The 288,358-nt window shown below is 38.6% G+C and overlaps 1 protein-coding gene across 1 annotated transcript; it reads right to left on the reverse strand.

The window, feature by feature from the left end:
- Positions 1–22,283: 22,283 nt before the first annotated feature.
- Positions 22,284–232,168, reverse strand: NUAK1 (NUAK family kinase 1). The gene is made up of 7 exons (XM_053716941.1): positions 231,358–232,168; positions 142,672–142,792; positions 98,595–98,746; positions 75,124–75,189; positions 51,427–51,546; positions 49,556–49,688; positions 22,284–27,789 (listed from the first exon to the last, which is right to left on the reverse strand). The coding sequence occupies exons 1-7, from the start codon at positions 231,640–231,642 to the stop codon at positions 26,675–26,677; spliced, it is 1,992 nt and encodes a 663-aa protein (XP_053572916.1). The 5' UTR covers positions 231,643–232,168; the 3' UTR covers positions 22,284–26,674.
- Positions 232,169–288,358: the final 56,190 nt, after the last annotated feature.

The following is a 288,358-nucleotide window of genomic DNA, read 5'->3' on the forward strand; positions in this document are numbered from 1 at the left end:
TAGTGCATCTCCATGTCACTATGTTATCCCCCACAAGATATAAATACTGTTCTAAGTATTGTATTCAGTTACATTGTATTTTTGGGTGTATCTTGGTTGATTGTTTTATCACTTGTTTCTCCCCTGTTTACTCACAGATAAAAGTTTTTGCTTTCTACTACAGCTCGATAGTGCCTGCTATATCTACCTCTTTCTGCCTATGAGACGATGTCAACCGGTAATCCTGCAATCATGCACATAATACATAAAGGAACTAGCTCTCTATGCCAACCTCACAAACACCCCACTTCTCAGACTAATATCTTATGACCCCATTTCACACTATGGTTTGCCCCCTGAGACAACAATCATTTCCCAAAATGTTAAAAGGATTAAACTCCCCAACAAAGAGATCCATAGCTTTAAACTGGTTTCATAAACATAAGGGAGATATTATTTTTGTACAGGAGACCCATTTCCTTAAACCTCGGAACCTAAATTCTCATCCAAAACACATCCCTACGGGATACTTTAAGTCAAACAATGTGAAGCGCAATGGGGTGGGTATCCTCCTACAACCGCAATTTGCAATTTCAAGTTACGCACAAACTTTCCGACAAAGAATGGAGATATATAATCTTGATAGGGACTCTCTATAGCCGGCCTTCTCACTCTAGTAAACCTCTATGCCCCAAATACTGACCAAGCCCGCTTCATCAAAAAAGTTGCTGGCATGACAATGGGAGTAGCCAAAGGAACTGTAATTTTTGCAGGCGACCACAACATCGCGATGGGAACCACTTTTAGATTGCTTTTAAACAAAAGAGGAACCCAAACCTAAAAGCTCATTGGGTCATTTCCAACTCCTATGTGAAGCAACTCTAATTGATGTCTGGAGAGTAGGTCATCCCTCACAAAAAAACATTCACATTTTAATCTAACCCTTGTAAATCTACTCGAGGATTGACTACATCTGCATTGATCAAAATAGCCTTCCACTAGCCCGATCTTCCTGAAATTCTCCCAACTCCTTGGTTGGACAATTCTATGGTCTTACTGTCCTTAACCTGGTCAGATAAACCTCTCACAGACCCCTGCTGGCGGTTAGATGAGAACCTATTGCAACAACCCCCTATAATGGAAAAATTAACACACACCCTCATTGACTATTTTCATCATAATGCATCCACATCCTTACCTAATAGCTTAATCAGGGAAGACCATAAGGCTGTGATCAGGGGTGAATTCATAAAAACAAAAGTAAATCCTTTGTAAAAAATTACAATTATTATAATAAATTAAGTCCAGCAACTTCGGGAAATGGGGAAAGCCTCAATCATGCAAGCACACCTACAGAAACAACCTAACACAAGTTACTGAAAGATAGAAAGGAATAAATGAACTACTAAATTAAGGAGCGCACCATAGAAAGGCACTATGCCTCAGGACACTGTACTCTCGGAGGGCAAACAAAGCGGGGATCTCTTCTTGCTAGAGGCCCTTGAGATGAAAACAAACAGTAATTATATTCGCAAAATAGTTTCTCCACTGGACTCCACAACAAATATTTACCACGATAAGTAGGACCATTTGCCAACACCTTTCGAACCTTTTATAATAACCTAAATAACATACCCCCCTCTGATGCTCTGCAGTATCACTCTGCAATAGACCAATACACTCACCAAATCGGGCATCCAACGTTACCAGGCGACATAGCCAGACAATTAGATGAACCTATAACTGCACAAGAAGTCACTGGGGCAATAAAAAACACTTAAATAAAAAAAAACTTAAATAAAAGCCCTGGACCCCGACGGTCTGACAGTACTATATTACAAGCGGTTCCAACACATTTTAGTCCCACCACCTTACAAAATTGTTTAACTCCCTCGATGTTACCGACCGTTTATCGACGAACCTATTAGAAGCACACATATTGATTATCCCTAACCAGGAAAAAAAAACACAGATCCGAGTGAGTAGTTACAGCCCAATCTCTCTGCTAAATGGAGATATAAAAATATATGCCAAGACCCTTGCACAATGTATCAATAAAATATTACCTACCCTTATCCATGTAGACCAGGCAGGCTTTGTTCTGCACCAAGAGGCAAGAGACAACACACACAGTCCATGTGTTACATCTCATGGAGTATGTGAAATCACATCAAATCCCTGCTGTCCTGGTCTCTATGGATGCGGAGAAGAAAGCTTGAACTGGAAATTCCTCAATGGCGCCCTCAGACATTTCGGTTTTGGTGACACTATGATACAACACATATCCCACTTGTACTCTGGTCCCACAGCTAAAGTACGTACAAATGGAGTCCTTTCACAAAAGTTTCCCCATTAGCAACGGTACCCGTCAAGGATGCCCACTCTCTCTCCTCTCCTCTTTATACTTACTATGGAGGTGTTAGCTAACAGAATTCGAAATAACCCCTAACATACATGGACTCAAAATAGGCTCGCAATCGCATAAGCTAGCCATGTATGCGGATGATGTCCTGCCTTACCTTATCCTCCCCTACCCTTTCCCTTTCAGCCCCTAATTTCTGAATTTGATCAATTTAGTACTTTATCCCATTTCCTCATTAACTACGCTGCGGAATCTGTTGGCGCTCTACAAATAAACCGATAATAATAACTACAGTAAATCAGAAAAACTGAACTTGTCCAAGAAACCCACAGACTTTGCAAATCTACAATACATATGCCCGCTCAAGCTCCAAACCTCGCACATGAAGTATTTGGTAGTGGTGATGTCCCCCCCCCAAATTATCAGCAACTATTCTCTCTAAATTATACCCCCCCTACTTAAAGAAATACCAAGTATGGAGAGATAAACCCTTATCCTGGTGGGGGAGGGATACAGTCAGTCAAAATGTCAGTTCTTCCTAAAATCTTATACATCTTACAAGCTCTGCCGATAGTTTTACCAGATCCTTTCTTCTGCTACTGCCAAAATGCTAATAAACGCCTTTATTTGGGGCAAGACCCCGACCCCACATTAACAAAAACACAATGAATAGAACCCTGCAAAATGGAGGCCTAGGTCTGCAGAATATCCACTTATATTATCATGCAACAATAATACAGAAAATACTAGCTTGGCACTGCAGAGCAGATTCAAAGGCCTGGGTGGCACTAGACTCCCCACTTACTCAGATCCCCTACACCTGAATCTCTCTGTTGGTGTTCCCAAATATCGAATTTATGGAGGATACGAGACACATAAAAAGAAACACATAGTATATGAGCTTTTATATTCAATTCCCCATCGCACAGTTAATAGATCAAGGCAAATTGAAGAATCGAACTGACATACAACACTTCTATTCTGGCTCTTTCTCAAACCTGTTTTAAATACCTCTCAACTCCATCACTTTTATCTGCACATCGCCACATAGAGAAGAACTACTTAGACCCCCACCCCCCCTGGAACAGATCTGCCTCTCAGGTACAAATGCAAAGGGCTCTCTCTCAATATCGAAATCATTGCTACACAACGCACAATCCCTATCCCCCCCATCATACACCACACCAATGGCATTGATTTTGACGCCAAACAGTGGCGACAGCTTATTCAAAATACACGCAAATCCTCTACTTCACCCAAAATTCTTGAACTCAACTTCAAGGTTATACTATGTTGGTATCTCACCCCAGTCAGGCTCAGAAACATATACCCGACCTCTTCAGCATACTGTTGGAGAGGATGTAACGTACAAGGTCACATGACCAATATGTGGTGGCCAATGTAAGCAAATTAACCGCTTTCTGGAAGGGTACTCTCTCCAGTCAAGTGCTGAGCAAGATTTTGCCACTAACCCCTTCAATTGTTTTACTAAATGAAACCTTGCCACTCACCTGCAAGATAAGAACCACATTGTTGAGATTATGGGGCCTATTTAACAAAGGTCTATCGGACCTGATCCGACAGTGTGGATCAGGTCCGACAGACCTCGCTGAATGCGGAGAGCAACACGCTCTCCATATTCAGCATTGCTCAGAGCAGGCACACAGGGTTATGGAGCAGCCGGTCTTTAGACCGCTGCTTCATAACTGGTGTTTCTGGCGAGCCTGCAGGCTCGCCAGAAACACGGGCCCTCAAGCTCCATCTGGAGCTTGATAAATGGGCCCCTAAGCATCAACAGCGCAAAATTATTAATAGCCCTACATTGGAAATCACAGCAAATACCAACACTCAACATGTGGCTTATTAAAACAGATGAGCTCATATCTCTTGAAGAGTATGGCTTCCTATAAATGAAATAAATCTACATTCTTCAATGACATTAAATTCTACTGGAATCATTTTATTCTCCACTCAGACCCACAAAAGCCAATGGTCACCTACAGGCTAGTCCACCCATTACCTCAGCTACATGATTGTAGACAATAGATCTCATTGTTAGAATTCAACGTTCTCGACTTTGTTGGCTCATCCAAACCCCTATCTTGAGCAGCTCTATCTGTGAACTTTCTTTTTCTCCTTTTCTTTTTCCTTTTGTCTCTTCTAAGTTACTTCCTTACTTTTCCTTTATCCCCTCTTCTCTTTAGTTTAGATAACCTTAATGATCACCATAAGAGGGTATGCTGGCAGTGTTATAGTTGTATGGAGCATTTAAAGAAACAATAAACTCAGGCTGAGCATGAAGGACTATTAAAATTTTCAGATAATGACTTTTAATCACCTACAAGGCCTTGGAAAACTTATTGCTGCCATTAAGTTTACTTGGTCTATTTGCTACCACGGCAGCAAGTCTAACTAGCTTTACGTGTTCCTTTTTGTTTGCCATGTCTGAAACATGTTTATGACTGCTTTTCACATGTTATTGTGGCTGTTCACTGCTTTACCTGTAAACTGTACTTAAGAAAATAAAAAACTATTGTTAAAAAAATAAACAAAAAAACATAAAATAAGCCACATTTAAAATAATAAAATAGGTTAATCCTTTAACCCCTCAGTCTCTGTCATGTCAGTGCCTGCATCCTGCCAATCTTAAATCCTTAATAAGCATAAATGTGTCCCAATAAATTAGTGTAGCCATATTTTTGTGAAGTGCAAGCCTCCCCACTAGAAGACAAAATGCACTTACCTCCAATCTTGCTGTCCGGCAGGGAGACAGCTTACAAGGCATGAAAGGACACATACTCCTTACAGAGACCTGTAGAAAAAAGAAAGAACAGAGTAACCAACTCTGGCTATCTATACCTAGGGCAGCAATATGTTAGGAAACAAAGTAAGCACAACCTTACAACTTCCTAACTGCTTAAAAGGCCACCACTACTCTGCTGCAGAGATTGACGTGGACACAGCTAAACCCCAAATCCTTGCTTGCAGGGAAACAGTACCCCAAAAAAGGGATTTTTTCTTCAAACACCAAACTTCACCTCCTCCATTGACAGAGGCAAAGATAATGACTGGGGATTATGTGTAGGGGAGTGATATTTAAAGTGATGGTAAATCCTCCCCTTTTTAAAATCAGATTGGAATGTAAGCGCTATTTTAGATGGGGTTTTATTCATCATGTGCAATGAAGATGCACTATAACTTAGTTATTAATATAGATATGAAATTCAAATACCCCACGTTACACACCACCACCTTCAAAAGTCAATTTTCCTGTCAGCTAAATTATTGAATTAAAACTCCATCTAAAATAGCGCTTACATTCCAGATCTGATTTTAAAAAGGGAGAGAGTTTACCATCACTTTAACAGCCTTGCTGTGGTGCTCTTTGCCTCCTCCTGCTGGCCAGGAGTGATATTCCAACTAGTAATTGATGTCTTGGACTCTCCATATCTTAGGAAAGAAAATTGATTCTCCAACCATGCTGGTGTGAGATTCTGTTAAATATAAAAGATGGAGCTTGAAGAAAACACAGCAATACCCTGAGATCTGATGGTAGAGTTCCCCGGTTAGATTTAGGCTTTTTTTTTGGGGGGGTGGGGGGGGATTATTTTTTAGATTAGGGATTTTATTAGGCGGTAAAAGAGCTGAATGTCCATTAAAGGGCAATGCCCATACAAATGCCCCTTTAGGGGTAATGGGTAGTTTAGGATTTTTTAGTGTAAGTTTTTTTTTATTTTGGGGGGTTTGGTGGGTGGGGGATTTTACTGTTAGGGGGAAGTTAGCTTTTTTAAATGTAAAAGAGCTCTTTAATTTAGGGCAATGCCCTACAAAAGGCCCTTTTAAGGGCCATTGGTAGTTTAGTTTAGATTAGGCAGTGTTTTTTATTTTGAGGGGGCTTTTTTATTTTCATAGGGATTAGGATTAATTTTTTATTTTTGATAATTTGTTTTATTATTTTCTGTAATGTTAGACTTTTTTATTTTTTGTAATTTTATATTAATTCAAATTAATTTTTTTCTATTTTGTAAAGTTAATGTTAGGTTTTTTATTTTTAATTGTAATTTAGTATTATGTTATTTGGGGTTAATTTAAGGGGTGTTAGGTTAGGGGGCTTAGCAGTTAAATTATTTATTTATTAGGTTTATTGCGATGTGGGGGTGTTGGCGGTTTAGGGGTTAATAAGTTAGTTACTTGATGTGGGGGTTTAGGGGTTAATAAATGTATTAGGTAGTTTGCGATGTTGTGGTTTGGCGGATTTAGGGGTTAATATTTTTATTATGTAGATTGCAATGTGGGTGAACGGCGGATTAGGACTTAATAGTTTAGGCATATTGCGATGTGGGGGTTCGGCGGATTAGGGGTTAATATATTTTATTAGTTATTGTGGTGGGGGATTGCGGTTGACAAGTAGATATTGCGCATGCATTAGGTGTTAGTATATTTTACGGGAGTTACGGTGCTCACATTTTCAGCGTAAGGCTTGCAGCGCCTGCCTATGTATGGTGAGGTGAAAATGGCGTCAGGTGAAATATACACGCTGTATTTATATGCGGTGCCACATATGTGATAGCAAAACTGTACTAAACACCGGCGTCACCCGGCTTTTGCAGGCGATGCCGCATATGTAATTTCGCCCTTTATTTTGTGTCTTATTTTGTATACAGCAGAGTATTTAAGATTGTGATTTTACAAATTCTGATTATGCTTTCACATTTTCAGTGTAACCTTAACAAATTAGGATCATACTTTGAATATTTATGTGAATCTTTTATAAATTACATTGCACTTTGTATTTCTTCTTTTAAAATAAAAATGAAAACACTTTATAACTTTCTATGGGCCAGATAAACAATGATTCTCTAGTTTGAAAAGAAATTATAGTGCATACTTTACAGGGGTTAAATTTACTGAATTATATAAGAAAAAGGGAGGAACCTGGAAGTCGTAAATTCCCACGGGAATAGGGCCCTCAATTCCCCCTGTATTTGTCTGTCAAATGTTGCCTTTATTGTATTGTTTCTCCGTTGTACTTTTATCCTTGTACCCATGGGCAGCGCTGCAGAATCTGTTGGTGCTTTATAAATAAAGAATAATAATAATAATAATAATAAAAAGTCCCAGAGAGATAAGAGATGCAGGAATGTAAAGCTTAGGAGTCGGACCATTTTTGGTTCAGAACCTGGGTTATGTGGCTAAATGTAGCCACCAATAAACAAGCGCTATCCAGGGTGCTGAACCTAAAATGGGCTGGGTCCTAAGCTTTACATTCCTGATTTTTAAATAAAGATAGCAAGAGTACTAAGAAAAATTGATGATAGGAGTAAATTAGACAGTTGCTTAAATTTGCATGCTCTATCTGAATAATGAAAGAAAAAAAAGCGGGTTTAGTATTCCTTTAAAGTAACACAGAAACTTTCAAAACATAATCAGAATTTGTAAAATCACTGACGGATTTAAAGCTACATGTATTAAATTATAAAATAGAAAGTGCAAAGCTTGAATGTAATAATACTGAAAATATCCAATCTGGGCGAGATTACATATGTGGTGCAGGCTTCAGCGCAGCTGCTGAAACCTGCGTCACCTGTAATTTCACTCGCACATCGGGAAAGCCCATAAACCCCGCTGGCAGTTCATAAACTGCTGTAAGTCTAATAAACTAGTAATGTCTAGAAATGTGAGTAAATACACATTTCTGGAGTCGCCAGTGATTTACGGCACTTTAGAAACTGCCGGCAAATAAAAAACACGTCTCCCCAAAATAAACCAGATACGTCAAAACCCCTGTATCCACAATCCCCCACATTGCAACTAATAAAAAAAAGTATTAACCCCTAAACCGCCAACCACCCACAACCCAATATGCCTAATTAAACTATTAACCCCTAATCCGCCATTCACCCACATTGCAAATCTAACAAATACATTTATTAACCCCTAATCCGCCATTTACCCACGTCACAATATACCTAACATAAGTATTAAACCCTAAATCCGCCAACCCCAACATCGCAAATCTACCTAATAAATCTATTAACCCCTAATTCGCCAAACCCCACAAAGCAATTAACCTAATAAATCTATTAACTCCTAAATCCGCCAACCCCAACATCGCAAATCAACCTAATAAATCTATTAACCCCCCTAATCCGCCAAACCCCCACAACGCAATTAACCTAATAAATTATTTACTCCTAAACCGCCAACCCCCACAACGCAAATAACTAATTAAATTACTAAGTCCCCCTAACTTAACACCCCCCTAAATTAACCTCAATTACCTTAAATTTAAAAATACTAAATTACAATTAAAATAAAAGACCTAACATTACTTTTAAAAATAAAAAAACTAAGTTTAAATTAATCTAAAAATTACAAAAAATAAAAAAGTCTAACATTACAGAAAATAATAAACCAAATTATCAAAAATAAAAAAATTAAACCTAATCCCTATGAAAATAAAAAAAGCCCCCCCCCCAAATTAAAACACCCCCTAATCGAAAATAAAAATTGCCCTTAAAAGGGTTTTTTAGTGTCAGTTTTTTTTTTTTAGGGGGTTTGGTGGGTGTGGGGGTTTTACTGTTAGGGGGAACTTAGTTTTTTTTAAATGTAAAAGAGCTGTTTAAAGGACCAGTCAACACAGTAGATTTGCATAATCAACAAATGCAAGATAACAAGACAATGCAATAGCACTTAGTCTGAACGTCAAATGAGTAGATTTTTTTCTGACAATTTTAAAAGTTATGTCTTTTTCCACTCCCCCTGTACCATGTAACAGCCATCAGCCAATCACAAATGCATACACGTACCCTGTGACAGCTATCAGCCATTCACAAATGCATACACACTTATTCTTGCACATGCTCAGTAGGAGCTAGTGACTCAAAAAGTTTAAATATAAAAAGACTGTGCACATTTAGTTAATGGAAGTAAATTGGAAAGTTGTTTAAAATGGCATGCTCTATCTGAATAATTAAAGTTTAATTTTGATTGAGTGTCCCTTTATCTTTAGGGCAATACCATACAAAAGGCCCTTTTAAGGGCTATTGGTAGTTTAGTTTAGAAGGTGTTTTTATTTTGGGGGTGCTTTTTTATTTTCATACGGCTAGATTATGATTCTTGCGTTAGGATTAAAAAGCAGCGTTGGCCGGTCCCAACACTGCTTTTTAACGCCCGCTGGTATTACGAGTCTTGCAGGTACAGGTGTACCGCTCACATTTTGGGCCAGACTCGGAAAAATACCGCAAATCCACTTACCGTCAATTGCGTATCCTCTTTTTTCAATAGAACTTGCATAGTGCCGGTATTACGAGTCTGCCAAAAGTGAGCGGTAGACCCTCTCCCTGTTAAGCCTGGTACCGCATTTAAAAGTCAGTAGTTAAGAGTTTTTACACTACAACGCTGTAGCGTAAAACTCTTAACTAAAGTGCTAAAAAGTACACTAACACCCATAAACTACCTATTAACCCCTAAACCGAGGCCCCCCCCAAATCGCAAACGCTTTAAAAAATTTGTTAACCCCTAATCTGCCAAACCGGACATCGCCACCACTATAATAAATATATTAACCCCTAAACCGCCGCACTCCCGCCTCGCAAACACTAGTTACATTTTATTAACTTCTAATCTGCCGTCCCCTAACATCGCCGGACACCTACCTACATTTATTAACCCCTAATCCTGCCGCCCCCCAACGTCGCCGCCACTATATTAAAGTTATTAACCCCTAAATCTAAGTCTAACCCTAACCCCCCCCTAACTTAAATATAATTTAAATAAATCTAAATAAAATTCCTATCATTACCTAAATTATTCCTATTTAAAACTAAATACTTACCTATAAAATAAACCCTAAGCTAGCTACAATATAACTAATAATTACATTGTAGCTAGTTTAGGGTTTATTTTTATTTTACAGGCAAGTTTGTATTTATTTTAACTAGGTAGCATAGTTATTAAATAGTTATTTACCTTTTCTACGCTCCCTAAAACTACCCACCCTAGAGGAGGCCATTACTGACAGCTTAGATACCCCCATTACGCCTCATGAAGTTAAATTAGTTATCAAAAATTTAAAGTCTCTCAAGGCCCCTGGGCCTGATGGGCTTCACAGCCATCTTTTATAAGACATTCTTGCGGGAACTTACCCCTATCCTGACCAGATTTTATAACCTGGCTATGTCTGAGGGTAAATTTTCGGGGCGAGTTCCTAGAGGCTTACTATCATCACGATTCTTAAACCCAACAAGGACCCGACCCTCTGCGCTAGCTATAGGCCCATATCCCTAATTAACACCAACGTCAAAATATATGCTAAAATCCTGGCCAACAGAATTGCAAAACTTCTCCCCACTCTTATTAACCCTGATCAGGTTGGCTTCAATACCTGGAAGGGAAGGTCCCGACAATACGAGAAGGACTCCTCAATATTCTTCTAGAAGCCAAAAGACTTAACAAACCGATAGCAGTGCTTTCTCTTGACGCTGAGAAAGCGTTCGAATCGGGTTCGGTGGGAATTCTTGTGGGAAACACTTGCGGCCTTTCGGTTCCCGGCTTCTATCATCCAAGCGGTGCGGGCTTTGTATTCGGCCCCCCACGGCCTCAGTCAGAGGTCTGGGGTTTCATTCCTCCCCCTTTTCTATCTCAAATGGCACCCGGCAAGGGTGCCCCCTTTCACCCATACTATTTGCGCTGCTATTAGAGCAAATAGAGATTTGTCTGGTATCACCCTGCATGGAACGGTTCACAAAGTGGCTCTGTTTTGCTGATGACACTACCATATTCTCTGCAAATCCCCTAAGTGAGTTTCCTAAGCTCCTATCCTTATTAGATACTTTTAGCGGCCTATCTTTCTATAGGACTAAACCAATCCAAATCGGGAGCTCTACACGTAAGGTTTTTCAGAACTAGATACTAACTCATTACGAGTCCAATATAATTTTGTTATTAACAATGAATATATCTCACATTTAGGAGTTAAGCTATCTAACTCCATACCCAACCTAATTCTGAATAACTATAAGCCCCTCCTACTGAACTGCATACTCTGACCAAGCAGTGGAACTATCGATGTATCTCCTGGCTAGGCCGGGTCGCAGCCCTTAAAATGAGTTACCTCCCAAAATTGACATATGTCATGAGATGCCTCCCTATCAGGGTACCTAGATCCCTCCTCACCCAGTTTCAGGGTGCCTGCACCAAATATATTTGGCAGAACAAACCTCCACGAGTAGCTCACAAATTCCTGCAGTACCCCAAAATGCACGGGGGGGTAGGCCTACCCATCTATATCCAGGTATTATGAGGCAGCAATGTTAACCACACATTACCCAATGGGGAGTAAAAGGACTCAGATAGTAGATGGAGGTCGATTGAACAGGCCTCCCTACCCTTTAACCCTAACCCTGAGGGACCTGATATGGACCCCTCCACATTCTCGGAGATCCTTGGGGTTAGAGAATCAGATAATCCAAGAATGCCTAACTACCTGGGAGCAACTAAGACACTGCCCCCGGGTGGCTCCCCACCCTTCCCCCCATCACTACATTTACTGGCCTTCTCTCTGGCCTTCAGGATTCTCACCCCTTGACGAGGCTGAGACTGGCATCTCTCGAAAGTGGCAGATCTATGGCCCTCTTCTCCCGGGGATTCGTTCATACCTTTGACCCAAATAGGTGACTCATCACCCCTCCCCGCCTTACATGCGTTTTGAATATGTTAGGGTCCTCAGCTTTCTGACCAGCTGGGGATTTAAACCATCTCTAGCCAGGCCTTTAAACCATCTGGGAAGCCAAGTGGCAACAGGGATTGAGGCTGGGCAAACCATTATCTTTCCATTACTCTATCATGGAGGGTGCAGTCCCTATAGATAAGGCACTCCACATCTCTAAATGGGAGCAGAAACTTGAGTTCACTGTCCCCTACCAAAGATTGGCACCGTACACTACTCCTCACAAATAAAACCCTCCATTGTGTCACTATGCGCGAGACCTTCATTAAATTGCTTACACAATGGTATTTTGTGCCTACTAGATTAGCAGCAATTTTCCCTGAAACACCCCCAATCTGTTGGAGAGGATGCGGCGCTGTAGGGAGACATGACCCACCATTTGGTGGTCTTGCCCTAAGTTTGAGGCCCATCTGGGACAGGTGCTTCTCGACCCTTGTTACATATGGGTATTTCTCTCCCCCGCACCCCAGAAGCTGCCTTACTCCACGTGGGTACTTGCAAACTCCTCCCAGACACTATGCCTCATTGAGCATCTATCTCCTCTCAGTTGTCAACTCAACATAGCCAAAGCTTGGAAAAGAATTAACCCCCCCATCATGGTCTGACATTTCCCAATCCATGGCCTATATCTACACCATGGAAAAGCCTATCTATTACTCCAAAGATAGAGTTGACTTCTTTGAACTAATTTGGGCAGAATGGATGAATAGGATTGACACGACATGGCTCCCTAGCTTTGAGACTTAAGTCAGAGTATCTTTACTCAGTAGAATCGGTACGCCATCTCACCACCTACTCAGATTTAACTAACGTCCATTGTAGGTTCATGTCCGTTCCCTCAGGACCCGCTTCCTCTCCCCCCCCCCCTCTCCCTTTGGATGATCCCCCCCCCCTTTCTATCCCCTATCACTCACCATAGACTCAAGTGAACAATCTTGCTACTTCCCCTATATCAGATACGGTGGTGTTTATGTTATTAAGATTTCCAGTCGTATGTTGTGTGATTACCTATGTAACCATTACTTTTGTTTTATCACTGGAATAGTACGCTTTGGTCGTACTAATGCTGTACCTGTTCATTTTATTTGAAAAACTAATAAAACATATCTTTAAAAAAAAAAAAAATAGTTATTAACTATTTAATAACTACCTAGCTAAAATAAATACAAAAGTACCTGTAAAATAAAACCTAACCTAAGTTATAATTACACCTAACACTACACTATAATTAAATTAATTCCCTAAATTAAATAAAATGATCTAAAGTACAAAAAAAAACCCCCACTAAATTACAGAAAATAATAAACAAATTACAAGATTTTTAAACTAATTACACCTAATCTAATCCACCTAACAAAATAAAAAAGCCCCCCCAAAATAAAAAAAAAGCCCTACCCTACACTAAATTACAAATAGCCCCTTAAAAAGGGCCTTTTGCGGGGCATTGCCCCAAAATAATCAGCTCTTTTACCTGTAAAAAAAAAGTACAAATCCCCCCCAACATTAAAACCCACCACCCATACAACCAACCCTACTCTAAAACCCACCCCAATCCCCCTTAAAAAAAAACTAACACTAACCCCCTGAAGATCACCCTATCGGGAGACGTCTTCCACCCAACCGGGAAGAAGTGGTCCTCCAGACGGGCAGAAGTCTTCATCCAGATGGCATCTTCTATCTTCATCCATCCGGCGCGGAGCGGGTCCATCTTCAAGACATCCGACGCAGAGCATCCTCTTCTTTCCACGGCTACGACTGAATGAAGGTTCCTTTAAATGACGTCATCCAAGATGGCGTCCCTTCAATTCCGATTGGTTGATAGAATTCTATCAGCCAATCAGAATTAAGGTAGAAAAAAATCCTATTGGCTGATGCAATCAGCCAATAGGATTGAGCTGGCATTCTATTGGCTGATTGGAACAGCCAATCGAATGCCAGCTCAATCCTATTGGCTGATTGGATCAGCCAATAGGATTGAAATTCAATCCTATTGGCTGATTGCATCAGCCAATAGCATTTTTCCTACCTTAATTCCGATTGGCTGATAGAATTCTATCAGCCAATCGGAATTGAAGGGACGCCATCTTGGATGACGTCATTTAAAGGAACCTTCATTCAGTCGTAGCCGTGGAAAGAAGAGGATGCTCCGCGTCGGATGTCTTGAAGATGGACCCGCTCCGCGCCGGATGGATGAAGATAGAAGATGTTGTCTGGATGAAGACTTCTGCCCGTCTGGAGGACCACTTCTGACCGGCTTGGATGAAGACTTCTGCCCGGTTGGGTGAAGACGTCTCCTGGTAGGGTGATCTTCAGGGGGTTAGTGTTAGTTTTTTTTAAGGGGGGATTGGGTGGGTTTTAGAGTAGGGTTGGTTGTGTGGGTGGTGGGTTTTAATGTTGTGGGGGGATTTGTACTTTTTTTTTACAGGTAAAACAGCTGATTACTTTGGGGCAATGCCCCACAAAAGACCCTTTTAAGGGCTATTTGTAATTTAGTGTAGGGTAGGGCTTTTTTATTTTGGGGGGGCTTTTTTTATTTTTGTTAGGGGGATTAGTTTAGGTGTAATTAGTTTTAAAATCTTGTAATTTGTTTATTATTTTCTGTAATTTAGTGTTTGTTTGTTTTTTGTACTTTAGATAATTTTATTTAATTTAGGGAATTAATTTTATTATAGTGGTAGTGTTAGGTGTAATTGTAACTTAGGTTAGGTTTTATTTTACAGGTACTTTTGTCTTTATTTTAGCTAGGTAGTTATTAAATAGTTAATAACTATGTAATAACTATTCTACCTAGTTAAAATAAATACAAACTTGCCTGTACAATACACCATCACATAGACAAGATAGGTCTGATCACAGAGGGAATTGGACCACTGTACATTACAAAAATGGTAATAGGAATTACAAAAACAATTACAATCAGAATGCATACCATCCTACTAGGCAAACACATCAATATAGAAAACAAAGGACATCACCCTACCAAGATAGAAATCATAATAATTACCAATATCACAAACCAATATGATATTTCATATAGACACCAACCTCAAAATCAGCCCTACCATCCACAGAGACACCAGTATGGGAAACCGTGGGGCCCCAAATGAAGATACTAACCATTTTGAAAATAGAAGACAGCAGACGAGACAATTTGAGGTTTAACTCAGACAATCGTTCTGAGAGCCATCACACTCAATACGCTTCCAACTACAGATCTCCAGCTTATCCAAACCATCATACACATAAAGAGACAAATTCAAGAGCCAATTATAACTCTAACCATCAGACACATTACAACCGTTTCCAACCTTTATCTTCTGTAACAGAAGATAATGTTTTCATAGAACGTATGCCTAGAACCAATACTACACCCTCATCGTCTTCTTCTTTTTTAGACCATGCCCCCCCAATACCGCAGGATTCCAATAGAAGAACTAAACCCCAAAAAAAAGACCACTTTATGTAGACCAAGAGGCTCAAGAGGCAGAGGCCTTACCACCAAGAAAGAAAAATCAAATAAACTAGACAAAGGTATTTTCAATTTGTCCACGCACACACTATCCTTAGAAGAAAAAAGAATCCTCAATAAAGGCTTATCTTTTTGCCCACCCAACCCACATAATATTTTCAACCTTTTTGAAGATTTAAATCGTTTCACAAGAAAATTATCATTGCAAAAATATTTCACCCAGAAAAATCTCAAAAAACAAAACTGTTGGGATGATAACACTATATGCATCCTGACAGACACTATGGACATAGGAACAAATAAGATTAAGACACAGAGCTCAATAAATCATCTCACTAATCATCTCTTTGAAGATGTTATTCATACCAATGTTAAAAACAAATCTTCTTTTTCTCCTCCACTAGGATGCAGCCAATATATTGAAATCTATCAAAATCTAGTAATAGATGATCTAGAGAAAATTACCTCCAAAATGTCCAAAAAAACTTTTACAAAAAACAGAGTGAAAAGAGAGCTATCTCCTCTCTAACCAATAATCCCAACATCATCATACGTGATGCCGATAAGGGAGGAGGGATAGTTATACAAGATCTAAGTGACTATTTGATGGAGGCAAAAAGGATATTAAATGACACTAATTATTATAGAATTTTAAAATCTGATCCCACACCTATTTTTTTTAAAAACTATCAAAAACTTATTGAAAAAGGGTCAAGCCTCAAAATTCTCAATAAAAATGAAAGAAATTTCTTAAAGGTCAGTAATCCCAGTGTAGCACACTACTACCATTTGCCCAAGATCCATAAAGGTCTAGAACATCCACCCGGCCGGCCAATTATTTGCCGGAATTGATAATATTACTTACAATCTGTCCTACTATATTGATCTCCTTCTACAAAAATATGTAGTGGGTTTAAAATCTTATATTAAAGATAATACTGACCTTTTAAATAAAATCAAAGATTATAAAAATAATGGTGATCTTATATGGATCACCTGCGATGTTAGCTCCTTATACTCAAATATATCTCATGAATTAGGACTTCAGACAATAGATTTGACTCTTAAACAAGATTACTACATGCCTGATTTTCAAAGGGAATATATTGTTAAATGCATAAAATTTATTTTACAACACAATTATTTTATGTTTCAGGACACCTACTATCTTCAGACCAAAGGTACGGCCATGGGAACCAGATTCGCCCCGAGCTTTGCCAATATTTTTATGGACATTTTTGAGGAAACATATACCTATATAAATCCTCAGCCGGGGCGAGTCTGGTGTTCTATGGCCGCTACATAGATGATCTCTTTTTTATTTGGAAGGGAGACACTATAGCGGCTGCCACTTTTGTGGCTTCTCTCAATCAGAATGATTTTGGTCTCTCTAAAAAGGTTAAACATAGCAATTCCCAAAAAATTCAAAAGACTCAAACCACCTTTCTAAGCCATACAGGGGCTTTCAAATGTGGGAGAAAGGGATGCAATACTTGCAAATATATTCCCTCTGGCAAAAAACTTTCTCCTCCCATAGCACTGGAGAAATTTTCCATATAAAGAAATTTCTTAACTGTAACTCAAGTTACGTTGTATATGTTCTGGAGTGCGTTTGTGGGGTCCAATACGTGGGCCGCACTTCCAGAAAAGCCGGAATACGTTATGGGGAACACTTACGCAATTGTAAGAATTGCAAAAAGAATAAAATCAAACACAGTGTACCAGAACACTGTCTCAATAAACATTTTGGTAATCCCGAAATTTTCAAATTCTACCCCATAGATTATATTCCACCATCCACTGATTACAATAGTATTACCAAATTGAGGCAACGTGAAACTTTCTGGATTCATAAACTTAACACCTTATGGCCATCAGGACTTAACTCTAATTTGGATCTGGCAGCTTTCAATTAAATAAGTTTGTCAATTATTTCTTATTTCATTTTTTATTCTTTACTTTCTTTCTTTGCATTATGATTTTAGTCTTTCAATTCTTTTTTTATTTTATTTTCTTTTTCTTTTTTTCTTTTATGTTATTATTTATTCTGTCTTTTTCATCATATTAGGACCAATCCCCTTGGCATCTCATATAGACTCATCACTAGTATTTCCAATCATCTATTATTATCTTATCTTGTAGGCAATATTCTCTATGCGATAACATATACTATTATCCATTCATAATCTAACCCTTTAATATCCCTTTTCTTTATTGCTTTTTTCTTTTGTATTCCACCATTTTTTATTTTCTCAACACCTATCCGTATCATGTATTACTAACGCAGTACTTTCCTTACCTTCTCCCCACCCTCATCACTCGATCCAATATTTTCACCCACATTTAGCTTTCTACCCAACCATATTTTTTTGCTGTTTTTGTCCTTTTTATATTCTTATATATTTTTTATGGCCCGTTATTATCTCTGTATTTGTGCGGGCGCGATCCCCCCAGCACCCCATATCCCCCCTTATCACTCTTTTACATCCCTTCTACACTATTTTGTCTGCCCACACCATCCAGTCACGCCCCCCTTATTGACACGTCACTCCATTCACATTCACGTCTCATTACGATCAGATTCTTCTGGTCTTCAAAATATGTCCCACATCTGTTTTTCACGCTGACTACTCATTACCCCCTCACCCACTTATTACCATCTTTCATACTACTCGGATACCTGGGTAGTTTGGATATGACCATACATACTGTTTCGACATTTTCACATGTATATTATATTTGTGGTTCCACCCTCCATTTTTAGTCCGTTACTACATCATAGGGAAATTTACCCATCTCATTTTTTTCTACATTTCACTAAAACAATATATATACATATGATATATTTATTACTACAGATTAGGTTTATCTAGGTCACAATTCATTCACATAAATCGCAGACAAATAGCAACACTGATTTATTGTGCTTCCCCCCCCCCACTTTTTGTATATCTGTTATACAGAGTGAAAATTATTTTATCCTTCTTGGTGTGCATACAATTTAATTTTTGTTGCATACACATATATATATATTTTCCCCACATATTAAGTATGCTTATGTCAGTTGGCTTACATATGCCATTGCCATTTAATCTTTAACAGGGATTACATATCACATCGTTCTCATATATATATTTTTGTATACTATTTTCTTAGTACAAGATTCTAGTAAACACAATCGTTGAGTATCTTTTATTATAGATTTCTCCAGTTCTTTTCCCATACCTCACCGGATAGATTTCCAGTCCGTCTTTTTTAGTAAATCATGTTCTATTATTCTTATCAAAATGTTTTTAACTACATGTTTTTTTATTATATCAAAATTATGCAGTAATTTTCAGTCTGTTTTATATGCACTACAGCGCAAACAGTATGTTTTTATTTGATACATTTTGTAGCAGATGTTATTGTGTTATCTCATTGGTGGTTGTATATCCAATCACGAGTGTTTAGAGTATTTTGAAAGCCTGGTTTTGGGCTATACCTGTCATATTACCTGATGAAACGGCCAGAGAGCTTAACGGCCGAGAAACGCGTTGTTTGCTCTTAAAATAAATGTTCGATTTTTTATTCCAACACATCTGACTACGCTGTGAGTGCTTTTAAGCTATTATTCTTTTACAAATATTGGTGTTTTTTCCAAGTCATACGGACTGTTTGTTGTTAAAACACTGCACCGCTTCACACATGCTGTACTTTGGAGATTCCCAACACCTGCTGAGCTGACTAATTGGGATTGCAGACGCACCTATAACACACAGAGTAATTCCCACTACCGCAGCTTTTGACTGGGACCGCTGACGTATCTACAATACACATACCCTGTGTACAAAGAGATCTTTTTCCACTTCAGTATTCGTGACACCTATCCAAGGTGGATCTTGTACAGGATAGATCCCCCAGTGTACTGACTGCTGCAAAAGGTCAGCCTGCCCGTATGCACTACTTGTGAGTGCCAACTCTCTTGTGAGTATCTTTCCAACGATATTGTCACTGTTCTTGTTCCAGATTCGTTAGTACAATATTGCACTATTAGGCGCTCTCTTTTTCCTGTCTCCAATAACTATTCTACCTAGTTAAAATAAATATAAACTTGCCTGTAAAATAAAAATAAATCCTAATCTAGCTACAATGTAACTATAAGTTATTTTGTAGCTAGCTTAGGGTTTATTTTATAGGTAAGCATTTAGTTTTAAATAGGAATAATTTAGTTAATGATAGTAATTTTATTTAGATTTATTTAAATTATATTTTTTAGGAGGTGTTAGGGTTAGACTTAGGTTTAGGGGTTAATAACTTTAATATAGTGACGGCGACATTGGGGGCGGCAGATTAGGGGTTAATAAGTGTAGATAGGTTGCGGCGACATTGGGGGCGGGAGATTAGGAGTTAATAAATATAATGTAGGTGTCGCTGATGTTGGGGGCAGTAGATTAGGGGTTCATAAGTATAATGTAGTTGGTACTGCCACTTGTCAGTACAGCAATCCTCAGGAGTATAGTGCAAGTGAAGACAGGGTCCTGCCAAGCTCCCCCAATTCCAATAGTAGAAACAAATTTGTCCACAGCACTGTGTCATTCAAAATGCTTTATTTCCTGTAAATTACAGACATAAAAACAGCGACGTTTCGAGTGTTGCCACTCTTACTCATGCTAGCATGAGTAAGAGTGGCAACACTCGAAACGTCGCTGTTTTTATGTCTGTAATTTACAGGAAATAAAGCATTTTGAATGACACTATAATGTAGTTGGTGGCGGTGTCCGGAGCGGCAGATTAGGGGTTAATAATATAATGTATGTGTCGGCGATGTCGGGGGCAGCAGATTAGGGGTTAATAAGTGTAAGCTTAGGGGTGTTTAAACTCGGGGTTCATGTTAGGTGTAGACATAAATGTATTTTCCCCATAGGAATGAATGGGGCTGCGTTAGGAGCTTTACACTGCTTTTTTGCAGGTGTTAGGTTTTTTTTCAGCCGGCTCTCCCCCAATTGATTTCTATGGGGAAATCGTGAACGAGCACGTTCAGCCAGCTCACCGCTAACGTAAGCAGCGCTGGTATTGAGGTGAGATGTGGAGCAAACTTTTGCTCTACGATCACTTTTTTGCAGTTAACGCCGGGTTTGTAAAAACCCGTAATACCAGCACTGTCTGAGAGCGGTGATCATAAACTGCTCGTTAGCACCGCAAGCTTCTAACGCAAAACTCGTAATCTAGCCGATAGGGATTAGGTTTAATTTTTTTATTTTTGATCATTTGGTTTATTATTTTCTGTAATGCTAGACTTTTATTTTTTGTAATTTTAGATTCATTTAAACTTAGTTTTTTTATTTTTAAAGTAATGTTAGGTCTTATTTTAATTGTAATTTAGTATTTTTTTTATTAGGTTTATTGCGTTGTGGGGGTTTGGCGTATTAGGAGTTAATAGGTAGATTGCAATGTGGGAGTTTGGCAGATTAGGGGTTAATAACTTAAATAGGTACTTTGCAATGTGGGGGGATGACGGATTAGGGGTTAATAGTTTAATTAGGCATATTGTGACGTTGGGTTGGCGGATTAGGGGTTAATATACTTTATTAGTTATTGCAGTGGGGGATTGCTGTTTACAGGTAGATATTGAGCATGTGTTAGGTGTTTGTTAATACTTTCAGGGAGTTACGGTGCTCACATTTTCAGTGTAAGGCTTGCTGCGCCTGCCTATGTGTGGCGAGGTGAATATGGAGTAAAATGTCTCCATTTTCACTGCGTAAGTCTTTGTGCTGAATATGTGATACCGATTTGCGATGCAGTTCTATGTTATCTTATCGGAGTAAAATTAGCAGGTGACAGGTAAAATATACGTGCCACATTTATATGCGGCGCCATATATGAGATAGCAATATCTAACTAAAAACCCGCATTGCCGGCTTTTGCGGGTGACGCCACATATGTAATTGCGCCCCTGAAGTGTAAAGTAATAAAATACAATGCACAAAGTGTAATTATAACAAAACTCTCATATCAGGCTTGTCTCTCCAGATACAGAAATGAGAGAAATTTTGCAGTCCTGGAGAGTTCTTCCCATTTTATTTGATCATTCAGTAAGTTCAGCTCTAGTGAAGTCTGCACTACACTTTCTTTCCAAGCAGGAGAATCTTTGATCATCAGAATTGTGGTTGGGTATACATTAGATATATATTTTATAAGGAGGAATTTGTGTATACAGAAAATTATAAAATAAGGAGATCTGATTTCCCTGCAAGCTCAACCTTTTATATGGGTTGTGGTGTCAGCTATTTCATATACAAAAATAAACATAAAAGAACAATTTACCATACATTTTATACTCTTCTGCTGGTATAAAAGTCATTGGCTATACATTAAGTGAAATATTATTTTACAGTATACTGTCCCTTTAATCAAGTCTCTAGAGTAGTTTGGCCTTATAAATACATTTAGCAAGCAAAGATATGTATTACCTTACTCCATGATACAAGTGATACTAACTACTCCAGCTAGGTTGAGAGGCATCTGAAACTGGCAAGAAGGAGAAAGACAGAGTAAGTTGAAGACTTCTGGGAGTCTTCTTCCTACTCAGTGGTCATGACAGTAAAGCACACAATTACTGAATGTGCTAACATAAGAGAATGAAATAGACTTTACACCGACTTACTGACTTTATATACTGCTTGATAAATATTTAAACTGAAGACACAACATGCAATTTACAACATGCTTAACATGAAAACAATAAATACAATACAAGAATCTAATTTGATCACAGAGTTTTATTTGATAAAAAAACATAATAAAATACAAACACATAGGTGGTTATTAAGAGCTTACCAACATAGCCCAGAGTCCACCTATTATCAATGAACACAATTTTGGCAGGAGCTTCAAAAACATTGCACCAATTAAATTACACCAAATATATTATTAATTGATTTTAGAGCAATAAATAAAAAGGCACAGTCAAATAAAAAAAATCACCATTGCATTACAAAAAATATTAAATAATATTACAATACTAATAAAATAAAAAAAATGTGCAGTCAAGTTTTTTTCTTCTAGGAATGAAAACATGCCAGTAAATCCCTATATAACATTTCCAGTTTGGCAATAAGCAGCCAATTATTAATTCACATAATTACTATTTAATATTTATTTTTTCTCATTTATTTACTTCAGATATATGTAAGGCCTGGGCAAACACAATCTATTCTTAATACCAAGATATTTAGTAACTTGAAACTTATTCTTGCTAATTTTCAAAACAGAATTAGCATTATACATTCTAATAAAATATGCCCATATATTTAGAACCCCACTGATTCTATGTCAAAATTACCTAACACTCATTTTAGAATGTAGTGATTAATAGTTTAACCTTTCCAATATTTCTGCTTGAAATATTGGTTATAAAATATAAATGTAACAATATATATCTATACAAGTAGAAATGCTTACAAAAGCACCATAAAGTCAACAACCAAGGCAACTCGCCACATATTGTCTTGTTTCATAGATGGCTATACCTGCATTTCTTGAAATTTCAGTACTACGCACAGTAACACGCAGAAAAAAAAAAATCACAGGCTATTATTTAGCCTACAGATTACCATATTTACTTATAGGAAAATAACTTTGCATTTCAGTGTACTCCATGATAATTGCAGATGCAACTGCATCTCTGTGTAGTAAGTTGAGGAAAAAGATATAGATCACGATAAAAACAAAGTTAAATAAATGAATAGCAACCGTAAATATTCTGTTTAATAAAAAAAAGTTCAGCATGCTGAATATTTTTATAAATATATTAAAAAAAAGTTTTAAAAGATGAAAGACTGAAAATTTAAAATACACAAACTACAAAGTAAAAATAGGTGGCTAAATATTTTTTTATATTTCTGAGAAATAGTGGGCATAAACAGAACATTAACGAGGTAAAGAAAATTCTACGTCTTAGGTTTCTGAAAAATATGGATAGATTAATATAGTCATTTACAATCTACTTGATCTTTAAAATACTTTCTGCATTAACATTTTCACTTATGATCTTGTTAAAGAAGAAAATAAAACATAAACATATAAAAAGATCACCATATATAAAAGATAGTACCATGAAAACATAGATGGATTTTTAACTACCTTACTCAGAGATTAAAAGTTAATATCCTGATCATATTTGTGATTCAGTGGAAATAGCTACCTGGAAATATAATAGGCAATTATATTTTTGTGAATTTTATTTTTTTATGATGCATTATGGCAGTCAGTTCAAGAAATACCAACATTAGAACTATATTCTTGAGCTACATGTTTAATGTAAGGGCATTAAAAAATATCCAAGATGTGCATAATGCAATTCTAAAAATTAAACCTATACTTGAGAAGGTAATATGGGCTGACTCGATGGGCGTTCTGTTTCTTATCTGCTGTCAACATCTATGTTTCCATTATTAATTCCACTGTTTTATTAAATTGTGTTATCTTAACTGATGCTGAAACCTGGATAATATATATGTATTTCCTAAAGAAAACAACGCACAGACACCTTAGTGAATGCATATCTTCAAGCCTTTGGTTTTGCTTTCAAGTAAATGCTTGCTATATTTTAGCTATGGAAGCCTGTTGCTTTTCAGAGGACATAGAACTTATTTTCCATAGTAAATTCTTTTGTTGGAATTTTCCAGAAAAGATTGTCATGAATTATACAAAAAAATTCCCATAACACCATTATGGAACAGAATCTTTCCTGGAGATTTTTAATAGAAAAAGCCGGTCCCTCAAGAACTCCAACAAACTGCAACTTTATCAGATGATACATAGGGACCGAATTATCAAGCGAAAGGAGCTTGATGCCCCTGTTTCTGCACGAGCCTTCAGGCTCACCGGATTCAGTAGTTATGAAGCAGCGATCTAAAGACCACTGCTCCATAACTGGTCCGTTGCCTCTGAAGTTGCGGTCTTCAATCTGCACGATCTTATACGATCGGGCTGACTGACACCCCCTGCTAGTGGCCGATTGGCCGCGAATCTGCAGGGGGCAGCATTGCATAAGCAGTTCTGGTGAACTGCTTGTGTAATGATAAATGCTGACAGCTTATGCTGTCGGCATTTATCGATGTGCGGCGTACATGATACGCTACATCGTATCATGTCCGCTCGCACTTTGATAAATTGACCCCATTGGGTAATTTTTTCAATAGTAAAGATCTTGGCCACCACAATGACTTCTACTTCTGCCAAGCAGTTCATATTCTTCAATACAGTGAGACGTATAATGTTACTGTTTCATGCCATATAAGCATCTAGGCACAGCTTTGCATCGCTTCATGAGAGAACGGGCTGGGGGAAAATAACCAAAAGAAATATTATTAAGTCCTCAGACGTACTTTTTATTTACCAAAATTTCCTGAAACCCACTCCTATGTGAGATTTTTCTAAATAAGTTTTTTTGCTAAATGATGTGTAAAAGATGAAGGGGTGGCCAATGGCAAAAAGATGTTTTGTTTTGTTGTAAATTTTTAGGAATATGAAAACAATTTGAACAAGGTATATATGATCGCCTACTTAAAAAAACTTCCAAGTCCACAGATCTGACAGATGAAGGCACCTGTACATTTTAGCTTTTTTTTGTCTGGAGTTATACTAATGTTTAGCCATTTCTATTTTATAATGAAAATGGAAGTAGCCAATGATTTCTCCATTCACTTTAAAGCTGAAGCAGTCTATTTTTGGGGAATTTGGTGTAGCATTACCAATGAAATTGAATTATTATTTGCAAAGGTCAAATAGGCTGAATACAACTAGGTGTATTCTGAATTACACATGGCATTGAATAAAGCTTGAAAAATATCTAATAATACACGTACAATTTTTTTTAGTGATCTCAAACAAAAGCACAAGAGTCATTATCAAAGAAGATAAAGGAAATTCAAGCTACAGTAAAAAATACAATTGATTTAACCTAATATTTTAAGCTAATGTCACATAAGGTAGTATTTAAAATATCTTATAATGATCTCTGAGTGTTTTGTTCACAAAAACATATTTTGCTGTCATTTGTAACTTTGAAACCTTAGACCAAAATCAATAACACTGGATTCCTGTTTGCCCAGGCCTGTTGAGTATGCAGTGTTTAACACCCTTCCTTTTGCACAGTCCAGTTTATTCCAAAATACCTTTATGATAAAAGCTAGTAAGCTACCTCTCTTTATTTCAAGCTACTTTACATATTGTTCAATAAATAAAAAGTACCATCTATGTATACATGTTCACATCCCTTAGCAACCATTTTACTTTCTAACATCTTTTCCAGTTTCTGACTCGTTTTTCAGCCCCTCTTTTAACTTATAACCTTGTATTGTCTTTCTCACATTCTATGTACCATTTCAACCAACATTCTATAAACAAATAAACAAACTTCCTATGTTAAACCCATAAGTATTTCAAACCTTTTAATTGCTGACAGTAATTATATACAGTTGAACTCCAAAACCAATTTTTTTTCTTCCCTTATAGGAAATGCCTCTGAGAGTGAGAACCAGCTACTATTTAAAGACACACTTATTTGATGTTCATTTTAGCTGAAAAGCGTGGGAAGGGTTGCTATTTTTTCTTGGAAGTTTTCAAGTATTTTTAATTATAACAACCCATATACATAGGTTTTAGGTCTATATAAATGTAATATAATAAAATCCAAGGTGGCTCTATAATGGGCCATAGTGGGACCATGGGATTCAGGTGGCCTTTGATATGGGCTGCACATGAAGAGGGGAGTATATCATATCATATAAACTGAAGGGCTCACACTGCTCAACCAGTACTGACCAAGGATTAAAGCTTTATTTTGCCCTTATGATGATGTAATGCACTGGTATGGTTCTAAAACCAAGTAATGCAATACCATAAGCCAGCCCAGATACAAGCCAAATGGAAATATAATGAAGTCGGGATGTGGTCACTTCCATGAAATCACTGGCGGTCTAAATTATTAACAAAATCTCTCTTAATCTACAAGGTTTTCAGACATTCTATGGAATAAAATAATCATATTCATTTATGAAATCAAATCTCTGATCATATTTTTTCCATATGATTACTGTCAGCACTTAACATGCCATTATCATAAAGGTATTATCACTCTACAAAAATTTTAGTTAATTTTGTTGCATATTTCCAAAGCTTTTTTATACACCTGAGTGACATCGTCCATATCTGTAAGTAGAGAAAAACTGTTGTCAGCAAAGCGATTACGATAACGTTTCAGGTTCTGCGGGCGGGGACTTTTCTGAAGAACCTCAAAATCCTGAAAATAACGAATATTTTCAGCAGAAACACAGGTACGTATTCTCTGTCTGTTTGGTCGGCCACCTGTTAATTCAAGCAAATCAAATGAGTCATTTGAAAGAATACTGTCATCACTGATGGCACTAAGACGACTGTGCTCATCCTGAGGTTCAACAGATGGATCAGAAGGATTGGCCATACAGGAATCTGTTTTGCCACAGGAATATTTACTGTTGTGCTTTAAGATACCTTTTCTTCTGAATGAAAGACTATGAGAGACTGTTCTCTTTGTCTCACTGATAAAAACTTGGGGTGCATCACTGGCTTCTGTTTCATTATTGTCTATTAGTTCAGAAGACTCACTTCGTTCTGGAGAGGAGTAATAGCCAGACTCTCTTTGTTGGGTCTTCTTTAAAATGCCCTTCTTTGGCATGGGTGTAGACTGTGCCTTAGAACAAGCAGTTACAGGTAACTCAAGCTCTCGCATGCTGTTAGGCGATAAACTAGTGTGCCCTTTTTCATTTTCAGTCTTGTGTGTGGCAGCCAATACAGGACTAACAACTCCTTCAATAAACCCAGCACTGTGAGAACGATGTTCACTGTTGCTTCGTTTCTTTAAGATGCTTTTGGGTCTATGTGATGTAGTCTTTGGTGAAGATTCATCTGAACCATCCTGCATTGACTGTGCAATGTCATTCTCCTTCTTTGATTTCTTTAGTGATCTTTGCCGCTCCAAAGATGCCTCAGATGGCTTGGAAGGACACTTAATTTTGCTTTCAGACTCTACTTGTCGGTTGGTGGAACGATGATGCCAATCAATGAACCTGGCCAGCAGCGGAGATTCAGAATCTCTTAATACATCACAGTCACATACACTACTTTTGTAGCTCCAGTTTACCCACCAATGGTTTGCAATGTCTTCAATTGTTGCTCGACGTTCAGGGTTAACCATAAGCATCCATCGAATCAGTCCACGTGCATCTGTGAGAAAAAAAGTTAGTAAGTTATATCATTTGTTTGATTTTACAGTTTTGAACATACAACAAACCTTAATATAACACATCCACAAAACAGCATAATGTGCAAAAGAATAACAAGATATCCTAGTCTACAAATATATTCTACAGACTGGAATAAAAATGCTAATTTAATTTATTCCTAGGAAAATTGCTATGTTCTTATAAAACATATGAAACATTGCTATGAAATATTATCATTCCTCCCAATATCTGTGGTTAAGTATTTGGGACTCTGGAGGTTTACAGGGAGGGTGTCACCATTTTGTGGGTGGTACTGTATAGCAAGGGGCTGGTCACCATGGATAGTGAGCAGGATTATGATAGAGTCTGGTCAGAGGGCTTGTGTGAGGGAATATATGGGTGGTCTATGGGTGGGTCCAAGGGAAAATGGCTGACTCAGAGGGACAGTGCTCAGAATTAGGGAATGTCTATCTCAAATAGGGACAGTTGAGAGGACTGTATTATTATTAGTGCACCAACATGTTAAACAACCTCATTCAGGGGTACAATAGATACACGAGACAGGGTACTTATATAAACAAATTTAAAAAATAAGGAAAATAGGTCCCTACATTAATGACATTAATCACTTTTAAAGCATTACATTTATTTAACAATAATTACTTATTTTGTTTCATATTAGCATGAAAGAGACATGTTCTATTGTAGACTGTTACTATGAACAAATACATTTTAGAATGTTACTGATAAATTATTGCAGTAAAAGTGCAACTCACAAACAACAAAAAGGCACATACCTAATACTTATATCAACATGAATGAGCACTATTTATATATGTTCAAATATTTTTGCATTAAAGATGTTTTGTTAAAACTGTTAATTTCCCTCTTATTATTGGTATTATTACAATTTTGGCGAAAACTCTATTCATTGCACACATTTTTTTATTACTACATTGGCATAAAGTGGCATCTAAAACATTATTTTTCCTGAAAAGGAAAATATGTGATGGGGTAACAAAGGTTTATGACAGTTGTGGGAAAACATAATTTATGCTTGCTAGATAAATTCCTTTCCTTCCGTATAGGGAGAGGGAACAAGGAAAAGTAGTAGAAATATCAGGGTATAAATGGTGCCAGAAGAATAAGATAAATAATAGGGACCGCCCTTAAACAAGAAAAAATGTGCAGGGCCGTGGACTCTTCCTATCCGGAAGGAAAGGAATTTATCTGGTAAGAATAAATTGTGTTTTCCTTTCTAAGATAGGGAGAGTCCACTGCTTCATTCCTTACTGTTGGGAAAACTATACCCAAGCTCCAGAGGACCTTGAATGAATAACGTGAGAAAACAAAATGGAAGAGGCGGGCACCGCAGCCTGCAAAAATTTTCTCCCGAAAGCTGCTTCAGTCGAAGCAAAAACATCAAACTTGTAAAAATTAGAAAAAGTATGTAAGGAGGACCAGGTAGGCACCTTACAAATCTGACCCATAGAGGCTTCGTTCTTAAAGGCCCAAGAGGAAGCCACTGCTCTAGTGGAATGAGCCGTTATCCTCTCAGGAGGATGATATCCCGCTGTCTCATAAGCTAAGCGGATGACACTCCTTAACCAAAAAGATAGGGAAGTTGAAGTAGCCTTTTACCCCTTAGGCTTCCCCGAAAAGGCGCCAACCACATCCTAATGGTAAAGTAAACGTTCCTTCGAGGAAGAAGGATTAGGACACAAGGAAGTAACCACAATCTCTTGATTGATGTTGCGATCTGACACAACCTTCGGAAGAAAACCTAATTCGGTACGTAAAACTGCCTTATCTGCATGAAAAATCAGATAAGGGAACTCGCATTGCAAAGCAGAGATCTCAGAAACTCTGTGCGCAGAGGCATTAGCCAATAAAAAGAGAACCTTCCAAGAACAGAATGCAGAGGCTCAAACGGAGCCTATTGTAAAACACGAAGAACAAGATTTAGGCTCCATTGAGGAGCCCCAGATCTAAACACAAGTCTAATCCTAATCAGAGCCTTAACAAAGGACTGCACGTCTGGAAGCTCAGCCAGTCTCTTGTGCAATAAAACCGACAGGGATGAAATATGTCCCCTCAGGGAACTAGCAGAAATGCCTTTCTACAGTCCATCCTGGAGAAAAGATAAGATCCTGGCAACCTTAACTTTGTGCCTGGAAAAACCATGCTCTTCACACCAGAATAAGTAGGTCCTCCACCCTTTGTGGTAGATACGCCGTGTAACTGGTTTACGAGCTTGAATAAGAGTATCAATGACACTCAGAGAAACCTCTCTTGGCTTAGTGTTCAATCTCCACGCAGTCAGCCTCAGAGAATCTAGATTTTGATGAACAAAAGGACCTTGTAACAGCAGGTCTCTGCGACAAGGTAACTTCCACGGAGGAGATTAGGACATCCCCACTAGATCTACAAACCACATCCTTCACCGCCACAATGGAGCAATCAGGATTATTGATACCCACTCCTGCTTGATGCGGGCCACCACTCGAGGAAGAAACGGTAAAGGAGGAAAAAGATATGAGTTTGAACCTCCAGGGCCCTGCTAGTGCATATATATGATCCGCTTGGGGATCCCTCGACCTCGACCCATACTAGTATAGCTTGGTATTGAGACGCCATGAGATCTATCTCCGGCGTCCCCCACTTGCTGCATATCTCTGCAAACACCTTGGGATGGAGAGACTATTCCCTTGGGTGGAAGGATTGCCTAATGAGAAAATCCGCCTCCCAATTGTCTACACCCGGGAAACTGAATCGCTGACAGCAAACAGCTGTCTGCCTCCACCCACTCCAGAATCTGAGATACTTCCTTTATCGTCAAGGAGCTTCTCGTTCCCTCCTGATGGTTGATGTAAGCCATCGAGGATATATTGTCTGATTGGAATCTGATAAACTGGGACGAACCCAGAAGTGACCAAGCCTTCAAGGCACTGAAGATTGCCCACAGTTCCAAAATTGATCGGGAGGGAGGACTGTTAGAAATATCCTCATGGATATGGAGTCTATTATAGTACCCAGGAACTCCAGCCTGGTACTTGGGATAAGAGAACTCTTTTCCATGTGATCGAATAAGACTGAGAAGGGACTCCGAGTATTCTTCCGTAAGACTTGCACCAGAATATCGTCCAAGTATGGGGCTTCTGTAATGAGTTCTGGCAATGGCTAGAAGAGCACCCAGAACCTTCGTAAAGATTCTTGGAGCAGTAGCTAGGCCAAACGGAAGGACAATGAACTGGAAGTGCTGGTCCAGGAATGGAAACCTCAGGAACTGAAAGTGTTCCCTGTGGATTGGAAAATGAAGCTAAGCGTCCTTCAGATCTATTGTGGTCATAAACTGGCCTTCCTGAACTAAAGGAAGGATGGAGCTTATCGTCTCCATATTGAAAGAAGGGACACTGAGGAATTTATTTAAGCACTTTAGGTCCAGAATTAGGCGGAAAGTTCCCTCCTTCTTTGGGACCATGAAAAGGTTTGAATGAAACCCCAAACCTCTTTCTTCGATAGGCACAGAATAGGTTCCGTACGCACCCTAGAAAGGCATCCCTCTTTTCTGGTCTGGTAGACCGGTTTGAGAGTAGGAATCTGCCCCTGGGTGGATGATATTTGAAGCCTATCTTGTATCCCTGAGTACGACCTCTAGGACCCATGGATCCTGTACGTCCCTGAACCAAGGGTCTGAAAAAAGAGACAGACAGTCTGCCCCCTACACGATCCGATCCCGGATCGGGGGCCGCCCCTTCATGCCGATTTGTTTTCGGCAGGCTTCTTAATCTGCTTGGACTTATTCCAGGACTGAGCCAGCTTCCAAGTACTCTTGGGTTGCTCGGGCTTGGAGGAGGATTGTTGTCATTGATATTTGTCAGAACAAAAGGAACAAAAATTAGAAGATTGTCATGCCTTAGACTGGTTACTCTTATCTTGCGGTAGGAAGGCACCCTTGCCTCCGGTAACTGTAGAAATAATGGAGTCCAGGCCTGGACCAAATAAAATCTTTCCCTTGAAGGGAAGAGAAAGGAGTCTGGACTTAGAAGTCATATCCGCAAACCAGAGCGCCCGGCGGGCTAGGACCGCAAAGCCAGAGGCCTTTGCATTTAGGTGAATAATTTGCATGTTCGCATCACAGATAAAACAATAAGCAATTCTCATAGCTTTAATTCTGTCTTGAATATCCTCGAGGGGAGACTCCACCTCAATGTGTTCTGACAAAAAATCGCACCAGTAGGCAGCTGCTCCGGCAACCGCGGCAACTGCAGCCTCCGGTTGAAACAAAAATCCTGTATGTTGAAACATCTTTCTCAGAAAGGTTTCCATTTTCTTATCCATCGGCTCTCTGAACTAAGAACTATTCTCAAGAGGTATAGTAGTACGTTTAGCAAGCGTACAGATAGCACCATCCACCTTAGGAATGTTGAGAGTCCGGGACTGGGAACAACTTTTTAAAAGTATACGAGGGGGAAAAGGAAGATCCAATTCTTTCCCATTCGTTGTTAATATTGTTTACCATTTTAACCGGCAGAGGAAAAATCAAACTCTGTCTAATTTAGGTATCATAGGTTCTTCAGGCAGAGCGGTCTCTGGAACCTCTAACATAGACAGAACCTTCTTTAATAAAAAATGCAAGTGTTTAATTTTAAATCTAAAGGACGGATAGACGCTAAGGACTCCGACCCAGAAAATTCACCCGCTGAAGCTACAAAGGTTAACTCATCATCGGATAACTGGGACATAATAGCTAAATCTGATAAATATTTAGATGACTCCGGATCCGGAGAGCTATGCTTAACCTTTCTCTTGCGTCTGTTAGAGCGAGGTAATGCACTGAGGGCCGCATACCCATTTGTAACTGTGCGTCAAAGTCGGCAATAAAAAGGCCCCCTCCGGATGGAGGATTAGATGTGCTATGGGGAACTGCATGTGGAGTGGATAATGAAGCAAGGGTAGTAATCTCACGGGACGCCAAGTCCTGAGAGGTAGATGGCTCAGAGGGACTAATAGCCTTAGCAGGCTTGTCTCCCTTCTTAGACTTTATAACGGTGTTAAGGCATGTGGAACATAATTGAGTGGGTGGGAAAACCACGGCCTCCTCACAATATAAACAGGTATGATTTAGTACAGAAGAAGTACCTTCTAACATGTCAGAGTCCTCCATAGCTCAGGTTATACCCACAGAAGTACACAAATAAACTGTATTTTTTTTTATATACTCCCAATAGCTGGGGCACTCACCACCTCCTAGACCCAGACAGTTAACAGAGGAAACGCTCTCCTCAGGTTGAAGTCTCAGCCGGGATGGAGGAAATGAACATAGACCACATGCTATGAAAAGTACAGCAAGTTAATAGGAGCTGTGCAACACTGTCAAAAACTAAAGTGAAACCTGTTTGTTCCAGCCAAAAGCACACAGTCTATGAGCCCAGAAAATAAAAACATAAATTATGCTTAGCTGATAATTTTCTTTTCTTCTGATGGAAAGAGTCCACAGCTGCATTCATTACTTTTTGGAATTAAGAACCTGGCCACCAGGAGGAGCCAAAGACACCCCAGCCAAAGGCTTAAATACTCCTCCCACTCCCCTCATCCCCCAGTCATTCTGCCGGGGAACAAGGAACAGTAGAAGAAATATCAGGGTGAAAGGTGTCAGAAGAATAAAATAAGGACGCCCCACATACAAATTATGGGTGGGGAGCTGTGGACTCTTTCCATCAGAAGAAAAGAAAATGATCAGGTAAGCATAATTTTTTCTTCTTAAATGGAAAGAGTCCACAGCTGCATTCATTACTTTTGGGAAAACAATACCCAAGCTATAGAGGACACTGAATGCCAAGATGGTAGGGTACATTAGGAGACTCATTCTGAGGGCCCCAAGCCTGAAACCACTGCCCACAAAAACCCTAGCTTCGTCCGAAGCCGAGAAAACTTTAAAAGGAAAAAGCCCCAAGGACACTGACCCGCAGGTAGTTCAGAGCCTCAATCGGACTCAACTGAGCCAACAAGCCTCCAGGAGACACCGTCGCCAAACAGTCGGTCCCTCACCAAAGGCATTGGATCAGGAGAACCGAAGGAAAAAAACTGAAAGGTCACAATCCATAAAGGAAACCCCCCCCCCCAAAGTGAGCCCAACTCACAAGGGCCCAAATGGGTCCGACAGACAAGGGGAGACTACGCCTAGACCAGGAAAAAACAGAGGTATAGGACTGGGCATAGGAACAGAGAAAATTTTCTCTCAAACGCTGTGCAAAAGCACCTAAAGACAACAGAAGAGGGAGTCCTCACATAGTCCAAACTTGGAACACTGAAATATTATGCTACAAAAAAACATGTAACAGACCCAGACGAAAAACCCTGAGTCAAAAATATGCCGCCATCCTTAGGATGACACAGACAGAGAGCACACTCTAGGCAATCCAAGCAGCCAGACTTATCCCACAGGTCTACCAAAAAAAAAACAAAATTTATGCTTACCTGATCAATTTCTTTCTTTTGCGATGTACCGAGTCCACGGATTCATCCTTACTTGTGGGATATTGTCCTTCCTGACAGGAAGTAGCAAAGAGAGCACCACAGCAGAGCTGTCTATATAGCTCCTCCCCTAACTCCACCTCCCAGTCATTCAACCGAAGGCCAAGGAAGAAAAGGAGAAACTATAAGGTGCAGAGGTGACTGAAGTTTTCATAAAAAAATACTATCTGTCTTGAATAGACAGGGCGGGCCGTGGACTCGGTACATTGCAAAAGAAAGAAATTTATCAGGTAAGCATAAATTTCGTTTTCCTTTGCATGATGTACCGAGTCCACGGATTCATCCTTACTTGTGGGGTACCAATACCAAAGCTTTAGGACACGGATGAAGGGAGGGACAAGACAGAAACCTAATCGGAAGGCACCACTGCTTGCAAAACCATTCTCCCAAAAATAGCCTCCTAAGAAGCAAAAGTATAAAATTTGTAAAATTTGGATAAGGTATGAAGCGAAGACCAAGTCGCAGCCTTACAAATCTGTTCAACAGAAGCCTAATTTTTAAAAGCCCATGTGGAAGCCACGGCTCTAGTGGAGTGAGCTGTAATTCTTTCAGGAGGCTGGTGTCCAGCAGTCTCATAAGCCAAACGGATGATGCTTTTCAGCCAAAAGGAAAGAGAGGTAGCAGTAGCCTTTTGACCTCTACACTTTCCAGCATAGACAACAAACAAAGAAGATGATTGGCGAAAATCTTTGGTTGCCTGCAAATAAAACTTCAAGGCACGAACCACATCCAAGTTGTGCAACAGACATTCCTTCTTAGAAGAAGGATTAGGACACAGAGAAGGAACAACAATTTCCTGATTGATATTCCTGTTAGAAACAACCTTAGGGAGGAACCCAGGTTTGGTACGCAAAACCACCTTATCAGCATGGAAAACAAGATAAGGCGAGTCGCATTGTAATGCAGATAGTTCAGAAACTCATCGAGCTGAAGAGATAGCAACTAGAAACAGAACTTTCAAAGATAGAAGCTTAACATCTATGGAATGCATTGGTTCAAACGGAACCCCCTGAAGAACATTAAGAACTAAATTTAGACTCCATGGCAGAGCAACAGGTTTAAACACAGGCTTGATTCTAACTAAAGCCTGACAAAAAGACCGAACGTCTGGGACATCAGCCAGACGCTTGTGCAATAGGATAGACAAAGCAGATATCTGTCCCTTTAGGGAACTAGCTGACAATCCTTTTTCCAATCCTTCTTGAAGAAAGGACAAAATCCTAGGAATCCTGATCTTACTCCATGAGTAGCCTTTGGATTCGCACCAAAAAAGATATCTACGCCATATCTTATGATAGATTTTCCTGGTGACAGGCTTTCGAGCCTGAATCAAGGTATCTATGACTGACTCAGAGAAACCCCGTTTTGATAAAATCAAGCGTTCAATCTCCAAGCAGTCAGTTGCAGAGAAAGTAGATTTGGATGCTTGAACAGACATTGAATTAGAAGGTCCCGTCGCAGTGGCAGAGTCCATGGTGGTAGAGATGACATGTCCACCAGGTCTGCATTCCAAGTCCTGCGTGGCCACACAGGTGCTATCAAAATCACCGAAGCTCTCTCCTGTTTGATTCTGGCAATCAGAAGCGGAAGGAGAGAGAAAGGTGGAAACACAGAAGCCAGGCTGAACGACCAGGGTACTGCTAGAGCATCTATTAGTACTGCCTGAGGGTCCCTGGACCTGGATCTGTAACAAGGAAGTTTGGCATTCTGACGAGACACCATCAGATCCAATTCTGGTGTGCACCATAGCTGAACCAGTTGAGCAAACATCCCACTCCCCCGGATGAAAAGTCTGACGACTTAGAAAATCTGCCTCCCAGTTCTCTACCCCTGGGATATAGATCGCTGATAGATGGCAAGAGTGAGTCTCTGCACATCGGATTATCCTGGAAACTTCTATCATCGCCAAGGAACTCCTTGTTCCCCCCTGATGACTGATATAAGCTACAGTCGTGATGTTGTCCGACTGAAACCTGATGAATCCGGCCGAAGCCAGCTGAGGCCACATCTGAAGAGCATTGAATATCGCTCTTAATTCCAGAATATTTATCGGTAGGAGGGCCGCCTCCTGAGTCAACAAACCCTGTGCTTTCAGGGAATTCCAGACTGCACCCCAGCCCAGAAGGCTGGCGTCCGTCATCACAATAACCCACGCTGGCCCGTGGAAACCCATTCCCCTGGACAGGTGATCCTGTGACAACCACCAAAGAAGAGAGTCTCTGGTCTTGTGATCCAGATTTATCTGAGGAGATAAATCTGCATAATCCCCATTCCACTGTTTGAGCATGCATAGTTGCAGTGGTCTGAGATGCAAGCGGAACTATATCCATTGCCGCTACCATAAGCCTGATTACCTCCATACACTGAGCGACTGACGGCCGAGGAATGGAATGAAGAGATCGGCTGGTGGTTAAAATTTTTGATTTCCTGACCTCCATCAGAAATATTTTCATGTCCACCGAATCTATCAGAGTCCCCAGGAATGGAACTCTTGTGAGAGGAATAAGAGAACTCTTTTTCACGTTGACCTTCCACCCATGAGATCTTAGAAAGGCCAACACTAAGTCCGTGTGAGACTTGGCAAGTTGGAAAGTCGACGCTTGAATTAAGATGTTGTCTATATAAGGCGCCACTGCTATGCCCCGCGTCCTTAAGACCGCCAGAAGGGACCCTAGCACCTTTGTGAAGATTCTTGGCGCCGTGGCCAACCCGAAGGGAAGAGCCACAAACTGGTAATGCCTGTCCAGAAAGGCAAACCTTAGGAATTGGTTTAGGATCTTGAGATCTAGAATTGGTCTGAAGGTTCCTTCTTTTTTGGGAACCACAAACAGATTGGAGTAGAAACCTTGTCCCTGTTCTGCTTTCGGAACTGGGCAGATCACTCCCATGGTAAAAAGGTCTTCTACACAGCGTAAGAATGCCTCTCTCTTTTGTCTGGTTTACAGACAATTGAGAAAGATGGAATCTCCCCCTTGGAGGAGTATCCTTGAAATCTAAAAGATACCCCTGGGTATTTCTACAGCCCAGGAGTCCTGAATGTCTCTTGCCCAGGCCTGAGCAAAGAGAAAGAGTCTGCCCCCTACTAGATCCGGTCCCGGATCGGGGGGCTACCCCTTCATGCTGTCCTAGTGGCAGCAGTAGGCTTTTAGGCCTGCTTACCCTTGTTCCAAGCCTGTTCAGGTCTCCAGGTTGGTTTGGATTGAGCAAAGTTCCCCTCTTGCTTTGCAGCAGGGGAAGCGGAACCACCCTTGAAGTTTCGAAAGGAACGAAAATTATTTTGTTTGGTCCTTGTCTTATTTCGACTTATCTTGAGGGAGGACATGACCCTTCCCCCCAGTGATGACCTCTTCTCTTTACCCTTCCAGCTTAGAGCCAGCAAAGAGAATGACTGGGGGGTGGAGTTAGGGGAGGAGCTATATAGACAGCTCTGCTGTGGTGCTCTCTTTGCTACTTCCTGTCAGGAAGGACAATATCCCACAAGTAAGGATGAATCCATGGACTCGGTACATCATGCAAAAGAAAAGGGAATCTTAACCTCCACGAGGTCCCCCAAGATAGAGAAGGGACACCCAGAACCCGAGGTGGAGCAATCCTAGACCCTCTGCTTGTAAGCTTAGGTAGTTAGCTAGCTACTATGCCCACCTAGATCCTGGAGATGACAACGACTCTCAGAACCCATCCTAGCCGTGCCAGCAAACGGCAGGACTGAAACAGGGTAACAAAAGAACCCCAAAACCAGCTCAAAAACGAGCAGAGAATGGCCACAGCCAATCCAAAAGAGCACGGGTGCAACCCAACTCCTTAGAACAGACAACAGGACCGTAGACCCAAAGGATCTAGCAACAAGGTCCAACTTAGTCTTTTTTTTTTTTATTATTTAAATGTACAATGTTACAAAAACAAAATAGTGTAAAATACAAACAAAAACATTTGCAAATATCTTGTCCAGATACACAGCTTCTCAACAGTGGCTATATATTAAAGTCCTAGTATTCCATGTACTTTAATTACCATAAAAATATTTATAGACTATATCAGATACTATATCAGTCTACCATACTATCTATCGGTATCTGTTATGATTATATACACAAAAAACAAAGCATCTACCATTTTTACCTATTATCACAACAAGCATGTCTATGGCCTATATACCTCTATGAGGTACCCATTTATTAGCTGAACTTATTAATAACTAACAAAACAAACACCTCCTATGGAGTTGTTTACCTGGATCAAATACAGATTACAACTCCTAACTCAAAAACAAAATGGAGAAAAAAAAAATCCACCACCCCCTCCTCGCACACCCCCGGTCTTAATAAGTGTTATTAAGGTAGTACCAACCCCCACTGTTGTGGGAGAACATTTTTTAATATGAGTAAAATGAATTCCGGGGCATTTTGTAAAGGGAGGATGAATTGAATTTGTGTCGTAAGTGGCCATTCCCTGATTAAATTTAACCATATAGAGAAGAAGGCTTTAAGTCTTTTTTCAGTGCAGGGCTTAATATCGAGTAGCTCGGTGGTCATCTGTATATTCATGCTGTTTATTAATTCTTTTAAACTTCAATAGCCTTCCAGTTTCTAAATATTATATTACGTGCTGCCATAGTTAAATTTATAAGAAGTTTATCACTTTTATATTGAAATTCATCATGGAGCAAAAAAACATCGGCTGGAGAGAGGGATATTTTAACACATAGAAATTTGTTTAGCCACAAGTTCACTTTCCCCCAAAATTGTATGATTTACGGGCAGAACCATAGGCAATGCGTGATGTCAGCTTTATCTGCTCTACATTTATAACATTTACAACGTAGTGATATATCTGCCCATTTGATTATTCTGTCAGGGGTTAGATAATATTTTTTTAATGATTTGAATTGTGATTCCCTCCAGCTACAGACCACCGTAGCAGCTTCCATGTTGCTAAAACATTTTTAACATCTTGTGTCTGTACTTGCGGGAAAAACTTATTCAAATAAACTTTAATATTCTCTAATTGCGTTGCCCCAGATTTAACCATCAATATATTGTACCATACTTTGGTTGATCTTATCCCTCCTTTATATAGTTTAAGTCCTGACTCTATCTCCTGCCAAGCCCACTCTGTACCATATAGCTGGCGTTGTTGGTTAAAATAGCTAGTCCAACTTAGTCTTGACACAGAGCCAGCAAGACTCCAAATGGCACGTAACAATCCAGAGAGAATATCCCTCTCAGCTAGGGAAAGTCCTAGGTCCCATCTCCTGAACCAGGAGAAGCCTTAAGAAAAGGACCGCATCTCCATAAAAAGGAGACTAAGCTCTCACCCAAGAAGGGGAAAAGGCTAAAGGCAGCACCTTCCACAAGCCACGTCACAGGATAAAGGAGATATCAATCCACACTCAGAAGCCCTATTGAAAGGGATTCCCCTAAAAACTAGCCTGCTAACACGCAACCAACATGCAATAGTAGCAGCAGTGACGCTGCAAGTACATTCACCTGCAGAGCAGTGAATTCAATGGATACCACAGCAAGCTGACCAAGGGAAACCGCCTAAGGTGCAACACAAGCCCAATGAGCAACGATACTCAGAAAACCTGGCTAACCAAGACCAGGTCAAGTAATCTGAGTAAAAGGACATAGCCCAAGTTTCCAGGAACTGGTGTACCCCGAACCAACCCTGGAGCCTAGAGGTCCGGTAACAATCCACAACGGGATTCACAAGGGAAAATGATGAATGAACTCAGCAACCGGAAGCCCCAGGGAGAATAGTTCCAAATCCCCAATTGTTTAGACAAACAATACCCACAAACTTAACACCCCATATAAATAACAACCCAGACCACAGGGGATACTAATGCGATATCCAGATCAACCCGGATAACAAGAAAACTCGCAAGTCCCGACCCAAGGAAGAGCCCACCCCTTGCCAAAGTCCCACTCTCCAAAGCAGCCAAGGCAGAAAAAGTCGTACAACAACCCTAGAGCTTCTAGACTCACCAACAGCCTCAGGACAATAAGGCAAGGGGATACCTCAAGGTCAAAACCACTCGAGCAAAGGCTGGTCTCCACATCACCTCCATACAAGCGGATGATCACAGGGAGAAAGGGGGCGCAAACCAACCCCAGTTCCGGGAGGAACCCCAAGCAAACTCAAGGAGACCACGTCCAGTGTCCCAAACAGGGAACAAACATCTCCCCGGAGACCTAAAATGGAGATCACAAAGGAAGACCAGAAAAAAAGCTAGACAGTACACAATCGATGTGCAATAGCTGCAGCTGGTTACAATCTGTATCCTACCTGCTGCAAGGCAGCCGAACTACCCTTCAAACTACTAGCTGCTGAGGACCAAGTCCAAAGGACAATCCCTCGAGCCTCAAAAGAAAAACAGAATTTATGTTTACCTGATAAATTACTTTCTCCAACGGTGTGTCCGGTCCACGGCGTCATCCTTACTTGTGGGATATTCTCTTCCCCAACAGGAAATGGCAAAGAGCCCAGCAAAGCTGGTCACATGATCCCTCCTAGGCTCCGCCTACCCCAGTCATTCGACCGACGTTAAGGAGGAATATTTGCATAGGAGAAACCATATGGTACCGTGGTGACTGTAGTTAAAGAAAATAAATTATCAGACCTGATTAAAAAACCAGGGCGGGCCGTGGACCGGACACACCGTTGGAGAAAGTAATTTATCAGGTAAACATAAATTCTGTTTTCTCCAACATAGGTGTGTCCGGTCCACGGCGTCATCCTTACTTGTGGGAACCAATACCAAAGCTTTAGGACACGGATGAAGGGAGGGAGCAAATCAGGTCACCTAAATGGAAGGCACCACGGCTTGCAAAACCTTTCTCCCAAAAATAGCCTCAGAAGAAGCAAAAGTATCAAACTTGTAAAATTTGGTAAAAGTGTGCAGTGAAGACCAAGTCGCTGCCCTACATATCTGATCAACAGAAGCCTCGTTCTTGAAGGCCCATGTGGAAGCCACAGCCCTAGTGGAATGAGCTGTGATTCTTTCGGGAGGCTGCCGTCCGGCAGTCTCGTAAGCCAATCTGATGATGCTTTTAATCCAAAAAGAGAGAGAGGTAGAAGTTGCTTTTTGACCTCTCCTTTTACCGGAATAAACAACAAACAAGGAAGATGTTTGTCTAAAATCCTTTGTAGCATCTAAATAGAATTTTAGAGCGCGAACAACATCCAAATTGTGCAACAAACGTTCCTTCTTTGAAACTGGTTTCGGACACAGAGAAGGTACGATAATCTCCTGGTTAATGTTTTTGTTAGAAACAACTTTTGGAAGAAAACCAGGTTTGGTACGTAAAACCACCTTATCTGCATGGAACACCAGATAAGGAGGAGAACACTGCAGAGCAGATAATTCTGAAACTCTTCTGGCAGAAGAAATTGCAACTAAAAACAAAACTTTCCAAGATAATAATTTAATATCGACGGAATGCAAGGGTTCAAACGGAACCCCCTGAAGAACTGAAAGAACTAAATTGAGACTCCAAGGAGGAGTCAAAGGTTTGTAAACAGGCTTAATTCTAACCAGAGCCTGAACAAAAGCTTGAACATCTGGCACAGCAGCCAGTTTTTTGTGAAGTAACACCGACAAGGCAGAAATCTGTCCCTTCAGGGAACTTGCAGATAATCCTTTTTCCAATCCTTCTTGAAGGAAGGATAGGATCCTAGGAATCTTAACCTTGTCCCAAGGGAATCCTTTAGATTCACACCAACAGATATATTTTTTCCAAATTTTGTGGTAAATCTTTCTAGTTACAGGCTTTCTGGCCTGAATAAGAGTATCGATAACAGAATCTGAGAACCCTCGCTTCGATAAAATCAAGCGTTCAATCTCCAAGCAGTCAGCTGGAGTGAAACCAGATTCGGATGTTCGAACGGACCCTGAACAAGAAGGTCTCGTCTCAAAGGTAGCTTCCAAGGTGGAGCCGATGACATATTCACCAGATCTGCATACCAAGTCCTGCGTGGCCACGCAGGAGCTATCAAGATCACCGACGCCCTCTCCTGATTGATCCTGGCTACCAGCCTGGGGATGAGAGGAAAGGGCGGGAACACATAAGCTAGTTTGAAGGTCCAAGGTGCTACTAGTGCATCCACTAGAGCCGCCTTGGGATCCCTGGATCTGGACCCGTAGCAAGGAACTTTGAAGTTCTGACGAGAGGCCATCAGATCCATGTCTGGAATGCCCCACAGCTGAGTGACTTGGGCAAAGATTTCCGGATGGAGTTCCCACTCCCCCGGATGCAATGTCTGACGACTCAGAAAATCCGCTTCCCAATTTTCCACTCCTGGGATGTGGATAGCAGACAGGTGGCAGGAGTGAGACTCCGCCCATAGAATGATTTTGGTCACTTCTTCCATCGCTAGGGAACTCCTTGTTCCCCCCTGATGGTTGATGTACGCAACAGTTGTCATGTTGTCTGATTGAAACCGTATGAACTTGGCCCTCGCTAGCTGAGGCCAAGCCTTGAGAGCATTGAATATCGCTCTCAGTTCCAGAATATTTATCGGTAGAAGAGATTCTTCCCGAGACCAAAGACCCTGAGCTTTCAGGGATCCCCAGACCGCGCCCCAGCCCATCAGACTGGCGTCGGTCGTGACAATGACCCACTCTGGTCTGCGGAATGTCATCCCTTGTGACAGGTTGTCCAGGGACAGCCACCAACGGAGTGAGTCTCTGGTCCTCTGATTTACTTGTATCTTCGGAGACAAGTCTGTATAGTCCCCATTCCACTGACTGAGCATGCACAGTTGTAATGGTCTTAGATGAATGCGCGCAAAAGGAACTATGTCCATTGCCGCTACCATCAACCCGATCACTTCCATGCACTGAGCTATGGAAGGAAGAGGAACGGAATGAAGTATCCGACAAGAGTCTAGAAGTTTTGTTTTTCTGGCCTCTGTTAGAAAAATCCTCATTTCTGAGGAGTCTATAATTGTTCCCAAGAAGGGAACCCTTGTTGACGGGGATAGAGAACTCTTTTCCACGTTCACTTTCCATCCGTGAGATCTGAGAAAGGCCAGGACGATGTCCGTGTGAGCCTTTGCTTGAGGAAGGGACGACGCCTGAATCAGAATGTCGTCCAAGTAAGGTACTACAGCAATGCCCCTTGGTCTTAGCACAGCTAGAAGGGACCCTAGTACCTTTGTGAAAATCCTTGGAGCAGTGGCTAATCCGAAAGGAAGCGCCACGAACTGGTAATGTTTGTCCAGGAATGCGAACCTTAGGAACCGATGATGTTCCTTGTGGATAGGAATATGTAGATACGCATCCTTTAAATCCACCGTGGTCATGAATTGACCTTCCTGGATGGAAGGAAGAATAGTTCGAATGGTTTCCATCTTGAACGATGGAACCTTGAGAAACTTGTTTAAGATCTTGAGATCTAAGATTGGTCTGAACGTTCCCTCTTTTTTGGGAACTATGAACAGATTGGAGTAGAACCCCATCCCTTGTTCTCTTAATGGAACAGGATGAATCACTCCCATATTTAACAGGTCTTCTACACAATGTAAGAATGCCTGTCTTTTTATGTGGTCTGAAGACAACTGAGACCTGTGGAACCTCCCCCTTGGGGGAAGTCCCTTGAATTCCAGAAGATAACCTTGGGAGACTATTTCTAGCGCCCAAGGATCCAGAACATCTCTTGCCCAAGCCTGAGCGAAGAGAGAGAGTCTGCCCCCCACCAGATCCGGTCCCGGATCGGGGGCCAACATTTCATGCAGTCTTGGTAGCAGTGGCAGGTTTCTTGGCCTGCTTTCCTTTGTTCCAGCCTTGCATTGGTCTCCAAGCTGGCTTGGCTTGAGAAGTATTACCCTCTTGCTTAGAGGACGTAGCACCTTGGGCTGGTCCGTTTCTACGAAAGGGACGAAAATTAGGTTTATTTTTTGCCTTGAAAGGCCGATCCTGAGGAAGGGCGTGGCCCTTACCCCCAGTGATATCAGAGATAATCTCTTTCAAGTCAGGGCCAAACAGCGTTTTCCCCTTGAAAGGAATGTTAAGTAGCTTGTTCTTGGAAGACGCATCAGCCGACCAAGATTTCAACCAAAGCGCTCTGCGCGCCACAATAGCAAACCCAGAATTCTTAGCCGCTAACCTAGCCAATTGCAAAGTGGCGTCGAGGGTGAAAGAATTAGCCAATTTGAGAGCATTGATTCTGTCCATAATCTCCTCATAAGGAGGAGAATCACTATCGACCGCCTTTATCAGCTCATCGAACCAGAAACATGCGGCTGTAGCGACAGGGACAATGCATGAAATTGGTTGTAGAAGGTAACCCTGCTGCACAAACATCTTTTTAAGCAAACCTTCTAATTTTTTATCCATAGGATCTTTGAAAGCACAACTATCCTCTATGGGTATAGTGGTGCGTTTGTTTAAAGTGGAAACCGCTCCCTCGACCTTGGGGACTGTCTGCCATAAGTCCTTTCTGGGGTCGACCATAGGAAACAATTTTTTAAATATGGGGAGAGGGACGAAAGGAATACCTGGCCTCTCCCATTCTTTATTAACAATGTCCGCCACCCGCTTGGGTATAGGAAAAGCTTCTGGGAGCCCCGGCACCTCTAGGAACTTGTCCATTTTACATAGTTTCTCTGGGATGACCAACTTGTCACAATCATCCAGAGTGGATAATACCTCCTTAAGCAGAATGCGGAGATGTTCCAACTTAAATTTAAATGCAATCACATCAGGTTCAGCCTGTTGAGAAATGTTCCCTGAATCAGTAATTTCTCCCTCAGACAAAACCTCCCTGGCCCCATCAGACTGGGTTAGGGGCCCTTCAGAGATATTAATATCAGCGTCGTCATGCTCTTCAGTATCTAAAACAGAGCAGCCGCGCTTACGCTGACAAGTGTTTATTTTGGCTAAAATGTTTTTGACAGAATTATCCATTACAGCCGTTAATTGTTGCATAGTAAGGAGTATTGGCGCGCTAGATGTACTAGGGGCCTCCTGAGTGGGCAAGACTCGTGTAGACGAAGGAGGGAATGATGCAGTACCATGCTTACTCCCCTCACTTGAGGAATCATCTTGGGCATCATTGTCATTATCACATAAATCACATTTATTTAAATGAATAGGAATTCTGGCTTCCCCACATTCAGAACACAGTCTATCTGGTAGTTCAGACATGTTAAACAGGCATAAACTTGATAACAAAGTACAAAAACGTTTTAAAATAAAACCGTTACTGTCACTTTAAATTTTAAACTGAACACACTTTATTACTGCAATTGCGAAAAACCATGAAGGAATTGTTCAAAATTTATCAAATTTTCACCACAGTGTCTTAAAGCCTTAAAAGTATTGCACACCAAATTTGGAAGCTTTAACCCTTAAAATAACGGAACCGGAGCCGTTTTAAACTTTAACCCCTTTACAGTCCCTGGTATCTGCTTTGCTGAGACCCAACCAAGCCCAAAGGGGAATACGATACCAAATGACGCCTTCAGAAAGTCTTTTCTAAGTATCAGAGCTCCTCTCACATGCGACTGCATGCCATGCCTCTCAAAAACAAGTGCGCCACACCGGCGCGAAAATGAGGCTCTGCTTATGCTTTGGGAAAGCCCCTAAGGAATAAGGTGTCTAATACAGTGCCTGCCGATATTATTATATCAAAATACCCAGATAAAATGATTCCTCAAGGCTAAATATGTGTTAATAATGAATCGATTTAGCCCAGAAAAAGTCTACAGTCTTAATAAGCCCTTGTGAAGCCCTTATTTACGATCGTAATAAACATGGCTTACCGGATCCCATAGGGAAAATGACAGCTTCCAGCATTACATCGTCTTGTTAGAATGTGTCATACCTCAAGCAGCAAGAGACTGCACACTGTTCCCCCAACTGAAGTTAATTGCTCTCAACAGTCCTGTGTGGAACAGCCATGGATTTTAGTTACGGTTGCTAAAATCATTTTCCTCATACAAACAGAAATCTTCATCTCTTTTCTGTTTCTGAGTAAATAGTACATACCAGCACTATTTCAAAATAACAAACTCTTGATTGAATAATAAAAACTACAGTTAAACACTAAAAAACTCTAAGCCATCTCCGTGGAGATGTTGCCTGTACAACGGCAAAGAGAATGACTGGGGTAGGCGGAGCCTAGGAGGGATCATGTGACCAGCTTTGCTGGGCTCTTTGCCATTTCCTGTTGGGGAAGAGAATATCCCACAAGTAAGGATGACGCCGTGGACCGGACACACCTATGTTGGAGAAAAGGCCAAACCACTCACTCAGCGGAAAGAAGGTGCTAAGTCCTCCAACTCTCCACCACGTGGGGGAGGAACTATAGGGTCCGATAATACCAGACACCAGAGAGAATCAGCAGAAACTCCACTGACCCAGTCATCCAAATTGAAGGCTATAAGGACTGAGGCAATCCTTCCCGTCTTGTAGACCCACAGGTCTTCTAGAATGCTTAGTTGAATGGAAAACAAATGATAGCATGAGCACTCGGCACCTCGACCGGACCAGCCAATCAGAACGGCGCCATGTGGCTGAACAGCCACAAGACAGAACCGAACCCAACAGGACCAGCCTACACCCGGGTCCTAATTGTCAGGCTGCATAAATTCTCCCTCAGAGGGAAAGAAGGGAAAACAGACAAACATAGGACTAACATGTCCCCAAAAACACTTCCGCAGAAGTAACAAAGAGTATCGATCCCAGTTTAAGATTCCCGAAGGAAAATAATAAACAAATTAAAAGACATCCTAATCGGATAAAAATAAATATAAGGCAGCTTGTAGGTTAACACCCAATAAGAAAACAGGCCTACCGCAGAACCAGCCAAACGGAGCCCTAATCTTCCAAAAAACTGTGAAGGATCTAAAAAAAAAAAACAGTCAGGAGATTACGTTATCCCCACATGTCTAATGAGGTGCACCATTCGAAGAAGACTGAAAATTCCCATATCCGAGAAGGATAGGATCATTTAATAGCTGAAAAACATGTCTGAGTAACACGCGAAGGCGTGCTACTCTGTAACTAAAGGCACAACACTAAAGGGACAGTTACACCCGCAGGGAATTGTACAGGCCCACCCTAAGGTGGTAGACCCGGGACAATAGGGCACGAGCACCATCTCGCATAAACGTCTGGACTCTGCAGACGAATAATCGCCAAGAATATGTGGAAGCAAGCCGCCCTGTGTGGAGGAATAATCATAATCTGGGTTACCAACATGAGTCAGATGGCTCAGCTGACCCTCGATTACCCAAGCCCGAGGAACCAGGCGCTCTAATACGGCACACCGAACATAACTGATTCACATGTGTCAACGAGGCCAATCCGGATTCTTCTCTGGGCGAAGAATCTGAAATTAGAACAGTCTCAGTATCAGAATCCTCAGTAACTGAGTCTGAAATTAGAATAGTCTCAGCATCAGACTCCTCCATAACTGGATAGAGAATATGCCAATATGGACTATTTTAAGACAAAACAAAACGGCACCTGACACCCACAATGGCTGGGGCACTCACCACCTCCTATGAACCAGACCTCTACAAACTCGAATTTCTCCATCGCCACACGGTCAGGAATGTGGAAATGGAGGACGGAACGTAATCACGCCCCGCCAGAAGAAGGTAAACCGTATAGTCAAAAAAAACATGCCCAACCATAAGGTCGCGTCACTTCCAAAGGCCTCTATGTTCCAGTCATGAGCCCGATTAACACTACACATAAGCAGATTGAATCACATAAACATGATTAAAAAAAAACCCTGTTCAATAACCCCCCTCAGGAGATATTAACCCTTGATTCCAAGATACTAAAGGAGACTCACTGATACGCTCATGTTAAGTTAGTCCCGCAAGGTAGTAGCCTCTCAGGAAAACATTAGTACAGTACATTCACGAACAAAGAAAATGAAATGATCTTCCCGGAATCTACGCCGTGGAACAGGAACACGGCCCTTCAAGTGTGATGGATAGTAGCATCACCTCCGCCATGGACTTGAGAGAAGCAGGCAGCGGAGCGAAGTTCGACAATGCCAATTGCTTGAGGGCCTGTTAAAATGAGTTGGGATGGTTTTGCAGAAAGACCCTTTCTGCATCTCCAGACTCTAACTTTCATCCATGCTCTCACTGAGAGACTGACAGGATTACTTAAACTTCCTGTCCATTTTCGAAGAGTACTACCCTCCATAAGAGACAATTTTCTGATACTTCTTTGCCAACCTCCTGGGATGAAAGGCAAAGAATGACTGGAGGATGAGGGAGTGGGAGGAATATTTAAGCCTTTAGCTGGGGTGTCTTTGCCTCCTCCTGGTGATCAGGTTCTTAATTCCCAAAAGTAATGAATGCAGCTGTGGACTCTTTCCATTTAAGAAGAAAATCACACAAAGCAGCATGTAAATAATTAATACATGGATTAATTAACCCCAAATGTTCAATAAACCCCCCTCAGAGGATATTAACACTGGATCCTATCAAGGTATAAAGGAGCCACACTGTGACCCTGTTATAGCGTTTTATGTGTAAAAATTTGAAACGATCTTACCTCCAGGATCCATGTTGTGGAACAGAACACAGCCTCTCAAGTGTGACAGTCTTATAGCAGCGCTCCTGACATGGACTTGAGTGAGAGAAAGCAGGCAGTAAAACTTGTCAACACTGATTGCTCAGGAGCTGTTAACAGTAGTCTGAATGGTTTCGCAGAAAAACATTCCCTGCATCTCCAGACTCTAACTTTCATCAATACTCTCACTGAGAGGTTGACATAACTACATAAAACTCCAGTCCTATCTCGAAGGGCAGATACCCTTTTTCAGGACTCTCCGAATCTTCTGAAACTTCTCTGCCACCTCCTATCGTGACGAAAGGTAAAGAATGACTGGGGTAATGAGGAAGTGGGAGGAATATTTAAGCTTTTGGCTGGGGTGTCTTTGCCTCCTCCTGGTGGCCAGGTGTTGTATTCCCCAACAGTAAAGAATGAAGCCGTGGACTCTCCCTATCTTAGGAAGGAAAAAGCAAAGCTTTACATGACCATTTGAAGGTTTTTGTCAAGTCTTTTCAGCAGTACAGATAATTCTTCTTGTGGTTTGCTTAAAAATGACCATGATTTATCTTTCTAAACACTATGTTCACACACTGTGACTCTAAAGTTCTTCAACTTTAATAGTATATCTTGCTCATTATTGATCGACTTAATATCCATTGAAGCTAAGTAAGTCCAAAGAAAATGTCACTCATTTTGATATTCCTACCTGATGGTTGTGTTGGCTCTCTGTATTCACCACTGCTTATTTGTCTAATCAGGTTTTTGTGATCAAAACCATCAAAAGGCATTGTTCCATAAACCAATGTGTAGAGGAGGACACCAAGGGCCCAGCTGTCCACCTAGTAAGCAAAAACAAATAAAAATGTGTATATGAAAATGTATGGCAAGATAAAAATATCCAATTGACTTTTGCTGCTACATCTTATATAGCATAAAGTGAAAAATTACAAAAGACTGGAGGCAGCATTTTAATTTTAACACAGACATTTTTGTGTAATTTTTTGGCTTCATTTATTATACTGCAGAAGAGGGACGTTTCCAGCCAGAAACCTGTACACCCAGCATCTTGACGATGCAGTAGCAAATACTAATACAGCCCTGCACCCTGTTTTTTCGTAATCAAAAGCACAGGAGCAAGGCTTGTCAATCATTGTGGTCTGATTTGACCAGGATTATTTAACTCTGCAAACCTTCAGGTAATGGAGAGGTGAGTAGCAGTGACCCTTCTTAACTGGTATTGCAGGGTCATTCGCACAAGACTGCACTGATTGGGAAAAGTGGGTGGAAATAAGCTAAATGAACGGCCCACTGGATATTTTCACGATGGCCAGATTAGACCTGGCCCTTAGTAACAATCACATATAGAAATTTTCTGTTTTTCTTTGAATTCTTTTTTTCTGAACTCCATCTGCAGGTTTGTAAATGAAGCCCATATCACATAAATAAATTTGGCTTTACACAGACATAAAACTTATACGTAGCATATGATGTGGGACACGAACCCAAAACTATTAATATACGATAAGCAACTAACGTAAATATGTTAAACACCTTAAAGGGACAGTCAAGTAAAAAAAAAAAAAAACTTTCATGATTTAAATAGGGCATGCAATTTTAAACAACTTTCCAATTTACTTCTATTATCAAATGTTATTTGTTTTCTTGAAATTCCTTTGTTACAAATCAAGAAGGTTAGCTCAGGAGTGTGCACATACCTGCAGTTTTGCAACAGTGTTATACATTAGCAAGAGCACTAGATGTCCTTACTATTTCCTGTCATGTATTGCTCAAGACATGTGCACGTTACCTATCTAGATATCTTTTCATCAAAGAATAACATGAGAATGAAGCAAGTCTAAAAATAAAATTAAATTGGAAACTTTTTTTAAATTGCATTCTCTATTTGAATCATGAAAGAAAGAAAAAATGTGTTTCATGTTTCTTTAATTATACAAAAGTTTTATGTGTAAAAATATGGTAATTCTTTAATGTCAAATCATTACTGCATCTTATGCACCAGCCATACAGTTTTTGTGTGATTTGTATATTTTAATCATCATAAACTTTGTTGGCAATTATTTGCTTATAAATGTTTAAACTATACCATATGTGATAGCTGCCTGCTGTTGTATACTGTTATACTTCACCCAATACCATAATGCCTTGGAAGAATTTTCAAGGGCCGAATGGCCCTGAATATCCCTGTTTCCATGCGAGCTTTCAGGCTCGCCGGAAACAGGAGTTAAGAAGCAGCGTTCTTAAGACCGCTGCTCCTTAACTCGTCCGCCGCCTCTGAGGCTGCGGACATCAATCCGCCCGATCACATATGATTGGGTTGATTGACACCACCTGCTAGCGAATCTGCAGGGGGCGGCTTGCACAAGCAGTTCACTAGAACTGCTTTGTGCAATGTTAAATGCCGACAGCGTATGCGATCGGCATTCAGCGATGACTGGCGGGCATGATACGTGCCAGACATTGATAAATCTGCCCCAAGGCATAGTGAAAACTGTAATGAGAATACAAACACAAACAAGATAACTTAACTATAAAACATAGCTTAATGAATCATTTTACCTCAGGACCTCTATATGGTCTCCCATTCACAATTTCTGGAGAAGCGTAAAGGGGGCTGCCACAGAATGTTTGCAAAAACTTGTCTTTTTGATAAAGATTTGAAAGGCCGAAGTCTGCAATCTGCAAGGTAAACAATCAGTGATTAGTGTTTACTTAGATTACATTTAGGTAATCAATTCTTAACCACACAACAATTACAGAAAAATGGGTTATAACAAAATACCCTGCCACATCTGAATTATTTTCAATTTAGATTAAGTAGAAGGAGGAATCCAAACATGAAATTTATATGGGTAGAGCAGATGTGCTACCTACAGTATATATTTTTTGGATTACAACACATTATATTCCTTGAAACAAAAAAGGCGTAATATTATATAGCCATTCTAGTGCTGCCATTGATATCTTTCATATAAATACCAAGTATTAAGGAGCTAGAAAAAAAATAAGATTATTTCAGGATCATCCATAAAGCTAGTTTACATGTAGATATTTAAATTCCCAATATATAAATGTTTAAGGGGATATGAAACCCAATTTTTTTTTAAATTTGACAAGCAGGAATGTAAGCTTAGGAGCCGGCCCATTTTTGATTCAGCGCTTAGTTAGCGCTTGCTGATTGGTGGCTAAATGTAGCCACAATCAGCAAGTGCTACACAGGGTTCTGAATCAAAAATGGGCCGGCTTCTAAGCTTACATTTCTGCCTTTTCAAATAAAGATACAAAGAGAACAAAGAAAAAATGATAATAGGAGTAAATTAAAAAGTTGCTTAAAATTGCATAATCTATCTGAATCATGAAAGAGCAAATTTGCGTTTCACATCCATTTAAAGAAGCCATGTGTTATATTTCATGGGCATGCACACTTAAAAATATATATAATATAGCATTTTTGTCTATTTGCACAGTAAACATACCTAGCCAGATCAAATGCATGTGCAAACCAAGATTATTTATTTTTTTAATGGTAAATTAACTCTTATTTATTATTATTAATTTATAAAGCGCCAACAGATTCCGCAGCGCTGCCCATGGGTACAAGGATTAAAAGTACAATGGAGAAACAATACAATAAGAAACAACATTTTACAGACAAATAAAGGGGGAATTGAGGGCCCTATTCACGTGGAAACTTACAATCTAGATGGGTGGGAGGATGGGAAACAGGAGTTGGGGACTGCAAAGGTGAGAATGATATTAGTGAGTAGATAGATGAGGGCAACTGTTGGGTAAGTGAAGTTAATTTGTTAATGAGTCGGGTGATAAGCTTCCCTGAACAAAAAGGTCTTTAGGGAACGTTTTAAGGAGGAGAGATTAGGGGAAAGTCTGACAGCTCGAGGAAGTGCGTTCCAGAGGGTTGGTGACGCACGAGACAAGTCCTGTAGTCTAGCATGAGTGGAGGTGATGGTAGAAGACGCAAGAAGCAGGTCATTGTTGGATCTTAGGGGGCGGGCTGGAGTATATTTGTTGATGACTGAGGACAGGTAGGGTGGGGCAGCATTGGTTAGGGCTTTGTAGGTCAGGGTGAGAATTTTGAATTTAATTCTGCTGTGAATGGGGAGCCAGTGAAGGGGCTCACAGAGAGGTGCAGCAGAAACAGAGCGTTGAGAGAGGTGGATTAGCCTTGCTGATGCATTTAGGATGGATTGAAGGGGAGAGAGGTTGAAGAGAGGGAGGGCAGATAGTAAGTTATTACAGTAGTCAAGTCGGGAAATTATCAGGTAGTGAATTAGCTGTTTAGTAGTTTCAGCACTCAAAAACGGACGAATTTTGGAGATATTGCGTAGGTGGTTGCAGCAGGATGAAGAGAGCAATTGGATGTGGGGAATGAAGGAAAGATTTGAGTCAAGTGCGATTCCGAGGCAGCGGACTTGGGGTGATGGGGAGATAGTGGTGCCGCCAAAAGTGATGGAAAAATTAGAAACTGGAGTAGAGTTAGAGGGGTGGATTAGAAGTAGTTCGGTCTTGGACATGTTTATTTTTAGGTGTTGAGAGGCCATCCAGGAGGAAATGCCAGATAAGAAGTCACTGATCTGAGAATTGACAGAAGGAGAGAGTGCAGGGCTGGAAAAGTAGATCTGGGTATCATCAGCATAGAGGTGATAGTTGAAGCCATAGCTGTTGACGAGTTTACCCAGTGAAGAAGTGTAAATAAAGAAGAGTAGAGGACCCAGTACAGAGCCTTGAGGTACTCCAACAGACAGAGGCAATGGAGAGGAGGAGTCACCACCAAAAGAGACTGAGAAGGATCTGTTAGAGAGATAAGAGTGAATCCAGGAGAGAGCAGTGTCACAGAGCCAAAGAGAGCTGAGAGTCCGTAGGAGAAGGGGATGATCAACAGTGTCAAAGGCAGCAGAGAGGTCAAGTAAGATGAGTATAGAGTAGTAGCCTTTGTTTTTAGCAGAAAGGAGGTTGTTAGTAAACATGGTGAGGGCAGTCTCAGTTGAGTGTTGTTGACGGAAGCCAGATTGCAGGGGGTCGAGCAATGAGTTGGGGGACAGGAAGTGGGTTAGGCGATCAAAAGCTAGTTTTTCAAGGATTTTTGAAGCTAGCGGGAGCAATGATATGGGGCGGTAGTTTGCAGGAGAGTTAGGGTCAAGGGAGGATGGGGGTGACTTTTGCATGTTTGAAGGAGGCAGGGAATGATCCGGTAGAAAGGGATAGGTTGAATATATGAGTAAGAGCCAGAGTGAGGGTGGGAGACAGAGAAGGTATTAGATGTGAAGGAATAGGATCAAGTGGGCAGGTAGTGAGGTGTGAGGAAGACAATAGGGAAGCCACTTCACTCTCAGTGGTTGGGAGGAGGGTGCAGAGAGTGGCAGAGGGGGTGACTGGGAGCAAAGTTGGGAGATTGCAGGCTTGTGTTGGGATGTTTCTTTGGATGGTGTTTTATTGAAAAAGTAGTCAGCCAGGTCTTGAGCACTGAATGCAGATGAGGGGGGTGGTGCAGGTAGGTAGAGGAGAGATTTGAAAATGGAGAAGAGTCTTTTAGGGTTTGAGGAGTGAATGGAGAAGAGAAGTAGGTTTGCTTAGCTAGGTGAAGGGCAGAGGTGTAAGAGTGAAGAATGAACTTATAGTGAATGAAATCAGGTTCAGAGTGGGATTTCCTCCAGACACGTTCAGCAGTGCGGGAGCATTTTTGCAGGTGGCGTGTTTGCTTGGAGTGCCAGGGCTGGAGCTGACGATGTGGGGCTTTGCGAAGTTGGAGGGGAGTGAGAGTGTCAAGTGCAGAGGAGAGGGTATTGTTATAGTGGGTTATAGCAAGGTCTGGGCAGGATATTGTGGAAGTGTGGGGAAGGCGTATTTTAATAAGGTTGGAGAGTTGGGGAGGGTCTATAGTGTGCAGATTTCTACAGGTGCGAGGGCGAGAAGTAGGTGAATCCTGTATATTAAGGGTGAGCAGATGGTGGTCTGAGATGGGAAATGGGCAGCAGGCAACATCAGAGAGAGAGCAGAGATAGGAGAATATCAGATCAATAGAGTGTCCATCACGGTGGGTAGGGAATAGGGTGTATTGTGAGAGGCCGAAGGAGTTAGTGAGTGAGAGAAGTTTGGAGGCAGATGGGTTGTCAATGGGGATGTTGAAGTCCCCCAGAATTAGAGTAGGCGTATTTGTAGAGAGAAAGTAAGGAAGCTAGGCAGCAAAGTTGTCAAGAATTGGGAGGTTGGTCCAGGGGGGCAATAGATAACTGCCACTCTGAGAGAGAGGGGGGAGAACAGGCGAATGCAATGGACTTCAAAGGAAGAAAAGGAGAGAGATGGAAATAGAGATAGGTACTGCTAGGAGCAGGAGGGGGAGAGTAAGATGCCAACACCACCATCATGTCTCTCTCCATAAGGAGATGTTGTTTAGCAACATATAACATCTATGTTTAAATTCTGTGGTTACTGGAAATTACATTTTCTGTTAGTACTATGCATGTAAGTAAAATTTCTATCATATTTTAAATTGTGTAAGGGCCCAGGAGAATTCATTATAAGTGATAGGGCCCAAGTGTGTGTAGCTGCCTGGGTTGTAAACTTTCAAAATCAATTGTAGGGATTCCCCTATCAACTTTTGAAAATGATCTATTGTTATTGCTTTAGCCTAAACTAAACTACCAACAGCCCTTAAAAGGGCCTTTTGCGGGGCATTGCCCCAAAGAAATCAGCTATTTCACCTGTAAAAAAAAAATACAAATAACCCACCAACAGTAAAACCCACCACCCACACAACCAAACCCCCCAAATAAAATCCTAACTAAAAAAAACCTAAGCTCCCCATTGCCCTGAAAAGAGCATTTGGATGGGCATTGCCCTTAAAAGGGCATTTAGCTCTATTGCTGCCCAAACCCTAACCTAAAAATAAAACCCACCCAATAAACCCTTAAAAAAAAAAACTAACACTACCCCCTGAAGATCCACTTACAGTTTTGAAGAGCCGACATCCATCCTCAACGAAGCCAGGAGAAGTCCTCAACGAAGCGGCAAGAAGTCCTCAACGAAGCCGGGAGATGTCTTCATCCAAGCCGGCAGAAGTGGTCCTCCAGACGGGCACTTCTTAGGTTTTTTTAAGGGTTTATTGGTGGGTTTTATTTTTAGGTTAGGGTTTGGGCAGCAATAGAGCTAAATGCCCTTTTATGGGCAATGCCCATCCAAATGCCCTTTTCAGGGCAATGGGGAGCTTAGGTTTTTTTAGTTAGGATTTTATTTGGGCGGTTGGTTGTGTGGGTGGTGGGTTTTACTGTTGGGGGGGGCGTTGTTTGTAATTTTTTTTTACAGGTAAAAGAGCTGATTTCTTTGGGGCAATGCCCTGCAAAAGGCCCTTTTAAGGGCTATTGGTAGTTTAGTTTGGGCTAGGGATTTTTTTTATTTTGGGGAGGGGGCTTTTTTTATTTTGATAGGGCTATTAGATTAGGTATAATTAGTTTAAATATCTGATAATTTGTTTTTATTTTGTGTAATTTAGTGGGGGTTTTTTTGTAATTCAGGTAATAGTATTTAATTTATGTAATTTATTTAATTGTTGTGTAATGGTAGGTGTTAGTGTAACTCAGGTTAGGTTTTATTTTACAGGTAAATTTGTAATTATTTTAGCTAGGTAGTTCGTAAATAGTTAATAACTATTTACTAACTAGTCTACCTAGTTAAAATAAATACAAACTTGCCTGTGAAATAAAAATAAAACCTAAGCTAGCTACAATGTAACTATTAGTTATATTGTAGCTAGCTTAGGGTTTATTTTATAGATAAGTATTTAGTTTTAAATAGGAATAATTTAGGTAATGATAGTAATTTTTATTTAGATTTATTTACATTATATTTAAGTTAGGGGGTGTTAGGGTTAGGGTAAGACTTAAGTTTAGGGGTTAATAAATTTAGTATAGTGGCGGCGGCGACGTTAGGGGCAGCAGATTATTGGTTAATAAGTATAATGTAGGTGGCGGTGATGTCCGGAACAGCAGATTAGGGGTTAATAAGTATAATGTCGATGTCGGTGTCGGCAGATTAGGGGTTAATAAGTGTAAGATTAGGGGTGTTTAGACTCGGGGTTCATGTTAGGGTGTTAGGTGTAAACAAATTTAGTTTCCCCATAGGAATCAATGGGGCTGCGTTACGAAGCTTTATGCTACTTTATTGCAGGTGTTAGGCTTTTTTTCAGCCGGCTCTCCCCATTGATGTCTATGGGGAAATCGTGCACGAGCACGTACAACCAGCTCACCGCTGACTTAAGCAGCGCTGGTATTGGAGTGCAGTATGGAGCTCAATTTTGCTCTACGCTCACTTCTTGCCTTATAATGTCGGGTTTCTGAAAACCTGTAATACCAGCGCTGTAGGGAAGTGAGCGGTGACAATAACGTGCAAGTTAGCACCGCACCCCTCATAACACAAAACTCGTAATCTAGCCGAAAGTGTTATATAAACCAAATATAGTACAATGGTGGCTCTCACTCAGTGTCCTCAACCTATTTCTTAGATAAAATACATTATATGAATATAAGTAGCTGGGATAGTATTTGTAAAGACACTGAAACCTCTATATAGCCGGTTAGGGACAATGATTGCCTGTTCTGAGGACATAAAACAATAAAAACAATAGACTTTGCATAAACCATAACTTGCTAGTTAGTAGAAGGCTTCTTAATGGGATGTACATAGGGTTCTATGTTGTAAGTTAGAGGCATAAATTGTTTGTTCTTATACATAAAATATACTCACAAGTTTTCCCCTAAGTAAAGAGCTCTCAAGTAATATATAGAAAAGATAGTGAGATAATGAACTCTACAGGGCTTAATATGTGTGAACTATAAATTATCTAAGGAAGCCCGTCTCAGTCATTTAAACCCAAGTACTGTATAAGCATATGTAGTCAGTCAAAAAACCTGTCACACCAACTTATATGTAGTACTTGCACTGTGGCCAGTAAAAAATTAAAGAGAGCGTAATTAGCTTACAAACTGGTGAAAAGTGGATCAGATATACAGAATAATAGGTTAGAAACAATAATTGAACCCGGACATAGAGATAGACATAAAGCTATCAATAACTATTAAGGTGTTAACAAAACGAAGCTACAACTTAGTTTTCTCCCTATAGTCTTTGCTATAGTCGCAATGCTTATAAAATATCATATAGTGCAGTTCCACGAGTAGAAATATACAAATGAGAGAGGGTTTAGTGTTAAAGAACCCGTGCTAACCTTCCAAGAGGGTTAATGCAAAATATAAAGGTTAAGAGATAAATATCAATCTATCTGATCTGGAAGTTTTGGTATCATGTTAGGAAGTAGATGGGCACTTTCAAGCTGAACGATACCCAATTAAAGAACTTGAGAAGCCCAATCCTAATTAGGAACTTTCTGAGTAGTATCATGAATATGGCTGCATTTTAGGAAATATTTTAGACAAGAGATTTATCAGAGATTTGATCCCTAGGTTGGTAGTGTACTTGGAGATTCAGACCGCATGGCTGTCATGTAAAGTTCCGTGTGGTAGGGAAGCCTCCCCTAGGGATCCTGCAGGCAGGCTCTCAAGAGTTGGAGGGATTTCTATTACCCCACACCGGCCCTCCGGTGTATCCTGGATATATCAAATGATGGGGAAACACTGTGAAGTGGCGCTGTTGTAGGTCTCGTCAGTATGAGATCCCTGAAGGCAATACTGGTCCTCCACCACTGGTGTGGATAAATGTAGGTAGCTGGGGTGGACATCGGGTTCGGTAGCTGAATAACCACCGGGTCCTTGTGGGTTAACCTATGCCTGTCCGCAATTGAAATAACATGGGGGCATATGTAAAAGGCCACATACAAGTGAGATTGCCGCTACTGAGGTGTGACCTGCAAAAGTGTATGCCCAGTCCGGCCGCGATCTGCATTCCAGCATCCAAAAAAAAAAACAATCTGCACACCCCCACATCTCCATATCGCCATCTCACTGCGTAACATGTGTCTGAGAGGCCTGTGATGGTTAACATGAAGAGCTTGAGCATAGAGGTCGTGAGAGCACGGTAGGCACCACTCATATCTTGTAGCATTTAGGAGAGCTGAGAATAAGCTGATATCCGTCTCCTTAGCTCTGACGCCTTTGTCTGTTGAATGTCCATCTCCTCCATCCTCCCGCCGGGTGATGGCCGCATCTCCCGTGGCGGGGGCTGAGGGAAGAAGGCTAGGGCTTATTGTTGAACTCCTTAGCGTGTAAGTAGGTTCATCTCCTCTCATGACTGGGGCCACTTGGGCATTCTTCTTAAGACTATTATCGTTAGCGGGAGCCTCCGGTGTTAAGATGGCCAACTCCACGTGTACCTCTCTCACTATAGATATTAGGCTTTTGAAGTTCCTGGCCATCTTCTGTTCCAGTTCCAGTAGCATCCTATAAATGATAGTGCTGGCTTCCCCCATGTTCGCAATTTGCATGTATCTAGGTTGTCAGCAGTGTACTGGGTGTTATTATAGGCTGGGGGGAATCAGTGTATACAGGTTGTTAGGCCGGTTCTGAATACTTAGAGCTGGACCGGGTCTCTGGGGCCATTCACGCGGCGGACTCGAGCTTGATGTAGATACCAACTTTATATTTAATGTTGCTTAGCTTCCATGCTGTGGATGGTACCGCTTAATGAAGATATTCGATTTATATCTTAGTTATCTCCCAGAGCTCCAGGAATTGCGGCCATATTTGTTCATGGCTTAGACACGCCCCCCCCCTCCATTTAAATATTGAATTTTTCTTAAGCAACAGGATCACAATTAAAGCCGGCTCCTCCCTTAATATTAGGGGTTCCCCACACTCTAATATTTATTGTTCATTCAGTCTGTACTTATTTTAATATTTGTAGAATGTGTGCATACTAGCTCTTTTCTGTGATCCAGGCACTTTTTTTGTGGGTAGAGGGGATAAATAGTCTACAAAAAAAATTGCCCAGCACTTACTGAGACCAGGTGCCCGCTACAGATGTTCTGCATATATCCCAAATGATAGCTCCAAATTTCCAACAAAGTAGCAGCACCACTCGGTCAAATATCCAAAATGTTTATTGGGACATCACAAACAATCAGCAGGACGTTTTGGTCCAACTGACCTTAATCATGTTGCAACATGATTAAGGTCAGTTGGACCAAAACATTGTGCTGATTGCTTATGTGATGTCCCAATAAACATTTTGGATATTTAACCGAGTGGTGCTGCTACTTTATTGGACATTGGGATACATAGTCTAGCAAGGCTGTGTATGAGCTTATATGTGCTCATCCTCAATGCCTGTGTGAGACCACATTTTGCCGGTAACAATTTAATATTGAATAGAGAAAGAAGATTCAATGATCAGTATTCCTTATATAAAAAGATAGGGATTTCAGCACACTCAATGACAAATGGAATTCCCAAAAAATGGAAAAATGTAGTTATAATGTCGCACGTGTAAGACTCAATAGAGACAGTTTATCATACTTCCAGAACACCATGTGTTTTAATGCCAAATAAATGTATTAATTACAAGTAATGACAAAAGAAAAAAGAAAATAACATTTCTATGAGAGACGTCTCTTATGGGGAAAATAAAATGAAATGAGGAGCTTGACTAATATATTAGTTTTAAAAAGAGGAAACCTATACCACCTCTATCAGAGGGCAACCCCACAAATAGTAATAAGGGATATGTTACCATTATGCCAACAGCACTCAAGTATCAGTGTCACCAGCACTTAAGTATCAAGTGTGTTGCCTGTTTACAACAAATTCACATGTGTGTGTTTCATATTGGTTAATGCCGCCGTTGTGACTCAGTTAACTAATTGACTTTGTTCTCTTGGTAACCTTTGTTGAAAAGCACACATAGGTATGCTCAGGTGCTTTGAGATAGCTGCTGGTTGGTGGCTGCACACAGCAGTGAATTGCTCTCCTTTAAATTAGGATACCAAGAGATTGAAGTCAATTAGATAAAAGAAGTAAATTGGAAAGTTGTTTAAAATGGTATGCTCTATCTGAATCATGATAGAAAATGTTGGGTTTCATGTCCCTTTATGTATTGAAATGTTCAGTATAGGTAAAAATAGCACAGCCAAACATAGCTAAATCAAATGAAAAATGAAAGGTAAATGAACTATTTGTAAACAATTTAACACTTTCCAGCAATTAAAATGGATAATTGTGAACAAATCAAAGGGGAGAGAATTTTACAGTACACCGTCCCTTTAAGTTCTCTAAAAATAAATATCTGATAGAATAAAAGATATTTAATATCATCTAATTATCTTTTAATAAATCTCTATATTATTCCTAAGTAAGTATGTGTTCACTTATCCTATAGACATCTAATAATAAAAAACACTAAGGTTTTGTTCTGCTACAAACGTCCTGATAAAAAATTACTCATGCATTTCTGTTCTAGGTTTTCATTGTTTCTTAGGAATGCAGATTAGAAGAAAGAAAAAAAAAACCTTCACAACCATTTCTCCTGAAATCTTATTCTCAGGCTCAAATTCCCTTTAATTGTCCGAAATTCCTCTTTCTTATCAATTCATCCTGACTGGTCTGCAGGAAGTTAGACTTAAGCCTTAAGAAGTGTGACCTGCCAATCAAACACAAAAGAATGGCATTTTTCCAGTGGTTAAAAGTCTACACCACCACTGACCTTTCTTCTGGCTCAGAATTCTGTAAGATTCTGGCTAAAATTGCACCTTATGTTTTCTTTAAGAAAATGAATTCCCTTAATGGCGTGGAATAAAAAAAAAAATGTAGAACTGAAATGTATGATATATTTGTTTTCCCTGAGAAGGATTTACTAGATTCAGCAGCCATGTTTTCATTATAGCCATTCAGGAAAACATTATTTACATTAAACTCCACTCCCATATTCACAGACTGATGTTTATCAGCTTTTCCCATTAAAGCTGTCAAAGCCCTTGAAACAAGATTAATAGAATTTCACATTACTTCACGGTCTTGGCACTTAAAAAGCAGAAATGCTGTTATTTTAATGAAAACATTTTTTTTTAAATAAGTTATACAGAAATTTTATACATATTGTTGTATATATGGAGTTCCTGCTCTTTGTAATAAAAGCACTGGTCAAATAAGCGCAAGATATGCTATTTTTTTATTACATTTTAGAACTGTGAATCTGAAAAAAACAAAACATATCTGTTTCATTGTGCAATCAAGTGAGAAATTTAAAGGCACATTACTGGTTTGCAAATGTACAATCACCTACTAATCCCTGGAACCTTATTTGTGTAGGAAACCTACATTTTTTTTCTTTTCTGATACAGGTAGAACTTTTCATTTTAAACCAATTTCTATTTTAATTCTATTATCAATTTTTCTTCATTCTCTTAGTATCTTTTGTTGAAAAGCAGGGATGTAGGCTCAGGAGCATGCACTTGTCTGGAGCACCATATGGCAGCTTTGCAAGAATGTTATCCATTTATTTGTAAGAGAACTAGACACCTACCTATGTAAGAGAACTAGACACCTACCTATGTATCTCTTCAATGAAAAATACAGAGGAAACAGAAAATTTGCTATTAGAATTAAATTAGAAACTTTTTTTTTTCAATGTTATGCTCTGTCTAAATCACAAAAGACCTTTTTTGGGTTTCATATCCCTTTAATATTTTCTTCTACATTATCAGAGATATAAATAAGCATATTTTGGATGAAAAATGTGAAGCAAAGCAATTCTTTAAAGTGACACTCAAGTCAAAATAAACTTTTATGATTCAGAAAGAGCATGCAGTATTAAGACACTTTCCAATTTACTTCCATTACCAAATTTTGGACAGTCTTTTTATATGAACACTTTCTGGGGGACAAAATCCTACTGAGCATGTGCACGAGCTCACAGGGTATATGTGTATACTAGTCTGTGATTGGTTCATGTCTGTCACATGATACTGGGGGCCAGAAAATTAGAGACAAATAAATTGTCCGTAAAATAATTTACTGCTTATTTTAAATTCAGAGTAGGTGTTAAATCATTGTCTTTTTATTATGCAATTCTGCTGCACTGAGTGGTCCTTTGAACAGTACAAACAGTCTCACAATTTATTACAATATTATTATTACATGATTTCAAACATGAGGTTTTTAGTATATACAGAGTTAAATTTAATATATGAAAATAAGTACCTTAATATAAAGGAACATTTATATTTAATCATTTTACAAGGGTAGCTTTTTAATAGATTTAGATGAGCAGATCTATGCGAGACAGATGGCTAAAGGACAGAAAACACTAAGGTTTTGATGTAAAGGCCAAGATTTATTAAAGGTTCGGCTGCAGGCTCGCATGATCAGACCGCTGCTTCTTAACCCACTTTGCAACCTGTTATGTGACGCATTTTACGATCGGGGAGATTGACAGCCCTTTCTCTAGCGCGTTTAACTACATGCGGGCAGGGGGTTGGCACTGCACACTAGCAGGGGGCGGCGTTGCCCACTAGTTGTAAAACTGGGCAGACAAGGGTGAACATGTATGCCCGTCTACCTTAGTTAAATGTGGACCAAAATGTTTAATAAAACAACTGCAGTATTTGTTTATTTTGCTTCTCCTATAATTAAAGCCTGTAAATGAATAGTTTTCCAATTCCGACAACTAGAGAGGAACATGGCTGGCTTCGTAAGCTTAACCCTGCCACATACCTCTCACAAATTGGTTTTAGCAGAGATTATCTGATAAGAAACTGTAAAACAATGAAGAGTTTGCACACACAATGACAGTGGCTAGCCTTGTCTACCACAGTAACAAGAACCGGGTGGCCCTGCAAATAAGGGTATTGGGGGATGGAGATTGGCTATTAAAAACCTATTGCAGCAAACAAGGTTATAATATATTTAAAGCATTCAAACAATTCACCCACTTTTATTATAAATTGGAAGACTGCAAAAAAATATTTTATTTACAAAGTGTTTATTGTCCTTTAAAGTTGAGCAACGTTTGAGATTTATTGGTTACATACATGTAATTATTTTTCACACACGGCAAGAGTTTGAAATGTTACTTTTCACAGTGCTCTGTATAGAGTTCAACGTTTAGTGAATAGATGCACAGTTCACTGTCATTCAAACGTGGGAACAAGTGATATTCACTAGGGGCAACATCAACATTTAGCAATGTGATTTAGTAAATCAAATCCAACTTCAGCAACAGCAGCCATGACAACAAAGGTCTTGCACAAATGAGGAGCATTGTCTTGATGGAAAAGCAGTGTGTGACAAATTTCCACATCTCTTCTCTCTCTTCAAAATTCTCTCTGCATCCAATAACATGTTTGTCAATCCTTGCCAGCACTTGCTTGGATGTACAATTTTTGAGCAAGAGGAGAACCAAGGTGCTTCTGCTGAGAATGTGCTTTTGTCTCAGGACTTAAAGGGACACTGAACTTAAATTTTTTCTTTCGTGATTCAGATAGAACATGAAATTTTAAGCAACTTTCTAATTTACTATTATCAAATTTTCTTCATTCTCTTGGTAACTTTATTTGAAATGCAAGAATTTAAGTTTAGATGCCGGCCCATTTTTGGTGAACAACCTGGGTTGTCCTTGCTGATTGGTGGATAATAATAATGGTGATAATAGGAATAAATTAGAAAGTTGCTTAAAATTGCATGCTCTATCTGAATCATGAAATAAAAAAAATTGGGTTCAGTGTCCCATTAAGTGGTGTATCCATGACTCATACTTAGAACCTGATGATCAAAACCTCAAAAGCATGGAAAGAAATCTTACAAAATCTTTGGGGACTTTTTGAGCATTATATTCCAATGCATCTTTGTCTCTTTCACATTCAGAAACCTGCACAGCAGGACAAACAGCTCTCAAGCGGACATTTGCCTTTATAAAATTGCTTGAGGAACCTCACAATACTGATGAGATATCTTAAATCATCTCACCAAGGGCCCTTAGTAGCAAATCACCTATAGAAATCTTCAGGTTTCCTTTGAATTCTTGTCAGAAGTTCTTGTGAACTCACCATCCACTTTGTAGTCAACATTCAGGGAACCGACTGTATTAACAAATTTTCTCTTGCCCAAATTATCCACTGAAATGACTTTTATTGTGCTATATTACACACCTGTTTACTCAGCTATTTTTCCTTTTGCCATTCTTTAGTCATCCCCATGTCACACATTTTCTGCATGGTGACTGGAGAGAAGGGCATTTTCCTCAAAGCTTAAATTACTGACATCACTTTTAAACTGTTGTATAAGATTAAGCAGGTATAAGAATATCTATATGGATTACTATTGGAGTTAAGGTTTTTTTTTTTTATTTGATGACTCTAAAATATTCACTTTGCTTTATCTTCTACAAATATCTCAACAGCTCTTTCAAACTTAACATTAGATATTTTAAATTTGCCATATGCACATCCAAAATATAGAACAATATGGTTTTACCACAGTAATGTAAACCCAGAGCTTTCCATTTATAATTATAATTTACTAATCTACCCTTGTACCAATACTAATTATGTGACAAACAAGTGCTCTAAATTACTGCAGCTGTCACATCAAATGTTCCCATTAATATAAAAGTGCAGAAGATTTGCTTCATGGGCCAAGCCTCCATATTCATTTTGACTGTTGAATTTAGGAGCTTCACTTGCACAAAAATGAATATGGCTACAGGTAGCTTCATGCGTATTTTTTCAGCAACACACAAATATCTGGACATTTTTATTGATGTGCCTTCTCCAGTTTTGCAGCATAGTAGCAGTGATAAAAGTTTATCCAACAAATATCACTTTTAAAACATCTTAAAATGTTGAGGAATTCAAGATTACTTTTTTCTTATTGAAAGTAGAAATGAACTTCAGAGCGTCACATTTAACAATAGGTTATTATGCCTTAAGAAATGTAATTAAGATTAATTATTACTGAGAAACAAAGTTGATTTACCGTTTGTTTAGAATTAACTTGACCTTAGTAATTTTTTATGCTGCCTACTAAAAATCCTTGGTATGCCTAAGGTTACTGCGTAACCTGGGGAATGCTTCTTGCCTCTACTGCAGAACATAAAAAATAAGGAGAAAATATTATATTTTATGCAAAGAATTTCCCATTGTGTGTAATGTGTAAAAGTTTAATAAGAAGCCTATTCACTCTCCATATTGAATGGGGTTTTTAAATTTAAAGGGGATCTTTGTTTTCAGAGATTTTAAGAATTAATTTATTTCATGGTTTAATTAACACTTTGCTGAACTACAATGAAAGTATTAACACAGTGGAATTTGATTATGACTGAGAGCAAAGATCTCCTAAGGTCAAAAGAGACAGAAGAGGTCAGAGAGTCTGCATCTTTAAGGCCACTAAATAGGGTTTTGTTTTTTTAAAGATACACAACTATAAAATTCTCTTTTAGGAACTGACTAAGAAATAATCATGTGCATCAAATATTGCTTTTGTTAATTAATTAATTAATGCAATTTTATAAAATACAGTTAAATAACAACTGAAAGTTAAATCCCAAATTTCTTTTTTCTATTGTATCTTGTGAGGGGTGTAACCAGACATCACTGAGTCCCAACGAAAAGGCTGTGAAAGGCCCCCATGTTAACAGTGCCCTTCCTGGCCATTTGCAGAAGCTGAGACAGCAGAGTTTTCTGTACAGTAACGCTGTGACAACCATATTAGGAACTTTGCAACCATATTGTAAAGGTGAATACAAACATTTCCTTAAACTGTAAGCTGTTTATCACAAGGGACACACAGAGGATCTAGACATGATGCAGTTGGAGCATGGGCCCCACTGCCCCCCCTAGCAATGCCACTACTGACTGCAGGGCTAACTTGAGGTGCAGACCTAATTTCCATCGGACTCCTGAGACCCCTAAAGTTATGCTCCATTATATTGTTAATACACACAAACAGTGTACAGCTCCACAGTATCACAGGTGCAGGTGGTAAGAGGGACTGTCAGCATCTATAATATGTAGAAAAGTAGAAAAATCCACAGCACCTTAATGAATTTTCAATGCTTTATTGAAACATCTTTATCCCATACAGGTACAAAGCAGGTAGGCAGCAACATGATTAAGGGATAATATCCCGAAACGTTGCTGCCTACCTGCTTTGTACCTGTATGGGATAAAGATGTTTCAATAAAGCATTGAAAATTCATTAAGGTGCTGTGGATTTTTCTACTTTTCTACACATTATATTGTTAAGATAGATATTTTTTTTTTCCATATTTTTTGTTCTCTACTTGAAAGTAAAAATCAGCACCAGCTTGGTTCCTAAAGTACTGCCTACCCTAAAACAAGCATTAAGAATAAAGCCTTATATGACTCATAAAGGAACCTTAGGTAACACTCACTAAAGGTGAGGTACTGTCCACTGTGGGGACCAATTACATACTGTATATCCTTATACATAAATGGATAATTTGTATTGGTTACTATAAAAGGAAACAAACACCTAGATTACAAGTTTTGCGTTAGAGGCTGTGCGTTGCTAACGAACAGTTTAAGCTCACCGCTCACTTACAGACAGCGCTGGTATTACGGGTTTTTACAAACCAGACAAGAAGTGAGCGCTCAGCAAAATTTTGCTCATTACCGCACTCCAATACCAGCACTGCTTACGTTAGTGGTGAGCTGGTGTAACATACTCGTGCATGATTTCCCCATAGGAATCAACCGGCTGAAAAAAAGTCTAACACCTGCATAAAAGCAGCGTCAAACTCCTTAACGCAGCCCCATTGATTCCTATGGGGAAATACATTTTATGTCTACATCTAACACCCTAACATGAACCCCGAGTCTAAAAACCCCTAATCTTACACTTATTAACCCCAAATCTGCCGCCCCGACATTGCTGCCACCTACATTATAATTATTAACCCCTAATCTGCCGCTCTGGACACCGCCGACACCTACATTATATTTATTAACCCCTAATCTGCCACCCCCAATGTCGCCGCAACCTACCTAACTTTTTAAACCCTAATCTGCCGCCTCCAACGTCGCCGCCGCTATAATAAACATATTAACCCCTAAACCGGTGCACAAACATTAGTTAAATATTATTAACCCTTAATCTGCCGGCTCTAACATTTCCGACACCTACCTACATTTATTAACCCCTAATCTGCCGCCCTCAACGTCACCACCACTATATTAAAGTTATTAACCCCTAAACCTAACACCCCCTAGCTTAAATATAATTAAAAGAAATCGGAATAAAAATTACTATCCTTAACTAAATTATTCCTATTTAAAACTAAATACTTACCTATAAAATAAACTATAAGCTAGCTACAATATAACTATTAGTTACATTGTAGTTAGCTTAGGGTTTATTTTTATTTTACAGGCAAGTTTGTATTTATTTTAACTAGGTACAATATTTATTAAATAGTTATTAACTATTTAATAACTACCTAGATAAAATAAATACAAAAGCACCTGTAAAATAAAACCTAGCCTAAGTTACAATTACACCTAACACTACACTATAAATAAATTATTTCCATAAATTAAATACAATTAAATTATCTAAAGTACAAAAAAACCACACTAAATTACAGAAAATAATAAACAAATTACAAGATTTTTAAACTAATTACACCTAATCTAATCCCCCTAACAAAAAAAGCCCCCCCAAAATAAAAAAGCCCTACCCTACACAAAATTACAAATAGCCCTTAAAGGGCCTTTTGCGGGGCATTGCCCCAAAGTAATCAGCTCTTTTACCTGTAAAATTACAAATCCCCCCCCAACATTAAAACCCACAACCCACACAACCAACCCTACTCTAAAACCCACCCAATACCCCCTTAAAAATACCTAACACTAACCCCTTGAAGATCACCTTGCCGGGAGAAGTCTTCATCCAATCGGGCCGAAGTCCTCAACAAAGCCGGGAGAAGTCTTCATCCAAGCCGGGGAAAGTGGTCCTCCAGACGGGCAGAAGTCTTCATCCAGACGGTATCTTCTATCTTCATCCATCCGGCGCGGAGCGGGTCCATCTTCAAGACATTCGACGCGGAGCATCCTCTTCATCCGACGGCTCTTCTGGAATGAAGGTTCCTTTAAATGACGTCATCCAAGATGGTGTCCCTTCAATTCCGATTGGCTGATAGAATTCTATCAGCCAATCGGAATTAAGGTAGAAAACATCCTATTGGCTGATGCAATCAGTCAATAGGATAGAAGTTCAATTCTATTGGCTGATGCAATCAGCCAATAGGATTGAGCTGGCATTCTATTCGCTGTCAATAGAATTTTTTTCTACATTAATTCCGATTTAATCGGAATTGAAGGGACGTCATCTTGGATGACGTCATTTAAAGGAACCTTCATTCCAGAAGAGCCGTCAGATGAAGAGGATGCTCCGCGTCGGATGTCTTGAAGATTGACCCGCTCCGCGCCGGATGGATGAAGATAGAAGATGCCATCTGGATGAAGACTTCTGCCCGTCTGGAGGACCACTTCGCCCGGCTTGGATGAAGACTTCTCTCGGCTTCGTTGAGGACTTCGGCCCGGTTGGATGAAGACTTCTCCCGGTAAGGTGATCTTCAAGGGGTTAGTGTTAGGTTTTTTTAAGGGGGTATTGGGTGGGTTTTAGAGTAGGGTTGGTTGTGTGGGTGGTGGGTTTTAATGTTGGGGGGGATTTGTAAAAATTTTTTACAGGTAAAAGAGCTGATTACTTTGGGGCAATGCCCCGCAAAAGGCCCTTTTAAGGGCTATTTATAATTTAGTGTAGGGTAGGGCTTTTTTATTTTGGGGGGCTTTTTTATTTTGTATGGGGGATTAGATTAGGTGTTATTAGTTTAAAAATCTTGTAATTTGTTTATTATTTTCTGTAATTTAGTGTTTTTATTTTTTTGTACTTTAGCTAATTTTATTTAATTGTATTTAATTTAGGTAAGTCATTTAATTATAGTGTAGTATTAGGTGTTATTGTAACTTAGGTTAGGTTTTATTTTACAGGTACTTTTGTATTTATTTTATCTAGGCAGATATTAAATAGTTAATAACTATTTAATAACTATTTAATAACTATTCTACCTAGTTAAAATAAATACAAACTTGCCTGTAAAATAAAAATAAACCCTAAGCTAGCTACAATGTAACTATTCATTATATTGTAGCTATCTTAGGGTTTATTTTATAGGTAAGTATTTAGTTTTAAATAGGAATAATTTAGCTAATTATAGTAATTTTTATTTAGATTTATTTCAATTATATTTAAGTTAGGGGGGTTAGGGTTAGACTTAGGGGGCGGCAGAATAGGGGTTAATAAATGTAGGTAGGTGTCGGCGATGTTAGGGACGGCAGATTAGGGGTTAATAATATTTAACTAATGTTTGTGAGGCGGGAGTGCGGCGGTTTAGGGGTTAATATATGTATTATAGTGGCGGCGATGTCCGGTTCGGCAGATTAGGGGTTACATTTTTTTTTTAAGTGTTTGTGATGCGGGAGGGCCTCGGTTTAGGGGTTAATAGGTAGTTTATGGGTGTTAGTGTACTTTTTAGCACTTTAGTTAAGAGTTTTATGCTACGGCGTTGTGTAAAACTCTTAACTACTGACTTTAAAATGCGGTACCAGTCTTGACAGGAGAGGGTCTACCGCTCAATGTTTGGCAGACTCGTAATACCGGCGCTATGTAAGTTCCATTGAAAAAAAGAGGATACGCAATTTACGTAAGTGTATTTGCAGTATTTCCAAGTCTGGCCAAAAAATTGAGCGGTGAGACTGAACCTGCAAGACTTGTAATACCAGCAGGCGTTAAAAAGCAGCGTTAGGGCCTCGTAACGCTGCTTTTTTAACCTAACGCACAACTCGTAATCTAGCCGAACGTAATTAGAACATCAATTTTGTGAATTAAGCATACCGTACATTCAATCAATCTTCTAAAAATATGTATGCATTTGACAAAATATATGTGCTTTGAAGATTTTACATTTTAAAACCCTAAGTAGGGAGGAATTCAGAAGATATGAAATGTCTGCAGTATTTCTGTTTTCTGTTTTCTGTAAACTAGTAGTATTTAGGAGAGTAACTGCATTTTATCTATGTTGCATTATATTTTGCAATATAATATTGAAATCATCTTTAAATAGCAGTTCTTCATATCCATGTCCCTTTAAACTCAGGCCTGCATTTGTAGCATAAAATGATTGCTAACCTGATTAACAGAACCAGCAAACATGTTGCCATTTAACAGTTTAATGTTAAGTATTTTGAAAGGTTTCTGTTAAATCTAATTTCCTGTACAAAATTAGCCCAACAAATCACAGACAAAGTATTGCAGGTGTTCTAAAATTTGTCTCGACGCATAAGAATGCAGGACTCACTGGAAGTGACGCGGCATCAGCTGTTAGAGGTGTGTGGCACTCACTGCGCATGCGCAAGTGGCCCAACTTCTCAAAATCAGCTGTTTCAGAAGCAGCAATGGGTCGAGGAGTTATATGGACAATAAATAGCCTTTATTGCGCATGTGCTTCAGACACACTCCGTGCACGGCATCAGAGGGTCCAGGATTTATACAGGTGACTTGCCTTCAGTGCGCATGCACGCAGTGAAGTACAATGGGGAGGGGGAAAAATAAAATTTGAAATAATATTAACAAATATGTGAATCACAAATTATCAGCACTTAAAGTATAGGGCGGTTTCAATTAAAAAACTTCATGTACAGTGTCATGCGGCCCCACAAAATCCAACGGTTGTCTAGTGTCTACATAGAGTGATTGGACCTAAGGTTTGTGGAATGAACCATTTACATATTTAAATAAATTTATGTATTTCCAAAATTATGTCTTGAAAGAACACAGTTTTTCTCCTGCCAATTCTAATTTTATATATAGGTTTTCTCATTGTACATAGCTCCCCCAGGTTTCTGTCTAGTTAAATAATTTTGCAAATACATACATTTATTTAAATCTGTAAATGGTTCATTCCATAAACCTTAGGTCCGATCACTCTATGTAAACACTAGACAACCGTTAGTTTTTGTGGGGCCAAATGACACTGTACATGAAGTTTTTTAATTGAATCTGCCCTATACTTTAAGTGTTGATAATTTGGGATTCACATTTTTTTTATATTATTTCAAATTGTATGTTTTCCCCCCATTGTACGTCACTGTGCGCATGCGCACTAAAGGCAACTCGCCTGTATAAATCCTGGACCCTCTGATGCCATGCGCAGAGTGTGTCGGGAGCGCATGCGCAATAAAGGCTAATGTCCATATAACTCCTCTACCCTTTGCTGCTACTGAAACAGCTGATTTTGAGAGGTTGGGTCACTTGTGCATGCGCAATGAGTGTCACACACCTCCAACAGCTGATGCCGCGTCACCGGAAGTGACGCGGGTCCTGCATTCTTATGCGTCGAGACAAATATTAGAGCACAGGTATCAATTACTTTAGATCATGGAAAGAAAAACAGCTGAGTACAAAGTATACACATTTATCCAGATAACTTCTGCAATGTTTGTCAACAAATTATAATTTCTTGTCTTTTGAGCTTTTATTCGTAAGAAAAGAAGAAGCGCAGAGTATATGGGGTGTTGATGATAAATCTTCCCTTGTTTAGATATGCAGCCACTGAACAGATGTTAATTAAGTACTTAAGAAACATTCAGTTTATTTTAAAACTATGCAAAATTGTTTTAGCTGGTCACAATGAAAAAATAATTTAGAACAGACTACAGGCAACATCTCCTTTTAATAGATGCTGTGTGACATATTGAGGAAATGTCTCCAGTATTTAATAAAACAAAGGAAAAACAGATTTATTTTGAATGTATAAAAAATTTAAACATAATTAAGCAATAGAAGTTCTTACTGTACATTAACGACAAATATATATATATGTGGCCCCTCCAATTATTGTATTCAGCCAGTTAAATGGACATGCTCTAGTTCGATAAAGTGTGTAATTTTTATAGCTTGCGACTGACACTCATGAATTGCTGACTTGCCTTGTTCTGTTTGGTAACTGTATGGCTTTTGGCTCCTGGGTGAGACCTTCCTCATGTGTTCAACCCCTTTGAGCAACACATAATTACCTGGAGTAATGCCAAGTGGACATGATTTAATGAACTAAACTAAAGCATGTCGTTTTTGTATAAGTTTGTCCCTTTAAGACTAATTGATAATTCATGTTATCTGAAATCTGTGTGATGTCACTTTGTGTCCTGCATGACTTGTGTAGACAAACAGTGTGTGCTACCTCCTATTGCCAGCTGATCTTGATTACTTTACTTGACAGAGGTCAGAAGAACAAGAAATAGTTGATTAACTGTCTCCACTGACTAGTAAATCATTACATGTTTCTGTGAGATTTCAATACTACCTGAAAAGACTGGGAATATCTCCATGAATTGAGAAGAATGGACTGATTTTGACAGTAGTTCCCCTAAGAAGTATCATCTTTTCAGGATAGTACAAAGCCACTGCTGACACAAGTCCCTCATAGGGATATTAAACAGTGTGAGATTGTAATATAAATGTTTAATTATGTGTAGTTAAAAAACTTTGTATTATACTTTTTTTTATTTTGCCCCCTTTTTTCTGTAATTTAAGTCTGAAAAAGTACACCTTTGGCCATATATCATAAATATGTAAACAACTAATATAATGGTAACACAGCTACATATTATTCTTAGGCTGAACTTTGCTTTGAACACATCATTATGTGTAGCACGTACAGTATTTACTGTTTAATATCCCTTTAGGTCCTTATGATTTTTTTATGGCATTCCTAATGCATTAAACCCTGCCTACAAACCAATATGTTCTACCCTGAGCAGGTAAATCCTTGTGGGCAAGAACTGTCAATATCCTCCTATCAGTGTATCAGTAACTCTAACAATTTCTGTTATTCTGTTTTTGACAAATTTTTAGTAGACAGACATAAAATGTCAGCTAGACAGACATGTTTTAGGAGAAAGACAGGTATAAGTTTATTTAAAAATCACAAAACAGGGCAAGAGAAACATTTGAGGGACTATGACTACATGGCTTCAGCAATATGTTGATCTGTGTATAATGTAATAACACACAATCTAACTTGCATATATTTCGATGTTAAGAAAACAAACACAATAAAAGATGGAAATTTGCAATACTATACTATTTCTGGTCTAGTAAGAAATTGCAGTGGATGAATAAAAAAAAAATTAGATTTTTTTTTTCCCTATATCTATCAATGAGCAGACTAATAACTTTTACTGTAGTGGACCCATAGCAGCCTGGGTCCAAGAGTGAAATAACCACCCAACTCGCTGTCTACTAAAGTCTACAGCCAACCATCGTCAGCAGACTCAAATATTAAAGTGAATCAGATTGACATTTAATACAAGAGCATGCTGATATATAGTAGGGATGGGTGAATGTGTTTATATCCGAATTCGAATGCTAGAACGAATGTTATTGTAGAAATTCGATTTACATAATAAAATGTTGATAAGAACGAATATTTTTAAAAATTCGATTTTCGAAAGTTATTTACAGTTTTCGAATGTCACATTCGAATTCGAATGTTACATTCAAAAATCACATTCGAATTCGAATATTACATTTATAAAACACAATTTTAGACTAGAAACACTATTTCGAATGTCACATTCGAATCGAATATCACATTCGAATCGAATGTCACATTCAAATTCGAATATTACATTTATAAAACACAGTATTAGACTAGAAATACTATTTTGAATTCGAATATCACATTCGAATCGAATATCACATTTAAAACACAGTATTAGACTAGAAATACTATTTCAAATTTGAATGTCACATTTGAATGTCACATTCAAATTCGAATATTACATTTCGAAATTGAATGAATACATAGCTAAACATTCTATTATTCGAACGAATATTTTCAAATTTTATTGAAAAATTCGAAAACGAAAATAGAATGTTAGAATGTTACATAAACATTCGAATTTCGATTCGAACGAATGTATCAAAATTTGTTTTAAATTTCGAATTTTTAAAAACATTCGCCCATCCCTAATATATAGCTGATTGAACCCATTATGAGAGTGGTTTCTCTTTAATTCAAAAAATAAAAAAACTTAAATAGCCATGTTGTGAGGTGCCCCCTGGTCCATTTATAAAGCCGGCCCTGGACTAGTAACTTGCATCCCCTAACTATAGTGACATTTCTCCACCCCTTGACAATAATAATACATTGATAGCAACTGATAATAAATGGCAACTAATGTGTTACATAAATACAAACTAAAAAATATATTTATCATACCTTGATATTACCGTTCTCATCAAGCAAAATGTTTTCCAGTTTTAAGTCTCTATGTACAACACCATTCTGTAAGAGGCAAAATAACAAAAATAACAATAAGGTACATGCAAACAATTCTGCATAAAGTTTATATACATTTAGTGTTCACCTCTCTTTAATACCATTACCATGCTAAAATCTAGCAACAGAGAATTTTACAAATACCTTGTTTAAACCCCATTCTCAGGAAAGTAATAAAATCCTTCTGATGAAAAAATGTTTTTTTTCCATAGAGCCAAATTCCACAAGAACAAATCTAATTCTGTTTGGGTGCCTTTATGGCTTGTAATAAACATTTCAGAAAGATATGTTTTAGTTATAGAAAAAAAAACTGTTATTGTATTGTATTACATTTATCAATGTTTTTTGCATATGTTCACTAGCATTGCAGAGTATACTGTATCCTCTGGAGAGGGGTGTTCTGGAATGTTTAGTCTGTTTAACACTCTGAAAGACTCTTTTTACCATGTTTAGTAGAAAAGGAAGCCACGTAAACACTCTGTATTTCAACAAATGAGAAAAAAAAAAAAAACATACTTACTTAGTGATGGATTAATTGAAAGAATGATAGGCGTTTTAAAGTAGGTTTATATTGACAGCAAGCATTATCAATAACGAGTCAACTGTTGCTGGATGACCATAAAATAAATTAATAAATATACTTTAAGTAAATATCTTAAAATGATACCAAATTATTACTTTAAAAAGTTTTTATTTGTATAATTAAGAGACATTAAAATCCTTTGGTATTTTGAGAAAAAAAAAAGTTATATATATAATACACACACATGCATACACTTTGTCCCACACTCCCTAGAGAAGTCAAAAAATAAAACCTGTAAACTAAGTTTTCAAAAATGCTGCAAATTTTCTTTATCAGCTTTTTTATTTGCAGCATTTGCAGGTTATAGATTTTGCTTTCTGGACTCCTAGAGAGCGTTGGACAAGCACAACATTTATACAAAACCAAGAGGCGAATAATGTGTGCAAATATGGTACAATAATCATGTAGAGAGACTGTAAAGAAGAAAAATTAGACAAAATATTACATGACAGAATTACTAATTAAATAGGAGGTGAGCACATCACCATTGAATTAGGTGCATGATTTATTTTATTTGTATTTAGCTAGGCAAGGAGAAAATACACTGAATTTGGCTCTCCTCATCTAACACTATGGGCCCAATTATCTAAAGGTCTCTAGGCTTGTGAGATTCTGTAAGAAATTTTGCCAATACTACAGAGCCCCTGCCAAAATTCTCTAAAAGCAGTTTATACCATGAAATAATTTGTATCACAAAGGGGTGTTCCCTGTATTTAAGTATGTGACAGAGATACATGGAGATAAATTTGTATTTGGTGCAGGATTTAATTTTTAAAGTGTGCTTCCTGTAAACTTTTCTCTCCATAGCGAAGATTACCCTTTCAAGGGAGCTCTATAACTTTATATAGGAGGCACTTGCAGGTCATCCCTTTGTGTTAGCATGGTTTATTGGCGATTGTTAGAAAATCTAGCCCTACATTTGGCCGCTAAAGTGGAGGAGCAGTGAATGTGTTCTGCTTTCCTTCAATAAGGCAGGCAGTACGTTTTATGATGCTCTAAGCTCTACTATGACAAATGTACAGTGTAGTTCAATTCTACATTTACTGTCATCGTAATACAACAGCTGATTAGAGGAGGTCGATGCAACTAACCTAATAAAAAGTAAAATGATGGCTAAATATTTGTCATTCTCTTTGTAGCAGTGATATTGGTTTTGTTTTCTTATGAACAGATTTAGCAAAAACCTTCACTACCAGAACATTTTCACTTTTTTTTTTTTTTTTTAAAGTGAGTTTCAAACACTTTTCTGAAAAGGCCAGAAGAAACTAAAAAAAGAGTCTTATCTTCTCAAATATTTGCTCAATGAAAACATCTGACTTTTCCCAGTGGGTGATGTTGAAAATATTTTTTACTTGCGGGTGAACTTCTAAAAATACACCATTATCAGTTGTGGCTCCTGTCTCTTTAGCTTACATCTGAATATCAAACACAAGAACACAAAAGGACATTTTTATATGCATAGTATATATTGTATAAGCAATTAAGCATTACATTGCACAAGATCTGCATACAATATTAATGTTTCAATAACATTTTTAAAGTCTGTTTTGATAAAACTTTTTACATATATCTGCATACTGACAAACACACCCACACACGTGTATATATATATATATATATATATATATATATATATATATATATATATATATATATATATATATATATATATATATATATATATATATATATATATATATTCTGTCCCGGGGTGCACTGCATATTCACAAGTAAGGAAGGCACTCTCCGGATTTAAACAGGGTATACTCTTTAATCCCATAAAGGGACAGTCTACCATATAATTGTTATTGTTTTAAAAGATAGATAATCCCTTTATTACCCATTACCCAGTTTTGCATAAACAACAGTTATATTAATATACTTTTTACCTCTGTGATTACCTTGTATCTAGGAACCTTCTTCCAGCCCCCTGATCACATGACTGTGACTGTTTATTATCTATGGTCTTAAATTTAGCATTGTTTTGTGCTAAATCTTAAATAACCCCCTGTGCCTGAACACAGTGGTTATCTATATGGCTCACGTGTACTTTCTGTCTCTTTGTGTTGAAAAGAGATTTAAAAAGCCTGTGATAAGAGGCAGCCTTCAAGGGCTTAGAAATTAGCATATGAGCCTACCTATGTTTAGTTTAAACTAAGAAGACCGAGAGAAAAAAGCAAATTTGATGATAAAAGTAAATTGGAAAGTTGAGTAAAATGAAAATTCCTATCTGAATAATGAAATTTTAATTTATACTAGACTGTCCCTTTAAGAGAATGTGACGTTTTGGGGTATAATCCCCATCTTCAAGCAACAATAACCAAACTCCCAGAATCTTAAATACCAACTCACCTCCAGTGTCTACAATCACCAAGTGAATTACAGCAGGCGCGCGGATCGGTACGCACGTCATCAGGCTGCGTCCATAACCTAGCAACGCACTGTCAACAATGAAGTGCTGATACAACATACTATCCAATCATAACTATCACCAGTGTAGCATTAAAATCAATAATATACTAAGTACACACAACAGATGTACACATATAATCGGAAAATACCAAAAACAGTAGCCTATACATATCATGCACCGTAAATCCTAGATAGAGGCCCGCTTACCTCACTTAAATAAATATACTTAAAACTATATATGCGGTAAGAAATAATGTCCCTAATCAACCTACATATCCTGATAATGTATGATGTAAATACCTCCTCACAGACTAGCATAGTTTACCTATGTCGTAACCGGAGGTACAGCTCATGTACATGTCATATCATCAAAAAGACAAAGAAAAAAGCAATAAACAGGAGGTAGGCAAAAACAAACATAAAAAATATAAAAATAAACATAAAGGAAATGCAGACGAAACCAAAAACAAACATACATAAAAGAAAAGGTAAGGAAAACAGAAACCAAATTAAACAAAGGTAAACCATAAAAATAAAATACACACGAATAAATAACAAGGATAAAAACAAAAAATAATTAAAAAAAAACAAAGACAAATATCACAATAAACAAGAAATAAAAGGATGGGGGCAGGGAAGAACAGAAACAAAAACAAAAGGGTAATAGAGCATTGTGCTACATCAACATAACACTGGGATACTTGTGGCGGAATATAGAGGCCAAGCGCAGAATAATGTCCTATTAGAAACTATGCCATTCTAGTTTTGTGCTTAATTCTTTAGGGATAATGGTTTCCAATTCGAAAGTCCATCTTGTCTCCCTCTGCAGGAGTAGTTTGTTTCTAGTTCCTCCTCTGCTCAATTCTGGTACGTGATCAATGATGGAATATCGTAGATCTGATACATTGTGTCCATGTTGTAGAAAATGCCTAGCTACAGGCTAATTTGACGCCCCTCTCATAATTGTCTAATGGCGCTACGATAATTTGCCATTCGTATTCTCAAATTATCACAGGTTTTACCTACATAAAACAAACTACATGGGCAATGGAGCAGGTATACAATGTAGGGACTAGGGAGTAGGGCATGTAACACTGTGCTTCAGGTAGTACTTCTTATTATGCCTGGGATGATTAAAATATCTCCCGGTCGACATGCCATTGCATGTGGTGCACCTACTACACTTATAGCATCCCAGTTTAAATTTTTGTTTACTAAGCCAATTCTTCGAATAGCAATGTGCTGGGTTTGTCATCTGTAAACTGTCCTTCAAAGATTTACCCTTCCGGTATCCTATATGTGGTGCTTCCATATTTTTAAATGGTAGTGTTTCATCACTCTGTAAAATCTCCCAATTGAGTCTCATAATGCGATTAAACTCATTTTTATCTACGGTATACATAGTGGTGAAAGTTAACTTCCTACTTTCTTCATCGGTGTTCTTTTTGTTCTTTCTGGTATCCACCTGCTACAGTTGCTCCTTTAGAGCCTTATTCTTGTAGCCTCTTTCTCTGAAGCACTGCTGCATCTCTCTCTGCTGGATTAAAGAATTTTCTTCACTGGTGTTATTCCTCTTCACCCTTATAAATTGGGGTTTTGGCAGTGCCTTTTTTAATGCTGGCGGATGGCAACTCGAAGCTTCCAACAGGGAGTTTTTATCAGTAGGCTTTTTGTACAAGGTAGTCTGTAGTACAATTTTTCTCTTTGAAGATCTTTAGGTCCAGAAACTCAATTTCCTAATCATTCCAGTTCATCTGAACTTTAAAGATTGATATTGCTGATTCAGCTCATGAAACAATTCCTGTAGTGTAGTTGGACTGCCTCTCCAAATCACAAAGAGGTCATCAATATATCTTTTATACATGATCACCTTTGGATTTTGAAAGATGTATTGATTGCCCAGTTCGAATTCATCCATGAACAGGTTTGCGTAAGACGGGCCATATTTGACCCTATTGCGGTCCCTGTTAGCTGCAGATAATATTTTTTTCTCAAATCGAAGTAATTCATCCTTTCACATCATTCACAATGCTCTAAAAGGTCCAGTATGAACTTTGCTGGTGGTCCAACGTATGGATACCTCTGTAGATATCTCTTTATTGACTCCAGACCTTCTCCATGCGGTATGACTGTGTATAAGCTTGTAACGTCAAGCGTTAAAAGCAGGTCATTTTCTTCAATAGGTCCTAGGTCTCTCAGTAATTCTATTACATTACCAGAATCTTTCAGGCAGCTGGCCATCTGCTGTACCATAGGTTGTCTAAATCCGGAGAGTGCCTTCCTTACTTGTGAATATATATAAATATATACAGTATCTCACAAAAGTGAGTACACCCCTCACATTTTTGTAAATATTTTATTAAATCTTTTCATGTGATAACACTGAAGAAATGGACACTTTGCTACAATGTAAAGTAGTGAGTGTACAGCCTGTATAACAGTGTAAATTTGCTGTCCTCTCAAAATAACAACACACAGCCATTAATGTCTAGACCGTTGGCAACAAAAGTGAGTACACCCCTAAGTGTCACAAGGTCTCAGGTGTGAATGGTGAGCAGGTGTGTAAAATGTGGCGTTATCGTTTTCACACTCTCTCATACTGGTCACTGGAAGTTCAACATGGCACCTCATGATAAAGAACTCTCTGAGGATCTGAAAAAAAGAATTGTTGCTCTACATAAAGATGGCCTAGGCTATAAGAAGATTGCCAAGACCCTGAAACTGAGCTGCAGCACGGTGGACAAGACCATACAGCGGTTTCACAGGACAGCATCCACTCAGAACAGGCTCCGCCATAGTTGACAAAAGAAGTTGAGTGCACGTGCTTAGCATCATATTCAGAGGTTGTCTTTAGGAAATAGACATATGAGTGCTGCCAGCATTGCTGCAGAGATTGAAGGGGTGGGAGGTTAGCCTGTCAGTGCTCAGACCATACACCGCACACTGCATCTAATTGGTCTGCATGGCTGTCATCCCAGAAGTAAGCCTCTTCTAAAGATGATGCACAAGAAAGCCTGCAAAGGACATGGATTACTGGAACCATGTCCTGTGGTCCGATGAGACCAAGATAAACTCATTTAGTTCAGATGGTGTCAAGCGTGTGTGATAGCAACCAGGTGAGGAGTACAAAGACAAGTGCCTTACCTACAGTCAAGTATGGTGGTGGGAGTGTCATGGTCTGGGCCTGCATGAGTGCTGTCGGCACTGGGGAGCTACAGTTCATTGAGGGCCATGAATGCCAACATGTACTGTGACATACGGAATCAGAACATGATCCTCTCACTTTGGAGATTCCAACATAACAACAACCCCAAACACACCTCTAAGACGACCACTGCCTTGCTAAAGAAGCTGAGGGTAAAGGTGATGGACTGGCCAAGCATGAATCCAGACCTAAACCCTAAGGAGCATCTGTGAGGCATCCTCAAATGGAAGGTGGGGGAGCACAAGGTCTCTAACATCCACCAGCTCCGTGATGTTGTCGTGGAGGAGTGGAAGAGGACTCCAGTGACAACCTGTGAAGCTCTGGTGAACTCCATGCCCAAGAGGGTTAAGGCAGTGCTGGAAAATAATGGTGGCCACACCAAATATTGACACTTTGGGCCCAATTTGGACATTTCCACTTAGGGGTGTATTCACTTTTGTTGCCAATGGTTTAGACATTAATGGCTGTGTGTTGAGTTATTTTGAGAGGACAACACATTTACACTGTTATACAGGCTGTACGCTCACTACTTTACATTGTAGCAAAGGGTCATTTCTTCAGTGTTGTCACATGAAAAGATATAATAAAATATTTACAAAAATGTGAGGGGTGTATTCACTTTTGTGAGATACTGTATATATGTATATATGTATATGTATGTATATATATATAACAGAATTTATGTTTACCTGATAAATTACTTTCTCCAACGGTGTGTCCGGTCCACGGCGTCATCCTTACTTGTGGGGATATTCTCTTCCCCAACAGGAAATGGCAAAGAGCCCAGCAAAGCTGGTCACATGATCCCTCCTAGGCTCCGCCTACCCCAGTCATTCGACCGACGTTAAGGAGGAATATTTGCATAGGAGAAACCATATGGTACCGTGGTGACTGTAGTTAAAGAAAATAAATTATCAGACCTGATTAAAAAAACCAGGGCGGGCCGTGGACCGGACACACCGTTGGAGAAAGTAATTTATCAGGTAAACATAAATTCTGTTTTCTCCAACATAGGTGTGTCCGGTCCACGGCGTCATCCTTACTTGTGGGAACCAATACCAAAGCTTTAGGACACGGATGAAGGGAGGGAGCAAATCAGGTCACCTAAATGGAAGGCACCACGGCTTGCAAAACCTTTCTCCCAAAAATAGCCTCAGAAGAAGCAAAAGTATCAAACTTGTAAAATTTGGTAAAAGTGTGCAGTGAAGACCAAGTCGCTGCCCTACATATCTGATCAACAGAAGCCTCGTTCTTGAAGGCCCATGTGGAAGCCACAGCCCTAGTGGAATGAGCTGTGATTCTTTCGGGAGGCTGCCGTCCGGCAGTCTCGTAAGCCAATCTGATGATGCTTTTAATCCAAAAAGAGAGAGAGGTAGAAGTTGCTTTTTGACCTCTCCTTTTACCGGAATAAACAACAAACAAGGAAGATGTTTGTCTAAAATCCTTTGTAGCATCTAAATAGAATTTTAGAGCGCGAACAACATCCAAATTGTGCAACAAACGTTCCTTCTTTGAAACTGGTTTCGGACACAGAGAAGGTACGATAATCTCCTGGTTAATGTTTTTGTTAGAAACAACTTTTGGAAGAAAACCAGGTTTAGTACGTAAAACCACCTTATCTGCATGGAACACCAGATAAGGAGGAGAACACTGCAGAGCAGATAATTCTGAAACTCTTCTAGCAGAAGAAATTGCAACCAAAAACAAAACTTTCCAAGATAATAACTTAATATCAACGGAATGTAAGGGTTCAAACGGAACCCCCTGAAGAACTGAAAGAACTAAATTGAGACTCCAAGGAGGAGTCAAAGGTTTGTAAACAGGTTTAATTCTAACCAGAGCCTGAACAAAGGCTTGAACATCTGGCACAGCGGCCAGCTTTTTGTGAAGTAACACAGACAAGGCAGAAATCTGTCCCTTCAGGGAACTTGCAGATAATCCTTTTTCCAATCCTTCTTGAAGGAAGGATAGAATCCTAGGAATCTTAACCTTGTCCCAAGGGAATCCTTTAGATTCACACCAACAGATATATTTTTTCCAAATTTTGTGGTAAATCTTTCTAGTTACAGGCTTTCTGGCCTGAACAAGAGTATCGATAACAGAATCTGAGAACCCTCGCTTCGATAAGATCAAGCGTTCAATCTCCAAGCAGTCAGCTGGAGTGAAACCAGATTCGGATGTTCGAACGGACCCTGAACAAGAAGGTCTCGTCTCAAAGGTAGCTTCCAAGGTGGAGCCGATGACATATTCACCAGATCTGCATACCAAGTCCTGCGTGGCCACGCAGGAGCTATCAAGATCACCGACGCCCTCTCCTGATTGATCCTGGCTACCAGCCTGGGGATGAGAGGAAACGGCGGGTTTGAAGGTCCAAGGTGCTACTAGTGCATCCACTAGAGCCGCCTTGGGATCCCTGGATCTGGACCCGTAGCAAGGAACTTTGAAGTTCTGACGAGAGGCCATCAGATCCATGTCTGGAATGCCCCACAGCTGAGTGACTTGGGCAAAGATTTCCGGATGGAGTTCCCACTCCCCCGGATGCAATGTCTGACGACTCAGAAAATCCGCTTCCCAATTTTCCACTCCTGGGATGTGGATAGCAGACAGGTGGCAGGAGTGAGACTCCGCCCATAGAATGATTTTGGTCACTTCTTCCATCGCCAGGGAACTCCTTGTTCCCCCCTGATGGTTGATGTACGCAACAGTTGTCATGTTGTCTGATTGAAACCGTATGAACTTGGCCCTCGCTAGCTGAGGCCAAGCCTTGAGAGCATTGAATATCGCTCTCAGTTCCAGAATATTTATCGGTAGAAGAGATTCTTCCCGAGACCAAAGACCCTGAGCTTTCAGGGATCCCCAGACCGCGCCCAGCCCATCAGACTGGCGTCGGTCGTGACAATGACCCACTCTGGTCTGCGGAATGTCATCCCTCGTGACAGGTTGTCCAGGGACAGCCACCAACGGAGTGAGTCTCTGGTCCTCTGATTTACTTGTATCTTTGGAGACAAGTCTGTATAGTCCCCATTCCACTGACTGAGCATGCACAGTTGTAATGGTCTTAGATGAATGCGCGCAAAAGGAACTATGTCCATTGCCGCTACCATCAACCCGATCACTTCCATGCACTGAGCTATGGAAGGAAGAGGAACGGAATGAAGTATCCGACAAGAGTCTAGAAGTTTTGTTTTTCTGGCCTCTGTCAGAAAAATCCTCATTTCTAAGGAGTCTATTATTGTTCCCAAGAAGGGAACCCTTGTTGACGGAGATAGAGAACTCTTTTCCACGTTCACTTTCCATCCGTGAGATCTGAGAAAGGCCAGGACAATGTCCGTGTGAGCCTTTGCTTGAGGAAGGGACGACGCTTGAATCAGAATGTCGTCCAAGTAAGGTACTACAGCAATGCCCCTTGGTCTTAGCACAGCTAGAAGGGACCCTAGTACCTTTGTGAAAATCCTTGGAGCAGTGGCTAATCCGAAAGGAAGCGCCACGAACTGGTAATGTTTGTCCAGGAATGCGAACCTCAGGAACCGATGATGTTCCTTGTGGATAGGAATATGTAGATACGCATCCTTTAAATCCACCGTGGTCATGAATTGACCTTCCTGGATGGAAGGAAGAATAGTTTGAATGGTTTCCATCTTGAACGATGGAACCTTGAGAAACTTGTTTAAGATCTTGAGATCTAAGATTGGTCTGAACGTTCCCTCTTTTTTGGGAACTATAAACAGATTGGAGTAGAACCCCATCCCTTGTTCTCTTAATGGAACAGGATGAATCACTCCCATTTTTAACAGGTCTTCTACACAATGTAAGAATGCCTGTCTTTTTATGTGGTCTGAAGACAACTGAGACCTGTGGAACCTCCCCCTTGGGGGAAGTCCCTTGAATTCCAGAAGATAACCTTGGGAGACTATTTCTAGCGCCCAAGGATCCAGAACATCTCTTGCCCAAGCCTGAGCGAAGAGAGAGAGTCTGCCCCCCACCAGATCCGGTCCCGGCTCGGGGGGCCAACATTTCATGCTGTCTTGGTAGCAGTGGCAGGTTTCTTGGCCTGCTTTCCCTTGTTCCAGCCTTGCATTGGTCTCCAGGCTGGCTTGGCTTGAGAAGTATTACCCTCTTGCTTAGAGGACGTAGCACTTTTGGGCTGGTCCGTTTCTACGAAAGGGACGAAAATTAGGTTTATTTTTTGCCTTGAAAGGCCGATCCTGAGGAAGGGCGTGGCCCTTACCCCCAGTGATATCAGAGATAATCTCTTTCAAGTCAGGGCCAAACAGCGTTTTCCCCTTGAAAGGAATGTTAAGTAGCTTGTTCTTGGAAGACGCATCAGCCGACCAAGATTTCAACCAAAGCGCTCTGCGCGCCACAATAGCAAACCCAGAATTCTTAGCCGCTAACCTAGCCAATTGCAAAGTGGCGTCTAGGGTGAAAGAATTAGCCAATTTGAGAGCATTGATTCTGTCCATAATCTCCTCAAAAGGAGGAGAATCACTATCGACCGCCTTTATCAGCTCATCGAACCAGAAACATGCGGCTGTAGCGACAGGGACAATGCATGAAATTGGTTGTAGAAGGTAACCCTGCTGAACAAACATCTTTTTAAGCAAACCTTCTAATTTTTTATCCATAGGATCTTTGAAAGCACAACTATCCTCTATGGGTATAGTGGTGCGTTTATTTAAAGTGGAAACCGCTCCCTCGACCTTGGGGACTGTCTGCCATAAGTCCTTTCTGGGGTCGACCATAGGAAACAATTTTTTAAATATGGGGGGAGGGACGAAAGGAATACCGGGCCTTTCCCATTCTTTATTAACAATGTCCGCCACCCGCTTGGGTATAGGAAAAGCTTCTGGGAGCCCCGGCACCTCTAGGAACTTGTCCATTTTACATAGTTTCTCTGGGATGACCAACTTGTCACAATCATCCAGAGTGGATAATACCTCCTTAAGCAGAATGCGGAGATGTTCCAACTTAAATTTAAATGCAATCACATCAGGTTCAGCTTGTTGAGAAATGTTCCCTGAATCAGTAATTTCTCCCTCAGACAAAACCTCCCTGGCCCCATCAGACTGTGTTAGGGGCCCTTCAGAAATATCATTATCAGCGTCGTCATGCTCTTCAGTATCTAAAACAGAGCAGTCGCGCTTACGCTGATAAGTGTTCATTTTGGCTAAAATGTTTTTGACAGAATTATCCATTACAGCCGTTAATTGTTGCATAGTAAGGAGTATTGGCGCGCTAGATGTACTAGGGGCCTCCTGAGTGGGCAAGACTCGTGTAGACGAAGGAGGGAATGATGCAGTACCATGCTTACTCCCCTCACTTGAGGAATCATCTTGGGCATCATTGTCATTGTCACATAAATCACATTTATTTAAATGAATAGGAATTCTGGCTTCCCCACATTCAGAACACAGTCTATCTGGTAGTTCAGACATGTTAAACAGGCATAAACTTGATAACAAAGTACAAAAAAAACGTTTTAAAATAAAACCGTTACTGTCACTTTAAATTTTAAACTGAACACACTTTATTACTGCAATTGCGAAAAAACATGAAGGAATTGTTCAAAATTCACCAAATTTTCACCACAGTGTCTTAAAGCCTTAAAAGTATTGCACACCAAATTTGGAAGCTTTAACCCTTAAAATAACGGAACCGGAGCCGTTTTGAACTTTAACCCCTTTACAGTCCCTGGTATCTGCTTTGCTGAGACCCAACCAAGCCCCAAGGGGAATACGATACCAAATGACGCCTTCAGAAAGTCTTTTCTAAGTAACAGAGCTCCTCTCACATGCGACTGCATGCCATGCCTCTCAAAAACAAGTGCGCAACACCGGCGCGAAAATGAGGCTCTGCCTATGCTTTGGGAAAGCCCCTAAAGAATAAGGTGCCTGCCGATATTATTATATCAAAATACCCAGATAAAATGATTCCTCAAGGCTAAATATGTGTAAATAATGAATCGATTTAGCCCAGAAAAAGTCTACAGTCTTAATAAGCCCTATTTTGAAGCCCTTATTTACGATCGTAATAAACATGGCTTACCGGATCCCATAGGGAAAATGACAGCTTCCAGCATTACATCGTCTTGTTAGAATGTGTCATACCTCAAGCAGCAAGAGACTGCTCACTGTTCCCCCAACTGAAGTTAATTGCTCTCAACAGTCCTGTGTGGAACAGCCATGGATTTTAGTGACGGTTGCTAAAATCATTTTCCTCATACAAACAGAAATCTTCATCTCTTTTCTGTTTCTGAGTAAATAGTACATACCAGCACTATTTCAAAATAACAAACTCTTGATTGAATAATAAAAAAACTACAGTTAAACACTAAAAAACTCTAAGCCATCTCCGTGGAGATGTTGCCTGTACAACGGCAAAGAGAATGACTGGGGTAGGCGGAGCCTAGGAGGGATCATGTGACCAGCTTTGCTGGGCTCTTTGCCATTTCCTGTTGGGGAAGAGAATATCCCCACAAGTAAGGATGACGCCGTGGACCGGACACACCTATGTTGGAGAAATATATATATATATATATATATATATATATATATATATATATATAAACAACAGTGTGTGTGCACTCTCACCGAGAGATCAGCAACTGCCAGGGTGCTATGTAGGGATTCAAAAGGCAAAAAATAAAGCACTCTCTGGTCTTCAGTCAACAGTAAATCCAAAGTGAACTTTGGTGACGTTCCGGAGCAAAAGAACCCCTTCCTCTGACAAACAAATGATGTGCAAATCAAACTTATAAATAAAGGCCTGATGAGCCCTCCTATTACAGTCTACCAATCAAAAAAACTGTGTTAAAAAAAACCATGTGTAAATCAATTACAATGTTTGAACATAATAGACACACACCCTCAAAAAACTGAAAAGGCAAAGATTCAAACAACTAGAACACAAATAGAATTATCACCAAAAGATTTAAAAACGTTTTTTGAGGGTGTGTGTCTATTATGTGTCTATCCACCAATGAGAATAGTAGGATGACGGCCATGTTTTTGTTAGACATTTGTTGCCAGTGTGTTTGGCATATTGTTACTTTTGATTTGTATCTTTTTATGTGTCTTTTTTATGTGTTGTTTTTTTGCAAGGGGGACTCTTGAGACATAGCACATTCGCCAACATAATTTACTGATGACACTAAACATTTATTATGTTCAAACATTGCAATTGATTTACACATGTTTTTTGGACACGCTGTTTTTTGATTGGTAGACGGTAGTAGGAGGGCTCATTAGGTCTTTATAAGTTTGATTTGCACATCATTTGTTTGTCAGAGGAAGGGATTCTTTTGCCCCGAAACGTCACAATAAAGCTCACTTTGGATTTACTGTCGACTGAAGAACAGAGTGCTTTATTTTTTGCCTTATATCTATCTATCTATCTATATACATATATATACATATATATATATATATATATATATATAATTTTACTGACCACCCAGCTAATATTTTAGCCAAAAATATGATAAAATTACATAATTTAAAAAAAATTCAAAGTTTATTGCACAAATTATCATTATATATATTTATGTTAAACTATGCACTTAATGTGTGCTTTTAGTAGCAGAAAATGTTATATAGGTAGAAAACCCTTTATCCAAACTGCTTGGGACCAGAAAATGTTCAGATTTTGTAAAATCAGTATCTTCAAAATGGGACAGTTTGGAGAGGGGATGAAACCAAGTGTAAATAACAGTATCTTATGTAATTTAGTCAATATTAACATATCATGACTAGGGTTGCCACCCGTCCCGGTATGACCGGGGCAGCCCGGAATCAGGAGGTATATCCTGTGTCATCCTCTGAATGTCCCGGACACGGACTTCTCCCTTTCCATCTTCTTTTCATATACAGAGCAGAGTGGATGCTTTCCAGGCTATGTAGCAAAAAACTAGGGTATGGATGAGCAGGCAGGGGCAGAGTCCAGCCACAGTGTCTTTTTCAACAATAACAAGAACTGGAGATGAATCCTCAGCTGAAGGTGGTGGCACAGCCGGGAGGACCCAGTAAAGCATTCCTGGAATTTTGCACTTCCTGTTGGCCAGTTTTAAGGTGGAGCGCAATGGGAGGTTGAAAGAGCTGAGCTGCATGTACTAGTATACACTAGGTGCTTCCAGGAGAGTGGGAGGATAGTCAGCATGATCAATGGAGTGGGTTTCCCAACTGATTAATAAAGATCTGCACATATACATGTCAGGAAAGTGTCCTTTCAGATATACCTAATACATCTACAGACACGTTCATACATACTTAAAATATGTATATGTAGCTACACTTTTTTTTTCTTTTGTTGTCACTGAATTACAGCTGTAGGTTTTAAGTACAACCCACCCTTGGTGTGAAGTAGTTAGATGCATTTTAACAGAAACAGAATATTGTATGTTTTTATATATTGTAATTTATTTATAAGTAGCTTAAATCAATGTCAAGTTTTAAATAAGCAACATAACTTGATTTTGTCTCCTTGTTTGCATAAAGGAAGACATTCTGTGTTTAACACTATAGAAATGCTGTCATGTAAGCACATATTTTAGTGCACGTTTATTTCATCTCCATATTTGTGTGTTTATATATATATATATATATATATATATATATATATATATATATATATATACACATGAAATTAATTACAGTGTGCACTATATGTACGTCATAATATTACATAGCAATAATGCAATCTCTGGTTTTAAATAAGTGAAATTAGTGAAACAAAAGTACAAATTTGGGTCACTCACCCATCCTATCTATAACCCTCGTCCTTTTTTAGGTCGGTCAACTGTCTAGTTACAATTCCCAATTAAAGGGACATAACAGAAATTTTAAAAATTCTTAAATGTGCTAGAGAACTTTAATTTTGCATCACTTTGCCACTGTGTTTTAACAATATGTGGTGTTTAAACCCATAGTTAAAGTCTGCTTTAGCAGTCTGGAATGAAGCGTGGGAATTTAGGGCAACAAAGAAGCAGCTCCCGTGTGTGGGTGTGAGTGAAAAAAAAAATCACTTTTTGTATTCGGATTGGCACAAAATAAGTGAATAAAAAGGTTAATAAAAAGAAAAATGTACCTGGTTATGGAATAATATTGTTATTTGCTCCCATGCATTAAATATAAAAATATATATATATATATATATATTATTCCAGAACCAAGTTAAATTACAGTTTGCCAAGATCAGGAGGCATAGAGTGTTTAGTAGTGACTATCCCTTTAAAGGGACATTAAACTTTCTTTCTTTCATGATTTAGAAAGAGCGTGCAATTTTAAACAACTTTCTAATTTACTTCTATTATCTAATTTGCTTCATTCCCTGTATATTATTTGGTGAAAAGCATATCTAGATATGCTCAGTAGCTGCTGATTGGTAGATGCACATAGATGCCTCGTGTGATTGGCTCACCCGTGTGCATTGCTATTTCTTCAACAAAGGATATCTAAAGAATGAAGCAAATTAAATAATAAAAGTAAATTGGAATGTTGTTTAAAATTGTATTTTCTTTCTAAATCATGAAAGAAAATGTTGGGGTTTAGTGTCCCTTTAATGCAATTAATTTGTGAATGGGTGAACTCCTGCACTGGGCATGTGTACAAGCATCATGCTTTTATATTTAAAGGGGAAAGAACTTGGTTTGCTTTTGCAGCCTGAGCAGATCAGGAAAACTGTGACTTGCAGCTGCACATGGAAAGTGTGTATGTGTGTGTACTGTGTACACCCCTACCATGACAACTGAACAAAAAAACAGGTTAAAGCTTGTCAAGCTTTGGCATATAAATTATTGCTTTAAACTATGGCATGACTTTCTCTTTCTTTGCATGGAATAGTTTTGAATGGTTTAAGGTCCTACCTCAAACTTTACCCTGGGGTGCAGTTGGTTTATATTGCTGATGTTGTGTTGCTCCAAAATCAGAGTAAAGGTGTTGGTCACTACAGTGTTTATCATTACATAATATCATTTCTGTTTATGTGTATATGCTGTGTTTTTTGTGTAAAATTCACAAGAGGACACACCCACACCACGCCCCTAAATCACACCCCATGTCACGGAAATGGCTAGGCAAACGGTGGCAACCCTAGTCATGACACAGCTTATACATTCACCCTAAAGGTAGGTTTATATAATTTTTTAATAGTTTTGTATACATAGTACACTCAGAAATATAGTACAGTACTGTAATCAGAAAGGTAATACTTGTGGTTTTAAATATAGACTATTGGTTGCATTTTAGAACACAAAATATTAACTAAAAAGTCTGGATTTCAGAATGTTTGGATTTTGGAATTCCGGACTTGGGGATTTGTACCTGTACTATTAGAAAGTATTACACTCTCCCCACCAGGGTACTTTTGCAGCTGGCAAAATGTTGAGTTTGCTGACTGCTCTAAGATATAACTGTCTGGTAAGTAGCTGATTTAAGCAATGTGCACCATTTTGAACTAAGCACTGGCTACAGAATTTGCCTTTACGCCTCCTTATAGAGAGTGAGTCTGTTTTTACACAAAAGCAAGGTAATTTAAAGCAAAAGCAAGCAAGCTAAATCATAAATGTAAACTGCAAACATTTGGCTAGATTACGAGTTGTGCGTTAAGGTAAAAAAGCAGCGTTAATAGGTCCTAACGCTGCTTTTTTACGCCCGCTGCTATTACGAGTCTTGAAGGTTTAGGGTCACCGCACACTTCTTTGGCCTTACCGCAAAACGACTTACGTAAACTTCGTAAAGTCTTTTTTCTATGGGACTTCCATAGCGCTGATATTACGAGTCTGTCCTGGGAGGCCAAAAAGTGAGCGGTACATCCTACCCTGTCAAGATCCGTAACACATTTAAAAGTCAGTAGTTAAGAGTTTTATGGTACAACGCCGTAACATAAAACTCATAACTAAAGTGCTAAAAAGTACACTAACACCCATAAACTACCTATTAACCCCTAAACCGAGGCCCTCCCGCATCGCAAACACTATAATAAAATTTTTAACCCCTAATCTGCCGCTCCGGACACCGCAGCCACCTACATTATATTTATGAACCCCTAATCTACTGCCCCCAACATCGCCGACACCTACATTATATTTATTAACCCCTAATCTGCCGCCCCCAATGTCGCCGCAACCTACCTACACTTATTAACCCCTAATCTGCCGCCCCCAACATCGCCGCCACTATATTGAAGTTATTAACCCCTAAATCTAAGTCTAACCCTAACACCCCCTAATTTAAATATAATTAAAATAAATCTAAAGAAAATTCCTATCATTACCTAAATAATTCCTATTTAAAACTAAATACTTACCTATAAAATAAACCCTAAACTAGCTACAATATAACTAATAGTTACATTGGCCTAGATTTGGAGTTTGGCGTTAGCCGTGAAAACCAGCGTTAGAGGCTCCTAACGCTGGTTTTAGGCTACCGCCGGTATTTGGAGTCACTCAAAAAAGGGTCTAACGCTCACTTTTCAGCCGCGACTTTTCCATACCGCAGATCCCCTTACATCAATTGCGTATCCTATCTTTTCAATGGGATCTTTCTAACTCCGGTATTTAGAGTCGTGTCTGAAGTGAGCGTTAGACATCTAACGACAAAACTCCAGCCGCAGGAAAAAAGTCAGTAGTTAAGAGCTTTCTGGGCTAACGCCGGTTTATAAAGCTCTTAACTACTGTGCTCTAAAGTACACTAACACCCATAAACTACCTATGTACCCCTAAACCGAGGTCCCCCCACATCGCCGCCACTCGATTAAATTTTTTTAACCCCTAATTTGCCGACCGCCACCTACGTTATCCTTATGTACCCCTAATCTGCTGCCCCTAACACCGCCGACCCCTGTATTATATTTATTAACCCCTAACCTGCCCCCCACAACGTCGCCTCCACCTACCTACACTTATTAACCCCTAATCTGCCGACCGCAAAGCGCCGCCACCTACGTTATCCTTATGTACCCCTAATCTGCTGCCCCTAACACCGCCGACCCCTATATTATATTTATTAACCCCTAATCTGCCACCCTCAACGTCGCCTCCACCTGCCTACACTTATTAACCCCTAATCTGCCGAGCGGACCTGAGCGCTACTATAATAAAGTTATTAACCCCTAATCCGCCTCACTAACCTTTTGCCTGTAAAAAAAAAAAACATACAATACCCCCCCCCCCAACATTACAACCCACCACCCACATACCCCTAATCTAACCCAAACCCCCCTTAAATAAACCTAACACTAAGCCCCTGAAGATCTTCCTACCTTGTCTTCACCATACCAGGTTCACCGATCCGTCCTGAAGAGCTCCTCCGATGTCCTGATCCAAGCGGGGGGCTGAAGAGGTCCATGATCCGGCTGAAGTCTTCATCCAAGCGGGAGCTGAAGAGGTCCATGATCCGGATGAAGTCTTCATCCAAGCGGGAGCTGAAGAGGTCCATGATCCGGATGAAGTCTATCAACGGCATCTTCAATCTTCTTTCTTCGGGAGCCATCATCTTCCATCCGACGCGGAACATCCTCTTCTCCCGACGCCTACTAGCCGAATGACGGTTCCTTTAAGGGACGTCATCCAAGATGGCGTCCCTCGAATTCCGATTGGCTGATAGGATTCTATCAGCCAATCGGAATTAAGGTAGGAATATTCTGATTGGCTGATGGAATCAGCCAATCAGAATCAAGTTCAATCCGATTGGCTGATCCAATCAGCCAATCAGATTGAGCTCGCATTCTATTGGCTGATCGGAACAGCCAATAGAATGCGAGCTCAATCTGATTGGCTGATTGGATCAGCCAATCGGATTAAACTTGATTCTGATTGGCTGATTCCATCAGCCAATCAGAATATTCCTACCTTAATTCCGATTGGCTGATAGAATCCTATCAGCCAATCGGAATTCGAGGGACGCCATCTTGGATGACGTCCCTTAAAGGAACCGTCATTCGGCTAGTAGGCGTCGGGAGAAGAGGATGTTCCGCGTCGGATGGAAGATGATGGCTCCCGAAGAAAGAAGATTGAAGATGCCGTTGATAGAAGACTTCATCCGGATCATGGACCTCTTCAGCTCCCGCTTGGATGAAGACTTCATCCGGATCATAGACCTCTTCAGCTCCCACTTGGATGAAGACTTCAGCCGGATCATGGACCTCTTCAGCCCCCCGCTTGGGCTTGGATCAGGACATCGGAGGAGCTCTTCAGGACGGATCGGTGAACCTGGTATGGTGAAGATAAGGTAGGAAGATCTTCAGGGGCTTAGTGTTAGGTTTATTTAAGGGGGGTTTGGGTTAGATTAGGGGTATGTGGGTGGTGGGTTGTAATGTTGGGGGGAGGGTATTGTATGTTTTTTTTTTTTACAGGCAAAAGAGCTGAACTTCTTGGGGCATGCCCCGCAAAGGGCCCTGTTCAGGGCTGGTAAGGTAAAAGAGCTTTGAACTTTAGTAATTTAGAATAGGGTAGGGCATTTTTTATTTTGGGGGTCTTTGTTATTTTATTAGGGGGCTTAGAGTAGTTGTAATTAGTTTAAAATTGTTGTAATATTTTTCTTATGTTTGTAAATATTTTTTTATTTTTTGTAACTTAGTTCTTTTTTATTTTTTGTACTTTAGTTAGTTTATTTCATTGTAGTTATTTGTAGGAATTGTATTTAATTTATTTATTGATAGTGTAGTGTTAAGTTTAATTGTAGGTAATTGTAGGTATTTTATTTAATTAATTTAATGATAGTATAGTGTTAGGTTTAATTGTAATTTAGGTTAGGATTTATTTTACAGGTAATTTTGTAATTATTTTAACTAGGTAACTATTAAATAGTTCTTAACTATTTAATAGCTATTGTACCTGGTTAAAATAAATACAAAGTTACCTGTAAAATAAATATTAATCCTAAAATAGCTATAATATAATTATAATTTATATTGTAGCTATATTAGGATTTATTTTACAGGTAAGTATTTAGCTTTAAATAGGAATAATTTATTTAATAAGAGATAATTAATTTCGTTAGATGTAAATTATATTTAACTTAGGGGGGTGTTAGTGTTAGGGTTAGACTTAGCTTTAGGGGTTAATACATTTATTAGAATAGCGGTGAGCTCCAGTCGGCAGATTAGGGGTTAATAATTGAAGTTAGGTGTCGGCGATGTTAGGGAGGGCAGATTAGGGGTTAATACTATTTATTATAGGGTTAGTGAGGCGGATTAGGGGTTAATAACTTTATTATAGTAGCGCTCAGGTCCGCTCGGCAGATTAGGGGTTAATAAGTGTAGGCAGGTGGAGGCCACGTTGTGGGGGGCAGATTAGGGGTTAATAAATATAATATAGGGGTCGGCGATGTTAGGGCAGCAGATTAGGGGTACATAGGGATAATGTAAGTAGCGGCGGTTTACGGATCGGCAGATTAGGGGTTAATAAGTGTAAGGTTAGGGGTGTTTAGACTCGGGGTACATGTTAGGGTGTTAGGTGCAGACTTAGGAGGTGTTTCCGCATAGCAAACAATGGGGCTGCGTTAAGAGCTGAAAGCGGCTTTTTTGCAGGTGTTAGGTTTTTTTTCAGCTCAAACAGCCCCATTGTTTTCTATGGGGGAATCGTGCACGAGCACGTTTTTGAGGCTGGCCGCTTGCGTAAGCAACTCTGGTATCGAGAGTTGAAGCTGCGTTAAAAATGCTCTACGCTCCTTTTTTGGAGCCTAACGCAGCCTTTATGTGGACTCTCAATACCAGAGTTATTTTTATGGTGCGGCCAGAAAAAAGCCGGCGTTAGATTTTCGTGTCGTTACCGACAAAACTCCAAATCTAGCCGATTGTATCTAGCTTAGGATTTATTTTTATTTTACAGGCAAGTTTGTATTTATTTTAACTAGGTAGAATAGTTATTAAATAGTTATTAACTATTTAATAACTACCTGGCTAAAATAAATACAAAAGTACATGTAAAATAAAACCTAACCTAAGTTACACTAACACCTAACACTACACTATAATTAAATAAATTAACTAAATTAACAACAATTTAATCAATTATATTCCCTTATATTCCGATTGGCTGATAGAATTCTATCAGCCAATCGGAATTAAGGTAGAAAAATCAGCCAATAGGATTGAGCTCGCATTCTATTGGCTGATTGGAACAGAAAATAGAATGCGAGCTCAATCCTATTGGCTGATTGGTGGCGATGTTGGGGGCAGCAGATTAGGGGTTAATAAGTGTAGGTAGGTAGCGGCGACATTGGGGGCGGCAGATTAGGGGTTAATAAATATAATGTAGGTGGCGGCGATGGTGGGGGGCAGCAGATTAGGGGTTCATAAGTATAATGTAGGTGGCAGAGGTATCCGGAGCGGCAGATTAGGGATTAATAAATATAATGTAGGTGTCGGCGATGTCGGGGGCGGAAAATTAGGGGTTAATAAGTGTAAGATTAGGGGTGTTTAGACTCGGGGTTCATGTTAGGGTGTTAGGTGTAGACATAAATTTTATTTCCCCATAGGAATCAATGGGGCTGCGTTACTGAGTTTTACTCTGCTTTTTTGCAGGTGTTAGACTTTTTCTTAGCTGGCTCTCCCCATTGATTCCTATGGGGAAATTGTGCACAAGCACGTACGACCAGCTCACCGCTGACATAAGCAGCGCTGGTATTGGAGTGCGGTAATGAGCAAAATTTTGCTCAACGCTCACTTCTTGTCTTTTAACAACGGGTTTGTAAAAACTTGCAATACCAGCGCTGCATGTAAGTAAGCAGTGAGACAAAACTGCTCGTTAGCACCGCACAGCTCAAAATGAAAAACTCGTAATCTAGCCGATTGTTTTTCAAAGCACAAAGATCTCATATTACAATTTTGAAGTTTTTGACACCCCTGTAAGCATGTTTAACATATTTCCTTTGAGTGATCAACTACAGCCAGTGGTAAGGGAGTTCCTAAAATGACTTAAGCAATCAATGTGTACCATGTAGTAAGAATAATATGAATACACTTTAGCCTCTCTAAGAGGGAATAGAAAAAGCACAATTTTCAGAGATATTTCACAGCAAAGGAAGGCAAAGTAAATAATGAAACTATAATTTTAAATTTTCTTAATTAAAGGGACGATGTACTATAAAATAGTTTTCCCCTAATGTTCAATGCTTTGTTATACCAGCTGCAGAGTATAAACCCTATGAGGAATGTGTTCTTTAGTTTTATTTTTGGATATGAAATAGCGGGTTTCGTTCTTTGATACCACAGCCAATTAAAATCAGTTGACTTTGCAGGGAAATCAGATCTCCTTATTTCATCATTTTCTGTACACACGCATGCTTCTTTATATTATCTGTCTGTATACCAAAGCCCAATACAGAGAAAAGAACAATTGATAAAACCTTATAGGTGGAGTTACTAAAAGCAAAACCAGTTATTTCAAATGCTGAAATAAATTAAACGGAACAGTTTACCCAAAAAGTTCTCTCATTGTATTTGATCCCAATGATTCATTTTACCTGCTGGAGTGTATTAAATTGTTTGCAAGTAACTTGATTACCTTTATTTCAGCATTTGAAATAGCTGATTTAGCCTGTGGTATTCCCCACCTATACTGAAAGCTTCTATACTTAGGTCCAGGCTATTGACAGGCAATGTAAACACAACCAGCAGAAGAAATTACATTCCCAGTGGGGTGTACAAGAGATAACTAATACAATGATAAATTTCCATTGTTCCAACAATTTCCGTTGTTGAGCTTTGGTTTACAGACAAATATAAGATAACGAAGCATGTGTGTGTACACAAAGTGATAACATAATGAGATATGATATTACCTGCAAGCTCAACCCATTGTAATAGACTGTGGTTTAAAAGCACAAAAACAGCTATTTCAAATACACAAATAAACCTAAAAATGCAGTTTCTCAAACATTTTACATTATGCAGCTGGTATAACAACTCATTGGAAATATATTAAGGGAATGAATCACTGGGAATAAAATTAAATGGGAGAAAGATGTAGGGTGCACTGTGTCCCTTTAACCATTTATGGGGGGGGATTATATTTTCAGTTGAGAAAAGAATACAAAACTTGATACTTTATGTACCACAGATGAGCATAATCCATGGGTTAGAAAGTCTTTCTGTACAAATCTCCATTGACAACATATGACATTGTTGACCAGAACAACCATATCATACTATACTTGTGATCTTACAAAACAGAATTCAAAGCATTACACAACATTCAATCTTTCCGCTGCTCACCTTGTGACAGTAGTGCACAGCAGAGACGATCTGCCGAAAGAAGTGTCTCGTTTCCCTTTCACTTAGTCTTCGCCTCTCACTGATGTAATCATACAATTCACCTTTACTTGCATATTCCATGATAATCACAATCTTATCTTTATTCTCAAACACTGTAAAGAAAAAGAGAAAAACAAGGTTTAGAGAGACTGTAAAGAAAATGAAAAAATACATTGATATTGTTTACAATTAAGAGACAAATATCGCACATTTAGAATTAAATTCTATAAGCCCTGGAACAGCATTCTAATTAAAAGGGAGTGCAGATTTAAAATAAAGCAGATAGAGCATTCATTCCAATTTATTTATATTATCCAATTTACTTTGTTCACTTGGTATCCTATGTTGAAAAGCATACCTAGGTAGGCTCAGGAGTCATTATGCACTACTGGGAGATAGCTTATGATTTGTGGCTGCACCTCTTGTTATTGGCTCACCAAGCTCAAAATTCCTATAAAATAGTTAAAACACTGCCTACATTTACCTTACATTGAGTTATTTTTATGGGTACAATTCCTTTATATTAGAAGTTGAAGAAAAAGCATACTCTTTAATTTGCTCCATTCTAAGATAAGTGCATTGTAGTCTTTCATTTATTCACTAGTGGCCAGCCATCCATACAAGAAGGTCAGGGTACTCTTGCTTTAAAGGGACAGTGTACTGTAAATATTCTCCCTTTATGTGTTGCCAATGATGCATTTTGCCCGCTAAATTGTTTATATAAATAGCTAATTCGCCTTTATTTTATCATTTGAAATAACTGCTTTTGCCTGTTGAACCCTCCATGGTTATACTGAAAATGTCAGTGGTTAAGTATAATGTACAGTAAGGTTATGTATGCAAGATACAGCAGAGGAAATCGCACTCCCAGTGGGGGTGAGGGGGGGAGAGATAGGTACTAAAATTGGTCATTTTCAATTGTTAGCTAAGACAGAGATAAGGTAAGGAAGTCTTTCTGCTTATATAGGCCTAGATTTGGAGTTCGGCGGTAGCCGTCAAAACCAGCGTTAGAGGCTCCTAACGCTGGTTTTGGCCGCCCGCTGGTATTTGGAGTCAGTGATTAAAGGGTCGAACGCTCACTTTTCAGCCGCGACTTTTCCATACCGCAGATCCCCCTACGCCATTTGCGTAGCCTATCTTTTCAATGGGATCTTTCTAACGCTGGTATTTAGAGTCGTTTCTGAAGTGAGCGTTAGAGCTCTAACGACAAAATTCCAGCCGCCTGAAAATAGCAGGAGTTAAGAGCTTTCTGGCTAACGCCGGTTCATAAAGCTCTTAACTACTGTACCCTAAAGTACACTAACACCCATAAACTACCTATGTACCCCTAAACCGAGGCCCCCCCACATCGCCGCCACTCGATTAAAATTTTTAACCCCTAATCTGCCGACCGCCACCTACGTTATACTTATGTACCCCTAATCTGCTGCCCCTAACCCCGCCGACCCCTGTATTACATTTATTAACCCCTAACCTGCCCCCCACAACGTCGCCGCCAGCTACTTAAAATAATTAACCCCTAATCTTCCGACCGCAAAGCGCCGCCACCTACGTTATCCCTATGTACCCCTAATCTGCTGCCCCTAACACCGCCGACCCCTATATTATATTTATTAACCCCTAATCTGCCCCCCTCAACGTCGCCGACACCTGCCTACACTTATTAACCCCTAATCTGCCGAGCGGACCTGAGCGCTACTATAATAAAGTTATTAACCCCTAACCCGCCTCACTAACCCTATCATAAATAGTATTAACCCCTAATCTGCCCTCCCTAACATCGCCGACACCTACCTTCAATTATTAACCCCTAATCTGACGACCGGAGCTCACCGCTATTCTAATAAATTGATTAACCCCTAAAACTAAGTCTAACCCTAACACTAACACCACCCTAACTTAAATATAATTTACATCTAACGAAATTAATTAACTCTTATTAAATAAATGATTCCTATTTAAAGCTAAATACTTACCTGTAAAATAAATCCTAATATAGCTACAATATAAATTATAATTATATTATAGCTATTTTAGGATTAATATTTATTTTACAGGCAACTTTGTAATTATTTTAACCAGGTACAATAACTATTAAATAGTTAAGAACTATTTAATAGTTACCTAGTTAAAATAATAACAAATTTACCTGTAAAATAAATCCTAACCTAAGATATAATTAAACCTAACACTACCCTATCAATAAATTAATTAAATAAACTACCTACAATTACCTACAATTAACCTAACACTACACTATCAATAAATTAATTAAACACAATTCCTACAAATAAATACAATTAAATAAACTAGCTAAAGTACAAAAAATAAAAAAGAACTAAGTTACAAAAAATAATAAAATATTTACAAACATAAGAAAAATATTACAACAATTTTAAACTAATTACACCTACTCTAAGCCCCCTAATAAAATAACAAAGCCCCCCAAAATAAAAAATTCCCTACCCTATTCTAAATTAAAAAAGTTACAAGCTCTTTTACCTTACCAGCGTTGAACAGGGCCCTTTGCGGGGCATGCCCCAAGGATTTCAGCTCTTTTGCCTGTAAAAAAAAACATACCATACCCCCCCCCCAACATTACAACCCACCACCCACATACCCCTAATCTAACCCAAACCCCCCTTAAATAAACCTAACACTAAGCCCCTGAAGATCTTCCTACCTTGTCTTCACCATACCAGGTTCACCGATCCGTCCTGGCTCCAACATCTTCATCCAACCCAAGCAGGGGTTGGCGATCCATCATCCGGTGCTGAAGAGGTCCAGAAGAGGCTCCAAAGTCTTCCTCCTATCCGGCAAGAAGAGGACATCCGGACCGGCAAACATCTTCTCCAATCGGCATCTTCAATCTTCTTCCATCCGGTGCGGAGCGGGTCCATCTTGAAGCAGGCGACGCGGATCCATCCTCTTCTTCCGTTGTCTCCCGACGAATGACGGTTCCTTTAAGGGACGTCATCCAAGATGGCGTCCCTCGAATTCCGATTGGCTGATAGGATTCTATCAGCCAATCGGAATTAAGGTAGGAATTTTCTGATTGGCTGATGGAATCAGCCAATCAGAATCAAGTTCAATCCGATTGGCTGATCCAATCAGCCAATCAGATTGAGCTCGCATTCTATTGGCTGATCGGAACAGCCAATAGAATGTGAGCTCAATCTGATTGGCTGATTGGATCAGCCAATCGGATTGAACTTGATTCTGATTGGCTGATTCCATCAGCCAATCAGAAAATTCCTACCTTAATTCCGATTGGCTGATAGAATCCTATCAGCCAATCGGAATTCGAGGGACGCCATCTTGGATGACGTCCCTTAAAGGAACCGTCATTCGTCGGGAGACAACGGAAGAAGAGGATGGATCCGCGTCGCCTGCTTCAAGATGGACCCGCTCCGCACCGGATGGAAGAAGATTGAAGATGCCGCTTGGAGAAGATGTTTGCCGGTCCGGATGTCCTCTTCTTGCCGGATAGGAGGAAGACTTTGGAGCCTCTTCTGGACCTCTTCAGCACCGGATGATGGATCGCCAACCCCCGCTTGGGTTGGATGAAGATGTTGGAGCCAGGACGGATCGGTGAACCTGGTATGGTGAAGACAAGGTAGGAAGATCTTCAGGGGCTTAGTGTTAGGTTTATTTAAGGGGGGTTTGGGTTAGATTAGGGGTATGTGGGTGGTGGGTTGTAATGTTGGGGGGGGGGTATGGTATGTTTTTTTTTACAGGCAAAAGAGCTGAAATCCTTGGGGCATGCCCCGCAAAGGGCCCTGTTCAGGGCTGGTAAGGTAAAAGAGCTTGTAACTTTTTTAATTTAGAATAGGGTAGGGAATTTTTTATTTTGGGGGGCTTTGTTATTTTATTAGGGGGCTTAGAGTAGGTGTAATTAGTTTAAAATTGTTGTAATATTTTTCTTATGTTTGTAAATATTTTATTATTTTTTGTAACTTAGTTCTTTTTTATTTTTTGTACTTTAGCTAGTTTATTTAATTGTATTTATTTGTAGGAATTGTGTTTAATTAATTTATTGATAGTGTAGTGTTAGGTTAATTGTAGGTAATTGTAGGTAGTTTATTTAATTAATTTATTGATAGGGTAGTGTTAGGTTTAATTATATCTTAGGTTAGGATTTATTTTACAGGTAAATTTGTTATTATTTTAACTAGGTAACTATTAAATAGTTCTTAACTATTTAATAGCTATTGTACCTGGTTAAAATAATTAAAAAGTTGCCTGTCAAATAAATATTAATCCTAAAATAGCTATAATATAATTATAATTTATATTGTAGCTATATTAGGATTTATTTTACAGGTAAGTATTTAGCTTTAAATAGGAATCATTTATTTAATAAGAGTTAATTAATTTCGTTAGATGTAAATTATATTTAACTTAGGGGGGTGTTAGTGTTAGGGTTAGACTTAGCTTTAGGGGTTAATACATTTATTATAGTAGCGGTGAGGTCCGCTCGGCAGATTAGGGGTTAATAATTGAAGGTAGGTGTCGGCGATGTTAGGGAGGGCAGATTAGGGGTTAATACTATTTATGATAGGGTTAGTGAGGCGGATTAGGGGTTAATAACTTTATTATAGTAGCGCTCAGGTCCGCTCGGCAGATTAGGAGTTAATAAGTGTAGGCAGGTGTCGGCGACGTTGAGGGGGGCAGATTAGGGGTTAATAAATATAATATAGGGGTCGGCGATGTTAGGGCAGCAGATTAGGGGTACATAGGGATAACGTAGGTTGCGGAGGTTTACGGAGCGGCAGATTAGGGGTTAAAAAAAATATGCAGGTGTCAGCGATAGCGGGGGCGGCAGATTAGGGGTTAATAAGTGTAAGGTTAGGGGTGTTTAGACTTGGGGTACATGTTAGAGTGTTAGGTGCAGACGTAGGAAGTGTTTCCCCATAGGAAACAATGGGGCTGCGTTAGGAGCTGAACGCTGCTTTTTTGCAGGTGTTAGGTTTTTTTTCAGCTCAAACAGCCCCATTGTTTCCTATGGGGGAATCGTGCACGAGCACGTTTTTGAGGCCGGCCGCGTCCGTAAGCAACTCTGGTATCGAGAGTTGCATTTGCGGTAAAAATGCTCTACGCTCCGTTTTTGGAGCCTAACGCAGCATTTGATTAAACTCTCGATACCAGAGTTAAATTTATGGTGCGGCCAGAAAAAAGCCCGCGGAGCGTTAACAGCCCTTTTACCGCCGAACTCCAAATCTAGGCCATAGAGTGGTAAAATGACTAGATCTGTCCTCCCTAAAGTTCAGCCCATTTTAATGAGTTTTGTTTTAAAGAGCAAAAGCAGCTATTTCATATACAAAACTAAACTAAAAGGAATAATATCCCATACATTTTATACCCTACAACTGAAAAAGCAAGTTATTTGAAACACATTAAGGGGAAACTAATTTTACAGTACACTGCCACTTTAAGCAGTCAGCATATATTCAGATGTAAAGTGCAAACATCAGAGTCCTGTAAGCTTGAAGACAAAATATCACAAGTGTGTTCAACTATTTAACAAGTATTGTAACATTTACCAGTGACACTTACATGCGCTTAGGAATTTTGCAAACACTTATTTCATTGTGTGTTCACATCTATACTCTTGGTCATGAAGCAACTCAAACATAGAAACACCAATACTGTGCTTAAAATGAAATAACCACACACTTCTAAAATACAAGTTGTTAGGTGTATCTTGTGCAAATCCAACAGTGATCCAACAGGAAAAAATAAATAAAATGTTCAATAAGCATGTGATATTAATAAGAAAATCTGGGCATGAGTTGACCGAAACAACTCCGAGTGGGTGAAAACTGGATCATTTCAAATAAAAATGGAAAAAAATTTAATTAAATAATTTGTGGAATTATGTTAATTTCATAATTACTGTGTATTTGAAGGCTGATGCGGCTGAAAATAAGGGGAAAGGTACACTGTAATAATATACAGTTATTTTTTCTGAGATGTCATTGTCATTAAGAATGTCCTACAGTAAGGAAAGAAATCCCTAAATATGTAACTTTTGCGTGGCACAGTCAGGTGAAACTCCACTAGAAGAATAGCCGTCGTCACCTACCCTAGCAGAAAGCGGATAATTAAGAGATTTCCAAAACAGTGACTTGTCAATGTTGTGGTGTAAGTCAGCACCACTCATTTAGCAATGTTTTTTACTGTTGATATTTTAACACTCACATAGAAAAAAAAGAATAACCAGATAAGTCAAATTCTGGTGCCCTTAGTGATGTTGCAAGTTCTAGTTTAAAGGGATATGAAACCCTCTTTCGTGATTCAGATAGAGAAAGCAATTTTAAGAAACTTTCTAATTTACTCCTATTATAAATTTGTTATTCGTTCTCTTGCTATCTTTATTTGAAATAGCAGGAATGTAAGAAAAGGAACCGGCCCATTTTTGGTTCAGACCTGGGCAGCGTCTGCTGATTGGTGGCTAAATTTATAATAGGAGTAAATTAGAAAGTTGCTTAAAATTGCATGCTCTATCTGAGTCATGACATAAAACATTTGGGTTTAGAGGTAAATTTATCAAAGCCATTCTCCTTTAATTCCGTCCAAAATAGCGCATACCAAATTGTCATATCCATCAAAGCACTCTGCACCTATAATTGCGCAAATCTGAAAGAAACTTCTTCGCACTCCGCTTGCATTCACACATGGGCGCGCTACCGAGTGCAACAATATACATTAGTAATAGGCGTCATTTAACAGCCCAACCTACAAGTACGCCAAGTTTCTTATTTATCATTGCTTGGCACCGATAGGGAACTGAAATTTCGGCTTCTTGTATATTTCACCATACAGACGAACACCATTATAATACATGCTTTTACATCTTGTGATGCAGTACTTTCTTCTTTTAACACATTTTTCAAAGGCTCAGGACCAAGCCAAGACTGTTATTGCCAGAAATTTGCGCTTGCACAGGCGCATATGGGTACCAACAATTTTATATATAAATATTGATACATTTATTTTTGCAATCTTAAATTATCAACATATTGCAAAAACAGCACAGAAACATTATTTAATATAAATATAAGCTAAATAGTTACCTAACAAAAAGCTTTTTTAATAATCAAAACATGGCGGCGTAAATATTAATAGGGATGTACTGTGATAAATAGGGAGTACATGCTTTTTCCGGCGAAATGTATCATTATTACGCCCCAGCTTGCCTGCGCAAAGTTACACCTATTTATTTGATTAATTCAGGCGCACATGTGCGCTTCTCCGGAGGCGAGCTGGGGCACAGTTACAGGCGAAGCACATACAAAGTTCGTCTAGCCTTTGATAAATCTAGCCCTTAGTGTCCCTTTAACCTTTAGAAAGAAAGAAAGAAAGAAAGAAAGGCATTTCATACAGAAACCATGGTTTATGAAATGTCCATTCTACTACAGACCAATTAACCTTCTGTTTTTAAATGAAACTGAGAAGAAAGGAATTTAACATGTCTAGTGATTATACTTTCATACGTGAATGTTGCCAAGTGAAATGTTGAATGAAGCTATTCTAACACCACAATATTGACAGTAAAACAAAGTAACTATTACAGCCAAACAGAAACTGCTATTGAATATACTGTTAGATAGCACTTTTACAGCAGTAACTTTTGACTAAAAGCAAATCTAATGGCAACAGTGTATATGAACACCCTGACAGGAATTAGAAAAACTGGCTGCACATCAGTGGTGAAATTAAAAAACAAATGCTTTATTCAATGCTCATTAAAGTGAAAGTAAATCCTAGCATTTTACAAACGCTAGGATTTACTATTGAAACAAATAAAGGGGACTTTCATTCATGAAGTATAAGATACTTTGTGTAGAAAGCAACTTTAATCGATCGATTTTTAGCTTCTACATCAGCCCACGGCTAAAAAAATTTTTGACTAAGAGGTGACGTTTTCACCTCTTAGCCAATAGCAGTGTGGTAAATCCGGCTCCCATGGGAGCCAAGCTGGATTTACCGCACGGCTATTAGCTAAGAGGTGAAAACGTCACCTCTTAGTCAAAAAATTTTTTAGCCGTGGGCTGATGTAGAAGCTAAAAACGGCGATCGATTGAATCAAATAAAGGAGCTTTCTACATGAAGTATCTTATACTTCATGAATGAAAGTCCCCTTTATTTGTTTCAATAGTAAATCCTAGCATTTGTAAAACGCTAGGATTTACTTTCACTTTAAGAAGAATAAACAGACATGGAGCAGTGCATAGCCTGATGCATTTCGTTGTTTAATCTTACTGCTGCCGGTGCAGTCATTTCTCATTTTTTCCTTTGTAAAGCAGTGTGGTTCTCTGTCTCGTTCGGCTAGCATGTTGCCCGTGAGAACAGACTGTCAGCGGGTGACATCATCACCTGGTGCCTTTAATGCCGGGAGTATTACCGGATGGCTTGTAGCGGCTGTGGCTGTCTTACACTATATTAACACCATGCCCTGCATCCTAACCTACTGGTGATGTAAGTAGATTGATAACTGTTCTGTCTATGCATCACTAACTTAAAAAAATCTATAAGATATTCATAGGAACTAGAACAAGCCTAGTAAGTGCCAAGTGCATAGTAAGTGCCAGGTGAGGAGGCTTCCAGGTGGTGGTGCCCCCCCCCCAGACCTAGGTATAATCCAAGATATATCTGAAGTATCTTTAGATCTCCAGTCTCAGTGTTAATCAGAATACAAAAAAAAGTTAAAATAATTACCAACATTTTAAAGCATATAGAACAAATATAAATATCAAGAAAGATGGGGACTATGCTCCAATGTGCTTGTGCACATTTTGTTCTGACGGCCATTGCAAACTCCACCCACCTCTTTCCTTATCTCAGGGCTTGAGTCTGGATATGACAGGGCTCGTCTCTGTCGTGTTAATAAAATCTCCATTAATTGCCTTCTGTAGAAAAGATAATAACCTGCAAAATAAAGTGAATGTAAAGTTTCAAGTAGTGCCCGGTTTTTAAAAATACTATTAAAAGCAGGGGCACTTTCATTGATGAAACTTTACATTGCACCCTATTTGTAGAAATACTTACCTCTTCGTCTTGAAATCCGCTCCAGCGCTTCGCCAGCCTGTTGCAAGCCTCTTCCTACGTTAGAAATTATGATTCCGGCCTTCCTCCAATCACAGCATTGCTTTAGACAATGCTTCCCCCGGGGGGAACCCGTGATTGGAGGATGCCGGAATCACAATTGCTGATGTAGGATGAGGCTTGCGACGGGCTGGAGCGGCTTTCAAGACAAAGAGGTAAGTATTTCTACAAATATGGTGCAATGTTAAGTTTCATCAATGAAAGTGCCCCTGTTTTTAATAGTATTTTTAAAAACCGGGCACTACTTGATAAAACTTTACATTCACTTTAAGGACAGGTATGTGTTAAGGTTTGGCTTGTGAAGGCTGCCATGTGTGCTTTCTGTTTTCAGGACTGGAAAATACACACAAATGATGGAAAAGGGGATAAACTAATTAATACAAGTATATTGCAAAGTTGTTTTACTATTTATAATTAAAAGGAGAGTAAAATCAAAATGTTTATTTTATGATTCAGAGAAACGTATACCTAGGTAGACTGAAGAGCAGCAATGCACTAGTGGAACCTAACTGGTGATTGGTGGCTGCACGCACGTACACACACATGGAATCAAACACACACATACACACATATATAGTTATTGGCTTGCCTAATATGTTCAGCTAGCTCCCAGTAGATCATTGCTGCAACTTCAACAAAGAATACCAAGAGAATAAAGCAAATTTGATCATAGAAGTAACCTGGAAAGTTGTTCAAAATGTAATGCTCTATCTGAATCATGAAAAAAAATGGGGTTTTGATCTCTCTTTAAAAGAGCATTAATGTTTTTCATAATTCAGATAGAGCAGTGGTGGTGAACTTTGATACTCCAGATGTTTCAGAACTACATTTCACATGATGCTTAGGCACTCTGAAGTCCAGTCAAACATCATGGTAAATGTGGTTCTGAAACATCTGGAGTTTCAAGGTTTGCCATCACTGAGACAGAGCATTCAATTTTAAACAACTTTATCACATTTTCTTGCTTCCTTTGGCATCTTTTGCTAAAAAACTGGTACTTAAAGGGACAGTATACACCAATGTTAATTTAACTGCATGTAATAGACACTCCTATAAAGAATAATATGCACAGATACTGATACAAAAACCAAGTATAAAACCTTTTAAAAACTTACTCAGAAGCTCCCAATTTACTACTGTTGATAAGATTAGTCTGGAACTCCCACTGAAAGGGGCTGAGAGCAGACCCCCCCCCCCCTCCCCTGCATATGAATAGACCCATTACACAAAACGAATCAATGTGAAGTTTGTATACATCAGTATACATCTAAAACTCGGGCTTGGTTAGGAGTCTGAAAATCAGCACAATGTTAATTAAAAATAAGCAAAACTATACATTTTTACAAAAATACTCACAGATAGGCTATATTAATGGATAATCTACAACACATTTATGCAAAGAAAAATCTAGTGTACAATGTCCTTTTTTAATCCCTTAATGTGTTTCCAATTACTTTTATAACCAGCTGCAGAGTATAAAATGTATGAGATTTGTTTTTTAAGGCTTATTTGTGTATATGAATTAGCTGATTTTGTGTTTTGAAACCACAACCTAATGAAATGGTTGAGCTTGTAGATATAATCTGATCTCATTACTTTATCACATTGTGTACATATACCTGCATCTTTATCTTATATGTGTCCATAAACCAATCACCAAAACTTGAAGAGAACAATGGAAAATTAACATTCTATTACGTTATCTCTTCTATACCCCACTGGAGTTTTATTTCTTCTCCTGTTTGTGATTACACAGCTTGGCCTTAAGGCCAAAAACTTTCAGGAAATGCGGGGATACCACAGGCTAAATCAACTATTTAAAATACCAATATAAGGGTAATGGAAATACTTGTAAACGATTTAAAACAGTCCAGCAGGTAAAGTGGATCATTGGGAACAAATTAAAGAGGATAAAATATTTGAGTAAGAGCGTGGATAGATGTGAATGGATAACATTCTTGCAAAACTGCTGCCACATAGTGATCTATGTGGCAGCAGTTTTGCAAGAATGTTATCCATTTGCGAGATAGCAGCACTATTCCTGTCATGTAGTGCTCCAGACACCTACCTAGGTATCTCTTCAACAAAGAATATCATGGGGACAAAGAAAATTTGATTAAATACATTTTAAGAAAAAACATTTGAAAAAAATAAAATGTGTTTCATATCCCCATATTCTATATATTATTCTCAAAGTGTTTACTGTCACTTTATATTGTTACAGTTACTTTACTAGATCCTCTTGCTAAACCTCTATCTTCTTTTACACTAAAATGCTTTTTGTAAATAATACACTTACAGCCATTAGTGTAACACCCTTGTTAATCTACTTCAACTGCAATAAACTTGTTAACAACAGAGGTATTTTCCATGCATAATTTACAACAGTTAAGTGTAACAGGGCGTAATATTGTATTGTTTTGGGGAAAATAATGTAGTTTGCGGTAAGGAAAACCTTGTAAATGACCAACTGAACAAAAATATTCATAGATGTGCAGAGCTTGTGAAAAGAAGTATACCCAAAAGTGTAATTAAGGAAGTCTTTATGAGTGAGGATTACTATAGATATAAAACAGAGTTTTGGAAAATGATTTCACACCTCAGTTGAAACACAGTCGCCAAAAAATATATATATTTTTTTTTTCATTCTTCCACTGAACCATAACCTTTGCTGACTGTCTGGCAAATAATAGTTTGGTATGGTGGTATGGCTTTCACTAAACAAGTCAATAACTAGTTTCACAAAATATGCATTAATGGTTACAATCGTCCATTTAATTCCAGGGGCATTAAAGTAAAATTATTTTTACTATATATGCAGAGTATATCAGCAATTAAGCAGAGGCATACCTAATATGCCTCAGGAAAAAGCTTAGCATATCTTCTTTGCTAGTGGCAAATTATTGCAAGATATAAACAAATTCTAGCACTGTTTTTTTTTAAAAAGAAAACAAAGTTACATGCTCTTATCAATCCGGTAGAAATACAGCTGATTCAATCAGCAGCATTAGTTTCAAGACTCAGATGTGGAACTAGTGCTGCTGATTTTACACCAATTTCGATATTATTGCATGTAATAGACAGTACTATAAAGAAGAATATGCACAGATACTGATCTAAAATTCCAGTCCATACTTAGAAGCTTCCAGTTTAGCACTGTTGATGAGGTTAGGCTGGGATACCCATTGAAAGGGGCTGAGAAAGAAGAGCAGAAACTTCCCACCTGCCCTGCATATGAAAAGACCCATTACACAAACAGGAGCAAGCAGGAAGACTTGAGTCCAGGAGGCCTATTTATCAAGTCGTCAACCACAAATACGCTGGAATTCCGCAGCATAATTGTGGCGAGCTTGATTCGACCTAGTTATCAAAGTCTACAGACCGGCAAAAGTTGAAATTTGTGACGTAACATACGATGCGCCTGTTACAATCCAACACAGATCAATGCTTACGTCATTACAGATGTTCCGAATACAAATTCGGCTCTATCTGACACCTTTTGCAAGTTATCAAATTTTTAACAGGCTCGCCACTATTCCGGCACAGCGTACCTGGTTTTCAATCCGCCACCCTGGAGGCCGCGGATGCCATAGGAATAAATGGAGGGAGTCTGAAAGCAGCAAAAGCTTATGTTTGATGCTGCCAGATATCCCATTTATTTATATGGTAGAAAACCAGTAATGTTTACACCTAACAGCATAACATAAATCCTGAGTCTAAACACCCCTAATCTGCCGCCCAGATACCGCTGCCACTAAATAAAGTTATTAACCCCTATTCCGCCGCTCCCGGACACCGCCGCACCTGTAATAAAATTATTAACCCCTGGCCTCCCACATCACTATCATTAACTAAACCTATTAACCCCTAAACCGCCAGCCCACCACATCGCCATAAACTAAATTAAGCTATTAACCCCTAAACCTAATAACCCGCTAACTTTATATTAAAATTACCTCATCCCTATCTTATAATAAATTAAAACTTACCTGTAGAATTAAATTAAACTATAATAAACTATTAATTAACCTACCCTAACTATTATATTAAAATTACATTAAACTATATTAAACTATTAATTAACCTACCCTAACTATTATACTAAAAATACATTAAACTACCAATTAAATTAACTATATTACTTATTTAAAAACCTAACCCTACTCAAATTATTTAAATCTACAATTAAAAATTTCTAAATTACAAAAAAATTAAACACTAAGTTACAAAAAATAAAAAACACAGTATCAAAAATAAAAAAAAATTACACCTAATCTAAAAGCCCTATCAAAATAAAAAAGCCCCCCCAAAACAAAAAAAAAACCCTAGCCTACAATAAACTACCAATGGCCCTTAAAAGGGCCTTTTGCGGGGCATTGCCCCAAAGAAATCAGCTCTTTTACCTGTAAAAAAAAATACAAACAGTAAAACCCACCACCCACACAACCAAACCCCCATATAAAAAGGCTATCTAAAAAACCTAAGCTCCCCATTGCCCTGAAAAGGACATTTGTATGGGCATTAGCTCTTTTACTGCTCAGACCCTACTCTAAAAATAAAACCCACCCAATAAACCCTTAAAAAATCCTAACACTAACCCCCGACGATCCACTTACAGTTTTCGAAGACCGGACATCCATCCTCATCCAAGCGGCAGAAGTCCTCATCGAAGCTGGAAGAAGTCTTCATCCAAGCGGGCCGAAGTCCTCATCGAAGCCGGCAGAAGTCTTCATCCAGACGTCATCTTCTATCTTCATCCGGAGCGGGTCCATCTTCAAGACATCCGGCGCGGAGCTCCTCTTCTTATGATGGTCAACGTTGAATGAAGTTTCCCTTTAAGGTACGTCATCCAAGATGACGTCCCTTACATTCCGATTGGCTGATAGAATTCTATCAGCCAATAGGAATTAAAGGGGAAAAAATCCTATTGGCTGTTGCAATCAGCCAATAGGATTGAGCTTTCATTCTATTGGCTGATCCAATAAGCCACTAGGATTGAGATTGCATTCTATTGGCTGATTGGAATAGCCAATAGAATGCAAGCTCAATCCTATTGGCTGATTGCAACAGCCAATATGATTTTTCTCCCCTTTAATTCCTATTGGCTGATAGAATTCTATCAGTCAATCGGAATGTAAGGGACGCCATCTTGGATGACGTACCTTAAAGGGTAACTTCATTCTACGTTGACCATCATAAGAAGAGGAGCTCTGCGCCGTATGTCTTGAAGATGGACCCGCTCTGAATGAAGATAAAGATGACGTCTGGATGAAGACTTCTGCCGGCTTCGATGAGGACTTCGGCCCGTTTGGATGAAGACTTCTTCCGGCTTCGATGAGGACTTCTGCCGCTTGGATGAGGATGGATGTCCGGTCTTCGAAAACTGTAAGTGATTCTTCGGGGGTTAGTGTTAGGTCTTTTTAAGGGTTTATTGAGTAGGGTCTGGGCAGTAAAATAGCTAAATGCCCTTTTAAGGGCAATGACCATACAATGGGGAGCTTAGGTTTTTTAGATAGGCTTTTTATTTGGGGGGGTTGGTTGTGTGGGTGGTGGGTTTTACTGTTGGGGGGGTGTTTGTATTTTTTTTTTTTACAGGTAAAAGAGCTGATTTCTTTGGGGCAATGCCCTGCAAAAGGCCCTTTTAAGGGCCATTGTTAGTTTATTGTAGGCTAGGGTTTTTTTATTTTGGGGGGCTTTTTATTTTTATAGGGCTATTAGATTAGGTGTAATTCTTTTTTATTTTTGATACTGTGGATTTTTATTTTTTGTAACTTAGTGTTTATTTTTTTGTAATTTAGAAAATTTTAATTGTAGATTTAAATAATTTGAGTAGGGTTAGGCTTTTAAATATGTAATATAGTTAATTTAATTGGTAGTTTAATGTATTTTTAGTATAATAGTTAGGGTAGGTTAATTAATAGTTTAATATAGTTGAATGTAATTTTAGTATAATAGGGTAGGTTAATTAATAGTTTAATATAGTTTTATTTAATTCTGCAGGTAAGTTTTCATTTATTATAAGATAAGGATGAGGTAAAGTTAGCAGGTTGTTTAATGTAAAGTTAGCAGGTTGTTGGGTTTAGGGGTTTATAGCTTAATTTAGTTTATGGCGATGTGGGGGGCTGGCGGTTTAGGGGTTAATAGGTTTAGTAAGTGGCAGTGATGTGGGAGGCCAGGGGTTTAGGGGTTAATATATTTATTTAGTAGCGGTGGGGTCCGGGAGCGGCGGGAAAGGGGTTAAACATTTTAGTGTAGTGGCAGTGTTTAGTGACAGGGTATAAATAAAGTTGGTAAAAAAGCCGAATAGAAGCGAGATCGATGACTGTTAGTTAACAACAGTCCGCTGTTCATCGGCCGTACTTGGAGCGCGGCTTTTTTTTAAAAATATGGAGAGCGTATTCAGGTCTGTGGCCATGTTAGGCGTGCGTATTGGTGCCGGTGAATGCAGCACAGTTGACGGCTTGATAAATATGCCTCTATATCTGATACTTTGGGGCTTAGTTAGAAGTCTGAAAATTAGCACAATGCTATTAAAAAATAAGCAAAACTCTGCATTGTTACAAAAACACTCCCAGATGGGCTATATAAATGGATCATCTACAAAACATTTATGCAAGGAAAGATCTAGTGTACAATGTCCCTTTAAACACACTGTGGTCTAAGGTTGATTGTCTTAATATTACATGCTCTAACAGATTAGAGCATGTAATTTATTTTACTATAATGACACTTTAAGGTTCTGAATCCACTTCAGCCCCACCAGGTGGGGAAAAAAATATGCTTACCTCATAAATAAATTTATTTCATGGTGGTGAGAGTCCACAAGCCATTACTCCTGGGAGGAAGCAATTATTCCCAAAGCTCTAAGAGCACTTTATTTATCCTGCCACCTCTCTGGTATTCTAGTCTGGTGTATAGCCAAGAAAGGAAAAGTAGAAAAGTAGGAAAGAACAAAGTAGGGAACATAAGGAGCAAACTAGAACTGCCACTAGAAAAAATGAATTACGTAAAAAAAAAATGAAAATGGGCAGGTTTTGTGGACTCTTACTACCATGAAAGAAATTAATTAGGTAAGAATAAATTTTGTTTTCTTCCATAAGGTGGTAAGAGTCCACAAGCCATTGCTACTGGGAACTAATACCCAAACTGTGAAGTCCACGAGTAATTGGACGGGACAAAAACATTTTTAAGCCAGGCACCTAAATGCCAGGCGCTGCTTCTATTTCTATCAAACATATCAAAATCGTAGAAATTATAGAAAGTATGTTGCTGCCTTTCTCATTCTTGAAAACCCAAAAAGAAGAAATTGATCTAGAAAAAAGGGCAATAATGCATTTTGGGAAAGACTATCTCGCCTCTATGTAAACCTTGGAAGTCAGGAGATTTAGCCAGAAAGCTAAAGAACCAGCCCTCTGACATCTGTGTGGACCAAGGAACGAACAAACTAAAGAATGGTCTAAAAACCTTTGTAATGTGAAAGCAGAACTTAATTAGACAATTGATATATCCTGACTAAGCCTGAACAAATAATTGATGTCAAGACAGTATGAAACAGAAAAAGCATTATCCGAACAGAATTGAAATAAGAAAAAATATTGGAATTCAAAAAGAATGCCAGCTAAATCCCTGGTTTTCAAAAAGCAGGAACAGAAACTTTCCAAATGATTTGCGAAATTGTACTTTATGGACAAAATAAGCTGTTTAATACAGCATCAGTTAAACCTATTTTTTATAAAAATAAAAATAAAATAGGTATCCAATCTCTAATCAATCAAAATGAGCGACTTGAGATCTTGACATCTGAATCAGATTCACAAAACAATTTCTGTGGAACCTCACTGGAGCATTCATATTTATGAAGAATGCTTGATTCAATTTGAACTATGACTCTTGGAAACAGAAGTCATCAGGTCTATCTCTGGTAGACCCCATTATTCCACAAACTAGTTGAAGGAAAAAAACATTCCTGCTGAAGGGATTACCTACTAAGGAAATCTGCTTCCCAGGTTTCCTTCCTGGGATGTGAAATATAGAAAAAAAAATTGGTTTCTAATCAAAAAACCTTAAAAACTTCCTAAATTATTGTTAAAGTGAAGGTCCATTTTGATGAATGAGTGCCCGGTTTTTAATAAACCTATTAAAAACAAGAGCACTTTAATTAATCAAAATTGACATTTCACTGTTTTCTTCAAAAACTTACCTTTTAATCCTGGTAGCCACTCCAGCACTTCCTCTGCCCGTCGCAAGCCATCTTCACAGGTCCGAAATGACGAATCCGGCTTCCTCCAATCACAGCGTTGCATCAGGCCAAGATTTCCCCGGGGGGAAGCTGTGATTGGAGGAAGCCCGATTCGTCATTTCTGACATCTGCAGAGGCTTCCAAAGGCCTGGGGAATCGCTGGAGCGGCATTCAGGATTAAAAGGTAAGTTTTTGAAGAAAACAGTGAAATGTCAATTTTGATGAATTAAAGTGCCATTGTTTTTAATAGGTTTATTAAAAACCGGGCACTAATTCATCAAAATGGACCTTCACTTTAAGAAACTGCATGTTCCCCCTTGCTGATGGATATTAGCTACAGCTGTAACATTGTCTGAATTAAAACTTGTATAGGTTTCTCCTTTCTGAAGAGGACAGCTATAAAATGACTTAAAGATTGCTATGTCTAAGATAATTATTGGTAACCTCGCCTCCTAAGGAAACCAAACTCCATGTGCTCTCCTGGACCTCCAGACTGAACCCCAATCCCAAAGAATGGTGTCTGCAGACATTTTCCAAATTGGGCAAATAAAAAATAGTATGAAAAACTATCCACAAGGACAGAGATTGCCTCACTGATAAATCCCATAGAAATCCCTGAGATAGTTGATTGAAATGTTTGCACTGTTGTCAAAACATGCAAAGTTGAAGAGGTCTCATATGGAACTGTGTAAAAGGAGGAACACCTGATGCTGCAATCATCAAACCTAACACTTCCATACATTGAGCAACAGATGGATTGGAAATTAAGCGTAGTTGTGAGCAAACTGATCCCTGATCCGTTAATGAAAGCTTTTAAATTAATTCTCCAACCGTGCCTGCAAAGAAAATAACAGTTGAACGTTGGTATGAAATACAGCTGAAGGGAAAAATGGAGCCTGAACCAATATGTTGTCCAGGTATAAAACCACTGAACTACATGAATACTTATCACAGGAAAGAGACTTCCTAGAACCTTTGTAAAAATTATGGGAGCTGTAGTTAGACCAAACAGAAGGGCCACAAACTTAAAAAGGAATAGTAAGGAAGGCATCTTTCAAATAAAACTAGAATGCTAGAGAGGTGGGAGAGATTAAGTGCTCTTAGAGCTTTGGGGATCTTTGCCTACTCGTGGCAAGGAGTTGTATACCATTAGTAATGGCTTGTGGACTCTTACCACCTTATGAAAGAAATCAGAGATAAATTACAGGTAAAGTAACCACAATTATTAAAGGATACTGCAAATTTATTTTTGACTATGCAAAATTAACTAATTGAAAGAGATGGGACGATACATAGTCATCCAAAGCACAATGGCCAGAGTTTGAAAGACAACCACTTGGCATACTTCTGGGGGGATGGTGCTTTCATATGGGAATCATGCTTTTTCCCTGTATCTCGAGGGTTGTACGAGGAGGCCTAACAGTTTAGCTTCTCCTGGGGAAAGTTTTATTTTCTTTGCTGCATTAAAGAGAGATCATTTAAAAAAATGTGTTATTTTTCACTTTGTTTTTATGCTTGTGAAGCACGTCACAGTTCACCAATAAAGCAGTTGGAGTCATGGTTGAAGACAGTGAGCAGTCAGGCTGTAAGGTCCAGTTGCAGAAAAGCGCAATAAAAAGCGTCAAAATAAAACTATTCAATACATTTAGCGAGAGATATATAATATGTAATATAACTATATTTCTTGGCCTCTTTTGCCATATCCTGCATGAAAGAAAACCACGTTTTTATTGATCCCACCCTCAAAGTAAGATGTCTGTATGCTTTCTGTCCTGATGCCCTGGTGTATCCTTTCTCTCCTGTCAAGTTATTACCATCCAGAAAATGCTCATTAAACAGGCTACTGAAACTGGAAGAACTGTCTATAGACATATTATTTAATCCCTAGTGTTCTGTAAAATAAGCACATAATATATATATTTTTGTTTGTTTTCCAAAGTATTTGGGATAATGACTTTACCAGGCTAAAGTGTTCCAATATTGGTAGTATGCCAACATGAAGTTTGGTTTTTCTAAGCAAGAAAGGTTGTCACTGAATAAGGTTTTTAATGATCTATGAAATTACCCTGTTATGTTTAGGGAATTATTACTGGTTTAAAATATTTCTCTAAGAAACTATTAATTGTAGATTCCAAAAATGAATGTTTTACCTATAGCAGTAATTCTTAAATAATGGTAGGAAGAACTGCTAGCCAGATTGTATTTGTGAGATTACAATTTGCAATTTCTTGCATGTTTTATTCTTTATAAAGACTTAACATTTTTGTTCTGGCTTATGTAGCCAAAAAGAATGCTGTGTTGGCTTAATACAATGCTGTGGTTTCCTTTTGTATGGTATAGTTCATATTACGAAATGGACAAAAAGTTTAAAGATAATAATAGTGTTCCCTTGTAAATAATAGGACTCAAAAGGGAAGAATAATTTATTTTAGTCTTTAGAAAATTAAATTACTTAAAGTAATGGTAAACTCCGTTATTTGGAAATTACATATTTAGATTAGTTTATATAATAAGTATTAAACCGCATTATCAATTCATTATTTTTTTATGTATTTTAATGTAAATTTTAATACATTATCAAAACGTTGTTGCACCACATCTCTCCGCCTCGCTCCGCCCCTCTTAGATGTTTCACTGAATATTGTCTGTGTTGATCTGGTCTCCCCCCTCTCTACACGTCAGAGGGTTTGCTCGCTCTATGTTAGGATTGCTCGGATTGCACGTTAATGCGCATGCACGAATCCAATTGCATTGAAGGAAGCCTGTCTGGCGACAGGCTTGATAATTGGACGAAAGACGGAAAAAGGGATATGACGTCACGGAGGGCTGGCGATTTAACGGAACAGAGATATTATTTATTATGTCATTGTAAGTAAATGGCTATATAATGTATAAAGTGAAAATTCATCTGTACATTTAAGAAGAATTAACAAGATTGATCATATATTCAGTCACTAGTGAGTTTACCATCCCTTTAATAATGAGATTTAAGATTCCAAATATGTATCAAATAAAAAAATAAAAAAATGTATGTACAGCAATGACCTAATAAATAATCTGCATCAATTCATAGTTAAGCCATTCTTCACCTGGCATGAATCCTACCATCTTTGATTAATCTAAAAATATGGACCTTCAATATTCAGCTTCAGAGCAGCAATGCACCACAAGAAGCTAACTGAACATGCCTGGTGACCTATGGCATGAGGCATTTGTGTGTAATCACAAGCTAGCTTGCACCACTGCAATGATGCTCTTAAGCATACCTAGGTATGCTTTTCAACAAAAGGTTACCAAAAGAACAAAATAAAATTGATAAAATAAGCAAATAGAAAAGTCTTATGATAGGGATATGTGCTGAAAGTGTAATTTGTTTGGTAGAACGAATAATCCTTTGGACAACTGAATGTTGATAAGAATGAAAATCTATTAAAATTTCTTTAACATATGGATGACGAATGCAGCTACCTCCAATCGTTGCATGCCCCACAAGCCCGAAGCCAAAGAGGGTACGCAACGATTGGAGGAGGCCGGACTTGTCATCAATCTGCTAAAGAAAGCAGGAGATGCGGGAGGAGGATCGGCATTATGGTTACCATAACGCAATGGTAAGTATTTTTAAAAAAAATAAGCGTCTTTGTAAACTTTAATGAATTCAAGTGCCCTGGTTTTTACGATTATTTTTTGATACTGGACTTTTATTCAATAAAGTTTATAATCACTTTGATGTCCCTTTAAAGTTATTACAGTCTTGGCTTCTTTCTGTACGCTTTATTGTTAACTTGTTTCTTCAATTTTAGATTGTATTTTCTATACACATAAATTACATTTATACACACAAACAACAAGTGAACAGAATGATATATATTTAGAAATAAAGTCTACATTGATTATAACATTTCTATTTAAAAAGGACTTTGCACAAAATGTATAGCTTTGGTAAATAATGTAACAAACAGCTGCATTTTATGTCCTTGGAACAACTATCTGAATGTCAACATTAAAATGTTTACTTTTCTATAAAGCTGAAAATATGTAGCTAAAAGGTATTGTTGGCTTGAAATACTTGGACTGAGTGTGACATGAAAATGTCTATTGACAAGAGCCTCATTTAGTCTGATGTTTAGTTTATTTATGACCTTAGGGTAAGGATTTTAGTTTGTTGATTTAAAGCGACAGTCCAGTTTTTGCACTGAATCAACTGGAATGCTCAATCCCTCAATCTGAGCAATCTCCCAAATTAGTTCCAGCGTATTGACATTCCTTCCATCTGGTGTCTTTCTATGCAACGGTATTTTTATTATGCTGCTAACAACCGCAGACAGAAGTACCTTTCCACAGTTACAAAGTGCCTCTTTATTAAAAGGTCAGCCAATCAAAGGAACAAACCAGTGTGTGTTTCATTTTACATATCAGCTATAATAGCCACACAATAGGCAAAGTAATGTAATACCTATTTACTTTGCTAAGGTAACAAAGTAGAAAAGGTATCAGAATAATTGTATTTATAGTGAGAAACACATTTAAACTAGATGGACAACTATCAAATTTAAAAGGACAAACTAAAAACTTTTATGATTCAGATAGAACGTGCAGTTTTAAACAACTCCACCATTTACTTATATTTTCCTTTTTGCTTCTTTATCTTGGTATCCTTTATTGAAAAGCATACCAAGGTAGGCCCAAGAGCAGCAATGCATTACTGGGAGCGTTCTGGTGATTGTTGGCTACACACTCACTCTCAGTTTACCCTGCCTTATATCAGACTTATTTGCCTTCTCCCTCACCTTCTGTGTCCATTCCCTCTCCTTTAGATTGTAAGCTTGAGAGCCTTTCTACCTGTAGGCCACTTTGTATTTAAAGTGAACTACTACTGATTGTGCTTAAGGGCAGGGCATTCCTCTCCTTTTAGTATAACTCAATAATTGCACCTACAACTGTTATTTACCCCTACTGTACTTGTTTATGTATTACTGTATCCCTGTGATGTTTTTATTCTTTGTATAGCGCTGCGTAATCTGCTGGCACTTTATAAATAAATGATAATAATAATAATAATAATACACACGTCTCTTGTCTTTGGCTCACCCCATAGTAAAAGAATAGTCTACGCCAGAGTTTTTATTGTTCAAAAAGAAAGATAATCCCATTATTACCCATTCATCCGTTTTGCATAACGAACATTGATATTAATATCCTTTTTACCTCTGTGATTACCTTGTATCTAAGCTTCTGCAGACTGCTCCCTTATTTCAGTTCTTTTGACAGACTTGCATTCTAGCCAATCAGTGCTGACTCATAACTCCACAGGAGTGAGCACAAAGTTACCTATATGTCACACATGAACTAGCATTGTCTAGCTGTGAAAAACGGTCAACATTCAATGAGATAAGAGGCAGCCTCAAAGGGCTTAGAAATTAGCATATGAGCCTACCTAGGTTTAGCTGTCAACAAAAAATACCAAGCGAGCTTAGCAAATTTGATAAAAGTAAATTGCAAAGTTGTAAAATTCCATGTCCTATCTGAATCATGAAAGTTTAGTTTTGACTTGACTGTCCCTTTAAGCCTTTGCAGGAATTAAATGCATAGCTATATGCATACATACACAAATATTTTCTCAAAAGGGTTAACATAGCTTAACAAAATGAAAAGACCAAGATCATCATTAAAGGGTAATTGTACACCAGATTTTTCTTTGCATAAATGCTTTGTAGATTATCCATTTATATAGCGCATCTTGAAGTGTTTTTGTAACAATGTTTAGTTTTGCTTATTTTTTAATAACATTGTGCTGATTTTCAGACTCCTAACCAAGCCCCAAAGTGTCAGATGTATACGCTGGCTTCTGTTTGTCTAATCTGTCTTTTCACTGGGTGTCCCAGCTTAACCTCATCAACAGTGCTAAACTTGGAGCTTCTAAGTAAGTTTTTAAAAGGCTTTGTACTGGATTTTTACATCAGTATCTGTGCATACTCTTCTTTATAGTAGTGTCTATTACATGCAGTTATATGAATATTGGTGTATACTGTTCCTTTTAAAATAGTTTAAAGGGCCAGTAAACCTAGCAAATGTTATATAATTCTGCACATAGTGCAGAATTATATAACATTAGCTTAGGGTTAAATAGATATCTTGCAAAGAAAACTGAACGCCGCTCCTGGCTCTGCTGAGCGGGTCTGTTTTCTTCCCCAAAGCGCATTGCAGGCACGCTGTCTAGTCACAGCGCGCCTGATCGCGCTTTTAAAATCAATGTAGCTCGTTCCCGCTCTGGTCTGGTAGCGAGAGCGAGCTACATTGAGTTTAATAGCGTGATCGGGCCGGCAGTGATTAGATAGCGTGCCCAGATGCGCTTAGGAGAAGAAAACAGACCCGCTCAGCAGAGCCAGGAGCGGCGTTCTGTTTTCTTTGCGAGATATCTATTTAACCCTTCACTTTAGAAATCTGGCGCTAAGTTAATGTTATAAAATTCTGCACTATGTGCAGAATTATATAACATTATTTGCTAGGTTTATTGGCCCTTTAAGATGTGAAGGAGCAATACAGAGATGCCCAGTGAACAGCTGGATAAGAACATATTTAAAGGGACAGTCTGCACCACAACTGTTATTGTTTAAAAAGATAGATAACAACTTTACAACTCATTTCCCAGCTTTGCACAACCAACATTTTTAGATTAATATACTTTATAACATTTAAACATCTAATTTTCTGCCTGTTCTAAGCCAATAAAGACAATCTCTTATCACATGCTTTTTTATTAGCAGTTCATGTGGACCATATAGATAACATTGTGTTCACGTCCGTGGAGTTAATTAAGAGTTAGCACAACACAGTACTAAATGCAAGTCAAAAGATAATAAATAAAAAGTCATTTGATCAGGGGGCTGTCAAAAGTTGCTTAGATACAAGGTAATCACAGAGGTAAAAAGTATATTACTATAACTGTGTTGGTTATGCACAACTGGGGAATGGGCAATAACAAAATCTATGCTTACCTGATAAATTTATTTATTTCCGTCCACAACGTCATCAATTACTAGCAGGAATATCACTCCTGGCCAGCAGGAGGAGGCAAAGAGCACCACAGCAAACTTGTTAAGTGTCACTCCCCTACCCATAATCCCCAGTCATTCTACCAAAGGGAAATGGAAAAGGTGTAGAGATGCTTGAGGTTAAGTAAAAAATAACTGTCTTAAATTTAAGGGTGGGGTCATGGACTCTCCATATCCGGAAAGAAAGAAATTGGTTTTCTTTCCTAAAATATGGAGAGTCCACGACGTCATCAATTACTAGTGGGAACCAATACCCAAGCTAGAGGATACAGATGACTAGGGAGGGAGAACAAGACAGGCAGACCTAAACAGAAGGCACCACCGCTTGAAGAACCCTTCTCCCAAAAGAACCCTTGGCCGAGGCAAAAAGTATCAAATTTGGAAAAAGTTGCAGCCTTGCAAATCTGTTCCACAGAAGATTCATTTTTGAAAGCCCAAGAAGTGGGGACAGCCCTTGTGGAATGAGCCGTAATTCTCTGAGAAGGCTGCTGACCAGCGGTCTCATAAGCAAAACAAATTATACTTCTCAACCAGAGAGACAGAGAAGTAGAAATAGCTTTCTGACCCTTACACTTTCCAGAGAAACAAACAAACAGGGCAGAGGACTGGCGAAAATCCTTAGTCGCATGTAGGTAGAATTTTAGAGCACACAAAACATCCAGGTTGTACAACAAACGTTCCTTATGAGAAGAAGAATAAAGACAAGAGAGAAGGAGCAATCATTTCCTGATTAATATTTCTATCCAAAACCACTTAAGGAAGAAATCCCAACTAAGTACGCAGGACTGCCTTGAAAAGATAAGGTAGGGGGCGAATCACACTGCAAAGCCGAGAGCTCTGAGACTCTTCGAGTCTCGAGCAGAAGAGATAGCAATAAGAAACAAAACCTTCCAAGATGACCACTTAATATCTATGGAATGCATTGGCTCAAACGGAGCCTGCTGCAGAACTTTAAGAACAAGGTTAAGGCTCTAAGGAAGGAGCAACAGACATACACAAGCATCTGGCGAATGTGTTTAACACAATAGATAATTCAGAAATCTGACAATCCCTTCTACAGACCTTCCTGGAGAAAAGACAAAATTCTAGGAATCCTGACCCTACTCCAAGAGTAGCCCTTCGATTCACACCAATAAAGGTATTTACGCCATACCTTATGGCAAATCTTCCTAGTAACAGGCTTGCGAGCCTGAATCATGGTCTCAATAACCGACTCAGAAAAACCACGCTTAGACTGAACTAAGCGTTCAATCAACAAGCAGTAAGCTTCAGAGAAACAAAATTTGGATGAAGGAATGGACCCTGAGTTAGAAGGTCCTTCCTCAGAGGCAACCTCCAAGGTGGAAGAGACTAAATGTTCACTAGGTCTGCATACCAGATCCTGTGAGGACATGCAGAAGCTATCAGAATTACCAATGCTCTCTCCTGTTTGATACAAGCAATGAGAGCCCAATTCCCAGAATGAAATGTATGCCTGTTCAGGAAGTCCACTTCTCAATTGTCCACACCTGGAATGTGGATGGCAGACAGACAGCAATTGTGAGTTTCTGCCCAAAGTTCCCTCTTTTTTGATAACCAATAACAGAGTAGAATAGTCATTTACTGGAACTCCCAGGAAGAAAAGGTCCTGAACACAGTTCAAGAATGCACCTCCATTGTATCTGGACTACAGATAAACTTGAGAGAAGAAATCTGCCCCTGGGAGGGAAAATTTTAAAATTCCATTCTGTAACCTTGAGATACTATGTCCACAGTCCCAAGGATCCGGAACATCTTGTATGCAAACCTGATAAAATAGAGAAGAAAACTGCCCCCCACTTGATCAGATCTCGAACCGGGGCCAAACACTAAATGCTGACTTATACTCAGCAGAGGGTTTCTTGAAACCAAAACTGATTGGGTTTCCATGAAGACTTACCTTTGAAGTTACGAAAAGAACTAAAATCACTCCGACGTCCTTATCAGGCCTAGTTGCAAGTCTGTAATACAAGGATGGGCTAGTTATAAACCACAACTGCTGAGAAGGTATTTTAGTAAAGGTTTGTAGTGTAGCGGAGTGATTTCTGGGATGAAACAACTAATCATAAGTGTAATGTAAAACCCCCAGTAATCATAGAGCAGTTTTAATTGCAGGTTGTTATAAGTTAAATAATGCTATTGCTGCCACCTGTGATAAATCACTAACGAATGCAGCAGAGCTATCTACTAATATAACCAGTAGGAAATAGTGTATACACCATGTAAGAATTAGCGTAAGTTATCATAATGATCTACGTAGTGCACAATAATATTGGATTTAGGTAGAAAGTAACCTTCTGTGGCTGGGGAACACGTATCTATCAGCTGTGAGAGTAGCGTGGAGGAAGCCGGCGTATACAACAAGCGTTACCTTCTGTGCCTGGGATATACATTGCAGCTGTCAGCTGTGAAAGTAGCGTGTGAGAAGCCGGCGTGTGACGTCACCGCAATACGAAGTCCAGATCTGAGGGCTGTAACTGATGTTTAAGCTTACAATGAGTAAGTGCTGAATATTCCTCAGTAGATGAAGCAGCAGCTCACAGGTTAGTGGTGTAGGTTCTGAGGATAACGTAACTTGATAGAAATGGCTTAGGAACAACTGCTTAACGAAGCAGAGACAATACCAAGCAACAATGAGAGTGAGAGATGGCTATTTATACCGGATGTTGGAGGAGGGATTTCCCAATTAAAGGGGAAGTGTGTGTATGTATATATATATATATATATATATATATATATATATATATATATATATATATATATATATATATATATATATATATACACATAAGTGAATATTATTGGCATTCTTAGGAGATGGTCATGAGGTACAGCTATGAACATGACAGTCATTTAGGTCTGTACTCTTGTCGAGTGGTAGAAAAGACCCTCTTCCACCCGTAAATCACAAAATTATTTCTGCCAGACCAGGCCCAAACAAGGTCTTATCCTTGTAAGGAAGCGTCAAAAGCTTGAAATTAGAGGAAACATACGCTGACCAAGAAACCACATATCTTGGCTCCCAGATAAATAACTTGCATGGGGCTATTTTAAGAGCCATAATGCTGTCTTGGATCTCCTCCAAATGAGTCTCTACCAAATAGAATCAGACAAGGCGCCGCACCAATAAGATGCCACACTTGACACAGTGGCAATACCAACTGCTGGTTGCCATTGAAGACCTTGATGAACATGCATCTTCTTCAAATAAGCCTCCAGTTTGATCTTTAAAAAGAGCAGCTATCCTCTATACGGATCGAAGATCTTTTAGCCAGAGAGGAAAAGGCCCCTTCTACTTAAGGCACCGTGCACCTAGCTTCTCCCATTCCTGAGAAATAAACTATGTTGCAAGGTCTGGAACAGGAAACACTTCCACAGTGGAAGGAACATCATAGTATTTATTAAGTTTAAACAAAAAATTCACTGTAGTGAGAAGAGTCCAGCAGTTAATGGGCCGATTATAGAAGAGGTAAAAATTAACTTTTATTCGTATCGCAAGTAAAAAGTTTTTCCATACAAAGAATCAAAATGTAACAATACCACAGCTAGCGAATCAGCCTAGCATCATAGTACTTTCACATGCAAAATGTTTTGTGCCGTTACAGCACTTCGTTAGGGATAGTGATAGGCTATTCAGGTGTTAAAAGCTATGCAGGTCCAATCACGTGTCTATTCTATTTGGCCAATCATAGAGATCAATTTAAAAAATAGTCAGTAATCACTTGTATTGCCATAAGCCAACAAGTAGAAATGGGACCTAAACAGTCTATTTACAGAGAACAGATAAAAAACCTAAATTAAATATACACTTTTGAAAAAGTACTATGCAAACATAGATCACAAATGAGCAAGATTCGTATTTTTAGTATCACTATTACTTTAAAAATACTGGCACTTTATGTTCTGTAGATGCTTATGTATTATCAATAAGCAGCTATAAAGTTGATTTTATAAAGAATAAACAGTCTAATACAGATAACGCTGAACTTTGTTAAATTCAAGATGTCATGAATAACTTTAAATTTGAGTAGATTTGTTTTCATGATATCTTTTTAAAAGGGGAACATTTTATCGATATGGACATATTACTTATGCAAAAAATTATAACAAATTAAAACCATAGTAATGACTCGGCGGTTAAATCGGCTATAATCTATAGGATACTAAAGCTCTCCATAGCTCCTAGATCTAGACATAACTGTACTCCATGCTCAATGAACCACTATGTCGCTATATCGCTATATTTTGCTTAAAATAGCATAAAATAGCATAACTAAATGAGATTGGTTGCTGATTTTATTATTTAGAAAAACAGCAAATTAGCTATATAGTTATATTCTTAGTATGGATGCTTAAGGTAAAATTAATCAAAATTGATTGTATTAATTTCAATGAGGCACTCAGTTCCTCCGTGTCCGCGGGTTACACCAAGGAGGCTTATTAGAGTATTCTAGTGTGTTATAATCATTGCGATTGACATTATTGTCTGTAAATCACCAATTTACTCAAAGTTACATACAGTGAAAACACAGCCAGTGAATATAGCATCATTACATTATAATTAATATATAGCTATTGTGTATAGATCAAAGAATACAAAACTATGTGATGTTAAATTAATTATTTGTGTATGTGAAAGTGATAAACTTACCAAAGTTGGAAAAAGTGCAGAAATGTGCAAAAAATGTAATTATTGTCAGTAAACTACTTAGGAGGCATTGACTTACTATATTTGTTAAAGGATTACTAACTTATGTTTTTAAACACAAACCAACCCCATATAATATATAAAAAATACAAATTAAAACTTACTGCCCTATAATTTTTGTAAAACGATGTAGCATAACGCTATAAAAATAATATTTATTTTTCTCCTTTAACGTCACAAAATCCTGCCGCCAAATATCGGCACTATATGTTAGAAAACAATAACCTATCATATGGTGACTTTATGCATATCATTAAATGACGATTAAGTCCTACTTTGCATGCGAACAGAAATCATTTAAATTGAGTCGGGTAATTAAATTGAGTCTGGCCGCCACCGCCAGACACTCCTGAAGCCATGCTGCACCCTTCTCCTCCACCATCCTGCGCACCGCTGCCAGCAAGCCCTCCATGGTACCTCACAAGTCTCTGCAACCGCAAGCCTGTGATCGCAACTTCACCTTGCTGTTGCAGCGACTTGAGAGGGGGTTGAAACATCCGTTCCAGCCTTAAACCACTACCGGAAGCCCCACCCCCGATGAGCTCCACCCTCTTTATTAGCCGGCATAGGGGTCAAGTTCCCCTCCGATGACACTCTCCTTGAGGGGGTATTTCCTGCTAGTAATTGATGATGCCGTGGACTCTCCATATCTTAGGAAAGTAAAAGGGATTATGTATCTTTTAAAACAATAAAAATTCTATTGTAGACTGTCCCTTAAGAAAAATATCTAGAAGACCGCAAATTCAAAATGTTGATTTTCAAAGACTTACAGTATGACAATAAAGTGAATAAACATCAGAATATTACTTTTGAATTTAAATGTGGACTATTATATTTCAAATCTAAGAGAGTCAGCTTTCAAATTGTTACTTTATTTGAAATATGCTTTTCTTAAATCGAATATTACATTCAAAATAAAGAAACGTGACAAACGAAAACAAGGTTGCAAACATTCAATAGGGACCAACATTCATTGTTTTGAATACATGCTCTGAAATATTCACCCAGGGGAAATCTTACATGCTGCAAAAGAGGAGGAGGAGAAGGGATGACCCAGAGATAAAAAGAAACTTGTGACCAAGCACAGGGTCATGACCCTTAGTGTAAAGAACACTGGATTCAAAAATGACAAATTACTAAATAGATCTTGATTTTAGTAGAATGGTAACAGGAGGATACATGACAATTTTACAGAAACACCAATCTGGCCAACACTGCATCCTATTCAATATAATTATAGTTTGTATATAAATATATCAGCTTACTTGATTCTTATAACAGCTTGAATTTGTATTCACATGCAATTATGTTAAGCTTGACAATCAATATTTACAGATATCAGGAATAGTCATGTGGTCAAATATCTTTCACCCTTATATATGAATATGTTTTTAAAAAATTTTTTTTACTGGAGTATAGATAATATATTACATTTTAATCCTCATTTTGCTATGAAAGGAATATATAATTCTAGCATGCTATATGTTCATGAGACATCTAGTTTTCATTCATGGCCAATGGTGTAATTCCATGATGTTCCTCAGAGGTAGCAAACAATTGAACGTGGATGTCAGACTTTGTGACCATTCTTAAAAATAGTATAGCACAGAACTACATAAATATCTCCTCTACTTGCGCACCATCGGGTTAGCTTTTGAGCAATATCCATCATGAATTTAAACTGCACAACACCATAGAAGTCCATTATGTGAAGGATCTAGCACACATGCACTATCGCTTGAGCAATAAAAATAAACGTCAGACTTATAATATGAACGCAAATATAGATGCACTATTAAAATGTACCCAAGCAACGTGAACACACAATGGCGCTAATATTTTTTTAGTTCCACTTGTAGTCTAGGAGGTCATAGTGAAAAAGGTGCATTTGTTTAAAAATGGCACTTTGTTTTTTACTAGAATGCTCATCTAAGAATTTATTTGTAATTGAAAATCTAGTATACTCACAATTTCATTGATAATGAAACATAACAGTATTTCAAACACATAAAACATTTATAGACACAAAACCATTTCTCCATTCCAGTACTGAAATATCAAAGAAACAAACAAATGTTAAAGTCTAATAAGCGTGTAACGGGTTTTTTTTCCACACAAGTTAATGAAACAGACTCACATTTCCTTGTTTATTTTTCTTTTATTGAATGTTAAATCAGTTTCCAGCAAGTTGAGCACTTAATGATCAAAAGTTATGTTCAAGAATGTTTCAAATATTCTTTAATAGGATAATTACAGAGGTGTAAAAGAATAATTTGAGGAAACTCAAGATGGATGGAATTTAACAGTGTAACCAAGGTCATCTTGCTTTTGACTTCTTGCCAGCTGCTACGTCTAAAATGACAAGACTTCTAATTCTCTGTGTTATCAAAGAAAAACAATGAGATGTGTTTAGTTCTTTGACGTCACACTGTTCAGCTAGAAAGGAAATTAATTAGAAACATGCAGTAATGGAGAGGTAAAACAATGCCTATCAATTCAGCTTTTCCATTTCATTTCATCTCTATACAGGGTCACCTCATTCCAGTTTTCTCAGTGGGAATAGACAGTGTCTCTCATAATTTGTAAAACCTAATCTAATGCTTTATATAACTTATAAGCAGCATGGTACCAAAAAGGAATGTGTGACCTGAAAAAGCCTGTCTTCTCTTCATACACTTGATCTTTCCTGATTATTTTACCCAACCTGGCTTTGTTTTATTAAATAAAAACCACCAAAATCTAGAATGAAAATACACACAAACTACATACATGACATTAAAAAATAGGGTATTTTTTGTTATATAATAAATCAATGCATCTTCTAGTACCCATATAAAAAGGTATGATAAAAACTGTAATTTATTGCTGATACTTTTTTTTAGTATAAGTATTACTTTATGAAACCCAATTTTCTTATTTCATGATTCAGATAGAGCATGCCAATTTAAACCAGTTTTCTTATTTACTCCTATTATCAATTTTTCTTTGTTCTAAATGTAGCCACCAATCAGCAAGTGCTACCAAGGGTTCTGAACCAAAAGTGGGCCGGCTCCTAAGCTCACATTCCTGCTTTTCAAATAAAGATACCAAGAAAAATTGATAATAGTAGTAAATTAGAAAGTTGTTTAAAAGTTTATGTTCTATCTGAACCATGAAAAAAAAAATTGGGTTTCATATCCCCTTAATTGCTTGGAAAGACGTATAACTTTCGATTGGTCAGTAACAATTCTGAAATAAAATAAATGAGAAATTCGTAACGTGGCTTTTTGCAAGGTTTCACATTCAAACCAATTCCTATACATTAGAAACCATCAACACACAATACACTTTTCAGTATCACAAGTTTTTATAACTTGTGGCGCACCCACCCCTCTACATATTGCATGGAGATTACAGTATTTCAATCCATTTGAAAACCTTTCCACCAGTTTTTTTGCAGTTTTAGATGTTCACAATTCAACAGTGTTGACCTCTTGAAATGCCATTTTGAAAGGTTTGTTCCACCATCATTGTTACTTTTTTTTTTTTTTAAACACAGATATATATATATATATATATATATATATATATATATATATATATATATATATATATATATATATATATATATATATATATATATAGGGAACTCAACCTTATTATCTTATCACTTTCTACACACTATTTTCCATTTTACTTTTTTCTTTTTGTATCTTTTGTTGAATGGGTGCACTACACTTTTGGGAATTAGCTGAATACATCTGGTAAACCAATGACAAGAGACATATATGTCCAGCCACCAAACAACAGCTACCAGTATTGAAATGCTACCTCTGAGCCTGCCTAGGTATGCTTAGAAAATGTAGCAAATAAGATAATAGCAATAATAGCAATAAATAAAATAATAAAAGTTGTTTTGGGCTTTTAAGTATTGAAATTTTAAGAATACCTGGGGACACCACATGCAAAGCTGCTATTTAAAATTCCAAACAAAGGTAAATTAGCTGTTTGTAAAGCGTTAAATACACTCCAGCAGGTAAAATTACCATTTCCCTTCCTCTGGACCGTATTTTTACTAAATCCTGTGAGTTGAGAAGTTGTATCATTATAACACATATCTATCTATGGAATTTCAAAGAAATATTTAAATATACATAACTTAAAACTTTATTAGTTCATATAAAAATTACACTCCACTTGGCCAAACTATTCTCTAAACAAAATGGTCTCCAAAAGACCTGAACAAGTTCAAAAAAGAATTGAATAGAAAATATAAATAAATCATATTGCAGCTTTAAATTTAAATGCTGCCAGACTTGGAATCTCGGATATAAAATGTCCTCTGTTTTCCCAGACTTTTCATGTTGGTCTGAGGATTTTTATGAAAGAAGCACTTTCTTTCAGTGATTAAATTTATATTCTTAAATTCAAGAAAGAAAGATTCTGGCAATGTCAGCTTTAGCTGTTCACTACTATTCAAGATGTTTTAAGTCACTTCAACAGTATTTTCCCCCAGCTGTACACTGATCTTTGCCAATTTCTATCCTGCTGAGAGGATGGAATTTCTCTTGACTAAGAATTAGGGTCTACCTTTTCCAGTTACTTCTGGAAATAAATTCACTTTGATTGGCTTACAAAAAAAATGTAAGCTAGTAAACCTATTTATAACAAAACATTTTATTTTAAAGTTTAATTGAGAATTTGGCTTCCAGTAAAAACACAAGTAATTCAGCCAATAGGTCAATGGATGTTGTAGAATACAGCCAACTGAATGCCCCCCAACCATCTAGTGTCAATCTTCTGCTCATTCACTTAAGCTTAGCACCTATAAGTCACTGATGACAAGGAAGGAAAGAAATGGAGAAGATGTGAACAATGACCTTTGCCCAGAGCATGTCATGTGGGCACTGTGACTGAGCTGGGAATGGAGAAGCAAGGGTTTTGTCTGACACACAGACAACAGTAGGTCCAATTAAGACTGGTGGATCCTCAGTAAATATGCACCCCTAAAAGAGGTAGAGGGATTGAAATGTAAACCTAGAGCAAAATAGCTCAGCCAAAAATGGTGTTGAACAATGATATATGCTAATGACCTTCTTCATCTATGCCAAATAAAGAAGGCTTCCAACAAATTGACAACAATAAAAAATACAGCCATAAATGGATACTGCCATTGGATCTAGATAAGAAAAATAAAAGGTGTTCCATAGAAAACTTAAGAAACAAACTTCATATGAGAGCCTCAAACTAATTACACCTTTGGTGAAAGACTAACATACTTAAGTCAAAGGTAGCTATCAACCAGTTGGTACATTTTAATCTTGTCTTACGTTAGCAAGTGGCGAAAGAGAGCCTTCTTTTCCCTAAGATGACATCTATATAATTGTAAACCATAAGAATCTTGCCCTTTATCACAATCTCAAGAAACAAAATTAAAATTTGCCAAAAAATAAATTTCAATAACCTACCAGTATTACTAGATATAATTCCTCTTATTATTGGAGTACAAATGCCTCCCGAAATCGGAGGGTGTGGGTATCCCCTACATACAATTCTTCCCTTCCTGCATGACTCATTTATCACACTGACAAGCAAGTACATATTTAGAGAAAGTAGTTTAACCAAATAAATAAATAAATTATAGGTATTTCCAAACCAAACGTTGGTGCCAAGCTGGGTGTAGCTTTATATGATTCTAACACGTGGCAAGAAATTGATTTATGCATTAAGCATAAAACTAGATTTCTCTTGCATTCTAATAAAACAATATCAATAATGGTGGCAAAAAATAATTGGGGGGGGAGGTAAAAGCTTATCCTGACATACAGAGAGGAATGTGTGTGGTGCAGTGGCTGTTCTGTGAGTGGCGTCAGCAAGGGGTGGTGCTTAGGTCACGGGTGTTCAATGGGCTGGAGAATCTGAGGGTATGCCTAGGTGTTCTAGGAGCATGGCTAGGCAAGAAGGGATAGGGATAGGAAGGGGCAATTTTCAACCACCTCAGCACAATGAGGTCACAACCTGAAAGATTAGGCTGTTTTTACCACAGAGAATAAAGGTTTCAGTAACCAAGTCACCAAGAACATTCAAAGAAAGTAGCACAGAAGATTGAGTATCTTGGATAGAATCCAATAAGTCTTGCCTGAAGAGCTAGCTCTGTAATTCAATATATATTGGGGGAGGCATCAGACAAATTTGCCCAATGTTGATCTTTCTTGATATTTTTAATCACTTACAAAAAAAAAAAAAAGAAAACAGTTGAAGGGAAGACAAGCTATTGTAAACCTCTGTAGCAGTACTAGTACAACTCCCCTTGTTCTGTCAAGAAAAGTTGGTTTATTTAATGCAGAGTAAATCCAGACTTTCAAATTTGTTTAAATACTAAAAAGAAGTTGTTACAGAAGTACAAGGATCCTCAGTTTTTTGTAATACTGTTCCATGAAACAAACTTTCAGACAACCTCTAGAGCCAAAAATGTCTCTCACTTGCTATTGCACTTAACAGTACAGCAGGTGAAACTAAGGGACTGCATTGCAAGGACGTTTAGAGGAGGTACTACTAGTGAGCAAGCACTAACCCCTTAACTATATGACCATACCAGTCACTGGAAAAGGGATTCAGAACATCATAATGCTATTACATTTAGGGAGAGTCTGTACATATAAAATATTTGCATTAAAGGGACAGTAAAATAAAAAAAAAACATAAATTATGTAATTTCCTTTCCTTCTGTATGGGAAGAGTCCAGAGCTGCACATCTTACTTGTGGGAAATATTGAACCTGGCCACCAGGAGGAGGCAAAGACACCCCAGCCAAAGGCTTAAATACCTACCCCACTTCCTCATAACCCCAGTCATTCTGCCGAGGAAACAAGGAACAGTAGGAGAAATATCAGGGTGAAAAAGGTGCCAGAAGAGTAAATTTATATTTAGGGCCGCCCATTGGAGAACACGGGCGGGAGCTGTGGAATCTTCCCATACAGAAGGAAAGGAAATGATCTGGTAAGCATAATTTATGTTTTCCTTCTTAATATGGGAAGAGTCCACAGCTGCATTCCTTACTTGTGGGAAACATATACCCAAGCTCTAGAGTACACGGAATGCTAATGGGAGGGAAAAAAGAGAGATGGACCCTAATCTGAGGGCACCACAGCCTGCAAAACCTTTCTCCGAAGGTTGCTTCAGCAGAAGCAAAAACATCAAACTTCTAAAATTTTAGAAAAAAAAATGTATGTAAGGAGGACCAGGTAGCCGCCTTATAGATCTGATCCATAGAGGCCAAAAAGATAAGGAAGTCGAAGAGACCCTTTGACAAACAGAGAAAGAAGTTTGTCTAAATTCCTTTGTGGCCTTAAGATCGAACGTCAAGGCACAAAACACATCCCGAATTACGCTGTAATCATTCCTTCGACGAAGAAGGATTAGGACATAAGAAAGGAACCACAATCTCTTGATTGATGTTGCGAATTGACACAACCTTAGGAAGAAAACCTAACTTGGTTCGTAGAACAGCCTTATCAGCATGGAAAGCCAAATAAGGAGGGACGCATTGCAAGGCAGAAATCACAGATACTCTGCGTGCAGAAGCAATAGCCAGTAGAAAAGGAACTTTCCAAGACAACAATTTAATGTCTACTTCATGCATAGGCTCCAACTCTCTCAGAAAACACTCTCTTGGCTAGGACTAAGCGTTTAATCTCCACGCAGTCAGCCTCAGAGAATCTAGACATTGATTGACCCAGGACCTTGGTCAGCAGATCCCTGCCACAAAGGTAACTTCTACGGAGGAGATGATGACATCCCAACTAGATCCGCAAACCATATCCTAAGCAGCCAAGACGGAGCAATCAGTATCACCGACGCCTGCTTGATTCGAGCCACTGCACTAGGAAGTAGTGACGGCCGGAAAAGATAAATTAGATTGAACCTCCAAGGCACTACAAATGAATCTGTTAGCTCCGCCTGAGGATCCCTGTACCTCAACCCATATCTGGGTAGCTTGGTATTGAGACGTCATAAGATCTTCCTCTTGCAAATCTCAGCAAACACTCGGGATGGAGAGACCATTCCCCCGGATGAAAGGATTTTCTGCTGAGGAAATCCGCCTCCCAGTTGTCCACACCGGAATGTGGATCGCTGACAGCGAACAAATGTGGGTCTCTGCCCGCTCCAGAATCTGAGATACTTCCCTCATAGCTAGGGAGCTTCTCGTTCCCCCCTGATGGATGATGTAAGCAACTGAGGTTATATTGTCTGATTGGAATCTGATAAACTGGGACAAACCCAGCAGAGGCCAAGCCTTCAGAACATTGCATATTGCCCGAAGAGCCAAAATGAGATTGGGCGGGAGCTTTCCTCCTGAGTCCATAGGCCCTGTGCCTTCCTGGCACCCCAAACAGCTCCCCATCCTGACAAACTCGCAACCGTAGTCACAATCACCCAGGATGGTCTTAAGATGGACGTCCCTCGGGACAAGTGATTCGGACAAAAAACACCAAGAGAGCGATTGTCTCGATCGGTTGTCCAGAGAAATCTATTGAGACAGATCTGAACGATCACCTCCATATACCGAGCCACAGATGGCCTTAAGGAGGTCTGGAGGGCAAGACATGTTGAAGCTAGCTTGCAACGTCTCTGGTATGTTAGAAATATTCTCATTCTATTATAGTACCCATGAATTCTACCCTGGTACTTAATACAAGAGAACTCTCTCTATATTTATTTTCCATCCATGGGATCGAAGAAGACAGAGGAGAGATTCCGAATGGTCCACTCTTCGAAAAAATTCTTGGAGCCATAGTTAGACCAAACAGAAGTGCAATAAACTGGAAGTGCTGGTCCAGGAACGCAAACCTTAGGAACTGTAAGTGATCCTTGAGGATTGGTACGTGAAGAGAGAATCCTTCAGATCTGTCGTGGTCATGAACTACCCTTCTTGAATGAGGGGAAGAATGGACCTTATTGTCTCCATCTTGAACGAAGGGACATTTAAAAACTTGTTTAAGCACTTTAGGTCCAGAATCAGACGGAAAGTTCCCTCCTTCTTTGGGACCACGAAAAGGTTTGAATAGTATCCCAAACCTCTCAATGCAATAGGCACCGGGACAATAACTCCTAAGAGGACAGATCCGTATGCACCCCAGAAAGGCTTCCCTCCTTTCTGGTCAGGAAGACAGGAGAGAGAGGAGGAATCTGCCCTTGGGTGGCTGAGACTTAAAAACCTATCTTGTAACCCTGAGCTATGACCTCCAGAACCCATGGATCCTGCAGGTCCCTGAACCAAGCGACTGAAAGGAGCAACAGTCTGCCCCCTACACAATCCAGAAGAGGACCGGGGACCACCCATTCATGCCGACTTAGACTTGGCGGGCTTCTTGCGCTGGTTGGATTTATTCCAGGACTGAGCCGGCTTCCAAGAGCTCTTGTTTTGCTCTGGCTTAGCAGAGGACTGCTGACATGGGCTTTATCAGTAGGAAAAGAACGAAAATTGTCCCTTAGACTAGTTCATATTCTCTTGCGGTAGGAGGGCACCCCTGCCCCCTGTAACCGTGGAGATAATTGAGTCCAGGCCTGGACAAACAAAATCATTCCCTTAAAGGGGAGGGAAAGAAGTCTAGACTTAGAAGTCATATCTGCAGACCATGACTTCAGCCAGAGCCCGATGAGCCTGAACAGAAAAAGCTGAAGCCATAGCATTCAGGCACATAATCTGCTTATTAGCATCACAGATAAAAGAATTAGCAACCCTCAATGCTTTAATTCTTTCCTGAATAACGTCGAGGGGACCCTCCCCCTCAATCAAATCCCGTAAGGAGTCGCAACAGAAGGTAGCTACTCCAGCAACCGCGGCAACAGCCGCCGCCGGTTAAAACAAATATCCTGTATGCTGAAAAATCTTTCTTAACAGAGTTTCCATCTTTATCCATGGGCTCTTTAAACGAAGAGCTATGCAAAAGTGGGATAGTAGTACGTTTAGCAAGGGTGAAGATAGCGCCATCCCTTTTAGGGACGGAACCTCAAAACTCCATTGAGTCCAGGACGGGGAACAATTTGTTAAAGGGAGAAGAGGGGAAAAAGGAATCCAATCCTGTCCCATTCATTCTTAATAATGTTCACCATCTAACAGGAGCAGGGAAGGATAAGGTACCACCCTGTCCTCAAACTCTATCCAATTTAGGAATCAAAGGTTCATCAGGCAATTTGGCCTCTGGAACCTCTGAATTCGCCAAAAACTTCCTTTAGAATAAAGCGCAAATTCCTAAAACTAAAGTCTGCCGCAGCCGGAAGTTTAGAGGCAGCAGACTCCGACCCAGAATGTTCATACTCTGAAGTCTCAGAAAGAACATCATCCTCGGATAACCCTATCAGTTAAATCCAATAAATGATCTGATGTACTCTGGGAAGGAGTGCAATATGTAACCTTTTGCTTGCGCTTAGCGGGGCGAGGTAAACCATTAAAGGCCGCAGACACCGCCATCTGAACTGCGCAGTAACGTCTGGTGGAAAAAAGAAAAAAAAAAAAGGTCCCCTCTAGATGGAGGATCAGCAATGATATGGGAAACTGCATGTGTAGAGGGATAAAAATGTAGGGTACGCACCTTACTGTGACTCCTTTTATCTGTATATAATCAAGGGTTAATATCTCATGAGGGGATTATTGAACAGTGGGGAAATAATCTTATGTTTATTTGATTTTATGCTGCTTTTATGTGTGAGATGTTTGACAGATAGTAGCGTTGCTTCTGACATGGACTTGAGTAAAGAAAGCAGGCAGCGAAACTCGTCAACGCTGATTGCTTATGGAGCTGTTAATATGAGTCGGGATGGTTTCGCAGAAAGACTCTCCCTGCATCTCCGGACTCCAACTTTCATCCATGCTCACACTGAGAGGCTGACAGGACTACTTAAAACTCCAGTCCCATATCGAAGAGTACTACCCTCCATAAGAGGCTATTCCGAAATCTTCTAACACTTCTCTGCCAACCTCCTGTGACGAAAGGCAAAGAATGACTGGAGTTATGAGGAAGTGGGGGAGGTATTTAAGCCTTTGGCTGGGGTGTCTTTGCCTCCTCCTGGTGGCCAGGTTCAGTATTTCCCACAAGTAAGGAATGCAGCTGTGGACTTCCCATATTAAGAAGGCAATAATGTTACATAATTCTGCACATTATCTTAGTGACAGCTTTTTTAGCCCCCAATGTAAAAAACTTACCTCGTTTCCTCTCCAGGCTCTTCTGATCAGGTCTTAGCGGTTCACGGGCACGCTGTCTAATCACAGCTTGCCTGATAGCACTATTGAACTAAATGTAGCTCACTCCCTTTATCAGAGCGGGAGAAAGCTACATTTAGTTCAAAAGCGTGATCAGGCGCACTGTGATTAGACAGCGCGACCGTGAACCGCTTTTGAAAGGAAGACCCGATTAAAAGAAAATGGAAAAGCTGCCACATAGATGCAAAATCTAAAACACTTCTATAATAAAGGAAAAAACAACATAGACACATCAATGAATATAAAGTGGAACAAAATAGTTTGGAGGTCAAAGAGCAAAAGAATCCAGCAAAGAAACACATCTAACATACTCACTCACCACAGCAAGGCAAGAAATAAACAAGCACTGAGTATAGACCCTTATGGACTTGCACATAAGGGTCCAAACTGGCCAACAGCAGCTTTGACATAGATTAGGGAGTAAGCAGACCACTGAACTAGAAGTAAACATCTTCTCTCTCTTCAGAATAAAAAGGAAAATCATCGTAGAAAATTCAGTTGTAGATTTCAGATTAAATTTTGATTTGTAAAAATATGTTTGATGTTAGTTTTATAACTTAAAGGGACAGTAAACCTAGCAAATAATGTTATATAATTCTGCACATAGTGCAGAATTATATAACATTAGCTAAGAGCCAAAAATTGTATTATCTTTTCAAAACAAATACACACAATAGGGGGGATAGAGCTACAGCCCATGGTATCATACATAATAAATGTGGTTTTAAATCACGAGAATATTATAAAAATGATCATTTTCATCTTAGCTAAAAATGTAAAATCTGCCCACATGGGAACTAGAAATATAACTATTAGTTCTGTATCAGTTGAAGAAGAGGGTCATTTCTATACGGTTAAGACCATTTTTAGTAAGTAGAAAAACTGTAAATGCATCAGGTCTGTTGTGACAAATAAAGGAGCTTCTGATTTTATAAACTTCTAAGCCTTTAATACTATTTTATTTACTCACAATAAAGATTAAAAGGAGTGTGACAAAGCTGAATGTAACAATTACACCCTTGATTACAGAGCATTGGACTTCAGCAATGCTTGACAGCCAAAAGGGTTAACCCAGGGGTTAAACCAAGTCAATAATTTGACAATCTGATTTTTATTCTCCTTTCTAAAAACCTGTATTTTTTTTTTTTTTTTTTTTTTTTTTAAAGCTGATTCTGGTTTCTCTCCAGAGTGAAAGGAAATCCCCATTAGGTGTTTCTACTTGGCAACATTACACATGGACAAGGGTGTGTGCTTCAATCATCATTTTTCAAGCGATCATTGTAAGCACTGCTTGTTTTTATAGTCTTTTTTTTACTTTTACCCCAACATTCCTCTGCAATTTTAGTCACTGAACTAATTTCTTGCCTGATCCCTTTTTTCTTTTATGTGTAAACTTGGCTTTTACTAGCACAGTACATAACACATCACACTCCCGTCTTGTCTTGGCTGCTGCAATTCTCAATGGGTAGGGGGTAGCCTCTTTTAAACTGAACGGAACCCTCTGGATGATTATTTGTGTTATTTTTCTGACTCGTTTCACTTTCCCATCTGGCTCAGAAATGTCATTGTTTGGCAATCCTGCTAGCCGTCTAACTTTAGGTTACTTTGGGACATTTAAGTTGACTGCTATCGCAATTTCACATTTTCTGAAGTTAAAAAGAAATGTCTACTTTATTTTTATTTGTTCTAACTAATACTGGGAATTGGAACACAATTAACCTATTTGTGTTTTCATATCTGTGAAAAATTTTCCATTCACTTCAAAAATAATTCTGCAAGCTGTTCCTATCAGCTTATGAACCATTATACATCAGCATAAAGGTGCAAAAACATGCGCTTACTGATGTTTTCAATTTAAATAGCTTTAACCAAACAATTTTTTCATAGAAAAATATACATAAAGTAGGTGTTTAACCACTTCCTGACAGTACTTATGTTACATCTGAACAAAGTTCCGATTTAAACAAATAAGTAAAAAAAATTAAATCACTTGATCGTTCATGCTATTGCATGATTTTAATTATTGGATCAGGTCTGGGGGGAGCTCCTATGACGCTAGGGGGTCTATTTAAGAAGCAGCGATGCTGCCTCCGACCCACTCCGCTTCAGTTCCAGCTGAAGAGGTAGTTAAGAAGCAGCGGTCCTAAGACCTCTGCTCCTTAACTCGTCTGCCACCTCTGAGGTGGCGGACAGCAATCCGCCCAATCGAATACGATCGGGCTGATTGACACCCCCTGCTAGCGGCCGATTGCCCGCAAATCTGCAGGGGGTGGTATTCACAAGAACTGCTGGTGCAATGATAAATGCCGACAGCATACGCTGTCGGCATTTATCGATGTGCGGCGGACTTGATCTGCTATATTGGATCATGTCTGTCCGCACATTAATAAATGGACCCCTAGGGACGCCCTCCAGCCCGCAATCCCAGTTAGGAAGCTGTTATGGCTTCAGTACAGCCAAACGGCTAGGACGTTCCATGCCGTCCTAACGGCGCTATAGCCCAGCACAGTTAGGACGCCATGGAACGTCCTAACGGCGGGAAGGGGTTAAATGAGTCACTTTGAACAAAACAAATGTGTATGTGTGTCTATATGTAATGTATATTTTAGCCTGAATCACAAGCATATATTTGTAACCATTTCTCCATTTCAAAATGAGCAAGAAACCAAACAAAATATCAAATCCTGATTGGCTGGATGGACTGAAATTATTATGTGCTTATTATGGGGGAGGAAAGATGTAGACTGTGTTCCAACATAAAAATTCTTAAATATAGGGACTCATTTTTTCATATGCTACAATGTTTAAAACGTGATTGTTTACATGCTTGATTGTGAACTTGAGAGTTAAAGGAACAGTACAGTCAAAATTAAACTTTCATGGTCTAGATGGAACATGCAATTTTAAACAACTTTCCAATTTATTTCTGTTATCAAATTTGCTTTTTTCCCCTTGTTATTATTTGTTAAATAGTAAACCTAGGTGGGCTCCTTGGACTCCAGGAGAGTGCATGTGTCTTTAGTAGTCTATGGAAGTATTGTTTGCAACATTGTTTGTAAAATTTTATAAAATGTTACAAATATTGCTGCCATAGATTGCTAAAGACACGTGTACTTTCCAGGGGTCCTAGAAGCCCACCTAGGTTTACTCTTCAACAAAGTATTCCAAGAGAACAAAACAAATTTGATAATAGAAGTAACTTGGAAAGTTGTTTAAAATTGTATGCTCGATACGAATCATGAAAGTGTAATTTTGACTTTACTGTCCCTTTAAATGCAACTTTAAATATTTAGCTATACACATGCTAGCAATGCCAACCTTTATACTATATGCTCTCTTGGTTACAACACAAACAGCAATGTACACAGAACTTTATGAACTTTAGCACCTGCCAAAAATACTCACAATCCCATTTTGTAGATGCTTGAAGACAGACATTTTGTCAACATTAAGTTTAAAAACACATTCACATGTTTTGTCTCTTCATTATTAATTTACTTGTTTACTGGAATCATTTAATAGGAAAGGAAGAAACATCTTTATTTTTTCAGTTGAACAATATGCAGTGTTGTATCCCACACAAATATAGGATTCTGGCAGAGCATCACACATGCAATTTATTGTGGACCACACAAATTTTCATTCAAACCCAATGTGTATTAGTGACTTACCTTCATATATTCTTATGATATGCGGATGGCTGAGTGATGACATGATTTCAATCTCACGTCTGATGTGAACCATATCTTGCTCATCTCTGATTTTGTCTTTACGAATGGATTTTATGGCAACCTAAAATATTTAAGAAATTAAGCATTACTTAGGGAAAAAGCAGATGTCAAGAAATAATTAAGAGTGCTCGAAAATCAACACAGATGTTGTCTTCTGGCAGGAAAGGCTAAAGACAAAAGCTCTACTGTATAATTTCATTTCTCAATAAAATTAAATTAATGCAACATATTTGTATTGTTTTGTGCTCACGTGATATCACATGTTTCAAGGATAAAATAAACCTATTACAGAGGCTGCAAATGCATATAAAATGTATACAAATATAAATATCAGCAAGATTCGTTCTTTAACGCAACTAAGTAAAGTCTTGGCAGACAAGGCAATTAAATCATGTTGTTGACTTGGTTCTTGGAACTAAACAAAGTCTTTCCTCATAAGACATCTGAGCGCATTATTAAAAGTAAAAACGAAAACGATCTCATCTCACAAATGGAAGGGAAATTTGGTAAATTTTAAAGGGACAGCAAAGTCAAAATTAAACGCTCATAATTCAGATAGAGAATGCAATTTTAAAAAACTTTCTGCTATCAATTTTGCTTAGTTCTCTTGTTATCATTTGTAAAATTGTAATCCTACGTGGGCTCAGGAGCATGCAAGTGTCCTTAGCCATCTGACAACAGTGTTTGCAAGAATGTTTAAAAAAATGTTATACATAGTTGCAAACTCTGCTTTTATATATATATATATATATATATACACATAAATACACACACACACGCACACAAATACATGAGGGAAAAATAGTCAGGGTTTAAAAGCTACTAGGGCAGAGGGGAAAAGTTATTAGTTAATTCACTGTTAAAGACAGGAAAAAGTCCAATTTGTTAACTTGCAATTTCTTACTCATCCAGGACTAGTGGAAATGTTTTATTTTATATATATATATATATATATATATATATATATATATATATATATATATATATATATATATATATATATATATATATATATATATATATATATATATATATATATATATATATATATATAACATTTGTCCTATCAAACTTTAAACTAGCAGAGTGTTAGGATCATGAAAAGAAAACTCAGATTGAAGATCCAAACTTGCTGGAATCTACATATAAAAAGGTATTTTATTCAAAGTGACATTTCAAGGAAGCAAACTCTCCACCCTCAGACTAAGACAAAAAATTTGTAAATGTAAAAGTCACTGAGTGTGGACCATCTTGTGTGTGTGTGTGTGTGTCATAGATTATAAAACTAAAACAGAAATATGTCTATGAAGACAGATCTAATAAGTACCTATAAGGAGCACTTTTATGATCAACTTTAATTATATTATTCATATTTTTTTTCAAAAACCTCAAATTAGAATGCAGTTCAACATCAGACAGAACCTATTAAAATTAGTGTCTTAAATTTTACAGGAAGCAGCTGGTGCACAGATATGCACATAATTATACTGTATATTTTTTTACAAATTACGTTAGTTTTTTTTTTTATGTGTGTCGCAATTGCACTCTTCAATTATGCTAGATGATGCGTGGCAACAGATTTTAATGATATTCAAAGACTGCCCTACAAAATTGTTTTAACCTTAGAATATTTTTAAAGTAGGCGATAATGTTTCCAGTTTTTGTAATGTTACTAAAAGAACAAGGAGAAACAAAAAGATCACAATCTGTTCAGTGTGCTACCTTCTACAAAAAAAATGCATAAAACAAATAAAATATTCCTCATATTCTAATTTCCCCAATAAACCACCACAATATTGTGCTTATTCTTGTTTATGTCAGTGTGAAAAAGACGTTTTCCTCACTGAATCATGTTGCATTTATGAGTGTTTGCCAATTGATGCATGTATTTACAAACTCATGTTTTGCTTAGATCACAAAAATAAATATGATAAACAATTAATTAACAGAAAATTTCCAAATCTAGGCAAGTATTCTTGCTTGCTTTACCCCAGAAATACTCAGTATACACTGTCACCAATGAACCAGGGAACTCTTGGTAAGATATTCAAATTAGATATTCAATATCTCACAGTTTTTTGCTTCCAAGCACTGTTTTTCTTGCTGCATCCTACCCCATAAAGGGGGTTGCTGAGTTTGTGGCGCATTGTTATGAGTGAATACAGAATATTTCTTAGGCAAAGCAAGCAGTGATACTTGCCTAGATTTGCTAATTATTTATCCATGCTCTCACTGAGAGGCTGACAGGATTACTTAAAACTCCAGTCCCATTTCAAAGAGTACTACCCTCCATAAGAGACTATCTTAAATCTTCTGACACTTCTCTGCCAACCTCCTGTGACGAAAGGCAAAGAATGACTGGGGGATGAGGGAAGTGGGGAAGGTATTTAAGCCTTTGGCTGGGGTGTCTTTGCCTCCTCCTGGTGGCCAGGTTCTGAATTCCCAAAAGTAATGAACACAGCTGTGGAATCTCTCCGTTTATGAAGAAAAATATATTTTTGTTGAACAGTGTTATTAGAATACAAAGTGTGTGTCTGTATATTATAAATATATATATATATATATATATATATATATATATATATATATATATATATATATATACACACACACGGTATATATATATATATATATATATATATATATATATAAATATATATATATATATATATATATATATATACACAGATTGCTGTCTGTATAAAATGCAATAAAATAAACATAGAACAATTATGAAACTTAAAAAGACAAAAGTACACCCTGACAAATGGTACAGCAGATGTTGAAACAGTTCTAGGTATCATTATCACTCTTCCTATATGGCCTCAGGTTTTGGAAAGGTTGGACTAATTAAATGTTTTTACTGTGAGTCAAAACAAGGTCAATAGAAAGACAGATATATCATTTTGAACTCTGAGGCTATGGTCATTCACAAGGGTAGATCAATGATGGAGAAACTATTACACAAATACTTATTAGGAACTTCTTAAAGATCCATGTGCCCAATTAATGAATATAAAACAGTTGCTTTAAATTAACATTTTAGACCTTATCATCACCTACTGGGAAAATGCCAAAGTAAACCCAAAGTCCACGGGTCATCCATTACTTATGGGATACCAATACCAAAGCTAAGTACACGGATGATGGGAGGGACAAGGCAGGAACATTAAACAGAAGGAACCACTGCCTGTAGAACCTTTCTCCCAAAACCAGCCTCCGAAGAAGCGAAAGTGTCAAATTTGTAAAATTTTGAAAAAGTATGAAGTGAAGACCAAGTTGCAGCCTTGCAAATCTGTTCAACAGAGGCCTCATTCTTAAAGGCCCAGGTGGAAGCCACAGCTCTAGTGGAATGAGCTGTAATTCTTTCAGGAGGCTGCTGTCCAGCAGTTTCATAGGCTAAACATATTATGCTACGAAGCCAAAAAGAGAGAGAGGTAGCCGAAGCCTTTTGACCTCTCCTCTGTCCAGAGTAAATGACAAACAGAGAAGAAGTTTGTCTAAAATCTGTAAGTAGAACTTCAGAGCACGGACCACGTCTAGATTATGCAAAAGACGTTCCTTCTTTGAAGAAGGATTAGGACATAATTATGGAACAACAATCTCTTGATTGATATTCCTGTTAGAAACAACCTTAGGCAAGAACCCAGGTTTAGTACGCAGAACTACCTTGTCTGAATGAAAGATCAGATAAGGAGAATCACAATGTAAGGCAGATAACTCAGAGACTCTTCGAGCCGAGGAAATAGCCATCAAAAACAAAACTTTCCAAGATAAAAGCTTAATATCAATGGAATGAAGGGGCTCAAACGGAACACCCTGAAGAACTTTAAGAACCAAGTTTAAGCTCCACGGAGGAGCAACAGCTTTAAACACAGGCTTAATTCTAGCCAAAGCCTGACAAAAGGCCTGGACGTCTGGATGCTCTGCCAGACGTTTGTGTAAAAGAATAGACAGAGCTGAAATCTGTCCCTTTAGCGAACTAGCGGATAAACCCTTTTCTAAACCCTCTTGTAGAAAAGCTAATATCCTAGGAATCCTAACCTTACTCCATGAGTAACTCTTGGATTCGCACCAATATAAATATTTACGCCATATCTTATGGTAAATTTTTCTTGTCACAGATTTCCGAGCCTGTATTAATGTATCAATAACCGAATCCGAAAACCCACGCTTTGATAGAATCAAGCGTTCAATTTCCAGGCAGTCAGCCTCAGGTTTGGATGGTTGAAAGGACCCTGAATTAGAAGGTCCTGCCTCAGAGGAAGAGACCATGGTGGACAGGACGACATGTCCACTAGGTCTGCATACCAGGTCCTGCGTGGCCACGCAGGCGCTATTAGAATTACCGATGCCCTCTCCTGTTTCATCCTGGCAATCAGCCGAGGTAGCAACGGAAAAGGTGGAAACACATAAGCTATGCTGAAAACCCAAGGGGCTGCTAATGCATCTACCAGCACCGCTCCCGGGTCCCTGGACCTGGATCCGTAACAAGGAAGCTTCGCGTTCTGGCGAGATGCCATGAGATCCAGATCCGGTTTGCCCCAACGACGAATCAGTTGAGCAAATACCTCCGGGTGAAGTTCCTACTCTCCCGGATGAAAAATCTGGCGACTTAGGAAATCCGCCTCCCAGTTCTCTACGCCTGGGATGTGAATCGCTGACAGATGGCAAGAGTGAGACTCTGCCCAGCGAATTATCTTCGAGACTTCCAACATCGCTAGGGAACTCCTGGTTCCCCCCTGATGATTGATGTAAGCCACAGTCGTGATATTGTCCGACTGAAATCTGATGAACCTCAGCTTTGCTAACTGAGGCCAAGCTAGAAGAGCATTGAATATTGCTCTTAATTCTAGAATGTTTATTGGGAGGAGTTTCTCCTCCTGAGTCCACAATCCCTGAGCCTTCAGGGAATTCCAGACTGCTCCCCAGCCTAGAAGGCTGGCATCCGTTGTTACAATCGTCCAATCTGGCCTGCGAAAGGTCATTCCTTTGGACAGATGAACCGGTGACAACCACCATAGAAGCGAATTTCTGGTCTCCTGGTCCAGATTTAGCAAAGGGGACAGATCTGAGTAATCCCCGTTCCATTGACTGAGCATGCATAGTTGCAGCGGTCTGAGATGCAGGCGCGCAAATGGCACTATGTCCATTGCCGCGACCATTAAGCCGATTACCTCCATGCACTGAGCTACTGATGGGCTTGGAATGGAATGAAGGACACGGCAAGCATTGAGAATCTTTGATAACCTGGACTCCGTCAGGTAAATCTTCATCTCTACAGAATCTATAAGAGTCCCTAGAAAAGGAACCCTTGTGAGTGGTAACAGAACTCTTTTCCACGTTCACTTTCCACCCATGCGACCTCAGAAATGCTAGAACTATCTCTGTATGAGACTTTGCATTCTGAAAACTTGACGCTTGTATCAGAATGTCGTCTAGGTACGGAGCCACCGCTATGCCTCGTGGTCTTAGTACCGCCAGAAGTGAGCCCAGAACCTTCGTAAAAATTCTCGGGGCTGTGGCTAACCCGAAGGGAAGAGCCACAAATTGGTAATGCCTGTCTAGAAAGGCAAACCTCAGGTACCGATAATGATCTTTGTGAATCGGTATATGAAGGTAAGCATCCTTTAAGTCCACCGTGGTCATATATTGACCCTCTTGGATCATGGGTAGGATGGTTCAAATGGTTTCCATCTTGAACGATGGTACCCTTAGGAATTTGTTTAGGATCTTTAAGTCCAAGATTGGTCTGTAGGTTCCCTCTTTTTTGAGAACCACAAATAGATTTGAGTAAAATCCTTGTCCCTGTTCCGATCGCGGAACTGAGTGGATCACCCCCATGAGTAAGAGGTCTTGTACACATTGTAGAAATGCCTCTCTTTGCTAGGTTCGTCGATAACCTCGAAAGATGGAACCTCCCTTGTGGAGGAGAGGATTTGAAATCCAGAAGGTATCCCTGAGATATAATCTTTAACGTCCAGGGATCCTGCACATCTCTTGCCCAAGCCTGGGCAAAGAGAGAAAGTCTGCCCCCCACTAAATCTGTCTCTGGATAGGGGGCCCTGACTTCATGCTGTCTTAGGGGCGGGAGTAGGCTTTCTGGCCTGCTTGCCCTTGTTCCATGACTGGTTGCCTTTCCAACCTTTTCTGTAACGAGCAGTAGTTCCTTCCTGTTTTGGAGCGGAGGAAGTCGATGCTGCTCCTGCCTTGAAGTTACGAAAGGCACGAAAATTAGACTGTTTGGCCTTTGGTTTGGCCCTGTCCTGAGGAAGGGCGTGGCCCTTGCCTCCCGTAATGTCAGCAATAATTTCCTTCAAGCCGGGCCCGAATAAGGTCTGCCCTTTGAAAGGAATGTTAAGTAGTTTAGACTTGGAAGTTACATCCGCTGACCAGGATTTAAGCCAGAGCGCTCTGCGCGCCTGTATGGAGAATCCGGAATTTTTAGCCGTAAGTTTGGTTAGATGTACTACGGCATCTGAAACAAGCGCATTAGCTTGCTTAAGGGTTATAACTTTGCTCAAGGCCTCATCCAACGGCTCTGTGCGAATCGCCTCTTCCAGAGACTCAAACCAGAATGCCGCTGCAGCAGTGACAGGCGCAATGCATGCAAGAGGCTGCAATATAAAACCCTGTTGAACAAACATTTTCTTAAGATAACCCTCTAATTTTGTATCCATTGGATCTGAGAAAGCACAGCTATCCTCCACCGGGATAGTGGTACGCTTGGCTAACGTAGAAACTGCTCCCTCCACCTTAGGGACCGTCTGCCATAAGTCTCGTGTGGTGGCGTCTATAGGGAACATTTTTCTAAATATCGGGGGAGGGGAAAAAGGCACACCGGGTCTATCCCACTCCTTACTGATAATTTCTGTAAGTCTTTTTGGTATAGGAAAAACGTCAGTACACACCGGTACCGCATAGTATCTATCCAACCTACACAATTTCTCTGGAATTGCCACCGTGTCGCAATCATTCAGAGCCGCTAATACCTCCCCTAGTAACACACGGAGGTTCTCAAGCTTAAATTTAAAATTTGAAATTTCTGAATCCGGTCTCCCCGAATCAGAACCGTCACCGACAGAATGAAGCTCACCGTCCTCATGTTCTGCAAGTTGTGACGCAGTATCAGACATGGCTCTCGTGTCATCAGCGCGCTCTGTCCTTAACCCAGAGCTATCGCGTTTGCCCCTTAATTCGGGCATATTATATAATACTTCTTTCATAACATTAGCCATATCATGTAAAGTGATTTGTAAGGGCCTAGATGTACTAGGTGTCTCAATCCTACGCATCTCCCGAGCGGGAGACGCAGGTACTGACACGTGAGGAGAGTTAGGCGGCATAACTTCCCCCACGTTGTCTGGTGATAGCTTCTTTATCGGTACAGATTGACTTTTATTCAAAGCAATATCAATACAATTGGTACACATCGTTCTATTGGGCTCCACATTGGCTTTTGAACATGATGAACAAACAGTTTCCTCTGAATCAGACATGTTAAAACAGACTTAGCAATAAAACTAACAAGCTTGGAAATCACTTTCAATGAGTTTTACAAGCAATATAAAAAACGCTGCAGCGCTTCAAAAATACAGATATAATTAAACAATTCTTAACAAGAAGTGTACTATTAGCAGAGGATTGCACCCATTAGCAAAAGGATGATTAACCCCTCGATACCAAAAACGGATAAAACAGATATCAATTAAGATTTAACGCTTTTAATCACAGTCAGCACACTGTCACAGATGACTGATTACCTCCCTCACAAATGAAATTTGCAGACCCCTGAGCTCTCTAGAGACGTCCTGGATCAAGGAGGAAGAAGCAGAAAGACTGTGCAATAATTTTAACTGCGCAATAAGGCGCTAAAACAAGGGCCCTCCCACTCCAATCACAACAGTGGGAGCCCTGATATAACGGTTTCCATGCAGAAAAATATGTTAGCCATGTGGAAAAAATCATGCCCAAAGCGATTTATCACCAAAGTACCTCACAAAAAAACGAATAACATGCCAGTAAACGTTTTATTAAAAAACAACATTTTTCAATGTCATGCAAAGCTATCACTAAGCCTGCTACCAGTCGCTACCACTGCAGAGAAGGCTTAAGTATTATTTCAGTGTTAACAGTATTTTCTCAGTCAAATTCTAGTCCCTAGAATATAACTCGACTGCGCATACATTTATCAGCCTGATACCAGTTGCTACTACTGCATTTAAGGCTGTACTTACATCATACGGTAACAGCAGTATTTTCTTAGTCAATTCCATTCCCAGAAAATAAAGTACCGCACATACCTCATTTGCGGAGGACCCCGCATGCTATTCCCAGTCTGAAGTTACCCCACTCCTCAGAATGTCGAGAACAGCCAGTGGATCTTAGTTACGCCTGCTAAGATCATAGATAAAAAACGCAGGCAGTTTCTTCTTCCAAATACTGCCTGAGATAGAAAAACAGCACACTCCGGTGCCATTTAAAATAACAAACTTTTGATTGAAGAATAGTTAATAGTTAATAGTTAAGTAAAAACTCCAGCTCCTCTCGCGACCTCCTTCTTTGTTGAGGGTTGCAAGAGAATGACTGGATATGACATGTGAGGGGAGGAGCTATATAGCAGCTCTGCTTGGGTGATCCTCTTGCAACTTCCTGTTGGGAAGGAGAATATATCCCATAAGTAATGGATGACCCGTGGACTGAACACACATAACAAGAGAAAGAGAAATAAAGAAAAAGAACAAACGAAAGAGAAAAAAAGAGAGAGAGAGAAAAAAAGAAAGAAAGAAGAAAGACTTTACATTTCACCAACAATCAAAGTAAAATGTTGGTACAAAGCGACAAACTATAAATAAAAACCTTGGGTTAGTATTAAACAGACCCCCTTACCTGTATTTGATTTTCTAATCATTTTAGTATCATGTTTTTTTTCATGCCTTATAAAAATATCAGACGTATCTGATCTGCTGCGCAGATTTCCTGCTTTTATTCTATTAATACATGCAGTATATTTTAGTGTTATCTCATTTTTAGCTTTCAAAAGGAAGAGATTAAAGGAAAATGTGTACTGTAAAATTGATTATACCATAATGTGTTTCCAATGACTTCTTATACCAGCTGAATAGTATAATACACTTGAGAAATGTATTTTTGTATTCGAAATAGCCAGATTTGTTCTTTGAAGCTACAACCCTTTATAATGATAAAATCAGATTTCCTTATCAGTTTCAGTATACACACACTTCTTTATATTATCTTGGCTTCTAAACCAAAGCTCAATACTTAGAGAGAGCAAATGAAAATTAACATTTTATTACTTATATCTTCTACCTCCTACTGGGAGTGTCATTTCTTCTGATGGCTATGTTTACACGGCTTTTCTTTACCTTGTACTTAAAAGGGACAGTAAACATCTTGTAATTAAAGGTACCCTCAAGTCAAAATAAACTTTTAGGAGTCAGATAGAACATGCATTTTTAAAGACACTTTCCAATTTACTTCCATTATCAAACTCTGCACAATCTTTTCATACACACTTTCTGGGGAACAAGATCCTACTGAGAATGTTCACAAGCTCATAGGGTATACATATGCTAGTCTGTGATTGGCTGATGTCAGTCACTTGATACAGGGGGCCGGATAATGGGAGAAAAAAAACATAATTTATGTTTACCAGATAAATTCCTTTCCTTCCGGATAGGGAGAGTCCATGGCTTCATTCCTTACTATTGGGAAATACCAAACTTGGCCACCAGGAGGAAGCAAAGACACCCCAGCCAAAGGCTTAAATATCCCTCCCACTTCCTCATTACCCCAGTCATTCTGCAGAGGGAACAAGGAAAAGTAAGAGAAACATTAGAGTATAAATGGTGCCAGAAGAATAAAATAAATAATAGGGGACCGCACAAAGACAAAAGAAAAAACGGGAGGGGGCCGTGGACTCTCCCTAGAAAGGAATTGATCTGGTAAGCATAAATTATGTTTTCCTTCCTAAGATAGGACGGTTTCATTCCTTACTGTTGGGAAAACTATACCCAAGCTCCAGAGGACACTGAATGAATAACAGGAAGGAAAAAAAGAAGAAGAGGCAGGCCCTATTCTGAGGGCACCACAGCCTGCAAAACTTTTCTCCTAAAAGCCGTCATCAAACTTGTAAAATTTTGAAAAAGTATGTAAGGAGGACCAGGTAGCCGACTTACAAATTTGATCCATAGAGGCCTCGTTCTTAAAGGCCCAAGAGGAAGCCACTGCTCTAGTGGAATGAGCTGTTATCCTCTCAGGAGGATGATGTCCCGCTGTCTCGTAAGCTAAGCGGATGACACTCCTTAACCAAAAAGATAGGGAAGTCAAAGTAGCCTTCTGCCCCTTACGCTTCCCCAAATAGACAACAAAGAGGAAGATTGTCTAAACTCCTTAGTAGCCTGAAGATAGAACTTCAAGGCGCGAACCACATCCAAATTGTGAAGCGTTCCTTCGATGAAGAAAGATTAGGACACAAGGAAGGAACCACAATCTCCTTATTGATGCTGCGATCTGACACAACCTTAGGAAGAAAACCTCATTTAGTACGTAAAACTGCCTTATCGGCATGAAAAATCAGATAAGGGGCTCACATTGCAAAGCAGAGATCGCAGAAACTCTGCGCACAGAGGCAATAGCCAATAAAAAGAGAAACTTCCAAGATAACAATTTAATGTCAATGGAATGCCGAGGCTCAAACGGAACCTGTTGCAAAACCTGAAGAACAAGATTTAGGCTCCAAGGAGGAGCCTAAAATCTAAACACAGGTCTGATCTTAATCAGAGCCTTAACAAAGCACTGCACGTCTGGAAGCTCAGTTAGTCTCTTGTGCAATAAAACCGACAAGGCAAAATCTGTCCCCTCAGGGAAAAGGCCCATCTCTAGCCCATCTTGGAGAAAATATAAAATCCTGGCACCCTTAACTCTGTGCCAGGAAAAAACATAATTTATGCTTACCTGATAAATTCCTTTCTCCTGTAGTGTAGTCAGTCCACGGGTCATCCATTACTTATGGGATTATATCTCCTCCCTAACAGGAAGTGCAAGAGGGTCACCCAAGCAGAGCTGCTATATAGCTCCTCCCCTCTATGTCATACCCAGTCATTCGACCAAAACCAAACGAGAAAGGAGAAACTATAGGGTGCAGTGGTGACTGGAGTTTAAGTTAAAAAATTTAAGACCTGCCGTAAACAACAGGGCGGGCTGTGGACTGACTACACTACAGGAGAAAGGAATTTATCAGGTAAGCATAAATTATGTTTTCTCCTGTTAAGTGTAGTCAGTCCACGGGTCATCCATTACTTATGGGATACCAATACCAAAGCTAAAAGTACACGGATGACGGGAGGGAAAGGCAGGAACTTTACACGGAAGGAACCACTGCCTGTAGAACCTTTCTCCCAAAAACAGCCTCCGAAGAAGCAAATGTGTCAAATTTGTAAAATTTTGAAAAAGTATGAAGTGAAGACCAAGTTGCAGCCTTGCAAATCTGTTCAACAGAGGCCTCATTCTTAAAGGCCCAAGTGGAAGCCACAGCTCTAGTAGAATGAGCTGTAATCCTTTCAGGAGGCTGCTGTCCAGCAGTCTCATATGCTAAAAGTATTATGCTACGAAGCCAAAAAGAGAGAGAGGTAGCCGAAGCTTTTTGACCTCTCCTTTGTCCAGAATAAACGACAAACAGGGAAGAAGTTTGACGAAAATCCTTAGTTGCCTGCAAATAAAATTTCAGGGCACGGACGACGTCCAGATTGTGCAGAAGTCGTTCCTTCTTTGAAGAAGGTTTAGGGCACAATGATGGAACAACAATCTCTTGATTGATATTCCTGTTAGTGACTACCTTAGGTAAGAACCCAGGTTTAGTACGCAGAACTACCTTGTCTGAATGAAAAATCAGATAAGGAGAATCACAATGTAAGGCCGATAACTCAGAGACTCTTCGAGCCGAGGAAATAGCCATTAAAAACAGAACTTTCCAAGATAACAGTTTGATATCAATGGAATGAAGGGGTTCAAACGGAACACCTTGCAGAACGTTAAGAACTAAGTTTAAGCTCCACGGCGGAGCAACAGTCTTAAACACAGGCTTAATCCTAGCCAAAGCCTGACAAAAAGCCTGAACGTCTGGAACTTCTGACAGACGTTTGTGTAAAAGGATAGACAGAGCTGAGATCTGTCCCTTTAACGAACTAGCAGATAAACCCTTTTCTAAACCTTCTTGTAGAAAAGACAATATCCTAGGAATCCTAACCTTACTCCATGAGTAACTCTTGGATTCGCACCAATATAAGTATTTACGCCATATTTTATGGTAAATTTTCCTGGTAACAGGTTTCCTAGCCTGTATTAAGGTATCAATCACTGACTCCGAGAATCCCTGCTTTGATAGAATCAAGCGTTCAATCTCCATGCAGTCAGCCTCAGAGAAATTAGATTTGGATGTTTGAAAGGACCCTGAATCAGAAGGTCCTGTCTCAGAGGCAGAGACCAAGGTGGACAGGACGACATGTCCACTAGATCTGCATACCAGGTCCTGCGTGGCCACGCAGGCGCTATTAGAATCATCGATGCTCTCTCCTGTTTGATCCTGGCAATCAATCGAGGAAGCATCGGGAAGGGTGGAAACACATAAGCCATGTTGAAAACCCAAGGTGCTGTCAGAGCATCTATCAGTACCGCTCCCGGGTCCCTGGACCTGGATCCGTAACAAGGAAGCTTGGCGTTCTGGCGAGACGCCATGAGATCCAGATCTGGTTTGCCCCAATGCTGAAGCAGTTGGGCAAACACCTCCGGATGAAGTTCCCACTCCCCCGGATGAAAAGTCTGGCGACTTAGGAAATCCGCCTCCCAGTTCTCCACGCCTGGGATGTGGATCGCTGACAGGTGGCAAGAGTGAGACTCTGCCCAGCGAATTATCTTTGAGACTTCCATCATCGCTAGGGAACTCCTTGTCCCTCCCTGATGGTTGATGTAAGCCACAGTCGTGATGTTGTCCGACTGAAACCTGATGAACCTCAGAGTTGCTAACTGAGGCCAAGCCAGAAGGGCATTGAAAACTGCTCTTAATTCCAGAATGTTTATTGGAAGGAGTCTCTCCTCCTGAGTCCATGATCCATGAGCCTTCAGGGAATTCCAGACAGCGCCCCAACCTAGCAGGCTGGCGTCTGTTGTTACAATCGTCCAATCTGGCATGCTGAAGGGCATCCCCCTGGACAGATGTGGCCGAGAAAGCCACCATAGAAGAGAATCTCTGGTCTCTTGATCCAGATTTAGCATAGGGGACAAATCTGAGTAATCCCCATTCCACTGACTTAGCATGCACAATTGCAGCGGTCTGAGATGCAGGCGTGCAAAAGGTACTATGTCCATTGCCGCTACCATTAAGCCGATTACCTCCATGCATTGAGCCACTGACGGGTGTTGAATGGAATGAAGGACACGGCAAGCATTTAGAAGTTTTGATAACCTGTCCTCTGTCAGGTAAATTTTCATTTCTACAGAATCTATAAGAGTCCCCAAGAAGGGAACTCTTGTGAGTGGCAATAGAGAACTCTTTTCTACGTTCACCTTCCACCCATGCGACCTTAGAAATGCCAGAACTAACTCTGTATGAGACTTGGCAGTTTGGAAACTTGACGCTTGTATCAGAATGTCGTCTAGGTACGGAGCTACCGCTATTCCTCGCGGTCTTAGTACCGCCAGAAGAGAGCCCAGAACCTTTGTAAAGATTCTTGGAGCTGTAGCTAACCCGAAGGGAAGAGCTACAAACTGGTAATGCCTGTTTAGGAAGGCAAACCTTAGATACCGGTAATGATCCTTGTGAATTGGTATGTGAAGGTAGGCATCCTTTAAATCCACTGTGGTCATGTACTGACCCTTTTGGATCATAGGTAAGATGGTCCGAATAGTTTCCATTTTGAACGATGGAACTCTTAGGAATTTGTTTAGGATCTTTAAGTCCAAGATTGGTCTGAAGGTTCCCTCTTTTTTGGGAACCACAAACAGATTTGAGTAAAACCCTTGTCCGTGTTCCGACCGCGGAACTGGGTGGATCACTCCCATTAGTAAAAGGTCTTGTACACAGCGTAGAAACGCCTCTTTCTTTATCTGGTTTGCTGACAACCTTGAAAGATGAAATCTCCCTTTTGGAGGAGAAGCTTTGAAGTCCAGAAGATATCCCTGAGATATGATCTCTAACGCCCAGGGATCCTGGACATCTCTTGCCCAAGCCTGGGCGAAGAGAGAAAGTCTGCCCCCCACTAGATCCGTTTCCGGATCGGGGGCCCTCACTTCATGCTGTCTTAGGGGCAGCAGCAGGTTTTCTGGCCTGCTTGCCCTTGTTCCAGGACTGGTTAGGTTTCCAGCCCTGTCTGTAGCGAGCAACAGTTCCTTCCTGTCTTGGAGCGGAGGAAGTTGATGCTGCTCCTGCCTTGAAGTTACGAAAGGCACGAAAATTAGACTGTTTAGCCCTTGGTTTGGCCCTGTCTTGAGGCAGGGCATGGCCCTTACCTCCAGTAATGTCAGCGATAATTTCTTTCAAACCGGGCCCGAATAATGTCTGCCCTTTGAAAGGGATGTTAAGCAATTTAGATTTAGAAGTCACATCGGCTGACCAGGATTTAAGCCACAGCGCACTACGCGCTTGAATGGCGAATCCAGAGTTCTTAGCCGTAAGCTTAGTTAAGTGTACTACGGCATCAGAAATAAATGAATTAGCTAGTTTAAGGACTTTAAGCTTGTCTATAATCTCATCCAATGGAGCTGAGCTAAGAGTCTCTTCCAGAGACTCAAACCAGAATGCCGCCGCAGCCGTGACAGGCGCAATGCATGCAAGGGGTTGTAATATAAAACCTTGCTGAACAAACATTTTCTTAAGGTAACCCTCTAACTTTTTATCCATTGGATCTGAAAAAGCACAGCTATCCTCCACCGGGATAGTGGTGCGCTTAGCCAGAGTAGAAACTGCTCCCTCCACCTTAGGGACCGTCTGCCATAAGTCCCGTGTGGTGGCGTCTATTGGAAACATTTTTCTAAATATAGGAGGGGGTGAAAAAGGCACACCGGGTCTATCCCACTCCTTGTTAACAATTTCTGTAAGCCTTTTAGGTATAGGAAAAACGTCAGTACACGCCGGTACCGCAAAATATTTATCCAGCCTACATATTTTCTCTGGAATTGCAACCGTGTTACAATCATTCAGAGCCGCTAATACCTCCCCTAGTAATACACGGAGGTTCTCAAGCTTAAATTTAAAATTTGAAATGTCTGAGTCCAGTTTACTTGGATCAGATCCGTCACCCACAGAATGAAGCTCTCCGTCCTCATGTTCGGCAAATTGTGACGCAGTATCAGACATGGCTCTATTATTATCAGCACACTCTGATCTTACCCCAGAGTGATCGCGTTTACCCCTAAATTCTGGCAATTTAGATAGTACTTCAGTCATAACATTAGCCATGTCTTGCAAAGTGATTTGTATGGGCCGCCCTGATGTACTTGGCGCCACAATATCACGCACCTCCTGAGCGGGAGGCGAAGGTACTGACACGTGAGGAGAGTTAGTCGGCATAACTTCCCCCTCGTTGTCTGGTGAAATTTTCTTTACATGTACAGATTGGCTTTTATTTAAAGTAGCATCAATGCAATTAGTACACAAATTTCTATTGGGCTCCACATTCGCCTTTAAACATATTGAACAAAGAGATTCATCTGTGTCAGACATGTTTAAACAGACTAGCAATGAGACTAGCAAGCTTGGAAAATACTTTTCAAATAAATTTACAAGCAATATAAAAAACGTTACTGTGCCTTTAAGAAGCACAAAAAACTGTCACAGTTGAAATAACAATGAACCAAATTAGTTATAGCAACCAAATTTTCACAGTAAATGCATTAAGTTAGCAAAGGATTGCACCCACCAGCAAATGGATGATTAACCCCTTAGTACCCAAAAACGGATAACAATTTAATATTAACGTTTTTATCACAGTCAAAACACACTCTCACAGGTCTGCTGTGAGTGATTACCTCCCTCAAAACTAGTTTTGGAGACCCCTGGGCTCTGTAGAGACGTCCTGGATCATGGAGGAAGAAATAGGAAGACTGACTGAATTTTTACTGCGCAATAAAGCGCTAAAATAGGCCCCTCCCACTCATAATACAACAGTGGGGAAGCTCAGTAAACTGATTTTATTCAGAAACAAACGACAGCCATGTGGTAAAAATCATGCCCATAAAGTTTTATCACCAAGTACCTCAGAAAAAAACGATTAACATGCCAGTAAACGTTTTAAAAATAAAATTATGAAATGTTATTAATAAGCCTGCTGCTAGTCGCTTTCACTGCAGTGGAGGCTCAAATATTACTTAAATATATACAGTATTTTCTTAGTGAAGTTCCATTCCCCAGAAATACCTCAGTGTAAACATACATACATATCAGCCTGATACCAGTCGCTACTACTGCATTTAAGGCTGCACTTACATTACATCGGTATTAGCAGTATTTTCTCAGTCAATTCCATTCCTTTGAAAATAATATACTGCAACATACCTCCTTGCAGGTGAACCCTGCCTGCTATCCCCTGTTCTGAAGTTACCTCACTCCTCAGAATGGCCGAGAACAGCAAGTGGATCTTAGTTACGACCGCTAAGATCATACACAAACTCAGGTAGATTCTTCTTCTAATGCTGCCTGAGAAAAAACAACACACTCCGGTGCTGTTTAAAATAACAAACTTTTGATTGAAGAAATAAAAACTAAGTTTAACAACCACAGTCCTCTCACACGTCCTATCTATTAGTTAGGTGCAAGAGAATGACTGGGTATGACGTAGAGGGGAGGAGCTATATAGCAGCTCTGCTTGGGTGATCCTCTTGCACTTCCTGTTAGGGAGGAGATATAATCCCATAAGTAATGGATGACCCGTGGACTGACTACACTTAACAGGAGAAACCACGCTCTTCACACCAGAATAAGTAGGTCCTCCACACCTTGTGGTAGATACGCTGAGTAACTGGTTTACGACTAAGACTAAGCTTTCAATCTCCACGCAGTCAGCCACAGAGAATGTAGATTTTGATGAACAAATGGACCTTGTATCAGCAGGTCTCTGCGACAAGGTAACTTCCATGGAGGAGATGAGGACATCCCACTAGATCCGCAAACCACGTCCTTCGCAGCCACAATGGAGCAATCAGGATTACTGATATCCGCTCCTACTTGATGTGGGCCACCACTTGAGGAAGAAGCGGTAATGGAGGAAAAAGATATATGAGTTTGAACCTCCAGGGCATTGCTAGTGCATCTATTAGATCCGCTTGGGGATCCCTTGACCCATACCTGGGTAGCTTGGTATTGAGACGGGACGCCATGAGATCTATCTCCGGCGTCCCCCACTTGCTGCATATCTCTGCAAACACCTCGGGATAGAGAGACCATTCCCCTGGATGGAAGGATTGCCTGCTGAGAAAATCCGCCTCCCAGTTGTCCAAACCCAGAATTTGGATCGCTGACAGCTGTGGATCTCCGCCCACACCAGAATCTAAGATACTTCCTTCATCGCCAAGGAACTTCTTGTTCCCCCTTGATGGTGGATGTAAAGCCACTGAGGTTATATTGTCTGATTGGAATCTGATAAACTGGCAAAAACCCAGAAGTGGCCAAGTCTTCAAGGCCTTGAAGATTTGCCCGTAGTTCCAAAATATTGATCGGGGGAGGACTCCTCCTGAGTCCACAACCCCAAACAGCTTCCCATCCGGATAGGCTTGCGTCCGTAGTCACAAACTCCCAGGATGGTCTTAAGAAGCATGTCCCTCGTGACAGATGATCTGGACAGAGCCATCAAGAGAGCGATTCTCTTGACCGGCTGTCTAATACAATCTATTGAAACAGATCTGAATGATCGCCGTTCCACTGCCTCAGCATGCACAGTTGTAAAGGTCTGAGACGGAACCTGGCAAAAGGAATGATGTTCATGCAGGACACCATGAGACCAATCACCTCCATACACTGAGCCACAGAGGGACTCAAGGAGGTCAAGACATGCCGAAGTTAGCTTGCAATGTCTCTGGTTTGTTAGAAATATCCTCATGGATATGGAGTCTATTATAGTACCCAGGAATTCCACCCTGGTACTTAGGATAAGAGAACTCTTTTCCAAGTTTATCTTCCATCCATGTGATCAAAGAAGACTAAGAAGGGACTCTGAGAATTCTTCCGCAAGACAAAAGGATGGTGCTTGCACCAGAATATCGTCCAAGTAAGGGGCTACTGCAATACCCATCCCTGAGTTCTGGCAACGGCTAGAAGAGTCCCCAGAACCTTTGTAAATATTCTTGGAGCAGTAGCTAGGCCATACGGAAGAGCAATGAACTGGAAGTGCTGGTCCAGTAATGCAAACCTCAGGAACTGAAAGTGTTCCCTGTGGATTGGAACATGAAGGTAAGCGTCCTTCAGATCTATAGTGGTCATAAACTGGTCTTCCTGAATTAAAGGAAGGGTGGACCTTATCGTCTCCATCTTGAAGGAAGGGACACTGAGAAATTTGTTTAGGAGTTCCCTCCTTCTTTGGGACCACGAAAAAGTTTGAATAAAACCCCAAACCTCTTTCTTCCATAGGCCCCCGGGACAACAACTCCTAAGGAGAATAGATCCCGATTGCACCCTAGAAAGCCTTCCATCTTTTCTGATTTGGTAGGCAGATTCGAGAGAAGGAATCTGACCTTTGGCGGATGAGATTTGAAGTCTATCTTGTATCCCTGAGATACCACCTCCAGGACCCAGGGATCCTGTATGTCCTTGAACCAAGCGTCTGAAAAAAGAAACAGTCTGCCCCCTACCTACACGATCCGATCCCGGATCGGGGGCCGATTTGTTTTCGGCAGGCTTCTTATCCTGCTTGGATTCATTCCAGGACTGAGCCGGCTTCCAAGTACTCCGCAGCAGCAGGCTAAGACGCTAAGGACTCCAACCCAGAAAGTTCACCCTCTGAAGCTACAGAGGTTAACTCATCATCAGATAATTGTAAATAATAGCTAAATCCGATAAATATTTAGATGACTCAGGGCCAGGAGAGCTATCATATCAAGGTATAAAGAAGCCACACTGTGACCCTGTTATAGCATTTTATGTGTAAAAATTGAAATGATCTTACCTCCAGGATCCATGCTGTGGAACAGAACACAGCCTCTCAAGTGTGACAGTCTTATAGCAGCGCTCCAAAAATGGACTTGAGTGAGAGAAAGCAGGCAGTGAAACTCGTCAACACTGATTGCTTAGGAGCTGTTAGCAGTAGTCTGGATGGTTTTGTCAGAAAAACTTTCCCTGCATCTCCAGACTCTAAACTTTCATCAATACTCTCACTGAGAGGTTGACATGACTACTTAAAACTCCAGTCCTATCTCGAAGGGCAGATACCCTTTTTCAGGACTCTCCGAGTCTTCTGACACTTCTCTGTCACCTCCTAAAGTGACAAAAGGCAAAGAATGACTGGGGTAATGAGGAAGTGGGAGGGATATTTAAAGGGACTGTCTACACCAGAATTTGTATTGTTTTAAAAGATAGGTAAATTCCTTTATTACCCATTCCCCAGTTTTGCATAACCAACAGTTATATTAATATACTTTTAACCTCTGTGATTACCTTGTATCTAAACCTCTGCAAACTGCCCCCTTATTTCAGTTCTTTTGACAGACTTGCAGTTTAGCCAATCAGTGCCTGCTCCCAGATAACACTGTGCTCGTGAAGTTATCTATATGAAATACATGAACTAATACCCTCTAGTGGTGAAAAATTGTTAAAATGCATTCTGAAAAGCGGTGGCCTTCAAGGTCTAAGAAATTAGCATATGAACCTCCTAGGTTAAGCTTTCAACTATGAATACCAAGAGAACAAAGCAAAATTGGTGATAAAAGTAAATTGGAAAATTGTTAAAATTACATGCTCTATCTAAATCATGACCTAGACTGTCCCTTTAAGCCTTTGGGTGGGGTGTCTTTGCCTCTTTCTGGTGGCCAGGTGTTGTATTTCCCAACAGTAAGGAATGAAGCCGTGGACTCTCCGTATCTTAGGAACGAAATACATTTGTCAGAAAAAAATCTACTGCTTATTTCAAATTCAGAGTAGGTGTTAAATCATTGTCTTTTTATTATGCACTTGCTAATTATGCAATTCTACTGCATTGAGTGGTCTTGTTGTGTTGCTATAGAATAACATACCAACCAAGTCTTAAGGTCCTTTTAAAACACATTAACATCCTTTTTACGGCAATTATTTATTATTAATAGCCAAATTCCACCCTCCATTTGCTTTATTTGGAGAAGCCAATCTGGGCTTATCTGGGCTTTAGGCGGCAGACTACAAGTCTAGCCCGGATATAATATTAGTATTGAGTGCATTGTGTAGCAGTTGTTATCTTATTGAGTCAATTAGGGAAAGATATAGAGCAGAGTTAGCCTTGCAGGGGGTAGTTAAAGCTCTGGGTATTAGAAATTGCTACAGATCTCAATGTGTTTACTGTCCCTTTAAGTATAGAAACTTTCAGTATAGAGGTTGGAATGGCACAGGCAAAATCAGCTATTTCAAATGCAGAAATAAAGTAAAAAGAATTATTTGAAAACTATTTAATACTCTTCAGCAGGTAAAATGGATAATTGAGAACAGGGCCGCCATTAGGTGGTGAAAGGGGTCACTAGCATCAGGGGCACAGTGGGCTAGACTTTTTTTTTATTGCTGCAGTCCATTGGTTGCACTAGAGCAGGACTTTTAGGACAGCTGCAATCAGAGACAGGGCAGTAGCAATAACACAGAATTTTTTAGGGCAGTCAGAGACAGAGTCTCAATGTCAGGGGACTTCACAAGCATTTCACTCTGTATAGTTTAAATAATTAAGGAGTATATATATCATACAATAAGTAATCTGAATGGGACAGCTAGGGAAAGGCCTCCAAACAGGTGGTGCTCGATGCAGATATAGATAATTTAGTACAGAAAGAAAAGGAAAAAGTATCATCTTTTAAGCACTCTGGGAAACACTAAATTAGATTGGTCCAAAAGAGAGGACTCACAATGAAACGGAGGGGTGTCAATCCTCACCACAATATGAGGGGGGGGGAATAAAACTTATTTCATGATTCAGATAGAGGATGAAATTTTAAGCAACTTTTTAATTTACTCCTATTGTCAATTTTTCTTCGTTCTCTTGCCATCTTTATTTTAAAATCAGGAATGTAAATCTAAGCAGCCAGCCCATTTTAGGTTCAGCACCATGGATAGTGCTTGCTTATTGGAGGCTTACATTTGCCCACCAATAAGCAAGCATAACCCAAGTTCTTAATGAAAAATTGTCCGGCTCTTATGCATAACATTCCTGCATTTTAAATAAAGATAGCAAGAGAACGAAGAAAAATTGATAATAGGAGTAAATTAGAAAGTTGCTTAAAAACAGAATTTATGTTTACCTGATAAATTACTTTCTCCAACGGTGTGTCCGGTCCACGGCGTCATCCTTACTTGTGGGATATTCTCTTCCCCAACAGGAAATGGCAAAGAGCCCAGCAAAGCTGGTCACATGATCCCTCCTAGGCTCCGCCTACCCCAGTCATTCGACCGACGTTAAGGAGGAATATTTGCATAGGAGAAACCATATGTTACCGTGGTGACTGTAGTTAAAGAAAATAAATTATCAGACCTGATTAAAAAAACCAGGGCGGGCCGTGGACCGGACACACCGTTGGAGAAAGTAATTTATCAGGTAAACATAAATTCTGTTTTCTCCAACATAGGTGTGTCCGGTCCACGGCGTCATCCTTACTTGTGGGAACCAATACCAAAGCTTTAGGACACGGATGAAGGGAGGGAGCAAATCAGGTCACCTAAATGGAAGGCACCACGGCTTGCAAAACCTTTCTCCCAAAAATAGCCTCAGAAGAAGCAAAAGTATCAAATTTGTAAAATTTAGAAAAAGTGTGCAGTGAAGACCAAGTCGCTGCCTTACATATCTGATCAACAGAAGCCTCGTTCTTGAAGGCCCATGTGGAAGCCACAGCCCTAGTGGAGTGAGCTGTGATTCTTTCAGGAGGCTGCCGTCCGGCAGTCTCATAAGCCAATCGGATAATGCTTTTAATCCAGAAGGAGAGAGAGGTAGAAGTTGCTTTTTGACCTCTCCGTTTACCAGAATAAACAACAAACAAAGACAAAGTTTGTCTGAAATCCTTAGTAGCTGCTAAGTAAACTTTGAGAGCACGAACTACATCCAAGTTGTGCAACAAACGTTCCTTCTTTGAAACTGGATTAGGACACAAAGAAGGCACAACTATCTCCTGGTTAATGTTTTTGTTAGAAACAACTTTTGGAAGAAAACCAGGTTTAGTACGCAAAACCACCTTATCTGCATGGAACACCAGATAAGGAGAAGAACACTGCAGAGCAGATAATTCTGAAACTCTTCTAGCAGAAGAAATTGCAACCAAAAACAAAACTTTCCAAGATAATAACTTAATATCAACGGAATGTAAGGGTTCAAACGGAACCCCCTGAAGAACTGAAAGAACTAGGTTGAGACTCCCAGGAGGAGTCAAAATTTTGTAAACAGGCTTGATTCTAACCAGAGCCTGAACAAAGGCTAGAACATCCGGCACAGCTGCCAGCTTTTTTGTGAAGTAACACAGACAAGGCAGAAATCTGTCCCATCAAGGAACTTGCAGATAATCCTTTTTTCAATCCTTCTCGAAGGAAGGATAGACTCTTAGGAATCTTAACCTTGTCCCAAGGGAATCCTGCAGATTCACACCAACAGATATACCAAATTATGTGGTAATTTTTCTGGTTACAGGCTTTCAGGCCTGAACAAGAGTATTAATAACAGAATCTGAGAACCCTCGCTTTGATAAGATCAAGCGTTCAATCTCCAAGCAGTCAGCTGGAGTGGGTCGAACGGACCTAGAACAAGAAGGTCTGTCAAAGGTAGCTTCCATGGTGGAGCCGATGACATATTCACCAGATCTGCATACCAAGTCCTGCGTGGCCACGCAGGAGCTATCAAAATCACCGACGCCCTCTCCTGATTGATCCTGGCTACCAGCCTGGGGATGAGAGGAAACGGCGGGAACACATAAGCTAGTTTGAAGGTCCAAGGTGCTACTAGTGCATCCACTAGAGCCGCCTTGGGATCCCTGGATCTGTACCCGTAGTAAGGAACTCTGAAGTTCTGACGAGAGGCCATCAGATCCATGTCTGGAATGCCCCACGGTTGAGTGACTTGGGCAAAGATTTCCGGATGGAGTTCCCACTCCCCCGGATGCAATGTCTGACGACTCAGAAAATCCGCTTCCCAATTTTCCACTCCTGGGATGTGGATAGCAGACAGGTGGCAGGAGTGAGACTCCGCCCATAGAATGATTTTGGTCACTTCTTCCATCGCTAGGGAACTCCTTGTTCCCCCCTGATGGTTGATGTATGAACTTGGCCCTCGCTAGCTGAGGCCAAGCTTTGAGAGCATTGAATATCGCTCTCAGTTCCAGAATATTTATCGGTAGAAGAGATTCTACCCGAGACCAAAGACCCTGAGCTTTCAGGGATCCCCAGACCGCGCCCCAGCCCATCAGACTGGCGTCGGTCGTGACAATGACCCACTCTGGTCTGCGGAAGGTCATCCCTTGTGACAGGTTGTCCAGGGACAGCCACCAACGGAATGAGTCTCTGGTCCTCTGATTTACTTGTATCTTCGGAGACAAGTCTGAATAGTCCCCATTCCACTGACTGAGCATGAACAGTTGTAATGGTCTTAGATGAATGCGCACAAAAGGAACTATGTCCATTGCCGCTACCATCAAACCTATCACTTCCATGCACTGCGCTATGGAAGGAAGAGGAACGGAATGAAGTATCCGACAAGAGTCTAGAAGTTTTGTTTTACTGGCTTCTGTCAGAAAAATCCTCATTTCTAAGGAGTCTATTATAGTTCCCAAGAAGGGAACCCTCGTTGACGGAGATAGAGAACTCTTTTCCACGTTCACTTTCCATCCGTGAGATCTGAGAAAGGCCAGGACAATGTCCGTGTGAGCCTTTACTTGAGGAAGGGACGACGCTCGAATCAGAATGTCGTCCAAGTAAGGTACTACAGCAATGCCCCTTGGTCTTAGCACCGCCAGAAGGGACCCTAGTACCTATGAGAAAATCCTAGGAGCAGTGGCTAATCCGAAAGAAAATGCCACGAACTGGAAATGCTTGTCCAGGAATGCAAACCTTAGGAACCGATGATGTTCCTTGTGGATAGGAATATGTAGATACGCATCCTTGAAATCCACCTTGGTCATGAATTGACCTTCCTGGATGGAAGGAAGAAGTTTTCGAATGGTTTCCATCTTGAACGATGGAACCTTGAGAAACTTGTTCAAGATCTTGAGATCTAAGATTGGTCTGAACGTTCCCTCTTTTTTGGGAACTATGAACAGATTGGAGTAGAACCCCATCCCTTGTTCTCCTAATGGAACAGGATGAATCACTCCCATTTTTAGCAGGTCTTCTACCCAATGTAAGAATGCCTGTCTTCTTATGTGGTCTGAAGACAACTGAGACCTGTGGAACCTCCCCCTTGGAGGAAGCCCCTTGAACTCCAGAGAATAACCTTGGGAGACTATTTCTAGCGCCCAAGGATCCAGAACATCTCTTTCCCAAGCCTGAGCGAAGAGAGAGAGTCTGCCCCCCACCAGATCCGGTCCCGGATCGGGGGCCCGCATTTCATGCTGTCTTGGTAGCAGTGGCAGGTTTCCTGGCCTGCTTTCCTTTGCTCCAGCCTTGCATAGGTCTCCAGGCTGGATTGGCTTGAGAAGTATTACCTTCCTGCTTAGAGGACGTAGCCCTTGGGGCTGATCCGTTTCTGCGAAAGGGACGAAAAACTTAGGTTTATTTTTGGTCTTGAAAAGACCTATCCTGAGGAAGGGCGTGGCCCTTGCCCCCAGTGATATCAGAGATAATCTCTTTCAAGTCAGGGCCAAAGAGTGTTTTCCCCTTGAAAGGAATGTCAAGCAATTTGTTCTTGGAAGACGCATCCGCTGCCCAAGATTTTAACCAAGCGCTCTGCGCCACAATAGCAAACCCAGAATTTTTTCGCCGCTAACCTAGCCAATTGCAAGGTGGCGTCTAGGGTGAAAGAATTAGCCAATTTAAGAGCACGAATTCTGTCCATAATCTCCTCATAAGAAGAAGAATTACTAATAATCGCCTTTCCTAGCTCATCAAACTAGAAACACGCGGCTGCAGTGACAGGGACAATGCATGCAATTGGTTGTAGAAGGGAACCTTGCTGAACAAACATCTTTAGCAGACCTTCTAATTTTTTATCCATAGGATCTTGGAAAGCACAACTATCTTCTATGGGTATAGTGGCGCGCTTGTGTAGAGTAGAAACCGCCCCCTCGACCTTGGGGACTGTCTGCCATCAGTCCTTTCTGGGGTCGACTATAGGAAAACAATTTTATAAATATGGGGGGAGGTACTAAAGGTATACCGGGCCTGTCCCATTCTTTACTAACAATGTACGCCACCCGCTTGGATATAGGAAAAGCTTCGGGGGGCCCCGGGGCCACTAAGAACTTTTCCATTTTACATAGTGGTTCTGGAATGACCAGATAATCACAATCATCCAAATTGGATAACACCTCCTTAAGCAGAGCGCGGAGATGTTCCAACTTAAATTTAAAAGTAATCACATCAGGTTCAGCTTGTTGAGAAATGTTTCCTGAATCTGAAATTTCTCCCTCAGACAAAACCTCCCTGGCCCCCTCAGATTGGTGTAGGGGCCCTTCAGAAACCATATCATCAGCGTTCTCATGCTCTACAGAATTTTCTAAAACAGAGCAGTCGCGCTTTCGCTGATAAGTGGGCATATTGGCTAAAATGTTTTTGATAGAATTATCCATTACAGCCGTTAAATGTTGCATAGTAAGGAGTATTGGCGCACTAGATGTACTAGGGGCCTCCTGTATGGGCAAGACTGGTGTAGACGAAGGAGGGGATGATGCAGTACCATGCTTACTCCCCTCACTTGAGGAATCATCTTGGGCATCATTTTTACTAAATTTTTTTATGACATAAAATACATATAGTTAAATGAGAAGGAACCTTGGTTTCCCCACAGTCAGAACACAATCTATCTGGTAGTTCAGACATGTTAAACAGGCATAAACTTGATAACAAAGCACAAAAAACGTTTTAAAATAAAACCGTTACTGTCACTTTAAATTTTAAACTAAACACACTTTATTATTGCAATTGCGAAAAAGTATGAAGGAATTGTTCAAAATTCACCAAAATTTCACCACATTGTCTTAAAGCCTTAAAAGTATTGCACACCAAATTTGGAAGCTTTAACCCTTAAAATAACGGAACCGGAGCCGTTTTTATATTTAACCCCTTTACAGTCCCTGGAATCTGCTTTGCTGAGACCCAACCAAGCCCAAAGGGGAATACGATACCAAATGATGCCTTCAGAAAGACTTTTCTATGTATCAGAGCTCCACACACATGCAGCTGCATGCCATGCTGTCCTCAAAAACAAGTGCGCCATACCGGCGCGAAAATGAGGCTCTGACTATGATTAGGGAAAGTCCCTAAAGAATAAGGTGTCTAAAACAGTGCCTGCCGATATAATCATATCAAAATACCCAGAATAAATGATTCCTCAAGGCTAAATAAGTGTTAATAATGAATCGATTTAGCCCAGAAAAAGTCTACAGTCTTAATAAGCCCTTGTGAAGCCCTTATTTACTATCTTAATAAACATGGCTTACCGGATCCCATAGGGAAAATGACAGCTTCCAGCATTACATCGTCTTGTTAGAATGTGTCATACCTCAAGCAGTAAGAGACTGCACACTGTTCCCCCAACTGAAGTTAATTGCTCTCAACAGTCCTGTGTGGAACAGCCATGGATTTTAGTTACGGTGCTAAAATCATTTTCCTCATACAAACAGAAATCTTCATCTCTTTTCTGTTTCTGAGTAAATAGTACATACCAGCACTATTTTAAAATAACAAACTCTTGATTGAATAATAAAAACTACAGTTAAACACTAAAAAACTCTAAGCCATCTCCGTGGAGATGTTGCCTGTACAACGGCAAAGAGAATGACTGGGGTAGGCGGAGCCTAGGAGGGATCATGTGACCAGCTTTGCTGGGCTCTTTGCCATTTCCTGTTGGGGAAGAGAATATCCCACAAGTAAGGATGACGCCGTGGACCGGACACACCTATGTTGGAGAAAGTGCATTCTCTATCTGAATCATGAAAGAAAAAATTTGGGATTAGTGTCCCTTTAAAACAAGAAATAACATACAGGGACATGAATGGTCCAAATCACAGTATTGTATAAATCACGCAGCAAACACCTATACAATCGAATAAAAGGCCTAATACCAGAAAGGTTCAAAGGAGGTAATTATCCCCATTATATAGTGCAACACAAAATAAAAGGAGCCCTAATATAGAGTCTACCGGTGACAATAATATCTCCCTAAGGTGAACCACAAAAAAGGATTGGCAAACTGCTAGTCTCACGTGTTGCACTATATAATGGGGATTATTACCTCCTTTGAACCTTTCTGGTATTAGGCCTTTTATTTGATTGTATAGGTGTTTGCTGCGTGATTTATACAATACTGTGATTTGGATCTTTCATGTCCCTGTATATTATTTTTTGTTTTAAGTGTTTTTAAAGTAATTTTACATTTCTCTTTTTTATTTTCTTGATATGATGAATGTTACGTTTTATTTTTCCCTCATATTGTGGTGAGGATCGAGAACCCCTCCGTTTCATTGTGTGTACTCTCTTTTGGACCAATCTAATTTAGTGTTTCCCAGAGTGCTTAAAAGATGCTAATCTTTCTTTTCTTTCTGTACTTAACACTCTGTATAGTTGCCAGAAAGGAAGTGACTGCATGGCTGGCATGCACAGGACAGCTTAGGAGCGTGAGTAATGTCAGGGCGAACTTCACCGGCATTTCACACTGTATAGTTGCCAGAAAGGGAGTAACTGCATGGCTGGTGTGCACAGAACAGCTTAGGAGCGTAACGTCCGGGCGGACTTCATCTGTATTTTACTCTGTATAGTTGCCATGGAGGAAGTGACTGCATGGCTGGCGTGCACAGTACAGCTTAGGAGCACGAGTAATGTCAGGGGGACTTCACAAGCATTTCACTCTGTATAGTTGCCAGGGAGGGAGTGACTGCATGGCTGGCGTGCACAGTACAGCTTAGGAGCATGAGTAACGTCAGAGCGGACTTCACTGGCATTTCACACTGTATAGTTGCCAAGGAGGGAGTGACTGCATGGCTGGCATGCACAGTACAGCTTAGGAGCGTGAGTAACGTCAGGGGGACTTCACCAGCGTTTCACTCTGTATAGTTGCCAGGGAGGGAGTGACTGCATGACTGGCGTACACAGTACAGCTTAGGAGCGTGAGTAACGTCAGGGGGACTTCACAAGCATTTCACTCTGTATAATTGCCAGGGAGGGAGTGACTGCATGGCTGTTGTGCACAGTACAGCTTAGGAGCGTGAGTAACGTCAGGGGGACTTCACAAGCATTCCACTCTGTATAATTGCCAGGGAGGGAGTGACTGCATGGCTGGCATGCACAGAACAGCTTGGGAACGCAAGATGAGGAAAGCTTTAAAAGAAAGGAAACATTTACTCTATTGTGCACTGTTTTTAGTCTTTTGTCCTATAGTGGCTGCACTGATCAATTTATAAGCGGCTTCATAGACAGCATTGCACCTACTATCCATCAAGTACAGTTACTTCCCTTCTCTCCCCCTTCTTTCTGCTGGTGTGGTGCTGTCAGCTGTCTCACTGGTGGAAGAACAGCAGCTTATGCTGAAGAAGACAGCTGCTTCACTAAGGAAGGTCTGTTTAAAGGATCCTGTTTCTTTGATGTGTACTGCTAATGTGCTGACTTAACCTGCCCAAGTATGCTCCAAGCTCCCTTACCGTCCAAGCTGCAGCCCACAGCATGTCACAGTTTATTTAAAGGGACACTAAACACTAAATAAAGGCTAGATAGAATGATGCATTCAAAGAAAACATTAGTCTGAGAATAATATGTAGATATATTTTTTTAAAATTTCTTTAGTTGTTTTAAAATTGACAAAATAAGTGTAAAGTTCAAGTGTCTATAAAGCAATCGACACTGCCATGTTGTAACTTGGGTTTCTTTCTCTGTTTTGGCTAATTAGGGACAGTTACAAATAGTCCACTAGAGTGTGCAGCCAATAACTGTGTGGAATACAACAGTGTTGTGCACTTGGACACTTCCAGTTCTAACAGGAAGTGAAAAGCTCATAATTTCAGAATAGAATTACAGGTAAAGGGGGCAAAATGAATAATAAAAGTATATTGCAGAGTTGATTTTTTATATATATATATATATATATATATATATACACATACACACACAATCATTTTATATTCCCTCTTTGTTCTCTTTCCTCTCCATCTTCTCCTTTGTTCTATTATTTCCCCATTCTCTCTTCATTCTCCTCTCTCTTATCTATCTGTCTTCACTCTCTCTCCCTCCCCAGTCTCTTTCTCCCTCCACTATCACTTCTCTCTATTTTCTCTCTATGCTCTCTTCCATCCTATCTCACCGCCATCATATTTGCCTTTCCCCCATGTGGCTGACAGGGTGGCTGCGGGAAAAGGGGGTCCCCAACTAGGGATGGGCGAATGTGCAAATTTTCGAATTTCGAATGTAGAACGAATGTTATTACCGAAATTCGAATTCTAAATTCGAATGTCGATAAGAACGAATATTCTTAAAAATTCGAAAATCGAATGTTATTTACAGTTTTCGAATGTCACTTTCGAATTCGAATGTTTATAATTATATCGAATGTCTACATTCGAATATAAATTCGAATTTTTCGAATTCGAATATAAATTCGAATTTTTCGAATTCGAATATAAATTCGAATTTTTCGAATTCGAATATAAATTCGAATTTTTCGAATATAAATTCGAACTTTTCAAATTCGAATATAAATTCGAATTTTTCGAATTCGAATATTGCATAATTCGAACATTACATTTAAAAGCATTAGAAATACTATTACAATCTAAATTCGAATTTTTCGAATTCGAATACACGTATTGCATAATTCGAATATTACATTTAAAGAAAAAGCATTAGAAATACTATTACAATCTAAATTCGAATTTTTCGAATTCGAATACACGTATTGCATAATTCGAATATTACATTTAAAGAAAAAGCATTAGAAATACTATTACAATCTAAATTCGAATTTTTCGAATTCGAATATTGCATAATTCGAATATTACATTTAAAGAAAAAGCATTAGAAATACTATTACAATCTAAATTCGAATTTTTCGAATTCGAATATTGCATAATTCGAATATTACATTTAAAGAAAAAGCATTAGAAATACTATTACAATCTAAATTCGAATTTTTCGAATTCGAATATTGCATAATTCGAATATTACATTTAAAGAAAAAGCATTAGAAATACTATTACAATCTAAATTCGAATTTTTCGAATTCGAATATTGCATAATTCGAATATTACATTTAAAGAAAAAGCATTAGAAATACTATTACAATCTAAATTCGAATTTTTCGAATTCGAATACATGTATTGCATAATTCGAATATTACATTTAAAGAAAAAGCATTAGAAATACTATTACAATCTAAATTCAAATTTTTCGAATTCGAATATTGCATAAATCGAATATTACATTTAAAGAAAAAGCATTAGAAATACTATTACAATCTAAATTCGAATTTTTCGAATTCGAATACACGTATTGCATAATTCGAATATTACATTTAAAGAAAAAGCATTAGAAATACTATTACAATCTAAATTCGAATTTTTCAAATTCGAATATTGCATAATTCGAATATTACATTTAAAGAAAAAGCATTAGAAATACTATTACAATCTAAATTCGAATTTTTCGAATTCGAATATTGCATAATTCGAATATTACATTTAAAAGCATTAGAAATACTATTACAATCTAAATTCGAATTTTTCAAATTCGAATATTTTCGAATGTAATCGTAAAATTCGAAACCGAATATTCGAAAATCGAATGTTAGAATGTTATGTAAACATTCGAAATTCGATTCGAACGAACGAATGTGTTAAAATTCGTGCCGTTTTTCGAATGTTGCGAAACATTCGCCCATCCCTATCCCCAACCAAAGGTTTAGTAAGGGGCCCCAAAATTTCTAGTGGCGGACCTGATTGAGAACAAATTAAAGGGGAGTAAAATGTAGTGTATACTTTCCCTTTAACTACACGACTAAGGGAATTTAAGGATTTTATAAAATGCCATCATTTTCAAAATGACTTATTTACAGTTCTAGATTATGGATAGTCTGTAGTTTCTGTTTTAATTGTGAGGGAGATTTTGCTTATGGAAAAAGAAACTGCTTACATTGATGATGCAAGAAAAAAAAAAAATTAAATTGCAGATAACTTAAAAGTGATAAAAAGTTCAAAATTGAAATGTGCATAGATGCATTTCAGTATGAAAAAGAAACATTTTTACAACACACTTCCATTAGCAAACAAATGCTTCTAGCAAAAAGTTATTATTGTTTTTCTGCAGTGTACGTACATATTCTGTGAGGGCCTAGTATTCAAACACCACACCTTCGCAAAGATTCAGCAGTGGTTAATATGACACAAATTATGTCTTCACAGAAGAAATACACACCACATCCAGCTCTCTGAGTAAGTGTGGTGTTTGAAGACTGGTGCACGGCCTTTACAGGATATATGTGTATGCCGCAGACAAATTGTAATAACATTTACTAGAAGAATGTTTGCTAATAGAAATATATTGCAAAAATGCTTCGGTTTCATAATCAAATGCACATTTCAATTTGAACCTTTCCATCCCTTTAAGAAGAATCATCAACAGAAATCTAGATGCTACGAAAGAGTTTCACAAATGTATATATTGCTCACACTCTTACCAGTGTTGTATTTTCAGGTACTTGTGCGGTAAACTGCTTTTTATTGTGACAATATGCTCTTCAGCACAGCTGGATACCAATTTGGTGGACCAGTCCTGCTTTATCTATGTTCTCAACACAGTCCAGGTTGTGTGTTCCAAATTAATTAAGGGTGTATAGATTTTATGGATCAATTGCCTGTATCCATATACCTAGGTATTAGTGTGTATTAAGGTATATACCTTTCTTGCTTGGAGCCAAAACATTCTTTATTTTATTTTGCAGCCGTTTCGATTTTACACAGCAAAACAACTACATTACATGCTGAGCATAAGCATTATGGGAAATAAGGAGACGGAGGCACAAGTAGTGTTGTTACTGCACGTGGTTTTACTCCAATTCATTTCTGATAAGTACATTTTAGCTTTGGATATTGCTATATCATTTTAGGACACCCTTATAAAAAAGAAGTAATTTAAGATGTACATTTATTCCTATAGTTTCTGGATGATTACTAGCACAAACATGGCTGCTCTGCGTGATGAACCTGAGGAAAACAGTGAGGAGTAGAGAACAATCGTGAAGGCCATATATCCAGTACAAACTAAGGAGCTGCGGGTCTGTGACAAGTTACAGTTTAACGCTACACTTTGAACACAGACAGTTCTCTGCTATGAGAATTTGGGGGATGTGGACTACCCTTGGCGATATGCTTTTATTTATTACACTTATGTGCGTTTTTTACTGTGTGCAACATTGTTGCTATTAAATACTACACTCAGAGCTCCTGCGCTGGTTGTGCGTTTGTTTGTCTATCACAAAGGGATACATAGTTCAAGTTGAGTCATTTGCAGCTTCTTATTGGCTGATTGCTGGGTTCAACTATGGACAGGTTGTGTATTATTGTGTTTAAAGTGAAGGTAAACTTTGATGAATGAAATTTCATTCATCAAAGTTTACCTTCAATTTAAACTCTTTGCAAAATTAAAAGGGACAGGAAACCTCAAAATTTTATTTCGTGATTCAGATAAAACATTCAACTTTCCAATTTACTTATATTATCAAATTTGCTTCATTCTCTTGTTATCCTTTGCTGAAGAAACAATTCGACAGCTAGCTGAACACATCTAGTTAGCCAATCACAAGAGACAAATTTCTGCAATTACCAATTAGCACAAGTGTAGGATATGTGCATATTATTTTTCAAAAAGGGATACTAAGAGAACAAAGCACATTTGAAAATAGAAGTAAATATAAAAGTGTCTTAAAATGGCATGCTCTATCTGAAACCTGCAAGTTTAATTTGGACTTTCCTATCCATTTAAACTGCTCAGTTCAAGCAATAGTATGTGATAGGAGCTCATATGGAGGAGAAGTTTCATTCATGGAGAACAAGGAAAAAAGAGGGTAAATTGAGAAAATAAATGGTAAAAGTGTTTTTGTTTTTTTAATTCTATCTGAATCACGAAAATGTAATTCGGACTTCCATGTACCTTTCTTCAAATAATTTGCACACAAAGCCAAGTGTTTTTAAGATTCCTGCACACTGATTTTATAAAGGAAATTCTACACCACAATGCTTCTCAGTGTGAAACAACTCGATAAGTTCAAAAATATTTTATTTCAAATAAATTACAAAGGACTTGGCATCTAGATAGCATCTGTCTAAAATGAGCCAAGGCCAAAATAATCTCCTAGGCAGCAAACAAGTTCTAGTGAGACGTTGGGCAGACATAGGGAAGTGTGATAACAGCTGAAATACAAGAACCTCCAAGTTAGCCCAAAGCATCTTATGTCAGTAAATCAAACGAAATCTCTTCTAAATACAAATATACATCTGACCACATCCCAGGCAGATAACCAGCCAAACTGAAGATGAGCTATCGTTTCTATTTATTTCTTACATACAAATGGTAATTCTAGCCAGATGTTTACTACACACAAGTGAAGGAAGAAATATATATATATATATATATATATATATATATATATATTTTATTTTTATTTTTTTTCTGCCTAAAACTTCATAGACGTATTCTATTCAGCTGAAACTATTTAGACATTTGACTACAATTTGCTTCATCTGCTAAAATGAAAGACAGTAGTCCTTGATGTGTGCAGCATTTATGACTTACCTGCTGTGTAGTTGTAGTGTTTGTATGTGTATGAACAGTGCTTAGTGTTTTTGAGTATAGTACAGTGGTGGCTAATCTTGGTACCCTTGAGGTTTTAGAACTACATTTCCCATGATGCTCAACTAGACTGCAGAGTGCCTAAGCATCATGGGAAAAGTAGTTTAAAAAATCTGGGGTGTCAAGGTTAGCCATCACTGGTATAATGCTTGTGTGTGTAATATTCTGCGTTAAAAGATAAAGGGCTTGTTTAAGGAAGCAGTACAGTCTTCCAATCTACCACACAACCTAACCATTTGTAAGTTTGGTTACTTTCAGGACACTGAGGTTTTTTTTTTGCAAGTATCCAATTCAAGACTAATTATTGGGCCAAGTACATGTTTATTGTGATTTCAAGGACAAATTAAACAAACAAAAAACATGCATTTTATACTAACTTTAAAAAAGTAGCTAGCCTTGTTGTTTGCAGACTAAATACCAGATTGGCTCTTCCAAAAAAGGCAAATGATGTGTGGAGTTTAGCTATTGACAAATAACTGCAGTAAAAAGGATGTTAATTTGTTTAAAAACATTAAGACTTGGCTCTGCTGATGAATATTTGTCTGCCTACAATCGTTGTGTGCCCCCTTTGGCATCCAGCTCGTGTGGCAACACAACGATTGGAGGAAGTCGGTTTTGTCATAGATATGCTAATGAAGCAGCAGATGCAGGTGGAGGATCCGCGTTATGTTCACAATAACCAAAGGTAAGTATTTTAAGAAATAAGCATCATTGTAAACTTTAATGAATTAAAGTGCCCCTGTTTTTAAGAGTATTGTTTAATACTGGCCTTTAATTCAGTAAAGTTTACAACCACATTAAAAGTAAGAAAACAAAATCTTTTCAATATAATCTGCATTAAACAAACAAAAAAATAAATAATATATATATATATATATATATATATATATATATATATATATATATATATATATATATATATATATATATATAGAAAAAGGCACTCACTGGTATAAAATAAAATATAACATTTAATAGTTCAAGTTAAGAATGCATTCTTAACTTGAACTATTAAATGTTATATTTTATTTTATACCAGTGAGTGCCTTTTTCTATTTGTATATCTGATGATCTTTTGAAGTGCACCCTGGAAGCTATCCTGTATATGGAGTGCCTTTCTTACTGACTCTAATATAAATATATATATATATATATATATATATAAATATATATATATATAAATATATATATATATATATATATATATATATATATATATATATATATATATATATATATATATCTCTCCGGTAGCCTAGCACTCCATCCGCAGCAGTGTGTTGATACCCCGGGTGCTATCCTCAAAACGTAATTATGTCCAAATATATATATATATATATATATATATATATATATATATATATATATATATATATATATATATATATATATATATATATATATATATATATATATATATATATATATACACACACACACATATATACACACACATATATGTATATATATATATATGTATATATATATATATATATATATATATATATATATATATATATATATATATATATATATATATATATATATATATATATATATAGGTAAATAGACGTATGAGTGCTGCCAGCATTGCTGCAGAGGTTGAAGGGGTCAGTGCTCAGACCATACCCCGCACACTGCATTAAATTGGTCTGCATGGCTGTCGTCCCAGAAGGAAGCCTCTTCTATAGATGTTGCACAAGAAAGTCTGCAAACAGTTTGCTGAAGACAAGCAGACTAAGGACATTGATTACTGGAAACATGTCCTGTGGTCCGATGAGACCAAGATAAACTTATTTGGTTCAGATGGTGTCAAGTGTGTGTGGTGGCAACCAGGTGGGGAGTTTAAAGACAAGTGTGTCTTGCCTACAGTCAAGCATGGTGGTGGGAGTGTCATGGTCTGGGCCTGCATTAGTGCTGCCGGCACTGGGGAGCTACAGTTCATTGAGGGAACCATGAATGTCAACATGTACTGTGACAATATGAAGCAGAGCATGATCCCCTCCCTTCGGAGAGTGAGCCACAGGGCAGTATTTCAACATGATAAGGACCCCCAAGGCAGTACATGCTGTGATCTGAGATGTCCTCTCAGAAAATGCAGCATGTCTGCAGAAAGAATGGGACACATGAGTGAACCATTAGCACTTTCACTTTGCAGCGCTGCTCCACAACAGGCTGTTCTCTTTAAACAGTGCATTGCTCTGGCTGCATTGTGTACATTTTCCTTAACAGAGTGCAGCAACAGCAAAGCACTGCTTGAAGAGAACAGTCAAATACGGGGTAGGACTGCAAACCAGCAGTGCATTGATTGATGACTGTCTCTTTTTAACTTCTCCAATATAATATATACAACTTTAAAATGTGCTTTATTCTCCAGTTAATCAGTATATTGCAATTGAGCTGGTGTTTTAGTATAACTGCCTAATTTTAAAATTGCATTTAATTTCAAAAGGACCTTCAGAAGACGGCCGGAAGGGGCGGAGCTGCACGGACGCTGCGTGTGGTAGCGCTCTGGTTGGGAGTGAGCGCGTAACAAGCCCCGAGTGCTCCGAGGATTCGACTCGACAAGCCGGACCTTTAGGCGAGCTGCCTGGTACCCGCAATAATAGCGGGAAGCTTGGATCCCGACGGAGGGTGAGCAAAACGGCCGCCACTTTAACAGGCGCAACAGCCGACCCACGACCCGGGTCACCTCTTGGAGGAACAGTGCTCCTGAGTGGAGAGACGACTATAAGCGGCAAAGAGATAAGTATGCCTACAAAACCGGAGAGCCAACAAGCAATTCCAAAGTAAGGTACTTTTTCTGTTTATTATCTGGAAGATCCGGTGTGGGGGGAACGAAGAATAAGGGAGACAAGACAAGGTCAAGGTCAGATATGCACTTGTGATAATGCGTACTGGTGAACAGGAAACGAATTGTTGGAACACTGGTCAAGGTTGGAGGTCCCAAATAAGTCAAGGCCTGTCTATGTATGGACAATCAGCGTAATAAGCCCCCTCTATATGTAACAACATATTGATACAAGCAGTGTCCCCCCCACGAAGAGCAACATATACAATTTAAGGCGACTAGGAGAGATTTAACAGTCGTATTGTTTGCATATGGTATCAAGGTGCTTATTGCTTAAAGCGAAGCAGTGTTGCAGCAGTAGCGCTGGGAGTAAGAAAAGTTGTTCACTATAGCTGTTGCCAGCCAGGTACCGCAAGGTGGGTGAAGCCCTGGCGGAGCAGGAAAGTGAGGAATATAATCCTTCTATTTTATACCCGTTGTTTCTCTGGGTTAATGGATAAGGGCTACATTGATCGTGGCTTATACTCAGGCGGTTATAAATTCTGCTGAAGTAAAAATAACTGGCGAGTGGAAGAGGTGCCATATAGGCTTATGAACGTTATTGAATATTGCCAGTCTAAGACTTTGTTACTGGTCTAGTGAAAGAGGGGCTATATAAGTCTATAAGAGCTGTTGAATGCTACCAGTCCAAGGTTTTATTATCTGTCCAGGCAGGAGCCTATAGCAAAAAAAAAAAAAAAAAAGAAAAAGAGGCAGTTATAACGGATAAAGAGAAACACCTGCAGCTTGCCGCGCCTATTACCAGAAAGGCTCTTTATAGAGACTGTTGAAAACTAACTATAAGAATTATCTGTAAAGAATTGATCTACTCAGAGCACTTTAAGAGCTATAAATTAAGTTATACCCAATTTTTCTGTGGCAAGATATGAAGCGCTAGGTTCTCATAGTATTGTAATAGGCTAAGATTTTAATGCTGTATAAATGCAATAAGTTAAGAAAATACTAGGAAAGTCAAATGTCTAACTGTGGTCAGATAAAACCGTTGAAAGAATATACTCAATAATAGTTTATAAAGACCTGCTTGTAAACTTGTCAGACATTGGGTATATAATGAAAAAGAATTATATTGATATCCATAGATAAATGATTGTTTCTAAAAATACAGACAACTGTTTCTCGATGCAGAATTAGGCATTACCACAGTCAGTCACACTTCATACGAATACAGTGTTAACACACCTTTAGAATTTACCCTTCACATTCCAATCACTTCCTCCCTTTGTCCTTTTTCCCCTTTTTTTCCACCCTCTGTCTGTCCACCCACGTGGATTGTTTAGGCCACCACTAGGCCCTGCTCAGTTTAAAATACCCATACACACACATATGGAAAGATTTGTCACCATTAAAAATAAATCACTGGAAATGCCACCAAAAGGGAAAGAAAAAAAACGCCAAAAAGAAACAGCTTAGATACAGAGAATAGAAGCTTGTTAGAAACATCAAATATGCAGACAATGGAGTCCCAGGACCAAGTAAAGCAACTATCAGATATTATGTTGCCCCAATTCGACCAGGTAAAGAGGGATATTTCAGAATTTAGGGAAGAAGTTAAACAGTTTTCAGAGAGGTTACAAGAAGCAGAAATTAGAATATCTGACATAGAAGACACGAATGTCAAACATGAATCTAAATTAGCGGAACAATCTAGCCAAATACATATGCTCCAAAACAAGGTCGAGGAATTAGAGGACCGAGCTAGACGAAGTAATGTCAGAATTATAGGACTCCCAGAGACAGAGGAATTTCAGGACTTAATACACTTTACGGCAATACAGCTACCCCTAGGATTAGGTATGCAAATTCCCCCACAAGGGATACAGGTTGAAAGAGCGCACAGAGTAGGTAGCGCCAGAACTTATACGGATGGTAGGGCTAAGATTAGACCAGTTATTGTCAAGTATTTGAACTTTCAAGATAAAGCCATGATTATGAGTCAATATAGGAAAAAATTCCCAGTAAAGATAGGAGAGTATAACATTTTGCTTTTCCAAGATTTTTCAGTAGAAACGTCTAAAAAACGTAAGGAAATGGTACCTATTTGTACAAGCTTAATTAAATTAGGCCTGAAAGCCTCAATTATATATCCAGCCAAAATCAAAATTTTTAACGAACAAGGAAACGTTCTACTGAATAATTACGAAGAAGCGAAAGATTTCCTATACTCTAGACAGATTTCTCAGTAATAGAGCACAGTAGGAAGTACCCTTAAAAGGATACTAACCAGGTTCTAAATAAGAATAAAGATGGCGAGGATGAATAGTGTTGATGTCATGGCTAATAGGTTAGAACCTCCAAGAGAAGTTATGTTCACAGTTTTAGCTGAGCAAAGGTGTTCTCAGCACTTTGGGGCGATACGGAGAAGGTTTTCTCTGTACCGGGTTTTTATATTATGTTTGGTTTCTTGTTTATTTTGTTCTATGCTGTTTATTTTTTCCCTGTCTCTTCCTCTCTCTTACCTATGGACCCCCCTCTCTACTTCCCCCCCCCCCCCCTTTTTTTTTTTTTTTTTTTTTTTTCCTTTCTCTTCCTCTCTAGCAATGCGCGACTGGGTACACTAGAATATTTGATTATTATTTGATGGCTGAACAAGTATATTTGATTATTATTTGATGGCTGAACAAGTAAAGGTAATATCATGGAATGTGGGAGGGATTTCCTCTTTATGGAAACGGAAAAATATCCTGAAACAATGTAAAAAAAATAATGCAGATATAATTATGCTTCAAGAGACACACCTAAAACAACAGGAACTAGACAAACTTAAAGTAGGATGGGTAGAGGAGGTGATTGCAACGCCTTGCACGACAAGAAAAAGAGGTGTAGCAATTATATTAAATAAAAAATTAGAGTATAAAATTATGGAGAAGGAATTAGATCCAGAAGGAAGGTTTGCAATCTTACATATTATAGCATATGATAGACCTCTGATCCTATGCAATATTTATGGCCCAAATAGCCTAGACAAAACTTTCTGGAATAAGATTCAAGTCAAATTAATGAAATATGGTACACAGAACATAATACTGGGAGGCGATCTAAACATGGTGATGTATCCAACATTGGATAGGTTGAAACCCTCTAGGAATAGTAATAGCCGAGCAGAAACCAAACTACTTAAGAATTTATGTAAGAATTTAAGACTTAAAGATATCTGGAGAATCCAGAACCCAGATGTAAAATGTTTTTCTTGTATATCACACAGTCATAAAACTATGTCCAGGATAGATGCTTTCTTGATTTCAGAAATTTTATTAGGTACAGAAATATCAACAGATATCAAAGAAGTAGTAATATCAGACCCTGCGATTGTCGTTTTAAACTTTAAATTCAAGGGGGCTAAAAGAGACCCAGGAAAGTTTTTTTTTTCCTACATACTTAAGCACAAATGTTCAATTTAAGGGCTGGTTCAAAAGAAAATGGCAGGAATATTTTTACTACAATAAGGAATATGAAAATAATTACGAAATTTTTTGGGAGGCCTGTAAAGCATTCATTAGAGGGGAAATCAAGGCGTACTTAGTTAAAAATAAGCGGATAGCACAACAGAAAGAGTTACAGCTAGCAGGTCAAGTACGCAATTGCTATAATGCGTTTCTAAGTGATAGATCAGGGACACGTTGGGACAAATATATAAGGGCCAAAACAGGAAGAGACACTTTTCTTATGCAAAAATCAAGACAAGAAGATATTAGGACAAGGGCGTTCTTTTACAGACATAGTGGTAGGGCTGGTAAATTTTTGGCAAATCTAGTAAAAGCTAATAAGAAGAAACTGGCTATAGAGACGATTAGAAAGGGAGCAGAGAGATTGACCAATATTAAAGAAATAAACGAGTATGTATATGAATTCTATCAAAATTTATATACAAAGGATAAGATTAATTTGGAAGCTAAAACAAAGTTCTGGGATAAAATCAGATTACCAAAGTTAGATAAACAAGACCTAGATGAGCTAAATAGACCTATATCTCAAGAAGAAATAAGAATAGCAATAAATAAAACAGCGAGTAACAAGGCCCCCGGTCCAGATCAGATCCCGATAGAATTATATAAAATATTGCAGGAAGAAATAATCCCTACGTTAGAAGGCCTTTTCAATAAAATATATATCAATAACAATATGCAGTCTAAATTTTTTACAACTTCAACAATTTCATTAGTTTTGAAAAAAGGTAAGAACCCCAAAGAGATGGGTTCTTATAGACCCATCTCACTGTTAAATAACGACTATAAACTGCTTATGAGTATAATTGCCCAAAGATTAAAAAAAATGATGGCACCACTAATACATAAAGATCAAGTTGGCTTTATGCCCAATAGGACTTCCACAACCAATCTGAGGAAAGTGCAATTGATAATAGATTACTACTGGAACCAGACGAAAAAAAATATGGCTATTACATCTATAGATGCTGAAAAAGCTTTTGATATGATTACATGGGATCATCTATTCACAACAATTAGTAATTTTGGAATCACAGGCTCTTTCCTCAGATTGATACAATTGATATATAAAGAGCCTCAGGCAAATATCTTGATAAATGGAAATATAACACAAAACTTTACTTTACAGAAAGGAACCCGACAAGGGTGTCCGTTATCCCCTTACTTATTCAACTTAGCGATTGAACCTCTAGCGATACTTCTGAGAAAGGAAATAGATGGGATTTGGCTAGGGAAGAGAAGAACTACGCTTTTATTATACGCTGATGATTTACTGGTCTTCTTAAGAGATACTCAAAAAAATATTCCTCTGTTAATTCAAATTCTAGATGAATTCGGTAAGTTTGCAGGCTATAAAGTAAATATCAACAAATCAGAGATTTTCTGGTTAAAAGAAAAAGGAGATAGCTATAAGAATGCGCCATTTAAAAATGCAAATGGTAAATTAAAATATCTAGGCATTGTATTATCTAGAGACCCTGAAAACTGGTATACATTAAACTACCCTCAAATCTGGGCAAAATTGTCTAAGGATATGGCCAGATGGGCCAATTTCCCACTGACTCTGTCGGGTAAAATAAACTTAATTAAAATGGTCCTATTTCCTAAAATCCTTTACCTACTACAAAATTTACCCATATTTATTAATCGTAAAGACCTAACATCATTTAAGCGGGATGTGTTAAAATTTTTATGGGGCAACAAACGTAAAGCGATTGCATTACATAATCTGTCACTATTTAAAACAGGGGGTGGTTTATCTTTTCCAGACATAGAGCTATATAATCTATTATGTATAGGCAAATTCGCATTAGAATGGCTAACAGAGGCAAATTACGTTGCCACAAATGACATAGAAGAATTCTTAGTGGCCCCATATGGCTTAAAAGCTTTACTACATTACAAAGGGAAGTTGCCAGACAAAGTTAAAAAATTATCCACTGTTAAGAATATAATTATCGCATGGCATAAGTTGCTGAAATTGTTACGAGCTAGCCCAGAATATTCAAAATATTTGACTATAGTGGGGAACCCCAATTTTATACCAGCAATTGAGTCAAAAGTCTTTCATAGATGGAAGAGGAAGGGTCTAACTTTCATACAACAATTGCAAGACAGGGACTCTAAAACTTGTAGAACGTTTCAGGATCTAAGAAGTGAGTTTGGAATCCCAAATAATGAATTTTACGCGTACCTGCAAATACGGCATTTTCTAGAAACTTTTAACAAAGAATCTATACGAGAGGGTTTAGGCGAAAAGATGAATATGGTAGTGAATATGTATAGTCAAGGAAACTACTCCATTTCCTTTTGGTATAAGATAATCAAAAAGTCTCAAGAAACAACAAGAATAGGGGCTTTAGCAGCAAGCTGGCGACAGCCAGTCATGAGACTACAAAAAAGTTTCAATTTAGTAGACAAAGCAACACTAGCAATAGGTTGGAGAGAGTCGCATATGAAACTGATAAATAAGGTATATATTACACCTGCCGTAAAAGCTAAATGGGATAAAAATAGCGAAAATAAATGTACTAGATGTAGCTTCCCTCTAGCGGATTTGACCCATTGTCTGTGGTCCTGCCCAAAGATTAAAAAATTTTGGAGTAGGTTGAATTTCTGGTTGAATAGAATTAACGAGAAAAAGATCAAATTAGAAAAAGAGGATATAATCTTTATGTACCAAACTCCCAGACAACAGATTAATTTTAAATTTGTGAATACAGTAATATTAATAGGAAGGTCATTAATCCTGAAATATTGGAAGTCCATGAAAGCCCCCAGTTTAACAGAATGTATTAACAAAATTAAGGGACAACTAATAGTGGAGCAATTTGATACGACAGTTAATTCGGAAACGCAGATAAAACGCTTCCTTGATAAGTGGAAGAGATTTATACAGGCTTTCCCGGAAACAGAACAGAAGCGGTTAATATACCCTTTTAGGGAGTCAGTAACATTGCTCAATGCGATTGCTAGAGAGGAATTTCCCAATTTGAATTAGCTCTGGGGGGTCCCTCCCCTCTCTTTTCCAGTTGTGGGGTGTTTTTTTTTTTCTTTCTCCTTCTTTCGCCCTCTTTTTCTTTGTTGATTGTATATAACGGTAACTATGTATGCAAAATTGAAGCATGAAAATTATATTTGCAACAAGAATGTGATGATTGCCTTGTATGGCGAATTGTTTATTTTGTTTTCATGATGTCGGGAATGCCCTGACATGTTTGTATTTTTTATTTTATGTATAATAAAACTTAAAAAAAAAAAAAAAAAAAAATGACCTTCAGAAAATTTTTAAACTAAAAAAGTAATTGCAGAAAGTGAAAAAAAGTTCTGCCTCTGGGATAACGACCCCAAACACACCTCCAAGATGACCACTGCCTTGCTAAAGAAGCTGAGGGTAAAGGTGATGTACTGGCCAAGCATGTCTCCAGACCTAAACCCTATTGAGCACCTGTGGGGCATCCTCAAACTGAAGGTGGGGGAGCGCAAGGTCTCTAACATCCACCAGTTCAGTGATGTCGTCATGGAGGAGTGAAAGAGGACTTCAGTGGCAACCTGTGAAGCTCTGGTGAATTCCATGCCCAAGAGGGTTAAGGCAGTGCTGGAAAATAATGGTGGCCACACAAAAAATTGACACTTTGGGCCCAAGTTGGACATTTCCACTTAGGGGTGTATTTACTTTTTTTGCCAACGGTTTAGACATTAATGGCTGTGTTATTTTGAGGAGACAGCAAAATTACACTGTTATTCAGGCTGTACACTTATTACTTTGCATTGTAGCAAAGTGTAATTTCTTCAGTGTGGTCACATAAAAAGATATAATAAAATATTTACAAAAATGTGAGGGGTGTACTCACTTTTGTGGGATACTGTACATATATACACAAACATACCCTTCCTCTACACTTTTTTTTCTAATTTACATCTAGCTGGTTTGGAAGGATTTCATTTTTCGTAGGTTCATATTTACGCTGCTTCTAATATATCAAGCCTATTGAGTACAGTCCAATATGACCACACATGTTAGCTGTATAAAAGAAAAACAAAAAAGGTATCAATGTGAAGACATACTTTGTGCACATTTGTAAGCATTTTAAAATAAATTACCTGACAAATATTCCTGAATCTTTCTATGAATCTAAATATAGCAAAATGTGTTTTTACTAAAACATGGGCTCAGATGCCTGCATTTTAAATCTGTTGTTGTAGTAACCACATAACTATCATTTTAATGACTATTGGATTTCCAATTGGCAGGAATCAAAACCTCCAGTGGGTGTTAAATAAAAACGCATCTCCCCTACCGAGCACTAATTTGCCAAAAAATGCAGTCTTCCATTTTCTGCTTAATGTGAGCAAAAATATCTATTTAAATCGCCTAAATATGCAACATATCTACAACAGTTTCACAAGCAAAGTATTCTTTCCATACAGTACCAAACATGGGCCGGCTCATAAGTTTACATTCCTGCTTTTTCAAATAAAGATATCAAGCAAAGAAAATTTGAGAATAGAAGTAAATTAGAAAGTTGCTTAAAATTGCATGCTCTATCTGAATCATGAAAGAAAAAAAAATGGTTTAGTGTCCCTCTAAGGGACATTCTGGGGTAAACAATAAAAATGTCCTATTTTGTTAGGCCATTACATTTTCAAATTAATTATTTACTCTCGCTATGTGATTAACTCTTTATGAGCCAAAGATGCACACCTAACACTCCTGTGTCACTCTAGACAAGGATTCAGTCTGTGATTGGAGTGCAGACACAAACCAACCCCTGACTGGCTTAACCCCTGTATCAACACTGGGGGCAGCATACGACAGTGACATTAAATATACACTGCAGTGCAACATTTACATGTAAAATTTGTTAAAACGCTCAAGTCAAAATTAAACTTTCATGATTCAGATAGAGCATGCAATTTTAAACAACTTTCCAAATTACTTCTATTAATAAAAATGTGCACAATCTTTTTATATTATTTACACCAGGGCTCGACAAACCCAGGAGCCTGGTAGCCACTGGCTCCTAGAATTTTACCCCTGGCTCCTAACTTTTTGGGTTATTCTCCATATATCTATATACAAATCCAACGGTCTGGCTCCTAAAAATATGCCTGGCTCCTAAATATTCTTACTGGCTCCTAATTTTTAAACACATTTGTCAAGTACTACACTTTTTGAATCACCAGCTCCAACTGAGCATGTGCAAGAATTTACAGACTATACGTATATGCATTTGAGATTGGCTGATGGCTGTCACATGATGCAGGAGAAGTGTAAATAGACATAACTTTGACATTTTAAGAAGAAAAAACAGAATTTATGTTTACCTGATAAATTTCTTTCTCCAACGGTGTGTCCGGTCCACGGCTTCATCCTTACTTGTGGGATATTCTCTTCCCCTACAGGAAATGGCAAAGAGCTGTCCATATAGCTCCCCCTCTGGCTCCGCCTCCCAGTCATTCAACCGACGGTTAGGAGAAAAAGGAGAAACTATAGGGTGCCGTGGTGACTGTAGTGTATAAAGAAAGAAATTTTTCAAACCTGGTTAAAAACCAGGGCGGGCCCTGGACCGGACACACCGTTGGAGAAAGAAATTTATCAGGTAAACATAAATTCTGTTTTCTCCAACATTGGTGTGTCCAGTCCACGGCTTCATCCTTACTTGTGGGAACCAATACCAAAGCTTTAGGACACGGATGAAGGGAGGGAGCAAACCAGGTTACCTAAACGGAAGGCACCACGGCTTGCAAAACCTTTCTCCCAAAAATAGCCTCTGAAGAAGCATAAGTATCGAATTTGTAAAATTTGGCAAAAGTATGCAGAGAAGTCGCTGCCTTACAGATCTGATCAACAGAAGCCTCATTCTTGAAAGCCCATGTGGAAGCCACAGCTCTAGTAGAATGAGCTGTTATTCGTTCAGGAGGCTGCCGTCCGGCAGTCTCATAAGCCAATCGAATGATGCTTTTCAGCCAAAAAGAAAGAGAGGTAGCAGTAGCTTTCTGCCCTCTCCTCTTACCAGAATACACAACAAACAAAGATGATGTCTGTCTGAAATCCTTTGTTGCTTCTAAATAGAACTTTAAAGCACGGACCACATCTAGATTGTGTAACAAGCGTTCCTTCTTTGAAACTGGATTCGGACACAGAGAAGGAACAACAATTTCCTAGTTAATATTCCTGTTGGAAACGACCTTTGGAAGAAAACCAGGCTTGGTACATAAAACCAACTTATCTGTATGGAATACCAGATAGGGAGAAGTACACTGCAAAGCAGATAATTCAGAAACTCTTCTAGCAGAAGAAATAGCAACCAAAAACAGAACTTTCCAAGATAGTAACTTAATATCTATGGAATGCATGGGTTCAAATGGAACCCCTTGAAGAACTGAAAGAACTAAATTTAGACTCCAAGGAGGAGTCATGGGTCTGTAAACAGGATTGATTCTAACTAACGCCTGTACAAATGCCTGTACATCTGGCACTGCTGCCAGACGTTTGTGTAACAAAAACAGACAGAGCAGATATCTGTCCTTTTAAGGAACTAGCTGACAAACCTTTATCCAGACCTTCTTGGAGAAAGGAAAGTATCCTAGGAATTTTAATTTTACTCCAAGGGAATCCCTTGGATTCACACCAAAGGATATATTTTTACCATATCTTATGGTAAATCTTCCTAGTTACAGGTTTTCTGTCTTGAACCAGAGTATCTATGACTGTATCTGAAAACCCACGCTTAGATAGAATCAAGCGTTCAATTTCCAAGCAGTCAGTTGGAGAGAGACTAGATTTGGATGTTCGAACGGACCTTGTACTAGAAGATCCTGCCTCAAAGGTAGCTTCCATGGTGGAGCCGATGACATATTCACCAGGTCTGCATACCAAGTCCTGCGTGGCCACGCAGGGGCTATTAGAATCACAGAGGCCTGCTCCTGTTTGATCCTGGCTACAAGCCTGGGAAGGAGAGGAAACAGTGGAAATACATAAGCTAGGTTGAACGACCAAGGCGCCATTAATGCATCCACCAGTGTCGCCTTGGGATCCCTGGATCTGGACCCGTATCGAAGAAAATTTGCGTTCTGGCGAGACGCCATCAGATCCATATCTGGAATGCCCCATAGTTGAGTTAACTGGGCAAAAACCTCCGGGTGGAGTTCCCACTCCCCCGGATGAAAAGTCTGACGACTCAAATAATCCGCCTCCCAGTTGTCCACTCCTGGGATTTGAATTGCAGATAGGTGGCAGGAGTGATCCTCCGCCCATTTGATGATCTTGGATACCTCTCTCATCGCTAAGGAACTCTTTGTTCCCCCCTGATGATTGATGTACGCTACAGTCGTCATGTTGTCCGACTGGAACCTTATGAATTTGGCCTTTGCTAGGTGAGGCCACGCCAGGAGCGCATTGAATATCGCTCTCAGTTCTAAAATGTTTATCGGGAGAAGAGACTCTTCTCGAGACCATAGACCTTGAGCTTTCAGAGAGTCCCAGACCGCACCCCAGCCTAAGAGACTGGCGTCGGTCGAGACAATGACCCATTCTGGTCTGCGGAAACTCATTCCTTGAGACAGGTGATCGTGAGACAACCACCAGCGGAGAGAATCCCTGGTTACCTGGTCTACTTGAATCTGGGGAGACAAGTCTGCATAGTCCCCATTCCACTGATTGAGCATGCACAGTTGTAATGGTCTTAGATGAATTCGAGCAAAAGGAACTATGTCCATTGCTGCAACCATCAATCCTACTACTTCCATGCACTGAGCTATGGAAGGCTGAAGAATAGAGTGAAGAACTTGACAAGCGTTTAGAAGCTTTGACTTTCTGACCTCTGTCAGGAAGATCTTCATTTCTAAAGAATCTATTATTGTTCCCAAAAAGGGAACTCTTGTTGATGGAGACAGGGAACTCTTTTCTACGTTCACCTTCCACTCGTGAGATCTGAGAAAGGCTAGAACAATGTCTGTATGAGCCTTTGCTTTGGAAAGAGACGACGCTTGGATTAGAATGTCGTCTAGGTAAGGTGCTACAGCAATGCCCCTCGGTCGTAGAACCGCTAGAAGGGACCCTAGCACCTTTGTGAAGATTCTGGGAGCAGTGGCTAAACCGAACTGAAGAGCCACGAACTGGTAATGTTTGTCCATGAAGGCGAACCTCAGGAACTGATGATGATCTTTGTGGATAGGAATATGCAGGTAGGCATCCTTTAAGTCCACGGTAGTCATATATTGACCCTCCTGGATTGGTAAAATTGTCCGAATGGTTTCCATTTTGAATGATGGAACTCTGAGGAATTTGTTTAGAATTTTTAGATCCAGAATTGGCCTGAAAGTTCCCTCTTTTTTTGGAACTACAAACAGGTTTGAGTAAAAACCCAGACCTTGTTCCACTGTTGGAACTGGGTTTATCACTCCCATTATTAATAGGTCTCCTACGCAATGTAAGAATGCCTGTCTCTTTATCTGGTCTGAAGATAAGCGAGACATGTGGAACCTTCCCCTTGGAGGAAGTTCCTTGAACTCTAGAAGATACCCCTGAGAGACTATTTCTAGTGCCCAGGGATCCTGAACGTCTCTTGCCCAAGCCTGAGCGAAGAGAGAAAGTCTGCCCCCTACTAGATCCGGTCCCGGATCGGGGGCTACCCCTTCATGCTGACTTGGTAGCAGCAGCAGGCTTCTTGGCCTGTTTACCCTTGTTCCAGCCTTGCAATGGTTTCCATGCTGGCTTAGGCTGGGAAGAGTTGCCTTCTTGTCTGGAGGTCGAAGAGTTAGGATTCGGTCCATTCCTGAAATTGCAAAAGGAACGAAAAACAGAATTTATGTTTACCTGATAAATTGCTTTCTCCAACGGTGTGTCCGGTCCACGGCGTCATCCTTACTTGTGGGATATTCTCTTCCCCAACAGGAAATGGCAAAGAGCCCAGCAAAGCTGGTCACATGATCCCTCCTAGGCTCCGCCTTCCCCAGTCATTCGACCGACGTAAAGGAGGAATATTTGCATAGGAGAAATCATATGATACCGTGGTGACTGTAGTTAAAGAAAATAAATCATCAGACCTGATTAAAAAACCAGGGCGGGCCGTGGACCGGACACACCGTTGGAGAAAGCAATTTATCAGGTAAACATAAATTCTGTTTTCTCCAACATAGGTGTGTCCGGTCCACGGCGTCATCCTTACTTGTGGGAACCAATACCAAAGCTTTAGGACACGGATGATGGGAGGGGGCAAATCAGGTCACCTAGATGGAAGGCACCACGGTTTGCAAAACCTTTCTCCCAAAAATAGCCTCAGAAGAAGCAAAAGTATCAAATTTGTAAAATTTGGTAAAAGTGTGCAGTGAAGACCAAGTCGCTGCCTTACATATCTGATCAACAGAAGCCTCGTTCTTAAAGGCCCATGTGGAAGCCACGGCCCTAGTGGAATGAGCTGTGATTCTTTCAGGAGGCTGCCGTCCGGCAGTCTCATAAGCCAATCTGATGATGTTTTTAAGCCAAAAAGATAGAGAGGTAGAAGTTGCTTTTTGACCTCTCCTTTTACCAGAATAAAGAACAAACAAGGAAGATGTTTGTCTGAAATCCTTTGTAGCATCTAAATAGAATTTTAGAGCACGAACTACATCCAAATTGTGCAACAAACGTTCCTTCTTTGAAACTGGATTCGGACACAAAGAAGGCACGACTATCTCCTGGTTAATGTTTTTGTTAGAAACAACTTTCGGAAGAAAACCAGGTTTAGTACGCAAAACCACCTTATCTGCATGGAACACCAGATAAGGAGGAGAACACTGCAGAGCAGATAACTCTGAAACTCTTCTAGCAGAAGAAATTGCAACCAAAAACAAAACTTTCCAAGATAATAACTTGATATCAACGGAATGTAGGGGCTCAAACTGAACCCCCTGAAGAACTGAAAGAACTAAATTGAGACTCCAAGGAGGAGTCAAAGGTTTGTAAACAGGCTTGATTCTAACCAGAGCCTGAACAAAAGCCTGAACATCTGGCACAGCCGCCAGCTTTTTGTGAAGTAAAACAGATAAAGCAGAAATCTGTCCCTTCAAAGAACTTGCAGATAATCCTTTCTCCAAACCTTCTTGAAGAAAGGATAGAATCTTAGGAATTTTTATCTTGTTCCATGGTAATCCTTTAGATTCACACCAACAGATATATTTTTTCCATATTTTATGGTAGATTTTTCTAGTTACAGGCTTTCTGGCCTGAACAAGAGTATCAATGACAGAATCTGAGAACCCTCGCTTTGATAAAATCAAGCGTTCAATCTCCAAGCAGTCAGTTGGAGTGAAACCAGATTCGAATGTTCGAACGGACCTTGAACAAGAAGGTCCTGTCTCAAAGGTAGCTTCCATGGTGGAGCCGATGACATATTCACCAGGTCTGCATACCAAGTCCTGCGTGGCCACGCAGGAGCTATCAAGATCACTGATGCCCTCTCCTGATTGATCCTGGCTACCAGCCTGGGGATGAGAGGAAACGGTGGGAATACATAAGCTAGGTTGAAGGTCCAAGGTGCTACTAGTGCATCTACTAGAGTCGCCTTGGGATCCCTGGATCTGGACCCGTAGCAAGGAACCTTGATGTTCTGACGAGAGGCCATCAGATCCATGTCTGGAATGCCCCACAATTGAGTTATTTGGGCAAAGATTTCCGGATGGAGTTCCCACTCCCCCGGATGAAATGTCTGACGACTCAGAAAATCCGCTTCCCAATTTTCCACGCCTGGGATGTGGATTGCAGACAAGTGGCAGGAGTGAGTCTCCGCCCATTGAATGATTTTGGTCACTTCTTCCATCGCCAGGGAACTCCTTGTTCCCCCCTGATGGTTGATATACGCAACAGTCGTCATGTTGTCTGATTGAAACCGTATGAATTTGGCCTTTGCTAGCTGAGGCCAAGCCTTGAGAGCATTGAATATCGCTCTCAGTTCCAGAATGTTTATCGGGAGAAGAGATTCTTCCCGAGACCAAAGACCCTGAGCTTTCAGGGGTTCCCAGACCGCGCCCCAGCCTACCAGACTGGCGTCGGTCGTGACAATGACCCACTCTGGTCTGCGGAAGCTCATCCCCTGTGACAGGTTGTCCAGGGTCAGCCACCAACGGAGTGAATCTCTGGTCCTCTGATCTACTTGTATCGTCTGAGACAAGTCTGTATAATCCCCATTCCACTGACTGAGCATGCACAGTTGTAATGGTCTCAGATGAATTCGCGCAAAAGGAACTATGTCCATTGCCGCGACCATCAAACCTATTACTTCCATGCACTGTGCTATGGAAGGAAGAAGAACAGAATGAAGTACTTGACAAGAGCTTAGAAGTTTTGATTTTCTGGCCTCTGTCAGAAAAATCCTCATTTCTAAAGAGTCTATTATTGTTCCCAAGAAGGGAACTCTTGTTGACGGAGATAGAGAACTTTTTTCTACGTTCACTTTCCACCCGTGAGATCTGAGAAAGGCCAGGACAATGTCCGTATGAGCCTTTGCTTGTGGTAGGGACGACGCTTGAATCAGTATGTCGTCCAAGTAAGGTACTACTGCAATGCCCCTTGGTCGTAGCACCGCTAGAAGGGACCCTAGTACCTTTGTGAAAATTCTTGGAGCAGTGGCTAATCCGAATGGAAGTGCCACAAACTGGTAATGCTTGTCCAGAAAGGCGAACCTTAGGAACCGATGATGTTCCTTGTGGATAGGAATATGTAGATACGCATCCTTTAAATCCACCGTGGTCATGAATTGACCTTCCTGGATGGAAGGAAGAATTGTCCGAATGGTTTCCATTTTGAACGATGGAACCCTGAGAAACTTGTTTAGGATCTTGAGATCTAAGATTGGTCTGAATGTTCCCTCTTTTTTGGGAACTATGAACAGATTGGAGTAGAATCCCATCCCTTGTTCTCCTAATGGAACAGGATGAATCACTCCCATTTTTAACAGGTCTTCTACACAATGTAAGAATGCCTGTCTTTTTATGTGGTCTGAAGACAATTGAGACCTGTGGGACCTCCCCCTTGGGGGAAGCTCCTTGAATTCCAGAAGATAACCTTGGGAGACTATTTCTAGCGCCCAAGGATCCAGAACATCTCTTGCCCAAGCCTGAGCGAAGAGAGAAAGTCTGCCCCCCACCAGATCCGGTCCCGGATCGGGGGCCAACATCTCATGCTGTCTTGGTAGCAGTGGCAGGTTTCTTGGCCTGCTTACCTTTGTTCCAGCCTTGCATTGGCCTCCAGGCTGGCTTGGATTGAGAAGTATTACCCTCTTGCTTAGAGGATGTAGCACTTGGGGCTGGTCCGTTTCTGCGAAAGGGACGAAAATTTGGTTTATTTTTAGTCTTGAAAGACCTATCCTGAGGAAGGGCGTGGCCCTTACCCCCAGTGATATCAGAAATAATCTCTTTCAAGTCAGGGCCAAACAGCGTTTTCCCCTTGAAAGGTATGTTAAGCAATTTGTTCTTGGAAGACGCATCCGCTGACCAAGATTTTAGTCAAAGCGCTCTGCGCGCCACAATAGCAAACCCTGAATTTTTCGCCGCTAATCTAGCCAATTGCAAAGTGGCGTCTAAAGTAAAAGAGTTAGCCAATTTGAGAGCATGAATTCTGTCCATAATCTCCTCATAAGAAGAATCTTTATTGAGCGACTTTTCTAGTTCATCGAACCAGAAACACGCTGCTGTAGTGACAGGAACAATGCATGAAATTGGTTGTAGAAGGTAACCTTGCTGAACAAACATCTTTTTAAGCAAACCCTCTAATTTTTTATCCATAGGATCTTTGAAAGCACAACTATCTTCTATAGGGATAGTAGTGCGTTTGTCTAGAGTAGAAACCGCCCCCTCGACCTTGGGGACTGTCTGCCATAAGTCCTTTCTGGGGTCGACCATAGGAAACAATTTCTTAAATATAGGGGGAGGGACAAAAGGTATGCCGGGCCTTTCCCATTCTTTGTTTACAATGTCCGCCACCCGCTTGGGTATAGGAAAAGCTTCGGGGGGCCCCGGGACCTCTAGGAACTTGTCCATCTTACATAATTTCTCTGGAATGACCAAATTCTCACAATCATCCAGAGTAGATAACACCTCCTTAAGCAGAGCGCGGAGATGTTCCAATTTAAATTTGAATGTAATCACATCAGGTTCAGCTTGTTGAGAAATTTTCCCTGAATCTGAAATTTCTCCCTCAGACAAAACCTCCCTGGCCCCCTCAGACTGGTGTAAGGGCATTTCAGAACCATTATCATCAGCGTCCTCATGCTCTTCAGTATTTTCTAAAACAGAGCAGTCGCGCTTTCGCTGATAAGTGGGCATTTTGGCTAAAATGTTTTTGATAGAATTATCCATTACAGCCGTTAATTGTTGCATAGTAAGGAGTATTGGCGCACTAGATGTACTAGGGGCCTCCTGTGTGGGCAAGACTGGCGTAGACGAAGGAGGGGATGATGCAGTACCATGCTTACTCCCCTCACTTGAGGAATCATCTTGGGCATCATTTTCTCTAAATTTTGTGTCACATAAATCACATCTATTTAAATGAGAAGGAACCTTGGCTTCCTCACATACAGAACATAGTCTATCTGATAGTTCAGACATGTTAAACAGGCATAAACTTGATAACAAAGTACAAAAAACGTTTTAAAATAAAACCGTTACTGTCACTTTAAATTTTAAACTGAACACACTTTATTACTGAAAATGTGAAAAAGTATGAAGGAATTGTTCAAAATGCACCAAAATTTCACCACAGTGTCTTAAAGCCTTAAAAGTATTGCACACCAAATTTGAAAGCTTTAGCTCTTAAAATAACGGAACCTGAGCCGTTTTTATATTTAACCCCTATACAGTCCCTGGTATCTGCTTTGCTGAGACCCAACCAAGCCCAAAGGGGAATACGATACCAAATGACGCCTTCAGTAAGCTTTTTCTATGTATCTGAGCTCCTCACACATGCATCTGCATGTCTTGCTTCCCAAAAACAACTGCGCAATAGAGGCGCGAAAATGAGGCTCTGCCTATGATTAGAGAAGGCCCCCAGTGAAAAAGGTATCCAATACAGTGCCTGCCGGTTATTTTACATAATTCCCAAGAATAAAATAACTCCTCAAAGCTATGAAGTATTAAAAATGCTTATAAATCAATCGTTTTAGCCCAGAAAAATGTCTACCAGTCTTTAAAGCCCTTGTGAAGCCCTTTATTCTTATTTAGTAAAAATGGCTTACCGGATCCCATAGGGAAAATGACAGCTTCCAGCATTACCAAGTCTTGTTAGAAATGTGTCATACCTCAAGCAGCAAAAGTCTGCTCACTGTTTCCCCCAACTGAAGTTAATTCCTCTCAACAGTCCTGTGTGGAAACAGCCATCGATTTTAGTAACGGTTGCTAAAATCATTTTCCTCTTACAAACAGAAATCTTCATCTCTTTTCTGTTTCAGAGTAAATAGTACATACCAGCACTATTTTAAAATAACAAACTCTTGATTGAAGAATAAAAACTACATTTAAACACCAAAAAACTCTAAGCCATCTCCGTGGAGATGTTGCCTGTACAACGGCAAAGACAATGACTGGGGAAGGCGGAGCCTAGGAGGGATCATGTGACCAGCTTTGCTGGGCTCTTTGCCATTTCCTGTTGGGGAAGAGAATATCCCACAAGTAAGGATGACGCCGTGGACCGGACACACCTATGTTGGAGAAATTAGATTTGTTCTTAGCCTTGAAAGGCCTATCCTGTGGGAGGGCATGTCCCTTTCCACCAGTAATGTCTGAAATAATCTCTTTCGATTCCGGCCCGAAAAGGGTCTTACCCTTGAAAGGAATATTAAGCAATTTATTCTTGGACGACACATCCGCCGACCAGGATTTCAGCCAAAGCGCTCTGCGCGCCACTATTGCAAACCCTGAATTTTTTGCCGCTAACTTAGCCAATTGGAAAGCGGCATCCAAAATAAAGGAATTAGCCAACTTTAGTTCGTGAATTCTGTCCATGACTTCATCATATGGAGTCTCTTTTTGGAGCAAATTTTCTAGTTCCTCAAACCAAAAATACGCTGCCGAGGTGACAGGAATAATTCACGAGATTGGTTGAAGCAGGAAGCCTTGCTGAACAAATATCTTTTTTAGCAATCCTTCCAATTTTTTATCCATAGGATCTTTAAAAGCGCAACTGTCCTCAATAGGAATAGTTGTGCGCTTAGCTAACGTTGACACTGCCCCCTCAACCTTAGCAACCGTTTGCCATGCGTCCCTTCTGGGGTCAACAATGGGGAACATTTCTTGAATATAGGAGGTGGAACAAAAGGTATACCTGGCTTTTCCCACTCCTTAGTCACTATATCCGCCACCCGCTTGGGTATCGGAAAGGCATCAGCGTGCACTGGGACCTCTAAGAATTTGTCCATCTTGCACAATTTCTCTGGAATTACCAAAGAATCACAGTCATCAAGAGTAGTTAGGACCTCCTTAAGCAGGGCGCGGAGATGTTCTAACTTAAATTTTACGACATCAGTGTCTGCCTGCTGAGAAACTTTTCCTGAATCAGAAATTTCCCCCTCAGACAGGCCCTCCCTCACTGCCAATTCAGATTGATGTGAGGGTATAACTGATAAATTGTCCTCAGCGCCAACCTGCTCATCTTCTGTATTTAAAACTGAGCTTTCGCGCTTTCTAGGGTAGGATGACAGTTTGGATAACAGATTTGCTATTGAATTATCCATTACTGCTGTTAACTGTTGCATAGCAACCAGCATTGGCGCGCTAGATGTATTAGGTATCGCCTGCGCGGGCAAAACTGGTGTAGACACAGAAGGAGAGGATGAGGAACTATCCCCACTACCTTCATTAGAAGAATCATCTTGGGCAATCTTATTCAATGTGGCAGTACTGTCCATACTTTGTTTGGACGCTATGACACAATTTGCACAAACATTAATTGGGGGAACCACCTTGGCTTTCATACACACAGAACATAAGCCATCTGAAGGTATAGACATGTTAGACAGAATTTGGCAGGCTAATAATGCAATAAAATCATTTTTAAAGAAAAGCGTTACTGTCCCTTTAAATAATAAACAGGCACACTTTATTTCTGATATATTGAAAAACAATGAAGGCAATGTCCGATTTTTACAAAATTTTTACCCCAGAGTCCTAATGCCCTGAAAGTATTGCACACCAAGTTTCAAGACTTTAACCCTTAAAATGAGCAAACCGGAGCTATTTGTTCAATTAGACAATTTTAGTACACTACAATCACAGCCACAGCCTTGCTGCGGCTTTTTACATTCCCTGAGAGTTATTCAGAAATGAAATAAACCTTCCAGAGTCCGTTTTAGGATGCCACAGGACCCCTCACATGAAGCTGCATGCACCATGAAAGTAAACTGTGCAATTGAGGCGCGAAAACGGGGCCTCCTTCCTCTGCATACCAGAGTGAAGGGGCCTTCCTGACTGAAATAGCCGTCTAACTCAATGCCAGGCGATAAAAAACGTTCCCAAAATGCTTTTAAGTGCACAAAACACTCTAAATGCCATTAAAATATGAAATAAAACAATCGATTTAGCCCACAATAGTGTCAACCAGTGTATAGCCCATTTGTAAGCCTTAATCTGTTATGAGTCTGAGAAATGGCTTACTTACCCCTTAAGGGAAAAATTACAGTCTTCTACCATTAGCATGTCTTGTTAGAAATATGACTGATCATACCTTGAGCAGAAAAGTCTGCAAACTGTTCCCCCCAACTGAAGTTCTCTGGGCTCAACAGTCCTGCGTGGGAACAGCAATTGATTTTAGTTACTGCTGCTAAAATCATACTCCTCTTTAAACAGAACTCTTCATCCTTTTCTGTTTTAGAGTAAATAGTACAAACCGGCACTATTTTAAAATAACAAACTCTTGATAGAAGAATAAAAAACTACAACTAACACCACATACTCTTTACCATCCCCGTGGAGATGCTACTTGTTCAGAGCGACAAAGAGAATGACTGGGGGCGGAGCCAGAGGGGGAGCTATATGGACAGCTCTTGCTGGGTGCTCTCTTTGCCATTTCCTGTAGGGGAAGAGAATATCCCACAAGTAAGGATGAAGCCGTGGACCGGACACACCAATGTTGGATAAATCTACTACTCATTTGAAGTTCAGACTAAGGGGCCGATTTATTACGGTAACTGTCGGACGCACATGATCCGCTGTAGTGGACATGTCCGCACGACATTGCTAAATGCCGACAGCATACTCTGTCAACATTTAACATTGCACAACCATTTCTGGTGAAATGTTTGTGCAATGACGCCCCCTGCACATTTGCAGCCAATCAGCCTCTAGCAGGGGGTGTCAATCATAATCAATAATTGCTGTCCGCCACCTCAGACCACTGCGTCTTAACTTTTGTTTCCAGCGAGTCGCAAGGCACGCGTAGAAACAGCTACATTTTCAGCATGTTAAATCGGCGCCTAAGTGTTACTGCATTGTCTTTTTATCATGCATTTGTTGATTATGCAAATCTACTGTATTTACTGGTCCTTTAAAGCATGTCATTTTAGCAAAACAGAGCCTGCAATAATATGTACTATTTGTTTAATCCCTTTGTGAGTTTTAAAGTACGGCTCAGGAGCCTCAGAGAATTACTGTTCCCCAGCAAGAACGACAGTCAGGAGTGGCAGTCAGTTTAAGTCAGGATATTACCAAAAATCCATCCAAATTTATAAATACTATAGGCATCTATTTTAGGCAATTTATCTTTGGTTTTAGAGTAATAGAGTAATTTAGACAAAGGCCAAAAACAATTATTCGAAAATCTATGGACAATGATACACCCAGATACATTTATTATATTTCATGATCATCTTAATCTGGGTCAAGCTGTTTTAACTGCAACTTGAAATATTTATGTACAGACATGATTAATATCGGAGAAAAACAATGTCAACATGTGACATAATTGCAAAGTACTTATCTTAGTATTCCTTCCAACACGGGAAGACAATTTAATGCACTATATTCTTTTTGTGGTTACAATTGTACATACTGTACAAAGTTGTTTTTTGCCTAGAAACAAAAGCTCTTAAAGGAAGATTAAAGAAGAAGCTAAATAACCATCAAATCTAAAGGGACTGAAAACATAAAACTATTTTAGTTATTCCGCAACAAAACCTATACAATTAAAAAAGGAAAATCTTAACCATTCAAAATGTTTTGGCAAAATAACAATAGTAATGAATGCATACCCCTGATTGTGCCTGATTATTCACACAACCGGCAGCCCATCCGCTTCAGACATTTTTTCACCAAACTCTCGGCGAGTAGTACAGAAGCCATCCCGCCCATCCTATTAAACAAAGAAAACTCATCTTTGCTTCATCAGCTTAGTTTAAAAACTAAACAAATGCTAGATAAAAATGAAGCATTCAATGAAATTATTAGTCTAAGGGGTTGATTTATGAAGCAGCGGATGCTGCTTCCGACCCACTCCGCTTCAGTTCCGCCTGAAGCGGAAGTTAAGAAGCAGTGGTCCTAAGACAGCGTTTGCTGTCGGCATTTATCGATGTGCGGCGGACATGATCTGCTACATCGTATCATGTCCGTCCGCACAATAATAAATTGACCCCCAAGAATAAAATGTAGATGTATTTTTAAAGTTTCATTAGCTGTTTAAATATTGACAAAATAAGTGTAATGTTTTAGTGTCTATAAAACAATGTGAGTTGCCATGTTGTAACATAGGTTACCTTCTCTGCTGTGGCCAATAAGGGACAGTTATAAATAGGTCACTAGAGAGTGCAGCCAATGGCTGTGTGGAATATAACAGAGTTCTGCACTTCCATTTCTAATAGGAACTGAAAAGCTCACAATTTCAGAATGGAATTACAGGAAAATGAGACAAAATAAATAATGAAAGTATATTGCAAAGTGTTTTTTTTAATTGATACAGTTTATCATTTTATATTACCATCTCAAAGTGTGTAATGTCCCTTTAAGATGGACAAAGCATACTCTTATGCAACAAGTTTAAGATTATAGCCAGAGAAGCAGAAAGTGGTAGTGCTTTCTGCTCTTTTGTAATAGAGCATGCAGTACATCTTAATTTGTATCGATTGTAACTTTGCCAGAACACTTTAAAATTCAGGGATGTCCAAACTTTGCTCTCCAGAGGTTTTGGAACTACATTTCCCATGATGCTCAGCTAGATAAAATGCTGGCTGAGCATCATCGGAAATGTAGTTCCAAAACCCCTGGAGAGCAAAGTTTGGACACCCCTGCTTTAAATGGTCAAAATACTCTATGAACTGCAAGGATTTCATAACTCTGTAAATTATTGTATAGGTCAGTGCAGGAGCTGATTTACACGGCCACAACAAAGATCAGGTATTTTGAATGCAGATCTTTGTAGTGCTGGATTGCTGATATATAGGGGCCTATCTAGCAAGCTCCGAAGGGAGCTTGACGGACCGTGTTTCTGGCGAGTCTTCAGACTCGTCAGAAACACAAGTTATGGAGCAGCGGTCACAAAGACTGCTGCTCCATAACACTGTCCGCCTGCTCTGAGGATAAATCAACCCCTTAGTCTGAATGCCTTTTTGTGGAAATCCAGGTCTTCACCAACGAGGCGTGGGGTGTGGAAACCCATGTCTGTATAACATATTTGCAAACGCTGATGTTATGTAGTGCTCAAGACAAGTGAATGTTCCAAGGCCTACCCAAGTATGCTCTTCAACAAAGAAAACCAAGAACATAGTAAGTTTTAAGCTCTAGCTGAATTATGAATGTTTTATTTTGGCCTTTATGTCCCTTTAATCAGTTTGCAGTAACCATGGACTCCCCATTACATTTTCCAGGAGGTGGCAACAGATAATATTACATTAGTGTGACTAGTATATAAAGGCATTTTTTTTGTCAAATTATTCTAGGCCATATTATTAAGGAGTTTGTTGTTAACCCTTGCACCCACTGATTTCCAGGCTCAGCTATACTAAGTTCATGACATGTATCTTCATAAGATGTGCAATTAGTATGTTGAAAAAAAAATGAACAAAGCAGAATAGGTGATACAGTTTTGAAAAGCTCAGTGAATCATTTGAGTTATGATTCACAGTCTGTTCTCCACAAACTTTCAGACAGATTTGTGCTTCAATCTAAACAATAATCCTCTTGTGAAACAACATAACTGTCCTGAAATAAGCATATTTTTACATGCTCTGTGCTTCAGGTGTATACCCCACAAACAAAACTTGGAGAAAGTTGGAGCTGTTTGGAATAAAATGTGTTATGAATAGGTCTAAAGCTTATAATGTAAAGTTAGGGGCCCATATATGTTTTAGAACTGTGGAACTGTCCCTTTAAAGGACTACTCAATGCAGTAGAATTACATAAGTAACAAGAACATAATAAACAGCAATAACACTTACTCTAAATTTCAAATAAACCGTAGATTTGTTTCTGACAAATGTTTTTTTTTCCTCCCATTTTACGGCCCCCTGTATCATGTGACAGACATCAGCTCAGTAGGATCTTGTTCCCTAGAAAGTGTGCATATAAAAAGACTGTGCAAAATTTGATAATGGAAGTTAATTGGAAAGTATCTTAAAACTGCACGTTCTATCTGAATCATAAAAGTTTATTTTGACTTGAGTGTCCCTTTAAGTCTTGTTACAGTTTACCTGTGCCACTAGCAATTATGCTGTACTTCTGAAGTCAGAAAGATTGAATAATAAGAAAGTGTCCCTTGCTAATTCTGTATGTGTCATCTCTTATTTAATATCTAAGCACGTGACAATCCTAACCACAACACAAAGATCCCTGAACACATAAGCTACCTCATGTCATGCTGCATTTAGCCATGGCACTAAAATTAACTGCTCACTTAATCTGATGTTGAAATACACTGACACTTTAATAATGAACAGACAATGTTTTCCAAGAGATGTAGTAAGATTACTAAATTTATTATTGTTTTGCAATACAGTTGTTTTTTTATATTTCCCAACAAAGCTACATGAAATTATAACCCAATCTTAGCATAAAACCATTATAAATTTCATGGGTCATTACTAATTTGGAATTAGCTCAAATGAATTTGAAACAATTGCTATTCCTATGAAAACAATAGTGCCGTCATTGATAAAGTTCTGCTGAAAACTTGTGAAATATCCAAAATAGTTTAGGCTGGTGAGGCCCTAGACCAGGCAAACTTTGGCACATATGTCCAAGGTGGAACAAATATTTTGATGTCATGTGGTAGGTAGTTCTATCCCTTGACTTTGGGCTCACACTAGCATTTTAAAGGACCATTAAACTTAACATTTCAACAACGCATAAATTGTTTCATTATTACAAGTGAAACATTATTGCAATATACATTCATAATTAATTTTGTATCCTTTTGTTGTAAAATATATCTAAAATTTTGTTTGTTTGACTTTCTCCCAGGGAGACTGGGGTTTATACTTTTAGGCAATTTATGTGAGCTTTTGTTTACTTTCCTCTCCCTCCCTAAGCTTCTATGGTGTCACATGCTTTTAAATTGTAGATTATCAGTTTTGCATCAACAATCATGATAGTGTTGATACGTCTCAGGAGTGTCCTCCAGTAATGTTAGTGTATTTATCACCAGCAATTGCCCCCGTGTTACGTATTGTAATTACGAATGTTAATAATAGCAGTATAAAACTATTGTCAGCGATGTCTCCAATTAATATAGCACAATTTTTGTCAATACACTCCAGTAAGATGTTAAATCTCTGTAGTTTACCACAAAATAAAATTATTAAAACATCTATAAAATTTAATATACTATAAAACATTATTATTATTAAAAATTAATATTTAATCTCAATATAAAATATTCCTAAATTCTGATCAGTTAATTTTTATATACACATTGATAATATTTATGTAGTAACTGAATATCACCTATGGACAGTTATATCTATCAATTGAACAATACAATATTAGAACATAAAGCAGGCTATAGAGATATTTAGATTAAATTACTATTCAGTAGATATGGTCTATTATCCCATGAATGGATGAAATATTTCTATAAATTAACCTTAACTCAAAATGAATTGCTTATTAAATATCACACAGGAATTATAACAGAACAATTTATAAATAGCCAGAAAGTTTAAACCAATTCAATATATATAGCTTATTTAACAAAGCTTGTACTCACCTTTGTTCAAATCTCACAATGAAATCTTAGCTTAAAGGGACAATGAACCCAATTTTTTTTCTTTCATGATTCAAATAGAGCATGAAATTTTAAGCTACTTTCTAATTTACTCCTATTATCAATTATCTTCATTCTCTTGCTATCTTTATTTTAAAAGCAGGAATGTAAATCTTAGCAGGCAGCCCATTTTAGGTTCAGTACCATGGATAATGCTTGCTTATTGGAGGCTTACATTTACTCACCAATAAGCAAGCATAACCCAGGTTCTCAACCAAAAATGGTCCGGCTCCTATGCATCACATTCCTGCTTTTTTAATAAAGATAGCAAGAGAACGAAGAAAAATTGATAATAGGAGTAAATTAGAAAGTTGCTTAAAATGGCATGCTCTACCTGAATCATGAAAGAAAAAAAAATTGGGTTTAGTGGCCCTTTAACTCCCACAATCTAATGGAATTTCCAGGGAAATATAATTCACTATTTTCAACCCAACATAATCTAATCTACTTCACTTAAACCCAGATATTGTTATACAATTATCAATTCAACACAATAGCCTATTTATGTGCAATGCTTAAGAGTTCACAGTAAATAAAAATGAATTTATCAATATGGAATACAAAACCTTTCCTCTCAACAGTAAATTGCTCGATGCTATATATGATTATTTATAGACTACACAGGTCTCTAAAATGTAAGTTATAACTAAATTACACTTACAAATCACAGCTACAATTTAACTATAGCTATAGAATACCTTTGATTTAAAACATTAAAAATATAAAACATCCGTTAATACATTACCACTACAGTAACCAATATGAGAGTTCAGCTTTTTTAATCAGAGTTTTCCAAAGTCATACGTGAAGGTATTTTTGTAAATAGGGTATCACAAACACAGAGCGTTATTCCAAACCAGGCCCCAAACCAAAGTGTGTTTTTGTGTCTCTTCCCTTCTTTGCATAGTCTTTTTGCCTGAGACCAATTTCACCTTCATTTCTAAATTACCCAATGGAATTATCTGGGCACGCCCTATTAGTCTGAGCTTATCTCTCATAGGCCCTTGGAAATGCATATGGTAATTTTAAATCCCATGACAATTTAAAATACCCTTTGTTTGCAATTCTCGTATTGAACACCGGGGGGACAATACGCAACGGAATGTAATTTCATTAGCAAATACTACTACAGAAAAGTATATTTTCTTAAATGTATAGTCAATATATTTATTATTTCCTAGTATTATTAAACTATCTGTTCAGTATATGGCCCATTTAATATAACTGAGCGCATATTTTTGAGACTAAACATGGGTACACTTAAAATATATATATATATATATATATATATATATATATATATATATATATATATATATATATATATATATATATATACACATACACACATATGATATATATATTTCCTAATTATATGTTAAAAGATGTATTTAAAAGTCATATTTCTATGAGTGGACTAGTAGTTATAATTCAATATAGATATATGTATATTTGACTTTATTTGTATATCAGTTGATAATTAGTCATACTATTATTTGATTTTAATAGAATCATATCATTCCATATCTAGTATATCTTCAATGCTGAGTGTATAAAAACATATGCTATAATTCACAGCACAAATTACATAGGCCTTTATATACCAGTATCTACTAGTCATATTTGGAACCTCATGTTCACACCAGATTCCTGAAACAAAGAAAAATAAATGTAGTTTTATTTTGAAATACAGTCAAATATTTTAAATTCATTAATACAGCTACCCACTCAATACATCAGACACTTATCTAATATAGTATATCAGGCATAAAGGTATATCTCCCAGACCTATATATATATATATATATACATATACATATATACAGGTAGCCCTCAGTTTACTCCAGGGTTAGGTTCCAGAAGGGATGGTTGTAAATCGAAACCATTGTAAATTGAAACCCAGTTTATGATGTAAGTCAATGGGAAGTGAGGGAGATATGTTCCAGGCCCCTCTCAAAATTGTCATAAGTAACACCTAATACATTATTTTTAAAGCTTTGAAATGAAGACTTTAAATGCTACACAGCATTTTAAATCTAATAAAATGATCACACAACACAGAATATATAATTAAACTAAGTAAAATGAACAAAAACATTTGCTAAACAGCATTATAAACCTAATAAAATAATCACACAACACAGACTTCACTTGCATTTTTCAGCAGTTATTTCTATGCATTCCAATCTGGACTGATTTATAGACAGGAAGATCTTGTTCCTTTGAAATCTGCTCGATAGCTCAGGTCTGGTTAAACTGATTAATTTCAGCTTGCTTGGCTTTGCTGCAACACAAGCGGACAGCTCCACCTACTGTCTATGTTAATAAATGCACCGCTTCTCAATGCTTTTTTAAATAGATCGGATAATTATGCAATTCATATAATTTAAGTTTTAATGTTTTAATCTTAAATGCTTTCAAAATACACAGGTTTTAAAAGACTTTCTAAGATACTTTTAACTCAGACGAGGAGCGTAGGGTTTTGTTTATTTAACTCAGTATGGAATAATTAACACTACATGATAGACATTTACATTTCCTGGCCATCCGGGAAATGTATCTCAAACTGCAGACTTCTGGACTCTCTGACTACAGGAGGTCTATGATGAACTGACCCTTTAGGCAGGAGACTCAATATATGGGCGTTCAAACCTGAGAGTGCCATGTGATAAAATTCCCTTTTAAGTGACCTGCCTTCACTATTGGGACAAATGTTTATTTCCTTTTGTTCTTTGAGGCATCCATCTGTATTTGAGTATAGCTAGGGGGAAGTCTGTGTCTGGGATGTAGTCTGGGATGTAGTTTCAGGCCTGTTTGAATAGACCTGTACTTTACAATTTCATAACATTTGTACCCAGGGTCAATATTTTAAGATAAATTATTTATCTATATAATGCATATATATAATGCATACCCTGACAGTAGGAAAACCATTCTTTGCAATAGTAAGTAATCTGAATCAGTGCTAAACCTCTTTAAGGGAATACAAGAGGGCAGGCTTCCCCAGTCTGCACATGTGCAAACAAGAGTTTGTGCTATATCTGAATATTAGTTTGTGATTGGTTGGCAGGGGTTCTTTTGTACTGAGGGACTGGGAAATCAGTGAAAATAATAAACATAAAAAATACTCATATGACAAACAAATGCTGCAGTTTCATTGCAAAATGATTCTTATATATGAAGGTTCATGATCATGTAGTTTACAGTTTGTGTCCAATGTCCCTTTTTAGCAAAAGGCACGAGACACCTTCATTAAAAGGGACATGACAACCAAAATATTTATTTATTTTGGATAGAACATGCAATTTTAAAAATAACTTTCCAATTTACTTCATTCTATTATCAAATTTGTTTCATCCTCTTGGTATCTGTCATTGAAGGAGCCACAATACTTATCAGGTGAGCCAATAAATAGAGCGATATATATGCATCCCTTAATCAGCACCTAGCTCCAGGTAGTGCATTCCAGCCAAGCTTATCTAGGTATGCTTTTCAACCAAAGATACCAAGAGAACAAAGAAAATTAGAGAATAGAAGTAAATTGAAAAGTTGTTTAAAATTGCATGTTCTATCGGAATCACAACATTTTAAGTTAAGTTTTAATTTCCTGTTGCCGTACAAAAATGTGTTTCTCAGACTCATGACATTTGTATAACTGGCACAATTAAAAGTGGTAAGCCAAATTACATTTATGAATGTGCATTAAAGGGACATAAACATGCAAAAAGAAAATACCCTGTTAGAACATTTTTAATCCCTGCAATGAGATTAAACACAGAGTTAAATTATTAGCTACAGAGCAGCAATGTACTACTGGGAGCTAGCTGAACACACTTGGTGAGCCAATGACAAGATGCATATGTAAGTGTTGCCACCAATCACCAGCTAGCTTCCAGTAGTGTTGCTCCTAAGCCTACCTAGGTATGCTCTTTAACAAAGGATGACAAAAAAGTAAAACAATTATAATTTATTGAACTAGCTCAACAAGTATATTTAAATTATATATGTAACAAAATAGTTGTTTTGGTGCAGACCCAAAGGAACTATATTTATTTAAACTAAAAAAAGATAGATACCAAGGATATAATAAGCCTTGTATACAAAGAATGGGACTTCAGCACTCTTTTATTAATAATAATCAATAGTTTTCATTTTATTCTTACACATTCATAAATAGGCATAATCCATTGCTGTGGCATAGTTAACACACAAATACCCCCAGAAAGAAATAATAAATAAATATACAATTAAAGTGCACCGTGAATAACATCATATAACAATTATTTATAAAGGCAATTCAGGCATCCCAGATACATGGTTAATAACATGCAACACCCTGCTGCACCAAACCCTGTATATGAACAGGCAATGACTGGGCAGGTTGACGTGGGGATCTATGCATGTAGGCAAATATAAAAAGTAAAAGGAAATAGCCTAATTGTACTTTCACACAAAACAATTCCAAAACCTTCCAAGATTGTCCTTCTTTAGAAAGTGCTTGTTAGTGCACGTTTTACTTCCAGCGTTTTTGAATGAAGTTGAAGCAATCAGTTAGTAAAGCAATAAACACATATGCAGATGAGCAGCAGAATGAAGTGCACATTTTTGCATGCAGAAAAAGAAATAACAGGAAGCAGAATAGGGTCCGTTTATATCAAAGTAAGCAAATCGGACAGCATCTAGCAAGCTTCCACAAATGCAACTCCGTATCTGTCACACAGATTAATATAAGTGAGACCCCTCTTCTTAATGTTCTGCACATTTTATACTTGCCCACATGCATAGATCCCCACGTCAACCTGCCCAGACATTGCCTGTTCATATACAGGGTTTGGTGCAGCAGGGTGTTGCATGTTATTAACCATGTATCTGGGATGCCTGAATTGCCTTTATAAATAATTGTTATATGATGTTATTCACGGTGCACTTTAATTGTATATTATTTCTTTCTGGGGGTATTTGTGTGTTAACTATGCCACAGCAATGGATTATGCCTATTTATGAATGTGTAAGAATAAAATGAAAACTATTGATTATTATTATTATTTAAAGAGTGCTGAAGTCCCATTCTTTTTAAACACTGCTTATTATATCCTTGGTATCTATCTTTTTTAGTTTAAATCAATGAGAAAAAAGTAAGTTTGATAAAAGCAATATATTGAAAAGTCTCAAAGGGGAATATTTAACATAGTGCGGGCGGACATGATACGATGTATCAGCATTTATCATTGCACTAGCAGTTCTTGTGAACTGCTGGTGCAATGCTACCGCTGCAGATTTGCGGCTGCTAGCAGGAGGTGTCAATCAACCCGATCGTATTCGATCAGGTTGATTTCTGTCCGCGGCCTCAGAGCAGGCGGACAAGTTATGGAGCAGCGGTCTTTAGACAAAGCTTGATAAATCGGTCCCTTAAACTTAAAACATCATAGAAAATATTAATTCCTCAACTAGAAACTGTCAAGGTGAAAGAGTAAGCTACTGTGCAAGACAACTTGCGCGATACAGTCTCTTTTTCACCATACCACAAAAAGCAGCAAAGAAGAAAAAAAAAAATCAATCAGGGGGTAGCTTGAAAATGTAGGAAAAGATAAGAACAATAAAATAAACAAAAAGAAAAAGTATTTGATACACAATGCACTACATTAAATGCACATTCCAGCCAAAATTGAAATGCACATCAATGCTTTGCATTTTTCCAATATACTTGTATTAGCAGAAATGCTTCTAGTAAAAGGCATCACTATTTTTAGTGTGAGCTTTTACTGTGCATGTGTACCTGAAACATATCTAAATATGCTTCATGCACCAGCATTTTAAACAGGGTATCTACTCAGAGAGATGTTGATGCCTTGTATCAGGTAAATAAAGTTATTTTCAGTACAATACAACAAACCGATAGCTCTCCGAGTAGATATACTGTTTATAAGACTGTTCAATGCAAAATGAAATCTCTCACAACAGTGATAGCAGTTTTAGGTGCAATGTCCCTTTAATCCAATACATGCTGCACAAAAGCAAAACAAAAAAAAAAAGAGCAGTTTATTTTGGACTTTCCAGACATAAATAAAAAAAATGATAGGTTACTAAGACTACATTTATCAACCTGATTCTTGTTGCTAATAAATTATTGGTAAGTATCCAGGAAGCTGGATCAGCATATGGAACGCCACACCTATTCATCTCTCCTGTGTATATACAGTACATCTAAATGCTGAAAGCCTGTTATTCCCTAAAACAGATGTTACAAGGTCTCACCCTAGCTGTTAGCCTTTGTTGCTGTACATTTTGAGCTTGTGACAACCAACCAGCAAATTAAATACATTTTCAATAAGTAACATATTTGCATTTTCCCTATTTTTATTTTTCAAAACAGCTCTAACAAATGTAGATACATGATGGCGGACAGGGCAAATGTTGCTGAGATGTAATTACTTCCATATCAATGGCATATGTTAGTAACGTGCATCATATTTCTGGTGTGCTTTAAAGAAATACTAAATATGCCTTTAATTATTTCTGTTAAACACTTGGCACTCTTTAGAAGTAGATTAATCAGTTCAAGTCTGCTGACAAGTGAACTCCATAATATGCGTAGAATGACATTTTAATAAACAGCACACTAACACATTTGCTTATTGTTAGCCTTACAGAGGAGCAATAAATGATCTGTATGAAGAAAAACAGGCTTTATGTATAATATTCTATGGCTAGGGTTTATAATAGATCACATCCTATAGCAATAGAGTTTTCTAAAACAATATTCCTATGGTACGATTTGATTATCACCAAACATTCCATATTTATTGGAGGCTTCAGGTTAAAAGCTTTAACCAGTTTGCATGGCCCAACATTTGCTTCTCCTCTACTGGTACTTTAAACAGTACACAGTATACTAAAAATCAGTGTCATGGCTGATTAATGGACCCACAGAAGTATTTGTTCAAACCCCTGTCTCCAAACTTCAAATCTTGGCAGCAACAATTCAGGTAAATAATACCGGTTCCACTGACTTAGGTACACACAAATCATACATACAATACATTTTCTACAGGAATGGTTCAGAGAGTGTTAAACCAATACTCTTAAAGGACCACTCAATGCAGTAGAATTATATAATCAACAAGTGCATAATAAAATGACAATGCAATAGCACCTACTCTAAATTTCAAATAAGCAGTAGTTTTTTTTTCTGACAAATGTATTTTCTCTCCCATTTTCCAGCCCCAGTATCATGTGACAGACATCAGCCAATCACAGACTAGTGTACATATAACCTGTAAGCTTGTGCACATATTCAGTAGGATCTTGTTCCCCAGAAAGTGTGAATATAAAAGACTGTGCAATATTTGATAATTCTTTCTGAATCATAAAAGTTTAAATTTTACTTGAGTGTCCCTTTAAATCACAACAAAATTTGTCTTATAATATAGAATACAGATGATAGATAGACAATATCATTTAAAGTCTAAACTATAAAAAATAATGTTAAATAAGGAAGAAGGTTAGAAAGGAAAACACCAACAGATAAAAGGATGAAAGCCACAGAGCACACATAAACAGACAAGAATCTGTAGCTTGATTACAAATCAGTGTGGAACATCCCCTTGTAAGATTTAAAACTTTCAAGAAAAAAAAAAAAAAAGAGGAAAAAAGAGGAAAAAAAAAAAAAAAACAATACATTTTTGAGTTAATCACCCATTCTAGCCAAGTTATAATTATATTATGGGTATTAGCTACTTTATACTTGTAGCTTCTATTTATATTGTTTTATATCTACTGAAAGATAATACACATGAAGATAATAAATGTGGTAGTGAATCAATACTGCTTGCCATGTAGAGAGAAAAAATGTTGTTTGTATGTGAAACAAAGTCTATTTAGCAAACTCTTGAATTATGCATAAATCACAGAGGCTATTGTGGAAAGAATGTGATTGATAACAAAACCACTATTATTCTCCACATACTTTTACTTATTAGGAACAATACATGGTATTGCATTGCTTGGATTGCTTTACACAGTAAATAAATTCTGTGATTTTCAAAGCCTCACCTGATTATTGGATGTTATATGTGATTCAATTATAAGAGGTACCAAGATTAGCCAGAGAACAGTATGTTGATTTTTATTTTAAATAAAAAACCCTGAAGATATTAGTCTAGTTTCTATAAAGTACTTTAGTTTCTGTATAGTAATAAGCTTCACCATGTTGAAACCTAGGTTTCCATTATATATCTCTTCTGAGGAAAATAATTAGGGACCAATATAAAACAGTCAATACAGGAGTATGGAAACCCTATTAGCCATGTTTGCACATTCTTCTTTAGTGAATTTTTAAAGGGACAGTGCAGTATAAAATTGTCCCCCATTTAATGTGTTTCTATTTATTTATTACCTACTGGATTGTATAAAATTGTTCACAAAATTGTTTCTTTATTTTTATTTTGTCATTTTTACCTGTGGTATACTTAAAAAAAAAAAAAGACACATTGAGATTTGTATATACAATGTTTATTTGTGCATAATAAAAGTACATTGCAATATATTTCCATAATTTGTTTTGCTTCCTTTTCGTGTAATTTATCTCTGAAAATGTAACAATTTTTAATACTCAGAGTTGAAATGCACCCTGCAGACATTTCAAGGCTAACTGATAGATATCTGTCCTTTAGCTGATAACAACTGCAAATAAATGCATTATATACTAACCTTATAACCATGGCTAGCCTGGTGGGTGGAGATTGGCTAGTAAAGAATAACTGCAGAAAAAAGGATGATAATAGCAACACAATATAAATATCTTGCAATTACAAGGTGTTTGTTGACTCTTTAACCCTTTTATGATGGGCCAAATCTGTCTACAACATTCTGATGTAAACAAATTGAAATCACACGTTCATGTATGCGATTGCATAATTTTAAAGATGGGATTGGTTCAGGGGCGTGCCTATGACACTAGGCACCTCCTCCAGGCCGCAATCCCATTTAGGAAGCGCTGGTGGCTTCAGTACAGCCAAACGGCTAGGACGTTCTATGCCGTGCTAAAAGTGCTAAAGCCCAGCGCAGTTAGGACGGCATAGAACATTCTAACGTCAGGAAGGGGTTAAGTTTCTGCTATGGCATGCTATGTAAACACAGCCATCAGAAGAAATAACAATTCCAGTAGGAGGTGGAAGAGATAAGAGCTAAAATGTTCATTTTTATTTTTTCTCTGCAAGTATTGGGCTTTAGTATACAAAGAAAATATAAGGAAGCCTTTGTGTGTACAATCTCTAATATTACCTGCAAGTTCAACCCATTTCAATAGGCTGTGGTTTCAAAGCAAAAAACCAGCAATTTCATACACACAAACAAACCTGAAAATTAAATTTTCAGTATACTGTTCCTTTAATAGAATAAACAATGTGAAATCTAGGTTTTAATATGGAGGTGCTAAGTGGAATGGAGCAGACCAAAAATGTTACTGAGTTAAATTACAGGAAAGATGACAATACAAATGATTAAAGGACCAGTCAACACAGTAGATTTGCATAATTAACAAATGCAAGATAACAAGACAATGCAATAGCACTTAGTCTGAACTTCAAATGAGTAGTAGATTTTTTTTTTCTGACAATTTTAAAAGTTATGTCTTTTTCCACTCCCCCTGTACCATGTGACAGCCACCAGCCAATCACAAATGCATACACACTTATTCTTGCACATGCTCAGTAGGAGCAGGTGACTCAAAAACTTAAAATATAAAAAGACTGTGCACATTTAGTTAATGGAAGTAAATTGGAAAGTTGTTTAAAATGGCATGCTCTATCTGAATAATGAGAGTTTAATTTAGATTGAGTGTCCGTTTAAAGTATACTGTAAAGATTACTACACATCATTAAAATTGTTATATTACAATCTTAAAGTATTTAATGTCCATATAAAACAACTTCCTAATGGAATAATATATTGTTTTAATTTGCAAGATCATTTTATTATTACATAAATGTTCCTTGGTAACTACTTTATGTGTTTAACCTTTGTGTGATCCTGAGCCAGGATTAAGACCATGACTAACAGCACAGTGCAGTGTCCCTTTAAGTGCCTCTCATCTTTATGCCTTACCAAAGTTACAAATGCCCGGTGCTTAAAGTCCAAACTACTGATACCTATTTTTGCGAGTGGGCAGATAACTTATCCCAATCAGAATTGAGTCTGAACTATGGCAGCAACAGAAAGGCAACATTAGTAAAAATATCAAATTATTATAAGATTCCATACCTAAATTAAAAACTGTCGTCAATGAGGAAATATTTTGTTTGTCTGGAAAATCTGCACAGTAAAGGCTATCAAACTACTGATACCTATTTTTGCGAGTGGGCAGAAAACTTATCCCAATCAGAATTGAGTCTGAACTATGGCAGCAACAGAAAGGCAACATTAGTAAAAATATCAAATTATTATAAGATTCCATACCTAAATTAAAAACTGTCGTCAATGAGGAAATATTTTGTTTGTCTGGAAAATCTGCACAGTAAAGGCTATCAACTTTAATTTTGCTTCAGAGTTGCTTGGTCTTATTAGGGAAGTGGCATGCTGCATGCCATGCTGTTGACTTGTTAAGTGTACTGTTGAGCTGACGTATCTCTCTGGATTTAGCTCCATGGATGACGCCTTTGATAAAGACACACACAGGAGGAAAGACTGAACCTAAAAATCCCAATGCTTCATTAGCTGAAGCTGTGTGAAAAAATTACTGAAAATTGGCAAGGAATTCAACTAGTCAAGGAATAAAACATTTTGTACCTCGAGCTTGCTCAGCCTTTTAGATCAACGTGATTAGTTATTTAATGAGCTCAATCAAGTATGTAACTATAGCAAGAAAAAAAAATAGCTGAAGGGAAGTCATTTTTATGTCATTTTAAAACAGAGTTTTTTAAAACAACATTTTAATACCATTTTTTTTTCTTCTGTCAGGATTTCAATAAAATGTTTTCTTTTTCTAATGCTTTCAACATGCCCACAAATGCACTTCTGCTAAAAGCCAAAAAGACAGCGTTGTTAGCTCATTAAAGACTTACTTTGTGAGTGTTGAAAGTGTACCCCTTAAACTACAGCCAATCTGCAATAAAAATCACACAGCATTCCTCAGTGCTCTTGGGTATTAATAACAACAGATTCTCTCAACATAGTAACACGTACCTTCCTCTGAGCAATTCATGATGTCAGTATTAAAAGCCCTGGCACACCAGCATACTTATGTGATGCTTTTTTCCTAAACTATTTCCTTGTTTTAACTTTTAACCTAACAGATTAGCTATAAAGAAGGATGAATGGTTTATTATTTTTGAAATATCTCATCTATCAAGAGGACTAGAAACATTTTATTTCATTCATGTAACTTTGAAAAATCTGGTTAAATCTGAGAATTGGACTGAAAAAATCAGCTTGCCGAAAAAAATAAACTTGCCGACAGGGCCCTACAATTCTTATGTCTTTCTTTTGGGAAGACATAATCTGACCAACAGAAACATAAGCAAGAGGGAGAATGTCATCTGTTGAAAGACTGTGGTGTTGATTACTCATAATCTGACTGTAACTAAAAAAAGAATGTTGTAAGACATTTAAATATATTGGTATATCTTTTATGTTCATGATGATCAAGATACAGAGAATTAGAAACAGTAAAAAAAAAAATCTGTTAATGTCCAAAATAAAGTTTCATGATTCAGATAAAGCAGGCAATTAAAAAAAAATATTTGTTTTCAATATACTTCCATTATCAAAACATGCACATTCTTTTTATACATGCACTCAGCTCCTTCTGAGCATGTGCAAAAGCGCACAGAATAAACGTAAATGCATTTTGTGATTAGCTGACAGCTGTCACATGATACAGGGGAGGGAAAATTGGCACACAATATTCTACTGCTAATTTCAAATTTAAAGTAAGAGCTATAGCATTGTCTTTATATTATGTATTTATCAGTTATGCAATTCTGTATTTAGTGGTCCTTTATGTTATATAGCAGCAAAAATCTTTACATAAAATCTATAGGAAAAAAAATATTTGCACAATGGCATATAAAAGCAAGTGCACCCCCATTTTAAAGGGATATGAAAGATGCTCCTTTAGTAAAATATATATATATATATATATATATATATATATATATACATACATATACACACACACACACACATACAGTATATATATATATATATATATATATATATATAAATATATATATATATATATATATATATTAAATTTTATTTAAATCAAGGAAAACAAAAAGAAACATGTGTTAAAAAATAGCAAACATTTGTTTTTGTACTAAATTCTCAGTGTAGGCACATACACAAGAGTTCTACCATTACAAAAAACTTGAATTCTATTGTCACACAATGTTTTCCATAAATGTCCTCTGCTAAGCATGGGCAACAAACCAAGTGCAGCTATTTTATGGTGTTTCTTAGCAACACTTCAAAGGAAGTAATGGACTCCTCATAAATTAAGTTAAAAAAAAAAAAAGTAAAAATCATTTTAAAATGGTAAATAATACATTGATTTCTATTAAAGGGACAGTACACTGTAAAATAGTTTTTCCATTAATGTATTTTAAATGACTGATTATACCACCTGCAGAGTATAAAATATTTGAGAAATTGCATTTTCAGGTTTATTTGTGTATATGAAGTAGCTGGTTTTGTGCTTTGAAACCACAGCCTATTACAAGGGGTTGAACGTAAGGTAATATCAGATCTCATTATGTTATAACTTTGTGTAAACAGACTTGCTTTGTTATCTTACAATTGTCTGGAACACCATAGCTCAATACAAAGAGAGAACAATGGAAAATTATAATTTTATTACTTAACTATCCTGCATCCCACTGAGAGTGTAACTTCTTCTGCTGACTGTGTTTACTTAGGCTTGTCAATAGCATATACTCCAGTATCAAAACTTTCAGTATAGGTTGGGAAACCACAAGCTAAATCAGCTATTTCAAATGCTGAAATAGGAGTAAAGGAGCTACTTGCAACCAATTTAATACACTCTAGCAGGAAATAAGGATAATTGGGAATAATTTAAAGGGGAGAAAGTTTTTGGGTGAACTGTCTCTTTAAGTATAACACACTGCTTACTGCTTGATTTATTACAATGACTGTTTTGCATCCCTTATAAATATGTAACATATGGTCTCTCTATCTCTATTGTAGAGTCTACATGCCATGTTTTATTGCAATTACAGGCTCATCGGGGGCTGTCCTCTTGACCCAGGGACCACTTACCCGTATGTTATGTGGTCCTTTTCCTTTAATCCATGGGACCTTCTGGACTATTTAGTATCTACAAATCTGAACTGCCCTTTCTTCTCTAAGTAAATAAAAGCAAACAATAGGCAATGTTATTTTATTATTAATGATCACAGAACAGAGATAAAATAATGTGTTTGTGATTGGCTTCTTGGGTTTAGCTAGCTCCTAGTAGCGCATTGCTGCTCTTAATTTACTCTTCAACAAAGTATATCAAGAGAAAACAGGAAGTGTGATTAATAAAAGTAAATTAGAAATTGGTTTAAACTGACATGCTCTGTCTTAATTTTCACTTCACTGTCCCTTTAAAATGGCTTTGTAAATCGAGAAACTGGAGATAAAATCCATGGGCATTTTGATGGACTTTTCAGGAACCTGTGATAGGGCAATATAACTATTCTGTAGAGGCTTAGATACAAGGTAATCACAGAGGTAAAAAGTACATTAAATATAACCGTCTTGGTTGTGCAAACCTGGTGAATGGGTAATAAAGAGATGATCTATCTTTTTAAACAGTAAAAGCTTTGGAGTAGACTGTCCCTTTAAAGGGAGAACCTTCTACAAACATTATGGTTTTGCCATTTTTTTCCACTGTTAATATCTTTTGGAAGTATTCAAAATATGTGCATTAATCAATTTGGTTCAAAGGGCAATAAACTACATTTTTTCTGGTTAAAATCAAGTATTAAAGTACTTGTACAAGAGAAAAAATGTGAATTACAAAGAAAAGGAACACACATGAGAAGCACAGTAGAGAATGATTAATTAGGGACAAATCCATCACCTATTTTATCAAATAGACACATGAAACATATACTTTATGTTTTCGGTAGTTTGACACTCATGTATGTAAATGACAAGTTATGTAATGGGTGGTGATGAAGATAGAGTACTTGAAGAATAATCTTGAAAAATAATGACATCATTTGAAAAAAGTTCTCAAGGGAAGTAAAAAACTGAATTAATATTTAAAAAAAAAAAAAAAAGATGTTTAAGACAAGTAATATTTCCTAGAGAACACAACGTTACATAGAAATTAAAGGGACACTCAAGTTAAAATAAACTTTTATGATTCAGAAAGTGCATGCAGTTTTAAGACACTTTCCAATTTACTTCCATTATCAAATTTAGCACAGTCTTTTTATATACACACTTTCTGGGGAACAAGATCCTACTGAGCATGTGCACAAGCTCACAGGGTATACGTATACTAGTATGTAAGTGGCTGATGTAAGTCACATGATACGGGGAGGGAAAAATAGGAGAAAAAATACATTTGTCAGAAAAAAAATCTACTGCTTCTTTGAAATTCAGAGTAGGTGATAAATCATTGTCTTTTTATCATGCAATTGTTAATTATGCAATTCAATTGCATATAGTGTTCCTTTAAAGGGACAGTATACATCAATTTTCATTTAACTGCATGTAATAGACACTACTATAAAGAATAACATGCTCAGATACTTATATAAAAATCCAGTATAAAACCTTTTAAAAACGTACTTAGAAGCTCCCAATTTAGCACTGTTGATGAGATTAAGCTGGGACACCCATTGAAAGGGGCTAAGGGCAGACCTTCCCCCGCATATGAAAAGACCCATTATACAAACAGAAGCAATCTGAAGTCTGTATACATCAATATTTATCTAAAACTTTAGGAGTCTGAAAAACATAAATTATGCTTACCTGATAATTTCATTGCCATCTGTATGGAAAGAGTCCACAGCTGCATTCCTTACTTGTGGGACATACTGAACCTGTCCACCAGGTGGAGGCAAAGACACCCCAGCCAAAGACTTAAATACCTCCCCCACTTCCTCATAACCCCAGTCATTCTGCCGAGGGAACAAGGAACAGTAGGAGAAATATCAGGGTGAAAAAGGTGCCAGAAGAAAAGAAATTCAAATTTAAGGCTGCCCATCGGAGAACACGGGCGGGAGCTGTGGACTCTTCCCATACAGATGGAAATGAAATGATCAGGTAAGCATAATTTATGTTTTCCATCTTAATATGGAAAGAGTTCACTGCTGCATTCCTTACTTGTGGGAAACATATACCCAAGCTCTAGAGTACACAGAATGCTAACGGGAGGGAAAAAAGAGAGGCGGACCCTAATCTGAGGGCACCACAGCCTGCAAAACCTTTCTCCCAAAGGCTGCTTCAACAGAAGCAAAAACATCAAACTTGTAACATTTTGGAAAAAGTATCTAAGGAGAACCAGATAGCCGCCTTACAAATCTGATCCATAGAGGCCTTATTTTTGAAGGCCCAAGAGGAACCACTGCTCTCGTAGAATGAGCCGTAATACTCAGAGGACGCTTATGTCCCGCTGTTTCTATGCTAAACGGATGACACTCAGACAAAAAGATAAGTAAGTCGAAGAGGCCCTCTGACCCCTACGCTTCCCGGAAAAGAGAACAAACAGAGAAAGAGGTTTGTCTAAATTCCTTTGTGGCCCGAAGATGGAACTTCGAGGCACAAACCACATCCAGAAATACATTGTAAACATTCCTTCGACGAAGGAGGATTGGAACATAAGAAAGGAACCACAATCGCTTGATAGATGTTACAAATTGACACAACCGAAGGAAGAAAACCAAACTTGGTTCGTAGAACAGCCTTATCGGCATGAAACACCAGATAAGGAGGGTCGCATAGCAAGGCAGCAATCTCGGAGACTCTGCACGCAGTAGCAATAGTTAGTATAAAAAGAACCTTCCAAGACAACAATTTAATGTCTACTTCAAGCATAGGCTCCAACGGAGCCCGTTGCAAAACCTTAAGGACAAGATTTAAACTCCAAGGAGGAGCCTTAGATCTAAAGACAGGTCTGATCCCAGCAGAGCCTTAACAAATGGCTGCACATCTGGAAGCTCGGCAAGCCTCTTGTGCAGTAACACAGACAGGGCCAAAAACTGCCCCTTCAGGGGACTTGCAAAAAAGCCCTTCTACAGTTCATCCTGGAGAACAGAATAAGTAGGTCCTCCACACCTTATGATAGATACGACGAGCAACCAGCTTACGAGCTTGAATGAGAGTAAAAATAACTCTCTAAGAAAACCCTCTCTTGGCTAGGACTAAGCATTCAATCGTCACAGTGTCAGCCTCAGAGAATCTAGACATTGATGAACAAAGAGACCTTGGTCAGCAGATCCATGCGACAAGGCAACTTCCACTGAGGAGATGATGACATCCCAACTAGATTTGCGAACCATATCCTTCGCGGCCAAGACGGAGCAGTCAGCATCACTGACGCCTGCTTGACTCGAGCCACTACACTAGGAAGTAGTGGTAGCGGTCGGAAAGGATAAATTAGATTGAACCTCCAAGGCCCCACTAATGCATCTGTTAGCTCCACCTGAGAATCCCTGTACCTCGACCCCTATCTGGGTAGCTTGGTATTGAGACGTTATAAGATCCTCCTCTTGCAAATCTCTGCAAACACTCAGGATGGAGAGACCATTTTCCCGGATTAAAGGATTGTTCTGCTGAGGAAATCCGCTTCCCAGTTGTCCAAACCCGGAATGTGGATCGCTGACAGTGAACAAATGCGGGTCTCCCCCACACCAGAATCCGAGATACTTCCCTCATAGCTAGGGAGCTTCTCGTTCCCCCCTGATGGTTGATGTAAGCCATCAAGGATATATTATTTGATTGGAATCTGATTAACTGGGACGAACCCAGCAGAGGCCAAGCCTTCAGAGCATTGTTTATTGCCACAAGATCCAAAATGAGATCAGGAGCTTTACCTCCTGAGACCAGATGCCCTGTGCCTTCCTGGCACCCCAAACGGCTCCCCATCCTGACAGACTCGCAACCGTAGTCACAATCACCCAGGATGGTCTTGAGACGGACGTCACTCAGGACAAGTGATCCGGACAAAACCACCAAGAGAGCGATTCTCCTGATTGCTTGCCCAGAGAAATCTGTTGCGACAGATCCGAATGATCGCCATTCCACTAGTTCAGCATGCGCAGTTGCAACAGTCTGAGGTGAAACCTGGCAAAGAAAATTATGTCCAAGCTGGACACCATGAGACCAATCACCTATATACACCGAGCCACAGATGGCCTTAAGGAGATCTGGAGGGCAAGACATGTTGAAGCTAGCTTGCAACGTCTCTGGTCTGTTAGAAGTATTCTCATGTCTATGGAGACTATTATAGTACCTGAGAATTCTACCCTGGTACTTGATTCAAGAGAACTCTCTCTAGATTATCTGTCATCCATGGGATCGAAGAAGACAGGAGATATTCCGAATGGTCCACTCTTCTTTAGCTAGACCAAACAGAAGAGCAATAAACTGGAAGTGCTGGTCCAGGAATCTATCGTGGTCATGAACTACCCCTCTGAAACGAGGAGAAGAATGGACCTTATTGTCTCGTCTCCATCTTAAACGAGGGGACATTTAGAAACCTGCTTAAGCACTTTAGGTCCAGAATCGTACGGAAAGTTCCCTCCTTCTTAGGGACCACGAAAAAGGTTTGTATAGTATCCCAAACCTCTCACTGCGATAGGCACCGGGACTATAACTCGTAGAGGACAGATCCCGTACACACCCCAGAAAGGCTTCCCTCCTTTCTGGTCCATAAGAAAGGAGGAATCTGTCCTTGGGTGGCTGAGACTTAAAACTATCTTGTAACCCTGAGCTATGACCTCTAGGACACATGGATCCTGCACGTCCCTGAACCAAGCGACTAAATAGAGTGACATACTGCCCCCTACATGATCCAGAAGAGGACCAGGGACCGCCCATTCATGCCGACGTAGACTCGGCTGGCTTCTTTGCCTCCTTTTGGTGGCTAGGTTCAGTATTTCCCGCAAGTAAGGAATGCAGCTGTGGACTCTTCCCATATTAAGATGGAAATCAGGACATTGTTATTTAAAAATAAGCAAAACTATACATTTTTATAAAAACACCCCCAGATGGGCTTTATAAATGGATTATCTACAAAACATTTATGCAAACAAAATACAGCGTCCCTTTAAGCATTGGTTAATACATGTAATCAATTTAATATTATTAATAATTATTATCATTTTTATTAGCCAAGAGAAAGCAACTATTAATGTAGGGTGGTAGAGACATTCCGTTTAAAAAAAAATTACCATCCGTTTAATAGGGAAATATAATAGATTAGTTGATTTTCCTTTTTTATTTTTAAATGAATCATACCAGACAAACTTCTTTCTCCACTAGGATAAGGATATAAATAATTATACTTATATAGTTCTTTTGCACAACCTAAAGGGACACAAGGTGTTTAGTGCACAAGACCTGGCTAATAAGTGATAATCAGCATCTAAAATAATAGCCATTGTTAGCCATCTTAAAGGATTCCAATAGTTTAGTTTTTTAACTCTAATTAAATTAACCAAATCAACTCGAAAAAACTTAATTAAAATGTACCTATTTTGAACTGTAAACAAGCGTTTTTAACGTAATAAAACAATATATTACTTTCTTGAAACAAGGTCATCCAAGTCAAACCCCCTTTTACTGTGCCTTCATTACAAAATAGTGTGTCCAATTGCAATGCATTATCGTGCATATAATTAACGCATCGTTTCGTCACCTGGCGCAGGCGCAATTCATTCAGGCGTTTTGCACATGCACATATTGCCGCTTTGAACCCAAATGGAACCTAATGCATCTACTGAAATAAAGCATGCACAATTCAAAAATAATATCGATTGAATAGGTATTCCATCACAGACAGGATACGGCTTGTTTACGAGCAAACCCTGCTAATGGACTTACAAATTGTTATCTCTACTTATAATTTTTGACTGTTATTTGGATGTCTCGTTTCAACCCACAAACTCAATCAGTAAGCTATTGTTTTGAATGTTATTATTCATTTCATTCCAAACTTGCTGCATTGAGTTTGTGTGTTAAAATAGACCTCATTTAACAGGTAAAATTGAATTATAATTATTTTTGTATTCGCTATCCAATAAATAATATGTCTTATTTTAATATGACTTTCATTCATAATTAGTAGTACCCTCTCAAAAGTATAAAGATTTAGTGTTCGTTATTTCAAGGGGAATTCTCTTAGCTAAGCGTTGCGATCTAATAGTCACTGATATAAATAATTCTCTTCCTACTATGAGTAATATTCTCTATCCCATAAATAATATGTCTTATTTTAATATGGCTTTCATTCATAATTAGTAGTACCCTCTCAAAAGTATAAAGATTTGCTGCTCGTTATTGCTAGGGGAATTCTCGCAGCTAAGCATTGCAATCTTACCTGTTAGAGACCGCTGTCACATCTGTTTTGGCAAGTATCGATTCAGACGGTCTGCTGCTACACAGGACGGTGACGTAGAAGATGGCGCGTTACATAGATCGTGCATGCGCAGTACAGAAGATAACGGTCATATTGTTAACGCAGGTTATCGTGAGCGATTCGTTCTGCAGAATAGAGCTTCTAACTGTGGGTTTGGAAATCAATTGAATTTTGATTCAGAATATTGGAAGAACGCTAAAAATACGATAAATAAAGCCTATTACAAATATGATTATTACATACAGTATGTGTATAGCAATTTAAGACAAGTTTTTTTACAAGGTTTATTGTACCTTTAATGACACTTAATTAATCAACCTATGAAAGATGAAAAGCTGAGTGGTCCTTGTGGGATCTGATCTACAACTGTGAGGTTAGAGCAAGTATTGCAGGTCAGCCTCTTAATAACCAAGTGAGTCATCGCATTGGCATGATAGATCTGATAGATCACAACTGTGACTCCATAGATAAACATTTATCATGCTGGACTGTTTTCTAAAATCAGCCCCTGAAGTGAGACTGAATTGTTGACCCTAACTGTTTGACCAGAGCTTTCTATCCCTTCACCAAACACACTGGCAAAGCCAATTCATCAATTATATGTCTATCATTTATGTACCACCAACTAAACATTTTATTAATTCACTAATACCACGCTGGCTTCCTTAAGCCATATATTTATAACAGCTTTCCAATTTACTTCCATTAACAAAATGTCCAGTCTTTTTCTATTTACCCTTTTTGAATCACCAGCTCCTAATGAGCATGTGTACGAATTCACAGAATATACGTATATGCATTTGTGTTTGGCCGATAGCTGTCACATGATAAAAGGGGAGTGGAAATAGACATAACTTTGAAATTTGTTAGAAAAAAAAAAATCTACTTTCAGACTAAGTGCTATTACGTTGTCTTTTCAGCACACATTTGTTAAAGTGATGGTAAATCCTAGCGTTTGTGAAACGCTAGGATTTACTATTGGAACAAATAAAGTAGGTTTATCGTGGCTCTTTACGCACAACGGAAGTAGTGCTCGTATTACAGGTTGAAAATGAATGCTTTGCTTGAGCGTGATTGAATTTAATGCTCAGCAGGATATCTCAGCTCTGGTTAACTGTTTCCTTGACTAAAAAGTTGCACAAAACACATCAAAATTATATTTAAAAGTACAGTTACACTCATAATAATACTATCTAATAAAAAATATTCCAAAAAAGGGCTCAAAGATATTATTCTATGTGAAGAACATTGGAATGTGAAATATTCATATTTCATATCATGTTAGTGCACTTAAGAAACACGCTTCCATTTGTACGCGAGTAAGGGTTCACGCTTGTGCGTCAACGTTATACTTTCAACTTGTAATACATGCGCTTCCCGACGCGTGCAAAAAGCCTCTGTCTAGCGAAGTTAAAGGGACACTGTACCCAAAAAATTTCTTTCGTGGTTCAGATTGAGCATGACATTTTAAGCAACTTTCTAATTTACTCCTATTATCACATTTTCTTCATTCTCTTGGTATCTTTATTTGAAATGCAAGAATGTAAGTTTAGATGCCGGCCCATTTTTGGTGAACAACCTGGGTTGTCCTTGCTGATTGGTGGATAAATTCATCCACCAATAAAAAAGTGCTGTCCAGAGTACTGAAACCAAAAAAAAGCTTAGATGCCTTCTTTTTCAAATAATGATAGCAAGAGAACAAAGAAAAATTCATAATAGGAGTAAATTAGAAAGTTGCTTAAAATTGCATGTTCTTTCTGAATTACAAAAGAAAAAATTTGGGTACAGTGTCCCTTTAACGCACAAAGTATCGCTCCACTCTTGATCTGGCCCGTAGTGTGGTAAGGAAAACAGTTTACAAAGAAAATGTTCTAACACCACAAATCATTTTATTTTTATACTAGAGTCCTTTCGAGTAGAGCTTGAAATCCTATGAGCCAGTGAATCATTCTTTTAGAATTGTAAGCTCACAAGTCCATATGAACTTTATAAAAAAAATTATTATAACGATGATAATAATATTAGTTTGAGTGATTCTATATAGGTCTTTAAATAGGATCTTGCTCTGGTTCCTTGGTGTTTAGGGTGCATCCTATTTTTTTATATCAAGTCTACAGCAAAAACAAACATGTAGATGCAGTTGACATCTCAACATTGAACATCATTAGACTAGAGACATGCATTATCCTCCCTACAAAAGGTTCAGCAAAACTTAGTCTGAGCTAATCCAACCTTCTAATGAAATACAGGGATGATCAACTGACCCTGCCAGCAAGATGGCTGTTATGGTATATGTTGCCACTGTTTATGGTCAAAATAGGGTAGAAAAGAGGATGTTTTAGCCCAAACTCACTGTTTTGACTCTAAGTAAGTAGGAGGTGTCATATAATAGACAGATGACTCAAACATCATATTAATAATGAAATACATCTATATAGGAAGCAATCTGTTTACAACTTTTTATTCTGCACAATAACGTCTGGATTACATACAAAAGCTTCCGTCTTGTATTGCCACATGAATATTTTACAAGTTTGTGTTCCATTATTCAAGAGGCTGAGTCCCGTTTGATTCCATTATAGGTTATTAGTTTTATTTTCTTAAAATTTCCTATAGATTTTAAACAACCAAATAAGAAATACTGGTAAGTGTGTGTCAAACATGAACTGCAAATCAGAGATAATTTCATTAATGCATATCAGGCATTTAGCTGAAAGAGAGCAGAGAGGGAATGGAAGCTGAGAAATAGTACAGAGAAATTGATACAGAGAACAATAGAAGGGGAATTATACTGTGAAATAAGACATGGGATGAAGAAATTGTGTTTTGTCTTAAAGAAGATGAGGCTCTGGGGAGAAAATGACAAGCAGTATTTTATATTTAAGAGGGAAGTGATGAGCTTATGATTTTAGTGGGGGGGGGGGGGGAATACACAACCCTGCACAATTTATTTATTTTAATAAAAAAGTAATCAAATTCCAGTATAATCTGGGCGAAGATGAAGTGAAAGAAATTATGAAACTAGTGATTCATAAAATGTTTTACACTTGATATTCAAAGTCAGTGTTTCATTGCAGATTGGTCTTCATATACTATAATGGTACAAATACCTACATTTGTTTACATTTTGTTGCTCCATGTGAGGGCTGCACCAAACATTAGGAAGTTCGGAACCTTTTGCTGATGGATGCAAAGCAACAATTCACAACCTCTTTTGCAATGTGATACCCCAGACTTCCTTAAGAAATACATGTGGCATTCCTTACTCATTGTTTAAAATTCCCCAATGATACAATCTATTCAGGCACAGTATGAAAACAGAGACACTATTTTAAACGTATGTAGAAAACCTATATATATTTATTGGAAAACCTTTTTTAGCTAAACTGAGTTAAAATGTGTTATTTATTATCAGCTTTATAAATTTCATAGATGACCATCTTAAAAAATAAAAAAAATAAAAAAAATGGCCCATTCTAATATCTCTTCTCAATATTTTGTACATAAATACATACTTATCTAATATAAACAAACTAATGCAGAGCCCTAAAGGAGCAGTCTTGTCAAGATTAAAGGGACAGTAAATACCAGATGTGTTGTTGTTTAAAAAGGTAGATAATCCCTTTATTACCCATTCCCCAATTTTGCATAACCAACACAGTTATAATAATATACTTTTTACCTCTGTGATTACCTTGTATCTAAGCCTCTGCAAACTGCCCCCTTATTTTAGTTCTTTTGACAGACTTGCATTTTTAGCCAATCAGTGCTTGCTTCTAGGAGCTTCACGTGCCTGAGCTCAATGTTATCTATATGAAACACATGAACTAACGCCCTCTAGTGGTGAAACACTGTCAACATTCTTTTAGATTAGAGGCGGCCTTCATGGTCTAAGAAATTAGCATATGAACCTCCTAGATTTAGCTTTCAACTAAGAATACCAAAAGAACAAAGCAAAATTGGTAATAAAAGTAGATTGGAAAGTTGTTTAAAATTACATGCCCTAATTAAAGCATGAAAGTTGTTTTTTTACTTTACTGTCCCTTTAAGCTTGCATGATTCAGATAGGCATGCAATTTTTAAACAACTTTCCAATTTACTTTTCTCATCACATTTTATTTGGTCTCTTTGCTGAAAGCTAAACCTAGATAGGCTTATATGCCCTTGAAGACCGCCTCTGCATTTTGAAATTTTTGCGCAGCTAGACAGTGCTAGGTCATGTGTGCCATATAGATAACATTGTGTTCATGCCCGTGGAGTTACTTATGAGTCAGCATTGACTGGCTAAAATGCAAGTCTGTCAAAAGAACTGAAATAAGGGGGCAGTCTGCAGAGGTTTAGATACAAGGTTATCACAGAGGTAAAACGTATATAAATAATAACCGTGTTGGTTATGCAAAATTGGGGAATGGGTAATAAAGGGATTATCTATCTTTTTAAGCAATACAAATTCAGGAGTTGATTTCCCCTTTGAAAAGTGCTGAGGCACAAGTTGCCATAGTAACTGCACCCTAACTCAAAACAGCCCCATGTAAACAAGTAAAACGTGTCTAGGCTTTCAATAAACACTGACTTTTTCACAACAAAACCAAGACCACTATTCGGTCCTCTTTTATCAAAAGGAAGCACAATATTTTGACTCACAAACCTATATGTACTCACTCATCAGGTCGCTGACAAATATAATGATATAATTAGCGTTCATTGATATTTTCTCACGTATGAGGTCAGTGGCATATCTGCTTGAGTGTCTTCGAGCTCAGAACGCAACAGAACGATAAAAGCATTGTTGGCACCATATAAGTGTGTAGGTGTCAATCCTGGCTTGTGTAACTTGCTGATCCTCTTAAATTTAAAAGAAAATGCTGTTTAGGCAAACACATAAGTCACACAGACGTTTTCTTGCATTTTTACCAAGTCTGCTGGATTCCGGCCGTAAGCCTTTCATCACAGAAAATTTGTTTTAAGTGTTACGAGTATTTAAAACCAGTGAGGTACACTCTGTAAGAAACATTTGTTACAAGAATGTTTATATAAGGAAATTCAGCTTTTCACTACATTAAATAACTTGATATTTAGGTTTGGAAACCAACTATGTTCTTAAATAAAACAGGTGATACAATAAATGCCAATTATATAAATGTACAGTTTTACCTTACTTAAACAAATGCACATTTAATTTAATGATTATGTTCCTAATAAAATATATTGAAAACCAACATAAATTAAATTCCAAAATAGACATGAGAAATTGCATTTTTCTAACCTCTGTAAGGAATAGCAGAATATTGTTGCTATAACAACCAACCAAATTATTAGCTGTGCATTATTCTTATGCTTCCAAACAGGAACATACCAAGAATACTTCCAACATCTTAGTAGAAAAAACAAACAGGAAACATTTAAGCATTGTCTGAATATTGAACATATTTGCAACTAAAATAAGCACAAAAAAAAATCTGGTGATGTCAAACTAAAATAGAATTTACTTAATGCCTATAGGAGAGATGGCTAAATCATGTTAGCCAAAATATTCACCCACCACACAAGTAATTGGTACCATCTTCCCAACAATAATCCTCTAGTTCCCCCTATTTACAACACACATACATAGTTACATACCCTGTCCCTCTGACCTATCTTCTGGGCATTTTGATTTGTTTGCTTTACATGTAAGCTTTGGACAGTTTAAAAAAAAATCTGTTTTTCAGAAGCCTTCTTATATAGAAATATAGTATGAGTCAAAACATTTCTTAAGATTTTCTGTAGCATCCTGATAAGAAAACCCCCTCCTTAAAATAGTTAGGCAATTGTGCCCTGTAAATTTTTCATGGATTATGGAATTCTTAATGGTGCGCAAATTGCCCCTTGCACTATCACCTATCTGCTCCCAAAGACAGATATATAATAGAAAGATACAAGAAATATATACATTTTATATATTTCCTGTAAATTTTTCACACATGCACACACAAAATGTGTTACTATTACACTGGTAATACATGAATGTCAAAATATTTTGAAACTCCCTCTTCATATAAGCAACATGACTGCAGCAAGTAAACAATGCTGTGCAAATAATCTCTGAGCCAATGCTTTCACCTGACACCCTCTGGTCTGTTACTGTTTTACATCTGTGTTTGATCACAGCAATGTAAAAATTAAAGAACAGTTGCACTGGTATCAGCCTGGAGCCCTCTTTCTGTTTCTATTTGGAACCAAAGGGCAGAGAAAAACTGATGTGACCAGTCATTGCCACATGGCAAATGGTGAACATTTGTGCTACATTTCTAGATAAAATGCAGATTAAAATATACTTACAACTCTCCCGGAAAATCGCTCAATGGCCCTCTTGACTTTTCCATAGGTGCCTTTTCCCAACGTCTCCTGCAGTTCATATCTGTGCTTCAGGTTATGTTTGTGATGGTGTCTCTTCACTCCATGCTGCTTCCTGAGAAGCTCCGGAGTAGCAACAACTGGTGATGTTTCTTCCTCCGAATGTGAATGGGATGGGGAGAGGTGCATCTGCTCCACCAAACAAACAGTTCCCTTGCCTGGATCCACATCAGCATTATCCAGTTTACTCACAGCAGCATCCCCATCCATTTCTAGTAAGTATAGCCCTAGTAGGAGTGCACCTTTGTTATGTCCTTAGTAGGTGGCAATTGCACTCGGTTGTCTTAGGTATTTACAATGATGTATTTGGCACTTGCATCACATAAAGCTAATATACTCACATCGTTTGTGTTGCACAAGCGACGAGAGCTGATGGGGGTTAAAGAGGTGCCCAGCAGTGATGGGATCTAATCACTGAGGGGTGCACGGCTTCCTCCGGGTTCATATGAGGTGCTAGTGATCTGAACCGTGTTTTCTCCCGGTGAGCGGGGTTGTTCTTCACCCAAGCCAGCGTTGTGTCTGCTGATGTAAAGCATCTGCACAACACACAACGACAAATGCCTAAAGCGTGAGCATACACGCCGCGTCTGATTCACCTATTGCATGTGATACGGTTCATCGGTGGTGTCTATTTCCAGTCTATATTTAGTCTAGAGATCTGATGCAATTGCTCCGAAGAGTCAGTCCTCTGCAATGGTACAGCACAGTCTGTCTTCTCTAGCAATAGGGCTCCCCATTTAGCCTTTAAATCTGGTGTCATAGCAGAATCTTTAGCCACAACAGCTCCTGTATCCCTCTGTCCCATGAAACGGCATTTAGCTCCAAACCCCGCCCCTGCCTCAGTCACTGCCTCTTTCCTCTCATTTGTTCACTTAAGGTGGATTAGCCAAAAATAAAAGAAACAAAGTTATTGTGAAGGATTAGTACTAGATTACAGCAATTAATTTAGACATTTCAGGAAAGAAACACTTTGCTGTTATTCAGAGGCTATTTCTGTATTATTTTGTGTTTTAGTTAGATCAGAATAATGAATTCCTGCACATATCAGCAAAACAGTTTTCATTGCAGTATAGCAAGACATAAAGAGTAGAGTGGTGTCAATTCTATTTAGATATATAGACTAGATATAAACAATTTGAGAGCGAGAGAAAGAAGATAGATGAGATTAGATTAGATAGGTAGAGAGATAATATATAGATAGATGATATAGATAGATAGATAGATAGATAGATAGATAGATAGATAGATAGATAGATAGATAGATAGATGATAGATTGATAGATGATAGATATAGATAGATGATAGATGATAGACAGACAGATACATAGATAGATGATATATATAGATCATAGATTAAATAGACAATAGATAGATAGATAGATAGATAGATAGATAGATTAGATTGGTGATATAGATGATGGATAGATTAGATAAATAGGTATATTTGATTGATAGGTGATAGATAGCTAAAAGAAAGATATATTAGATATATGATAGATAAAGATATAATAGATGATAGATAGATAGTCCAAAAGTCTTCATTCGCTAACAGAATTTGCTTTTATTTAAGCATTTCACATATATATATATATATATATATAGTATCTCACAAAAGTGAGTACACCCCTCACATTTTTCTAAATATTTTATTATATCTTTTCATGTGATAACACTGAAGAAATGACACTTTGCTCCAATGTAAAGTAGTGAGTGTACAGCCTGTATAACAGTGTAAATTTGCTGTCTCCTCAAAATAACTCGACACACAGCCATTAATGTCTAAACTGTTGGCAACAAAAGTGAGTACACCCCTAAGTGGAAATGTCCAAATCGGGCCCAAAGTGTCACAATTTTGTGTGGCCACCATTATTTTCCATCACTGCTTTAACCCTCTTGGGCATGGAGTTCACCAGAGCTTCACAGGTTGCCACTGGAGTCCTGTTCAACTCCTAAATGATGACATCACAGAACTGGTGGACCTTGCGCTCCCCCACCTTCCCTTTGAGGATGCCCCACAGATGCTCAATAGGGTTTAGGTCTGAAAACATGCTTGGCCAGTGTCAGGGTTTTTTCCCTGTTTTGTTTGCCATGTGCTGCTGGCAGCCATTTTACTCACCTCTCTTGCTGACTATGGTGCATTGTGGGGGATGCTGCTCATTTCCTGCACTTCCTTTTATGGCCAGACTGGTGTGCATCATCTGTGTGAGACAGGATGCAGTCTCAGAATTGTGATGTCATCACTTATTATTTAAAGGGCCTCTGTTCAGTATGCTTTGCCTTTGCGTTGTCTCAGACCTGTTTGTGAGAGTTTCTGTGTATTACCTGGCTGTCTGACGTCCTTCCTGGTTCCTGATCCCTGGCTTGTTCCTGACTCTGCTGTTTTCCTTGTTCCTGTTTCCGGCTAGTCTGACTATTCGCTTTGGCTCCTGACTCGGCTCATCTGTCTACCAGCTCTGGTTTTGACTCCTGGCTTGTTATTTGACTTGTGGACTTTTTATTATTTTTTTGTTATTAATAAAGGTGTGATTATTTTTGCACTTCTCGTCTCAGTCTGATTCCTGGCACCCTGACATTACACAAAGGCCATGAATCCTGATGGTGCTAATAATCCACCTTTACCTGCCATAATTTCCAGGATGGATGAACAGGATCACCGCTTGAATCAATTTGCACTAGCCCTGCAAACCCTGCTGACTCGCACTGCACATTTGGACCAAAGTGTCCCGCAAGTTATGGCTGCTCCTGTTTCCGCTGCTGCACCTAGTCCTACCAGGAGCATGTCCGGTTCTGCACCTCTACCTCAGCGATATGGAGCGATCCTATTCAGTGCAGAGGGTTTTTGAACCAGGTGGGCATTTACTTTGAGATGTTACCTCAGGCGTTTCCCTCTGACAGAGCTAAGGTGGGATTTCTCATCTCGTTACTCTCTGACACAGCTCTTGCCTGGGCTAATCCCTTGTGGGAGACTAATAAACCTGTGATTTCAAATTACCCTGAATTTGTGGCCTCCTTTCAAAGGGTATTTGCTGTTCCGGCTCGCTCCTCCTCTGCTGCTAAACGACTCATGTCCATTCAGCAAGGTACAAGATCTGTTGCTCAGTATGCTATTGAGTTCCGTACGCTTGCCGCAGAGGTTGGTTGGAACAATGAAGCCCTTGTTGCCGTCTTCTTTCATGGGCTCTCTGATGCAATAAAAGACGAAGTTGCTGCCAGAGATTTACCCGAGAGTCTCGAGGCATTGGTGTCTTTTTTGATCCTAATTGACATCAGACTCAGAGAGAGGCCCTCTTTTAAGGAACGCTTGCGGAAGCCTCCTGTTCCGATGTCTCCTACTTGTTCGTTCCCACCCATGCCTCCCTCTCCTCCCATGCCTCCTGGTCCAGAGTCACCAGGCACTGCTGAGCCGATGCAGTTGGGATTCACGCATCTCTCCGCGGCGGAGAGGGCCTTTAGGAGGAGGGAGGGGCTCTGCCTCTATTGTGGGTTACAGGGCCACGTTTTGAAGTCTTGTCCTACACGGCCGGGAAATGCTCCCACCTAAGGTCCTGTCGGGGGCAGACCTTGGGTGGTTTATCCTCATCCCCGGAACCGCTTAAGGAGAAACCTTTGGTCACGGTTGTCCTTTCCTGGGTGGACTCCTTCATAGTCACCCAGGCTATTGTTGACTCCGGTGCTGCAGGCTATTTCATTGACAGTGCTTTTGTATCAAAGCACACCATTCCTGTTTTGCCTCGGTCCATTCCGCTTGTTATGAGGCCATTGATGGCAGGCCCCTTCAGCCTGCACTTGTTACTCATGAAACTGTTCCGCTGTCCATGGCTGTTGGGGCTCTCCATTTTGAAACCCTCCAGTTCCAGGTGATAAACTCTCCGCATTTTCCGGTTGTTCTGGGTTATCCCTGGCTCCAAAAGCACAATCCCAGTCTCGACTGGCGCAGGTCCGAAATTTTGTTGTGGTCCCTGCAATGTATTTCCACTTGTCTTCGGAAATCAGTTAAAGTCTTGTGCACTTCTTCGGTATCTCAATTGCCAGAGGAGTACCGAGAGTTCCTAGACGTTTTTGACAAGGTGCGTGCCGGTACGTTGCCTCCTTACCGGTCTTACGATTGTGCCATAGACCTGCAACCTGGAGTCATTCCTCCTCAGGGCCGGGTTTACCCTCTGTCTGTTGCAGAGAATTGTGCTATGGAGGAGTATGTTGCAGATGCTCTGTCGCAGGGGATCATCCGTAAATCCTGCTCTCCTGCAGGGGCTGGCTTCTTCTTTGTGAAGAAAAAGGGTGGCGAGTTAAGACCATGCATCGATTATAGGGGTCTTAATCGTCTTACCATTAAGAATGCTTACCCTATTCCGCTCATTACGGAACTCTTTGACTGCCTCAAGGGAGCTACGGTCTTTACTAAACTTGAATCTCGTTAGGATCAAGGAGGGCCACGAATGGAAAACAGCGTTTAACACCAGGAGCGGGCATTATGAGTATCTTCTAATGCCCTTTGGCCTATGTAATGCTCCTGCTGTTTTCCAGGAATTTATTAATGATGTCCTACGAGATATGTTGCAACAGTGTGTTGTGGTGTACTTAGACGACATCCTCATACACTCACCCACACTTGAGGCTCATCGTTCTGATGTTACACGGGTTCTTCAGAGACTACGTGAGAACGGCCTGTTTTGTAAACTCGAGAAATGTGATTTCCATCAGACTCAAGTAACCTTCCTAGGTTATGTTATCTCTGTTGCAGGGTTCTCCATGGATCCTGACAAGTTATCTGCAGTTCTGCAGTCGCCTCGCCCAGTTGGTCTTCGTTCTATTCAATGTTTTTTGGGGTTCGCCAATTACTATAGAAAGTTTATTAAAAACTTTTCTTCCTTGGTCAAACCTATCACAGACATGACCCCGAAAAGAGAATGATCCACTCCATTGGTCACCTACTGCCATTAAGGCCTTTGATAGTCTTAAGACTGCCTTTGCTGCCGCTCCAGTTCTGGCTCATCCTAACCCTGTCCTGCCTTTCGTTATTGAGGTCGATAGGTCTGAGACTGGAGTAGGTGCCCTCTTGTCTCAACATCCTACGCCTGACGGTTCCTTGCATCCGTGTGGTTTCTTCTCTAAGAAATTGTCTCCAGCGGAGTGCAATTATGAAATTGGTGACAAGGAATTACTGGCCATAATTTTGGAACTCAAGGAATGGAGGCATCTTCTCGAGGGTACTAGCGTGCCAGTGCTCATTCTTACTGACCACAAGAATTTAACTTATCTATCTGAAGCAAAACGTTTGTCGCCCTGACAGGCCAGATGGGCGCTATTTTTGTCTCGGTTTAATTATGTGGTCTCCTACCTGCCTGGTAGTAAGAATGTTAGGGCTGATGCCCTCTCTCGACAATTTCGCCTCTGTCCAAGAAGGAGTCTGTACCTACTCCTGTTATACCTCCTGACCATATTTTAGCTACCATACATACTAATTTAACTTCTCCCTTGGGGGAGGAGATCCTGGCTGCACAAACCAATGCACCTCCTGAGAAACCTAGTGGTAAGTGTTTTGTTCCTGAGAATCTTCGAACTAAACTTTTGCACACTTACCACTATCCTAAAGCCGCAGGTCACCCAGGCAAGAACCAAATGATTTGGTCTGTCACTCAACAATTCTGGTGGCCAGGTCTTCGTTCTGATGTTGCTGCGCATGTTGCCTCCTGCTCAGTTTGTGCACAGAATAAGACTCCTCGACGTCTTCCTGTGGGTCTTCTTCAACCTATTGCTAATGGTGAGCGTCCTTGGACACATCTTTCAATGGACTTCAATGTCGAGCTCCCTGTTTCCAAAGGCAATACTGTTATCCTTATGATGGTTGACCGTTTTTCTAAAATGTCACATTGCATTCCCATGATGAAGTTGCCTACCGCTCAGGAAATTGCTTCAATTTTTGCCCTGGAGGTCTTCCGTTTACATGGGTTACCCAAGGAGTTAGTGTTGGACCGGGGTAGCCAGTTTGTCTCCAGATTTTGGCATTCCTTTTGTGCTCAAATGGGGATAATAATTGGTCTGAACTGTTTACTTGGGCAGAGTTTGCTCGTAATAGTGCTATTAATGCTTCCTCCAAGTTATCTCCGTTCATGGCGAATTATGGGTTTCAACCATCCTTGTTGCCCGATTCATTCATGTCTCGGGGTATTCCGGCTTTGGAGGAGCATCTCTGGCAACTCCGTTCCACGTGGGTGCAGATTCAGGATTGCCTTCATCATTCTATGCAGCGCCAGAAGTTCCAGGCTGATTGTAGGCGTCTGCCCGCACCTTCCTACCAGGTTGGTGAGAGAGTTTGGCTGTCCTCCCGCAACTTGAACCTTCGTGTGCCTTCCAATAAACTGGTTCCCTGTTATGTTGGTCCTTTTCGAATAATCCGACGGGTCAATCCTGTGGCCTACGCTCTTGACCTTCCTCCTGCAATGCACATCTCCAATGTTTTTCATGTCTCCCTCTTGAAACCATTGGTTTGTAATTGGTTTACCACTGTGTTGCCTCGTCCCCGTCCTATCTTTGTTGACAACCATGAGGAGTATGAGGTCAGCACTCAGCAGCATTATTGACACTCATATGTCCAGGGGCCGTGTACAGTATTTGGTTCACTGGAGGGGCTATGGTCCGGAGGAGCGTTCTTGGGTTCCCTCTTCTGATGTTCATGCTCCCACCCTCCCTCGTGCCTTCCATGCCCGTTTCCCCAGTAAGCCTTTTGTCCTTCCGCGGGGGAGGGGTCATTGAGGGGAGGGTACGGTCAGGGTTTTTTCCCTGTTTTGTTTGCCATGTGCTGCTGGCAGCCATTTTACTCACCTCTCTTGCTGACTATGGTGCACTGTGGGGGATGCTGCTCATTTTCTGCACTTCCTTTTATGGCCAGACTGGTGTGCATCATCTGTGTGAGACAGGATGCAGTCTCAGAATTGTGATGTCATCACTTATTATTTAAAGGGCCTCTGTTCAGTATGCTTTGCCTTTGCGTTGTCTCAGACCTGTTTGTGAGAGTTCCTGTGTATTACCTGGCTGTCTGACGTCCTTCCTGGTTCCTGATCCCTGGCTTGTTCCTGACTCTGCTGTTTTCCTTGTTCCTGATTCCGGCTCGTCTGACTATTCGCTTTGGCTCCTGACTCAGCTCGTCTGACTACCAGCTCTAGTTTTGACTCCTGGCTTGTTATTTGACTTGTGGACTTTTTATAATTTTTTTGTTATTAATACAGGTGTGATTATTTTTGCACTTCTCGTCTCAGTCTGATTCCTGGCACCCTGACAGCCAGTCCATCTCCTTTACCTTCAGCTTCTTTAGCAAGGCAGTGGTCATCTTGGAGGTGTGTTTGGGGTCGTTATCATGTTGGCCTGTGGCCCAGTCTCTGAAGTGAGGGGATCATGCTCTGCTTCAGTATGTCACAGTACATGTTGGCATTCATGGTTCCCTCAATGAACTGTAGCTCCCCAGTGCCGGCAGCACTAATGCATGCCCAGACCATGACACTCCCACCACCTTGCTTGACTGTAGGCAAGACACACTTGTCTTTGTACTCTTCACCTGGTTGTCACCACACACGCTTGACACCATCTGAACCAAATACGTTTTTTTTTTGTCTCATCGGACCATAGGACATGGTTCCAGTAATCCACGTCCTTAGTCTGCTTGTCTTCAGCAAACTGTTTGTGGGCTTTCTTGTGCATCATCTTTAGAAGAGGCTTTCCTCTGGGACGACAGCCATGCAGACCAATTTGATGCAGTGTGCTGCATATGGTCTGAGCACTGACAGGCTGACCCCCACCCCTTCAACCTCTGCAGCAATGCTAGCAGCACTCATACGTCTATTTCCCAAAGACAACCTCTGGATATGACACTGAGCACGTGCACTTAATTTCTTTGGTCGACCATGACGAGGCCTGTTCTGAGTGGAAACTGTCCTGTGAAACCGCTGTATGGTCTTGCTCACTGTGCTGCAGCTCAGTTTCAGGGTCTTGGCAAACTTCTTATAGCCTAGGCCATCTTTATGTAGATCCTTAGAGAGCTCTTTGCCATGAGGTGCCATGTTGAACTTCCAGTAACCAGTATGAGAGAGTGTGAGAGCGATAGCACCAAATTTAACACACATGCTCCCCATTCACACTTGAGACCTTGTAACACTAACGAGTCACATGACACCGGGGAGGGAAAATGACTAATTGGGCCCAATTTGGACATTTCCACTTAGGGGTGTACTCACTTTTGTTGCCAACGGTTTAGACATTAATGGCTGTGCGTTGAGATAATTTGAGGGGACAGCAAATTTAAACCATTATACAGGCTGTACATTCACTACTTTACATTGTAGCAAAGTGTAATTTCTTCAGTGTTGTCACATGAAAAGATATAATAAAATATTTACAAAAATGTGAGGAGTGTACTCACTTTTGTGAGATACTGTATGTATATATATATATATATATATATATATATATATAAAATTGTATTCAAAGTAATTTCTATAAATCTAATTGTTACTTGCAGTCTTTATGGGTGCATCCTCCACCCCCTTTACATTCTGCTTCTGTAGTGAAGTGCTAATGAAAATGCTACTAAAAGAACAGAGCGCATGCACAGCTCGTCACTATATGTTTCCTAGATGCCATACGGCTGACGTTATTATTGGTTGTGAGGTGAAAACATCACCTCTGAAAAACAAAAAGTGCAATGAAGTGGGCAGGCGGAGGGAGGTTAATAGAGAAAATAGAATGGAACGATAAAAAGGTAATTAACTTAATAATACATGAATTAAAAAAACTTACCTTTACACATAAAATTAGGCGCAGATACAACATTTTTATTCTTGTCACATTAAGTTTGCTACCATTTTAAGTATTTCACACAAATTATACCTCTTTTTTTTCTTAGCAGACCAAGCATTTAAAAAATCATTTTAGTTTGCAGAAATATCTTATTATGGAAAAAAGCTACCATATATAAAATGCCCCCCAAAAAATTGTGTAATTTTCTATGGCATACATAGTAAATATCTGCATAGGAGTAATTATTTCCTACATATTTCAAATATATATTTTATTGTCCCACATTTAGTATGGGTCTTCTTTTCCAAAACAACAATGTGTAGAACTGTATAAAGAAAAATTGGTGATTACAGCTGTTAGCCGAAACCCGTAAGACCGCTAGTACCTTTGTTCCCATGAATATTTTTTTAATTGTTTTAGAATAAAGACTTTTTACTTTTATGTGTTTACGCATCCAGGATTTCCTTTTTACTATATGTATCGTTGTATACCTATGCTGTTCAATTAACATTAAAGGGATATGAAACCCAAAACATTTATTTTGTGAATAAGAAAGAGCATACAATTTGTAAAACGTTTCCAATTTACTTCTATCATCAAATATGCTCTGTTCCCATGGTATTCTTTGTTAAAGAGATACAGTGAGGGAAAAAAATATTGGATCCCCTGCTGATTTTGTACGTTTACCCACTGACAAAGAAATGATCAGTCTATAATTTTAATGGTAGGTTTATTTTAACAGTTAAAGACAGAATAACAAAAAAAATCCAGAAAAACACATTTCAAAAAAGTTATAAATCGATTTACATTTTAATGAGGGAGATAAGTATTTGATCCCCTATCAATCAGCAAGATTTCTGGCTTCTAGGTGTCTTTTATACAGGTAAGGAGCTAAGATTAGGAGCACTCTCTTAAAGGCAGTACTCCTTATCTCAGCTTGTTACCTATATAAAAGACACCTGTCCACAGAAGCAATAGATCAATCAGATTACAAACTCTCCACCATGGCCAAGACCAAAGATCTGTCCAAGGATGTCAGGGACAAGATTGTAGACCTATACAAGGCTGGAATTGGCTACAAGACCATCGCCAAGCAGCTTGGTGAGAAGGTGACAACAGTCTGTGCGATTATTCGCAAATGGAAGAAACACAACATAACTGTCAATCTCCCTTGGTCTGGGACTCCATGCAAGATCTCACCTTTGTGGAGTTCCAATGATCATGAGAACGGTGATGAATCATTCCAGAACTACACGGGAAGATCTTGTCAATGATCTCATGGCAGCTGGGACCATAGTCACCAAGAAAACAAGTGGCAACACACTACACCGTGAAGGACTGAAATCCTGCAGCACCCACAAAGTCCCCCAGTTCAAGAAAGCACATGTACAGATCCATCTGAAGTTTGCCAATGAACATTTGAATGATTCAGATGAGAACTGGGTGAAAGTGTTGTGGTCAGATGAGTACCGTCAAATCTTGGGTAAGAACCTCCTTTCCTCAGCCAGGGCATTGAAAATGGGTTGTGGATGGGTATTCCAGCATGACAATGACCCAAAACACACGGCCAAGGCAACAAAGAAGTGGCTCAAGAAGAAGCATATTAAGGTCCTGGATTGGCCTAGCCAGTCTCCAGACCTTAATTCCATAGAAAATCTGTGGAGGGAGCTGAAGATTCAAGTTACCAAACATCAGCCTTGAAACCTTAAAGGACCAGTCAACAGAGAAGATTTGCATAATCAACAAATGCAAGATAACAAGACAATGCAATAGCACTGAGTCCGAACTTCAAATGAGTAGTAGATTTTATTCTGACAATTTAAAAAGTTATGGCCTAGATTTGGAGTTTTGTCGGTAAAGACCCGCGTAGCTAACGCCGGCTTTTTTCTGGCCGCACCATAAAAATAACTCTGGTATTGAGAGTCCACATAAAGGCTGCGTTAGGCTCCAAAAAAGCAGCGTAGAGCATATTTAACGCAGCTTCAACTCTCGATACCAGAGTTGCTTACGCAAGCGGCCAGCCTCAAAAACGTGCTCGTGCACGATTCTCCCATAGGAAACAATGGGGCTGTTTGAGCTGAAAAAAAACCTAACACCTGCAAAAAAGCCGCGTTCAGCTCCTAACGCAGCCCCATTGTTTGCTATGCGGAAACACTTCCTACGTCTGCACCTAACACTCTAACATGTACCCCGAGTCTAAACACCCCTAACCTTACACTTATTAACCCCTAATCTGCCGCCCCCGCTATCGCTGACCCCTGCATATTATTATTAACCCCTAATCTGCTGCTCCGTAAACCGCCGCTACTTACATTATCCCTATGTACCCCTAATCTGCTGCCCTAACATCGCCGACCCCTATATTATATTTATTAACCCCTAATCTGCCCCCCACAACGTCGCCTCCACCTGCCTACACTTATTAACCCCTAATCTGCCGACCGGACCTGAGCGCTACTATAATAAAGTTATTAACCCCTAATCCGCCTCACTAACCCTATAATAAATAGTATTAACCCCTAATCTGCCCTCCCTAACATCGCCGACACCTAACTTCAATTATTAACCCCTAATCTGCCGACTGGAGCTCACCGCTATTCTAATAAATGTATTAACCCCTAAAGCTAAGTCTAACCCTAACACTAACACCCCCCTAAGTTAAATATAATTTACATCTAACGAAATTAATTATCTCTTATTAAATAAATTATTCCTATTTAAAGCTAAATACTTACCTGTAAAATAAATCCTAATATAGCTACAATATAAATTATAATTATATTATAGCTATTTTAGGATTAATATTTATTTGACAGGCAACTTTGTAATTATTTTAACCAGGTACAATAGCTATTAAATAGTTAAGAACTATTTAATAGCTACCTAGTTAAAATAATTACAAAATTACCTGTAAAATAAATCCTAACCTAAGTTACAATTAAACCTAACACTATACTATCATTAAATTAATTAAATAAACTACCTACAATTAACCTAACACTACACTATCATTAAATTAATTAAATACAATTCCTACAAATAAATACAATTAAATAAACTAACTAAAGTACAAAAAATAAAAAAGAACTAAGTTACAAAAAAAAAAAAATATTTACAAACATAAGAAAAATATTACAACAATTTTAAACTAATTACACCTACTCTAAGCCCCCTAATAAAATAACAAAGACCACCAAAATAAAAAATGCCCTACCCTATTCTAAATTAGTTCCGATCAGCCAATAGAATGCGAGCTCAATCTGATTGGCTGATTGGATCAGCCAATCGGATTGAAGTTGATTCTGATTGGCTGATTCCATCAGCCAATCAGAATATTCCTACCTTAATTCCGATTGGCTGATAGAATCCTATCAGCCAATCGGAATTCGAGGGACGCCATCTTGGATGACGTCCCTTAAAGGAACCGTCATTCGGCTAGTAGGCGTCGGGAGAAGAGGATGTTCCGCGTCGGAGGTCTGCAAGATGGATCCGGAAGAAAGAAGATTGAAGATGCCGTTGATAGAAGACTTCATCCGGATCATGGACCTCTTCAGCTCCCGCTTGGATGAAGACTTCATCCGGATCATGGACCTCTTCAGCTCCCGCTTGGATGAAGACTTCAGCCGGATCATGGACCTCTTCAGCCCCCCGCTTGGGCTTGGATCAGGACATCGGAGGAGCTCTTCAGGACGGATCGGTGAACCTGGTATGGTGAAGATAAGGTAGGAAGATCTTCAGGGGCTTAGTGTTAGGTTTATTTAAGGGGGGTTTGGGTTAGATTAGGGGTATGTGGGTGGTGGGTTGTAATGTTGGGGGGGGGTATTGTATTTTTTTTTTTTTTTACAGGCAAAAGAGCTGAACTTCTTGGGGCATGCCCCGCAAAGGGCCCTGTTCAGGGCTGGTAAGGTAAAAGAGCTTTGAACTTTAGTAATTTAGAATAGGGTAGGGCATTTTTTATTTTGGGGGTCTTTGTTATTTTATTAGGGGGCTTAGAGTAGGTGTAATTAGTTTAAAATTGTTGTAATATTTTTCTTATGTTTGTAAATATTTTTTTATTTTTTGTAACAGTTCTTTTTTATTTTTTGTACTTTAGCTAGTTTATTTAATTGTATTTATTTGTAGGAATTGTATTTAATTAATTTATTGATAGTGTAGTGTTAGGTTAATTGTAGGTAATTGTAGGTAGTTTATTTAATTAATTTAATGATAGTATAGTGTTAGGTTTAATTGTAACTTAGGTTAGGATTTATTTTACAGGTAATTTTGTAATTATTTTAACTAGGTAGCTATTAAATAGTTCTTAACTATTTAATAGCTATTGTACCTGGTTAAAATAATTACAAAGTTGCCTGTCAAATAAATATTAATCCTAAAATAGCTATAATATAATTATAATTTATATTGTAGCTATATTAGGATTTATTTTACAGGTAAGTATTTATCTTTAAATAGGAATAATTTATTTAATAAGAGATAATTAATTTCGTTAGATTAAAATTATATTTAATTTAGGGGGGTGTTAGTGTTAAGGTTAGACTTAGCTTTAGGGGTTAATACATTTATTCGAATAGCGGTGAGCTCCGGTCGGCAGATTTTGGGTTTATAAGTGTAGGCAGGTGGAGGCGACGTTGTGGGGGGCAGATTAGGGGTTAATAAATATAATATAGGGGTCGGCGGTGTTAGGGGCAGCAGATTAGGGGTACATAAGGATAACGTAGGTGGCGGCGCTTTGCGGTCGGCAGATTAGGGGTTAATAAGTGTAGGTAGGTGGAGGCGATGTTGTGGGGGGCAGGTTAGGGGTTAATAAATATAATACAGGGGTCGGCGGTGTTAGGGGCAGCAGATTAGGGGTACATAAGGATAACGTAGGTGGCGGTCGGCAGATTAGGGGTTAAAAAAATGTAATCGAGTGGCGGCGATGTGGGGGGACCTCGGTTTAGGGGTACATAGGTAGTTTATGGGTGTTAGTGTACTTTAGAGCACAGTAGTTAAGAGCTTTATAAACCGGCGTTAGCCCAGAAAGCTCTTAACTACTGACTTTTTTTCTGCGGCTGGAGTTTTGTCTAACGCTCACTTCAGCCACGACTCTAAATACCGGAGTTAGAAAGATCCCATTGAAAAGATAGGATACGCAATTTACGTAAGGGGATCTGCGGTATGGAAAAGTCGCGGCTGAAAAGTGAGCGTTAGACCCTATTTTGAGTGACTCCAAATACCGGAGTTAGCCTAAAACCAGCGTTAGGAGCCTCTAACGCTGGTTTTCACGGCTAACGCCAAACTCCAAATCTAGGCCTTAGTCTTTTTCCACTCCCCCTGTACCATGTGACAGCCATCAGCCAATCACAAATGCATACAGGTACCATGTGACAGCCATCAGCCATTCACAAATGCATACACACTTATTCTTGCACATGCTCAGTAGGAGCTGGTGACTCAAAAAGTTTAAATATAAAAAGACTGTGCACATTTAGTTAATGGAAGTAAGTTGGAAAGTTGTTTAAAATGGCATGCTCTATCTGAATAATGAAAGTTTAATTTTGATTGAGTGTCCCTTTAATGACTTGGAGAGGATCTGCAAAGAGGAGTGGGACAAAATCCCTCCTGAGATGTATGCAAACCTGGTGGCCAACTACAAGAAACGTCTGACCTCTGTGATGGCCAACAAGGGTTTTGCCACCAAGTACTAAGTCATGTTTTGCAAAGGGGTCAAATACTAATTGCACTCATTAAAATGCAAATCAATTTATAACTTTTTTTGAAATGCGTTTTCTGGATTTTGTTGTTGTTATTCTTTCTCTCACTGTTCAAATAAACCTACAATTAAAATGATAGACTGATCATTTCTTTGACAGTGGGCAAACGTTCAAAATCTGCAGGGGATCAAATCATTTATTCCCACACTGTACCTATTTAGGTGTCTGGAGCACAACATACTAGAAAATAATGCTGCAGTCTAGTTCTCTTGCAAATGGATAACGTTCTTCCAAAACTGCTGACATATAATGCTCCGGAGCTTATCTCCCTGCTTTTCAGCAAAAGATACCAAAAAAACAAAGAACATTTGAAAATGGAAGTAAATTAGAAAGTTGTTAAAAATTGAATGCTCTGTCAGAATCATGAAATAAATTATAGGGTTTAATGTCCCTTTAACAAGTAAGAATCAAAAGAGGTAAATGTATTATTTTTGTCACGTGCACCATCTTGCAATTTATGCAGAAAATGAGTAGGTATGAACAAAGCAAATTTGATACTAAAAAAAAAAATTGGAAACTGAATCATGAAAGAAAAATGTTAGGTTTCATGTACCTTTAAAGGAGGGATATACCAACACTAAGGTCATTCATCTTCTTCAGCATATTCTGCTCATTAGTGCTGATGGACAGCAAGTCCCTGAATTTACCTCAGCACTTGCTTGTGCCATTATCTAAACAGCAACATCAGATAACATAATCCACCTTAAAAGAAGTAAGGGGAGCAAGGTTTTCAGATATGGGGCAGGGCTTGTAGCTAAATGCTGCTTCATCAGAGAAGGATACAGGATCTGATGGGGGTAAAGAAACTGCTATGACACCGGCACAGCCTGGGGTGTAGGCATCTGATTTGGTGACCTGATGTACAGAGTGAATACAGCTACAGGATGGCAAATCACATTATCTGATGTAATGATCTTTAGATTTCCTTCCTTTATGTTTTCACTCTCTGTCTCTGCCTAAATGAAGCTACTTAAATCCAGTTTGCTATTTGAGAGGCCCTTTTCTTTCATTGTTTTCTCTCCTTGCCTGTGGAAAAGCCCATGTGGGTGGAGCAGCCCTCATTCTCCCTTACATTCCAGGCAGGACTAAAGCAAAGAGAAGGGGTCAGCCAACAGGGCACAAGTCAAGGATTCAAGCTACAGCAAGGGAAATGCCTCTCAACTGCTTACAAACCTACACCCTACATCTCTTATCCAAACGGCAATCCTTTAAAACACCACCCTCCTGTGGCATAAACATACACTGTTCCCAATACTAAATTAACACTAAATATACAACAAAAAACACTATTCCTGTTCATGCATTTTTATCATTTCTGATTTTTGCAATATACACAAATAAATTTGTGTATAATATATTAACCCTACATTCAAATTACACAGGGCCATATACTAATATTTTTATTAAATGGCCATTAACTTGAAAGTATTTCTACCATTATATAAAAACATCAAATACGTGAAAAAAATATTATTGCATAAAGGATCTTAAAAGGGAGATTGTACTGATTTTTTCCCCCACCTTTAATGTGTCCCCACGGATCCATTTTACCTAATAAATGGTATTAAATTGTTTACAAATACCTTATTTACCTTTATTTCGATATTTTATATAGCAGATTTTGCCTGTTGAAACCACCACATATACTGAAAATCTGAATACTTTTGTATTCTCTAAAGGAAAAATATGTAAACAAGATGTTAATTTTCAATTGCTCTCTCTAAGGCCCCAATAATCTAAAGCTCTCCACTCAGGCAAGATGATCTAAGTCTAAGGGGTCGATTTATCAAGCTGTGGCAGACCTGTCCTGCACCTCTGTCCGCCACATCTTGCCTCTAGCCGCAATTCAGCATTGCACAGGAGCGCTATTTTGTGCTTGTGTGCAATCCCCCCACTTGCCCGCACATGATTGCTTGTGCTGTCAATCTCCCCGGTCAGACGAGATCGGGGAGATTAAAATTCACCACCTAAGAGGTGGCGAAAGGTTAGGGAAGCAGCGGTCTGATGACCGCTGCTTGTTAAATATGGAATGCAGGTTCTCTTGTGAGAACCTGCAGTCGTAGGCAGGCAAAGCCTGCCGAAGGGGTTGATAAATCGACCCCTAAGACATCTAGTCAGTATAGCATATATGTAGCAGTAAACTCCAAAATAGGAGTAAGGGATAGTGTTCCAAAAATAATTTATATCTGGCTGCTATCTTAAAACAAATATGATTACCTAGGTAACTGTATTAACATGTATAGATATAAAACAATAAAACAGACAGTACAAATACAGAGCCAATCATATATGTATTTATGTTTAAAAATACAAAGTAGAGATAAAATTACTATTGTACAAAGGCTACCATAATATTGGCAAAGCAAAAACTAAATTTCCAATACAAACTAAAAGCAAAATTACTCTCCAAATTATTAATTAATGTCTGGCCAGACTAAACAGGAACACAACACATTTCACAGACACAACTCTTCATCAGGTGTAATGGAGAGTCTCTGTCATAAACTATGTAAAGCCTCTGGCTGTGACATATGAGTATTGTAGTCAATCACGCGCTGAGAAACATAATTGTCATTGATTATATCCTATTACAGGACTTCTCTAATTAAAATTATTATCTCTATTATAATTTAGGAACTTTTAGTTACATTTATATAACAAATATAACTCTAATTTAGTTATTCAAAGAGTAAGGGCTTGTTTCTACTGAGCTGTAATTAGGTTTGCGCGAGGTCACAAGCCTATAAATATGCTGTCGGAAGCAATTTAGTTTATCAACTTCTTACAATTGAGCGTACCCTGGCTGCCGAAAATATTTTCGCGTCACATAGAATGTATTAAAAGCTGTTAAGCCATAACTTATGCCAGGTTTCCAATGAAAGAGCAAACCATTAATAATATGCTTTCGGAGGCTGTCGATAAATTACACCCAGCTCAACTAGGTGTAAAAGAGGAAAAATTAGCTTCCTGAGACCTATTTCCCATTGGAATTTTAAAACTTGCAAATAATGCAAGTTTTTCAATGTAGAAAAAAAATGTAATATTGTTGCTCTTATGTTCTTATGGAAATATCATTATGTATTTACATATAAAAATATATGCAAGCACATATCTACAAAATTCTAACTAGACCTATGCCTAGGGCAGCAATACATATTACATATATTAATAAAGTGGAAAATATAATTATAATAAAAAATTGTATTTGCTTATATTTTAAAAATATGTATTATAAATAAGTATATCTTTCTTTTTCTTTAGAGGTAATCACAGGTAAGGAGTGCAGACGTTAAACGTAAATTTTATAGTGTAAAGTCGGGTTACCATAGCAAATAATTGATTTTCAAGAAAGCCAATGTCGGATGGAAGCGCTAACACAACTTTAACGTACAGCTACACGAAAAGGGCGACTGCACGCAATGCACAAAATATTTAAATGAAAACCTGGTACTAAAATGGAGCCGTAAATTAATTTTAGCTGTCAGCCACTTCAGTAGCTTATAGCTCAATTTTTTATGGCTCAATGGAAACGAGCCCTTAGTTAAATAATACTGCTGAAATAGAGCCAATCATTATCATTGAAACGTCCTTCATTCATACATAATGGCCAACAGGCATTCAAAATACACTTATAACTTTCAGCCCACTTGGGTGCCTTTTTAGTCAATCAGTTATGTTAGGTCATCAGAAGAAAATCAAGTTACAGTTCACATGGATGGATGATTGCTGCTCCTGTTCCTCTCCCCCTTTGGATTTCCCACTCTTTGTGGCTGACTAATAGATCTAATTGGGGTATTCACTTGTTATGTTCTATTGTCTGAATTCATACACATTGTGTTCTAAGTGTTTTAATATAACGACTTTATGAATGAACAGTATCACAGTGGGTATCAATATATTTAGATATCTGCATTATAGACACAATCAATTAATTGAATTGGGCAACATTGGCTATTTAATCGAACCACACAATAATTGTGGTAATACTTGCATTGATATTTTGAGACATAATGATTGTGTCAAATCACTTTGTGTTTTCACAATTCATGTTTGTGTGTCTATAATTTTTGTTTTTCTGTAAACATCTTTATTGCTATATTTAATTTAAAATGCATAGAATATACATATATAGGATGTTTTAAATATAAACTTCATATAATCTAATTTAATTAAAGTTTATTTAGTAGATATGGTTGTTTGAGACTAAGAGGAACCTCTTCAACCCTTTGGGAATTCTTTTTAAGTAGCACCACTTGGTTGGCTATATGTTTTTCCAACCAAGAAAATAACGTGTTATTGCAGACATGTGAATTTTAACATCATGTCTTCTAATCCAGTGATTTTTAACCTTTTTTTTGCCGTGGCACACTTTTTTACATTAAAAAATCCTGTGGCACACCACCATCCCAAAATTTAAAAAAAATCACGCATTGTAGCCTAATACAGCATATATATATACACATACAAACAAACACACACATACTGTATGTATTGTGCCGTTATGCCATGCCGCCTACAAACTACCCCTGCACTGGGAGTAAAAAACAAGCAAAGTTTAAAAAATATGTCACACTGTTGTCAGTCTGCCGTGGCACACCTGAGGATCTCTCACCAGGGCCGTCTTTAATATTGACTGGACCCTGGGCAAAAATGTTCCTGGGCCCCCCCCCCTCCCACCCCATGCAATTTCGCTCTCCACCCCAACATCCCAAAAAACAACTAAATCAATTTTTTTTAATTGTTATTATTATTAGCCCAGCGGTGGATCATCCACTGCTGGGCTAATCATTTTAAAAAAATGAAATAAATTGCAATATGTGAAACTGGACCTAAGCAGTACTAATAAGTAAATAAATATATAAATTCCTCCACTGTGGATTCATTTAATATTCTTTTGAATGTGATTCTGGTGTGAGGTTTGCTGGTTAAAGAGATTTAAGGCAGCCAACAGGAGCAAAGCAAGGTAAAGACTGAGGAGGAAGCATGGAGGTGCAGACAAATATACGTTTACTGACTGAAACAGCAGAACTACTATGGGAAGCTGTAAAATCTGAGACAGAGAGAAAATAAAAACTATAAAAATAAACCTTACATTAATGTGTGAAGTATCAGCATGACACTATACATCAGCCACAGAAGCACATGTCGCTTCTTTGCTAGGAACAAATTCCCTCTCACCCTGCACTAGACAATGCTGCATGGGGAGGGGCGTGTGTGCACTCAATTATTCTTCCCACTGACACCTTTCTACAAAGCACTGTTCCCCTAACAAACTTCAGTTAGTTGATCTTAGGACCACAGCAGAAAGAGCAGGGCTAAGGGGACCAGTAGACTGGATGCTGTCTGTCCAAGGCTGCATGGATACAGTGTGAGATAAGTCACACAGCCTCAAGACTGAAGAGAGATGCTCAGATGCTCAAATCCTCACGTGCCTGCCGCTCCAGCTGCATGCGCCTACAGTCAGCCCTACCCAGAAACAATCACCACCACCACCAGAGCAGTGACCTGTTAACAGTGGTAACCCCAGAAGGACCTTTTCTGATGCAGTGGGAATGGCTGGATGCTGAGTTAGGGCTTTGCATTCAGTGCACATCTAAAACAGCACATGGCAATAGCTTGGCATGTCACATGACACCAGCATGGTCTGGCACAGTTTAAAAAAAATATATATCTAAGCAGAGTACTTTTGACTGTGACAGTATTAGGACTGAATGTGTGTGTTCCCCATGTCACATCAGCAGTCTGGTATGAACCATAAACAAAACAAAAAAAACAATATTTTTTTTTTTTTTTTTTTTTTTTTTAGGACTCTTGGGCCCCTCAGCAGAGACTGGGCCCTGGGCAGCTGCCCCTTTTGCCCTGTGTTAAAGACGGTCCTGTCTCTCACGGCACACTAGTGTGCCACGGCACACTGGTTGAAAAACACTGTTCTACTCAACATATAACTGAAAAAAAGCACTCAATTGGGCTGAACGTTATAACTGTATGTAGAAAGCCTATTTGCTATTATGTATGAATGAAACATTTTTCAATGATTATGATTGGCTCTATTTCAGCAGTGTTATTTATTAAATTACTCTGTGTTTAATTAAATTATAGTTACTTGTTGTTATATAAAGTTATTCTTTATGTCTGTTAAAGGGATATGAAACTTAAATTTTTTTCTTTCATGATTTAGAAAGAGCATGCAAATGTAAACAATTTCTAATTTACTTCTATTATCTAATGTGCTTCATTCACTTGATATTATTTGCTGAAAAGCATATCTAGATAGGCTCAGTAGCTGCTGATTGGGGGTTGCACATAGATGCCTCTTGTGATTGGCTCACCCATGTGCATTGTTATTTCTACAACACAGGATATCTAAAGAATGAAGCAAATTACATAACAGAAGTAAATTGGAATGTTGTTTAAAATTGTATTCTCTATTTAAATCATGAAAGAAAAAAATTGGGTTTAATGTCCCTTTAAGAATTAACAGACATAGAGATAATTTTAATTAGAGAAGTCATTGATAGGATGTGAACAATGTCAATTATGTTTCTCAGCACTTGATTGGCTACCGTACGCATATGTCCCAGCCAGGGGCTTTATATAGTTTATGAGAGAGACTCTCCATTATACCTGATGAAGAGGTGTGTCCTTGAAATGCATTGGTTTCCTATTTAGTCTGGTCAGACATTAATCAGGAGTTTGGAGAGATTCTCAGTTTCTTAACTGGGCAAGTAGTTTTGCTTTTAGTATGTGCTGTGAAATTAATATTGTCTGTTTTTTGTATATACATCTTGTCAGTGTGATGAGGTCCTTCAAAGAATTTTATAAACACAAATTTCACCTTGAGAGATGTCTAACTATGCAGGGTTCTGAAAACTCCTATGTTACAGTATAAGGGTAAACAGAATCCCATAGATCGTGTGTGATTTCTTTCCATAGCATTGAGTTTTTGATAACCAGGCCCTAAGTATTCAAATAAGATTAGGATGGCTGCTTTTTCTGCAAGCTCAGTCAATTTAAATGGGTTGTGGTTTTAATGAGCAAAAACAGATATTTCACATCCAAAAATAAAGGGACAATTTCCCACAAATGTAGTATTATGTGGCTGGTGTAACAAAGAAAACACATTAAGGAGAAAACAATTATACAGTTCAGTATCCTTTTAAATGGGGTATGAAACCCCAAAATGTCCTTTTGTGATTCAGACAGAGCATACAATTTAAAAATGATTCCCATGGTATTCTTTTTATAAGAAATACATAGGTCGGTGTTTGGATCACTATATAGCAGGAAACAGTGCTGCCATCTAATTCTCTTGCAAATTGATTCTTGCAAAACTGATGCCGTATAGTGCTCCAGACACATGCATGCTCCTGAGCTCACATCCCTGCTTTTCAACAAAAGATACCAAGAGAAAGTTTTTTAAAATTACGTCCTCTGTATAAATCATAAAAGAAAAAATATGTTTCATGTGCCTTTAAGTAAAAGTTATTTAAAGTGACACTAAACACCTTGTAATTTCACGGTCTTTATGTTGTCTTGCTATAAAAATAATATATCAAGCGTCTGTTCTTATTATTTGTAGAGTGCCAACAGGTTCAGCTGCACTATAAACATGTGTGCAAGATACAATGGTAGCATTCATAGAAAGCAGTAATAGGCCAGATCAATGGGGGCCTTGGCTGGTAGTTGCCAACTGTTGTAGATCATCTTACATGAAGGTGATTTACAAGACAGTTGGGCTAGTGAGCTTACAAGTATAAACATTTTTAAAACAAATTAACATCTTGTTTACTGCAATTGTTTTTCTATAGCCAAATTCCAGCCACAATTTGTCTTATTTGGAGGAGCCAATCTGGATTTGAATGTGTAGACTACTAGGCTAACCACTTATCTGATAAAGACAATTATGGAAATATATGTAGCAGGGCTAGTCTTGAAAAGTCTGCAGGGTATATTTCCTGCACTGACAATAAGGGGGTGGGGAATCACTATTTTAAGAGTTAAAGGGACACTGAACCCAAAAAAAATTCTTTTGTGATTCAGATAGAGCATAAAATTTTAAGCAAATTTCTAATTTACTCATATTATCAAATTTTTTTCATTCTCTTGGTATCTTTATTTGAAATTCAAGAATGTAAGTTTAGATGCCAGCCCATTTTTGGTGAACAACCTGGGTTGTTCTTGCTGATTGGTGGATAAATTAATCCACCAATAAAAAAGTGCTGTCCAGAGTACTGAACAAAAAAAAAAAAAAAAAAAAAAAAAAAAAAAGCTTAGATGCCTTTTTTTCAAATAAAGATAGCAAGAGAACAAAGAAAAATTGATAATAGGAGTAAATTAGAAAGTTGCCTACAATTGCATGCTCTATCTGAATCATCAAAGAAAAAATTTGGGTTTAGCGTCCCTTTAATTTACATAAAAGTAAAATAAGTAGTGAAAGTATATTTTGCAAAATTATTTACTGTGCACAACAAAATATTTTATATAAATATATATTACTGTACATTTAAAGGCACATAGAATTCACATTTGTCATGTAGCACATTTCAAATACAGGTAGCCCTCAGTTTACGCCGGGGTTAGGTTCCAGAAGGAATTGTTGTAAATCGAAAACGTTGTAAATTGAAACCCAGTTTATAATTTAAGTCAATGGGAAGTGAGGGAGATAGGATCCAGGCCCCTCTCAAAATTGTCATAAGTAACACCTAATACATTCTTTTTAAAGCTTTAAAATGAAGACTTTAAATGCTAAACAGCATTATAAACCTAATAAAATAATCACACAACACAGACTTCACTTGCATTTTTCTGCAAATAGTTATTTCTATGCATTCCAATCTGGACTGATTTATAAACAGGAAGATCTTGTTCCTTTGAAATCTGCTCGATAGCTCAGGTCTGGTTAAACTGATTAATTTCAGCTTGCTTGGCTTTGCTGCAACACAAGCGGACAGTTACGCCTACTGTCTATTTTAATAAATGCACTGCTTCTTAATGCTTTTCAATAGCAGTCACATGACTGGAAAAAAAGGTTGTTATTCTGAAACGGTGTAAAACGAGGGCCACCTGTACAGGGGTTGATGTTTCCAATATTGGCTTTCAATGACCTGGTTTTTGCTGATATGAGAAACATGTTTTTTGGGTGATTACAATCCAAAAAGAATTTGGAAGCTAAAAGATCACTGCTGCAAACGAGTTTTCAATCAAATTATTTTTTAAAATGTGTTAACTCTTGTTAAGTACTTTGTTATTAGGATTGAAACTGTGAATCCAACCAAATCTGAAATATACAATGGTACTTTCACCCCTCTTAAAGGGACATTAAATACTAAATAAATCATTGCTTGAATGATGTATTCAGAGAAAAGATTAGCATGAGAATAATTTAAAAAATTGTATTAGTTGTTTAAATATTGAAAAAATAAGGGTAAAGTTAAAGGGATATAAAAAAACATTTTTCTCTTTTGTGATTCAGATAGAGCATGCAATTTTAAGCAACTTTCTAATTTACTTCTATTATCAATTGTTCTTCGTTCTCTTGGTATGCTTTGTTGAATGAGCAGCAATGCACTACTGGTTACTGACTGAACACATGGGTGAATGAAAATCAGTATATATATGCAGCCTCCAATCAGCAGCTAGAACCTAGGTTCTTTGCTGCTCTTGAGCTTTCATAGATAAACATTTCAGCAAAGGATAATAAGAGAAGGAAGCAAATAATAGAAGTTAATTTAGAAAGTTGTTTAAAATTGTATTCTCTATCTGAATCATGAAAGAAAATTTTTGGGTTTCATGTTCCTTTAACGACCATATAGCAGTGGACAGAACTTATCTAATCTTTTAACACAGGATTTTAACAGTTCTTGTGCTGTAAATCGTTAAATCGCTTTATTGCAATAATGTAGCCACAAGAATGTGATGCAACTGGGATTGCGCCTTTGTGAGTGTGCTTTTGTCTTTCCAGTCACAAAGATGTGATACCATTTGAAAGTCCGATATCAGGCCCTGAGGAGCACTAAGGACCACTTTACTCTTACCTGTGGGACCAGAGCAGGGATCCGAGGGTGCGCTAAAGCCAGGGCAGTTGTTGCTGCAGAAGTCCAGGGCCACGCTAAAGGACCTGGATTAGCAAGGCCAGCAGCACTGGGTGCACTGTTTACTCCCAGTGTTAAGTGCCTTCAAGTTATCACTCTATGGATAGCGTTATTTATGGGTTTTTGTTGAATTTATTTCTGCAGTTTCCTAGCACTAAGATCCAAATGGGGGTTGTTAAAAGAGCATTGCTGATACCTACTCAGTGCTAGGTTATTCACATGGAGATCCTGGTGTTCCTGTTTCCTGCCTGCCTTTTTGGTCCTGGCCATGGTGTGCTTCCTGGCTCCAGTCTATTGTCTAACTCCTGCCTGTACTTTCAATTATGGACTCATTATTTGGCTAAAGACCCTTGGAACTGTATTCTGACTATCCCCGCTGGAACTCCTCTTTTGCTGTGAAGTCCTCTTCCTGACTAAATTGGTGTTGACCCTTGGCCTGTTACATGACTATACTTCTGGCTTTCCCAAATCTGCCTTTTTTTGCCATCTTCTAGACGCTGTGTCAAGTCCACACCTGCTCAGAGCCTGCAACACATCTCCAACAGAAGTGATTCCAATCCTCAAACCAGGTAATTGCTATATTACCTTATAACTGGTCATGACGGCGCAATCTTATTTGAAAGCCTGTTTATGAAGACATGTACTGAATCACAACAATGTGAGAGTGAATTAGAAACAAACAGTTACAGAAAGTGAATTAGACACACCATTTCTAGATGTCGGGGGGTCCTGATCTCACTTTTCCTGAAGATCCCCTGTACGTGATATCATGTATTAAATACATATACATATGTAAATTTACATAAAAATGTTATGTGTCCTGCACACTGCAGAAGTTGTAATTAATTTAGATCATTTATACAAATAAACCTCTAAACTGTTGACTGTAGGTATTTAAAGCGACAGTAAACACGAGAATTTGTGTTGTTTAAAAAGGTAGATAATCCCTTTATTACCCATTCCCTAGTTTTGCATAACCAACACAGTTATAATAATATAATTTTTACCTCTGTGATTACCTTGTATCTATGCCTCTGCAAACTGTCCCCTTATTTCAGTTCTTTTGACAGACTTGCATTTTTAGCCAAGCAGTGCTGACTCCTAGGAGCTTCACGTGCCTGAGCTCAATGTTATCTATATGGAACACATGAACTTACTCCCTCTAGTGGTGAAAAAAACTGTGAAAATGCTTTCAGATTAGAGGCGGCCTTCAAGGTCAAAGAAATAAGCATATAAACCTCCTAGGTTTAGCTTTCAACTAGGAATACCAAGAGAACAAAGCAAAATTGGTAATAAAAGTAAATTGGAAAGTTGTTTAAAATTAAATGCCCAATTTAACTCATGAAAGTTTTTTTTTACTTAACTGTCCCTTTAAGAGTGTCTTCCACATGTGCAACATAATAAAATTATATGCAATGTGACCTGATCACAACAGAGGGGCGCTAAAGATAGGACAATGGGATAATAAACATCTATAAAAAATAATATTAATAGTAAAAACAACAAAAATGTGTATAATAACAACAAAATATGTGGCAAGCAATTATCTTGCAACAAATGAAACCCTTTGGGGAGTGAAAAAGGGTATTAGTGTCCTTTAGATAATGGACAAATTTCTGTGTTGGCTGCCTCCTCCTCGCCGGTTGGTCCAGGTGTAACTATGAAAAATGAAGAAAAACAGAGGGGCGCCTCATATGTGGTATGGTCAGTGGGAAACAGAATATAGCCAAATGAGTACTCACATACTCCAGTAGCACACTTATGTGCTGGTAGGGACAGGCTGCAGAATTAAAAATGTGTGACAGCTCACCCGTCCAAAAGCGCTCTTAGTATTGTAGTGCTGGTACTACAGTGAAGATACAAAACAAGAGCACTACATGTGCAGACTATTTAAGATGCAACCAATAGTATTTTCTTAATACAAGTGGGTACTCACATACTCCAGGAGCACACCAATGTGCTTGTGGAAGCCGGCTGCAGATTTAGGCAGGTGTGGCAGCTCACCCAAACAGATGGTCTCTTGATGGTTTTGGTGTTTGTAAAGCAGAAGGTACAATAATCCAGGTATACTGAATCCAGTGTCAAATTAATCTCTTTGTGTACCAGAAAAAGGCAGAATGTAGGTAGAGAGATCCACTCAAAAAATAAAAGTCCAAAATATTTATTAAAAACAAAGGGTTTAAAAATAAACAACACAGTAGTTGTTAATAATAATAACAAGTGGATAACAGGGTGACCAGTGTTACCCCAATGATTGCAACGTGTTTCTCGGTTCGCAGACCGTTTCATCAGGCAAAAAAATGATAATAACTCTCCTTCCTACCTCTGCCTTATGTACCTAACTGACAAACATTTACCTTCCTGCAGTGGGTTGTCTTTCCTAATTAATCAATGACTAACACCTGTCTAGTGTAATCAGAGTCTCTGAATTAGGGGAGGGGAATGCCTCTCATGAACATATAGGGTATGCTATGCTGGAGTAATAAAGCATGCTGTACGTTATATGAACCCTTAAATCCAAATTTGCTTCTATCTATGTCTGCAAATAATCACTATACATTTATCCTTAAAGAAAGAACAAACATTTTAAAATGTTATTGTTTTAAAAGATAGATAATCCTTTTATTACCCATTTCCTAGTTTTGTATAACAAACATTTATATTAATATACTTTTTACCTGTGTGATTGCCTTGTATCTAAGCCTCTGCAAACTGCCCCCTTATTTCAGTTCTTTTGACCGACTTGCATTTTAGCCAATCAGTGCTGACTCCTAGGTAACTCCACGTGCGTCAGCACAATGCTATCTATATGACACACATGAACTAGCGCCCTCTAGTGGTAAAAAACATTAAAAATGCATTTAGAGAAGAAGCAGCCTTCAAGGGCTAAGAAATTAGCATATGAGCCTTTCAGCTAAGAATACCAAGAGAACAAAGCAAAATTGATGATAAAAGTAAATTAGAAAGTTGTTTAAAATTGCATGCCCTATCTGAATTATGAAAGGTTATTTTGGACTAGGCTGTCCCTTTAAAAATAGGGCTTTTACCGCAAGCTGAAAAAGCATTTTTCACTTCCGAAAACCTGCTATTGTGATCACATCAAAATGAAAAGAGACCTTTTTTTATCTGAAAACCTGCCAAAAAAATAAGCAGCTAATAGATTGTGATTGACAGCTTTGCAATATACATTAATGAGAGAAATCTTCCCAGTGCGGCTCTAGGCGACTGGCTTATGAGGAGGGAATCACAATGTAATCAGTGGATAGTATCAGTATGAGCGTCAAACAAACCCTTGTATGTAGTATGGGCTGGAATGTACAAACATATGTCAGGGATTCTCAATGAGTCTATTCATTCATACGGCACAGTTTATGGTATGGCACTAACCGTTAATGCCATAACCGGATGGGAGTGCAACTTATCTATAACTCCCAAGAATCAAAGCCGGAAACTTGCTTACCCATGCCTTTTCGCCAGACCTCGATCCCCTTGTTTGTAGCCTGTTCCTCTGTGTCTTTCAGCCAGAGAATCGCTCCAGAGCAACCGAGTCACTGTTGCTCCAAGCTCCTTGCCCGTCAACTTCCGGTTTGTGACGCAATGAATCTTTCCGTCCAATTGGATTCCCTCTACGTCTCTCTATGAGTAAGGCTTCACTAAGCCGAAACGCGTAAGGCAGCCCAGCAATTTGTTCTTATGCACTCGTTTTTTGTTTAAAGACGAAGTCTGTTTTAATGGTTTCAAATAAAGCTTGAAGTTTTCTTTCAAAATTGTGCCTCAAGACTCACCCAGTCGTTGCAATATACATTGTTGCATAAATATTTGATTTTTAAAGTAATCACTACTTTAGTGGTAACTTGTAAAGGAACATGTTACTTGGTAGCAGGCCCAAAGTGAGGGTCGGGCATACAGGACATTTTGCCTGGTGGGCTGGGGCCAATACCTTAAACACACCCATCTATGATAAAGATGTATCTGCAGCTAGTGCAGTGGCACAGAGTGCTGGGAGGGCCTATTAACGTATAAACCATAGGTGACAATTCCCTCCAAGATTTTATAAAAGGGAGAAAGATTGTTTTTTTTTTTAGGTGCTTTTCTGCCTCCTCATAGCAGTCGTGACACTACTGTCACCAGCAGTGCTGTTGATTTAAACAGCAAATGTAGTCTTGGCAACCAGACCCTCTCACCTCCTTACACTTCCTTATAGCATGTGCGTGGGGCTATATGATCCTGCAGTAGGAGGTCTCATAAGGTGTAGGTCCACAGCAGCAAGAAGGGAATTTATAGCCAACTACATCAGGGGTGGGCAGGACAGCAGTTTATTACTTGCCACTGTGCTGCTTATTTTCACTATTTTATGCAACTTATTACATTTATTGAATTAGTTTTGGCTGGACTGCCATGCACAGCTATCTCCGATCCCAGTGATTGGTGCAGGCTACAAGAGTATATGTATATGTGATAGATTAAAGGGACATGGAACACTTTGAGATGGTAATATAAAATGATAAATTGTATATAATAAAACAACTCTGCAATATACTTTCATTATTTATTTTGTCCTCTTTGCCTGTAATTCCATTCTGAAATTGTGAGCTTTTCAGTTCCTGTTAGAAATGGAAGTGCAGAACACTGTTAAATCCAGCATAACCATTGGCTGTACACTCTAGTGACCTATTTATAACTGACCCTAATTGGCTACAGCAGAGAAGGTAACACAAGTTACAACATGGCAGCTCCAAGTATTTTATAGACACTAAAACTTTACACTTATTTTGTCACTTTTTAAACAATTAATTAAACTTTAAAAAATACATCTACATGTTAGTCATGGACTTATCTTTTCTTTGAATGCATCATTCTATCTAGCATGTATTTAGTGTTTAATGTCCCTTTAAATCTGCTCACTGCCTCTTTGTATAACATAAATGCAAATATTTTGATTAGAAACATTTACGTAAAGCATATTGCGAGTGTTTCCTAAGTGTTAATAATGTAATTATTCTTTTTCCGTGTTGCAGGTAGTTCTCATATAATGGGTTAGATAGCATGTACTGGGCACCTCATACCACTAAAGATCTTAATGTCACAGAGTGTTCACTAATGGAAATCTGGAAAAGATTGCTGAAGTGATGCTCAATTAATTTCAAACATGATCTCACCTCATGAGAATCTTTGAATCTAGACCAGTGTGTTATTAATTGCGCCTCTGACATCAACCAAAAAATCATTACTGGGCCAAGCTTCTGTTTATGTTTTTTTTTTTCGTTTTTTTTCTTGACCACAGTGCCATCACTACAAATCTCCCTCTTTATTGGAAACTCCACTATCATCTCAGCATCCCATGTCCTCAGTTTATTACTTGTTGCTGGTCTTTTTTTCTCTCTCATATTCTCTTCATATTCATTATTCAATCACTTATCAAACCTTCCAAGGTTTGCCTCTGAGTTGCTTTATTATGAAGATACAGCAAAAAAATGTTATCATCAAAGTTATGTCCTAACTTGGCTTCAGCAGATCCCTGTTTATTGGCTGGTCTTCAGCTGACTGTCCCAACATAAATTCCATTGAATTGGCGAGTGATATTTTGGCCAGGCTAGTAGCTTAAGACTTAAAATTTGGAGCCCTGATATATATATATATATATATATATCCCTCCAATTATTAAATTCTAGAACCGCCACTGCATCTATCCTGCTTGTTATTTTTTTTTTTCTGACCTGAGAGAAGAGAGATTCAAATTCTCACACTCTTAGTGGGCGATTATCTAAAGGTCTCAAGGTTGGCAAGATTTTTTAAGATTGCTCGCCAGTCCTTCTATTTCCCTGGTGGAATTATATAAAGCCACTTTTTGCCATGAAAACAGGGTGGTTCGCTAAGGGGCGTATACTGCATTTTCATATAGGAAGGAGATGCATACATTACAAAAGTGCACAATTAAAAGCTTAATTTAAAAATCATACAAAATAAATAACTGAACCATTCACACATACATACACATGAAAAAAAATGTATTAAGGTGTATAAAAAAGCTTAACAATTTTTCACCAATTTTTTTTAATCAAAAACATAAAATTTGTAGTAAATTATACAGGACTAAATCGTATTCAATATGCACAGTTTATTGTGGTGGGCTATTGGCAGTATAGGGATTAATACGTTAGGAAGGAAGATAATTGCGGTGGGATAATGGCAGTTTAGTAGTGTAGGGTTAGTTTGCGGTGGTAGGTTATGTTTGTAAAGGATTCCTTTACTTCGCCAATGTCAGTGCCGATGCTGCTTGGAATATTTTGCCAGCATCACCACCCATTGCGATGTATATTAAAATGCCCCTCTGAGATGCTACCTTTAATCAGTAATGTCAGCGCTTTAGAATATTTTGCCGACATTCTCGACATTGTGTTGAATCCCTTTTAAATATATTGCCGCCTCGCAGCACTTTCAATTATCGGGGCCTAAGGGCCCAATGATCTAAAGCTCTCTGAGCTTGTGAGATTTTCTAAGAAATTTCTTTAGTTCTATATAGCCCTTGTCTTAGTTCTATAAATGCAGTTTTTACCTTGAGAACAGTGTGTCTTGCAAAGGGGGTGTTCCCTGCTTTTAATTATGTGAAGGAGATGCGTACATTATAAAATTCAAATTACACAGTAAAAAATGTTAATGCTTTAATCACATTAAAAATAGTAACAAAACTGTTCTGCAAAACTCTTATTTCATGCAGAAATGTAATTCATATTAAAATTATGTAGTAAAAAAATATTTAAGGTGTACAGTACAAATTGTAATAAAACTACACCTCACATCCAAAAAACTCTATTTATAAAACAAAATTTTAAGTTCTTGTGTTCCTTATTATGAAATGAGGTTTCCCTCCTCTGCTAGTGAACTGAACAGGGGCATTCTATGGGCTTAGCTAAAATGTATTCCCTGCAGATCTCACTGTTTTTTACTTACAAATTAAAACTTGGGGAGATTGTGTCAAATTAGGCAAAGCACCTATTACCCTAATAGAAAAATACATATATAAAAAATTGTAAGGTACTATACGCTGAAAGCAGAGTAATCTGATCTGTTTTGGCTGCAGAAATATTTTTTATAGTTAATTATACTCTATACTTGTAGGGACAGCCCCTGTTTTTTTTACGATACATCCATGGTTTTTTCTTACATCTTGCCTAGCAAAGTTACTGAAAATAGTTAAAGATATCTGAAATGGGAACCCCTGCTAAATATAAACGGAATACAGTCATATATCCAAATAACAACCTGAAGCATAGTTTTACACATTTGCTATGTTAGTAGACCATTGCTGTGTTTGAAATAATGAACAAATGACAAAAACAGGTATCACATTTAGATTCCAAATGTGGAGCAGTAAAAAAGAAAACTGAAACAGAGATACTTCCACATTTTGCAGTGATTTTGCTGAACCAGTAGAAATGGCAGCCAATAAAACAAATGTAATCATTAAAACCATGGAAAATGCAGCTCCTGTTTCAGATCTGTCATTTTCCTGTTGGGGGAAAAAAAAATTCTGGCCGTATTCAAACATTCTACATTTAATCTGAATGTTTTAAATATATATTAATGGAGCAATTATCAATATATCGTATATTGCATTTATAATGATCTATAAGCAAAACAAATGTTTAAACAAATGTTTAAAGCAGTTAAAATTTTATTTTTATTAACAAAATCTCCATTGTTTGTAAATCTAGACCAGGAATGCACACCTTAAAACACTTAATTCTGTTACATAGTCTCCTACACTTACCAATTGCTGTGTCATATAACATACCTAAGCCTCACACGAGAACTGCAGAAAAGCACAATTTTCTGAGGTAAATAGAAAGAAAAGTAGATAATATAGACCATAAATGCAATATACTTATATTGATTAACAATCTGTGTGGTTAACCCCTTTACTAGTCAGGGGTTGAAAGCTACTTGCCTAGAGGGAAAAAGTTTCTAGTCCACTCAGTGTTAAAGATATGAAAAAGTCATCCTCTGCATTTTTATTATTATTTATTTGTAAAGATTCCGCAGCACTGTCCATGGGTACAAAGATAAAAAGTACAGTACAATACAATATAAGACACCGGACAAAATTAAACAAATGAATACAGGGGGAATTGAGGGCCCTGTTCCCATGGGAACTTACAATCTATATGGGTAGGAGGATGAGAAACAGAAGGTGGGGACTGCAAAGGTGATAATGATGTTACTGTGGAGTTAGAAGAGGGCAACTATTAGGCAAGTGGAATTAATTTGTTTTTGATTTGGTGATAGGCTTCCCTGAACAAAAAGGTCTTTAGGGAGTGTTTAAAGCAGAACAGGTTAGGGGAATGTCTGACAGCTTGAGGAAGTGCGTTCCAGAGGGTTGGTGCCGCATGAGAGAAGTCCTGTAGTCTAGCATGGGAGGAGGGGATGGTAGAAGATGCAAGGAGCAGGTCATTGTTTGATCTTAGGGGTTGGGCTGAAGCATATTTGTTGATCAGTCAGGACAGGTGGGGGGGGGGCTAAGTTGGTAAAGGCTTTGTAGGTCAGGGTGAGAATTTTGAATTTAATTCTGATGTGAATGGGGAGCCAGTGAAGGGACTCGCAGAGAGGTGCAGCAGGTATAGCGTGCCGGGAGAGGTGGATTAGTCTAGCAGCGGCATTTAGGATGTATTGAAGGGGGGGAGAGGTGGTAGAAAGGAAGGCCAGTTAGTAGATTATTACAGTAGTCAAGTTCGGGAAATTACTAGGGAGTGGATTAGCTGTTTAGTAGTTTCAGCACTCAGAAACGGACACATTTTGGAGATATTACGTAGGTGGTTGTGACAGGATGAAGAGAGCAATTGGATGTGGGGTATAAAGGACAGATTAGAGTCAAGTGTAACTCCTAGGCAGCGGACTTGGGGTGATGGGGAGATAGTGGTGTCGCCAACAGTGATAGAAAAGTTAGAAACTGGAGTAGAATTAGAGGGGGGGGGGTTAGAAGGAGCTCAGTCTTGGACATGTTGAGTTTTAGGTGGTGAGAGGCCATCCAGGAAGAAATTCCAGATAAACAGTCGCTGATGTGAGAATTGACAGATGGAGAGAGTGCAGGAGTGGATAGGTAGATCTGAGTATCATCTGCCTAGAGGTGATAGTTGAAGCCATAGCTACTGATAAGTTTACCCAGTGAGGAAGTATAAATAGAGAAGAGTAGAGGACCCAGAACAGAGCCTTGAGGTACTCCAACAGACAGAGGCAATGAGGAGGAGGAGTCTCCAGCAAATGAGACAGAAGAGGAGCTATTAGATAGGTAAGAGTGAATCCAGGAGAGGGCAATGTCACTGAGCCCAAGGGAGCTGAGAGTCCCTAGGAGAAGGGGATGGTCAACGGTGTTGAAGGCAGCAGACAGGTCGAGTAAGTATAGAGTAGTGGCCATTGTTTTTAGCAGAAATAAGATAGTTAGTAACCTTGGTAAGGACAGTCTCAGTTGAGTTTTGGGGACAGAAGCCAGGTTGCAAGGGTCAAGCAATGAGTTGGAGGACAGGAAGTAGGTTAAGCAATCGAAAACTAGCTTTTCCAGTACTTTTGTAGCTAGTGGAAGCAGTGATATGGGGCGGTAGTTTGCAGGAGAATTGGGGTCAAGGAGGGTTTTTTGAGGATGGGGTGACCTTTGCATGTTTGAAGAAAGATGGGAATGAGCGGGATTTCCTCCAGGCAGGTTAAGCAGCACTGGAGCATTTTTGCAGGTAGTGTGCCAGAGCTGGAGCTGAAGACGTGGGGTTTTGGGTATTTGTGGAGGAGCAAGGGTGTCAAGTGCAGAGAAGAGAGTAGTGTTATAGTGGGTTGTAGCAGGATATCGTGGAAGTGTAGAGGAGGCATTTTTGAATAAGGTTGGAGAGGATCCACATTGTGCAGATTTCTACAGATGCGGGGGCGAGGGGGAGAAGTAGCTTTGACTTATACTTTAAGATTAAAGGTGAGCAGATGGTGGTCTGAGATGGGAAATGGGTGACAGGTGACATCAGATATAGAGCAGAGGTAGGAGAATATCAGATCGATAGAGTGACCATCGCGGTGAGTAGGAAATAGGGTGGATTGTGAGAGACCAAAGGAGTTTGTGTAAGAGAAGTTTAGAGGCAGCAGGGGCAGATGGGTTTTTATCAATGGGGATGTTGAATTCCCACTTTTCAAAATGTGGTTATATTCTCTAACTTTTTCAAAGCAAACCTTTCTTTTCTGCTTAGATTACTGTGAACATTTTTATTTTTTGACACCTCCTCAGATAAAGAGATTAAATCTTGCTCAACAATAAAATGAAAAATTTCTATACATCATTACGTGCATTTACAGGGTAAAATAAGCTTGTTTTAACTTCTTTTATGGGCTGTTGTACACTAAATCCACTCATTAGACTAGGCTTTAACTGTAGTTCACACAATGATACTATATCACATAATTCTTTAAAATTAAAAATTTCATTTAAAGCATGTGCCAAATGTGAGCCTTTATTAGCAGTCCACATCACAAACAGACGTATTAAAATCTTAAAAATGTTTTTTCAAAGTAATCTTCCTCACAAATTTTTTAATGTCCAGAATAGTAACAAATACATTAAAGTCCCTAGATGGAGAAAAGCCTAGACCCCTAGATAGAACTGACTCTTCAAGCTTACTCAAATATATAGGAAAGAAAATTTATTATTTTCAACTTTTTGTGTTCTTCTTTCTCCATTGGGTCTTGCGACTGGGATATCTTGGTGGTAGTGCTTCTTTCACACTTTAGTTTATCTCTTGAATCTCTGGTTCTTTTTCTTTTACTCCCATTCCACTGTTCACCCCATTTTTTGGCCTTGCCCCCAAGCCTGTGGTGTTACGTTCTTCTGTTCTTTTCGGTGTGGAAGTTTTGGGAGTATCACTTGCTGAATTGTAATCTGATTTGTCGTCTTTATCAGATGTTGTGCTTTCGAAACTGTTAAAAGTAACTTTCTTAGATGAGTTCTTATTATTATTCCTTTTCCCTTGGTTTTTAAGTCACATTTATATTATTTACACTTGGTTTATTTTTGTCATTCTTGATGTGAACAGTTACTAATATAGTAGAGGTTACATCTTTGTTCCTTGCAACGAGTATATGATCAACGACTAGAATTGTGGAAATTAAAAATATATATAATTTTCATTCCAATTTTGGGTAGAATTGTACATATATTTTTTCATGTTTTTACTGAGTGTTGTAATTTTTTAGGTCGATGTATTCACTATTCAAAGTTTGTTTGTTTGTAGTTTAATTACATACAGATTATTGCATGTTTAGCCACCTGACCATAATTGGTTCAGGTGTGTGGCTTGACCTGCAATTTAAGGCCTGCAATTACACCTGTAAGAGAGCTCTGAGGAAGTGCCTTACAGGAAACGCGTCAGCTGTGGATTCTGTGCTGTGCCCTTATGTTCTTTTTTTAACTATGTTGCTAATAAAATGGACATTTTAACTTAATATATCTTCTCCTGGTTGATGTTTTTTGGATACGCTACTTTTTGCTACCAAATACCTTCTAACAGTGTGAATCATTTATAAGAATTAGAGGTCCAAGAAGGACCTCTCGCTTAATGCAGAACGTTAATAGTAAATTACAAAGTAAAATGAGGTATATTATGTTTTATTACAAAATGGAGTATAACTAGCACTATGATATAGTGAAAAAGAGGAAACAATATGGCCCTACTATAACAGACAGGACCGTTGCTACCCTTAAGTAATTACTACTACCAACAACACCCCAAAAACAGAGACTTAGGGAAAAAAGATTAGGGTTTATAGCACTCTTCCTCTTATAAAAATAAATATAGGTTTTAAACTTAACTTTTAATAAATTCAATAAATGAGCTAAAAGCAGGCAACCCTGCAAAATTACCACCACCACACTATTAAAACCGCAGATATACCCCCTGTTTCTTGGCCGATAACTGCAGACGTCGGCTTCAGGTGCCAGTGGCATAACACACAGCTAAATAACAAACAAACGCGTATCGGCTTTTAAAAACGGCCTTTATCAATGTTCAAGTTATTTAACAAACTGACAAGCCGAGTTACTGGGGGCTCTGCTTTAAAAACCCATAATGAGAGGTAACCAGCCTGTCACGATGCTCTGCATCATATCTCCCCTACCAACATTGAGGAAATCTGATTAGTCAAAATAAGGGCGTATACTCTATGTGTGTTCCTTGTTGGGTTGTCCTAGTTTTATGTCCCTCCACAAAACAAACACGCTCACCTGCAATCCATTCAAAAGTGTACATGCTGTCAACACCCAATCACATCCCTCAGCGTCATAATGCGCTTACACTTATTCTGATATCCGATAGGGTAGGTAGGGTGTGTGTGTCTCAGAGGACTTCAACCATTGGGTTTGCACGATCAGATGGGTTGTTTACTTTTCACGCTAATCTAATTCATATTCTAGCATGTAGGGTAATAGATCTATATTTGCGCAGAATTGTTCTTGTTGTATATGTCTCATATATCCATTACTACTACATCCATAGATTGAACTTTTTAATACAAGTCTATAAACATAACTGAATCCTCATAGGCTACATAATGTGTACCATGTAAACAAGCAGGCTTAAAATATGACATTAGGACTGTTGCACAATACATATCCTAAGACCAAGGGAAACGTCCAAATTCAAACCAAACGTCTCCCTAATTAAGATCTTTTGCTGAATTAGTCCCTTTCTGAAGAGTAACTGTTAGATGAACATGCACTATAACCATACTATGTGGCTGTTTTTGCCATTTTCTTCCTCTTAATATCATATTATTATTATGCCATGCTATTACTATTGTATCCAGTGAGTGGTATATATCAGCATACGGCTTAATACACCACACACTTTACAAGAACACCCAGTAACTGTTGGATTAGTTCATGCCCTTAGGCACTACACAGTCCAACCTAAAGACCCACTTTGTTTCTTGTTTAAGTTGTAAAATTTCACAATTACTCCCCCCCCCTAATGCCAGGTTTAAATTTCTCCAAACCCCAGCATTTTAATGCTTGTGTGTCTCCTTTATAGTGTTGCAGAAAGTATCTTGCAACACTGGTGATTTTTTTACCTTTCTCTACATCTTTTTTGGCTGTTCTGATGGTGCTCAGATATTCATTAATTCTTGTACCCAGGGACCTGGTCATCATGCCAACATAAAAAAATTGTGCAATTACAGGAGAAATCCCATTTGTACTCTTACAATTAATATAATTATTAATAAACTATTTTTTTTAAATTGAATCTATCCTTCATTACCTCCTTTTTCACCATATGATGGCAAACTTTACATGTACCACATGGGACTGAACCTTTGTAGAGAGGGGGTTTCTTGGCATTTCTATCAAAGCAACTCCTTGTTAGGTAGTCACTTATATTCTTAGGTCTTCTAAAGGTAAGCATAGGGTTATCTGTAGCCAAAGTTTTTAACTGTTTGTCTGCCTTTAATACATGCCAATGTTTCCCCAAAATTTGTGTACTTTCGGGGGAATATGTTGAGATAAGTCTAATAGGGTTAGATTTTACTGTCACTATACGTTTCAACAAGTCTTTCCTATCCTTATTTAAGGCTTTTTGATATGCCCTAGCTAAGGATTTAGGTGAGTAACCATAAGTAATATTCTATCTCTCAAGTCTTGCGCTGCTACTTTAAATGACTCATATGTGGAGCAGTTTCTTCTAATGTGAAGATATTCCCCAACTGGCAGCTTTTTGATGGTTAAAGGACAATTAATACTCTCTGCACATAAAATATTATTAGTGGCTGTAGGTTTCCCATAAGAATCTGTTTCTAATTTATCATTTGTGTTTCTTATAATAAGATCTAGAAACTCCAACTTTTCTTTACTAGCTGTATATGTTAAGAAAAGACCAAATGGGTTGGAATTCAATTCTCTCATGAAATCCTGCAGTCTCTCCACTGGTCCATTCCACACAAAAAACACATTATCGATGTATCTGGACTGGTGGGATATATATTTAGTGTATTCTTTAAGAGTCATGATTGACCACTGTTTCCTTCCATCATCCCAAATAGATATTTGCATAGTAATGGCACACAACGTACCCATCACTATGCCCCTAACCATCAGATAAAATCTATCATTGAAAACAAAATAGTTATGATCTAACACAAATTTGAGTAACCTGATTAAAAAATCCTTTGGTTCATCCTTCATATTAATATCCTTCTGCAAGTAGTGCGCTACTGCTTTGCACCCCCATTCTGTCTGTATACTGGTGTACAAGGATTCAACATCACAGGTTATTAAAATTGAAGGTTTTATGATATTTAGATCTTGGATTGTATACAAAATATTCATGGAATCTCTAGTGTGGAACTGGAGTGAATTCACAATGTGTCTTTTTAACCTAGCACCCAGATATATGCTTGTCTTTAAAGTCATAGATTCAATCCCTGACACAATGAGTCTGCTAGGGGGACAGGAAATACTTTTATGCACTTTTGGAAGCATATAAAATGTAGCTATTTTAGGATTTGTAACACTTAAAAAATTGAATTCTGATTGGTCAATCAGTCCTTTTATGAGTCTCTTATACTGCTCCATAAATCCCTCCGTGTGTTTACCCAGTAATTGTCTGTAGTTCTTAGTGTCGGTCAATTGTCTCAATGTCTCTTTTGTGTACAGGTTATTGCGCCATAATACTATATTTCCTCCTTTGTCACTTTTTTTGTATCTGAACATTAGCAATAAGAGCAAATTCTTTCAGAGCATCCCTTTCTGATTTAGTTAAATTATCCTCTGGGCTCTTACTTGGGCTTGGCATAGATAAAATATCATTGCATACCAGGTTTAAAAAGGTGAGTGCATTGTGTGACACACTATTCGGAGGCACAAAATGTGATTTTGATTTTAAAATATTTCGACAACTATTATTCTGATTACATATATTAGAGGGTTTGGCTTCATCTAACAGAGTGATGAAATCATCAATCGCCGTTAGGTTCCCGCTATCCAATGTTCCAACCTCTAAACTACATGAGAAATATTTCTTGAGCAGTATTTTTCTAGTGAATAAGTGTGCATCTTTAATGGTCTCAAATTTTTTCTAGGGTTTTCATATGAATAGCGAAGCACTGGACAGGTGTATGCAATGACCTTTTAAAACCTTCCATCCAGACTTGGCAGCCAGGAAACAGTAGGAACACTTCAGATACAAAATATACAACTAGCGCTATCTTTGTGCACTTCCATCAAGTATCGTCACATAGGGGGTAAATTGCACACCTTGAGCTGCCAGTCATGCTAATCTGAAGCTTGTTTAGCACAGCCCCGGGCTTCAGAAGCACACAACCCTCCTAGTCTTAACACCCCCCCCCCCCAATCTCTCACTTCAGGACTAAACCACAGCTCCTCGTGCTCCTCAGGACCTGACACATCCCAAATTTAGCGTGCCAACAGACAGTAATTCCAGGAGTACAGGTAGGAAAACCGCTTTTCTCACTGTGCATCGGTTCCTGACACATAGGCAATAGCTATGAATCATAATATAACAACCGATTTCTACGTTGTTAAATATGTGTGATTTGTGCTTTACATTAGGTTAATAGATTATAGTCTTAACTCAAAACCACTTTTTGATATTTGTTTCCATTCAACTTAAAGTTCAGTTTCTCAGGGTCATAAAACTAAAAATTGTATTACACATAAAAGGTTTAATTATGTATAATTAAAAAAAATATATTTTCAATGCACTTTCATTATTTATTTATCTTAGTTTCACTGCAGTGTTTCCACTAAAGAGAGGCTAGAATACATTCAGAGGAATGTAGAACACTGACACTGCTACACAATGATTGGCTGATATATGCAGAAGCTCATATCAGCCAATTAGCTAACCCAGTGCATTCAGCTAGCTCCCAGTAGTGCATTTGTGATTCTTCAACAAAGGATACCAAGAGAATTAAGAAAATTAGATCATAGAAGTACATTTGAAAATTGTTTAAAATTGTTTTCTGCAGCTGAATCATGAAAGAAAAAATGTGGGTTTCATGTCCCTTTAATAATAATAATAATAATAATAATAATAATAATAATAATATCCATTTTGGTTCCTTTAGGATGACTGACTGTAAGCACAATAGGCAAGAGAGTGCTATAGAGGTATATTTACTTCCCTGTTAAGACTCATAAAATGCTTATAGTTATAGTATGTTTTCCTACTGCTACAATATTTACATCGTTTTTATATATAATTTTCTCAGCGTATGCTTAAAGGAACACTGAACCCAATTTTTTTCTTTCCTGATTCAGATAGAGCATTCCATTTTAAGCAACTTTCTAATTTACTCCTATTATCAATTTTTCTTCGTTCTCTTGCTATCTTTATTTGAAAAGAAGGCATCTAAGCTATTTGTTTGGTTTAGAACACTGGAAAGCACTTGTTCATTGGTGGATGAATGTATCCACCAATCAGCAAGAACAACCCAGGTTGTTCACCAAAAATGGGCCGGCATCTAAACTTACATTCTTGCATTTCAAATAAAGATACCAAGAGAATGAAGAAAATTTGATAATAGGAGTAAATTAGAAAGTTGCTTAAAATTGCATGCTCTATCTGAATTGGGAAAGAAAAAAATTGGATTCAGTGTCCCTTTAAAATCCACATTTATTCATAACACCAAAAAATCTTATTGCAGTCATAAAGAGCATTCTAATGAAAATACCAAGGAATGGGCTGTTGCTTGCTATTAAGATTGTACTTGAGTTTTATACAGGTTAGGAAATATATGGGAAAGTAGTGCTATGTATATGGACTATGTGTGTGTGGCAAAGAAACTAATTAGGTCATACACCCCTTACTTGTGTACCTGGCATTTAAGACTGGCATATGGCCCCCTTGTAGCTTCGAGCCTTTGGAACTATGCATTGTATATTTATTAAAACTCTTTTGCATACAAACGCCTGCAGCCTTGCATATGTACAGGATGGCTGAATCTCTGCTTCTGGTTTCTTTCTGCCAGTTATGACATTATCTCTGGCAGATGAAGAAACACTGGCATCAGAAACAAAGTTATTTGTGAGCCTGGCAATTAAATCATGAGTTCCACTTTGTTACCTTGGTAACTGCTTGAGTTTTATACTTGCTCTATTTCTTTCTCCTCTCTACATCTTTCAAAGCTGACATCCAAAATGCACGTTTGTGTTATCAGGAACATTTTCTTCTTTATCAGCAGCTGTTTAAATGCCTTTAAATACTGCTGTTTACCATAAGTTTCAGCATCCAACAAAGCAATAATTCTACTTCTTTTGTCCAGTATAAACAATCTCATTTTATATTTATGGCTGTCACTCATACTTGCAATATTAAGGCTGATTTGTTTTTATTCTAAATAAAAGATTATTCTGAAATTTCACATTATTCTAGGACATACATGACTTTCAGACAGTTTAGAGATAAACCATGGTAATGATAACAAACTATCACTTAACTCCAAAGCAAACCAACAAATATAGTACTAGAGTACTGTGCTATAATAATTATGTTTGGCTCATATCAAGAGTTTAAATTTGCCGGCTGTTGTACTGAACTATAATTTTACACTTTTTCTGCTGTAAGAAAGATGTACCATTTTGTATTCCAAATGGATCTCCGTAAAAGCAGACAAACAGTATCAAGAGCCAAAAATAATGTCTGCCTTTTTCACTTTATCACTATTACTATTATACTAAAATGTAGGTAACAGAAACACACAAAGGGGCCAATTTATCACAGCTCGAATGGGACCGTATACCCCCTGTTTTTGCGCGAGCCTTCAGGAGTTAAGAAGCAGCGATCTTAAGACTGCTGCTCCTTAACTCGTCCGCTGCCTCTGAGGCTGCAGACATCAATTCACCCGATCTCATACGATCGGGTTGATTGACACCCACTGCTAGCAGCCAATTATCCGCAAATCTGCAGGGGGCGGCATTGCACAAACAGTTCGCCAGAACTGCTTGTGTAATGATAAATGCCTACAGCGTATGCTGTCTGCATTTATCAATGTCTGGCGGACATGATCGCTACAGCGGATCATGTCCGCCAGATACTTGATAAATCGGCCCCATAGACTGTCATTTATTAAGTTATGTGTGGAAAAGGTTTTCAAACAGGAAAACTATCACACACCTTTGGGGCTTGCACCTGCCAGAATTTACTACTGCAAAGCAAACATTTCTGCGGTCTCTCCTCTGCTCTTGCACAACAAATTGCAAAAGAGCACGGCTTTTCGATCATTACAAATGAGTTTGAGTTGTTTGACATTAGCAAACTCTGAGATTGTGAGCAGGTTAAGCGGCAGCGGTCGTAAGTGGTCACAAACTTGAGTACTCTTGGCACACAGATAAGGAGACAGAAGGAACAAAAGGGCAACTAAATAAACAAAGATGTATTCAATGTTACTCCTGTGGAGAGTTGGGACACATATCGGCACAATGTCCTGGTTCACAAGAACCTTTGCAAGTGAACTCGTCAGACTGCTGTGATAGTTCTAACTGTTACCCAATTATTATAGTAGGATGTGTTAAACGTTCCAATCAATATGTTTTGAAGGTTAGGATAGATGGTAGGGAAACTGATGCGCTAGTTGACTCGGGAAGCACAGTCATGCTAGTATCAGGTTAACTAGCAAAAACAATCCCTACACAACCAGTTGGAAAGACAAGGATTTCTTGTGTACATGGAACTGTGCTCTATCATCCTGATAGAGGATAATAGAAGAAAAACAGATAAAGGCATTATTGGGGGCTAGTGGGGTACTACAGGCACGTTATCCCCCATTTTGCAACTATTGCAAGTTCTCTAACTGAGCTCACAATGGGACAGGCACCAGATATAATTAAATGGACACAGGAAGTTACAACATCATTTCAGGAAATAAAAACTGCTCTTTTTACTAGTCCTATTTTTAATTGCTCCAAATTTTGGAGCAACTTTCTTTCTTCAAACTGATGCCTTTGATGTAGGCTTAGGGGCCATATTGTCTCAAATAGTAGAAAGTGAGGAACACCCAGTCCTTTACTTGAGTATAACACTAAGTTCCAGAGAAAGAGAGAAAATAAGCAATGAATGGAAATAAATTATTAGCAGTAAAGTTGGATATGTAAATTTGAGGTATTTGCTGTGAAGGGAGTTTGTGTCGATTGCAGACTACAAGCCTCCTAAAGTTGATGAGCCTGAATAATGAAAAGAACCCCAGAATTACCTGATGATCTTTGTCCAAACAACCTTTTTGTTTCAAAATTAAGCACCCACTGTATTTATACACTCACCAGCCACTTAATTAGGTACACCTGTTCAATTGCTTGGTAACACACATTGCTAGTCAGCCAATCACATGGCAGCAACTCAATGAATTTAGGCATCTAGATGTGGTGAATGCAACTTGCTGAAGTTCAAACCGAGCATCAGAATGGGGAATAAAGGGGATTTAAGTGACTTTGAACGTGGCATGGTTGCTGGTGCCAGACGGGCTGGTCTGTGTATTTCAAAAACTGCTGATCTTCATGGAATTTTCATGCACAACCATCTCTATGGTTTACAGAGAATGGTCCAAAAAATAGAAAATATCCAGTGAGCGGCAGTTGTGTGGATGAAAATTCCTTGTTGATGTCAGAGGTCAGAGGAGAATGGGCAGACTGGTTTGAGATGATAGAAAGGCAACAGTAACTCAAATAACTACTTGTTAAAAGCAAGGTATGCAGAATACCATTTCTGAATGCACAACACGTCGAACCTTGAAGCAGATGGGCTACAGCAGCAGAAGACCACACTGAGTGCCACTCCTGTCAGCTAAGAACAGGAAACTGAGGCTACAATTCGCACAGGCTCACAAAGTTGGACAATAGAAGTTTGGAAAAATGTTGCCTGGTCTGATGAGTCTTAATTTCAGCTACGACATTCAGATGGTAGGGTCAGAAATTGGCATAAACATCATGAAAGAATTGATCCATCCAGCCTTGTATCAACAGTTTAGGCTGGTGGTGGTGGTGTAATTGTGTGGGAGATATTTTCTTGGCACACTTTGGGCCCCTTAGTACCAATTGAGCATCATTTAAATGCCACGGCCAACCTGAGTATTGTTGCTGACCATGTCCATCCCTTTATGACTACAATGTACCCATCTTCTGATGGCTACTTCTGATGCACCATGTAACAAAGCTCAAATAATCTCAAACTGGTTTCTTGAACATGACAATGTGTTCACTTTACTCCAATGGCCTCCACATTCACCAGATCTCAATCCAATAGTGACACAATATCACATATTAGATGCTGATTAATCACTTTTCTTTATTTTTCTCACTCTCTCCTCCTTCCTTCTCTTTTGCGCTCTCCCTGTCTCTATCCCTCTCTGTCACACACCACAAAAGTAGATGTGGTTATTAATTTATATGTCTTTAATCCATTTTAAAATGTTGAATTTTACTTCTTGGAATGTGGGTGGAATTAACTCGCCCATCAAGAGGAAAGCTATTTTTAATAACTTAAAAAATGTTTTTAAACCTGATGTAGTCTTCTAACAGGAGACCCATATATTAGATGCAGAACATAGGAATTTAAAAAGAGAATAGGATAAAGAAATTATCTTTGCATCTTTTTTAAAAAAAAACAGTAGAGGTGTTGCAATACTTTTCAATAGAAAATTAGAATATCAGATTAAAAAAAGAATTGTTCATATTATGTAACTTATATGACCCGAATGAGTCCAAAAGAGCCTTTTGGGAATCAGTAGTTAAGATATTAATAAAATTTATAGATACTAAGCTAATCATTGGTGGAGACTTCAACCCTACCCCAAACTCTACTATTGACACAGCAAATAAGGAAATAGGGGTAAAAAATAAAGACAAGGAGAAAAGAGGTAAATTTGATTAAAAAAATATATATCCTACTTAATGGAGGCGTTAAACCTGATAGATACATGGAGATATAAATATATATACTTTTATTGGCAGAAAGAAAAAAGCAACAATTAAAGTTTACATTTCCCAAGTTTCTATATGGACTTTTTGAAGGGAAGGTGGGAAGAGTATCTCCTAAATAACAATGTAGAAAATTGCAATATACAGACACTATGGGAAGCAGGTAAAGCAGTCATCAGGGGAGAAATTATTGCATATGTGGCAAGATATAATAGAATATTGCAAAAACAATATAAGTATTTAAGTAATAAATTGGAGATATCATACTCAACTTTTCTTCAAATATGCTCATACTCAAATCTGAAAAAATACCTAGCTGATAAAAAAGAAATGAACATAAACATAGCTCAACAAGCAAATAGAGATATGAGAAAAATGCAAGGTAAACTATACAGATTTAGGGAAAATTTTAGCTACCTTGGTTAAAGTACAGAAAACAGCAAAACCAATGCTGACAATAAACATCGAAAAGGGGCAATATCCAATAATAAGGAGATAGTGGAGGAATTCAGAAAGTATTATTCCACCATATATTCCTCAGAAATAAATAGTAATCAAGAGAAGGAGAGAGCCGTCTTTGACGTAAAGTTACCCAAGATCACGCAGACTCAACAATAGGTATTAAATGCAGCTATTACATTAGAGGGAGTAAGTAAGGCTATGTCAGGTATGGCAATAGGTAAAGCCCCTGGGCCAGATGGCTTACCCATGGAATGGTATAAGCTATTACAGGAACAAACGGCTAACATTTAAAAAAATGTATATAATGCCTACCTTCATCAGGACATTCTACCCTCACAGGCTTTCTCGGCAGCATGCATAATAGTACTACCAAAGGCAGGAAATTACTCCTTAAAAGTTACCTCCTATAGACCTATATCCCTCCTCTATTAAGATTATAAAATCTTGGCTAAAATTCTAGCGAATAGGTTGAAGAAATTCTTACCAAATTTTATACACAACGATCAATCAGGGTTCATTTAAGTAATCCAAAGCATTGGTTTAAATTAAATTATCAGCAGATCATCAAATCTACAGCACAAGATCTTAAATGGTGGGAAGATCTCCCCATATCTTTGTCAGGGAGAGCAAATCAGATTAAGATGATGATTATGCCTAAATTATTATACTCAATGAATATTCTTGCCATTTTAAATCACAAATAAAGATATTATAAGGTTAAATAAAATACTTAATTACTTTGTGTGGAAAGGAAAGAAGGTTCGCATTAGTCTAAAAAAACTAGAGATGACTCCGGAAAAGGGAGGATTAGGTTTCCCAAATATTCACTATTATAATGTGGCTGCACTAACTAAAATTAATTTTGACTAGGTGCTTGACAGAACACTTTTATGTAGGATCTTTGTAATCTATTTAATTTTATATTTTGTGTCTAGGGGATATATCTAAGTCATATTTACTACACTGAGAGTGGAAAGAGATTCCAACGTCAATTGGCAATAACATTATGTATGAAGGAATTCTTAAGGCCTAGTGTAAATTACACAAAATTATAGGTGTGTCCCACCAATGCTCATCTTATTTACCTATTACAGGAAACCTTTAATTCCCTCCAGGGTTAATGCATGGGCACTTTAAAGAATAGGAAAAAGTTAATTGGAAAATCATAGGAGACTTTTTATACCCCTTGAACAGAAATTATTTTGCAGAAATACAATCTAAATTTAACTACCTGATACCCACTATTTTGCCTATGTACAGGTAGCTCACTATATTAGAGAAGTTTAGAAAAAAATCACTGGACATCTGGGAACCACACTGTCTAGCTAAAACGTTCTAATCTTATAGTAAAGGAAAATACACGTATTCCATGATCTATAAAGCTCTGTTGGACTCAAATACTAATAAATATATGGAAAATATAATAGAGGATTGGAAGAATCGGCTGAACATTTGTTTACAGCAGGGGAGATAGAAGTCTCAAATGTATCCAACAAGTTACTTGTGACGCATTTTTCAGGGAATCTCAGATGAAAGTAATGCACAGATTCTATGCAACACGAAGAAGTGTTAGTAAATGGTTTAATTGTAAAAATTTATGTATTAAATGCAAAGGGCTAAAACCCTCTATAAAGCATTATTTGTGGGAATGCCCATTGATCAATCAGTTATGGGCTAAAATAGTTTTTTGGATCTCTAAAATGCTTAAGATAAAGATACAAATTACATTTAATAGCATTATATATTTATCTGATAAAACAGTGAAAGAAGTGGGAAAAAGTTATTTGCAACAGGGATCTTGATGACTAGCAAATATATGTACTGAAAGCATGGTTATCACAGAATAACCTAGGAGTTAAAGAGATTATAGCAGCACTAATAGAACAATTAACTATTCAGGTATTTGACGTCCTATATGAAAGAATAAAGAAGTTCATAGATAAATGGAGTATTTTTCTTAAATCATTGGAATCCTCTGTGCAGAAACAAATTATATCCCTATTACTGTGTGGTAAAATTGATCAAATTGACTGGGGTCAGGAATTTAATTTAAAGGTCCTTTTTGCATAATAAGGGCTCATAGGGGATGATAAACTGCATTATAAGTAGGAAGGAATTCTTATTATTAAAGTTTATTAATGTAAAGAATAGTGCCAAATTTAATTATATGGACCATCTACTTAATGGAGATATTTTAAATATCAATAGTGCATTTAAAGGGACAGTCTACACCAGAATTTGTATTGTTTTAAAAGATAGATAATCCCTTTATTACCCATTTCCCAGTTTTGCATAACCAACACAGTTATAATAATATACTTTTAACCTCTGTGATTATCTTGTATCCAAGCCTCTGCAAACTGTCCCTTTTTTCAGTTCTTTTGACAGACTTGCAGTCTAGCCAATCAGTGCCTGCTCCCAGATTACTTCACGTGCACGAGCACAGTGTTATCTATATGAAATATGTGAACTAACATCCTCTAGTGGCGAAAAACTGTTAAAATGCAATCTGAAAGAGGTGGGCTTCAAGGTCTAAGAAATTAGCATATTAACCTCCTAGGTTAAGCTTTCAACTAAGAATGCCAAAAGAACAAAGCAAAATTGGTGATAAAAGTAAATTAGAAAATTGTTTAAAATTACATGCTCTATCTGAACCATGAAAGTTTATTTTGGCCTATACTGTCCCTTTAAAGATTTATCTTCATTCTGCACTATTCTCTGCTCCAGGATTTTATTTAAATCTTTTCACCCAGTTCTGGATCTGAAAGCTCTGAACAAGTTTGTCAGAATTCCTACTTTCAAAATGGAAACTATTTGGACTATTCTGCCTTTTGTTCAACAAGATCAGTTTATGTCCACAATAGATTTAAAGGATTGCTATTTTAAGTTTTCAATTCACAGATAACATTATCAGTTTCTGAGGTTTGCCTTTCTAGACAAGCATTTTCAGTTTGTTGCTCTACCATTTGGTCTGGCTACAGCTCCAAGAATTTTCACAAAGGTTCTGGGTGCCCTATTGTCTGTGATCTCATTTTAGTGCAGTGTTTCCTTACCTGGATGATATCTTGATTCATGCTCCATCTTTTCTTTTAGCAGAATCTTACACCATCAGATTGTTGTTGTTGTTGTTTCTTTCTATCTTGGAAGATACATTTTTCAAAGAGTTTTTTGGTGCCTCGGACAAGGGTTACTTTTCTGGGGTTTCAAATAAATTCAGTCTCCATGAGTCTTTCTCTAACAGATCAGAGAAGGCTAAAATTGATGTCAGCCTGTCTGAACCTCCAGTCTCTTTCCTTACCCTCTGTTGCTCTTTGTATGGAAGTACTGGGTCTCATGATTGCAGCTTCAGATGCATTTTCATTTGCTCAATTTCATATGAGACATCTTCAGCTTTGTATGCTTTTTCAGTAGTGCAGGGATCATATTCATCTTGATCACATTACAAGTCTGTTTTTGACTTGGTGGCTGGATCATCAGCTCACTATTCAGGGGGCTTCTTTGCTCGTCCTACCAGGACTGTGATCACTACAGATGCAAATCTTTCAGGCTTGGAAGTTGTTTTGGGGAGCACAAGGGTTTTGGGCTCCTCGGGAGGCAAGGTTGCCAATAAATGTTCTAGAACTCTGCATGTATATATGTAGGTATGGGTGTGTGTGTGTATATATATATATATATATATATATATATACACGCACACATACATACATACAAACATACAAACACACACACACATGTTGATTTAGTTTCTCAGTTTCTTTAAATCCCACCTTTGTGTCTCATTTCTCCACAACTTGGGTATTAGCAATGGATTGTGAACCACGTTTATAAAGAAAACATAATTTATGTTTACCTGATAGTGGTGAGAGTCCATGAGACCCCAACTTGTGTTTTTTGTTTTTCTTACGCACATCTTTGTTCCCTGCTCCTTTTTATTTTTTGCTACTTCATTTTGCTTGGCTATACGGTAGACTGAGGTACCTGTAAGGTGGGAGCATTTTTATGGAACTCTTGGGGTTTGAGAATCTTTGCCTCCTCCTAGTGTTAGGGAAGAGTAATCCCAGGAGTAATGGATCATGGACTCTTACCACCATGAAAGCATGACAGTTCTTCTGCATTTACACTTTGTGCTTTATATTCTATATTACTTTACACTTCAGATTACATTTTATGACATTTAATCTGTGTACTTTCTATAAATGAGCAAAGTTTGTTTTCTCCTATCCGCATGTATTGCCTCTGAGTACTTGAGCCACCACAGGTATATCGCAGTTCAAATCACATAAATCACAGTTCAGTCTAAGGCTGATAATAATAGGCACACAGCAAACTTTAAATTCAAACCGCTAAGGGTCTCACTCACATTCACCAACGCTAAGGAGCTCGGTCCTGGGGGAGTCTTATCAACTGCTTACTGCAGGAATCCGGCCGTGCCGCTTTCTCCCCTCCTCGAGTCTCTCACTGACTGTGGTTCAGTTGGTTTGCGTGTGCCCGTCTGGAGCGTGTGATGTCACCTTCCTGTCAATGCTCCGTGTTTCTCTGTGGTGGCCCCAGGTGTACAGGTTTGAGGGCTGCATCGGAGACTCCTTGCTGGTTAGGAGTAATATGAAAAGAAAGAGTCAGGAGTCCCGGTGTCTTGTGAATAAATCCGAAGGCTTTATTTGTTTAAAACAAAAGGCAACAGCTCTTGTGTTACAGTGTCTCAAAGCTGCAGTTCAGGGTAGTGGTCACTGCTGCTGACGCGTTTTGGCCTTGTCCGCCGTAGTCATAGCATGTTAAGTGACCACTGCTCTGAGTTTAAAAAGGCAAAGGTTGCCTCCTATTGGGTAAAACAAAACACACCCTTTTTTAAGCCGCAAAACATTGATCATTATGCATTCAACAAAGAGCGTAAACTAGTCTGACTATTTTTGATATGAGATACTAAGGAAAATATTAGAGATAGATTAATTACTAAAGAAGGTAAGGATGATTATATCTAAAAGAAGATTTAGTGGTAAGAACTCTTCCTTAATTAATTTTATTCTTAACCTGACTTTGAAATGGATATTCTTACTACTAACGTGTATGAATTATAGATTTTGTCTGTTCTCAAAAAATAGGCTGGTTTGTTTTTCACCTTTAATACAACTTAAATTAGTTATTTATTTATTTATTTATTTATTTATTTATTTATTTAATTCCATTGTTGGAAACTTGCTAATTGTTACATGTTAGATAATACATGAAAATAAAACTTATTCCCTTTTCTTTCTAGGGATAATTAGGTGTATATTTAGGTTGATATTTTATTTAAGAAGGTTTGTTATAATATGACCAAATTTAATTTGATATAAAAACATAACTTAAGAACCTTTTGAAATTTAAGATTGATTCTTACACTAACATGTATTTAGCTGAGTGACTTTAGTCTGTGGCTTTGTCAAATGTAGAGCTTATTTATTATTATAGATCTGTATGATTAATAAATCTTAAACAAACTCACAGTCTTAATGTCAGTCCATATCAAGACTATGTATGAAAGTGTCAAAACTGATTATTGATGAATATTTGTGTCCTTAGGTGTTTGTATGCAGCAGTGTATTTATGATTGTATTTTTACAAATTCTGATTATGCTTTCATATCCCTGTAACTTTAACAAATTAGGATCATACTTTGCATATTTATGTGTATCTTTACAAATTACACTGCACTTTGCATTTATTCTATTAAAGTAAATCATAAAACATGTCAGTTTTAGTTTAACAGAGAGAATTAGTACTTTTTATGGGCCAGATAATCAAACATTCGCTAGTTTGAAGAGAAATTATACTGCTCAGCAGTGGCGTCACTAGGGTTGGTGTCACCCGGTGCGGTAAGTCATGGTGTCACCCCCCCCCCCCAGAAAGCAGACACACACAAAAACACAGGCAAACACACATACAAACACTCAGACACACATAAAAACATACTCAGATGCACACACAAACACTCGGAAACACACTCAGACACACACACAAAAACACACACACAAAAACACTGAGACACACAAAAACTCAGACACACACATACAAAATATGTAAACTGCACTGCATTAATTATGAAGCTCATGCCTAGAGCTGCTCCCTGGCTCAGCAGAACATCAAATGAAAGATAAACAGAGCACTCTAAAATAAATCACTGAAGAAAAGGTTTAGGCGCGCAAACTATGAAAATTCTTCTCTCTGACTCTGTTCTAAGTCTGTCAGTGCACAGCCCTGGGCCGCATGTCACTGAGCAGTGAGCACAGATAGGCAGGCAGGTTTAGGCTAGCAGCGCAACTTTGCAAGCCCCACGGAACACCCACAACATTCATAGTGAAATTGGGCAGGGGAGGAGCAAAGTACAAACAAGCAAAAGCAGCCAGGAAAACTATTTGTTGAAATTGCAGCACTGGCTCAAGTGGCAAAACAATTGTGTGTCTACAACTTCCCCAGTCCCACTAATGTTGACAAATGCCAGCCTCTAATAAAATAATCTATGCATCTCAACATTGTATTTCTTTGAATTTCATTAAAATTAAAAAAAAAAAAAAAAAAAAAAAATTTTTTTTTTTTGGTGTCACCCCCCTAGTGACGCCACTGCTGCTCAGGGGCTGAGCTCCCTGAATTTTCTAAGAAAAAGGTCGGGAACTGGAAGTCGATGAGAGATGCCTTTTATAAGCAGTAATGAAGCTCTCTGGGATACAACATTTCGCATGGGAGAGAGAAGGTAACTAGAGAACACCTGGGGCTGATATAAAGTCTCAGTTTGCATCAATTATAAACTGAAATGTTTTCACTACAATTAACTTGCTTTTGTCTATGTTTTAGTATATATTACCTTTCTGTTAATTGAAATAAGTGTACTGTATTGTGGATTTTGGGCAAATGTCACCTGCATACAGCTGGCAAGAAAAATCAGTGAGACCAGCTTGTTTAAAATGCTTACATAATTTCACAAGAATTGCGAGGGAGCTTCAGACATACCCTTGGAACTGCAAAGCTTAAATGTAATAATCCTTAAAGGACCCAATCCCAAGTGTAAAGTAATATAAAATAAAATTCACAAAGAGTAAGTGTAACAAAATGCTCATATTATACAATGCTATATTGTATGGTGCTTGTTCTCCTTCACATACAAAAATCAGAGAGATCTTGCAGTGCTGGAGAGTTTTGCCCTTTTTTATTAAGCATTCAGTTACTTTAGCCCCTGTGAAGTCTGCACTACAATTTCTCTCCCAGCTGGAAAATTCTTTGATCATCAGGCCCTGAAAGAGATGTTTATGTGCTGAACAAATAAATATCAGTATTGTAAACCGACTGCACAGTAAGAAAGAAAGTTAACACGCAAGCATACAAAATACATGCATATACACTATTATAGGGCATATGAAGAACCCTTGAAGACAGCATTCACAAACACACAAAACATGTATAAATATGCATACACATAAATATATACATACGCACACAAATATAAATATGTACACAAATACGCACTCATACATGCATATGTACACACATACCTGTAAATAACTATGCACACATTCAAATACATACACACATACATATATATATACACACACACACATACATACACACATATGTATGTATATATATATATATATATATATATGTATATATATATATATATATATATATATAATACATAAACACACACAAAGAAATAAATAACATTTACATATACCACCACCTTTTTTAGTTTATCTTAGCCCCAAGTTACCTGAGGTTAGAGGAGTGCAGCTTTATCAGCTGGGAAGGAGGTTGTCTTTGTTGTCCTAAGGCATGGCTGCCCACCAAGAGGTTTACATAAATGTAATTAGGGGGGAAAATAGTGATAGTAGGCAGTATATGGTCAAGGAAAGACTGCTGCTTTCACCTTTGCCTGTTTCCTTATAATCCTTTTGCAGGATCACACAGCACCATGCACATGGGGGGAGGTAGTGATAGATGTGATATCTGTGTTTCTTGTGTGATACAACCTTTACAAAATGTGAAGTTTGTCTACGCTCAAGAATAAAGCACACATTCTAGTCACTTACTTGGCCAAAATGTAGGTCAAGGTGTGTGTGTGTGTTGTAGAGAATAGCCTTATAGCATCTTCCAGGAATTTCCTTTCTGTGTTACTTCCTGATACCTTTTTGGAAAGTCTGTTGCATTAAGTCAACCTTTCTATAAAGTAGGAAAAACTCTTGATTCTGCTATTCCTAACATAATGTCGCCGATTTTGGATTTAAAAAACCCCAACACACTTTCATTCTAGGGTTTCTGTCATGTAACTTACATTTCTAATGTTTTAAATCATATACAATTTTAGTAGCCCTCCCTTGGACAGTTTCTACTTTATAAATTAGTTTTAGCATCATAAGAACCTCATAGTGTTCTTTTGCTAAGATTCATTGGTATACAAACTACTGTATCTAACTGGCTTTACCAGATGCACTATAAAATTGTTTACAAACCTTCAGCTTATATAAAAATATTAATTTTCTAGTCCCTTTACTCTTTGTTTGCTTTTTTAGTTAAGTGCAAACCCTTTGGGGTTTTACATCTAAAATACAACATTTTGTGATGTTGATTTTTATTAATTCCTTGAATACTCTATTTTAATAATATCTTCTTTATACCATCATGTATTGACAATTGTCCTACAAGTACATCTGCAAAAAGGCACACTTTTTTTGCCTTTGAAACCAAGGTCTGTGGGAAATTATATTATCCTATCATGGATCTTTAAGCATTATAGTCATTACCAATAAACTTAGCTATACTGCCTCCATTAGAAATATATAAAAGGTTAATTTTTGTTGTCTGCTGACACAAGAGTTTGGCTAGACATACTTTCTTTGATCCTGATGTACATCACTAGTAACTCTCTCCTTCTTTGATTGTACTCCATTAATTAAAATACTCTGTCATATAATCTTAAGCCAATATCCCACCCACTTAACTATTATTGAGTATAGTCCAAAACAATACAGTTTATGAGACAGTTTAAAATGCGTTACTAAAATCTTTACAAGCTACATCTACTGCTCCACCCTGGTCTATCACTTTAGAAACCTAAGAAAAAAAGTGCTGCTTTAGACATTTTATAAGTTGTTCAACTGACACATTTCTTTTAAATTCACACAGTTGCCCCATTTATTAAGATGACCATTTTTCAGTCATCAAAAAAAAAAAATGTCCTGTCAACAGTGATTGGTCATTTTTGGTACTCAAATTAAAGCAGATAGTTTTATTCAGGACTGAAGAGCATTTTGGGAAGGTCCAAATAAGAAACAATATTTTAATCACAGGGACTTTACTGGCCAATGAAAGGTTTGACACTTTAGAAACATACTAAAGTTAACTAGATTAGTATTACATGCCAATCCTGTAGTAAAACTGTGCTGCATTAGACTTTGTAAGTTGTTTAACTTTTTGTAAGTCACAGTACTTTCAATTCAGTTTACATTAATTCCACTACCACTTAATTCAGAGTTACAGGCCTGTAGTTACTGGACTACAACGCAATTTTTTCAGTCATCCAACACAATTCATGTGACAGTGATTGAACATTTTGGTTTTGATACTAAATTTAGAACATTTTTGGAAGTTGCAAAAAAGAAACAAACAATATTTCAATCACTGGCCAAAGAAAAGTTTGACATTTGTTACAAAAAGCAAGAACATAAATATGCAAAATGTAAGTCCTTTGCGTCTTTAATCTTGCAAACCAGCAAAATAGGTACAGAGTCCAAGAAAACATTGGTTATATTATTAAATTTGCTCTCTATTGTAATATTTCAGAGTTCAGTGAACACCCTTAACATTATGATTATTAAACTGTGGCAAAGCAGTTGCACACGGCACACGGCCTACTGTTAGACACAAATTGTAGTGTAACTATAAACATCTATGAGCTCATTTCCATTGAGCCGTAATTCCGTTTGCATGCACTCGCAAACCGATCAATATGCTGTCGAAAGCAATATCGTTTATCGACTGCTTCCAACGGCCTGTTATAACCCAATTTCGGCAACCGGACTCCGGCTGCCGAAAACATTATCGTGTCCCACACAAAGTATAGGAAGCTGCTAATCTTTAAATTATGCCCGGTTTCCAATGCCAGCTTAATCCGTTAATACACTGTCGTAGGCTGTCGATACATTTACAAAAATAACACCCACCTCAACTAGGTATAAAACAGGAAAAATGCGCTCTTTGAGACTTTTTTTCCCATTGAAATCTAACCTGACACGTCAAAACTATTAACCCCTAAAAAAACTATTAACCCATAATCTGCAATGCCCCACAACGCAAAATATCTATTTAAACTATTAACCCCTAATCCGCAATGCCTCACAATGCAACTGACCTAATAAACCTATTAACACCTAAACCGCCAAACCCACAACGCAAATAACTAATCACTAAGCCCCATTACCCAAGACCCCCTAAATTAACCCTATTACATAAATTAAAATAAATTCTAAATTACAATTAAAATTTAAAAAACTAACATTACTTTTAAAATAAAAAAACTAAGTTTAAATTAAGCTAAAATTACAGGAAATAAAAAAGTCTAACATTACATAAAATAATAAACCAAACTATCAAAAGTAAAAAAATTAAACCTAATCCTTACGAAAATAAACCCCCCCAAAAAATAAAAACACCCCCTAATACTAATCTAATACTAAAATACCTTTTGTAGGGCATTGCCCTAAGTTAAACAGCTCTTTTACCTTTTTTAAAAAAAAAAAAATAAGTTCCCCCTAACAGTAAATCCCCCATCCACCAAACCCCCCAAGATAAAAAAAAACCTAACACTAAACAATCCTAAACTACCCATTGCCCCTAAAGGGCATTGCCCTTAAAAG

Source organism: Bombina bombina, chromosome 6 (assembly GCF_027579735.1).
Source record: "Bombina bombina isolate aBomBom1 chromosome 6, aBomBom1.pri, whole genome shotgun sequence".
Lineage (NCBI taxonomy): Eukaryota > Metazoa > Chordata > Amphibia > Anura > Bombinatoridae > Bombina > Bombina bombina.

Excerpts from the sequence above, each read along its gene's own strand:
- NUAK1 (XM_053716941.1), bottom strand. The coding sequence starts at position 231,642 with ATGGATGGGGATGCTGCTGTGAGTAAACTGGATAATGCTGATGTGGAT. Across the intron at positions 51,547-75,123 it reads ATGAGAACGGTAATATCAAG|ATTGCAGACTTCGGCCTTTC; the intron begins GTATGATAAATA and ends TTTACCTTGCAG. Across the intron at positions 49,689-51,426 it reads GACCATATAGAGGTCCTGAG|GTGGACAGCTGGGCCCTTGG; the intron begins GTAAAATGATTC and ends TTTGCTTACTAG.